General features: G+C 41.1%; 5 protein-coding genes across 12 annotated transcripts; 2 read left to right on the forward strand and 3 right to left on the reverse strand.

Annotated features, from left to right (window-relative positions):
• Positions 1 to 7567: 7567 nt before the first annotated feature.
• On the reverse strand, positions 7568 to 36868 carry IQCE (IQ motif containing E). 6 transcript variants are annotated; one of them, XM_049791128.1, is made up of 22 exons: positions 36708 to 36868; positions 35255 to 35302; positions 34554 to 34593; positions 33003 to 33143; positions 32578 to 32709; positions 31547 to 31617; positions 30729 to 30842; positions 28817 to 28867; positions 28214 to 28284; positions 27923 to 27995; positions 27452 to 27501; positions 24630 to 24787; positions 24073 to 24128; positions 23551 to 23759; positions 22660 to 22764; positions 21793 to 21901; positions 19404 to 19499; positions 18665 to 18688; positions 17494 to 17586; positions 16329 to 16459; positions 15500 to 15633; positions 7568 to 11195 (listed from the first exon to the last, which is right to left on the reverse strand). In XM_049791128.1, the coding sequence occupies exons 1-22, from the start codon at positions 36747 to 36749 to the stop codon at positions 11065 to 11067; spliced, it is 2079 nt and encodes a 692-aa protein (XP_049647085.1). In that variant the 5' UTR covers positions 36750 to 36868; the 3' UTR covers positions 7568 to 11064. The 6 variants fall into 6 exon arrangements, with proteins under 6 accessions (XP_049647085.1, XP_049647088.1, XP_049647086.1 ...); XM_049791131.1 differs by having other exon boundaries at positions 15500 to 15618; positions 21793 to 21895; positions 34554 to 34596; XM_049791129.1 differs by having other exon boundaries at positions 21793 to 21895; positions 34554 to 34596.
• A 544-nt stretch (positions 36869 to 37412) lies between these two features.
• BRAT1 (BRCA1 associated ATM activator 1) lies at positions 37413 to 46783 on the forward strand. Its single transcript, XM_049791276.1, has 13 exons — positions 37413 to 37717; positions 38059 to 38213; positions 39024 to 39171; positions 40081 to 40453; positions 40544 to 40663; positions 41797 to 41888; positions 42146 to 42264; positions 42780 to 42966; positions 43333 to 43406; positions 43984 to 44086; positions 44370 to 44468; positions 45456 to 45634; positions 45850 to 46783. Exons 1-13 carry the CDS (start codon positions 37534 to 37536, stop codon positions 46579 to 46581), a joined length of 2565 nt encoding a protein of 854 aa, XP_049647233.1. The 5' UTR covers positions 37413 to 37533; the 3' UTR covers positions 46582 to 46783.
• A 14330-nt stretch (positions 46784 to 61113) lies between these two features.
• Positions 61114 to 77026, forward strand: AMZ1 (archaelysin family metallopeptidase 1). Its single transcript, XM_049791185.1, has 8 exons — positions 61114 to 61186; positions 67551 to 67873; positions 68418 to 68751; positions 69402 to 69569; positions 70431 to 70559; positions 70898 to 71061; positions 72443 to 72619; positions 76365 to 77026. Exons 3-8 carry the CDS (start codon positions 68448 to 68450, stop codon positions 76932 to 76934), a joined length of 1512 nt encoding a protein of 503 aa, XP_049647142.1. The 5' UTR covers positions 61114 to 61186; positions 67551 to 67873; positions 68418 to 68447; the 3' UTR covers positions 76935 to 77026.
• Positions 77027 to 82919: 5893 nt separating this feature from the next.
• GNA12 (G protein subunit alpha 12) lies at positions 82920 to 127646 on the reverse strand. The gene is made up of 4 exons (XM_049791216.1): positions 126975 to 127646; positions 113872 to 114087; positions 91205 to 91255; positions 82920 to 90197 (listed from the first exon to the last, which is right to left on the reverse strand). Exons 1-4 carry the CDS (start codon positions 127293 to 127295, stop codon positions 89628 to 89630), a joined length of 1158 nt encoding a protein of 385 aa, XP_049647173.1. The 5' UTR covers positions 127296 to 127646; the 3' UTR covers positions 82920 to 89627.
• A 21878-nt stretch (positions 127647 to 149524) lies between these two features.
• Positions 149525 to 197336, reverse strand: CARD11 (caspase recruitment domain family member 11). Of its 3 annotated transcripts, none has more exons than XM_049791467.1 (24): positions 197108 to 197336; positions 174900 to 175112; positions 174137 to 174274; positions 173182 to 173507; positions 171711 to 171890; positions 169605 to 169757; positions 169386 to 169511; positions 168696 to 168893; positions 168024 to 168164; positions 166944 to 166998; positions 165578 to 165693; positions 164295 to 164398; positions 161518 to 161570; positions 160575 to 160707; positions 159802 to 160003; positions 158826 to 158952; positions 157461 to 157701; positions 156951 to 157047; positions 155798 to 155893; positions 154717 to 154849; positions 153988 to 154167; positions 152710 to 152834; positions 151752 to 151867; positions 149525 to 151191 (listed from the first exon to the last, which is right to left on the reverse strand). In XM_049791467.1, the coding sequence occupies exons 1-24, from the start codon at positions 197118 to 197120 to the stop codon at positions 150987 to 150989; spliced, it is 3471 nt and encodes a 1156-aa protein (XP_049647424.1). In that variant the 5' UTR covers positions 197121 to 197336; the 3' UTR covers positions 149525 to 150986. The 3 variants fall into 3 exon arrangements, with proteins under 3 accessions (XP_049647424.1, XP_049647423.1, XP_049647425.1); XM_049791466.1 differs by having other exon boundaries at positions 168024 to 168203; XM_049791468.1 differs by lacking the exons at positions 149525 to 151191; positions 151752 to 151867 and having other exon boundaries at positions 152742 to 153566; positions 168024 to 168203.
• Positions 197337 to 237784: the final 40448 nt, after the last annotated feature.

The following is a 237784-nucleotide window of genomic DNA, read 5'->3' on the forward strand; positions in this document are numbered from 1 at the left end:
ACCGGCCCCTCACAGGGCTCCCCCAGCCTTTCACAGCCTCCGCCGGCCCCTCACAGGGCTCCCCCAGCCTTTCACAGCCTCCTTTGGCCCCTCACAGGGCTCCCCGAGCCTTTCACAGCCTCCGCCGGCTCCTCAGGGCTCCTTTGGCCCCTCACACGGCTCCCTGAGCCTTTCACAGCCTCCTTTGGCCCCTCACAGGGCTCCCCCAGCCTTTCACAGCCTCCTTTGGCCCCTCACAGGGCTCCCCCAGCCTTTCACAGCCTCCTTTGGCCCCTCACAGGGCTCCCCGAGCCTTTCACAGCCTCCGCCGGCTCCTCAGGGCTCCTTTGGCCCCTCACACGGCTCCCTGAGCCTTTCACAGCCTCCTTTGGCCCCTCACAGGGCTCCCCCAGCCTTTCACAGCCTCCTTTGGCCCCTCACAGGGCTCCCCCAGCCTTTCACAGCCTCCGCCAGCCCCTCACAGGGCTCCCCCAGCCTTTCACAGCCTCCTTTGGCCCCTCACAGGGCTCCTCCAGCCTTTCACAGCCTCTGCCGGCCCCTCACAGGGCTCCTTCAGCCCCTCAGGGCTCCCCCAGCCTTTCACAGCCTCCTTCGGCCCCTCAGGGCTCCCCCAGCCCCTCGGTTCAGGTGGCCTGGGGAGCAGGAGGGCAGCAGCCGGGCCAGGCCGGCTTGCCTTTCGTGGCCCCCCGCCTCCGCTGACCCAGGGCACGGGAATCTCCCGCCCTTCGGCAGCCATGTTTCACGGCTCGTGCTGTAACATGGCGCCTTGGCGTATGGCCGCCCGTGGACTTCCCACACCCAGCATCAAATGATGTCCCCTTCTGTCAGACCAGCGCTTTTCCCTCCAAAATAACCCCAAAGCGGACCCGACCACTTGACACCTTAACATCTCTCGGTGCCGCTGAGGAAAACGCCGTTCCCAGGCCTCGGTCACCAACGCGTTTGCTCGAGCAGATGCACTTCGGGCAACGTGCTCGTTCCCGTGGCACTGGCTCCCTGTTTGCTTCCCCAGCCTGTCTTGGCTTTTCCAAAAGCCAGGGGGAAATTTCTAGAAGTACCGAGGTGTAAAAACGCGGATGGGCCCCTCGTGTGGTTTTCAAGCGTGCCCAGTCTTCACCTGCCTCACAGAGACATGAAGGGCTCCGGTTTAGCCTCCGCTGTTCTCTCTGCAGGCAAAGGTTTGGCCTCTCCCAGACCCTGACCCAAAGCCAATTACATTGCTTCATTAACTTCAACGGACTTGGAATTGTCAGCTTGTTTTGACGACTACGTAAATCAGAGCCGTGAATTAAACACCTCAGTATTTAAGCAATGACAGCATCTTGCTGCATAAGACAGCGTTGCTGTGCATAACGTGGCAGCATGTGTCGTGCTCCCCACAGAGCCACTCAGACGCAGCTTTCCCAGGGATTATGCTCTGACCTAATGGGAAAGGCTTTGCATTTCTTTCTGAACAGAACATAAACAAACTATTTTTATTCTTAAAGGTGAAAAATACAAGCATACCCTCTCAGGTGGACATGTCAGAAACCAGTAAGTACATATGTACTCTGGATAATGTTAGAATAGCATAGTAAAACAGAAAAGATAACTGTAAGCAGCAGCAATCCCAAATTCATTCGCTTCATTACAAAGATTGTACTGTTCCTATTACAACTGAAACATAAAAATATTTGCTGTTTTCTTTTAAAAGGAATAGATCAAATAATTGCATTCTTGCTCTAACTGTGTAGCGTGGTCCAGCATTAACGCAGGAGTTCCGAAACTTGGCCGGTCTATTCAGACCATCTCTTGGGCCTTTGCTCTCTCCATACGGTCATACGAACCAAAGTCTCCGCATCCTAGCTCTGCAGCAGCACACTTCACCCACTGTTGATGTGACAAGCTGAAAGCAATGTGTTTTAAATATCGCTCAACGCAACTTGGAGTTGGAAGGGGAAAAAGGACCATCCAACCTTCTAACAGACTTCAAGCAAATGCCTCACAGGTCTTACAGGCTTGAGAAACCCTCATCTAATTAGTGCTGTTTAGAATTAGAAACCGTTATGGCCCATGAAAACTGAAAAAATATTGGAGTGCTGTGTATCCCATTGGAAAAAAAAGGGTAATACCAACTCTTTTTTCTCCTAAATGGTGGCAGGTCAGTAGATATTATAGAGATATCTCTTTTGCAAGTATGATTTTATTAGTTTTCCCAAATGCAGCTAGGACCTTATCCTAGCATTTTATAAATAAGGCAAGCAAAAATGCTAAAATGGGCTATTTAACACATTAGGACCAAATAAACATATTTCTGCTGATGTTCTGAAATATAACATCAACTTTAATAGCTTTTGACTAGCACAGGATTTTCATATGAGTATTATCAACATAGCTAAAAAGAAATCTTATCATTCACAAATAGCATTAAGACACACGCCAAGGAGTTCACAGCCACGCAGTATGTGCGCAAGTACGAGATATACAAGGGTACAAGATATAAGACCTCAACTCCCTCCAGCCTTCTCCAAGAAAATCTTTTATTTTTCTGCAGGAGGACAGCTGAACGACAGCCCATTTTGTTTTCTTCCCTTTTCTTTTTTTTCACAGTGCCAGCAAGGATGAGGAAGGAATTATTTTAAAGCCCAATGATCTACCACAGTTCACCTCCAGTTCAAACAACTCAAAGACAAGGAGTGGAGAGACCTCGCTGGGGGCAAGAGATCTCTCTGCATAAGCCACTTATGCCACAGAGTTTATGCAATTCGGCACTAAAATGCTCAAGGCTGGAATCTGTCCTGCAGATGTTACTGCTGCCATGGGCCTCTGGATAGATAGAAAAACCCCACCAGGCTGCAAGTCCAAGTACCTTTGTCAGCAAAATGATGGACACGGAATAGAAACAGATGCAGCAAGCACTCCGCGCTGAGATCTTGCTTGACAGCGTTGATGTAAATCAAACGGAACAAAAAGTTTTGGAACAAATGACAGAAAAAGCTGGATGCTATTAAATGGGGGTGGAAGCACCGGAGTATCAGCGTGGCAGTTTGAGGCACCATATGGGGGACGGGGGTAAGTGGGAAAGGGAGCAGGCTCGGCAGTGCTGGTGTGCACGCCTCTTTCACAGCCATTTGCTGCAGAGACAACTGGATTAAATTAGAGTAGAATGAGGATTTGGGATTACAGAGAAACAGAGGCATCAACAGTTTTAATTTCTCCCCCTCAATTATTTATAATAATATGGGAAAATACGAAAATGAAGAATAAAATGAATTCTGCAAACTAGGAAAAAGAGACAAACCGCAGGATCTAGCACTAGCTGTACTTTCCATGGCAGGGCACTTCAGGCTGTTGTACCACATCACGAAGCAGCGTTTGCATTTCTTAGATGTCTAGCATCTCTCATTTGATCCTATTCAGGTAATTCTTGATTACATGACAACAAGACAGTTATCAAGGCTCTCATGTTTAGATTATAGCAGCCTTTTTCCCTCCCCACACAAATTGGTACACTCTGTTTTGCCAAAGCAAAATGAACAAACAAGCCACTCACTGCTGTGACATCCCAGGAATAAACACTAACAGTAAATCACCTTTGCATGGAAAGCAGTTCTCCAATCAACCAAAGCAAACTGCAAATGTCAGCTTGTTAACTGGTAATCCTGCTGAAAAGTAACCCTAAGAGTGGTATTAGGGTTTGCTAACTTGCTTTGACAGTGGCTTTGCTAAAGAATCACAGGACAAAATAGGCAAATGAGAGATGTTCCAAATTAAACACAATGAAGATAAAAAGACTAGTTTAGCCCTCCAAAATAAGGCGGCCAGTGCTGTCCCCTGTCCACTTGAGACCATCAGGCACTCTGCAAAAGCACTCCTAGAAATGTACCATTATTCACTCTTCAAAACCTTCTCTCTGACTCCAGACATTGCTACTGCTGATGTGATACTTGCAATGAGAGCGCCTTTAAGAACAGCAATCCCATACTCTTGGCTTTTTTTATTCACTATGAAATGAAATAATTCAGCTTTTAATATACTGTGAAGCGAGGAGTCTTCCCCTGACTGTCAGACCTAATATGCATTATGTAAGGTTTTAGCCAACAATACAGATTTTAAAAAAAAAAAAAAAAAAAAAAAAAGGCAAGTTTGAACTCCAAGTGCCAACAGATGGATGAGTTACCCTCTTGAGACTAGGGACTAAATTACGGACAGTCAGCGGGAGATCAGCGAGACAACCACATCTCAGCACTCAGCTACCACTGTTGGGCAACACCCCCACCCCTCTCCCCTCTGCCGCTCCGTATACTCTGCCCTTACATCAAGCCGTGCCTCCTTCCCGCTGAGCTAGACTGTGCCTCTATTAAGATTACCCATCCTTTCCTCCCAGGCCTTCCTCTGTATTTTTCTGCTGAAAGTCAAAGGAATTAACAAAGCCAGGGCTGCTCTCCAGCCTCTCCCAGATTTCGCTGCCCCCTCCATGACAGCTCAATCCCCAGCCTCGGCTCTTCCCAACAAAGCCACATCGCTGGGGAACTTCCCAGTTGACTTCTCCTCCCAGCTTGAAGGATTTCCCCTGAGTGGAGGCTGCTGCAGACAGGAACATCCATTTGGGTCTTCATTGCTTTCCTCTGAAGTCCTCCTAGGGACTTTTGGGTTTCAACAAAGAATAGCCACAGCCAGAGCCAGCGTAAAAAGCTTCAAGCAAATTCAAAGAAAACATAAGAGAAGGTTAATTCTGTCATTTCATGTCCCGAGGCAATACTCTCTCTCTCTTGTGTTCTACCGGTCTTTTTATACTTGATGAGTTCCAGGGAAATGGGTGGAAGATGTGGAAATCCTACTGCAAAAGCACCTGCCCGCTCCTTTCCTTTCCCCAGAGAACAACACACAGAACATTCTATTATTTAGTTAATTGCAAAGAAACAATTACAAAGGAACTTGGCAAATTCTCTCTAATCACAGCAAGACCCATTGCAGTTCAGCAAGTTCAGCAAATTAGCAAATAAGTGAATATAAAAAGGAAAGAATAACAAAGCTCAAATTGCACTTTGTTCGTTTGTTTTGTCACTCATAGTTTCTGTTTAATTATTTAAGATATTTCTTCATAACATTCTAGTACATTTTGTGTAATAATGAAGGTTTACTAGCATAGAAATGCAATGCGTGGCTATTAAATATCTGCTAATAGGAGGAAGAAAACTGCCAATTCTGTGTGTAAATAATAGAGAGCATGTTCAGGAAAAATTTCCAGGTTAGATAAATAGAAGGTTCTGCCACGATTTGTGTAAGATACAAATAAGGATTATTGCTAGATAACGACAATGCTAAGTAACATTTGTGCAGAACATTATAACTTGTACTACAGGCATTCATGGTCAACCCCCTGTTTATTAAAAGCTATTCTAGTTTTCTGTGCATATAACTAGATGCCATTTAAACATAGTCTTTTTTTTACAGCAGCGCTGTGATCAAATGACAGATTTTACAGTATTTCATTTCTAAATTCATATTACAGGAAAGACTTTCAAGCTCCGTTACATTACTGAAGCAGAGCCTCATCTCTGCAGAGCTGGCAGACTGAGAAGGGGCAGAGGAGCGAGATCCGTGTGTGGTATTATCTGGCTGATAGCGAGGGAGCTAAGACAGCCCTTTACAACAGGCATGATGTCCCTCCTGGTTCTACCCAGACCGTTTTGAGCATCAAGATTTTATAACACATCTGTTCGCGCTACCAAGAATAGAAGCCCTAAAGGGGCTTAGGTGGTACCCAGCACAAAATGTCTTTGAGGCATGCTGGCAAAAACCCCACCAAATAGAAGGGGAGCCGTTACAGTCTGAGCAACATCTTGAGAGAGGAAGTTTTGTTTGTACACAGCTCCGCTGAGGGGAACAACATGAATGCTTTCCTGGAGACCAGTACTAATACATATGCTCTCAGATTTGAAAAAGGTAATTAGGGCAGCCAGACAGTGGAAGGGGCAAAAGGAGCAGCGTAAAACTTAATCAGTAGACTACAACAGAGTATAGTTAATAAGAACATAGCAACACTCACCATTCAAGGCTATTCCTTTGAGCACAGTGAGGACAAGAATGAGTGCTAAAGGCCACATATAAGCAAGAGCCGATGTGCCTCATGCACATCTGAAAATGGGGCAAACATTTAGGAACTGATGTCAGTGCTGTCTCTACCGGGCGAAGAACCACATAAGCAACCTTTAGAAGGAAACGCCAGAGGAACTGATGCAGCACCAGACCGCCAATCATGCCTGAAAATCCTTCCCTAATAACCTCAAGTCTGATGCAGATATTTCGCTCTTTGCAGGTCTTAATGATGCCCATCGAATCAATGAAATTTCTCTTTTGCCCTTAGAAGTTCATATGGGGAAAGCAATTAGTTAGCTAACAGACCTAACATAAACGGATGTTGCAAAGCTTGCAGGAGTCAAGGGCATTCTGACTTCAGATGGAGCCAAAGTAGAGTTTAATACAAGTGGTGTGAATGCTTAATTGCTTTCAACTGAATTCAAGACTAGTCTGCTCCAAGAAATCATATCAAAACTTTTCCATTCATGCCGCATGGCTTACCTCCAGCATTTAAGATTTAAAACTGAAGTTTCTGCTAAGAAATCCAGAGCATATGTCAGTGGAACAGAGAGAAAAGGAACAAAAAAGTGAAATTTAGATAATATATTCATCAAACACAGATTGTTTGTTTCATCTTGTACTCATAGCTGTTTTAATCCTACAACAAGGACTCTGCTAGACAGGAAGATGACTACAGGATTCCCGTGTCTTCACAGCAGTTAGCAGGGTCTTCTATCTTCATAAAGCAGCATAAGGCTTCTTTTTCCTGGCAGTCCCTAAAGGCTTTTTCAGTGGACCTAGAAAGGAACGCATACCTCCTAGTTCCTTCCACCAGAGCTTCATGAACAGCAACAATGACCGAGGTAAGGGGATACACTCTAAGTAAATGGGACAGTCTTCAGAAGCCTGTAGACTCCTATTCTCCCTGCGGCTGACAGCAAACCAGCTTCACCCAGTCCTCTGCATGTCTACAAGGTATTTAGGCACGTTTCTCTTCTCTGGCAGATTATTTTGAACAGTCACCACAGCAATTTCTTTTGAATCTTTTATCTGAATTTCACTGGTTTGGTAACTGGTCAGTGTGACTTGCAACCACCAAGCAAGCAGCACAACAATAGATAAAAAGGCATAAATGAAGCTTGCTGTACTCCACCCAAACCCAGATATGTTTGAGGCAATGGCATGGCTTTTAGTTATAGACCTACTGGACAGGATTTCTTTTCTGAATAAAACACCAGAAGGGAAGACCGAAAGCAAAAGACCATCACCTCTGTCAATTCCACTAGGCCTTGGTCAAGAACACTGTTCTTTCCTGATGGGACAATCTTGAATGCCTACTGAAGAAGAAATTCACACCCTACCTGTTTAAGAGTTATCTTGTTACTATTGGCTCAGGAAAACAGACAGGAGTAAAAGGTCAACCGAGGTGCAAGGTGAAAACAACGGGAGCACACAGCAGAGGCCAGAGGAGCAATGCAAACACAGCAACTGCAGCAGAAATGCATGAACAATTAATTTACAAACTTTATTTGAAAGGTCAACAATTAGGAGAAAATACATTGCAATTGTTTTAGCTTTTAAAAGATCCCCAAATAAATTACATAAAAGACTTGCACAGTTCTAAATATTAAAAAGATCATAAAAATTAATTGCGCTCTTATATGCCAAGATTAATCCTTTTCCATTTTGACTATATTAAAAGTTGCCTGGGATTATTTTTATATCTATGCAGAAAACAGTACAGTTTTCAGATCTTGATGCCTCCGTAAAGATTTACAGGCGTAGGCACTTAAGGGTAAAAAGAGATCAAGAGCAGTAACATCCCATGAAAGTCAGAAGTCTATGTTCACACACGATCTCTAACTAAACGCTACTGTAAATTGCAAAAGGTTTTAAGTAGGTAACATTATCCCCTATCAGTAGAATGGAAAGTGTGCTGTTAGATAACATAGGTTGCAGTGCAGTTTAATTTTAATTCAAGACCTTGATGCCCCCACAAGGTCACCAGTACTTTTTTTACAGAAGATGCATTTTTCAGAAATTGAGTAGGTTTGTATTGGGCCTGCCTTGACAGGTTTGAGCCACACCGATTTTTACTCTCCTCAGCTCCCTGTTAAGGAAAACCACCATTTATTCCAAAATTAACTTTTTCGTCCTTCATTGTTCCTCACTTCTTCCCAGATTTACAGGTGCTGGCATTCAGATAGATAACCACAGAATGAAACCTAGTGTCAGTTGCTACTCCCTTCAACACATTCCATTGCAGTATATAACAAAACAACATTAAAGGCTACTAATACTGTGGAAGTTTCTCCTTCTACTGTACCACACCAAACTTTTGATGTGCAGTGAGCATATTTATCTTCCAAATATGTGAGCAGTTATCTTCCAAACTGAGACAGCAGTTTGAAGCCTGGCTCAAGTTAAGTATCAGATTTTTGATAACTAGGAGATAGCAGACTCAAATTTAGGAAGCTCTAGACACATCCTCATTCATCCCAGAAAACCGGGATGGAGTAGAAAATGGAGAATATGGAGAAACTGCTCCTTTTCACCCCGATTTTTGTCTGTGCCTTTGGGTCATGCCAAGACACTATCTCCCCTTTATCCCAGAACTTGTGTATTGACAGCACTACTGCTAGTCATATGCTCAGTAAAAACACAAGTCTTTCTGCTCTGTATCTACTTCCTAATACTTTCATATTGGTTATTACAGCACAGTGAAGTAAAAGAATGTCATCTTTATTATATTTGCTGTCCAAGTATTTCCCCATAGGAACAGCTAGGTAGGTATTTTATATCACTCTTGCTCCTGACACATTACATACTCTCCCCTTAATATGTCAGTCCTCAGCTCTAGTTACTCTCTCTGGAGGTATCCATGACAGTCACAGTTACAGACTTGAAATATTATACATAAGCAACTCAGGAGAGCTCTGCTTTTATTTAGCAAAATGACTCTCTTTCATAACATGACTTCCAGAAAAAGAGGGAAACAGGTCTCACCTTCTGCCAAGAGGATTCTGTCCCTTTTATTCTTTTATATACTTTTTTATCCTTTCTGCAGTTGACAGTCATGTGACCAAAGTACCAGCAGGAAAAATTTACCCAATGGGAGTGTAAATGACATTCTTCAGACTGCTTTGGGTATGGAGAGCTCCCAAAACTGCCTTTGGAAATAGCACAGGCAGCATTTCCACTGATGGGATTAAATGAAATCAGCTGCATTGTGCTGCAGCCATCCAGTTTCCTCTTTGGCTGCAAGTACTGGCATGAACTATGATAAGCCTCAGATAGTGCTTCATTGAAATCAAAGAACCGAGACAGCTCTGACTTATTAGTATTCTGTGAAACAGTGGCGACTGATTTTTAATTTAAAAAAGAGGAGGGAAAAGGTGATAAAAATCTTATATTTAAAAGTGTGCTTTCTGTTTACAGGAGTCTTTATTACTCCTCGATGACAAAGGAACCATTAGGGTCTCCACAAAAACCTCACTGTGTGCTTGTAAAATTAAATTCTCCTTCCAGTAAATACCATGTAAGTTATCTAGTTCACCTTAAAAAAAACCCACAACCCACACTGGAATGCCTATGAAGGATGTTGGCATGATAGTAGGAACTATAAGGCCCTCCTTCCAGTCAAGAAGGGCTACAGTCTGCATTAAAAGATCTGGAAAGACCCCTTGGACCGTATTCTCCAGAGCCAATTATGTCTTTGGTCCTTCCGTGGACAACAATATTATCAAATAGTGTTATTTCTGGATGTAGCCTTAATTTCTCTTATAATCCAACCTACCACTTCTGTTCCTAAACCAAACTGCATGGGTTAGCCTTTGTATATTATGCTCATCCCAATCCATATCCCTCAGAACAGAGAGAGCTGGGAGTGCCCACGCTTTCCAGCAGTCAACCTTGTAGCCGATCAGTGTGATGGGTGTATATTGTGACCCCTCTCCCAGCCTGTGACTGGACTTGGTGCACACCTGCAGTATATATGTATATATAATGGGTGCACATGCAAAGTAATACTGAGAAGAGAGATCAACAGAAAAGCAACATTAGATTTGAAAACGCCTTAGCACTCAGTGTATGAGCACTCTATTTAGGTGAAAGTTTCAGACAGTCAAGTGACGTAAACTAAAACGGGACATAAAGCAACATAGCTCCTATTCCAAATGTTTTCACATATTAGAGATGATCCTGCATAATCCACTCATATTTGTGACATGTAAGCAAAAAAAGCAGTCACAAGCGTAGCCTTCACAGAACACTCCTGCTATTATGCACCGTCTCTGACAAATACAAAAAATTACGTGTTTGGACATTTCAAAAACAAAATAGTACTATACATATCATAGCAAGCACACTTGGAAAAAGCAATAAATAAGAAAACCCTGCTGATACAGTAGGCCTAGAATAGCCCTATGACAAAGAAATGGCTTTCTAAAAGCCTTTACAAGGTCTGCACAGACTGTAAATGTTCAGTATAAAAATAAACAAAAAAGATATTAAAATATCACACAGTAAAATGTTTAAAGAGAGGACCTAGTAACAAATACAAGCTGTTCCCCTTCACGTACATGGGCTGAAAATTGGAGCCATGTCATTAATCACTTTCCAATAAAACAAATTATTTTAGTTAAACTGAAACAAAACTGTTTGACATGAAATAGCTTAAGGCTTTATTGCTTTCATTTAAATTTGGCAATTGAATTTATAATCCTCATTGTGAGACAAAATATTAAAGTGTTTTGGTTTAGTTTTTAAATCCAAACTCTATCCGTACCAGGAGGATAAGGTTAACAGTTAGTCAGTGGCTTTTAGCCATAAAGTCTGCAGAGATGGCATATCAAACAATTAATCGTTTATGGCCGAAATAATGACAACTGTCATTAAAAAGGGTCTGATATCTCCCGTTTTTCATCTTTGATATGCTTTATCTTGGTAGAAACAGTTTTGTGAATCGAATAATTCAAGATCACCAGAGCCTGTTACTAAAACTTAGAAGTGGGTGTAGTTTTTCTTCATCTGCAACAACGGAGAGACAATGACAATATCATCTGAATCGTCTGAGTGAGTTTCATCCACAGAGAGAGGGAGAATAGGCTGTGATTGCTTCTCAGAGGACCTGGCTGAAATAATTACAAAGAAAACAAGGTCATCAATAAACAACATTGACAAAAACAAGCCCTTGTGGGAAGCGTAATATTCTCCAACCCATTAAGTTTCCAGAATTACCTACAGTTATGAATAACTCTGATCTACCTTTTTCTGTGTATAACTATTCCCATTCCTCTTTAATGAAAGAGCATGCATGGCAGGCATTAAGTTGACATACTGACCACGCATGATTTGTCTTACTGTCTTCAAATCTTTGCAAGTGGTTACACACCACAAAGTAAAGCAATTTGATACTGAAGCCATCTCAGGTCATAAAAATAAATATTTATTAGATGGCCAGAAAAGGAAAAATTGACCCAAGCAAGCTTAAGCTAAGCAGAAAGGTCATAATGAGAACTTCAGTCATAGATAGAGCAAAAGGAAATAGAAAAAAGATGGAAGCTCTCAGTGACTGTTTCATCCTTATACCAAAATATTCATCCAAATACCAAAAATCATATTCACATGCTGTACTACCTTAATGACAATAAAAATGGTGACCATATCATGGGGTGGGGTTTTGGGGTTTCTTTTTTTTTTGCTTCTCTGCTATTTTTCTGGATGTGTGATTCTATGCATGTCATCAATTCCAACATTTGAGGAAATGTTCAGGACATGAACAGATAGAACCCTAATGATTCCAGTAAACACTGGAAAATCAGAGGAATAAAATGGACACATATGAGGCCCCTAACATCTGATGAGCAGAACCAGCAGCTTATATCCCCTCTGCAAGAGATCTATGAACTAAATGACGACAGCTATTAATACCTTCTAGCACAATATCCTCCCCTCAGCTATTAATACCTCCTAGCACAATATTCTCCCCTGAGCTCCACTTATTTTTCAGTTTCAAATATAAATTCTCTGAAAAGACTATCTCCCAAAGAAGAAAACAAATTGAGACAACCTGTGGTAGAAAGAGGAAACAGACAAGTAAGAAGCCATACACTGAGATTTTGACACTGAAATGGCAGGGAAAATGGAGGGCATACAGGGATTATGTGGGGAGAGGAACAGACATGCCATGGGTCTCAGTGAAATAAGAGGTTCCTGACAGAGAAAAAACCCAACCTCCTGGTATGGAAGAGGAGGCATACACAGCAACTGGAATGTGGAATAAAGAAAGAGGACCGCAACCAGCCCAGAAATAGAAAAAGAGTGACAGACAGAGAGCCTGTGAATGGAGAGGAGGAATGTGGGGAGGCCATTACACTGACCTCAACCTACAGAAGCAAAGAAACACATGACTTTCTAGTTAACTGATGCAGAGAAGAATTTCACTTAACAAATAACATAAGAGTTTTTCAGGAAGATTTATGAGCCAGTAGTACTAGTGGTAAGGATGAGCAAAGAGAACTTCCAGAAGCAGGCATAACTAGAAGATGCAACTCCAACAATAAACAGATATCATATATGAAATAGCTTAATATTGTCCAAATCACTCTTGATTATATCCTGCTCTTGATGTCTGACATTTTCTTGTCCTCGTCTTCAGCTTAATATACTTCAGAGTGACAACTTTATCTTTGTGCTTGTGAAGGGTTAAGCACTGATTAGACTTAAGGGTTGTATGTAAATTCATCATGATTTCAAAAAAGCCTCAAATTAAGTTAACAGTTGTATCCAGAGTAGCTAGTGATATGCAGAGAGAAATGCTGCCCTTATTCAAGATTTCCGTGCATGTACAGAACATATTCTTCCTTCCTGCCACTCCCCTGACAGAAACAAAACGCTAAGCTTCACAGACTGAATTCTTATCTGTTCCATTTCATGGGAAGCAGCAGAAATGGCTTTACAAATCTCCAAGTACTGTCCACATTCTGAAGACAAGCAAAGCAGTATTGAATGCTACACCACTTTTGCAATTTTTTTTTTTTTTTAATTTAGAAAACAGAGACATCTAACCTGATGCAAACAATGAATTAAAAGTCTGCAATGCTAGACCAGGATTATATAAATCTATTCTAGCAGATACATAAGGTTCTTTAAAACACATTTTACTCTTTCCCATTCCTCTCAAAATAATGCAGAAAGGCTAGTGAAATTAGATTACTTACTGCAATATATACTTTCACTGAAATTTAAGATCATTGCAAGATCTAGAGGTCACAAAATGCAAGTTTGGACTTGGGACAAATGAAGCAAGAGCTTGTTCAACAACTGCATGATTTAAAGCTAAAGGAATTTGATTGCTTTAAATCACTCAGCTGTTAAACAAGCTCCTTGTCTCATGTACTTTCCAAGCTGCAGGATGACCAGTGAAATACATTACATCAAAACCCAATTTTTCTAGTGGATTTTTACATCAGTCATGAGCTACAAATGACAGATGTTGGACTTTTAGTTAACTTCAACCTGTTTAGGCTACATGAATTCAAATGGCAAAAAACCTGCTATAACCAAACAGATTGCTGAGGGGTCAACATTTCTTCACACAGGTGGCATTTACACCAGAACACTCTCCTTCCTTTAGTAGTTTTTTCCCAATTTGTCTTTTGGGAGAGTTTGGTTAAACCCTCCAATGCACCAAGAGCTAATACTTCACATAGCTACTCAATGCAAGGCAGTCTTTCGGGCAGTTGTGCAGTTACAGAAGCACATATCCAGTATGCCTCTTCACAAGCTGCCTAGATACATTCTATCCTCATCCCAGATGTTGAGAACGTCTCCCATATTTCTAAGATCAGCAGCAATATAGCCTGCTTTGCTCCCAATCTCTCCTTTTTGATATTCACCAGAAAAGGACTGCAAGGAAAAAAGTTTGAATGTTTATGGTCTCCTCCCTATCCCTTCCAGTATAAATTCTTTCAGAACTTCTTCACTCATCACTTCGTCATCATAACCTCCAATAAAAGTTAGCTTTGGAGACTTCATAGCTAGACAGTGACTATGCTCTATTAGTATTCATACTATTGCATTTACCAGACTAGCTTCATCTTACACCCTTCTCTGGGTCTTAGAAGCACTTCTTCAGAGGCACAAAGCATTTTTTAAAACTGATTCTTTCTCTTTGGGTAGAATTTCACAACTGTTTTACTCTGGCTTTAGACTGAGCATACCAATAATGACTACTGCAGTATAGCGCAGGCAAAACAGGATGCTGCAGCTTTTTTTTTTCTGGATACTGGCACCAGACATAAGTAAAATCACTCAAAACTCTTAACATCTTCAGAAGCAAGTACTACCTACTCCTTCACAAAGTAGAATAAGCTCCTGAATATGGAATACAGTAAAGTTTCTTAAACACATTTTCCTTCACTGAAGGGTGACTGTATTCACAACTGCTGCAGATCTGGCTTATTCCCCATCTCGTATCTTAGAGAAACAGCCTCAGCTGCTTACAGCATGCTCTGTTTCTGAGCAAGTCTGCAGGGACTGTCAGCTTTTCATTGACAAAAGAACAAGTAACTATTTCTCAGGTCACCCTCAAAGTTGCTCTTTTTTCTCCAACTGATCCATAAAAGCCTAAAATATTCCACTCTGGATAGAACCAACCTTTTTCAATTCGTTTTTAACTCCTTTGAAGCTGCATGTCTAGGGCTGTCTTATCTGCATCATTGTTTTGCCTTTCCTACTCGGTACTTCTAACATCCTCTTAAAAGCCTCTTTGGGTTTAACTCCACCTTCTCACAAACAGCAATGAAGAATGCAAGAAAGAAACCAAATGGCATAAGACCCATAAAAAAGACAGACATTTTCCCAGTTTGTATTACAGTAGTACCATTTGGCAAGGTTATCCAGGACTTTCCTCTTACAGCAGCAACGGAAGATGGCTGAAGAAACGTGACTAAATACACATGGCTGACTAGGATAGTTCTTTTACCAGATGTCTGTCCCCTTCAGAAACTAAGTCAGGATGGTGAAAACGTTCTTGGCTTGTCTATGGCTTTGGGCCCAAAATGTAGTGGAAAATACCATACTACAGCTGCAGGGCTGGGGGGATTGAAAAAGGAGGTAGAGAGGCAATACAGGGGAACACCATGTTCCTTGAATAACTAACACTCACACCCGAAAGCAAGCTTCCAAACCACAGTTGTGACAAAAAGGCAAAGCACTGTGAGGAAGCTGGTACTCATACTGTTAAAGCTTTTATTTTTTATGTAAGGGACTGCATGTGCTAGTATAAGCAACATGTCATAAAATTAAAGGAAGGCCCACTCACAGAGTACATGTACCCATGTGTGTGCATGTGCAGATGTTCTCCATAAAATTGTGTGCGCACCCACCCACTCAAAACACCCATACTTTTGAACACAGAGGGAAATGAGATTACCAGGAAGAGGCGACACAAAGATTGAAAGAGGTCTCTGGAGCGCTGCTGAGACCGGTTTCTTCTCTGTAATGTAAACTGCAGAATCTGCTTTCTCACTTGGTGCACTGGACACAGAGGGCCTGCAAAAAGACATACTGCATAGCGTAAGGCACAGAACAGTAACTGCACTCTGTCTTCAGAGGGTATGCTGAAGAGTTTCTTGTGTTGCTAGTGTCCAAGAGACAAAAGATTATCACCTGCAGAAGTGAACTCAGACACTAAGTGAGGTGACAGCTATGTAACTCTCCTTGTAACCATGGCAGCCAATATTTAAAACTTTTGGAGCAGTAAACCCTGGAGAGAAAGGAAGTATTTTTCAAGACAGAGTCACCATAAACTTAAGCAGTAAGTAAATCATCGCATTCTTTCTCAGCAAGATGGTATCCTAGCTCTTCCCTGTTCTTCCTCCACATAACCCTTAACTTTTACATGCCAGGGCTTCAGATTCACTTACATTAAGCGAGTGTACTAGCAATCAGTTTGACAGCAACTGTAATTTAATTTTTTTTCTTTCCAAAGAGTAATTTTTTTTTTTTTTTTTTTACTTTTCCTTATTGCTATGGAGAACAAGATATGGGAAGACTACTGCTGCAAAAAGAAACCCTTTCAGTTGCATACCCTTTGAATTTTCTCAGGAGCAAGATCTCCCTTGTCTTTGTTGGAACAACAGCCTTGTTCTCCTTCTCTGCCAAGAAACCCACACTAAAACTCTATTAAAAAAATGAGCCCTCTCCTCTAATAAAAACAATTTTGCTACTGCATGTTGCAGAAGTATCTATTCCTCACTTACCTCTCCTCAAGCAGTACTGTACGTGCTAAGTGAGCCCTGAAAATGGACTGGATAAATGTCACAATCTCATCTTTCTCCTTGCAATCAGAAGACAAGCTCAAGGAGGTTGATGTGGAAGACATGCAGGAGTTCTGCAAAGCAATCAGATTAAAGAAAACTGACCTTTTACAGATTGCACAGAAGCTTGACAGACTCTTTCACAATCTTGTTCCTGATTGTGAAAGTGGTAGTAGAGCAAATATTCCCATCTTTTGGTCTGCAGTCTTTAAGGTTCTATAAGACTAAATCAGCAGGAAATGCAAATCTGAACATCATACAAGCTTGAAGCATCTGTATTCAATTAATCAAAGAGCAGACACCTGCAAGGAAAGTTCATTTATTTTCCAGGAAGGAAACCTTTTGAAGTCAAAGGAGATAAGGCAACCTTCATGATGGATACATCTTCTGCTTATATCAAGCAAAAGTATTCGGTCCTACTGCATTGGGCCAGTTTACTGAAATAAAAGTGCATGTAAAGTGCAACCAGATGGACAACCTGGATGGAGAATTACAAATTAACTTTAGCCTACATCCAAAGGATGTTCATATAAATTGGCAAATGATTTACCGAAACCAAATGTTTAATTGGTAAGGAAATTTTTTCATATTTAGAATTGAGCAATCTGGAGTGAGTTTGACATGACAGAGGACCCTACGAGTCTTTGGTTGAGCATACCACATGCAAGACTCCTTTACTTTTCAACCCAATCAAAGATGCTTTCCAAATCCTTATTTCTGAACTTCACTGACAAAGGTTCATCTATTACTACAATGATTCAGTAGTGAACACTTGACAACAAGTACAGTTTTCAACACCACTCTGAATTAAAAGTTAAAGGGTACATTATTAGCTGATGGGAGAACCAGAAAAAAAGAGGAGACCTAGCTACAGTCCATAATGCAGACAAGTTACAGCTTTACTTCTAAGAAAAACTGTGAACTAAAGAAGATAGAAAGGGAGGCTAGGGAATGAGCTCGATATCTTTCTGGAATTACAGCAGTGCTGCCAACTAGTGCGTTAAAACATCACCGGGTGATTCAGAGAATTAAGTCTGGAAGTACAGTACTTTACACTGTAAACTAAACATAATGGGATGCCTGGATACCCATTTTCCCCAACAATTACCTTGTGAGATTTTGCATCATGCATCCTGTTATTCAGTAACAGTTTCTGTCGAGCTAAATGTCCTCTGAAAGCTGCCTGAAGCATAACAACTGCCTAGCATAGAAAGAAATAAGTAGATGTTAGCTGCTTTGAAAGATGGCAGCTATAAATTAAAACAAGAGTCCAGAAGGAAGAGGCACATGGGGAAAATAACTTTTCCCTGTGCAATGGAAACTCTTTGATGTCTTGACATTTTTTTATGTTTAAGGGAAACACACACATCCCCGTTACTTCATAGGTACTCTGCTGCAATCCAAAGAATCCCCAGCCTGTGACAACCCACAGACATACAGCTCCATGGTTTAAATTCAATCTGGGAGATGTTCATGATTGATCTTATCAAACACAGTTAAGTTCTAGCTGCCAACACTAGCCTATGTTTCACAAATATAGCAACATGCTCCCATTCCCATATTAGATTCTGGCTACCCAGCGGGCTCTGTGATGCTCTGATACAACCAGAAATCAAGCCAAGTCTGGCAGACCATTGTGGTGATTACGCTGAACGTAAGTCTTTCCTCTATACTCAGAGATTTTATGGGATTCTAATCAACAAAAAGCATCTAGATGTAAAACAGTATGTTTGCGTCACATGGCTAGAATTTGTTGTAATTTCTGAAAGTAGGATTTTTAACGTTCTGTAAAAAACAAATGTAAGATGCTACATTGTGCTATTTGAAGAAACAGCTTAATAAAAACCTTTGTGCAGAACATTTATCAAAAAGTGACAAGTTTGTCAAAGATGTTTCTTCTTAGCAAAGGCTTCAAATTCCTACTTCAAATCTTTCTGAAGACTCATCATAGTGAAAATGAAAGCATTATTAGAATTACGTAATGCAGAAAAACTTTCCTGTCTGTATCAAATTTTGTTCAAAATTTTCAGAAGCATTCCTCTTGCAGAAGGTGCTAAGTACAGAAAATTTGAGACCAGAAGTGGAACACTTTGACAAGATATATCAAACAAAGCCAGAATGTCAGAAGGTAGATCATGAGCCAGCCTGAAGAACAAACATGATCTTGGAACAACGGTTCATATTACAATAAAACCTCTTTAAAAATAAAAAAGTTATTTGTTTGTCCTTTGATACAAATTAAAGGTTTTACTGTTTTGTTGGGTGTCAAACACACTCACCTCATCCAGAGCAATTTCTTCTTTCTGAAATGAAAAGTGCCTAAGTTAATACCACAAATATGTGCAAGTTTTATCTAATAAAGATTTTCCAAATTTTTCCCCAACAATTAAAACACATGAAAACACCTATCCCACCTCCCCCCAAAAACTCAATCAACAAACTTAAGGAAAAGAAAAAGCTTTTAATCTTTGAAATATGTATGGATAGTTCTTTTGTCTTTAGTTTCCTAAGCAGCATTTACAAGGCCCACCTCACACCATGTCCTATACATGGAAAAAGCAGCATTATGGTGTTGCCCATAGGACAAAATTTAAGGTTAACACTTTTTCTCTAGATCATTTTGTCCTAGTTGAGTGTAACAAAATACATGAAACTTCCTGTATTGTTTGGAGGATTTCTGCAAGGGAAATTTAACTTCTCAGTCATACCTCAAGGAAGCAACAGCAGCAGTGCTGCTTCAAACACTGCTATGCTTCCTTAGTTCTCTGCTCACCCAAACTCCCTCATTCAGAAACTGGCTATCTCACAGCAGGAACAACAGGGTTCTAGGGAGCAAAGGCAAAAGCAGCAGCAGGGAGGACTTGAAAAAAGCAGTGGAAGAGAAGATGGTGGTAAGGAATCATACTGGGAAGCACTGCTGCAATTCCTGGTGCCTGGCAGCAGGTTACTGTAGATGCTAAAACAAGAGTAAGATTCAAAGGCGGATGTCCTCATTGTTCCCTGATAGGAGAATCTTACCTTATTTCGGTACATCTTCCACTGTCTCTGGATGATTTTGGCTGCTTGTTCCTTCCTGCGATCTTCTTTGCCTTTAACCGTGCAGACTGGTGAAGACTGCAAAGGAGAATCTTGAACTTAGTACACTAAAGGCACAACCTGAAATTCTATGAGGGGAAACAGGTTACAAAATCAGCACCAGAGTTGTTAAATGTTCATCCGGCCTGCACGGTGGAAGGAAGTTTAAGAGGAAATTCTTAGTTCCGAATACTGCTAATGTTCAAAGTCATCATCTAGATGACTGTTACAGTGAAACACATTTCTGTCCCCATTTTAGCTGTTAGCAGAGCATGGGAATGGAAAGGTTTTCATTTACACACACTCCTATTTTTCTATGCATTGCTAAAGCAATAGGAGCTCCAACAGCGGAACCCACTGCTTTGTTGATCAGAAATGGTTTGTATGTTATTGACAGACTGAGAACAAATACCAGGATACCTAATTTTGCAATTCTTCTCCAGGAGAGACTAGTATTAATTAACTGCAGAGTGCTCTCATGTCTTATCCTGGCTTCTGTGGCCCCATAATCATCTGTTTAAGCTTACTGATGAGTTGGCCATCATATGGCACCAACAAGACGGAGAACTTGTGTATATTGTCATAACTCCACTCTTCTGTCTTGAAGAAATTAATTAGAGGAAAAATAAAGAAACCAGGAACAAAACAAGGTTTTGTTCCAGTTATTTCTTCTGTGCTGTGGTTGCATATTCCACCTCTCACCATCTGATCCTTTTGATCCCTAATTATCCCATACTAATTGTCATACCTCACTTGCCAAACAAAAGTTAACTGCAATTTTAAAAGACTAATTTAATTTGTTGGTGTAAAATTCTAAGTAGAGGAACAAGAGATTTTATAGACTCTGAAAAAACCTCTTGATTCTGTGAAAAGGATTTATTTATAACCTAAAAACGCTGAGTTACAGGCTTAAGTTTAGCAAATGGATCATATTATATTAAAAATGACAACCTACTATTAAAATGAAAAATTGGTAGGAACTTAGTGATAATTACAAATAATGGGAACATTTCAATAAATGGATGGTTACTGGCCAAGAATATATATAGTCTGCAGAGGAAAAAAGGAGCTGTTTGTTGGCTGTTTTTAAAGACTCAAGTTATTTGGTATTCCAAACATCATCTAGCATCCATCAACCTATAACACACAAAAAAGAATCTAAAGTATTGCACAGTATATCAAAAACCAGCACCCTCTTAAGCTAGTGGACATTTTTATTCATATTTTTTACTACCTATATTTCAGGGTCTATTTATTTTTAAGTACAAACGATCAAAATCCCCACTAATAATTTTCAAGTAGTTTTTAGTGAAATGAGATTAACATGACCACATTGCATCTGAAAGCATGTCTGTCAGTGCCTGTTCATCTCTACCGGCCAGTTACACAGCATTTGGCAGAGGGATAGAAGATTGCAAAGATACGAAGTTCAGTCATATTTCACAAAAGTACCCCAACTGATTACAGAGGCCCATTAAAGACTGCCCAGGATCAACAGATGCACAAATATATTTGCTAGATACCGGAAATTCCAGAAAGAAGATGTTATGAATACCTCAACTCTAGAAAAAGTTCAATTCAAAGGAAATAAGGGTTTATTTTATTGTATTGACATCTTCCCTAATTCTTTACTCATATATGGTGTCCCATCAGCAGTGGAATTAAAAGAAACCCTCAACTTTCATTATGATTAGTGCTCTACATCCTGTAAACCTTCCCATGAAAAAGTACTCTGCTTCCATCCAAACAGAAAGGCTCATGAATATTTTCTGACTGGACAGAACATGTGCCCTAACTGATCACCTGACCAGCATAAAAATCATTGAAAAGGAGTTTTTGTCTTTTGCTCGTCTGCCAGTGAGCACGCTTACCTGTGTGTCTATCCTTTATCTGTCAAATCCTACAAGACCTCCCTCCCTCTACAAAATTGGACTGAAATTAGCTAATGGGTTCAGATGTTATAAGAATATATAAGCAAAACCACAAATGTCTGGTAGGTTTGTTTGGGTTTTTTGTGTTTTGTTTTTTTTTTTTTTAAAGACAAAACACACAAACACTTAAAAGTGTAAGCTTTTTGCAACTTTCCACTGAAGAAGAAAAAAGCGATGGTGAGGCAGATAATCACTAAGAGAACAGCTCCAAAAAACCCCCAAGTTGCAGTGGTAATTACTGAAACAACTTACCAACAAATGCTGGGAATTAACCATCATTCAGAATCTCCGACAAGGCACAACTAGCAGCTATTTAGACTATCAGGTCAATTTGCAATATACTAGATCCAAGTGGAAAAAACCCCACAAATAAAACTACAAACAAAAATACGTGTCTATACCTCATTAAGCTTTTCCATTGTATCTTCTGCTATTTGACTCTTCTCTTGCTCCAATTTTGACTCCAGTTTCCCTACTTTCTGTGTCACGTTCTGGATTTCCTCACTACAGCTGGAAAAGCAAAGATATTTATAGCCAGAAATTTTCTGTTGTTCCTGCTTTGAAAATACTGAACCTATTTCATAAGATTTGGTTGCTTTGGGGTTTTTTAAGGCCAAAGTGAGGAACTGTTCCGGATAACGTGATACATATTCTCATAGTAACAAACATGTGACATCAATTCTCAAGTTGCGATAGCACAGTCTTATGTTAAAATTAAAAAGTCCCAGGGTTACAATGGTACCCTTGATACTATTAATAACACATCTAGAGCTCTACAGTTTCATATTTGTCAAAGTCCTTTCTTACAAAGCAATAATGAAATAACTTTTTTTTTTTTTGACCACCCTTGCACAGGATTATTATCAACAGTTACACAGAATACATGAAGTTAATGGAATGACTTATTGGCAATGGTCTAGAAGCATAGGCTAAGGTAAAGATAGTATAGTTTTTTCTTAGAAAGAGAAAAAAAATGCCTCTGAGCCCAACATGGCAGCTTTCTTTTTCCATTTATCTTATTAATTTTTATTATAATTTCATTCTTAATTTTACTATACTTCTTAGTCTTCCACTTCTTCTAAAACCACTCTGTAGAATTCCTCCCCTAATAACTTACTCCATCTCTACAAAACAGTTCTGCTTAAATGAATTCCCAGCTTCCTGCAGTTAAGCTCATCTCCTACAGATTTTGAGCCACTTCAAAAGAGAACTATACTTTACCAGATTTTTTTTGTTCTGAAAGGATCTACTAATACAAAATATGATACCTTAAAGTCTGCTCTTCTGTAGTCTTTTCTTCCATCTTATTCTGCCACTTCTGCAGCTCCAGCTCCACTTCAGCCTTAGCCTGCAGTAACTGCTTGATATCTGATCTACAAAGGTATAACGAAATCTAAGCAATGCTTAAGACATTCATACTTCAACAAAGTAGTTTTTTGTTTAAGCTTCTAAATAAAATAGGTTCTCTCAAGTTTGCCAAGTAACTAAATGTTTAATTTTTCCTTTTAAACAAAACAAAGTGCAAGCATACATTGTTCAGAAGCAAAACGCCTCTTCACATGCTCTCACTATGCATTTTTGTTCAGAGGCGAGATGACACAGGGCGCAGAATGTCTTATCAACAATACATAGATGTGTGCACATCTCTGCTCATGATCAGGTTAACCTGCCTGCCCTTATGCAATGACACATCAAAGGAGTCCAAGCAATACAAATTGCAAATGAATCGCTTACTGGGGAGAAAAGAAGTCACAGTGCATCACATGGCAGAAGGCAGGCTTAAATGGAGAAAGTGGTAGATCAGGACAAAACATGTTGAAAAAACAAGACATTTTTACAGCAAATTACTTGCAAGAAGTTGCTGTGTAGTGACACATAACCCTTCAAAGGCTTTTCAATGTGGTCAGCAAAAAAAGGGCCTTGAAAAATGTGTTACAAACAATGAGAAATTCTCATTTTCTATCCTCTCACTGACTTTTTTTTTTCTGCAATGTAATTTTACAACGCTAGTAGGACTAGAAGAAGCTTTTGAAATAAAAGCTGAAGGGACCCTCAAAAGTCGTTTTCTTGCTGAAAATGTGAAGGACTTATTACATTGTTTCATAATGTGATAGGAAATAATTAAATAAATCAGAAAACAACTCAGACAAGAGTCTCACTCTTTATTGAGTAGGAGATTTTGAAGTGCCTTCCTATCACTCTTCAGTTTCTTCACTAGCCCTTGGAGGTGACGACATTCCTCAACACGGTCTACCTGTTGAGAGGCTGGATGATCCAGGTCTACAGAAGTCAAAGATGACACAGCAAGTAACTGTGATGACTCACTATCTGCTGATGACACCCTGGTGTTCTCCATGGCACATACTTTCTAAACAGCATAAATTTACACAAAAAAATACAAAAGAAAAAAGAAGAAAATTAAATTTAGCATAAAATTATTTTCTTTAGGCCATGAGAAAAGATCAAATGGAAGTAAATTCTGAAATGTGCATCTATATGTAACAAGTATGAGAAAAGAAAAAAGGGAGGAAGGGTACATGGTACAGACATCAGTTTACATGCATGAGCCAGAATGTGCGAGGCTGATACATTGAAGGACAACATGCCATGAGCACAAGCCAGTGGTTCTGCATTTTCTGCTCGAAGACAGGTAAGATGGCCACACCACTATGATCACTTACTTTTTCTAGTTCTGAAATCCGGCTCACCAGCCTCTGTCTGCTCCACTCGCTGTAATCTAAATACAACAACAAATCTTTAAACATGAAACTATTGGTGAGTCAACATTGGTCTTGCTATTTGAAACTTCTGTCCATATAGAAAGACCATCTAAAGACCTCTGAACCCCAACTTTAAATATGCAGCAATGAAAAAATGAGAATAGTCTTAAAATATCTGACTTCTACACCAATTAGATCAGAAAGCAATATAAACTATTCACACTCATCAGTTTTGAACAACTGAAAACCAGTTTTCCAGTGAAGCATTAAATCTTCAAGTGATTCCAGTCCAGAATTCTCAGGGATAATAATAAAGGAAACCCACATCTGACCAGAGCAGCACATCCAGAAGTCAGAGACTCCTGTAAGTAACTTCTCATTCCAACCTCTGCCCCTCCTAAATCTTTACCTTTGTAATAACTCCCTCATTTCTACCATTGTAGGGGCCTGCTCTCAAACATATCTTTCAAATGTACCTAAATCCCTTGCTCCATGTTCACCAACTTTTCAGGACATACTTTTTGTTTTATTGGAAGGAGGAGAACTGCTCAGTACATGATCTAGATCTTCCTTCAGCCTCCGATTCTCATTCTGCAATTCCTTGATGTTCCTGGATAATCTCAGGACAGCAGCATTCAGTGCCTTTAGTCGTTTTTGGGTATCTCTGCCCTCTGTACTTGGAAACAGGGTCAAAACCACAAAGTTAACTTAAAAGCAGAGAACAAAGAAGCAGCATTAAAAAAAGTGGAACACCCTCACTATTCAAGTCAGCTGGCTATGTTAACTGACTCTGCTCCCCCCCAATAACATTTCTCAACATTTTTTACTTGAGGACTTACCTATTCTTTTAGGGAAAAACATGCAAAGACCATCTTGCTCAACACTTTCACAACTGTTTTAATTTGCATCAAAGAAAGAAGATACTCTGAAACTTTGAAAGTTCATTTATTACTTTTACTTCCTCCCCCACTCTGTTTCATTAATGCATAAACAAGGGTGCTTGTATGAGTTTTACTTATTTGGTTTTCTATTTGTTTTGTTAACCAACCTTACAACACTTTACTAGTGCTCTATGGACCATCGATTTAAAAACATTTATCTTCAGCCAATTGGGAGACTCCTCCAAAAAACTGTTCATCATGGAAACTAACCTGTGTGCTCTGAATTGCTTTCTTTCACTTAAACAGATTGAGATTGGGAGGGAGAGAGGGTAACTCTCAAACAAATCCAACACACAAGTGTATTTTCAGATAAGTGTGAACGCTGCTGTAATGTAAAAGAAACTATTCCTGTGAAAGTAAACCCCAGAGAAATTTCTTTCTTCGTTTAAAACATATTTCAATCTATGAGAGATTTGAAACAGATTTGAAGAATACAGCTAACATCGATGTGATGGCAATAAAAGGCATCAGAAAAGGGAAAGCCTGCTGTGTGTTAAAATTGTTTTAAAAATATTACAATGATTTTGTCTTTTTTAATTTTTACAATAAAAGGGGGAAGAAATCTCAGCTTATAGATGCACAAAGTCATAAAGCTTGTTCACAAAACAAATTTCTAGTGAGATGAAATACCTGTTCTTTATTGTTATGAGAAAGTTCTTAAAAACTTACTTCTGGAAACAAAGGTCTAACATAACTGATCGACCTACTTTTGGACGAATGACACTGCCAATGACAATCACAGAACAGTTTGTAAAGAAATCTTACATCCCATCCACTGGAATAATTATAAGGTAAAGGGGGAGACAGTCTACAATTAGCATATCAGAGTGAAAAGCTGAATCTAATCTACCTTTTGGAAATTAGAAGGAAGTTAAGCCATAAAACCAAACAAATAAAGCTGTCCAGATGTCATGGATTCATACAGCTGTCCCAGGAAAAAAAGTAAAAAACAAAAACACAACACACCACCAAAACCAGGAAGTGACAGAAATGATGGAATCATAACTGTATCACTGAGTGCCCTTATTTTAGGCTCATCAAAACCTAAATGAAAGAATTGCAGACCATTTTGAGGACTTGAAAGGTTGCCTAGTTTTTAGCTACAATTAGATACTACAGCTTCACATACAAATAATCATGTTTCAGCATTAACACTGAAAAAGAGGAGGTAAATGCCATTCACTTCAGCCAGAAATAGTCTAGATAAGCATCATGAAAGAAACACTCTCCTACAACTCATTCTATGTGTCAGAGTCCTGACCTTCAACATCATTTATTATTTCAGTGCTCAGCCTCTCAAGTAGAGACTGACAGTCATGTAATGGAGAAAGACTGCCCTGACCACTGCTTTTTGAAGCTACGAATAAATGAGGACAAGGAAGAGACCTGATGACTCATTTTCACATGTAAATAAATAAGGTGTGATTGCTCGCAGCCTCGAGAGGCTTGTCACTGCACGCCTGAGCCAAAAGAGATAAATATTTTTTTAAAACAGTGACGAAACAAATTGCAGTTTTCAATCCACAAGAGACAGTGAATTAAGGAAACAGAAGTAGTATACATAATGACCCATAGAGAGTTCTCATATGTTTCTATCAATCTAAATAATTACACCCCAAACTAAGACAGTTGCCTGTACTTAACACTAGGAGGGCAAGTATACTTTGAAGTGGTGTGGTAACAAAATTTCCTATCCCACAAGACTCTATTACCCTCTTCGCAGCTCAAATAACACTCACTTGCATAGATGCTTTTAACTTGCTCTCTTACTGGAGCTTTGTCTTTTGCCTTTGTGCTTTGATTTTTATTTCCTCTATAGACCATTTACCTTCACCACCACGTATACACCCGCACACTAGTGACAAGCACTAGTACAAGTTTCTCTGACAGTGTCTTACTAGTGCCACTCATGGATATCTCACAAAAGCTACCCTGACCGGTGGATCTGTGTGTGCCAGAGGAAAATAATGTTTACTCCAAAATACCTTCTTTGCAGCATACACCCTAGAGCAAGATGCAGAACTGACTCAAGGGTAAAATGCCAAACATCTAGTGAGTTTGTTTCAATCACCAGTGATGTCAGAATAGGTGTGATTATGGAGGAAGATGGATTTTATTTAACAGAGATAAATTTTCAGAGCTTTCATGTACTTTTAAAATAGCTCTAGTATTTTTTCCACATCCACAAAATGATCTATCCACAAGAAAAAAAAACAACCTTGACTAAGACATATGCTAAGGCTGTGAAGCCAACCAAAGCAGTAACAAAAAGCAAATCCAGCAATCTAAATGACAAAATAAACTGTTCCCATGTAGTTGTTTTCCATCAGTTAAGTAGTATATGAGTGATACATCAAACACATGTACTCAAACATTTGCCTCAAAAGAATTAAACATACTTTTTCCTCATAGTCTCAGATTTTGCCAGGAGGAGCTGGAGACGATGAACCTGTGAAATATGAAATATAGGTTCCATTAAGGAGCTGGCTCTGGAAGCTGACATTGCTAATGCAACACATTTGTCCATTAGGTGAAAACCAGAACAAGACTCTTTGGGTAGTAGCAGAGGCAATGATGCCCTCACAGAAAATCAGGCTACTGTTATATTTGCTTTCACCTAGACGCTACGCTTATGGATGTACATTAGTTTATTTATTTCACCATTTTGGTTAACACACTCAACTTATTGAAGAAAAAAGGTTTTTCAGTACATATAGTTGGAGCTATGAGAATATCTATGAAAATCTGATTCCGATGACAGATGCAGCTAAGCTGTAGCAAACCTATCTGAAACATTCCATTTATACTTTGACTCAGCAATTCAACAGCTTCCTCTCCTGTATGCACACTGAAGGACCTGTCAGACATACCTCTTCATAGTAGGTTTCCATAGCTATCCTCATTTCTTCCAAATTAGTGGTCTTCACGTCTGCCTGGAATTTGCTGAAAACAGAATAATACAAAAAATAATTCAGTCAAACCAGCAAAGACGCTGCAATACCTGTTGGTTTACAATTTCTGGGTGGGTTGTTTATAATTGCTAACATGTTCTCAGAGTTCATTAAAGTGTCTTAAGGAATACAGATGAAAAATAACATGGGTTTCTAATTCCCTTTGTTATCTCATCCAATACAAGCCTCTATCCCCTGCCAAAGTCATACTTAATAGTGTTGTCTTTCTCCTTGCACTGTTGTTCTAGCTTGAGAATCTTCTGCTTTAATCCACTAACCACCTACAGAAAGAACAAAGAACTCATGAGTCCTAGAATAATCCATCTCTTCACAGAAGTTCAATTTCTCCGTAATCTCGCCCTCTCTTTATAAATTGTACTTAACCATATATACTTACTCCTACATACTTCAGTACTTAGTAAATCATACACATCTGCTACCCTGTGATAAAGAGAACACTAATGAAATCAGATCCCTAACTTACCTCTGTGGTAACATAACCAGCTCAATAATATTTATACACAGTCATTAAATAAAAACAACTCTGCCCATTACCCTGCTAAATTCAAAGCAGCAAATAGGGAGAACACTCCTTAAACAGATTCAAGACAGTGATAAAGACGACTCCCTAAAATAAGGTTAATTCCAGATCTTTGTTACTGGTTTCTTATCTGACTATAGAAATAATGGTTATGTGATTCCCTAATTGCTTATTCTTTCTTGCTTCATTTTATTTTTTTAATCAGCAGTGTTTCAGCTTGGCAAGAGGGAAAAAGGAAAAATGAAAGCAAAAGGTAATGAAGAAACTATTACCCATCCATTATCAGTCATCTTTTCTGACAAAGCTCGTGCCAGCTCAGAGCCCTGCAAGATAAGACATATAAAGCAAGTGACCAACCTTGCTACTTTATTCTACTCCCAGCTCTTTCCACAGAATTTTCTAACCTACTCATCTCCACAGTCATTTCACAGTTGTGATGGATGCACTCGACCCCCTTAGCCAAACTAGCAGTAGTTTGATACAGGTTCCAAAAGAGATAAAGGCCTGAGCCATAGCCAGGCCAAGAACTCCTCCAGACAACCCACAAAGGAGCAGAGTGACCCAGTGAGCATCGATGCATATGAGCTTGGATCACCAACCATGTGATTAACACATGAAAAGCAGGTGTTTCTTCTAACAGTCATCAAGGAACAAAGAAAGTTGTGGGTATGAGGAGTCTCATGCATACCTTCCCATTGTATGCAGTTTGACTACAAGCCAATCACTTTATCTCATAAATATGACAGCCTAAGTGAGCCTTCTTTGAGCTCTCCCTGCTAGGCAATGTGGCTGCATGGCAGTGATCTCCTTTTGATCTGGGACACCTCTCAAGGTTGCTCCTTGAGGCAGAGAGACCTTTTACCAACAACAAATTGCTGCATGAGTCAAATTTGAGCGCTCCCTGAATTGCAGCTGGACTGCATGCCAGGCAACTCTCCCCGTGAGCAGGGATACTGCTCAAGGTTTGAGATTCTTTACCCGAGACTAAGAGGTCCTTCCTTACCCAAGACGGAGACACCCCTTATTCACAACAGATCCTCAGTAAGTGACTGAGAGCATGCTGAACTAATACTCATGAAATCCATGTGTCTAATTCTATTACACATAAACTGTTGACCAAGTCTGGGACTAAGTCTGGATCCAGCCACACCTAGACTCCTCTCGAAGTTTAGAAAGCAAGGTGGTCCATTCTGAACCTTGTGACTCAACAAGAGGTTTTCCTTACCCTTTGTATTAATTCCATTTAGACATAAACTGCTGTCCATGTCTGAGACTAAGTTTGGACCTAGCCATGCCTAAGCTCCATCAGAAGTTTAGAAAGTAAGGGGGCCCACTCTGAAACTCGTGACTCAGCAGAAGGGTCTCCCTTACCCTCTGCATCTCCAGTCTCTGTGTAAATCATTCTAAATTGATTCTAACTTGATTTCCTTTGTATGTTTCTTCTGTGTAATAACAGAGTGAACCTTGCCATCAAACTTTGTTAAGTCACACTTTTACAAATTCACATTAAAATCACTTTTGCTAATACCTTTGACGGTGATTCTTTAAGTGATCTAAATCACTCATTTGCAACAAATTGGCATAGTTGACAGGATCCTTAATCAGGATTTGCGACAACAGTCCAACAGCTTAAGTTCTGAAGTCCCTACGCTCACTGTTTTATATTAGCACACTTCTCCCAACATGTAGATCTGCACACAGAAAGTTACAGCCACAAGGAATTCGGTGAAATTTAGGTCTTCTAACTGTGACCCTAAATGCTCTTCAGCCTCATGGGCCTGACAATAAGGCTTATCTTTTGCTTCCTGGTTCAGGTCTCAGGATCGCATGCATCAGTTACCATTCAAGAGGTTAACTCCCCTCTACTCTCAGGCAAAATATTCAGAAATTGGACCTCTAAAGAGACAGCATTTTAATTTTACCTTGAGAAATTAAAAGTATCTTTGCTAACTAAACTTATCTGCACAGTGTGGCATGACCTTCCTTTGACCTGAGCTGGACTGGTGAGCTAAGATACACAAAACAGAAAACCTTCACACCAACCAACCACCTCTCATATTCACCGCTCATCATTCCTAGGAGCCAACGCACTACAGACTCCTGAAATCTAGAGAGACAAGGAAAAGATGATCAAACTGCTCAGCACTCTTTTGCCCCACTTTTATCCCCCCAATAAACAGTCACCCTGGAAGGATCCAACAGTTGTTCAATCTGTTTATCCTTTCTATTGTTCTCTTCTTCTAGTCGACGGAGCTTAGTTTTCATTCGATCTCCCTCATTTTTCTGAGCTTGTATTGTCTAAAAGAGGGGAGAAAAAGTTGTAAGCACATTTCAGAAACAGAAATACACTGAGTTTTCACATGGAAACATGTTTTGATGTCAGTAACAATCCAATTATGATGGTCAGGATGAAGCAAAAGAAAAAAGAGAGACCATCAGACTGGACCAGGGCTGACAGATAAGGGAGATGACAGGGCAAAGATAAACGGAAAAGGTTTAACAGAAAGGCAACCTTACACAAATGATCTACAACAGCCCAGATACCTGTCTATAGGTATCCCTAGTGTTCAACATGCCCAGTCCTCATCTTTCATACACTGCACTAAACTCAACTGACAAATTGTTAAAATGTGATGGGTAACAGCCAGGAGAGTAGGGGGTGGGAGGGGCAAAAAAAAAAAAAAAAAAAAAAGGTGGAGGGACAAAAAACCAAATGCAATGAACCTTTTCAGCGTCCAGCTAGGGCCATGGCTGGGGTTCGGGACAGGGTATACTTCAAGGCTTCCACATCCAGTACTCAGAAGTATCTATCACACCATAAGAACAATGAAATTGCCTTAAACAGACACAAGTTTAGTTTAGCCTTACATCACGAAAGCAAAAAAATTTCGTGGATGTCCCAGTTGTAGAAACCAAAGTATTCTGAACCAACAAGACCTGAACATCTACAGGTAGATGGAGTGACACTATGACTTTCTATCCAAGTATCACAGAGACTGTACCTTTTTCAGTTCTATAATTTCATCATACATATCTTCTTTTTCTTTGTAGTCAGGAGTTCCAGGAATGTAGCCTACAGAAAAAGGTACATAAAATAAGCAGATCTGCAAGAAGTATTTTTAACTAACGAGAAACCTTACAGTTAAAGGAAAATATCTAGAACAGCAGCAAACGGGAAAGTAGGCTTTTTTTTTTTAGAAAAAAAAATCAGCAAGGAAATTAATTTTAGAAATAGAGGTGAAATAGAAATGTTACTGTATGAAACTTCTGCCAGATTTTACAGCCAATTTCTCCTAATTACTCCTCTCTGGTGCTAGATTAAAATATCCATCTGAAGAAAAATAGACGCTTCACAGAAGACTGCAGTCTTCTCACCGCAACAAATCAATTATTTACAAAAGATTTCTAAAAGATGTCCAGAATATATTTTGCTATTTATGCCTAACGTGTAAAGGTCTATCATCTTTCAAAGTTGCCAGAAGCTACGTATCACCAGTAACAGTATAAGTGCCATTTTAAATGGAAGTTGGATTTTTAAGTTTACAGTTCTCCTTTAAGAAAAGCAGGATAAAGTTTTAAATTTTGCTCCTCTCATAAAACTCAGTTGATTTTAATATCACAACCACATGACAAAACACTTTCTAGAGAAGAAGTAAAAGGAGTCAATTACATAGAATTTCAGGCAAGCAGATGGTTTCTATCAATGGCTCCTAAGCTGTGTTTTGCAAAGTCACAATAAATTGTCTACAGCTGGCCCATTGAACCATATTATATTTGCAACATTTTCAGCTGCAAATGCATGGCAATTTGCAAAAAGTTCTGAAAGCTAATAGTGATTCATTGCTCAAAAAAATTTGGAAACCCCTGTCTTATCCAATTTAGAAATCTCAAAAAGTATCTCATGAATCATATTTTGACACAGGCTAAACTGAAATGGCTCTTGCTTTCCTAAAGCTAAGATCTTGAGCTATGTATGCTTTTACATGGAAAAAAGATCATTAACTTTTATTTACCACACCATTACATAGTTTACCATTACTAGAAGAACGAGAGTGTTTTGGCTTCTTCATTCCTAGAGCTTCCTTCAAATATTCTGGAGTGCTACTAGAAATGTTAGTTCGCATATGCCCCATGCCAGCATCTGATTTCAGAGGATGGCTCATTCCTGCCAACAAAAATGGAACAAAAATGTAAAAATTGGGGATAATTGTGAATTAAATTTGTGGATTTATTCTGAACAAATGCAACATAGAAAGCTCCAGATGCTGTTAATTATTCCCTCTATAAATTCCAGTGTTCAAGATCAGATAATTCCAACCACCCAAATAAATAATAGTGAAATGACTTCCTATGTAGCCTATAATAAAATACAAATCTGTTTTTTAAGAGTTTATATGTTAAGCTGAACACAACACTGAATGTTATCCATATATGCAGATAAAGTTTCTATAATAATACCTTGTTTCAGTGATCCCAGCCACATCTGCCTTGGGTTTTTTACAGCTGCACTCTCAAGATGTGCACTGCCTGTTCCCTGCAGAGATCGCCAAACTGCAGGTTTTTTAGGATACAGTTGTGTGCTAGAACTGTATGGAGACTCTATAACAAAAGAAAATATCTCAGCACTGCCTTAAAAAGCTCAAGGTCATGAAAATCCGTTCTGTCTTGTGCTTCAAGGTTCCCAGACACAGTCCTATTACTTATAAAAATAGAATTTAACAGCATACCACATATTGGCTTATACTTAGCAATGGGACGTTCACCTAAAAAAACCCAAAACACCACGATAAAGAAAAAATCCAATTCCAAAAAATGAAGAGGCTTACAAAGAGGTATAGTGACAGTAATATGACTAAACGCATGTAGAAATATTTACACGTACAGTTTGGATAAGCATCCCGAAGATACCTGCATGTCTAAATTAATACATCAAATTGCCCTTTCAATGAGTGTATACACAAATGTCCTATCAAGGAGAAAAATATGTATGGTTAAACAGACAGAACTAACTCTATAGCTACTAAACCACTAGCAAATTTCTTGCAGTAATCAAAGAACAGAATTGGTCTGATGCAACTGCTGGGGAGCCCCTCACATTACTACTTCAGGCATGGCAGTCAGGTTCAAATACTGACACTAATTACACTTCAAATTAGTATAGCTGTGCACTATATGGGCTGACTAGTTAGTCTTCAAATTACCAAGAGAAGTACATACAGGAAGAGGAAATGTCACAAACATCGTAGTTGAAATTAAACAGCTATTTTAAATTCCATCATTTAGGCAAGCAAAGGGATTTCAGGAAAAGAAAGAAGATAGATATACATCTACCAGAAAGGCATGCCTCCTCCTCAACCTAAAGCAAAATTTAAAAGCACAACATTATTTAATTTATTAGAAACAAAACAAAGTAACAACAATCAGCAACACTGAGGTAAAGTCTTCTTTGAAACATTCACTGGAAATATAAAAAGGAAGGTAAATGGAAAAGTACATTAAGAAACATAAACCCCAGAAAAAAAGGACAAAACCCCACATTAAAACTGCAGGTCTAATAACACTGTACTTCTAAGGTCACACGAATAAAAAGCCCAAACAACAAATGAAACTGAGAACTGCTTAATTTACAAACACAGGTATCTACTGGATGGTAGGTAGCTCCAGTAATTCTAGATTCTTTCTACACAGCAAGTATCAGCATTTCTCCAAAAAGACAAAGAGAAAAAGAAATGCTTGCCATTAGAAGGGATAACATCAGAAGAAAGTAGTTTATGCTGGAGAATCAAGAATTACAACTAACCCACAAACTTCAGTATTTAGCCCATGAAAGTCTAACTTCACAGGTTACAGAACAAATCTCAGATAGGTGCGCTTTGCACAAACCAGTGAATAATTTCTGAAGAGAATAATAAGATGTTGTTTCAAGTAAATCTTCCAGTTCCTGTGTCCCACAAATCTATCTTGCTCTGCAATAACAAAAGCAGAAGAAAAAAATTTTGGAACACTTACTCGGTGACTTTGGAGGCTTGTGAAAAATTTTCTTCTTTAACTTCTAGAAGAGAAAAATAATTTTTTTATGTATTTAACATATCTCACTCTTCAAAAATTTCAGCATATAATCTCCAAATTGGCTTCAATCTCCATTTTGTATGGAGATCGTTTGTTCTAATAAGGCAAAATCTTTTGTGTAGAAAAGAAAAATAGTAGCATTAAGTATATGCAGATTTGGCCACAGCAATGGTCACCAGAATTAAGGTGGTACCTACTGGAGTTTTATGCTACAGAGAAAAAGTAGTCTGTTCATGCTCAGAACACCAAGACCTTCCCCATCAGTATTAAATATGAGTAGCAGGAAATTAAAGATGATCACAGAGTAGAGGCTCATCTGTAGAACCATTTAGCTAAAGGGAAGACTTATTCAATTCCATTAAAACCCTGTAAAAAGATTACTTAGGCCTGTAACTTGATAGAACAGCGAAATGAAGCCAAACATTGTTTGCAGCCCCCAGTGCTGAGAATTTAGAAGCCAGAATTACATCTGGAATCAAAGGAGGTTTTTGAATCAAACTACATTGCAATAACATTGTTAGCCCTCCTCTCTGAAGGGCATCTTATCCACCAGGAGGCATCACATGGATGTAGTGTGTGCAAGAACTTGTTGAGAGGCCTTTTAAGGCATTCATCCACAGTGTGCCATTAATAAAACTCACCATTTCTGTATCTGATTCACAGGTTATTACAGACAGGCTGTCATCTCCCTAGGAAATAGAGACATTAACTGTGGCATTTGCTACTAAGTAATTGGTTATAATACACCTCCAGAAAACTTTACATCCTTCTACTATCACAACAAAGTTTGAGTGCAATAAATTCAAATGGTAAATGTGTCACCACTGTTGCAAAAACCAGCATCATTTGCGCTAACACAAACGTTCTGTGTGACATAGCGCAAGTCACTTCAGACTCGAGCCAGAGACTTCTGTGCTTCAGTGCACAGCATTACAACACCTGAACCGTCAGGTGCCCCATCTTCCAAAGTGCTGGTTTTGCGTTAATTTCTCCACCAGTAAGAGTTAAGCAGCAACTCATCCGTTTGCCCCTTTCCTCACTCACTTGTTCCTACCCTTACTATGCCATGCAAATGTTCAGTAAACTCAACTGGAGAAGCGATCAGGCTGTCAAAAAAAAACCCAAATCAAGGCATCAAAAAAGCGGTTAATTTTTCCTCAGATTGAGCTGACAACTCTCACTGCTTCTCAAACGTAAGCATATCTACAGCAGAGGGAAAATTTCCGCTTTGCTTTCAAATTATCTGCATGTATGCTGCCCTCACAGAAAGAACATTTTCACTTGGTGCTGACTCCACGGTGCTCACAGCTGCAGCACCATTCTTTGGACAGACACTGATCTATCTTATTGTAAGAGGCAGCACGGGGTGTAGTATTTTTGAGAACCCTGGTTGACAGAACAGGAGCTGGGATTGACAGCAACAGAGCAGGTAAAACAGCTTTTTGTGCTGGCTGAGAGCAAACAGGTACACATCTCACAAACCATGCCATACAGTTTTTAATTTCCTGAGGCAATGTTCCTTGCAGCACACTTATTATTTTTGATATTTTAAGGCCTTTTTATCACTTGGGAGATCTCCCTATGAAACTGCAGCTATCACATTAAGAATCAGAGAACGTGGAAGGCACCCAGCCTCGATAGGCGATAGTAAACAACAAAACGTTCACCAAGATATAAACTTGCAATAACAAAACCATCGCAGTCTTTGGAAACCTTCACAGTCCCTTTGCTCTTGCAAAGGAGGCCCAACAAGAGCCACCTGCAACAGACGACAACAGAACATGGTGGCTCCCAGCAAAAAAACCTCCAGCTGGCTGCCGAGGGGGAAGGAGAGGAACGCTACCACCCCCCCTTCGCCTGCCGCGCTACCGGCCAGCCAGAGAGACACGGGCAGAACCCAGAACCCCACGGGCTGGAGACGGACGAAACTGTCCTCCTCCCCCTCCTAGCCACCGCCTCGCCGGCCCGGCAAAGCCTGAGGGAGCTCCAGGCTTTGTCCCAGCCCCGCAGGCAGACAGGAGCGTTTCGCGGGCCGGGCCCCGGCTGAGGCAGCCTCCTCCTCCTCCTTCTCCTCCCCACACACCCGCTCCTTACCAGCTCCCCCTCCGCGGCCGCCTCTCCCGCCCCCCGGGCCATGGCGGGAGGGTGGCGGGGAGGCCTTAAGGGGGTGGCAGGGCGGCGGGGACCACCCCAGGCCAGGGCGCCCGGCTCGGGCCAGGGGGAGGCCGCCGCGGCCTGGTCTGAGCACCAGCCTCCCCCCCTCACGGCACTTCCGGGTTGCGGAAACCATGGCAACCAGCCGCGCAGCGGAGGGGCGGGGCGGGCACGACGACGCCTGCGCAGAGTGACAGCGGGGAGGCGGAAGTGGGGGTGGGTAGGGCCGCGCCGGCGCTTAGCAGCGGCTCCGGCGTCGCCTGCGGGCACAGCCGGGCGGGCCTCGTCCTTGCTGCGGAGCTCGAGTGCCACCAAGCGGCCCCGAAAGGCAGGAAACCCCGGCGGGCTGTGGAGAAGCCCTCACGACAGCCGGCTCCGCTCCGCCATCCTGCCCAGGGACAACCACAGGCGAAGCACGGCCCACAGAGCAGCCCCTTCCCTCTCGGGCACTGCCTTTAGAGGGACGGCGGGGCACCCGGCCGTACACCCCCCCCCCCCCCCCCCGCCCCCGCAGCAGCACCCACGGGCACAGCACCCTCCCGTCACGCCGCCCGCCCGCCCTCCAACTGAGCTCGCCGGGGCCACGCCCCCTGACCTATCCCCTCGGCCACGCCCCCACGTTTGCGACACTCGCTTTGCGGCCGCGGCCGGTAACGGCCGTTTCTGCTGGTTACGGGGCGGACGCGCGGGGGTCCCCCCGGGGCCCGTGTCGTGTGTCCCGTCCCGTCCACCCCCCACACACACACGCACCCCCGTGGCCGCGGCCATGGCCATGTCCTTCCAGAAACCGTGGTTCCTCGCCCGGGCCCGCCGCCGCTTCGCCATGACCCGCGAGTGCGCTGTCCTGCTGCCCCGCGTCTGCGCCGCCCTGGCCGACCCGCGGCAACCCGGCTCCGACGACACCTGCCTGGAGAAGCTGCTCGACTGGTTCCAGGAGCTGACGCTGTTCGGTGAGTGCCCGCCGCTTGCAGGGTCCACACCCCACCTCCCCTCTCCCAAAGCCCCGGCCGCCGGTGACCGGCAGGGTCTTGTCCGAGGGGGAGGGAGGCCTGCAGGCCGAAACCCCGGGGGAAGCCTCCCTCGGGGCTGCTGATCCCTCGGCGACACCTGAAAACGCTGTTCAGTACTCGAGGCCTGTGCCTGGGCTTCAGGTGAACACAAATCCATCCCTAACAGTTGCGAGGGGTTACGCTCAGCTCAGGCAAGCGCCTTAGAGTTGTGAGAGGGGATGGAGGTCCTGGCAGTGACCCTCTGTTTTCTGGCCTTTTCTCGGGCAACACCCGGTCACTAGATTCTACCGTGCAGCTGGTGCAGGATAACCCCTGTCTGACAGAGTTCATCACCTCCGTGCTGGCACTGCCAGAGCCCAGTCCCAGCATCCTCTCCTTTACTCTGCGGTTAGCTGGGATACTTGCCGCTTCTGAAAACCGCTTCCAACACTTGCAGGTGAGTCGGCTACCCAGGTAACTGCTGCTGCATGTCTGTTTCCTCCTTCTATACGGAGGGCGCCTGAAAATTTATGTGTTCTGCTTATAAAATTTCTGGCATGCGTCAAACGACTCGGCAAACAGTGATATGGTAATGAAGACCTACAGTCATACCATTTCTTTTCAGTTCTCATGTAAAGCATGACTTCTTACTTCTGTCTTGCCTCAGTAGTACTATGAAAGCTAATACGTAGTGCTTCTCATTTTCAGCTCAAAATGGGATATGGGATAACACTATTTCACAGCCGTCATTGCAGAATGTTGTATCCCTGGACAGATCCTGTAGATTTAAACTGCACTAACAGATGTAGTTTTTCCTCCATAGTAGGTTGTCAGGAAATCTCTGATTCCCTGAAAAAATGAGGGACCATTCTAAAGCCCTGCTTTCTACAATAGAATGCATTTATAGTACCAAACTCAAAATCCAAAAGGCTTTGAGGGAAGAGCCCTCTTATGGGCATAAAGATGCCCTTTATGCATACAACTGCATAAAGCAGTCTAATGGAACTGATATATACATAAGTTGTCCCTAGCATCTTAAAACCAAGCAATTTTGGTCTTGAACACCTCTGTTGCTTACTTCATCAAAGGGACACGTGTTGAGTTTAAGCATGGGATTCTGAAAATTTTTCTATTTTAGTGATGCTTCTAGCAAGAGAAGGTTTCACTACAGTATTGATACTCGTGACTTGGATGACAGAGCAACCTCTCCGCTCCCCTTGAGCCCCTTTGCTTACCGTTTACTCTGTGTGTTCTCCTCTGGCCTCAGCAGGAGAAGCTGTTGGCCAGGCTCTTTGGCAGGGATGGGCCTCCGAACAGCGCAGTGTGGGAAGATGCATCTGTGCGAAGTGGCTGGGTGCAGGGTGTGCACAACATGATGCATCACCAGCCTGCCCTCCACTTGCTCTGCAGTGGTGGTGAGTACTTCGAGGACTGGGAACTCCCCAAATCCTCTGTGTCTCTTCCATTCCAGTCTGTTGCTCAGATCTCAAATGAGAGAGACAGGTGTTCTCATTTATTTAAGACAAAAATAAGCCATTTGTCAAAAACGCGGAAGTCATTGAAAGATGGTGGGGTTTTTGTTAAATTAGTTATACTTCCTCCACCCCCATCCCCAAACACTGAAGGAGATGCCCTTTTTAGAGGGGAAAGAGGCACATCTTATGAAACACATGATAAAAATAGCTTATTAAAAGTTTTCTTTATTCTTACTTGTAACTCTTACTGAAAGGTATGTTTCAGTATGATTTTAGTGCAGAAAAATTAACCAGGGGCTCATTTAATACTTGCACACATTTGCAGTCTCGTTGTTATGTAGATATGTAAATTCTGCTGTTAACACCAACTTTAGATCCCACGTACAGAGCGGCCTAAAAGACTGGATTGGTATTAACATGCAGCATGCGCTGCTGTCCATGTGATGGAAAAGTAGTACTCTTGCTGCTGTTCATGTTTTTTGTACTGCTTGTGTCTGGAGATGGTACAGGCTCCTTCCGTAAATACAGTGAGTGTGCTGTCAACTCTCCTAATATTACTAATGTTACATTGAAGTTCTCTTGTGTTCCTGAGTTATTAAAACACCTGAGGATCTGAAAACAGTTTTACTTTCTTCTTTTGTTTGCTTTTTGTTTGTTTGTTGTTAAGGACTGGCTGACTTTGAAACACCATAGAGACTACAAAATAAAGTATAAAAAACCCCACCAACACTATTTAAAGCTGTGTAGTACTTGAATTAGAATAGTATATGGTTGGAGCGCAACAAGGCTCCACCTCACAATAGGAAGGCTGTTGTTTTTCCTCCAGTGACTTGTTTTGTTTTCACACAGGGGGCATAGATGTGATCTTCACTCTGCAAGGGGATCCCAGCCTGTTTGTGGCTTCAGCTGCCAGTCAGCTTCTGGTGCACATGCTCACCCTCTCTGTAGAGTCTGAAACGACTAAACCTCTCAGTACAAAGGACTGTGACTGGCCAGCGTGTGCCCAAATGATTATAAAGCGTATAGAAGATTCCCTTCAGTCCAGCTCTGCCTCTCACATCGAGCAGTCATTAAAACTGTTAACTAGTTTGTTTGGCAGTTGTCGTGCTACGTGGACTGAAGTACTTTGGTTAGGCGTAGCAAAGCAGATAGAATCCTTTTTGACGGAAGAGACTGTTCAAGTACAGCACATGCTGGCGAATCTTTTGCTTAACATGGCATGGTAAAGATCGGGGACCTTGGATCCAGTGATGAGATATATCTGTTTTCCACTGTCTGATAGGATGTATTACTTACACTTCTTTCTTCTCAGGTCCCCTGTGTTTCGTGACACTGAAGGCAGTTTTTGGGCACTAGTGACTTCTGCTCTGGAACACTTAACCCCAGTACAAGCAGGTCCTTTGGCAGTGGGAATTCTAAGGCTCTACAAATGGTAGGACTTACTGCAACAGAATTTTTGCACTCTGCAAATGTTTCTGTAATATAATTTCTGGTGTCTTTCCAAGAACGGGGGTTTTCCTCACTGCATTTTTTGCTACATTCCTTAATATGTAAGACTGGTTGGCAAGAACCATGCCAGTAGCTAACAAACTTCAGACACTGATAATAAGAATAATACCATTTCAAAGAGAGAGGAATGAAGGGAGCTAATATCGTGTTTATGTGTATACACTTGTATTTTACCTACAGCCACCCAATTTCAGGAAGAAATAGAAAACTCCTTTAACTTTATACTACCAAGATTGATTAAGATGGACATGATTTGACTCCCTGTCAAATCCAGTAGTCTCTGTTCATTTTTCGCTTTCACAAAAACGCTGCCTAGTGTAAAAGCTTTCACTGCTCTTACAGAAGTGTGCATCTGGAGACCTGTGTCAATAGTGGTAGAATAACTTAGGTTAGAAGGAACTTGTAGAGGTGATCTAATTCAACCTCTTCCTCAGTTCAGGGCTAACTTCAAAGATAGATAGGGTTGCTTAGGGCCTTCACCAGTCAAGTTTAAAATATCCCCAAGGATGAGGATTCCAGAGCTTCTCTGGGCAACACATTCCAGTGCTTACCCACTTTCAGTTCACTATGGAAAGAATTTTCTATATATCCAGTTAGAATCTACCCTGTTGCAATTTAAGATTCTTGTCTTGTTGTGCACCTCTCAGAAGTCTGCCTGCATCTTCTCCATAACTCCACTTTAGGTAGTTGAAAAGCATCACGAAATCATCAGATGAATACAGCACATATGGATACTGATTTACAGGCACAAGGACACCATTTTGTTGACGAGAAATGCCTCTCTCTAAACCCGCTTCTTACACAGAATCCCACTCTTTATTTGCGTGGCTTGATAAGGCTGCTTCTAAATTCCAGAGCCATTTCCCCCTCTGCTTTCAGTTAGCCAGGGAAGCCTGGAAGAAGGCTTGAATTGTGATAATACTTTCATTGCTCTGTCATTGCTGGCTTGTTTAAAAGCCTGCGTGAAAAACATTATTCTGCTCAGCGTTTGGGGGCAGATGTTTGGGAAGGAATTGAAGTGTTCTTGTTTTGGTAACTGCTGTTTCCTCCTTGAAGCCCACAAGATGTGAGGATTCAGGCACTGACTGTTCTACTTCAGCCAATGGACTGTATTTTGAGAGCAGCCTCCCAGCCTCTGGAATATGCAGGTACAGTTGTGACAGAAGAGTAGAGGCTAGTCTGCTTGCCAGTGTTTTTAAGTGGCTGGTGCAGACAAAACTGGAGGAGGAAGAGTAGAATTAGTCAAGGACAGTACCAGTGTTTGTGGCAAAATGCAGCATCCTACTGACAGTTGCATTTGAAGGGATATTCATACTACATCACCTGAATATCTTGATTAACTTTAAAAATCACAGTCCTTTGTGTTCACTAACAACCTGAGCTCTTCCCTCTTTTGGTCCTCTAGGTTTGCTGGATGAGTCTGTTAGTGATCCCATCACTGTTGAAAGTCTTCTGTCCTCCAGGTCATCTTGTGCTAATCTCCTGTGTCAGACCCTCGCTCATCTGGAGCAGCTGCTGTCTCTGGTAACATTCAGAGAAGGAAAATAACCTGGGGATCAAATGGGTCCTTGAAAGACAGCATTAAGATTGCTTGCAAACTTTTGCAGTACAGCTTAACAGAACGTGGAGAGGAGCTGACAGTGAGGGCTTCCATATGTTAAAGAAATCTAGTACTGTAGACTCCAAATAGGAAAACAGAGGAATACTGAGGCTTGTAAAGAGGGACTGGACCTAATTTTAAATCCATCTTCACAAGCTTTGTTAACATACCTTACTTCTACTGCAATTATTGATCCAGCAAAAAAAACATAAATTGAACTGCTTTCCCAAACAGTTCGAAGAATCTCCTTCCATCTGTGCAATAGTTCTTGAGAGAGAGGAAGATAATTTGTTTGTAGTTATTAGCATTGTGGTACCTTAAGAACACACTAGAAATTGCAATTTTTGCTGCCTCCTGACCAAAAAATCCTGCTCTCTCTGCACGCTTGAGACTTTTGCTGGAAACTTTTGTCCCTTTTTTCTTTCTCCCCTCCCATTAGAGTCGTTTGCCAGTGGATTTACCCTATACATCTTTGCTGCACTCTCTCATGACAATATTACAATTCTGTAATGGCTTCCTGAGTCCAGCTTCTCCTCTGGGAAGCACGATAAGCCGAATCTTGATCAATTGCTTCAGAGTACAGAGGTCAGCTCTTGATGTCCTAGCAGCACTCTCAGAACGAAAAGGTGAGTTAATCTTTGCACTTTAATTTTGGAAATACTTGACTATTCTGTAGTTGCAGAATTTTTCATTCCCCTTCACTGATCGTTCTGAATGAAGACTACCACTTCCAGTTCTGAAGCTTGTTAATTTTTTCCAATTCTTCCTACTGTCTTGGCTAACCTTACATTCTGTTGATGAGCTAGGGCAGGTAATACTGTCATTGCCAGAAACTGGATGTTTCTCCTTTACTCTGAGGACTGTATTTGCTTTCTTCTCCAAACTGGTTTTACGATCCTGTGTCTCTCTGTATTTTAGCAGTTGAATTGTGATTCAGCTGCTCCTTCTCTCAGTAGTGGTCCTTTAGATTTTTTTTTTTAAATATGTTTCAGGTAGTGACACACTCATAGGAAGTCTATTTGATCTCCTTCTGGCATACCTGGAGAGTCCAAACACCAGCCCTACTGTGAGTATAGAACTAAGGAGAGATCCAAGTCTACTAGCTTGCCCCAGTGGGATGTAGTTCTGAGAAATTGTCTCACAACGGTTGTTTCTTAGCACAGTTTGTATTAGAATATGTAGGAGACTTGTCTTGATTCTGGGTGGCTTGCAGGAAATAGCTAAAATTCTAGTGAGTGTGTAACTGACCAATACATTGAGTGTTCTTGAAAAGACAAGAGTCATCGCATCTAAGAGTAGCACCAACATACTCAACTTGGCATGGCCCTTAAGTATTGAATTCTTTGCATTAAGAGGTTTTGTTTTCTTGCTTTGTTTTGTTCAAGTGACTGATGACAACTGCAAATCAAAAGCTGGAGGTACTAGAACTTCATAATACTAAGCTGCGAATGGACATTTTCTAAGTGTTTGTTAGAATGTTATATGAACATCATTTATTTGTGGCTTCTTAGTAAGGAAGCATATGTACTTGTTTACTCTGAGAATTTCTCTGGAAGTTTGAGGCTATAAAACAAATTTTATCTAGCATAAAGGCAACAATGCCTCCTCCTTTAGTAAAGTGAATCTGCTTTATATTTCTTCAGGTTCTAAAGAAAACATTTCAAGCTACATCCAAGTGGTTGGTGCGCTTGCAGGAACTGTCCTGCTCCAACAGTCAGGGGCAACAAACTGAGAAGATTTTGGAAGGTAACAAAGCTATTCAAGCTGGGACAAACAGCAGCTACTGGCATACATGAAATCTGCTCTTGCCTACCTTTTCTGCTCAAAGCACTTAGGATTCATTTGTTCACAACTATGTTGAGTTTAGGTTTAGCTGTTCGAATAGTGCTTTGAAGAACTCTGGGAGAAGCACACAGCAGCAGTAAAAGGGATTGCATCAGATAAAATGATATAGAGGCTGTACAGTGATTGCTTCAGTAAGGTCTGTTGCCTTTCATGTCCATTCAAGCTTGTCACTGGGCTTTTACAGATGTGTTTCTGGTGCTGCAGAAGCGTTTGTGCAGTCCTTGCTGGGAAGTAAGAGATTCTTCTCTGGAGTTCCTCACTGTCCTGATTAAATGCTTGAGAGGTAGGTGCAGAGATTTAACAGTTCATAGTGGAGGAGTATTTCTTTTAATGTTATGAAAGTCAATCAGGCTGGTGAAGCATCCTCTGACCTGTAACTGGAGGACTAAGAAAAGAAAGAAGTGTCAAGATTCTTACTCTTAGATCATGACTAAAATCTGACAAAAAGACTGATAAACTTATCCTACTTTTCTGTTGAACTCAGATTGCTCTGCCCTCCTTAATGGCACTTTCAGTGAGTTAAACTGAGGATGATGTCAAGGCAGGTGACAATGCTTAATGGCAGATAATACTTTCCCTTTTTTCAGTTTGCTCTGTAGTGGAGTCTGTTTGGTTTCACTCAGCAGGCTGGGGGCTGGAATTTAGAAGGCTAAAAGCCTAGATCTACTTTGCATGATTTGGATTAATTTCTGATTTTCCACTTTACTGGTAGCTCAGGCTTTACAGTAGGTAGCACTAAGACAATGTTAATTCTTCTACAGTAGCTCTGTGATATTGGAAGAGTGGGGGATGTTGCCAACTACTGTTGTCCCCAGGTCACAAAGGAAGTATCCAGCACATTCAGCTGCATTAGTGCTGCAGTTGCATTCTTGTTCTTTGCCATATGCCTTGAAAACATGAAAGAAAGACTGTTTTTTCCTCTTTTAAGCAAAGGCATAAGTTCGATGAGGCTGAAAACGTGTCCCTGCTTGCCCAGAGAAGTTTTTTCTTGCCCTTAGAATATTTACGGTGTAAATGGATTTTTCCAAGTTCCAGTGTCTAGCAGGGCTTGACTGAAAGTCACCAAGCTGCTGGAAAATGGGGAGCCTGACACAGAGTATCTGTGCTCTTGTGAGCAGCTGCTGGTCTCTGCAGTGGCTCAGCTCACTGGCAGCTGTCCCTGCAGTCAGTGGGCATCCTTGTATGACGCAAAGAACTGTTTGCATTGGAAACAGCTTCATGCTCTGAGAGACTAAAGCCTTGCTTCTTTGGATTGCTGTCTTGTTTACAGACCAGGATGAGTTCAGGCAGTCTCTCCTGTCTTCGGAGGTGCCAAGGCTTACAGAAAATCTTCTTGAGGATCCAGAAAGCTACGTGCGAGCGAGTGCTGTGACTGCTGTGGGACACTTGGCCTTCATTACTTACTTTGCTCCAGAGTCACCTGTTGTAGGCAATCAGTATAATAAAGAGGTATGATGACTTTGTGTAGCCCACTGCAGAATCAAGCAGAACTACACATCAATTTACTGCTGCACTATTTATAACTTTCATCACAAGTTATCTGCAGCCTCATGCAGGCAGATTTCACGAGTAGTGAAAAGACTAGACTTTTTACTTCCGCTGTTCTTGTTTCTTTGGGTGTTTGTCACCTCATTGTGCTTTTTCTTTGTCTTTTTTTCATTTAGAACACTGTAGCAAAGCTTCAAGAAATCTTGTCAACAGACCCAGAGGGCTTTCCTAGGAGGGCTGTGATCAGCATCTTCATCAAGTGGCTGAGACAAGGCTGCACAGGTCAGCTGGAAGATACAGAACAGTTTGTCTCTAGAGTGATCCAAACTGTGGAGCATGACTTAGACTGGGAAGTTAGACTTGGTGGTTTGGAACTGATTGAAGTTTTCTGTAGTCAGACTATTTGCCAACTTGGCCTTCCTCAGTGCCCTTATGCTCCTGTCTCATCTTCAGTCACTAGTTCCACCCATTGGAATGAGTCACTGCAGGTATTTTGCCGAGCAAAACTGTTCAGCTTTTTGTTTCGGTCTTTGTGTGACTGTGACAAACCAGTAGGTCAGAGAGCCTGTGATGTACTGCTTGGCTTAAGAAGTAATTTCTATCCAGTTAGTACTCTGGAGGGTTCACAAGGGACTGGAGATTCAGCTGTAGGACATGGCATTGCCTGGTTACAAAGGACACTAAGGCAGGGTTCTCTGGCCCAGAATTTCCCCACAGATGGTAGTAATGGGGTAGATTTTCAAGATCCAGAGAACATGATGCTAGCTTTGGGTGCAGTAGAGTTAGAAGAGCTACATGATGAGCTAAATAGAAGTAGTGACCATGTGGAGAAAAGCCCTCAGTCCCTCTTACAGGACATCCTTGCTACTGTGGGGACCATAGAGGAGAATGAAGCTGACTGTTACTGAAGACATCTTTTGCTCTGAGGGAGCAGTGTTTAAGTAGTTTTCTTCTGGGGGAGAATTTTTTGCTACCAGTTGTGAAGTCTTTCTTGAGAGAGGATAAAAAGAAGTGTTACACTGAACAGAGAAAAGGATGGTTTTGTTAGCTTTAATACTGAAGAATTTTTTGTTAAAAAGTGTAGTCTCCAATAAACTGTGATTTGTTTTTCAAAGTAAACACATTAAGAAATGCATTTGTTCTTTTTTTAAGTCCTGTGTCTTTTAAGAAAGCACCAGACCATGCCTACATAAGGAAACATTTTTTAAAAACAAAACAGTGACTGAAAACAAGTTGTTGCATGCACCTTTTAGAGCCAGAGTAGCTAAAACTGATGAAAACTGGTTTTAAGGGGCACTTGTTTTGACCTTGTCCCTATATCCATTCTAAAAACAAGAGTTCTCGAGTTCCCTGTTGCATTTTGAGGTCTAGAGCAGAAGGTGGCACTTAAGGAGTCAAAAGCTGATCATCCTTAACATTACAAACTTTCTTCTGTAGATAACATACTTGTTTGATAACGGCAGCGATATTAAAAAGCTGACTTTGTTTTTAACTGAAGCCAGAAACCAGACTATTTTGCTGAATTTTAAGTGCTCCTTTTCTGCATTCCTAAAGAACTAGGATAGCTTCTAACTAGTAAGAGAAACTGACACCTGCAGCTTTTTATGATAAAAATAGATCTATCCTTAGCTTTGGTAAACAGTTAGAAAACCGCAGCTATGTGTGAACAGCAACATTGTTTTCTGAGAAGAAAATCACCCAGTTTTTTAAAAACACAGGGAAGACTGTGGTTTGCAACTTATTCCAATGTCTTGCCATGTGCTAAGAAGCTTTATGAAACCTAGGAAAAAACAACGGAGTACCTTTAGTGTAGCACTGTGGTGTTACTTAGCATCCTTTTTCCTCCTGCAGCCTAGGTAGAGGCAAAACCACAACACTTGTTTTAGGCTAATGCAGGCTATAGCATCTAATACAGTGGAAGAACTTCTACAGTCTCCTCCTTCAATATTATCCCTGCAGCAGTACAAGAGGGTGAGTTGTAGTTTGAGTTTCTTGCTGCTGAGGTTGAAGGTGTACTCTATGCTTTTTAATGAAGTCAGCACACTTACCTATAGCTCTGTGCACAGCTTTATGTATGACAGAGCCCTTGGGTGTTGTACCAGCAGCTTTTATTGGGAGAAGGCAGCTCTGCTTCTGATACACAATTCTACCTGAGCACTGTCTACACCTGGCAAAAGACAAAAGATATTAAAAATCAGGTCTTTTCCTGCCACTGCATTTTTCTCAGAAATTGAAAGGGTTAGTGAGAGAGAAGGGATTTGCTTTTAAAGAAGTGTGGATTGTTTGTGGAGTTTTAGCAGTCCTGTCTGGTGAAGGGATTATATGCTCCAGGAAAGGAGACAGCAGGTTGCTGGGTAAATGTCTTCCTCCTGTTCAGCACTAGAATTCTTGTGATTTCAGGGTTGTGCAGTTTAGGAGACTCCAAGGAATTATTCAAATATCAGCAAATTGAAAAAGTGACTTGTTATGGAACGGAAACACTGCTTATTACTGAGGTCTCTTGACTCCAGACCTATTAAATTTTAATGGAACTTTTTTTTCTTTTTAATCGGCTGGGGTGATGGTGACATTGTTAAGTTTATACCGTTTGCCTAATTGCAGTCCAAAGTCTTGTTTATACACAGGATGCTTGTACACTGAAACCCAAATGTACAGCAAACTGGGAGGGCTCCTTATCTTTAGAAGGGGAATTAAGGACTCCTTTCATCTTTCATTAAAAACCGGTCTCTACCTCCAGCAATTAGGTGACTCAATGCTGATTCTGTACTTCTCTCTCTTCTGACCTCACTGCATTGCCTTACTGCCACTTTAGGTACAGTAGAGAGTCTTATTAACACAGATGCTTGCACTGACATCCTGCACCTGATAATTGGGAGAAATGTGAAGGGTCGTGAAGATCTGAGCAGTGTGAGGAAGAAATAGCAGGGACCAGAGAGGTTGAGGGAGATGAAAGCAAAATAAGAAATCCATGATTCTTTCTACAGAAGACGATGGCAGTGCCATTTGTGAGCTGAAAATTTAGCTACCAAATTTGTAAACACGCACGAATAGCTACTAATGTGAATCATCCATCATGCTGGGATACCCTCTCGAGGATGCCCATCTTTGCACACGTAAGAACTCATACAAGTCCTGCCCCACTTACACTGCTAACTCATTTTCAACCCACTTACCTACCAAAACTTTTTCTGCACCTCCACAATATCCTTATCCCAGCCACACAGCTTTCTGCTGGGTTAAGAATTTACACCATGGGGTATCTCTTGCTAAGAAGCTGTGGTCGTTGTGCACCTAAGGGGAGGGTTTAACTTTCAAGGAGACAGTCCTGAGAAGCAGACTTGTTACCCCCACATGCATACTGAACATTCACGTCAACAAGCACCATTGCTACTTACCACTTCACAATGTGACAACAGTGCATAAACTCTACACACCCAGCTCGCTCCTGTCACACAGTGAGGACTTCAACGACTTAGAGAAAGGAGTGGGCTGCCTGGCCTTCCATTATGGACACAGGAGAAAGTTCAAAACTGCCTTTTTGGGATGGATTTCTATAGAAACTGCTGCTTTCACACCATCAGTGCTGTAGCTGTGTACAGTTCCTGCAGGAGGCAGGCACCACTGAGAGAGTTTTTCCAATGCACGCACACACGCTACACGGATTTCAGCAAAGGCTGTGGCCAGACATGGGCCTCTAATGCAAGAAGCACCGAGGTTCGGGACTGTCCTTTGCTTTAGTGTGGGCTGTGGCTAGCAGGCGCCAGCAATACAAGTGGTATCAATGCATAACGTCACAGATGAGAAAAATTTGTCTCTGATGGCTGGTACTGTGAAAGAAGATTACAAAGCTCATTTCAGCTCTCTTCATCTGCACAGCGCAATCTAAGTTCTGATGCCTGATCTGTACACAGGTATGAAATTCCTAGAATTGCTTTCAACACATTTCAACAAAGCTCTGAAGAAAGGATTTAGCCTTGAACTGCTCAGACACAGGAGAGAAGGAGAGAACAAGCATCTTTGGCTCAGCCCTACACTAGCAACAGCTTTATAAAAGCTGCCAGAAGAATGGCTGTTAATTTTCTGTTTTAATACACTGGCCATTTAAAAGCCAAAGAATAGTCTTTGCCTAATTATACTAATTGCACAACTTAGTCAAAAAGGGGCCATAAATGTCTAAGGCTGTTGCTTTAGCTTAGATATATGTGATCTGTGATTACTGATCAATTCATCCATATCTTCGCAATTTCTTTTGTCCATCTCTAATAAAATTTGCTCTACCTTTCGATACATATTTATCAAAGCTTCTGAAAACCACCATGTGTTAGAGAGGAAACTCATCAACCACCTTCACAGCAGACGTTCTCAGCAATTTACAATGGAAAAATGTATCAGTAGCAGCACCTCTGTAGTCTGTGTCATTTCCCTTTAGAGCAGTGGGTTTTGTCCTCTGCTGAGAAATAAAGCACCACTTTAACACGGCCAGACCTCAGCCTGCGTCAGACATGCTCCTCCACAGACAGGAGAGATCTTGCCTATAACCTTGCAAGCCAGCATGCAGAAAAATGGAAGGGCTTTCTTTCAAAGAAGTAGTGTGTCTGCCTGGACAAGGTGGAACAAAGCTGGTGATGTAGACCTGTAATGAAAACATTCAGGGTTCTGCAAACACATGTCATAGGTACACTTAGGACTCATCCCCAGATAGAAGGGGAAATGAGCAGTCCACATCAAAGGGCCCTGCAATACTACAGGTGCAATTACATAACTGTTTCAGTTAAAGCAAAAGGAAACTAAAGAAAACAGTATTTCTATCCATAATAGCAATACCAAGTCTCTGCTTAGAACACAGCAGCTTAATGTGTTTATTTACCATAAACATACAACTGGGCTGCAAAGATGCCTTTCACATGGCTGTGTCCAAACCAAACCCATCCAAACCAAGTTACTCCCCAGCTCATTCCACAGTTGCCCAGTTGTCAGACCCCGTGCAAGGGCAGGAACATGCTGTCTGGGACAGGGGTGCACCCAGCCCTTTGAAGGACAGCATTGCTCGATTAGACCACATCAGGTGTAAAGTAAAACCACAACCTTAAACAGCTCCTGTAGAGCGTTAGGGCTTGAACCGTGGTAGGACTGCCCCTTTTCAGTGAAAGATAGATGGAAATTACCCTTAAGAGATAGATACACTTTAAAGTCTTCAATTCTCCCATTTCATTATCTCTTGGTCCTCGTATTTCCAGTCTCCATTGACCCCATATTCCCTGGGCTCTCAGGCAGGGTCAGTAGAAGAGAGCAGGGAGCTTGCGCTGCCGTGTGTTAGGGACATCAAGGCTCGCCCCGGCTGGTCCCTCACCACCACCACCCTCAGAGCTTTGGCCTCGAACCAGCTTCTGGGCTGGGCTGTGACCAGCACAAAGGAGCTGCAGAGCCAGGTCTGGCAGATGGCGAATCCAGGCTGTACATCTTGAAACACAACTTGGTCCAGCCAAGCCAGCTCCAAAATAAACCCTTATTAAGCTGCGTTAGCCATCACACATGAAATTCTTCTGATTTAGCCCTTATGTAGGCTGAGCAGGGACACAGGTGAGCCCTGGAGCCCATCACTCTCAAAAACAAACACCTTTGATGGGATTGATCTCGTGATTACAACTCTCATTACGTGCCAACAACAAAAAAGCTGCAGTTAAAACACAAATGGCAATGGTTGCTAAGTGACAGCATCCATACAGGCTTGTCACAGCCGTGAGACAAACAGCTGTGGCTGCACAGCATTCCCATCTTGTCCATGTAATTGAGGATAAAAATGCTGTTTTCATTACCGCCTAGTAACCCTAACTTGGACCTGTCAGAATATTTTATACTTCAGGTTCTGACAAGAAGAGCCCCGTGAAAACAAGACTAAAGCCTCCACTGAAACCAGTGGAAGTGTTTGATTCAAAATATCTTTAATATTGCATGCTCTTTCAACATATTTTCTTCCCAGTGAACTAGTGCATAAGACAACAACATGGCTTTCTTGGCTAAATGGTCCATTTCTGAAAAACAGAGAGCTACGTGACAGTATTTTCAGTGAGGTTCATTTGAAAAAACAACAACAAAAATCAACAAAAAACCCACCTGTCAGCCTCTAAAGTGAACCTGTGGGCTATGTTCAACACTGAAGGTTTCTGCAACATTTGGAAAAGATAATAACTTTTTCAGAGCTGCAAACAACATATATCCTTATAAATAAAGTATTTGAACTAGAACTTTAAAATTACATAAAGTGATGGCTGAGATGTTAAGGAGTCTGGGATCCAGCAAGGCACAAAGGGGTCACTTGCTCCAGCGAAATCAGTGGTGGGACCGGGTGGGGAGAAGCCATAAGAGATACTTAAGCACCATTTTGCCAGGGTTGAGTATTTCAAACCCCTAAAGTAAGAGACCCTAATTAGCACAACTGGCAGCTCAGTGCATCCAAGGAAAATAAATAATTTTTTTTTAAAAAAACGGGGGGGGGGGGGGGGAGAATTGCAACAGGCTGTATACAATAGCTTGCTCACCCTACGTACTCTTACATCCTGCAGAAAAAAAAACTGTTTGAGGCCATGCTGGTAGTGGAGACAAAGGGACAGATCTGTCAATGTCCTGTGAACAGATCAGAAGTGACCAGGAAAAGCCACCACCCGGCTGCCAAACGGAGCGAGAAAAGCACAAACAGGCATGCACAGCTCGGCACGCACGCCGGCCACAATGCCAACGCGTGAGCTGTACGGGCATATCCAAGCACTCAAACATGAGGGCTCATCTTCAGCTGCTGATGCAGTGCATCTTGGCGTGAAACATCCTACCGGAACGCGTGTGATGACATTTACTCCAAGCAGCAGTTCTCAGTGACTACTGAAGCTCATTATGCCCCTTCCTAATGAATTCTCTTTCAGCTCCATCCACAGAAGCCTTGATTTCCAGCGCCAGGAGTAACAGCCCTGATCCTGCCGACAGCTCAAACAACACACGAGTCGCGAGTGCAGTCAAAGCTCATCCACGTGGATAAAGCCAACTTGACTGTTGCCTTTGGTCACTATCTCCACATCAGCATGTTAAACACTTCTATTTTGCACATTATGCCAGAGTAAAATGTGATATTTTTTTCCCCCTCTATATAAATGCAGCACTTCTCCTAGCCGTTCTTATTCCGCAGATTACTTCACCACAGTCAAGCAAACAAGTGTGTCTCATACTGGTATTAAACCCCTGTGTCACTGCTCTCTAAATCCTGCAGCACAGGGTGAATATTGCTGTGCAGACAAAGGTCTGACTTTTCAGCAGCATTAAATTAGCCAGCTCAAAGGTGTAGCACGCCGTCTGGCTGGCTGGATGAAAGGCACGTCCTCGGCGTACGCCGCAGCGCTGGCGGGCAGACAGCTCAACCTCGCTGTTACTACAGACATGGCATCATGGAGGGGAAAAAAAGAGAGAGACCTCCTGTCTCCCTAATTCCTCTTGAGAACTTCTGCCCCGTAGGGATCAGCCTTGCCTTCCTCCCTAGTTTGGGAGCATCTTCTCTGCCCGTTATTTATTACGAGATCAAAGATCCATCTCCATGGAAACGTCTGAGCTCAAAGAGTTTCTGCACTACGGCTTTACATCCTGCACATCGCTTTTGGCACTGTTTTTTTGAAACAGAAGCTTTGAGATGATCAGCATTCAGGTCTCCACAGAAATAGTTTGATTAATAATAATTGATAACCTGAGCAGTGTGTGTACGTGTATAACTAACATGCACACTGCAGAGCAGAACTGCTGTTGCGTTATGGCACCTGTGGTCCATGAAGAGCACAGCCACTCGGCTCTGCATGGAGGCATCCCACGTCCTGGCCCCTACGGCTTCCAGGCTGATGTCCAGAGTAGATGAGGGACACTGACACGTTTGTTCTTTGATAGCTGGCACCCCAGCACTTTGTCCCCGCATCTGAAGTTTGGTAGGACTTTCAGCAGACGTGGAGATCAGAGCCGTGTGGGCAGAGGGGCCGGAGCCCATTACTGCCCGCTCTGTGCTGCATCTCCAGCCTCGGAGGAGGCAGCTCCAGAGCTTCTTGGACTTACCCAACAGAGACAGCAAATGGCCCAACACCCAGCCCAGCAAAGTCTTCATGAATTCTGCATTCAAACTGTTATGTCTGGACCAGCAGTGGCTGGGACACTAGTGCTGGCTCCTTCCAGGGACATCCCTTCTGGTAGCACTCAGCTCCAGTTCCTTCAGCAGTCACCCCTACAACCAGTTCCCAGGAAAGGGACAATAAAAGTAAAACAGACATGGTTTATGATATTTTTGTTCCCTATTCAGTTCACCACATGGCCACACAAACTGTTAAGCTGCCGTACTGGGGGCAGGAGCAACCAGCCAGGAGGAAAACTATTCAAACAGCCGTTGCAGCTGCTGCCAACAGAAAGTTGATGTGGAGCTGCAGCCTCGGAGGAAATCTTGGGTCCAGATTAAACCTCCTACGAAGAAGAGTCAGGGCAAAAAGGAGTGAAACAGAACCCACTTGTGACACTCATATTTTCACGGACTTTCTTGCCCCAAGAAGGGCAAGCAGGGAGTGCAGAGCACGCGAGGCTGTGTTAGCACTGAAGCAGAGCTAATAGCACCGACCTGGAGAGCATCACCCAGTGCCTAGGGCAGGAGGAAGCCCCATCTCGCAGCACTACTGAGGGCAGATCCTGCTTTAAGGAATTCAGACCATCTCTCGCTACTGCTTGTGGCAGTGGCGAGCCCTGAGTTGCCCATATGCACACAGAATGTGATTTTTGTAATCACATTAAAAAAATTTCAGAATAGCAACTGTGCAGAGAGCCATCCAGCTGCCAGCATTTAGCCTGATGCTAGGGCACAGGCAGAATATGCCAGGCATGGATTAATACCGCATAAGCTGCACCATGCTGAGTTTCATGGCTTAATTATAAAAGAGAAAGCAATAATCAAGGGATCTGTAAGGCTAATAAATGTTCTGAGAACACCGAATGTGACACAAAAGCCACAGCCAGTGTGACAGGACATGAATGCATTTAAAAAGCACATTAATCACACACCAGGTATTAATTCACAGCTGGTTTCCAATGACAGCACTTGGCCTTTAGCTGCCTTCGTAGCATCACTGGGCACAACTGGATCATCACCCAGCCCAGAGCAAAGTGGGCTGTAGTCTATCCACGGGCAAAAAAAACCCAGCCACGCATCAGTCCAACAAGACACAGACATTAGCTCTAGCTTAAAGCTCTGCAGCCCCGTGACTCTCCCCTGCCTTATGCCTAAGCTCGGTTTAGCACTCACACCTGTATCGGCATTTGGAGGTTTCTGGGTCAGCGATGGTGACCAGGCCACACAGCATGAGTCACCTGGCAAAGGACAGCGCAAGGAGAAAATCAGGCCCCTGGCAAATTCTCCAGTCATCTCTGCAGTAAAATACTTGAAAGCGCTTCTGTTTCTCAGCGCCTCCAACTATCTCTCCTCTCCATCTCATATTTCATCTCATTGCAGCTTTTTAATTACGCAGAGAACTCATTGCGGGGCTTTGCCTCTCATTCACAGACTTCCGTTCTTCTATATGGAGTACTTATTTCTATAGAGGGTACTGTCTCCAATCAGATTATTGCCCATGTGAAACTTGATGTCTCTATGTCTCTGACTCAGGGAAAACTCCGATAAACCTTAAAACGGAAATGCCACCAAGAAGAACCCCTCCACCTGCGCTGTCACAGAGTGATCCCCAAATTCCTGTAGACCAAGATGCCAATGCAGGACATGACTCAGCCCTTTACCGGTTGCTGACATCAGCAAGATATTCCTTGGGCTGAAATGCTGCAGGAGTGGGTGCCAGTCAGGGTTGCATGTATAGAAACTTGAAATGCTCCCAAACATCCACTTCTGCCCAATAATTCTTTGCATCAGAGACAGTTTCCTTACTGCAAACATCTCATTCTCTAGCTCTCTACAAAGGGCAGCTTTTTGCAGTTCTCTGCCCAAAGATCTATTATCAAACCAAAGCATTTCAAGAGAAATAGCTACCCTTCTTCTCTTACTAATAATCCCAAATTTAACGATGTCCTACTTAACACCTCCTCTGAAACCAGGAAGCGAGATGCTATTTCTGCTGGCCTCAATAAGTGGACTCTGCTGAACACCAGGGAACACACAGACCAGATACCAGGCTGAGTTTAAAGCCTGGGCTGGATTGCTCAGGCAGCAGCCTCCTTCTTCGTTGTTCCTAAAGCCTAATAAGCAGCCAAGAAGAAGCAATCATTAAAAAAAAAAAAAATATAAAAAAATTGAGAATCACTCTGTACATTCCCCAGATCCCCTATGCCAGGCCAAATTTGTACACTGAAGTTGTATTCTCCTTGCTGTAAAAATATATATCTGCCCCCTCTTCTGCCTCTGCGACCATATGGGGACCTGAAATCATGCTTCCTCATGGGAATGAATCACGGAGCATCCACACTGATTTCCTACAGAGAGACTTCAAACATGAAACCACTGGTAAAAAGGGAAGAAGACCCTGTATATGGGCACAGCTTGGGATAAAATAAATTTTCCTTAGATTGGCACAAGACAGATTTGGACCAGCTACTGCCTAGATCTGTGGGTGTAAAGACTCTTCTCAAGAGTCTCTAACACCAGTAAAAAGTCTGAATAAACCTGTAGGATTAGAAGCTGCCCAGGATGTACATGGAGGCATAATCTAGCAACTTATGTGCAAATAAATGGCTCCCTTTTATTCCCCTGCAGATCTTCTGCCCAGTGCTTTCATCTTCACTCCATAGCTGTTCTCTTTTTCTCTCCCTTATCTTTTCCTCCTGCATCAGCTTGTGGCAGCAGATTGCACACACTAATCAAAGAAGGGCTGGGCTCTTTTTATTGTTTCTTAAAGTCTGTGGCACTACAGTAACACCAGCCAAACACTTGTTTTCATTATTGTTCCTCCCCAAGCCTGCCAATAGAGCCTGGACCCTGCCAGGACACAGCAGAGAGCGACAATTTTACTGGTCCGGTGAGTTTCCAGACTGAGCACGAGCATTGCCTTAGGGACACTAATGCCTCCACTCCATCACCTACCAGAAGGTGCCTGCTGCTCTCTTCTCTTCTGCCACCTCCTACTGCGGGAAGGAAGCTGTCCTTCACTGTTGCTGATCCGAGCTGCTTCACTTGGATTTCTCAAGGGAATCACGGGAAAACCCGAGTACCACAGTCATATCGCTGTTCACCCATGCCTCCACGAGGTTCATCCATAGGGCTCTTTAGGGAAGGGTGATGGATAGGGTGCAAGGCAGCATCCCAGGGCACGTCCTGGCACGCAAACGGGGATGGCTCGGGTAGCGCCCAGGGCACCAGCTGGGCAAAGGAGTGGCCTTTCCACAGCACCAGCACAATACACTGCATTTTTAGGGTACTAAATGGAAGAGACAAGGAACATTTCATCTCCCTTTCATGCCCTCTGATGTGCGCAGAGAGCCAAACCAACTGATTTCAGTGAGGAAGCACAAAGCTCCTATAGGCTGGTCGGACGTGGTCCCTCAGACTCCCCTGTTCAAGGTGAAATCCTGCTTCAGTAATTCCTCATCTCCTGCTTCAGACCCTCTGTCTACCAGACACACACCACCAGATCTTCAGCTTGCAAAGGGAGCTAACCTGTCCCCAGACAGGTCCACGCTACATCCTCCCAGTAACTCCCAGAATGGTAACTCTCAATCTCCACCGCAAACCAGTCAGTCCTGTTTCTCCTCTTCCTTTCCATCACCATTAATATTTAGCAGATCTCACCCTTTGGCTTTTGTGCCTGTTCCTCCTAGCAAATTTTGCAGCCGCCTCATTTTTACAGAAGCAGCAACATAACACTAGATTCTTATTTTTTTTGTGTGCATTCCCTAATTCTCCTCCTTGTGCACAGCACAGCCCAAAGGTGAGGCAGCCCCTTGTCCAGCTGTGGCTGCAATTTTGTTAGGGCCAACAGCAAAGTAGCTACTAGTGATTCTGCAGTGCTGCCCAAATATGGGTCAGTGCTTTGTGGTTGACCGGCAGAGAGACAAGGGCTGAATCCCCATTGCTTTCTCTAGAGTGCTACTAATATCCAAACTTTAAGAAAGGTTGCTCATGCGCATTTATGCTTTGTGATGGCAGCACAAACTGAAATTAAAAGGCACCCTGGTCCCTTCAAAACTGCCTCAATATTACAAGGATGCAGAAATAACACTCTGACTTTTGAATAGCCAAAACTCCAATAACAGGAGAATATTTCACACCTGCAGCAAGCAATTCGCTTTCCAAAAAATAACTGCACAGACATTCAGAGTATACTCTTACCAGGAGAGAGCCCCTGCAGAAGCCCTGGGTCAAACTGAAAGGCCAAGCAAGGCTGAAAAAGAAACCAGGAGTCAGAAGGGAAACGATTTGCCCCAGTCACGCTGCAGGTCAGTGGCAGAACCAAAAAGGCCCCGACTGCCACCGCAGAGCTCGCTCGTGGTCAGCTCGGGGCAAGAGACCGATGCTGCCCGGGGGACGCCTACCTCCAGCCGGGCACCCAGCAGCCTCATGTCAGCCTGGGGTGACAAATGCTGAGAGACCCGACAGGTCTGCACCGCCAGTCTCACACAGACCAATACCCCAGCTTGGCTGGCAGGACGGGGCAAAAAAACCCAAACCAACCCATCAGACAGGCTGGGTCTGAGCGATCCTCTGGCTGCCCTTGCCCAGGTGCTCTTCAGAAGGGGACAATCCAGTGCAGCACCATCACAGCTATCCAGGAGGGATTTAGAAATACACACCCAGAGCACTTATTTTAGTTCATTTCCTAAAGGCCAGGTGGGAACCACAAAGTCACCTCTTTCAAAAAAAGCAAAAAAATCACAAAGCATCCTTCCACTGCTTCTCAGAGCAGAGACCACTACATTTCTTCCCATCCTTGCTCTGCTGAACCCAGAAACTCATGTTTGGCTGAAGCCCATCTTGCAGAAAGGCATCTTATCTTGATAGGAAAACAGTACCATATGGAAAGACTTTCACTTTTCCCAGTAATTTGTTCCAGCAGCTAATCAGCTTCATTCTTAAAAAATTAATGCCTATTTTCTCATTTCAATTTGTCTGGCTTCAGCCTGCAGCTGTGGGTTTAGGCCATGTCTCTTCTCTCTGGCTTAAACAGTACTTGGGTACCTGCCTTTTCTCCTTGTGGAGCTATTTGTGTCTCGCTATACAATTTTCTTCAGCTAAAGAACTACAATCATTTAAGTTCCAGTCTTAGGCATCGGTTTAGGGATTTTTTCGTTCTGTTTCCTCCTGAGGATGTGCTGCTCCATGAAGTTTCCTGCACTCACCTACCCAAGGCACATGCCTCCGTACTTTACATCCTTCCACGCGGAGACAACAGATCGTGGTCTCTCTAGGAAACGCAAGTTGGCATAAACAACTGAGTTTAGAAGCAGAATAATGATTGCTGCTTCTCACTGCAGATAAAGGCCACTTGTGGTGAGCATCACGTCTCCACTGTGACCAGCTTTAATCACAGCTGAGCTAATGTGGAGCGTGGCTGTCCCGGCGCTCTTCCACTCCCTCCCCAGCCTTAAATCGCCATCCACTCCGATTCACTGTATGTCTGCCCTCCCTAACTCCTGATTGTCTTCTCAGCTGATTTTTGACCACCTCCTCCTCCCTTTATCCCTTCCCTTTGTATTGATCTTCTCTTAAAAAATCCACTCACCTCCTAAAAATTCAGAGAGCGAAGGTATGCTCTCTCTTACTATAAGCTCTCCTGGACAAGGACTACCCACCTCCTCCTGTGTCTGCCCAGGATAAATGCATCATTATGAGAACATTTAATAACACCACCAGTCCTGTTTACCTGTGCTGGTCAGGCAGTGTTCTGGCAGCTAAGCCAAGTATTAATTATTAAATTTAAATCCAATAGGTTTCTTAGCAAAAAAAAAACCAAACAAAACCAACATTTTGGAGCATGCTGTATTGGGACAGTATTTTTTGCCTGGTTTTAGCTCACGGCTTCGTCGGGCCAGAGGCTGGCTCTCTGAGGCTTGTATTGTTCTAAACATGTTGATGGAGTACTACGAGCAACTTGCAAATAGATAATTTAACTTAATTAATACAAATAAACTCTAATTACAAGTGGCAGCCAATTAAAACAGCACAGAGGGCTTCTCCTGTGCTTGGGTAGCAGCTGAAGTGGAAGATGATGCTATTGCAAGGCCTTAGGACTCCCTCCCGCCCTCCCCGCACGCTGAATCTCGTGAAAGTTTCCCACAAAGAGGCTTTGCAAGCAGCTGCCGCTGCCAGGAGAAGCTGCTGCTTCACCTCTCCATCTGATTAGGATAGCAGCAAATTAGGGCAATTTTTCACCAGTGATGCTGTCGGTGCCTTAAGAGCAATGCGGGTCCCGGGGACGGCAGGCTGCAGCACACGGTGATGGTCTTACTCTGGTGCTTGCTAGCTCCCCAGCACGGCACCTGGCCATTTGTCCACTTCTGTGGCCACCTCGGCTCCGGCAGGACATTTCTCGCGAGGCCCTTGGTTGTGCTGGGTGTGCAGATGGCATTTGGGTTGCCAGGACTACTACGGCTCCTGAGGCTGCAAAACAAATTTTTTTTTTTCCTAATTTCAGCTTATGTCACTTAGGGACACGCTTGCGTCCCAGCCAGGGTGTTCCTTATTCCTTCCATCTAGGGATGGCAGACATGAGGGATCAAAGCGTTGAAGGGATCAAAACATGAAAGACAGAATAAATGAAGCCATGGAGACATGGGAGCGGAGTTCCACTCCTCTAACGTAATTAACCTTTCCAACAGCAGATAATATTCCCAAATTAAAGGACACCGTGGGACACGGAAATGCATCCAGGCCATGTGGGAGAGCTGTATTGAGGCAAAATGCAAACACCGCTCCCACAGAGGAGATGGCATCAGTCGCCGGCATAACCACCTCACCAGCGCTCCGGTCTCCAGACACCCACTCCTTCGTTCGTTTCTCATTAAGAGCAGAGATTAAAGAACTTGCCGTCCTCGGAGCGCTGCCGCCGCCTCGCTCGGCCCCAGGCTCTTTGGGGAACACGTTTCCCAAAATGAGATCCCGCTCCCTTCTTCTCTCCCAGGCTCCACCGAAACCGGGAAGGACCCGTTCCTGTCAGCGTCCCTGTCACCACCCGTGGACACCTTCTCCCTTGGACCTCCCCCTTTCCCGCGTAACTGCCCCCTCCCCCCCCGAGGCAGCCCCGCTCCGAGGGCGCCCCCTGGCGGTTGCCCCGCGCATCGGCGTGAGGCGACTCGCGGCGGCGGCGGCTCGGCGAATCCCGCCGTTTCCAAGACTGAGGCACCGACCCCCCCCCGCCTCGCCTTTTTTCTTCTTCCTCCTCCTCCTCCTCCTCCTCCTGCTGCTCCTCCTGCCGCCGCCGGGCTCCGCTCCGCCTCGTCAACCCCCAAACCGGGTGCCCCGGCCCTACCGCACCTCTCCGGTCTCCCGCAGCCCCGGCCCGGCGGGCGGTGAGTCCTCCCCGGGCCGCTTGAGGGGAGGGAAGGTTGGGGGGGGGGGGGGATAGGAGGGGGGGTTCGCCCTCATCGTGAGGGGGGGAGGGCAGCCCTCATCGTGAGGGAGGGGAGGGGGGGCACAGCCCGGCATGGCGGGAAGCGGGGGCACGGGAGGCCGGGGGGGGGGGGGGAGGAGGCATCTTGCCGGGTGATGGGCATCGCCCCCCCCCGGGGGCTGGGGGTCCGTGCCCGGGGTAGGGTCCCAGGGTGCTGGGGGTCGTGCCCGGGCTGTCCTCGGTGCACCCTCCCGGGGGCTTGGGGTGCCGCCGGGCTGAGGTTGGGGTCTCGTCCCAGGGTGCTTGGGGGGGGGGGGACACGGACGACGGACACGACTCGGTGCTTCCCCACACACCCACCCGTGCCGGTCCAGCCCCGGGGATCGGCACCAACTGCCCCTTTTCCAAATCTGGGGCGGGGGGGGCACGGGGGGAAATGCTGGGGTGTCCCAGGAGCGGGACCTGCTTCTGCAGCGTTTCCAGAACATCCCTCTCGCCCAGCAAACCCCCGGGCTGGTGGTTAGGGTACAGCTGGCCACTAAGAAATTTGGGGGTTGGGGGCTGTCGTTGTCGGGCCCCCCCCCCCCCCCCCCCAAGCCATGCTGGCTTTGTGGCTGCTTGGCCGTGGTACTACCTTGGACCCCCCTCCTTCTCCTTGCCTGTAAAATGCACATAAACATCCCCTACCTGGCGGCACCACTTAAAAAACACTTGATTTCTTGGGAGGAGGCACAGCATTACAGTGCATTTATACTGCGTGATGAACCACTTTTATAATGCCTGTGCTCGAGGGAATATCCGACCATAGACATACCTGTTTGGGCATTCATCTGTACGGAAAATGCAGCCTCTTTCCTGGCTAACACTGGGGTTGTCTTGCAGAAACCATTTAGTCTGTCTAGACAAGTATGATGAAGAGCAAAGTGCCTGGAGCTGTGAATGATTAGAGCTTGGGTATCTCTGCAGCGTTAGGTTTGTCGTACAGCACCGATAAGTGTTGCTCTCTGCATCTGGGTGCTTTTGGGTCTTTGGTCAGCAAATGCACAGGAACCAGCCAGCAGATTGTAGAGGTCTGTTTCACGTAAGAGTAAGGGGAGAAGAATGCAGCCAACCCTTCATCACACACGTACACAGGAGAAGCATCACAGAGAGTTTAGCTGGACTAAACCAAACAGAGGTAGCACTAAAAATGATGAATAAATGGGTGATGTGGCGGAGTAGGGAGAAAGGCATATACTGTCAGCTTACTTTCTGGAGGGTAGCACAGAGAAGTTCATGAATGTTTGTATGGCACTTAGAGACCCCCTAAATAGAAGGCACTGAAAAAATGTACCATTATGTATGAGCATAGGATAAATAAAATTCTTAGGACAGAAGAGCAAAACTAGGGATAATGTACGTCCTTAATACATATTCATAGAAAGAAAAGTGTATTGAAGAGATCAGGTTTAACGTAAAACAAAATTTAGGGGAAAGTGGATGTGTAGGTGTTCTTAAATACTTAAGAACACTTAAGTAAGAATACTTAAATAAGGACAGATGCAAGCATCTGTCTCCATCTTGGGTATTTAACGACCTTTACAAATCTAGTCTTTAATCCTGCAAACTTTTCTGCATGTGAGTTGTCCATCTGTCTAAGTAAATTAATGAGGAAGATTCATGTGAGGACAACGTTCCAGGACTGAGCCTTGCGGCAATAACATACCAATCACTATTCCAATATGACAGGTAGGTTCTCCTCCCAGTAAATGCACGTGTGAATCCCTGATGGTTTCCACAGCACCAGGAATGACTCACTTTGAGAGAGACCACACAAAGCATCTGTTTCCAAGTCACAAACATATTCTGGAGACATTACACATAAATAGTATTGTGATCTGGCAGTATGTGAGGCCAGAAGGTTTTATCTAACTTTATGGTCTGGAACACATAGAGATCTGACTCAGTGTTTTGTGGCCATTTAATGGAAAATGAACAGAAGATGCGACAGCTTCTTGTGGGTACAAGCATGGGGATGACCAGGTCCAGAGTGTATTTTCTCCGTAAGCAGAGGAGATTGATTCTGAGAAGTGCTGAGCATTTTTAAATTTCCCCGCAGCCCCTGGGAGTTGCCCCATTTCAGGTCTGAACCTGGGAAAACAGATTTGGTCTGACCCCAGCAGCTGAGCTTATTCAGCAGGCAAAGCCTGGCTCTGTGCAAGGGGCTGCCTTGAGGTCCTCGAGGAAGGAGCTGGACTGCTGAGAATTTTATCTGGGCCCGAGTTAAATGCTGTTACACCTTGGTGTCCTCTCTCTGTCCCAACACACTGGACTTTTTTACCCATTGAGAGTTCAGCTTCTCAGTCAAGAAAAATCTCTTTCTATATATGTCAACAAATAAATTGAGAAAATTGCTTTCAGCCTGTCAGCTGTGCGATACTGGGAAGGAAAGACTGATCCTAGAGTGGCAGTAACAGATACCAATGGCAAATCTCAGGAAAAGAGCTATTAAGCAACTAGGGCATGTGTTGATAATTAGTTAATGCTTGTTATGTTTGCTCTGGGCTTTTCATTTCTGTTGACTGGCTATGAATTTTCTGCATTATCAGTGCTTGTTTACAGTACAGCACCTAACTTAGGCAATTAATCAGTTTTAAGAGACTCTGCTAATGTCCCTCTGACATCCGAAGAGCCCAGTTAAGTGAGTCTGCCTCTAAATACTTCACAAGAGCTGAGAGGGGATGGAAACAGAATGAATGTCCTTCCGTGCATTTGCAGCCTGCAGTATATATGAGAGAGTCAGAGTTAGAAGTCGACTTATAAAATAAACAACTTCAGAATGACCAGCTTAAAAAAAAATAAAAAAATACAATCTGTACAATGTTAGGGCCAAATTCCATAAAATACCAAATAAATCCATTATGTACTGAGTGCCCTTCTCTGGATCTGTACAACAGATTTTCTGCATGCAAGACCATTTCTATCTTGTCAGAATATCCCGAATGAACTCGTGCTGTGTGATAGTGCCTTGGCTTTTGAGAATTACACTGTTACTGTCAGCCCCAGGCATATCTATCCAAGAAAGCAATGTCAATATAACAGAGAATAAGTGACACATCTGTGAATTACAAAAAGAATAATTCATAGGTAATTTTCAATTACAGAGAATAATTTATAGGTGCCTGATTTGCAAAGAGAATAATTTATGAGTAACCTGAATTGCATATAAAGCACGTTTACAGGTTACTGTAAGAGAGGGAGTATACCGACTGCTGAGCTGTTACATGCTGAGACTGGATTTTGGGAGCATTTCTTGTGAAAACACCACCATGAAAAAAATCCATCAAATTTCATAGTAAAAAGATCTGTGTGATATGCCAAATCTGAGCTGAAACCTCTGTATGTTACCAAAAGCCAGACGTACAGCCCATGTTGTCCTTGGAGCTCCTGCCTCACAACATGCACTACAAGCAGAAAGGTCACAACTGGGTTCCTACAACACAATCATTGGAAGAAGCTGCCCCCAACAGCGGACAAGGAGCCAAGTGCCAAAACCTTTGGGTTATGTCTGTCTCCACTGCACTGTGTGGATGTGATGATGAAGAATATGAAAGAAAAGAGAGGAAGGTCTCCATAAACTGGACTAGGATTCCCAGCACAGGCTGGCTTCTTCCCTGCTCTCTTAGGGACCTTGCGGGTGCCAGGAGGGCACAGGCTCGTGTTTCATACTGCACAGACAGGCATTGCTCATTTGTACAGGTGCTCCTTGTTTTGGAATAATTACATTAGCAAATGGCTGCAAGATGGAATGACAAAATGCAGATTGGGAATAGGATGCTTTTATTCTAATGGTAAAAGTAGAAAATGGCACATCAGTGGACATGATGAGTGTCTCCACTTGCAGCAGACCTTTAAATTATTATTTTACTTAAAGCATTTCCTCCAGTGCCAATACAAGTTACTGGCCTTTTAAATAAAAGGAGTTACTTTCTCCTCCTCAGGACTTGCTAGTCAAGTCCTACAGCTTGTCATTAAACAAGGGGCCAAATTAGCTGCTTATTTTCTTAAAGACGTGATGTCTCCTTCCTATATACCTGAAGGGCAGAAAGATGCATCAGTGCTTCCACTTCTTCATCACCACCTTGGCATCTTAAAAACTGAGGGGGGAAAAAAAAAATCCAAGTGAAAGTGCCATTCCCTCCTGAAGCACTGCATCAGGGAGTAATACAAGGCACCCTCAACACAAGAACTAAAAATTACAAAGCCCTTTTGCACTACTTCAGTTAATGAAACACTATATCTATATATTAGATCAAGCACACAAATAACATCTACTGTGGTTAATGTTGTAAAATGGTTTCTTCTTTTAAACTGCTAAAGTTGTCCATAAAAATTTTCTGAAGCATTAATTTTCTCCAGTGAAGTGTTTTAGAAAAGCTTGTTAAAGAAAAGTTACTGTGTTGGATTTGGCGAACATAATGGGTTGCTGCTGTTCTGTCGGAAGCAAAACCAGAGTCTCCAGGAGACAGAGGCATGCATCGCTCCAGACTGTGTGTTGCAAGTGAATTCCTGTCCTTGAGCTTTCAAACCACTAAAATGTAATCATGAGCATCCTTGGGCATGGTGGACATTCACAAAACACCCATGGTCATAGCTGGGAATGTCTGGAGCTGGGTGAATGTCCCCTTTTAGGAAGCCTTGGGAAACAATGTATATCCCATAGCTTTGGGTACACAGTATATTCCATGAGAGAGCCCCGGGGAACACACACTAGAAGACTGTGTGCTCATTGTATCTGCTGTTGCATACATCCTATTTAGAAAAGAAAAATCCATTCATTTTCTAACCAGCTCCTCCTCCCCCAGACCCGTACTCCATTTATTGCCAGGAAGCGCTGACGAAAGTGGCTCGTGCTTCTCAGAAACCTTCTTTGACAAGATCACTCTCAACCTGGACCAAGTGCAAAGTCTCCTTGATTTCCCTGGGAGCAACACGCAGTCAGTAGCTCACAGGATCGCATCCTCAGTCATTTTAATATTGCTAATAGTTTCCAAGTGTAAGTTCTGCATATGGCTGGAAAAACGATGCTCGTATTTAAGGTTTGTGCAGAGCAAGTGAAATCTTGGCCTTAGGAAAAGGCAAATCTCTACCCTCGCCCAAGGCAAAACTCCTGATGACCTGATGGGGTCAGACTCTCACTTCATCCTCCCAAATCTGGAAGCAAGTCAGAAGTGTAGAGATTTGGGTGACAAAGCATAGAACAACATCACATGAACCCTTGTTGCTACCTGTAAAAACCAGCAGAAGCACTTGGGACATTTTGTGGGGAATAATAAGAGGTGGCTGAGAAAGCATCGCAGATTTTATTTCTAAACTTTCATTGTATTAGCGCCCTTGTACCACTTCAGGTCCCACTGTGCCGTCTCCTGTCAGCCTTTAATGCTAGCGAAACACAAAGCTTGCAAAAATAAGAGGAAATGCTTACCCGCTCCCTCTCCTAGGCTATATACCCTTAGCGCCAAAAAGGATCATACAAACCGAGTCTTTTTTAAGGACTGCTTATATATACACATATCTTCCCAAGGGTTAGATGTAAGGAAATTCAGTGTTAATTTTAATGGGCTGCTACCTTTCTCTTACAGTGCAAACTACCAGAGCCTTCTTTGCATAACTGAGCAAAGACTTTGGCTCATATTGGTAGTATTTTTTAAATATTAAATTTTCTTGTTACATTGCTGTCCTCAAGGGCCACTGAATATCACTTACCTGACAGAGCTAGGCTGCAAACCTGCTTAAATTATAGACTTAACCAGTTTCTCCTAAAAATATTTCCCCTTTTTCTGTGATTGAATGATGCTATTATAATTATGATGGTCAGCAGCTGATACGTTTGCTTATCCACCCAGAAAGCTTGTCTGGTTTCTTTTCAGTTAGTATTAACTTGCCTAATAGAAGACTATACTTATTGCTAGAAACCCTGTGCTTTTGTGCATATATACCTATGTATTTTTCATTCTCTTGTATACAGGTGGAGCACTCACCTGTGGTAGGCAACTTTGCCCAAAGTGCTGCTCCAAAATACTCTAGTTCTACTTGGCTTGATCTCCTTACAAAAAAAATGAATGTCTTTGGAAAAATCCAGACATAGGTTAGCCGTAGGGGTTGTATTTCGTTTCCTCTTTGTCTTCCCTTTCTCCAGGATGTCTACTGGACTCTCCATAAGTGCATAAACTGCAATGGGAAGTAGGTGCTTGACTTCTACAGCTTTGGAAAATGCTGGCCTTAGAAAGGACCCTGGAGAGGATATTTCTGGGATGCTCTGAATTAATTTCTTTCTCCTGCAGGTTTTCATTTGCTCTTTATTTACCACTTTACATCATCACCAGCATTCCTGATGCTAACACGGTGTGACATGAAGTTATTCACGAAGTGACATGATGGCAACAGGCCCGGACATATCTTGCTAGAGAGGCGGCAGCACCAGCAAACACAAGTCTCGCACACCAAGTCCCACCTGTGGATCAGGCTGGGCAAACCTTCCCACATCTTGCAGCCTGACAACAGCACTGGGAGCTGGCAAAAGCCCCGGGGTCAATACCTAAGAGTGAGGATTGAAAGCTGTTAGAGGAAATTGTCAACAGTGAACAGCTGCTTTCACTGGTGTCAGGTAAGTCAGAAGTTTAGGTTTCTGACAGCTAGACAGATAAATAAAGACCAAGATCTACCTCTTGTTTCCTGCCATGGACCTATGCCTTCAAGAGCCCCAAGGAGTGTGGTTTAGCCCCAGCAAAAAGGAGCACCACCTTTCAACATCATATGAGGGCCAGTGCAGCCAGTTGCACAACACACAGAGGTATTTCCCATGTTATTGGGACTTCAGGATAGAGCATCAAAAAATAAAAAAATAAAAAAAATTATCTGATTTAATCCAGACATCTAGTAACAATAATAAGGCTATGCATTTCTTGAGCACCATCTACTGGTACATTGTCCATAAACCAGTGACATACCCGCAGATGTAGAGCACCCTATAACAGCTACTCTCATGTAAACATGTAGGGCTCCTGGCCCGCACTCTGTACAGCATTTATAAGCTCCCAATCAAACCTTACAGCTGGAATCTTGGGGCAAACTGCTTTGAGAGCAAAGCGCGAGAAGGTTTCCAGGTCCCTCGTGAGGCCCTGTGCTGATAGTTGTATCCCCTCCTGCAGGCAGTGCCACAGCTGGTGGGTTTCTCCACGATGCTGCAGTGCAAACACGCTCAGGAATTCAGTTTTGGGCCCCGGGCTCTGAAGGATGCGCTGATCTCCACCAACCCAGCCCTGCAGGAGCTCTATGCCAAAGCTTTCTCCAGGGCAGAGAAGCTGTTCCTTTCTGAAGCCTACAACCCTCAGAGAACACTGTTCTGCACACTGCTCATCCGGACAGCTTTTGACTGGCTCCTCAGCCACCCCGATGCCCCTGAGGACTTTGAGACGTTCTATCACGCAATGCTGAGGAGGAAGCAGAACTTCTGTCGAAAGCACATTTACCTGCAACCTATAGGTAATGCGGGCATCTTCACTGAGCCACCTGGAAAGGTATAGGTGGGAGGTGGGTGGTGCTGAATGCTACTAACCTCCTCTTCTAAGGACTAACCTGCAAAATGCAATTGCCATAGCAAAGGTAAGCGTAATACCAAATGCTCTGACATGTCCCCAGTCCACAGTCACAAGCCATGATGGCAACCACCAGTAGACCTGCCCTGTAAATGGTATGTGTGCCCCTGGGTAAGATTTGCTATGAATATATGTATGCACACATACATACATACATATACATCTAGATGTAAAACAATGCTGGATAAAACAGCATTTCTGGAGCTCCATCCCTGATGGTTCATTAAAAACAGCCACCCACTCCCACATTAATCTTTCTGCACAACTTAAAATAGGAGACAATCTTCCTAGCATATCTGCTGTGCTAATGAGAGAGCATACCAATGTCTTGAGCCACCTCTCAGAAAGAGCCCCCTCTTCTCCTCCATATCTGTATAACCACCTAGAGATGTCTGCCACATCCCAGAGTAAGCAATTAACTTCAGAATGAACCAGCCTTCCTCCTCCTCAGTTGCTGTGGCCAGCCCCACAAAACCCCTTCAGATCCTATGGTTCACCCTAGCTTTAAAAAACTGATAATAGAGCTTCTCTTCTTAGACTTAATTGAAGGACCTGCCGGGCTCTCGCTGCTGGATTCCCTCCAGAGCTGTGTTGAGTCTTTCTTCCTGGGTCTCCGTGTGAAGTGCCTTCCCTCCATCCCCATCTCTTCCATTCACTGCTGCTACCGCCACAGCCAGGACTCGGACAGGGTGCAGCTTCACGCAGGTAAGGACCTGGGAGCGGGGAGCCCATAGAGACATCAGCTTGGCACGTGGGCACAAGCCCTCCCTTAGGAGATGCCTGAAATAGCCCTTCATTGCCTGAGCAGGGAGGGGATGAGGAAGGGAGTAATCCTGTTCCCATGGAAAACCCAGAACTTTGAGGCTGGAAACAGGAATAAAACACAAAGTGACTTTCATCATATTTTCCTCTGCTGTTTGTATTTTTCAGTGCTATTATGTTTAGGTCCAGCTCTGCAAAGTGATCAGATCAGCTCCACGGGAAGGCACTGTTGATTTGGTGCAGTCCGAGTTCTCCCATCTCTTGTCCAGTGCCAAAGTAAATCAGTGGCCTGGGTGGTGCAGGTGGGGAACTCATTGGCCTTTCATGTTAGGAAATCTGGGTTCAAGTGTCACACAACTCCCCAGGGAAGGTGCTTTGTCAGCTGCCAAACTCTCACTGCACAAACATCCATCTGGAACAAGCTGTTTTTGCAGGTATCGCGGGCAGCACGTGCTCAGCACAGACCTAGCACTGCAGCGATATGGCTGCTCCAGGTCAGGTCTGAAATGCCTGTAGGGAAATTTTTCTACTTCCAGGTGCTCAGTTCCATGGGTTAGTACTGAATTCACCTACATCTCTGCCCTTATCTCTGCTTTGTTTTAACTCTGCTCAGCACCACTTCCAAAGTCAGGTCTGCTCATACTCTGATTTGAGGAGATGGGCTACACAGCCATGGTTCTACATCAGAGATGCTGAATCCAACAGCTCTGGCTATCTGTGGCTTGGATTACATCCTCTTCCCCATGAGCAGCAGAAATTCTGGCTCTTGCATGCCTTCTAGGGATGTTTCTTGTATTTCTCCAGATGGGATCCTGAATTTCCTGAAGAACAACAAGCCCATGGATGCCCTGTGTGTCCTTGGACTCACTCTGCTGGACCTTTACCCATGTGAGACCTGGAGCTTCACATTCAGCAAATTCCTGCCAGGACAAGGTGGGATTGGTGTCCCATGATCTCCTAGCACAGCATGCAAATAAGGCAGCACTGTACCAAAAAGCCCTCACTGCAAGACTGGAATAGTTAAATCCTATCCTTAACATGTTACTCTCTCTCTGATAAGAGGAACTAGGTTTTCCCCATTTAAAATTAGCAGAGTCAGGGCTCCTGCTCCAGGCAAAGGTAACTGAGGTGCTACAAACCTTTTGGGAAGTGTCTTATCACACCCTTTGTGCTCACCTGGACTGTGCTACAACAGCTTTCTTTTCATGCTGCCCAAGGTGAGAGATGGTCATGAGAGCTGATGCCTAACTTGTACGTGCCTCTCTTTACAGAAGTGGGAGTCTGCAGCTTTGCCAGATTTTCTGGGGATTTCCCCCAGGCTGGCTGTAGCAGCTTGAATCCACTCACACAGAAGGAACGGTTATGTGAAGTCAGCAAGGAGAGCAGAGACCGGACACTGCCATTCAGTGCCCAAGAGATGGTCCAGTGCTGTAAGGTAGGACCAGCACCCCATATTTCTTGCCCTGTAGGGTTAAATATTTCAGGCCTGGGCATAATCCACATCACGGCCCAGTGAAGCAGGCATGAGACTCTGCTCCCAGAAGATTCAGGCAATCACTGCTTAATCACACTTAACACAGTCCTAAAGAGCTTGTATTTTAGTGCACCACATAGACAACTCTTACTCCCCTTGTCACTGGAGCAAACCAGAGCATCAGCTGTATAGTGAGGCTACAGGACTTGCCTTATGTCATGGAGCAACACTAAGACAAAAACCCTACCCAGCTCCCAGGCTTGTGCTTTGGTAATCTGAGTATTTTGCTTGCCAGATGATGCACATGCAGTAGGATCTGTTAGGTGATACAGTATTTGGAGATGAATCAGACTATCTAGTGGAGTTGTGTGTTAATGAATGGATGGCTGGGAAGGGATGACCGTGTCTTCCTCAGACATCGGTATCCATAAGGGGAAGGGACCACTTGCCAGAGCTACTTACATAGATGGATAGGTGAGAAAAAATACCTCAGACAAGTCTGCACTTATATTTACATGCAGATGCCCTTAAACCCCATTATCTCCAACACATCCCCTTCATGAGTGCTGTCCTCCCTCATCCCAGCATCTCCCCTGTGCCTTTGTGCCAGCTCTGCTTCCAGCACTTCTCCCAAAGCTGGCCTATGTGGAGCAGCCGCACCAACACCTTTGATGCCATTTCTCTCTGCCTCCCCCGGTATTTGCTCAGGATTTCTGAGTCTGAGGTCTCTTCCTGTAGCAATTTCAAATGATGTTAGGTGGCAATGGGAGGAGGAGGGGAATCCTCCATCCTCAGCCTTTCCACGGTTGCCAATTCCCAAGGCAGTCATGCTTGGCCAGCTGACTCCAGCTTAGTTTTTGCTTTGGCACAAATGTTAAGAGCATCTGCTTTGGAAGGACCCAGATCTGTTATTGCCAATAGTTTCTTACAGTTTTCTCACGTGGACTGTGCTGCTCTTTTCAGACCGCAGTGGGACTGTTTTTCCCCCCTTAAGAAAACAAAAAACCCAAACACCACACTGTCCTTGGGGAAGAGAGTGACAGCAGCACTGCCCTACAGCTCTGAACATGCGATCTACAGGGTTTTCCCACAGATGCTTCTAAAAAACACACCCACCCTTCCTCCTCCACCACACAAACATGGATGTTGGGGTACCTGGGAAGAAGGGAGCCATGTTCCCCTTCCACCTCAGAAAAGCCTAGGCTGGAGAACTGCCAGGGCTGAGCAATGAGTCAGTTAGACTGTTGAGGAGGAGGGAAAGGGAAACAACAGAGGAGGAAGAAGAGGTGACAGTGAAAGCAGGAATGACCATACACTGCTGTAGTTTTTGCTTTCCTGAAAGGTGACCTGCCACGAGATCTGCCACCTGATGGGGCTGGGGACCTGCCGCTGGCTGCAGTGCATCATGCAGGGCGCGCTGAGCCTGGACGAAGCCCTGTTGCGGCCTCTGGAACCATGTCCCATCTGCCTTCGGAAGCTGCAGCACGTCGTGGGTTTCAAACTCATCGAGCGCTACAGGGTGAGAGACAGATCCATTGGCCCTTCCTAGAGCAAGGGGACATAGCAGAGAGCAGAGCGGCTCACCCCAAACCACAGCATTCAATGCACTGCAGCAGCATGTTAAATGCAGATGCTCTCAGCGCAAGGTGCTAAGAAAGCAAGCTTACACCTAAATGGAGGGGGGTGGTTGTACACATGGTCTGTGACTAACATAGCCCTTTACACAAGCTCTAGGGCTTTTGGCTGTTCACAATAAGGGACAGTGCAACAGTCTGACCACATTTTGCTACTCCCAAAAATGAGGTGGGGAGGGCAGGCAGATTTCAAGCCAGAGGGTCAGTGAGCACAGCAATTCCCACATCTATACACTTTCCTGTGTGCCGCCATGGTTTTCTGCCTCTCTGGGGCTGCTGGTAAGAGGGAGAAAATATTAAGTGTGTACATTGCTGCAGTTCCTCTGTTTAAAGATATGAGAAAGAATCCCAAATTATTACCCCCTAATAAGTGGAGGGTCCCAAACTCATCATTTGTCTCTTCTCTCCCACCCATAAAACTCCTAACACCACATTTAGACAACACCAGGAATAGTGCTAAGATGCCCTTAGCTCTAGAAAGTGTTTTCTCCCTCTGCTGTCTAAAAAGCAGGATTCAGTAGCCAAGCGGCTGGTAGAATAGAAATAATGTCATCATTCTCACTCAGCACCCTATCTTCTCCCTCGTTATAATTCTTGTCTGACACACATCATGCTCAGAGACAGGACTTTTCACGGCTGCCTACTTTAAAGTATGTGGGTTATATTTGTAACAAGATACATGCAGAGTGAGAACGGGGATGCCTCTAGTTTCATTCAGCTTGGAATCAGATGCACAGAAGCACAGCAAAGGACGTGGGGAAAAAAAAAACCAACACCAAACCCACGTTCATGTGGTTTTACTGCTTGTCTGTGCATCTGCAGTGGTGTTAGACCATTCTCTGATTTCGAGACTGGCTGGTGCCTGCTTCTGTCTGAGAGGTACCTAAATTGCTGAGACTACCAGAGGAGTAAATTCCAGTTTATTTAAACACCCAGCCTGTCAGCATCCAGCTATTGCTTTCTAGAAGAGAAATGCCATCTGGATTAAGCTTTTCTAGAAACATTTTTGCATTTACACCTGCAGAAAATACTGTAATTGGCTCAGCATGCTCTGGCAACAGTGAACACAAACCTGAAGAGAGGATACACTTGCCAAATGTCACATCTGCTTCCTTGACAAGGAAAAGCTCAGCTAGATGTAGTACAAGCTGGTATAAGACAGTTGTGATAATCTCTGTGAGAGGCTTTGCTATAGCATGAAGAGGAAATATAAATGCCAGAGATGAATTAAACAGTTAAGGAATCAGACAGAAGAGAGCACAAAGCATTTGGAGACAATATCAGATAGCAAAGTTACTTGCTAAGCACGTTTTGAGAGGTTGTGGCTGGCCAAGTGCAAGTCTAAAGTCACATTTCCCTTTGGAAAACTACCACAGATCCCCACCTGCCACACAACAGCCCCAGACCTCATAATAAATACAGGAAATGCCAGATACAAAGCTGTTCCTTGCCAGCAACAGCAGGTAATGCTGAAGTCTGCAACTGAGACACAGTTACCGACAGAAGAGCGTGTGGGACAGGAAACCAGTCCTTATGCAGGAGGAAGAGCCCCTCAATTTATTTAGCTGAGTTGCACGCAGAAACATACTCCATTTTTTCATCACAGCTGCTTATTCCAGCATGAGTCATCTTGAAAACTGAAAGCAAATCAATTCTCATCGTGTTTCCCCACCACAACCAACATTTCCAACTGCTGCTTCTGCAGCATCCCAGGCTGTTCTGCATGTAGCAGAGGTTAGGTTGCAGTGGCCATGCTGCAGAAGAAAACAGTGTTCGAGCTGCTCTTATAAGTTGGGTTAGCTACATCCTCACCATGGTGTTAATCGCAGTAGCTACTCTTAGGCGCAGCGTGGCTGCACTGCTGCTGGGGATGACAGCGGTGCCATGGCAGAAGGGTTTGAAAAACTTACCATGTCAAACCTGGAGCCCCTTGAGGTGTCAGACAACAGGTTTCATTCTTAGTGACTTACCTGGGGTGGGCATCCACTTCGAATGCTCCTGCCTGCAGGTAAGCTAAAACTGTGAAAAGCTTATCCCTTTCTAAGTATGAGAACATAAAAAAAGGCTGCAGCCCTACAAGCCCTTCCCAAATTTGAATCAATAAACCACCCAGAGGGTGAGAGGCAGGGAAGATTTTGGGGGTTTGGTAGCAATCTTGAGTCGATCATCCCCTCCTTTTGCCTTAAATAATCCAGATACACTGTTCAAACATCCTCATCTCAGCAGCTCTCTCTTCTTGGGAATCATGCGAAGCAGCAGTTGTGATTTCTTCGCAGACTCACTACTCTTGGGAATTTTAAGAGACATTATAAAATCATGGGGAGGTTGCAGCTTTCCAATAGCTTTGCTGTTCCCTGCCCTAGTCCCACTCCTATTGCAGCTTCTGGTGCCATCTTTGTTTTTTAAACCCAGAGGGAGGGAAGGGCTATTGGAGGTGGGATGAGGCAGGAGAAAAGTTGTCCCTTTACATTTTTTCTTGCCCCAGAAGGAGGGGGGGCAGGGTGGATTAACTTAGCTGAAAGAGTCCATTTTATTCTCGTATGAAATTCTTCCCTGAGGCTTCATGCACAGACTGAAATAAGAAACAGGGCCGACTTCTCCCACCCACTCAATTTGAGCTCTTTTATCCTTTCTGTCACTCGCCTGAAGAGAGAGCAATGGCAGAGGGAAGGGGGAGGGAATAGCGGGGAGCTGCAGGAGAAGAGAGCTCTGCAGGGCTGGAAATCTCCTGCCCGCTTCTCAAACACTACAGCTGACCCTGACCTCAGCACATATGGACCCAGCACAGTGACGGGCACACCAGGGGCTACACCTCGGGTTAATACTCTGTCACTGCTGTTCCCTAAAGCAATCGCAGGGCTTTGCAAAGGTATCACCTGGGAGCTGCAGAAAATAAAGATGAAGAAATAGGGCACGAGGGTGTGAAAAAGCTGAAAAACACATAAAAAACTCCCCAACACATGCCAACAATGCAGACAAGGAGATCACCTTTTATCCAGTGATGACTGGAGTACTGCGATTCATTCCCCAAAGCATAAGGAGTAAACGTGCCAGAAGCAACCTGTTATATGCCCTATTGTAGCATTTAATATTTAAAAAGGAAATTGTCTCAGACATTTTCCTTTCATTAATTCTTTCCTGGAACCCAGCCTTCCTACTTGTGCATTGCAGCTCGAGAGGAGAAGAGCTATTCTTAGGAATAAAATGCACATTACCACAGGAGTTAACAACATGATGAAACAAAATTTTTCACCACTATCTCAGGAGCTTTTATGACACAGCTTCCTCTAGAGAGGCACCGGTCTGGCTCTTGTGGAGATCACATCCACACAGCAGGGAGTGATTTTGTGCTGTTTCTCCTACCCTCTTCAATAATAGAGCAGATACAGTCTACATCTGACTGGAGGCAGCTCTGCAACAGATGCTGACTCCAAGCAAATGGGACAAGAGGAAGCCCCTGCTTCATAGGGTAACCATGAGTTGTCTGAACCCATCTTCTGGCAGAAAGGGCCACAGCATCATCTGAAGCTGAGCCACTGAAGATGAGTAGGTTTGCCTGACAAACACTGGGAAAGGCATAACTGTTTTCTTGCATTCTCTATAATGAAACCTTTTTTCATCTCGCCACAGAAGCTCTATGCTTGGACACAGACTGTATTGTCCACGTGGCCAAGGCAAGAGTCATCAGACCTGTCCGCCTCCGAGGACATCCTTCCATTCAGCTCAGACTCTGGGATGTGCTGCGAGAACGACTCCGAAGCTGTGACCTCCTTGTCCGAACCACTGACACCAGACACTTGCAGCCAGGCCCTCTCCATCGGCCAGGAGCTGGAACAAGATGAGCATTCGTGTTCACTGGCAGAGGCACACAGCCAGCCGCAGCTCGCCGGACCCACGAAGTCCACAGATATCATTAAAGATTATGAACTGTGGCTGGAGACGTGCATTGCTGCCTTAGAGAGGAACGTCTCCGAGGAGGAACTGGCTCAGGTAGACAAGACCGTGGATGCCCTGGCTAAGTGGGAAATGTTCACAGGACAACTGCCTGCTATGAAGAAGGACCTACCCTTTGCTAGGGACAACACCGGGCTACGGAAAGTTCTCGGAGACAAATTTTCCTCCTTGCGGAGGAAACTGAGTTCTAGAAAACTATCCAAAGGGGAATCTTCCCCTCATCGTTGGCGGTGGGAGGAAAACTAGTCTGGGTCTGCCTTGGGTTGGGCCAGCTTTGCTCCCGCAGCTTTGGTTATGTTAGTGCCCTGCTTCTGACCTTTCTCACCACAAGTTTTTGCTGTCAGACAGAAACAGCAACTCCCCACAGGAATAAAAGGTGTTTCTTTTTCTGAGATTGCCAACATATTTTTGATGTGATCGGTTCTTCTCTAAGGGTTTTTCCTGTGCTGGTTTAAGAGACAGCACTACTCCAAACCCACATCAAGTCCTGTCTGGGCACTTGTATTTTCTTGCTGTATTTCATTTGGTCTGAAGTCAGCCAGGAAGAGGTCCATGCTAAACACTAAACATTCTCACAGAAGCTTGGGCCATCTGAACAAACAGATGCAAATTAAACCAGGGCAGCTCTCCCATACACAGAGCTCTCCTCTGATTAGCATTTCAGTCTAAAACACAGATTATATTTCTCCCTCTCCTCATCCCTCACACCAAATGCTTATCTCTCTTCTGGTCACCGCCTCATCAGCTGGAGGTTGTGTGGAACACAGGAGCACAACCATGGCCGATGGACTCACGCTACGAGTACGGGGCAGAGATGGAGGAGGACAGGCAGAGAGTCAGCGAGTAAAGCACAAAGATCCCTGGCAGCTCATCTGCCTTAAAGAACAGTGTTAGTGTGACGACTGCCTTTTGGCGGACACTCAAGGGGATCTCCAGAGCTGCTTCAGTTCAAACAAAGCCAGGCTTGGAGCCCTGGGCTGTAACTACTCACATCCACTGTAGATTGGCACAGGAGAGAAAACCTTTGAAACAATTCACACATCATTACCTTAAAAGGGGGAACTACACATGCATTCCTCTCTTTCTGCCTTGACAAGTTAACACCCTGGCCCTTTCCCTCTTCTCCGCTCCATAAGTCACCCACTGACCAGGAACGGGTGCTGTGCTGGCACCAGGAGCTGCAGAGCTTGCCTTCCCATTGCCGGGGCATGCCGTTCCTCTCCGGCTATTTATAGACGGAGCTCAAGAGGCCAATGGGTTTTCAAGCTCTGTAACAGCAGCACGCCAGGGGAAGGCTGGCTCTCTCCATCCCCAGTTCACTCAGACCTCAGCACTGATAACGCTCGCTGCAGGTCACAGCTATATGGCCACGCTTCAGATCTTTCCCGTCTAAAAATATCAGCAGGTAGGACTGGGTCCAGTTCAGCTGGGAAGAGAGAGAGGATGTTTCCCTCAGAGGAGCTAACAGTTTGGCTTGCCTGAGTGCTTGCCCTGTGCACTCTGAGGGCCTGAAACAATGCAGTAACCCTGCAATGCATTTCTGGAGCTGGGAGAGGATCGGTGCAATATATCTCAGAAAAGCTTGGGCTTTACACGTGCAGGTGAGTCGAAGAGATGATCTCGTAATAAATTCAGCTGGATTCCGGAAACACAAGCGACTTCACATCCGCATGATTCATACAGGGAGAAAGAGGGAGTTCTGGCATTGGGACAGATGACGGTAATTCCTGGAAACATTTTTTCCAGGCTGCGCGCCTGGACTCGGCGCAGGCGCAGTGCAGCAGAGCCACTGCTGCCGCCCTCTCCTGGCAGCATCAAAGGCAAGGGGGTTCTCATCCAAGACATTCTTCCCAGCAGCAGAAATTTTCCAAACAAATCCTGCTTGAATTACAAATCCATGTACTGCCCCATACTTGCTCAGTTGTTGCCTTAACAGATTTACTATTTTAAGCAAGAGATTACTTTTTGTTCAGCCTTATTTGCTCTTACTCTATTCTGTACTGAATCATTAGGCTGAACTTTAGAAACTTTCCAGGAAGAGCCCATAAACTTAGGATGACAATATTACTTAAGGGAAAGAGGCAGCTTTCTATCATAACAAAGTCCAAAGACAACAGAGAAAAGGGGTGGCACAGAAACGAACTGCTGGCAGAAGTCACCAGTGGGAAACTCCCTATGTGACATTTGTCTTACATACTCACGTTAGCTCGTGAAAGCATGAATTTCTGCTCAAGAGCTGTTGCCTACCAATAACAGATATTTTTGACACCATCACTGACAGAACTACCACTTACCAGCTGAGCTTGTCCAGAAGTGCTCCACGTAACAAGTAAACAAGCATGGCAACTCAGAGCTTCAACTACTCACATGGGCAGCTCAGGAGGGTCCACAGGCAAGATGCAGCTTTGCAGTGAAAGGCAGAAAGTGGCTGAATACACTTTTAAGTCCTTAGGCAGCTGGAAGAAAGAAGGTCCATGCAATATTACACTGCAGGTTTTTGTTCATGCAAAGACATTCCCATAGAGGTGGCTACTCTTCACATCAGCAAAGGTTTCCAGCACTGCTGCTGTACGTTACAGTACAGCGCAACATTTTATTCCCAGGATCTGTAAGTAGTACTTTGCACTTGCACTACGCAGTCTACACCAGTGTGAGTAAGGACTGGAGGCAACCTGGGTCACAGGGGAATGAAATGACTGGCCAAGGTTACATAGAAAAAAAATCAAGGTTATAACCAGGACTAAAGCACAAAGGTGCAAGTCCTACTCTTCTCTGTGTGTACCAGAGTTGCAGAAGGGCAGAAAACAGCTGACAAAGGAATTAAAAGTAAAACAAATTGAAGGCAAGCCCCTAATTAAGATTTCCTGTAGTTTAAGCAGCAGGTTTCTGGGGAAATAATCCTACTTGGAAGGGTGTGGGAACAGCAGCATAACTTGCAGCTAATAAGCTGCTGAGTGAGCTGTGGAACAGAAATACAAATGAGATACTTAGGAGTCATTTTAGAAGGTCACGCTGCAGATGAACCACCAGCAAGCAGTAGTAGGGCACTCTCTATATAAATACGCACCCAGAAGTTACTTGCAACTTAGCAGCCAAGATTGGAATTGGTTACAAATGGTCCAGGAGCAGAGTTTCACTGCGTAGTAGGCAGTGGGCAGAACCTGGGTGTTCATTGTGCAGCACTTCAGCCAGTTTGGTGAGCCTTCTGTGGGAAGACAGGCAGCAAAAGGAACTGAGCACTCAGATGGGAAAGGAGGCAAGTCCCAAAAGGTAACAGGACAAGCAGCCTGCCACAGAGCTCCCCGGGGCACGGTTTCAGGGCTCTGCCTGGCAGCCTCCCTCTGCAGCCCCGAGAAGGCTACGCTTTCATTTCTCTGTCTCGTGAGCTGTGGGTGCCTTGTTGTGACAGGTAGATGATCTAGAAATGAACTCTGCACATGACCTGCCTTCAGGAGATCCCCCAGCAGAACCAGGTCAGTCCTTCCTCAAGCTGCTCTTGGCTTTCATGTAACAATCCCTAAGGCAATGGTATAACACAGATTCCCATTAGACTCCACCACACCATCCCGTGGCTACCTAGAGCATCCTCCATGATTAAAGTAACTTGTCATACCCTTACTGCCCCAAGTTCAAGGATACTTGTTTTGAAGCAACTTCTAAAGTCTATAATCCTGAACAGAGCAGAAAACAGTCTTTTAATAGCTTTACGAGCTCATAAAGACAAATATCTTCTCCCAAGAATAAACAGACGGAACATTCCACTCCTACTCTTTAAAACAAGAAGTTGCTGTAACTGAAGGGAGTGGGGGTACAATGCAACTGTCCAGGGAAAGTAAAAAAAACCCCAAAACCAACAAAAATACCCCAGACTCTTTGCTAGTTAGGTGTTGAATTGGCTACAGCAGCTTGCAAATGTGGGAGAGGAAAAACCAGCAACTTCCATAGACATTTCATTAGCAGTATCCAGCACTTTCTGATTTAATAGTCAATGTGACCACCTCCCTCCCCTAAAAATGGTACTTTCAACTGACATCTGTTTCTGCTGTACAAAATTGAGGCTTTAAAGGAAAGCTACTTTTTGTAAAAATCCCTGAACACTCTTTGTAAGAACCCTTTTCCCTTAACACCGTGCAGCTTCCCAAGATACTGGTCAGTCTTGGGGAGAGTGGCAAGAAATTCAGTAATTTTTGTTAGTAACTGAATAAACTTCCTCCCAGGTCTGTACAGGATAATGAGACACCAGACTGAAGTGAGGAACCACAAGGGTTTAATTTCTCTCCTCAAAGAGCTGTAATGAATTCTTAAATATTACTATAACCACTCCAAACCTTATGCCTTGTACACTTTCGCAAAAATACAAGCTATATAGCCCTGCCTACTTTGCATTTTAGAGAAGCCTCTCCCTGGGGAAATAGCCATGTTTTCCCTTTTATCTTTGGAGTGTTGGATTACTGAAATTGCAGAAGAGATACTCTAGTACAGGTAGCCATGCTTATCCAGTGAAGAGAATTCAAAGTTAATATATCAAGTTTAAGGTCTCCCTGGGGTACAAGCATTCATCAGCACTGAACAAACCTACCTGCAGAACCACCTGCTTCAGCCTCTGTTCTTTTTGGCAACATCTGTGCAGATGAATTATGAAAGGGACATCTTTGCTGTATGAAGTGAGATAGTTTGAGATACAGAAGTTTTGGCAAGTATGGAAAAATGGGTGTCACTAAGATACCCCGATTCAAGCCTCCAACCATGTGGCAAATAAAAATATAAATCCCACTGAAATTGGTGCAGTTTAAGCACCTGCTCACAACTGCTGATCAGGGAAGGCCTGAGCTTGGGTAGGCACTCCACTGACAACAAAATTCTTATTTTGATTAAGGCTTTGGAGATTCAGCCATTCAGACATCAGAGTAACTCCATCAATACAAACCAAGCAAACCCCAACCAGTTTTAGAGCAGGCAAAAGTGACAACTTAAAACCATCCCCTTCCCTGTCTGTTGGTCAAGTGTCTCAGCAGCCTGGCATGGCCCCTGTTACAACACCAATGTGTTCCAGCAGATATTGCCAGAAAGAGCTCTTTTCTTGCTCCAGTGAGAAACCTGTTAAACTTTTCCTATATGCTATCTTGTAGGGCTGTAATTCACAGGACTCTCTTGGCCCCAAAAAGGGCTAATTTGCTTTCACAGAGCTGACCAAAGAGATCACTTGGAGCTGCTGCTGTTGCTGAGAGCTTTTCAGACTACAGAGTGCATGATCACACCTGGAAACCTCCCATCAGCGCATACTGAATTTGCAATTCATCCACCCTCATTTTCAGAGATGCTGAACACCAACAATACACATTGTTACCTGAAAGTGCTCAGCACCTCCAAGGAAAAAGAGTCAAGCATTCCCAAAAGCTTGATATAGCTGAGGACCTAACATTTCCAATGATTAGTAAAAAGGACAAACAAGGCTCCATGAAGTGTCTCAAATTGTGTACCTGCCAATGTAATTGATTAGGCATTAATAGTTCACATAAGAAACAATTAAGACTTGCCACAAAAATCTGCCAGTTGTGACCTTTCAAAGTACAAGCGAGGAAAGGTTAATGACATTCCTAAGAACTGGAGCTCAAATTCTGGCAAAATTAGTTGATGCCAGGATGGCAATGCTGTAAGACAGGGATACCCATGACTCTCCAAGGGTCAGTGGTTCCGCACTGCCATACAAGATACCACGGCGCACAAGCGGGTCCAACAGAGGGGACTGGCATTGGAAAAGAAACAAGTATAGTTCTCATGGCTATTATCAGATGCTACACAGCAGAAGAGGAATCTCTAACAGGTGTTGCCAACTCAACAGGCTTAATTATCTTCTCTTGCTGAGCTTAAAATACATAAGCACAAACTCTAGCTGTGTCTCCCCTTCCACTTCCCATCAGTTCTAATGCCTAAGTTAGCTACAGAAATGCTACAGACAAATGAGTTAGAAGTTTTATACAGGTTAATGTTTCACCAGCCTTCAATTCCTGGACACACTTGAATGATTCAGACCAGAACTGGAGAAGGGGGAGATGCATAAAGATTACAGAAGAAGATTTCATTGCATGACAGCTGTAGTTTCATGCAGTCCATGCTGTAATTTATTCATAAAGCATCTCTTGCAGGATTTTTTCGAATAAAGCAAAAAACGTCACTCTAGACTGTTGAAAGATAAAACCCATACAGAACAGTATAACAAGTCAAGTTTTAATAGATTTATAAAATTCATATATACAAAACAGTAAACTAAGTCACCAAAGCTATAAAATACACTTTTTACACATCACAATATAATTTTATCTAGTACACAGTTTTCATAAATTGAAACTATTACAGCAAGTAGCTGCTTCTATCATGGATGCTGTTTTGGTGCTAGAAAGACACTTATGTGAGCAGTCTGGAACTGTGCTTTTACTTTATGCATTTTTTTTACCTTCTTTTAGTTTGTCACTGTTTTTAAAGTACTTTCCTGTGAACTGTTAGAAAATTAAGGCTAAACTCAGACCTTTCTTGCCCAGTGCAGTGAATCGATTTAAAAAAAAGAATGATATTGCATAGTATGCGTGTTACAATGCATAGGCACCAGAGAGCAAGTAAATTGCAGTATAAAAGATAACATTAATTGGCTTCCTAGTTACATGATTGTGTCACGAGATAACTTTGTATTTTGTCAGTTTGCTTTCACACATATTGATTCAATAAACAAGACAACTCATCACAAGAGCAATAAATACTAGCCATTTTGTTAAGTGGAGTCTCCAGCAATACTTTCATCATCAATTCAAGCTCATTACACATTCCTGATAACGAAACCTGTTCACTGGAAGAACACTCATTATCCTAAAGAGAGATAATGGCTTCAATGCAAATGGGAGTTTGAACCCACGTTTTCAAACCTAAGTCCACCAACCACGCTTTCCAAGTCTCGTGAGCTACCAAAAGATCATTTCTCTTCCACATTCCCCTTCTCCCTGCTATCTTCTCTCAGCTTTTGTGCCCAACCACCTGCACACAAGCTCAGCACAACAGATTGACGGGAAGTATTAGCAGAGAAGCAGTGCTATTCAAAAATCTGTTACTTCCCTTGTAAGATGCTCTCTCACATCCTACTTATCAAAAAAATCTGCTCTCCATAAGTCGTAGGTTTTTATTCAAATAATGGAAACAGTCTCTTACCTAGCCATTCCCCTGGAATACTTCTCACGCTCTGGTATCCTGAAGAAAGTTTAAGTAGCTGTTAGAAAGGAGTAAGATGCCCTGTCTGGCCAGAGATCTGTATACTGTATTTTAGTAGAAATTGAGTTTTCGCACCCAGTTATGAACAGATGAAGAGAGACTTACAATGGAAGGGTGTGCAGCGGCAGCAGGGCGAGCCTAGCCAGCCTGCTGCTGCTAATTCACAGCCAATAGCTCTCTGGAGTCACTCAAAGCTTTTGGGGTCAATGCAAATGGCATTTTACTTCAATACAGTCAGTCTTCAAGCACCATCAGCTTTTGGGATCTGTTTAGAAAATAGCTCCCCTCTCTTGCTCCCTTCCAACATACTTTGGCTTTTTTACCAGAATGCCCACCTCAGAAGTCAGTGCTGCTCTTTTTTTCTCTCCAACTGTGACTATTTTCACATTGGACAGAAGATAAGGCCTTCGGACGTATGCCAAGAGCTAGGTTGTGATACAGTTCGTCAAGCCAGGCACAGAACCACTAGCACTGACAATCTAGTACCTCCATACTCCCCACCCAATAAGAAAACAACCATATTGACACATAGACAAACTTCAACACCGCTTTCCAAATGCCATTAGAAGTACAAAAACATCAAGAATCAAGCTAAACTGTCCAACCACCAAGATGAGCAAAGAGATAGCATCACCTGGTTAGCAGAGCAGCAGTTTCAGCTCCAAATATCCTGGCTATACTCATTTCCATCTATGTAAAAAAAGATTAGTGTTAAAACAAAGAAGTGCCCACTTCACAGCACAAAGCAGAGATCACCCCAGCTAATTACAAAACAGGTAATATTAAAAAGCACTAGGTCTTGCGTTGTCTTGCCAATTACTTCCTCACTAGGCTAGTCAGTCCTCATCTAGAAGTGTGTGGAGTCAATATTAATTCAGGCCAAGTCTGGCCCAGACCACACCAGCCTTCCTGATCTATAATGGATATGCTTCCTAGACATCTGTTAAAAATTCATTTACAAAAGTAGGCACAGATGTTTTATAGTTGCTACTGAAACACCCTACCCACCGCTTTGTGTTACAGAATTAACAGAGAGTGTACTGAGGTAAAGAGTTGGCAGTGCTATGTTAAAACCCCTGACTACACCACGTGATTTTATACTAGAAAAATGATATAGAACAGGGGCTACTACTAAACCTAGAAGAAACAATATAGTTCTCATCATGAGAGATCAGTGTTTGGGTTACATGACAAGCTGCACTGTATGGAGGTGTTATTGCATATTTGTGTCTCAAGCTGGCATGCATCAAATTGTCTATCAAGCCAGTAAGTACTCCTGAAAATTTGATGACACAAGCAAAGTTAAGTCAAGTGTCAAAACTTACTACTTGAAAAATCAGAGGGGCCTTCTACTGAAGTCCTGTAGTTCCATGCAGCAGAATGACTTTTTTCCCAGAAGAACTGAAGAGGTACATACATAGAAAAGACTCCAAAGCATGAAGTTAATATTCACAAAAGCAGCCAGCTAAAGGCAGCAAAGGGCTTGTTTTCTGAAATGATATTCTGTGGAAGGTAGTTGTCTGTCACTAAAGAAAGCTGCTAGTTTCTTCAGTGGTTCTGTGTCTATTCTTTTAATTTCTGTAATTCTACAATTCTTTGCAGCCAGGACTGGTGAATACCCAGGGGAGGATGGGGAGATGGGGATGGGGGGACAACACACAGACAGGATGGGACACACTTTCAAATGCACCATTTTTCATACCAAAACCTACTTTAGCTATCCTAGTGGAATTATATCTTTGTCTGCAGTGCAACATACAGATGAGCTCTTTCTACTCCATTTCACTACAGTTTTTTTGCTGTTAGTTTCTCCACTCTGTCTGCTTGGCTGAGGTTCAGGCTTTAGTTGGCTCAGAAAGCCCGTAAATGGTCACCTTTAGGAGCTTGCGTAGTTCTAGGTTTTACACAGCAGTATTTTAAAAAACTGAATATATTATCAAGTTAATAAGTCAAATAATCTATGCTGCCATATTAAATAAGATCAATTCTTGTATCAAACTGGAAGCATCTTTGAGTTGTAGTGTAAAGCTGAGCGGCCAGTAATTTCCATTCCATAGTCAGTATTAATTCGTTTTCAACATTAAGAACTATTTAATTCCTTCAAAGTGACAATTGCTTATTAAATATGTCACTTACAGAAAACCACTCTTCTTTTTTAATTCCAATTCACCATGTCACCTTGTAATGCCATCTAAGAATTGTTCAGAGAATGACAGCACTGCAATCTGAAGGAATGGTGCTGACTGACACGCCATATTAGCTTAAAGCCTGTTTTGAGAACAACCAATACAAAGTAGTGTTTGATAAATGACTCCTATTTAGTTAGTTTTTCTACTTAAACTGCAAGATTACGTAGGTCTCTCCTGCAAGCACATGCTGCATGCAAGCACTTCCTTTCTTTGTCCTTGTGAGACACAAGCCAGTCACTGGTCATTGACCTGCGGGTGTCAGAGGAGGGACAGCAAAAGGCTGCCTTTTTTTTTTTTTTTTTTTAAAAAAAGAAGTAGTTGTTCAAGGTCTCCCATCTGATGATCATCCTGCCTGTGACCCATTTCCTGACTAGCCAAATGAACAATAAGCCTATAAAGTTAACAAAAAAAGATGTTCCCTCCAGCTGTGTTTACCTGCAAAGTTCTCCAGGATGTCACTTAAAATAAAGTTCTCCATTTGTTTCTTGTGAAAGGACTAAGCAACTGACCAAGCCTGTCCTGAGATGTTTGTACGATCTAACCTACCTAAGTTCTGCTTTAGTAATTAACTGATTTACCATAACATGATTTTCTGGCTTTATTATACCACAACTTACCTTGGAAAAAAACAAATACAAAACCCCTCAGTTGTGGCAAGAAGTGGAGTGTATTTTGCAGAGAAACCTGCCACTTAAAAAAAATAATCTTTTTACTCATGGGCCAGATCCTTTGCAAACGTGAGAAGTGCTTGACTTTTGCAAGAAGATTTTCCTGATCTTTGATTCCTGGTGTGAACCATCACTATCAAAGTTCAACAGAACACAGAGCCTACAGAGCCAAACTGCTGATTTTCATCTGCAGTCTACAGCATCACGCTTAGGCCCATTTTATCAATAAAAAGAAGGCAATAATGGGCCTGAGGTGATCAAACTGGTTCCCTAAAACTACAACTTAGTGTGCAAAACTGCCCTATTATAAAAAAAATATGCTTGAGAGCTCAATATGAGATATCTCATGCTGTTTCTTTTCCAGGTGCAGATTAAGTTACTTAAAATATAAGTTGCACTATTAGCTCTGTTCAGAGTTTTAAATCCGTAAGGTGACTAAGGATATAAAACCATGGATGAGCATGAAGAGAAAAACATAACAGGAAATTCTATGCTACGCCTCCCAGGTAAAACTACAGTAGATTCAGACATAAACCTGAGGTAATTCTTGAGAAAAAAATACAGTTGAAAGGGAATGTTTAACTCATTTGAGAAAACAAGCATAATATTAACCCATCTAGAAAATTTAGTGAAAGAATAAAGCTCACAGCAAACTAGGAAACAAAGCCAAGTCAACCTAGAAGTCAGGTCAGCCCACAACTGCCACCTCTTTCCCAGTGCTTTGTGTGAAGTGGAAACCACTAACAAGAACTCCAAGAATATCTGAAAGCTTTGAAAACTTTAGTTTTAGTCTTCAGCCAAGCAAATGGGCTAGCTTAGAGAAATGAACCTTATATGATTAGTAAATTCGTTTGCATCACTCTGTGTTGAAACATTTACCTTTTCAAATGTAATAATCTTAAGAGTTTTCCCCCATCTGAATATTAGTCATGTAACATTTTTCCCCTTCAAGGTTAAAAGTGAATAAATATTTAAAAGACAGAGTTGGTCCTGGCATAAATAAGACTTGTTACAAGGAAGCTAATTCCTGTTTAAGTTTGCTCAAATTTAAGTTAGATTTTCCCATCTGCAACTTTTCAGTTGCTTCTTACCTCAATACTGTGCGCATTACATAGCACTGAAATAGCTACATCTTTTCCACTCTGAAGCTTGCGCAAAGAAAGCCAAGAGACTGCTACATTAGGGAACTACACAAAAATACTGATATGAACATCTGCAAGCTTCAGAGGGGAAGAAAGATTCCAGATTTTATCCAAATTAACATGAAAGGACAACGGAACAGGACTTTTTTGACCACATTTCCCGTGGGATTACCAGCTGAAGTAAAACGTTGCTTGTTTTGACATGCCATTGCAGGCTCAAAGGGGATAAGAACTTGAGGGAATCTGCTGACTTTTTACGGGTGCAAACAGCCCTTCAGGTTTTATTCTTGGATAAAAACTATGACAAAAATTGCACAGTAAACTATGTTTGAAAAATTACTTAAAGGATAGCACTACAATGTTGATATAAAAGGCAGATCTTCCATTTGTCCATGTACCCCACTGCAGTAGAAAAGATCTGATATATCTGTACACAAAAAAGGCACCTGACAGTTAGTTACACAGATTGAGAGAGCTAGGAAATTAACAGTTCGTATCAACATTATTCATAGCCTCTTGCAATTTTACACACAAACCATTGCCCAAAACGGGCAACTCCAAACTTGACTGTACTCAGAATTACATGTGCATTACTATAGGCTAAAGATCCCATTAAGACACAGATTAAAGGCTAATTTTACAGCAAGGTCTTGCTGTCCAAATACATCAGTGCAGCTGTAAAACTGGGATCTCTAGGGTGTTCAGTCTTCCTATAAGGTCAGCTGTTGGAAACTAATCAAGCAGCTGCTGTACTACCAAAACCTTTGCTTAAGAGTTTAATCAGCTTTCAAACCTTTTGAATATAGATAAATACCTGTCACGCGAGATACTGAACCTTCATAAATACTGCCAACTGTGAATGTGAGAACAGTGCTGAATTTCCATGAAATACATCTCACTCGAGCACCCACTGTGCAAATACATGGTCAGGTGCTCTAGCACAGGCTGCTTCACCAAGGAAATCAGTTTTCCCATGATGTAATACCCTTCACACATAGTGCAAAATAAACCCTTCTCTATATGGGCGAGGCCTTAACTTCCCATCCAATTTACTCCAACATGTGTTTCCTTACACAGTTTTAGACTTTTGCCTCAGGAGACTCATGCAAAACCTTCAGACAAGAGCTGAGCATCCACCTTGGTAAGTGGATTCCAGACCCTTGGCAAAGCTGAACACGCACACAAGATCTGGTTGTACTCCTAAGGGTTAAGAATGGAACTTCCATTAATGTTCTCCAATACAGCTGCCAATCTCATTACGTTTAGATTAGTTTGATTGATTCAGCACCTCCAAACTATAAAAAAAAAGGCAGTTTGTATGACTAGTGTCTCTGAAAAATGAGCATATTCATTTAAAACAACGTGTCTTCCACGCATGGTTTGTCAGAGATTTCTTTTTTCTAAGAAGGCAGAAGGTGGTAGTGTTATTCAGCATTCCAAACTAGGTACAGAACCTATAACGGCCATGTTTCAGTAGTGTTTCTAGTCCAAATGATTCAGTAGCTAACATTAACATTTGACTCCTTCGGCCTATAGCTCCTCTGTTTGGACTGGCTAGTTCACAGCATTCCTGAGCCAAGTAATTAGCACGGGTCCTACACCACATGCAAGGGCCATAAAGAAAGGATAAAAACTTTGATCTAACCCTCCGGCAAATTTTAACAGAACATTGGCTGCTCTCCTTCACTGCAACATAATATCCTTCAGATTCTCTTGAAGGATCGTGTCCTTCACGGCATGAAACACAAAGCGGATGTTTTCAGTGTCTATGGCAGTGGTGAAGTGGTGGAAGAGCGGCTTACTACGGTTTCTTCTCTTTCTGTCAAAGCACTGCACCAGATAACGTTGAACATCTTCTAGCCTGTGAGGGTCGCCTTTGAAGTCCGAGAAATACTTCTTAATGCTGACAGTCTTTACCTTCTCTACAAGAAGATCCATCTTGTTGAGGAATAGGATAATAGAAACATTAAAGAAAAGCTTGTTATTGACTATTGTCTCAAAGATATTCATGGACTCCACAAGTCTATTTGTGCGCCTGTCTTCCATGAGAACCTGATCATATTCACTGGAGGAGACCATAAACAAAATTGAAGTTATTCCATCAAAGCACTGGAACCACTTTTGACGCTGAGATCTCTGTCCACCTACATCCACCATCTTGAAAGGTATTTTTTTAATGATGAAATCATGCTCTACTATCCCCTTGGTGGCTTTTCTAGCCAACAAAATATCTTGTTTGCTGGGGAAATAATTCTGTAAAAGAAAGGAGAAAAGTGTCACAAAAGTCCTTCAAAAATGCTGGCTAATGCCAGAATATTGAAGCAATGGGAAGAATCAACAAGACCCATGGTTTTTTTTTTTTATTATCAAGTGAAGAATGAATACTCAACTTCAAAAAATGGACTGTTGACCATTTATCTCAACACATTGGTAAACAGCTAGAGAAGATCCCAAGACACACGAGAATAAAGATATAGGACTAATGCACTGGTTCACTTTTTATCTTTCAAGCCTTTCATTTTCAGGCTGAAGTCTATTTTTTTCATTATGAAATTCTTAGCTACAGAGTTATTGCCATTTAGGTAGTGTTCAGTAAAGCAGATCACCAAAGTCATCACTGAAAGGATTATTTTTTTTTTTTGAAATCTCGTTTTTCACAGTCCTTTACTCTTACAAAGAACATCTTGCAAGCTTTAGCAGAACTACTTCTTCCAGGTTCACACTCCATGTCTGGCAAGTACAGCAACATGTTCTACTACAGGCTGTGGCCCAGCCCACCACTGTAGACAGATATGTTCTTCAGAAGCTTATCACTGTTACTGTTCAGGAAAATCACCTCCCTTCTTTCTACTCCAAGTCTCCCGACAGATATTTTCATGACAGATTTTGAATCCTATAAATGCTAGTAATTTTTTTTATTGGTAAGGTTTCACTCTGGCATCTTAAGTAGCACCAGCCATCAGATCATCACAAAACGTGAATGAAATCCAGAGACTGCGTAGGACCGAAAAGAAAATACATGCATAAATACAACTTCCATAAACAATATTTGTTGTCTGTCAAAAAAGATTAAGCAAATACTAAGCTTCAGTTTCATTAGGCTGGAGTTTACTATTTCCAGAGAAAGAACATAGAAGTTATTTGATGCATTATTATTTAAAAAAACAACCAAACCAACCCCAAAGCATTAATCATAGCATGCCCAGGCTTCTATTATCAATTTGAGCTCTTTTGGTTCAGAAAGAAAAGGTATGTCTCACCAGCTGACCAATCCGATCCAGGTTATCCAGGAAGTATTTCACCGATTCACCCTGTGGAAAAGGAAAGATAGGAACTAAGCTTGTTTCTAGGATAGCAAATCCAACTGAACTATAGCCTTTTCATTTTCCAACATGCACTAAGGTCTAACAGAGAGTATCACAAGTGGAAGCTTGGACAGCACCCTTCAGGAGCTGGAACAATAAAAGTTATGCTACATAGCTTAATTCACGTAAACTGCTGATAATGAAGTGGAGCTGCCATAATATACTACTGACATGTAAGTAAGGTAGTATTTCTTATAAAAGCAACTCTCTATTAGTTCTAGAAAAATCAAAGTTGAGTAGAGATCTGAATAAATGCTCAGTCTAATAAATCTTTACAATGAAAAGAAAGTGTTATTAATGTCAGTCCTTTGGCTTAAAGAATTCGTTTTTTCCCCTTGTATGATGAATGCAGTTAACTGACACTGTGTGGGAGTAAAAATGAAACACATAAGAAACCAATGTGTTTTGTTTAAAATTCACAACAGTGAACAAAAGCATATCCTAGACTGGTTGGCATATCTTTAGAAAAGTGAAAGATTTAAGTCACCCACAATTTGTGATAATTTAAGCTAGACTTGCTTGTCAAAAAAAAAAAAAAAAAAAAGGAAGGAACATTCTGAAGGACTTTCTCTTCTACACATAGTTTCCCTTTTAGGCTCAGGAGTTTTAATAATGGATTTGCTCATCTTGTACAAAATCCTTTAGCAGTTATATTGAGAAGAATATAGGCAATGTTTACAAAGAAAATGTACTCTTATGTGAAAATGTGTAAGAGGTTTTGGGGGGGGTTGTGGGTTTTTTTGTTTATTTGTTGGGGGTTTTTGTTGTTTGGTTTTTGGGGATTTTTTTGTTTGTTTTTTTTTAAACAAGCTTGCCCATGTGTTGGACTCAAATCAAGTGCCACTTTGCATTAGTGGATACAATAAGCCCTACACAATTGTTTCCATATAGACACAGGCTTTACTTCTGGAGTGAAACTATCTTTGGCAGAAGCGCATTCTCCTTCAAACACTTCCCTTTCACTTCTTCAGATGAAGATGATCTGTTCAGTAAGAAAGCATTCTTCGTTGTTTAGGACATATGTCTTGCAGTTGTAGACATGTCATAAGAACGATAAACTGGAAAATCCTGCTGCCTTTTAATAATTTTAGTCAGCAAAACACATTACATATATCACAGATCAGGGCCATGTCAGTAACAACCAAACTGACATTAAGTGCCCTCACCAAATTACTAATTCAGAATCAGAACATTCTCAAAATACGATGTCAGATTCCAACAGCAATGTAAATTCTTAAACCATACATTCTCCTCTACACCATAGGCTTGAGACAGCAGAACAGAATTATTCCCCTCCAGTACAACTGTAAACAGATGCCAACACAACGGTTCATTTTGGAGAATCAGACTGGAGATCAGAGGATTCAGTGTACTGTACAAGTACATACTATCAGCATACTGCATAGAGAAAAAGGAGCTGTAGCTTATTTTTTCCTAACATTTAAAACTGGAAGTGTCTTTTGATAAAGGAGACAGAACATACATATTTGGGAAAAACTACCACATATTGCAAAAGATTTACTGTGGATTGCTAGAAGAAAAAATTACTTTTTTTTTTTTGGGGGGTGGGGTGGGGAATGCGGCACAAGTTTCCAAAGAGCAATTCCTCTAAGAGCTTCCTTACAATCATGAATTTTCATAAGGTGAAAGTAATTTCCTGTATTTTTTGGCACTCTGTTGGATCAAAAGAGATATCACAGACCGCATGAATAAGAGAAAAGGCCTTCCTGTACAGCATTAGTCATATTTAGGAGATGGAAGAGCCCAAAAAGAAAAGGTCGCTGAAGCTACAAAAACCCCCTTCTCTATCTATTGTGCTTTGTCCTACACAATGCCTTTAGATGTGCAACAAGACTTCCAACGGGCCATATCTGATACAAGTTGTTCCTATTTTCTACCCAGTTACTTTAAGAGTCTTTGCCTGGTCCCTATACCCTCCCACACTAAGAGCAGGAAACAGCTGCATGCACATCAGCTGCTGGGACACACAAGCAAGTTTACCTGATTTACAGCTTCTGCCTCCCTTATTTCCTGCCCCACGCATCGATCAGTTTAACATTTTGCACATTTATAAGAAGGTGAGAAAAATAATCTGATTAATGAAAAAAACCCATGTTCATTTCTGCAACGATTTAGGGAAACTAGACTTCTCTAGTTTCTTACACAGCTCTTCATAACATTGCAACTAAGACAAATAATTCATTCTGGGAAATTTTAAGCAGTAATTGCAAAACATTTGGATAGCTGGGTAACCAAGTCAGGCTGCTGGAACAGGTGTGAACACCATACACATGGTCTGACAGATCTGAAGATGCCTGAATATTCTCTTCTAGCACAGAATTCAAAGACATCCAGTACTTAAGTCAAAATATCCGTTTCTAGTCAAAACAGCAAATCCCCAACAAGTTCCAGAGGATTTAAAGTCAAGAAAAGCTCAAAACATTAAAGCAACACAAACCTGAAGGGAGACTCCCACCACCACCCCCAAAAAACCCAAACAACAAAACCCAAACCCAAACCCACACCACACACTCAAACCCCCCTGCTTTAAAGATGATTCCCGGATTAAGTTCCTGCTCCAAAGACTTCTTGAGTAGCCTTGCTCTACATCTTGTTCTGATTCACAGAAAACTTGGTTGCTTCTGGGAAGCACATGGGGTATTTCAGTTCATCGATCAGGCAGCACAGAACAACTGCAGACGGCACCGACTGACTTGATGAATAACTTGTAATGTATTTAAATGAAGAAAATATGGAAACTCCTGGTGTTAGGACTGTTTCGTATTAGTATTTTTAATCAGAACAATAGCATTAACTGAACATTCCTTTATCTTTTAATTTTTTCCTTGTCATCCAGGGAAAATAGATAGCAATACTAATTAGATCAAGAAGTCAAATTTATTTAGCTTTATATCAAGCTGCATTTGAATGCAGTTTTGAATTCCATTGATAAATTATTATTTATTCAAAGCTATCTCATGCTTTTGGCATTATACACACATACAAATGTACATGTGTGCATATATATGTACACATATAAAAAATACACACACACATAGTTTATGAATTGTTCATCAAGGCATTTCCATTCAAGGCAAATTACTATTAAAAAAAAAAGTATCTGCTGCCCCTCTCATGTTGAACTACACTTTTTCTCTTGAAGATGCTGACCATAAACGAGCTGGTTTGGCTTTTTCAGTGCAAATTCTTAGCGTTTGTCCAAAGTCATCTAGCCATTCAACTACATTCAAAAGCAGGCTTAGCACTTCAAATGCTCTCCTTTTCCAGATCTTAGCCGGTTATTTCTGGTTCACTAACACGACTTCCCATAGAAGTGGCAGCAAATATTTGCAATTGATTCATCAGATACTAAAAATACCTTTAAGCAGATTGAAGACTTCAACCACACTATTTTAATGGTTGTAGTGAAAAAAAAAAAAGTAGTTTTTTGAACGTTGCAATTTATTTTGAAATACGGTTGCAAGCAGCAAAACAGAAATGAAAGCCATCAAAGTTATTTATACTATATTTAAATACCTAAAGATAATTATATCATGGCGTGTTCACTTAAAAAAAAAAAAACAAACCAAAAAAAAAAGGTCCAAGTCAAATGTGTCAGTCTTTTATAAGCTGGTGTGTCAAGAAAAACCGTGGCAGCTCAAGAAACTTCCTAAATTCAACTATGTTCATAAAAGATTGTTGAGCTTCTGTCTTTTCAGATTTAAAAAGACTCAAATCTTCTTGTATTTCCTTGTCAGTACACCATTTCTTTAAAAAAATTCTAACAATATTAATAAATAAGACTCTTAAAATCCGAAAGACATTATTTCATTTCAACCAGCACAGTACTTAGATACGAAGCACCATTCTGTCACAGTCACAAAGTATGTCAGTGAAGCATGTCTATACTGACTTTTTTTTTTAAAATTTTAACTATTAGTCTATCAGTATATTTCACATCTGAAAGTTGTATCAACAAAGCCTGAGAAGACCCTCACCTTTTTTGCTGTTGATACAAACCAGCAAGTTTTTTTTTCTTTTTCCTCATCCTCCTTGATAATAGATCAAGATGTCAAAATGCTGTCTGTCATCCATGCCCTGCGTTTTCTGGGACAGCGGTGGGGGAGGGAAGAATGACCTCTGCGTTATGAATTTTACATAACTCAGATACTCCATTTTAGTACACCAGAGCATAGTACAGACCATTAGTCTTCCTTAACTTCTTGCTCACCACACAAGAGTTACCACAAACGCTTGGATGATTCATTCTCTCACTGCTAATCTCTTCTCCCTCTGCAATACATATCCTCTGAGTAACAGTTTTGCCAACTGGGACCAAGTGAAGGAATAAGAGATGCTGTTCCCATTGTTCAGTAGGATGAGTCACTGCACATCTGGGAACTGGGGGAATCAAGAAACACAAACAGAAGGCCTAAAATGAGCCCAGAAGTTCCACAATGCAGCACTACTATTGGATTTTTTATTTATTTTTTTTTTAAACTGCCCTATCTGCAGTATAAAGTTTGGTGAAGCCAGAGAAAAAAGTACAATTTCCTTAAAAACTGGCTGGTGGAAGAGAAAGGGAGGAAAGGTAAAATGTAAACATACACTCTTGCTTCCTGAAATAGTGCTCTAAACCTCTTTTATATACTAGATTATTTTGAACATAGCATTCTCAAGGGGCAAAAGCAACAAAATTAAGTAGTTTTTATTCTATATATTTTGTATGACATGAATGTCATCTTAACATTAGCTCCAGATAAGTCACCATGAAAATAACTAATTGAATTTAACGTCTCTGTCCCTTCAGGCTAGGTTCACAGCACATAAGACATCTCCCCACAGACATATTACAACTAATCTGGCATCACTTCCTTTGCCATTAATAGCCTCATTGCAAAAAGCAAGCAGAAAACAGTTGGGCAGAGTTCCCAAGCAGTATTCATTTAATGAAAATAAATGCACAATTGATTGTATGTCGATTGCTTTAAAATACCCATAGAAACTCAGTAATAAAAAATGTTCTGCAAGGCTAGAATTTATCAACTTGTCACTTTAACCCTCAGCCAGTTATTCAGAGTGACAGTCGAAATGATAGTGAAACATCCTATTGTCCACTTCCCTAAAATACAGGCTCATTTCAAACTTTTCCTTCTGAAAAGCAGTTCCTCTAAATTCTCCTATGAACTAAAAGACCTGAAAGGGGACCCTCTGTTCCAAATTGGCTTTTTTCCTTTCCTTGTCCCAAGGCCTTTTTGACATAGTATTAAATTAGCCCTTCCTGATCATTCTGTCTCTAGCTGCTAAATTTAGAGTGCACAATTTAAGGTAGACCTGTCAGTCTTAGCTTGTTGCAGATGATGAATTAAACCACACAGGAAGGAAACTTTATACTTCAAGGAAGCATATAATACAGATCTAACACGATTCCCACAAATACAGCAAAACACATGGAGAAATGGATACCGTAAGTAACTACCACAAACTGCAGCTGAATCTGCAAAGAAAAAGCAACAGAGATCCAAATAAAAGAGCAGTATTTGTATCCCACCCTCCATTCAGGAGTTGTAAAACGTTTGGCAGCAGGGCTGAAAAACACAGAGGAAATCCAGGAGACCCCACAAAGAAGTTTGGGAATCTCCCAGCCTTTAACCTCTGAGATCTCAGATGGACTTAAAGCATTAACACATAATTTCATCTGAAGTTGGCCTTTATATAAGGTACTATTCCATTACGACTGCCAGAGACATATACTGACGGAATGCAATGCTAATGCTAACTTTCAATGCTAACTTGCATGTGAAATCTTTGTTTTTCAGACAAATACTGAGACCTCATTTTTTCCAAGTTCCCTGGGATGTCAATCACCTGTTGATTGTAAGGAGTTTGAATGTTACAATTTCAGATGTTTTTATAAAAGCAAGATATCCAAAGCAGAGCCCCAAGGGAAGAGCAAGGTTACCAGCACAGAAGTAGGACAAAAAAAATACCAGGAGCCTAGTATTTGAAAATGTTGGAGGCATTAGATCAGCCAACTTTCAGGGTACTGAGATTAAAACCCAAAACGTCACTGGCAAAGAGAGACACAGGAAACTTAAGTGTTTTTCTCTAAGCTTTTCTTAGTGAAACCTACTGGACAGAAGAAGCAGGTTAACGTCCTGCCACCATAATACATATATCCTTTGGAAGTGAGCACGCAGACATGGCTCCAGGTTCCGCACCCTGGTTTTGTCCAAGGGAAGTAGTAGTCCTTCCCAAACCCCAAAGGCTGAGGGTTAAAATTCTCATGAGGGGCAACTATAAACAAACAACTCCCCCTCCCCAAACCTGCAGGCTCTTCCAACAGATTACTTCTGAATCTGCACTTCAATTCAGCGTCACTGGTAACAGGGCATGGATTTACTACAGCCAAAAGTGTGCTCTCTTCTCTGTGACAGCTGATGAATTCAGTGTTATTTTCCAAGGAGATAAGCAAGTCTGTGCTTGTTAAGAATTCACTCAGAAGGATGCTGAAATAACCTAAAATGCCCTGAAATGCTGATACCCATTCTACGCCGAAATGCTGTTCTACAGATATTCTACATCCTGTCTGGGCACTAAAATTTATTGACACAAGACAAACATTAATTTTTCATTCAATCGCCAGTTCTAAGGCAGAGACTAACCACTTCTCTGTATTTAAGCCATACAGAATTCTAACTATCAAATCTCTAGTGTTATTTAACTTCCTCCTTAACAGCAGACTGAGCTACTGGCTCTCATCCAGCAACTCCAGTGCTTATCCAAGTTGCTGCTATCTGTACCCTACAAACATACCAACTACAAAAAAGTACTGTTTGGTTCCAAGCTTCTTCTAAGAACTACCTCTTCTTTCTACTGCCTGGTCGTACAGTGTAGGTATCAGATATTAAAGTTTGAAAATGTTTAAAAAATTCATTATTTGTCAGCTCAGTACAAACAGGCAATGCAAAAATCTGTTTGTCCAAGTCAGGATGGCTTTCTATAAGCTCATCCTACATGACACACTGGCCAAACTTTTTATCCATGTGCTGTAAAGCATACAAATAGGTGATAAATATTTATTTCATTTCCCCCCCAAAGTCTAGGCTAATCTGAGCTCCCACATCAGTGACAAGATTTGTGGATCCCTGTGACCAAGTGAAATTCTAGCCTTACAGCGAAGAAACACTCTTAACAGGAGCAGAGCTCTTGTGGTAAAGGGCAACTCCTACACGGGTTAGCTTTTCTCAGCAATTAAATACAGCAACTCTTTCTGAAAGTGCTGCAAGGAAAAAAAAAGTTACATTTTTTCCTGGAATTCTAGGTGTTTCTACATCAACAGAATGTAGGTGAGATAAATTACTCTTGATACTATGTAATTCCATCCATTTGTCTCAGATACGCACACTAGCAACAGTACCTCAAGGGGGAAAGGATTTTTCTGTTAATAGACTAAGGCAGGCTCATCCTAGACTATAAGCTTCAAGAAACATTAACAAACCCCCTATCATTTTACTCATACTTACTGTCTCTTCATCACTGCTATTCCTGCTTCACAGACTTGCAATGACTGGAAGAAAAGCAGGTGCAAACAGCAGAGAAAACAGTACTGGCAACAAACAACACACAAAGATGCACAGTGTGATACAAAAGTGTTAAATTATTCTTTAAAAAAAAAAAAATCTAGAAAAATCCTTAACCAGATTTGCACATTAGCTACAGTGATTTAGCATTTCCTAGCCTTCGCTGACTAGCAGCTAGCAAGATTCAAGGGGTAGATGCAAGGGGATATATACCCAATTCATGTGGAAGAGTCACTGTTATGTTTAAACAACAACAACAAAGTCTGATTACTGTATCCAACATCAGCAGTGTGCCCAGCTCACACACACTCATCCTGGCACGAGTGGACGACAGACCTAGTCATAAGCATCCCATGAAAGGATTCCTTCCTGTTTCCCTGCCAACTGTCTAAGCGAATACATTGTCTAAAATTGCTGCCAGAACCCTTTCATCTCAAACACCGGAGGTTCTCCGTGAAGTTGAACTAACGCGCGCCAGCTCAACTTCTCATTCCAAGCACAGTCAGCTAAAACGCACAAGAGAAGGCAACTGAAAGCAGCAATCTTGCCACAGTTAAAAGGAAGTCCTGAGCTGTAAATGGAAGGATGGATCCAAGATTCTGGCCAGTCACTAGCAAATTATCCCATTTATTCTCAGTGGGCAGCTGCCATGCAAAAAAGGGCATTTCTAACTAACACATCAGAATTTAGAAGCAACTGGATGTTTTTACAAATCGCGAGGAACGATGCACAATCACGTTATTATGTGACTCTAGTTCCATTCTTTGTTTTCAGCAGCTCAGTATGCAAACCTGAAACTTGCTTTGTTTACAGAAGACATCTGCAGAACTAGAATAGACATTGACGAAAAAGTATTACCTTATGAATTAGTCTAGTCCGCAGTGCTAACTATCTGATCAAGACTAAATCACAAGTTTACCAGTGAGTTTCCCTTTCAAATCTTATCAGATCAAGGGATGGGAAATAAATATCTTGGATCTTGTGGACTGAAAAAACCAGCTAACACCAGCCATGAGAGAATGTTGAGCTTGGACTTTTCCATGGCAGGTGGCCAGCTGGAAAGCTAAGCAACTTGAACACATTTACAACACGCATAACCTTGAGTATCTCGCAGAACAATGCTTCCTACTCCACTTCTACACCAAAGCATTTGTTGCAGAGTGCCCCAATGCTCCACTTTCTGTGGAAACGTCAGCTCAGACATGTTTTACTTAAATTTGTCTACATCTGTTGTTAAAGTGAATGTAAGGATTGGAAAGAGTCATTTACCCCTCAATTTATTTAAAAAAAATTTTCTCATTTTGCCTGTACCTATACAACCATTTTTAGAAGCAACATAGATTAAAATGATGGTCTTGCAAGATTCAGAAAGCTGCTCAGTATTTGAAAGTTAGGTTTCAGGTGGAAATCAGACTGAGGTAAAATGCAAGTTAAGTCTTAGTTGCACTCAGGTGTGCTATTTAACAGTTTGATTCCTATAAAACCAAGTCTGTAGGCAACAGAGTGCAGAAAAAAAAAATAAATTCCGCTTGCTTACATTATTCTGAAGTTTTTCACCATGCCCATTACGTCAGCATTCAGCAGGCTCAACTACAGAGAACACAAGGCTTACAAGTCTGACAGATTCCTCAAGCCAGTTTCCGTGTCCGATTTTAAAAAATAATTTGCTCTAGAAACAAAAACCTCCTTTTTTCAATATTAGGTTGGTATTTGTTAATTCTAAGAGACTGACCAACTTTGAACTATGAAGTGCACCATTTCTGCCAGCTGTTACTATGCTTGCTTTCCCAGTGACTTCTCAAATCAGTGGAATTTCACAACATGTATGAGCTTGCTCCCAGCACTGAGAAGCTACTCAACATCTCACATTCATCCACTTAAACTGAGATTAGTATTGCCTTCTACAATGTCTGACCCTTACATGCACCTGTAAGCCTCCTAGACCACTAGTGATCAAAGTTGTCTCACGTCATATGCCAAGAACATTTATTTCTTTAGTTCACAGCTGTATTTTGGGTCTGTGAGAGAAGGTTTCACCCAAGAAGTAACTACCCTCCCTATAACCTCATCTCTCCTGCTCCAGTGCCAGCGACAACACTGCATGGTGAGTCCAGCAGATGAGTGACAGTGAACCTCAAACCACCTTTGGTGATCTGAAATAAACTTCAGTTTCCATTCATAATCAAGTTGTCTCTGTGATCTGTTTTATAGTCATTATCTTGAAACACTTTTTATTTATTCACATCCAGCCATGACATATAAGTTATTCCAAATATTCTCTCCCCTACTGAAGGTTGTTTCGGCATGAGGAGAAGGGGAAGTTCTTCCAAATCTGCACTTAAACCTTAGCACTACCAATTGATACTTTAGTATGAAGATTTCAAGTAACCTAAACTTCTTTTATTTAATTTCAGAATTTGTTCTCTTTCAAAACATTCAGGATTGCTTTTTCTGCATTTTTCACTTCAGCCTATCCTACCACACAACTCACATCATTACTTTCACTTACGAAACCAAAATTGGAATGGATTTACGCGAGTGGAAAATTAAAGCTGTTCAAGTACTGATTCACTAAAGGACAAAACATCCCTGAGTGAGGATTCACTAGGTGAGATGGGGTTGGTAACTGCACAAACAAGAGCTGTATTAATGTGCAACTCCATCCTATTTTCTTGTGCATCTACAGCTGAGTTCTTTTACACGGTCCTCAATCATTATAAAACTACTATGTTGAAGCTCAGGCTTATGAGAAATGACTTACCAGGGAGGAAAAAAGCCCACAAGTAATACTGAAGTCTTATATCAAATGGAAAGCTTTATTTTTATTCACCTCCACATGCATCTGCTTTATACAAATTAAGCACTATAAGCATCTGAAAACAAATCCAAAGATAAAATAAACAATTTGAAATAAGTGACTAAGCTTCCATCCTTAAGGCCTCATCTACACATGTAAATTAATTAAGCCACAGTGGAAACTGAAGTGGGTTTAACAAACTTCAAGCTGTTGAGCAGACTAGACTATAAAGAAAAAAATATCTTAATTAAAGCCCCGGTCACATCCTACTGAACTGCAGAGGGGGAAACAGTCCAGCCACACGGACAGCCATCTGAACTCCTCACAACCTAGAATGCATGTGCTGGACTGGAAGAAGACAGAAAAAGGATATAGTAGGTGGTTCTTTTGCCTGCTGCCCACATCTAACATCATTACTGATTCAGTGCTGTACTCTGACCAGATGGATCCAAGTCTTAAATAGGCAGAATTCAGAGATGGAATTAAATGGGAAAGAGTTCCATCAATAAACCACTATTTTTTCAGTTTGAGATTTTACTGAGTTTTCCAAAGTAGAATTAAGTGAATATCAAGGAAAGCAAGTCAAATTAAGAGACTTTGGGGGTGGGGTGGAGAGCAGACCTTCTAAGGACAAACACCAACAGTTTGTTCAGGAGTAAAGCCAAGTGAAGCACAAGTCTGCCACAGTCTGAACTGCAGGAATCTGTGTTGTATACAGAGGAGACATTTGAAAGGTGTCAATAAACTACTTCTCAGAGCAACACGTTTTCTCAAACAGAAAATCTTGCATGATATTTCCAAGAAGTTTTCCTCCCCTCCCCCAAATACTACGTCAATAATAGAGCAAAATAGGTTCATGCCACAGAGCCGCTTTAAGTATAGCTGCAAACTAATGAGAAGGTGGAGACCATTCTGCTTTCTGCCTTTGTAATAGAAAGCCTTCTCAGCTAGTGCAGGTTCACAAAAAGAAGCAGAGTATTGAGCTAACCTTACTCTTCTCCTTTGAGGAGACAACTTAACAGGTCTGCTCCTTCCATTAGTGTTCAATTATCAGCTGGTCGGCTTTTGGCAGTATGGAACCTCGAGAGATTTTTCTGGAACAGTATCATGTTTGGATGCATCCTTAAGTCATCTATTCTATGAAAATCTCCACTGTTGCATAGCTATCATTTCACATAAAGTGAAAAGTCAAATACCGTGTTTCTTCCCTCCCTATGCTCACCACCTCCTCCTCTATACTCAATACCTGTGAAACTGAGCCTTGACTTTGAACAGCATGCAAACACTTAAGATACTTCCATAACATGGGACACAAACATTTAAAAAACTAAACAGCATCTTTGAAGTACAGTCGTCTTATTTTAGCAACAGGAAAGACTTATAGAAGAAGGGAACCATTGCTTGGATGAAGGATCAGAAAGATAAAGATACTGCTATCATTCCTTGGCAAGCACCAGGTTAAGGTGACTTGTGATTGCCTGCGATGCCAGCTGCTTGTTCCTTCACCAACATCACAGCATGTCACTACCTCAACTGTGCTTACAACCAGTCATAGGTTGCACTCTGCCTCAGATGAGCTTCCCAATTTACAGCAGAGTTTCCAAAAAACAGTTGTGCCAACATAAGCAAGAGCACATGTAGTGCAAAGCAGAACTCCCTAAACCACCATTTCCTATTGCTCACCATGATTACTGTATCACAGAACTACAGCCCAAGTTAAGCTCTACCCTTGCACGACACATTGAGTAAAAGACTCAATGTTTTAAGGCAGAGCAGGCTTGTTAGGGAGACAGCAGGAACAGGGGAAGAGAACAGAAGAAAAGTAGGCTAAAGAAAATTACAGTCTCCTCAAGAAGTCATTGCAAAAGGATCAAGATTTTGATAGCTAGCAAAAATACAACATAGCCAGCTGAGCAAGTTACTGCTACCTATCCTACCTCCATTTTCTTTTTCAGCTTTCTGCCAGGTCCTGTGTTTTAAAGAACACAGGCTCATTAAACATAATTCACTGTCAGCGTGACAAATTAAGAATAACTTCAAATACCTGTTCTCTTAAGTATAAAAGTCCAGAAGCTATTCCAGAAAAAAATATCCAGAAGACTTCCTCATAAAGACAGACCTAGTTTTCAATATTTTGCTTATTTGTTCATCTGTGCTTGTTACTTGTTCTTGATCCTACATAGCTTACTATAAACTAGGTTATTCAGGAAAGCTTGAAAGCATTCATTACCCATTATCCTATTAAATTCAGTAGCCTCTTTGAAAAATCCAAGCCTTAACCTCTTACTGTTTTTCCTCAGGGGAACACTTTAGAGAATTTTGAAAGACACTGAGATCACCCTTGCTTGCTGTCCCAATGCTAGGTGGAGAGGACAAGGTCTGGTACCAATATGAAAGAAAGCTGAATTACTACAGAGAACATACAAATGAGGTGCAGAAGGCTGACATGTAAAACTGGACCTTTCTGAAGTGCATTGTCAGCACTGCTCTTCTGAGCACAGAGCCAGCCATGTCAGGGAGATGGGCTTAACAGAACCATCCACCTCTTCTTTTGCAGTGCCTTTTTCTTGGCCTAATTTTCTGAAACCAGCCATAGGGTCAGAAAACTGCTAATATAGCACACAGCAACTATCAGGAGCCCCCTCTTTTCTTTTACACAGTTAAGCCAGTCCTTACCGGACCTTCAAGTAGTGCACAAAGCTTTAATACACCAAAAATTTTGAAAACCCATATCATGGGAACACAAATACAACAGTCTCCATTTCAGCTCTATCTTTGAGATTGAAGGGTTGAAACCAGTTTGACAAGCCCTTCCACCAGAAACAATATTCTTTGACTGTTTTTAGACTTCAGTGTAAACAGATAAATATTAACATATACATCCCTGCATAATGCAGGTATTTTGTTGCAACTAGAATAAAAGTCATCCTTGTGCTACCACAGTTTTAACCTATGCATATGCTAATTACTTCATATATGAGCTCTCTACTGCTTCCACCAAATTTCAGTAGGAGCTCTTTACTAGACTCCCTTAAGTCATACGAAGAGTGCACCTTTAAATGTACTTAACTTGCTCATATTTCTGGAATACGTTCTCATTACTGGCAATCTCTACAGAGATACTAGTTGCCAATTTTGAAGTCTCTTGAATTATTGAGTTCCATTAGAAATTTTGTGATCATGAAATTAAACAGCATAATCAAAAGCTAAAGGCTGCTTACTGAGTTGGATTTGTCTCTGCCCAGAACTTTCCTGCACACTAGAAAGGGATAAAGAGATTACTCCAGTGGTTTTTAGCTGCAGTTGGGTACTGGCTCAGACAGCCTGAACTGAAAGTTTCCTTCCTTGTTTCTCACAGCATGTGCCAGCATTTCTTGATGGGAATGCAACGATTAATTACAGCTGTACTTGCTCTGAACAAATCCTTATATTCAATACAGTCCTGCAAGATTTAGAGTAGCACTAATTAGGGCTTAGAACAACAATTCTGCGAAGACAGACATACTGAGTATTTTTTCTAATTATTTTATGCATAATAAAATTAAAGCTTCTTTCCAGAAGCAGGGTGGCATTTATTCTCAAGAGTTGGGAGCCAAAAGGACTTTTCCAGTCTAAGAACATTATATTTTGTGTTTCAGTGCTATTGCTGAAGGTAAGACATCAAAGTATAACCGCTACCACACGCATACAGCGAAAGGCAAGGATGAGTACAGTATTTATTCTGTAAATCTTTTGGGACACCCAGACAGTTCTCTAATGGGCTCAATTACCAAGAGATAAAGACAAAAATTTTGTTCTTAATAAAATACACGAGTAAAAAGAAACGTTTCAACCAGAAAAATGGCAATCATTAGGGAAGATACAAATTCTCATAATGAATTTTCAACATGGGAGCTGTATCTATGAAGTTGTTTCTCTTATTCACCTTAACCACACCAAAAATACAGTCAAGATTTATTGGCATCCAAGGGGCAAAAGCAAAAACTCCTACAGGCAGCCTTACACAGTACCATAAAAATACAAGGCTTTTTAATCTACGTCCAAGAACCTAAAAGTTAAAAAAGTAGGACCACACAGTCTGAATTTCAACCTTTTGATATCCATAGACAGCAGGACATTAATGAATTGCATTAATGCACTGTACATTTTACAGGCTTTAGAGGTGATTTTGTCCTAAGCTTTTGATCTTTTATAAAAAAAAAAAAAGGAAAAATTGTAGAGTGCCAGGAGTTCACTATACAGAGTACTAGAACAGCCAGTAGCACAGCTCTTTTTATTCAGCATCCGTCTTGGTTCCCATATGGTAGGCATATCAATTTCTTGTTATCCACTTATTTATTATGTATGATCTGCTCGTTACGTTCCAACTTATCCTCCCAATTCCATGCAGGCTACATTTCATCCAGCTGTTGCATTTTGTTATAACCTAAGGCCAGAAGCAATTCATAGCAGGAATCCTTTTACTTTTCCACAGAGCATTTAGTAGAGGGCTTTAATCCTTGGTTGAAGCTTCAGGTAGGTACTGTAACAAATTGCTATTCTCTAACACTTTTCCATTTGCACTGTTTTGAAAAGGTCATAATTCATGACCTTTCTGGTTCTTGTTATTTCTCTCCAATAGCAGAAAGTATTTAAGAACGGCTAATAACTGTTCTGCCCATCACACAGCTTTCTATGGATGGTTCTGCTTGAGACAATGGCTTCTGGCATTGAGAAAAAGATATTGCAGAAATGGATTTTGCTAGAATTCAAAATGATTTGCAGTGTGAAATGATCTATGGCCTTTGATTCTCCAAATAGTTTTGAATCCAGCCTACTTTAAATGCAAGTTGTTCTCACCTTTTGCTCACTGGCACTTGAAACAAAACTGAGATTATGAAGAGAAGCATTCCTTGGTGTAGGTGACAGGCAATGTGTTATGAAGGCATCCTCAACTCTGCCTCCTGTTCCAGTTTAGTTCCGAGTTTGAATCTCAGTGACTGTCAAGACACACTAGTGCTGGTACAGCCAAACACCGTGCTGCTCAAGGAATTTTTCTGGTAGCAGCAGGCCCATTAACATATCTCATTTAAGCATTTATTTTTAGAATACTGCAAATATAATAGAAGACTAAGCATTTAACTTCTGTAGATGCAAACTGACAAACTATACAGTATTAGCCAATATCCCCAGAATTTTGTGCAAAGGTGTCCAGCTGCATTTTGCTTTATGTTACCTCTCAATCTTTAATAAAACCCCAACTATAATTCAATAACTCTCACTCCTTTAACAAAATGCCACTTTTGTTTGAGAGTTCTTACTTGAGACTTTGATCTGAAAAAAATTTTCCTATTTGGTCTTAGAGACAGGATTAGAAACCAGGGACTCCAACTGCTAATCCTTCCTACTACAGACCAGCCACAATGCTTTGCAGTATTATACTTAAACAAGCAATTAACTTCTTTTGCTGTACAAAGAAGAGTCAAACTCACTAACTTGACCATAAACTTTTGAGGTCTTGGGATTAGAAGACAGAACTAGAACTAAGAATTTAAATCTGGACCTCTGGCACTTAATTGCCACAATGCTGGCATAAAACCTTGCTTAGATATTTAACTAAAAAGAAACATCTCCATAACTCACCCTGCTATATGAGTCCAGAGCAGGATATTATTCAAGCTGCATAGATAAAGTCTGCAAGTTAACGATCTCTTAAATTAATCTGATATTTTATGTCAGATTAAGCCACTGTTTCAGAATTCTAACGAAACATGATCAGATTATAACAACAAACAAGAGGTACGCTTAAGGGAAGGCTTAGGTTATATAGCACTATCATTCCTTAAGTGTAATAGCTAAATTCAAACAGGCCTATTTACCATCCACAGCTTCACAATTAGCTTTAAAAAAAAAATCATGTAAGATACAGATGTACTTGACTTTTAGCACTAGCATTGTGCAATTATAAAATATAAAGGCTCAGTAACAGCAAACTTGAGTTTCTGGTTTGTAGCACTACTGTCAATTCATTGTTTTTAAAAAAGTTTTCTGGGTCAGAGTGGTATGTCCCATCCAGAACTAGAAAAGAAAAAATCCACATAACTTCCCCAGCAATGATTTAGTTTCACAGGAGTTTGGCAAAATAGAAATACCCAAGCAAAGCTCAAAAATTAATTTGGCAAAGAGTTGCCACCTAGTCCCAATTACATGCATTAAATGGTAACAAGATTTCCCATGCTGGCACTTTGAACAGTGTGGCTATTTCCTTTGTACATCTCACCAGCATTGGTCAAGCCCCAGTGGATTTCATGGATGAAATGTGAGTTTCACAGCTCTGAAAAAAAAAAAAAAAGATCATCCTTACAGAATAAGCAACATTCATAGTCTCTTGTGTAAGCTCATATTCAAAGAGTAGCTTGCAAAAAGAAGAGCTCATTTTTGTGTTATGGCCAATTGTATAAGCTGGAGTCAATTTGACACTTGGTATTTCCTCAAAAGGAGGTGCATTAGCAAGTGCATTATGTCAGTACCAGGTGCAAGTATTCCTGCATTTCAGTGCTGTAGCATGTATGCTGAAAGAAGAGTAAATGCTTGGAAACACGCTTTTAAGGCTAACTCTACTCTGCCCTTGCCTCTTAAAGATAAATGATCAGTTGGAAACTTTTTACGTAAGGATTCAAGAAATCTCTATTAGAGTGCAGTGAAAAATTCTGACAAAATAGAGTCCCCTCCTGTAGACTTCGTTTAACATGCCACTTCAAAAAATCACCTACTTCTCATGCCAGGTCAGTATTCTGCTGCCCAACCTCTCAATTTACTCGGCTTCTCAAGGCAGTCAAATGCTGCCACATAACCTCCATATGCTACAGCTGCTGGTATATGGCCTAACTTCTGCTCATCTTACACACTATACCATACCTAGTATTTCCATACCAAAATAAAGTCATTTAAGCAACAGTTTGTCCACTGTGAATCAAGAATTAGCTCGAATGACTAGTGCCTCACATCCATACTGCCCAAAACACACAGCTGGCTGCCTATGAGGCTTTGAAGCCATCAGTTCCTTGCATAAGGAAAACGCAGCAACAAAGCTCTACTAACGCAAGCAGCAGGCTGTTCACTATGCAACATTTCCAGAACACTACCTGTTCTGGCAGGCATAATTTAACCACTTCGATTTATTTTAAGTGTCTGCTTAGAGGAAAAAACCCACATAGTTAGTTCATAGGGGAGTGACTCGTGTCTATTACAAATATCCCCCAGACCCCCACACCTCCAAACACCCAGAGAACGGTGAATTGATATAAGCGAAAGGGTCTTTAAAATATTTTCCAGAGTCTTCCCACATCCAAGGCTTCAGAGGCTCTTAGTATTTGAAGTATTACTGGAAGTGTTCCATACAATTCCTTGTGCACAGACCTAAAAATAGCTATGAACACAGTAGTAAGTTTTTGTCTCTATTTGCAAGCCCCTTACTTCCCTCTCAGGAACCACTACTTCCCATTAATGCTGACATTTTTTATTTTTTTTTTTTAAAACAGAGCTATTAAAACATTAGAAATTCTTTCAATGGTGCAGTGAACATCAATAATAATAATAATACATCGATAATAACAAATTTAAATTGATACTATAGTGATGGATCATGAATATATTCTGTGTATTAAGAATAGCTGCATTAACACAGATGGCTTTTGCAGCCTCCTTGGATGGCCAAGCTCTTTTCTGTATCAAGAAAGGCAGGTATCTAAGCACAAGTCAGAAGCTACTCTGGCACAGTTGCTTTAACTACAAATAGGCTTTGGAGTTCAGAGTAAATAGCCCCATCAGTCCTGAAGAGACGAGAATATGACTTGTACCACAGAAGTTCAGCAGCTCTTGAAATGCATGGTTACGAGCTAGAAAGACTTGGTAATCTGAAGGGAAACAGTAAGAATCATTCAAATAAAGAAATTACTTTGACTAAGAGTAGTTAGGCCAGAGATTTAAAAACAAAACCAAAAAACATTGTGCATGTTTAAAAAACCTGATAAAACAATGTCAATTTTGCTTTAAGAATTGATAAAGCCAGATGTTGGCCTTTGCAGATCTGCTCACTGTTAACTTAAGCTCTGTAACAGTGCTAGCGTACAATATATATCTGTTCTGACCATGACAAAAGTATCATTTTCTTGCCTGACAAGCCCTATTCATCCCATCTTTACCCACAATGACATGAAGCATGCTAAGATGCAAGACGTCAAAAAAGTACCTAACCTAGCTTCAGATTTTGTTTGTTCTGGACACATTAAAACAAAAGTGAATGGCTTCTCACATTCTCCCACTAGAGACCTAGAAGGAAGAAAAAAAAAAAACACACCAGCAAAACAGAAACCACCTGACCAAAGCAATTCCTACCTTGGCCTCAGTCTCCATGGTTTATGACATAAAAGGAAACATCATTTATGGGTGCAGAAAAACTTGCAGATACATGCACCTGAACTCCCAAATATACCCAAACACTTGTTGTTTGGCTCAAACTGAAGAAGCTTTCATCCTTTCAGCTAAATCGTAACTGGAATCCCAAGGTCCTTTCTGTGAGAAGCCATTCAAACTTGAATTTGTCTCCACCTGCTGGCAATGAAGAACTAACATCCAGTTGCCCAAACTACCACAGGCAACCTCAAAAGAACAAATGTTACAGGACATTTTGAGACACACGATAAATGTATTCCTTTCTAACAGACAGAGAGAAAATGGGGTAGGATAATGAGGGCGAGGGAGAAGAGAGAAGAATCACATACTGATTACAAAAGAATTCCTATTCTAGTAGTTAAAAAACCAGGACAGAGACATGACAATGTAACCAAACATACAATGAAGCTTTTGTCCCCAGACTACTTGGCCTGCATGCAAGGAACAGAGGAACTTAGGTTGGTGGGGACAGGCTGGGGCAGGGGAAGAGCGAGAGGCTGTTTGCAAAAAGAAAGTGAAATTGGTTAGTCTGCTTTAAGAAAGACGGTGAAGAAAAAAAGCACTCTGCTACTGTAGAATCCACCCACTCACTTACGAAATGCTCAAAGACCCAGACAGGGATTTACAGCCACCACTTCTAGGCACTGAATATGCAGCAGAAAACACTAAAATGCCCAGAGGCAGCTTCTGTGGTCCCAGAAAAGAAGCCTTCAGATTGTATAGGGTTATGGTCAGAGCCATTTTCTTTCAACAAGTTTGCTACAACCGAGTCAGTCATTAAGCTTAGCATTAGAGACCATAGGAAGACACCTGTACACTGCAATTTTCAGCTCTAGTTAACCAACCAACATGTTTTCTTTTTTATTTTTAAACAAAGTCACACAACTTCCTGGAGAAATAGAGAGTTCAAAAGCAGACCAATATAATCCTATTGCTTAGAAGCCAAAATAATAACAATAATAAAAAAATGAGCTGGTGTTCAGTTGACTGTAAGACCAGGGTGAAAAAAATGCAACCGCTGAGCAAGATTATTATTTCAAACATTGTCAAGAAGCATTCAGAAAGATCATAGTAATTTAAAGCTTCAAAATTTTGGTGATGATTTAAAAACTATAATAAAGATAATAAATTCAGTTCAAACCAAGCATATTCCATTTAATGGCTCGCTCATACTAAGTAAGAAAGGGAATGCTGATGCAGGAGTTTTCTTTAGCCTTATTTAAAATCAGTTCAGAAAAGATTTATTTTCTCAGAGTCCACTATATCTGGCTTCTATTTATTTACATGAATCTATATCCAGCAAGAGTTTAAACTAAATGAAGGTATGGGTTTATACACATCATATGCAATTATAAGTGCGGCATCTCCTTAAACCACCTGCTTTCTTTAAAAAGCTATGCAGTTTTAAACTTTTTTTTTTTTTAAAGGAATTGTACTGCTGCTAATCCCCATGTACTCAGGGAATCAGACTTCTGCTGAACCTAGAAGTAAGGCATAGAAACTTGTTCATGTTATTAAGGTGTTAATAATTTTTTTAGTGATCAATCCAGAAGTAGCATTTGTATCCTTGAGAACAATCTATTAAATTTAAAAAACTTTTATGCAGTAAGTGCTTTTTATTTACAATTGAGGTACTTTATAATCTCCTGGTGATGCAGCCTGCACAGTAAAATAATAGCACCCAGGATTTTCAAGTTGTTAGTGCCACAGATGCATGCAGCAGGACTGAGTTACACAGTACTTCTGTAATACACCATATCACTGCACTATTGACAAGTTAACAGTTCTGGTGCCTGCAGCAGTTCCAGTTGCCCCTGTAACATTAGATAGGTTACATGAATGCCACCCAAAAAGATGCATGATAGAACTACACCACGATGTTGAAGATGACAGCATATTAAATGATCACTTGCATGCCTGTATGCTTGGTTTTTCTGGGGCTTTTTTATTTTTTGGTATTTCCTGTTTAATCCTCAAAGCCAGAGAATGCAGAGGTAGGCCTACTAGTCTTGGAATGCTATTTATTCAATAAACTGGACTCCTTTTTTCCAGTTTGATGCAATTTTATTGCTAACCAGTACAGGAACGAACCTCCCACAGGATCCCAGTCTGAATCTCCTTCCAAAAACAAAACCCATGCTTGATCATAGCAGTTCCCAGAAAAAAAAATAAATTAACAGGCTGCTGATACAATTATTGCTTACTATACTAGATTCTCTTAGTAGTTGTCTCATGTTAAATTCAAGTTCCCTGTGGCATGAACCATCTTTTTATTCCATGTTTGAACAGTGCTTAGAACAGCAAAATCTTAGTCTGTGTCTACAGACACTAGGAATTATGGAACAATTTATCTTCTCTTCCCCCCTGCACATCCTTCACCCCATGCCCAGTACTGTAACATGGAAATTGTTACATTTTTTTAGCCTAAGGAAATGAGATTTATACAATCGTCCTGTGACAGTTTTACCTACCCATTTTATTTATTCTTTAGCCATTTAGCAGTCCCAAGATACTTCAGAGACGGATTTCAAAGATACGCAACGAGACCCAAATAGGCATCTTATTAGTGGAGATAGATAAGTACCTAAGAGCTGCAACATGAGTTTAACTACAGTATTAGACACCAGAGAACCCACGTAGAGGAGCAGCATGAGGAAACAGACAACAAGAATTTCACTACTGAATTTCTCTAGTTTCCCTTTAGCTATGCTGAGTTCCTTCGTAAAAGTCTAAAGGGAGACTATACAAAGCCATGTTTCTATCCTTTACCTAACCTAACTCCTCTAATTAAACATTGATAACATATCCAGGCATGAAGAATTCCACCTTTAACTGTCTCCCTTTTTTTTCATTATTATTTTTTTTTTTAAAGAAAAGCTGAATGCAGCTTGGGGACAGAACACCCAAACTAAAGAATTCTACCTGCATAATGAAGCATAATTAGTGTTAAAATCATAAAGATACATTTATTAGAACAATTAGGAGATTATCCCATATAATTTCCTGAGAACTAATAAATGTGGTACTAGGTTGCATGGATCACTACTTTGTTTCATTGAACAAGGAAGAAAAAGAAAGGAGAAAAAAAAAAAAGTATCTCCATCTTGTACATGGGAAGAAAAAAGGAGTGGATTATGAACAGCTGTCAGAAACATATTCCATACCAGAAGTGCAGCTATTTTGGCACAAGAGCATGAAAACCTAATAACAAGAAAGCAAGGAAGATAGCACATTTTTATGCTCGCTGTCATCTTTCAGTTGCTTATCCAAGTTTCACTTGGAGACGTCAGGATGAAAAGAAACAGTCAAATAGCAGCAGCCGGAATGGGTGTTCCATTCACTTCAAAAGATCTGCATGCAGGAATAGTTTGCCAGTATCAATATAGTGCAAGCTGGCAGGACTGGAAAGTTACAAATTAAGTGTGCCTTCATCAGTGACCTACTATGAACAGACCTAGTGAGCTGCTAAAATATTTTTAGTTCAACCAATTCCTGCCTTTTTTGGTTCCTCTTGCTCTTCCAGTTTATCCAGTCATGTGCACTTTTCCACTCCCTCTTACTGCCATGTAGTTTTTCAAGTTTGGCTCCAATTACCACTTGTTTCTGCTGAAGTGCTCAGATTTACAGCATTACTACAAACGGCTCGTACAATAGCTAGATATTGCACGTAGTGAGCAATCTTTCAACTGAAGAGAGATTTATACAGCAGGGAACTTTTTTCCTCCCACCATGAAGATGGACGTACTCACCAGCTGGTACTCACTCCGACGGCTGAAGGCTTCCTTGATTCCCGAATCCCTCCACAGCGCGCCCAGTGCAGGTACATACAGCTGGAAGGTGGCAGGCTCTATGGGCATTCCAGCTTTGTTTTCAAAAGCCATCAAAAACATTCCGTGCTTCTCATTCTCGGTGTACTGCCAAGGGATCCCCAGTTTGTCCCGTGCATCAACCAGAACCCTGCAGCCCTAAAGAATGATCCAGATAAGAAAGTCAGTGATAAAAAGATTGAAGTGTAAAAGAACAAGGACTCAGAGGTACTTGAAGCTTTGGGGTTTTTTGACATTATTCTGGCGAGACTGAACTTGGGAGAGTCATGAATATCATTTATTGCAACGTCTCCAACAGAAATATGATAGAAAGAGCTTGCTTGTGTGAGCAATTTAGCCACAATGTATTTTTCTAGGTGGAAAAAAATACTAGCAGCAACAGCTAATTGCAACAAGCAATATACCAACAGACAATAGAAGTAAACATCAAATGTGTAAGAAAAGTGTCTGGGAACTAATGTATGATCCTCATAGCTGTCGTTTTAAAAGTAAAACCATGACTGAAACTGTATTCTTCCATCTTTCTCTTTGCATTTGGGTTTTAGATACCAGAAAGGACATACTAGCTTTCTCAAGCATTAGGAGAGCAGAAGAGCATTAAAAAATATTGTTGAAAGAACATACTCTATATTCTGGTGAAGCATAGACTATTGAGCATCCAAAATTGAGGAAACTTAGTAACTTCCAGTGCTGTATGCATCCACCAACCAGTTAAACGTTTAGGTAAAAAAAAAAAAAAAAAAAAAGACAGTGATACCAAACTAGCAAGATCCAAAAAGCATATTGCTGTAAAGCACGATTTTGACACAATCCACTTGGATGCTATACAACACAGCTATCCAACTTCACAGATTTCTTGAAAATTTGTTGTAAATGAGCATCCTCCATTGACACACTTTCATACAAATGGTTACCTCCAGTAGGAAAGCCCAGCAGCAAGAGGAATGAAGACATTGCATAGATTTCAAGCTACTAGGCTCAGTAAAGCAATTTTCCATCAGCATCAGCTTACTTTTTGAACTTGCCACACATTTGCTAAGAAGTCATGACAGGTAGGTTTTGGTACCCTAATTCTGGAAAAAAAACCTGGAAGGAAAGTGATCTAGTTCTCAAATTTAACTAAGGATTATTGAGACAGCTTAATTTGACATTTTGCAGTTTTAATGGAAACTTAATTTGATATTCATGGCAACAAGCCAAACACATGAGCTTAAGTAACTTTGAAACTTCAGTCTTGAATCTAACTAACTACACCTATACTAAATAGCTTCAGATGGCCAATAGTTATTTCTCAATAGTAAGCACCATTTTAGTAATGGATAGATCTGTTAATGGTGGCTGAGCATCTCAAGTACCATCTAATTCATAAGTAAAATCTGTGGGTTATATTAAACTACTTTTCTCATTGTGCTGATCTTTCAGTTTTACAGTTTATGAAAATAAATGAAATTAAAAAAAACAAAACTTAAGTTCTATTTCCACAGCTATTCACATGAACCTCCACATTATTGGACTGATTTTTTTTTTTTTTTGCAGACTTTAAGCTATCAGGACTGCAAGTATGTTTTCTTAACACTTGAACCTTTCACCTCTCCAGTCCTTTAACAGCACCACAGAACAAGAACAGTAATTTTCCCAATGGAAATTAAGATTGGAGAGAGAAGTGAGAAGCAACTTAGTGTGAGTGTCACAGAATGGGAACTCAAAGTGAAGCAGTGCAGTTGTCACTATGCAACAGTGTTCCTGTAGTGCAGTTTCCCAAAAATGTAAATATTTATGATTCTCTAGTGGTTGTTACTTTCTTTATAAAAAGTAGACAATATATCTCCACAACACGTGAAAAGACTAAAATTGAATATGTTTTCAAACTGCTGCTTGAAATTCCAGACATAACTTTTTAGTAACTGTCATACAGACCAAAAGCCGACTCTAATTCCTACTTACAGAGTTTATCCCTTTATTAATAAAAGTCTTTAGATCTGCATTATTTGAACAATGTTAGCAAATGTAAGCATTAAAAAACCCCCACTTATTAGGTTCTGTCTCTGTACTGCATTTGCCTGCACGACATCTCACAACCTTAGACACTTTTGCAAACCCATCACTTGCACAGAACGCCCTCGCGGGTGCAATTCAAAGACAGCATCAGCTCTCCCCTACCCCCAGTCGAGAACTTCAAGGTTAATTTTTTCCGAAGCGTTGTGGTAACCGAGACTGGTAGGGCACCACTATTTCTAGGTATTTAATGCCATGTTTGTTACTGTTCAGTGAGAAGCGTTTATGAACAGAAACAGTTAATCAGCACTGTGTGTCGGCCACGGTCGCAGTCTCCCCACAGCCCACACAGGCCAGCTCTGACCTTTCACCTGCTTCGGCTCCAGCTCTCCGCAACCATCTTCCCCAGCCCTCAGCTCCGGCTTTTCTATCTTACAGCTTTCGGACTGATTTAACCCTTACCCACCTCACAGCTACCGTAGTCCCTTCAGAGAGTCTCAAAGGAACGGTGGCAAAATCTCACGATCCCTGTTCGGATAAAGCAGCACTGGGACCTCAGGCTTGGTCCGTTTTCCTACACTGTCACTTTGCCTTTTCCTGCTCCCATTGGAGATACGGAGGATCTCGAGAGACTGTTGTTAAGAAAAGTTTCACCATTTGTTTGGAGAAAACCACAGAAGAGGGTTTCAATCAAGGACATAGAGGCTGCTCCAGTCCCAGAATAGTCACTTATCTGCTGGCTGCTGCTCCTTGGAAATGCAGGTTTGAATCTCCCTGGGGCAAGAGAGAGGACTAAACTTAGACCTTACAGACGCTGTGCGAGTGCATTAACTACTGTAAGGTCACCCATGGGGAGCATGCAGCGTCAGCACCTTCCTCTGACTGTTTGAGAGAGAAATGGTTGCCCGATCATATACAAAGAGCCCGATCTGGGACAAAGTGGCAGATTCAGATGTAGAGACATCAGCATAAGCACTGACAAAAACAGACGTACAGAGACACACATAGAAGGTCAATTTTAAACACTGAACGAAGAACATAAAAAAATAGGAAATGGGTTTGCAGGAATGCTGTCCTACGCACACCCACAGGAACAGCATCTCTCAAAATCAGAATTTTCTGAACACACCAGCTTTGAGATATACACCTAAAACGCATCAGGAGTAAAAGCTTTACATAAGGAGCAAAATAGCCAATGTTTCTTCCCCCCAGCTATCTCTTAGTGGTTTAAAGTATTTATGACTCAGCAAGATCCCCAGTAAAGTGAACCTAAACTGAAAACTTCTCCATCTCCACAGAACAGTTCTATAAATGTTACAAGCAGATGTCAGAAAGATGAGGAGAAACAGAGAAATCGCCAAATTTAGATCCCATGTATTGCTATTTTCGCATTTGAGAGTTACTGGTAACACTATCTTCTGCAGCCACAATGAGCATTTGATAATCCTTGCCCCATTAATCTGCAGAACTAGGAACTGTAGGAAAGGGTTCCTCTTTCTGCAAACACATCCAAAACACTTTCCATACCTCTCTTCTCCAAAAACACCATCATGGTAGATGGCCAGAGCATCACTTTTATCTGTAGTTAAAACAGCTTAAAAGTTTATATGTACTATTGATGCCCAGAGGTAAAGATTTCATTTAGAAGATTAAATTCAATTAAAATTCCTAGAATTTCCATTTATTATAGAATGAACAGTTTAGTATGTTTAATAATAAAGTATATTTATCAAAACTGAATTAGGACTCAGACACCATCGGTACAAATAAGAAACACCAAACAAGTCTTATTACACATACAACATTCCCTCCCAAGCTCTAACAAAGGTAACACCAGACTATTTTCATTGCAGCGCTCATTTCACAGTAAACCTTCCCTACACTGCTATGACAGTTTTTCTGACTTTCTACTACTATAGAAAATGTCAGTTCACTCTTTCATTCAGAAGATTGAATACTGTCAATTACCATTCTGTTTAAAAATTTGGAATATGGAAAAAAATGTGGCAACAATTTTTGATATGAAATAAACTTCTGAGCAGTTCAACTGATCTAAAGCTTTTGTGCTACAATCGAAGCAGGACCCAGTATAAGCACAGATGGAAAGAATTAAAATTCACAGATAAGCATAGTGTCAGGTATTACGAAATGGCAAAACAGCAGCATGCTAGAAGCACCAATTAGGGAGGAAAAATAGGAATTTCTCTGTTCCATTCCTTTCCTAATAATTTTTAGGATATTCAAGTCACTGTATAAATCCCTGGCATGCACAAAACCTGTGCATGCAGGAGACAGGGTAGAACAAGAAAAGGTGTAACAAGAGTGTGACATATGACATGAAGTATCATATCTTACACAGAAGAAAACACTAAATAGATCTAGAAACCCACAGCTTCGAAAAGCGATGACTAAGTATGATATATCAGAAATCTACAGAAATTAGAAACCACTTGGAGAAAGGGAGGAGATGACAACTATTCTTTCCCCACCCCTTACTACACAAGTACCAGTAGTATAGAAGGGTTTTTCCTATATATCCCCCAGTGAGACAAACTCATTTACATAGGATGTTGGACAAAAATATAAAATGGACTGAAAAAGCAATCAAGACAAATTGATGGAAGAAAGGTCCAAAAAAGGACTATTCAGTTATATTTCAGATGCAACTCCTGGCTCAAGAAGTTCCCAAAACCAAAGGTCACCAATAACTGGAAGAATATACCAAAGTATCACATTGCCTTGCTCTTGTACCCATTTTTGTGTTGGGTTTTTTTCATGTCAGAGACAAAGCACTAGATCCTTGGCTTGACAGAGCACAGCTGTTAGGCACGAAGCTGAATGTTTGCTACTCACCAGCAGTATGAAGGTTTTATAAGCATTTCCACAAAAGCTCATTACTAGGACTGGCTCAAAGATATTTTTTCTTCATTACTTTTGAAAGCATTCTAGCTTTAAAAAAAAAAAACCAAACAGGTAGTCTTGCCTTTTTAAATAACAATTAAATGATTTTGTGGGAATTATTAGAAAGGTTATCACCAGCTCATGTCACTTGAAGCCAGTGATGCTTGCTGATACATGAAAAGAAGTGTTGCAATATTTAAAGAGCAGCTTGATTTAAGATTATCTTACATCAGTAGTTACACTACTACATAAAACACAACATTCACATTTTAAATTATTCACATACTTCAGTACTTGAAGGATTCATTAGCCTTAAAATCTCGCACTTTTTGCCAGATGGACCAACTCGGAGGCCAAGTGAACACACTACAGTTAAGCACCAAAAGCACAATGGAAACAATAGGTTTGGGGAGCACTCATTCAAAAGTAAGGGCAGGTTCTTCCACAGGCAAACCAACAGTCAAGTGATCAAAAGATTTGATTATTGTAGTCAAGTGTCTAGAGAGAACTTGCAAAGCTACTTAGAGTTTGTATACAAATAGAAAAGTCTCCTACTGTGCATTTTCTCAAAATAATTAAGGAACTACTATTGGGTATGAGATCACAGACAACAGAGCAACTGTTACGCATGAAATACTGCAGCAACTACTTTTAAAGGTTTTATCATTAATACACTGCTCGACCTCATATGAAAGCCCTAGACCACCAGCATCTATATATCGCTCATGGAAACTGTTGTTGTGAGAGAAGTGCTGATCACTGCTAAATACTTGATCAGGGGACTCCAAGTCACAGCTAACAGGCCATACTGTCCTCTCCTATGGCTGTAAACAAACATGAACATTGCAGGCTACAGGGAAATTCAAACATGTTTCCTACTGTGTGCTTTTCCTCCGTTGCTGTTGACAAGGAACTGGCAAAGTCTGGGGTTCACAACTCACAGACACCAATATAAATCTGAACTAATGCCAAAAGCAGTGCTCCCACCTCTGCAAGCTTTTTCTAATACACCCTTTTTGCCAGTGGAACAGTGCAAAGGGATGCAGCTATATGAACACTGGTCCAGCTAGACCGGCAAGTTTAACTGTACCAAAAAAATGCAACAGCTCCATGATCACTGGTGCCAATACAAGAGGGAAAAAGCTGAATCACACAGCCATAGATGGGACTGGACTTTTCAGCAGCAACACTTACTGGCAAGTAAAGAAAGATGATAAAATGTAACCTATGCTTATTTTTAGAAAACACCTCTTAGCCTTCTAAAAAACACATTTGCAAATACAGTTTTTAAAAATAAAGTTGTCAGTACTTGCAAATATGGTCGCATGCACTTTTTTTTAGATTGCCATCTGGATCACTGGGAAGCAGGTGATCTACAGCTAACAAAGTAAGAGCAAGATAATCAGATTTTTACAGCATGCTATCGTAAAAGCATTAACAGCGTTTTTATTTGATCTACGTCCTTGGAACTTTATAGCCAAGCAGCAGCCAAGATGCCAATGTCATTAAGGATAAGGTTTCATATTACAGAGCAGTCAAACAACTAGGTACCATCAAAAGGGGCATCTTTTCTGGTAGTGTAGTTCCACCCTCTCCTGTCTGATAGGTTTGTCATTTGTCTGAGCCCACAAGCCAATCCAGTGAGCAAACATCACCAAAACCTAGTCATTTATATAAAAAGTGGTTTCCACTGCTTATATTAGTTTGCTGTAAGGTGAGACAGACACGAGGGTAGGAGTGGAAGCAGCACCAGTTAACCCAGTTAGACAACGAAAAGGCTCACCAGTTATGCATGTATTTTCACCATTCGCATATTCCCGTACCACCCAGGTGAGAGCAGGGTAAGCAATAAAGATGACCTACCTTCCAGCCCAACATACAAATAAAAAATGGGAACAAAGGGGAAGTGTCATTTACTTAGTCCACAGGAACACAAACATTAAGAAACATTTGGATTAGCCACTGAATCTCTGAATTGGGAGCAGCAGTGATGTCTGCTTGTCTGGAAACTCTGAAAAGAGTCCTTGTCTTTGACTGAATCCAGCAAAATGACGATAAATGCAGCAGAAGAAAAAATACTCTCACTGCAAGCTTTACTTGCAACTAGGCACGAAGTAGAGAGATGATCTCAGAGGTGACGACCGGTGCAGAAACTTAAGAAATTTAATGCTTTCAGAATTACATTACCAGGTTTCTCCTTTTCCTGGGACCATCACACTAATATCTAGTTCATACATAGTTCACACTTTCAATGGAGCAGAAGCAGTATCTGCAGTTCCAAAAGTATCCTCATCAGGTTTGGCAAGATCCTGTCATGCTGCCCTTATAAATATACTGCCACAGTACCCAGCAAATATGCTTTGACAGAAGGGAAGGGGAGAGAGAGAGAGGGGTCTTCAACACTAGGTTAAGACTAGCTCCTCACCCCCATGAGGGTGAAAAACACCCATCCAAGTAAAGGAAGCTCATGTGGAAATTCTACAGCCTCTGATTCCTTCTAGCTTTTTCTCCTGTTGTAATTTGTCTTGAAATTACTTTTTCAAACAATGTGTACTAGTTTGCTCCAAAGTTTTCTTGTAAACATTATTAGTAGCATAATTTGCTAATTTCTTTGCCAATACTGTTTCCAAGTTAATTATAAAAATGTATGTATACTCAACCAACTGAATATAATGTAAGCTCCCAAATTTAGTCACTCAAGTGACTAAACTTTTGTCTGGAAAACATCAAAGTATGTGTCTACAGTCTCCAGGGACTAACTCTTATTCTGCAATACTAATGACTACATCACAAGAGCATTGTAAGCTTTATTTTGGAACAACAATGAATATTTATCACTTACTGTTGACCATTACTCCTCTTCCACTATCCACCATAATGAAGACAGATTGCTCTCTCCCAGCCCAACCAAGAGACACCCCAAATGCAATGAAACCACCAGAGCTGACAAATTTATATTTAAGACACTGAAAATACATCAACTAGAAGTTAGTAAAAGTTTCATTGATTAAATGAACCTGGAACAGGAAGACCAACAAGACTCATAAGGGTTTTTTTTTCTTTTCTATATAATTTTGTGAATATTATTTTTCATACTAAAATAACCACTACATGGTAAAAGCACAAAGCAAAGATAATCAGATTTAAATACCAATTCTGTCTCAGAACTTTAGCACTTGCATATTAAATTTAATGGAAAAGTTTCTAATTAGCCACAGTTCCTACAGAGTATTCTCCTGGTCATACCTTTCAAAAGAAGCTGTCCCAGCGGAAACAAGATTGACAATGTCCTGTGACCAACTACTCAAGTATAGCTAGATCCCAACTCTGATGTAACAGATTGAGTGCCACTGTCATAACCTCCTAATGGGTTACCAAATTAATTTGCACGTAAACCCAAGGAAATGTGGAGTCAAGTCAATTTAAAGAGTAACTAGAGTTCACATAATGGAAAATGTATTCCCCCTTCCTCTCTAGGCTATTAGAGGAAATATGCTTGCATTATAAATAACTAAGTAATTTGGTCACTTAAAGTGTAGCTCCCAACTAAATCGAGGAATATTCTTTTCTCACTTCCCAGAGTTTGTACCTGTACCTGACTGAAACCTGCAAGTTGCGAGTTTTCTTTTGTTTTTCAATGACACAAGGTACAACTACCTTACAGTCAGAGACCATAAACATAACGTAAACCCATTCAAGGTATACAAGGTACCGGCAACAATGAAGCAGCTGCAGTCTAGTTTTAGTATTGGTTGCAGACATCTGAAGTTCTTAAAATGGACTTCAGCACAGGCTACTCATTTTGCCCACTTTTCCGTCACTCATATTCAAGCTGTCAAGGAGAAAAGCTCTCGGGTATGCCCATGTGTATTGCAACTGCACTCAAAAGTCCCAAAGCTATATCCTCAGGGAGTTTTTGTGTTCAAAATCTTTGGTTGTTTTTTTCCCCCCACTCAGAGCCCACAAACGAAATAACACATCATCTCCTGAGTAGTCCTTTCCTCCGCAGTTCCAGGCTTTTCAATTCTGTAGTCAATCATCACAATTCAGGCCACAAACAACAAGAAAACACTCACAGATGTATTGAAACCTTGAGCTGGCCTTCTCATTTTCAACAGGGAAACTAATATTACCCAAAAATTCAACAGATTATACTTCAGGTTTTAAAAGCTGAATTTTTTTCCTCTCTTCAGATTGAAATCTCCCAAACAAGCTGGTGCAAGTACCACTCCAGTGCTTGTAGATTAATTATTTTCTTATGCAGCTAAACCGGGTTTTTTCAAGCAGCATGATATTCTCATACTTGAAACAAAAAAAACATTTAGACAAGGAACATCAGAGCTATGATTCATCAAGTATCTAAGCTCTTCAACTGTTATCAAAGGAAGCAAGCAGAGTATCAAGGCCAACCCATCTGTTTTGGAAGGTATCAAAAGATTCCTTCAGCTACAGTTGGAAGACATCAAAACGCTCATGTAACATCACCAGCCATTTCTTAGATTTGAAACTTAAGGTACACAAAAGTTTTCCAAGTTTCTCTGTATATCCAAGAGTCGCCTTAAAATTCATGCTGCAGCAGCTAGCCCTGTCATATCCACTTTCCTCTTCCAGGTGGGTGTGCTAAAGTCATGAAGCCTGTGTACTCATACCAGAACATTAACACTACTGCTTTTCACTTCAATCATCAAAAAGTTCCAAAAAGTTACTTTGAAACTTAGCCTCGATTAACAAGCAAAACCCTAGTTAACCGATGACTATTTACCTTAAACCAAAGCAAAACTAATGTATTTGAAGACCATCCCACAAATGCCAGAAAAAGCTAGCAAGCCCCTGAACCATCACCTGTACTAAATGGAAAAGTAAATTCTCTATCACAGATTCATTTAATTTCAGCATTTTGTTTCTAACTAGGGTTTCCCTGAAGTAGGGGATGAGAAACAGACAGAACAGGGTAAGGAAAGAACCCAGCATTAAGAAGATAGCGGAAAAGCAAGAAGCTGAAAACTCAAAATAAAGTGGAAGCTGACACTAACGTCAATTCATACTTAGCACTGTTATTTTCGAAGAGGTTTCAGATTCTGTTCTCTGAATCAATTCCTTCGTTCTCTGTAAGCTGTATAGACTGCCTAAATACTACTGCAATAAGCACTTTAGAAATATCAAGCACTACTGAGTAGAAATCCTCCTCCCTCAGAGAGAAGTTTAGTCATGGCTGGAAAACAAAAATTGACCATTTAATCCCAAAGATTTACACTGCATTTCTAACTCAGATCTCAGTGTTGTAGAAGCTTAACAGAACCATTGTTTGACCATGCCGAGAACTGCACGGAAAAAGGGGCTAAGGTTGCTGCAGCTGTACTTCACAATGTCAAACAGATTTATATGCTATTTGATAGGACCGTTTTCACTTCACATTGTCCACATATCGTATTATGAAAACTAATCTTCTATCTTTTCTTGTAAGTTAGATACATGGTGATCTCCACTCCATTTAATCTTAATGGGTGATCATTCTAGTCTAAACTTCCTGAAAAAGTGAAAAGAACCTGTAGTCTAAACACTTTATTTTACCAAGAATAGCAATCAGGTTCACTTGACAATTTACATTGCCAAAGAAGCAAAATAAGTTTACTTGAAACGTTTTATGGTTAGCCACAGAACAAAGTTTAATACAAGAAAGTATTACACAATTACCCTAAAATAAATGCACTGACAACATCACTCTGTTTTGAAAAGCCCTGGAATCCTCCTGTCTTGGTATTTGATTTCTTCCTGATGATTATGGCAGAATACCAAGGTGTTATCAGGTTTCTTTCAGATGAGCAAAACACAAACAGAACATCTACTGCCTCCTGCCCACACTCCAGTCTCAGACCTCCTTCCCACCAGAAAACTCATTTAGTTCCCCCTTGTTCGCTCTCCCTCCTTCTGCCTACTCTTTCCATAGCAACCACTCCCAAGCCATTCCCCAAAACCTATGGGTGAAGAGTAAATTGTATTCTTATATGCAAGAGCCATCTCTGTCATCTGGAGAAATAAGAGAAGGAAGAGTCAGACAGATGCGGTCCATGTACCTAGTAGGGTAGCCTAACTTAACACTCCCAAATGACAATCTGTAAGGCCAAAAGGACGATATGTTGAACTATATGAACTCATTTAAAAAATACTTCCAAATTTCAGTTTGATGATTAGGAGGCTTTTTAAGCAGCTGACAGTGTTCAGCTGACAACCGTCCAAGAAGTGTTGTTAGCTACCCATCTTGAAATCAGAACACCTGACTGCTACCTTGAGGACCTGGATTCTACTCTTAAGTTCTGCAAACCTGCCCAAAGCCATCCAGCAGACAAGTGTTTCAAGTGCATAACTCAGCCTCCCCTACTACAAGATGGAGAGACTTTCCTCTTCAAAGCACACCAAGTTCTGCTGCTGAAAGCTCTATGCCTTCTGCATACATAAACTGTTACAACATTTTACCATAACTAGTATTGCTTAGACAACTTAAAGAGGAAGGAGTCTCAGATTTTTTTCTGTTTTTACCAACTGCTTCCTTAAAAGCCTCTGCTACTACTTTAAATCAGTAGCAGTAACAAATAAATCACTGGCAGTACCAAAATAAACATTAAGACCTCTAAAATAAGACTCCTTATTTCTAGGTGTATAGATAAAAACTCATAACACACTCTTTGCTCACATAACTACACATAGAGAGAAGCTTCTGAGCTTCAACTTTCTTGCAGTTAATGGGCTCCTGCAATCCTGATAAATGGATGAAAAAAAGGAAAAGAAAATTAGTCAACAATTTTCCTCTTCACTAACAGAAGGAAAAGCCCTTCATGGAACAGAGACATTCTTAAAAACAAGAGTCACTGTATGCAAGTGCTTACTAAGTGCATATAAAGCTTCTATTTAAAACAAACCTGAAAATTCAGAAGTAACCCTTGTTATCTGTAACTTGCACAATTCCCTTTCCTTAAATTTTCTATGAAATCTCACAGACCCTCACAAATCCATGCCCACATGAGAATGGAGAGTCTCCTACAGAAAAATATAGGCAGGAAAGTAGCAGTTCTTTTAGAGAAAGACTATGAAGATGAAGAGAGAGATATTTTTAAGTAAGCTTTTTATGCATCTTCAGGTATTTTCTGAAATACGATCACTTCTACCTGCACAGGGCATCAAAGCTTGTTTCCCAGTAAGGAACAGTATTTGTCAAGGCTGATTTTCCTTAACCGTCTGTAGAACAAATGCTCTACCTATAGGCTCTACCAGTAGCTTTTATATTTGCCAGTCAACTAGAGAAATACACCATCAGCACTATAAAGCTTGCACACACATTGAACAAAAACTTTTTTGCAAAGGTACCAAAACAAAGTCATTTCCATTTCAGTGCTATGCTTGAGAACATCCCACGCTACCCAACTCTAAGGGCCTACACTCCCCCATTTCTAAAGATGTACCAAGCAACAACCACTCGCAGCCATGACTTCAATACGAGGACCCGTTTCTTGTCTCATCTCGAGGTACGTGGACTCAGGGCACTTAGCAGAGAGGCAAGGAAATTCCTACTCATTTCTTCAAATTTTGAAGTTTCTCCAATTCTGACTTCGAGGATGCTCTCATAATGTTTTTTCCAGAACGCAGGCCACACCTATATCCTCTTTCCTCTGCGCTTCCACAAAGCGATTCCCAATCCCCTTTGCAGGGAAGTTTCCTCCGAGCCTTTTCCATCGAGGCCTTCTGATGGGTAACGCTGGAAAGAAACCCAAAGCCTCGCCTCCCGCAGCCCGCCAGGCAGTCGCACAAAAGGTACACGCCTTCCGAAACACCTGCACCACAGAAACCCCCTTCCCCGAAGAGAGGGTGCATCCGAGAGGTGCGGGGGAGCAACTCGGGACGGGGGGGGGGGGAAAGGAGACCGGGAGGGGGGTGGGCAGCCGCCGCAGCCCCCGCCGAGCTCACATCCTTTTCCGACGGTGATTCTGGGCACGGCCCAAACTCCCCAAACTGCGGGATGTGTCGGCGCCGGCCTCCATCCCTGACTGCTCCGGGCGAGGGCGGATGGAGCCGCCGCCGCCGCTCCCCCCCCCCCCCCCCCCCGCCCCCGGCCCGGGCCCCCTCCCACCCCTCACCTTGAGGATGTTCTCGTAGATGGTGGCCCGAAACTCCAGCAGCGCCTTCTGGTCGAACTCGCGGCCGTGGATGATCCGCATCTGCTTGAGGAAGGTGGACTTGCCGCTCTCCCCGGCGCCCAGCAACAGGATCTTGACCAGCCGCCGCACCGCCCGCCTCTCCCGGGCCAGCATCGCGTCGATCTCCCGGCTCCGCCGCCTCGCCTCCCGCTCCGCATCGCGGCTCCTCTCCTTACCCTCCCGCCGCGGCTGCTCCCCGGCGCGGCCCGTGGCCTCGGCCGGCAGCAGGCAACGACTCAGGGTGCGCACCACGCCGGACATGGCGGCTGCGGGACGGCAGGAGAGCTCACAACGCCGCCGAGACCCCAGCCAGCTCCGCCAACATCGGGCGGAGGCCACCGAGACGCTGGGACCCGGGAGGAGGAGCAGCAGCAGCAGCCGCCGCAGCCGGGGGCTAAGGGCCGGGACCGCCCATTCCCCTTCTCCCGGCTCGGCTGGGCGACGCTGCGGAGGGAGGGGAGGCGGGGTGCGGCCCGGGGAGGCCGGCCGCCCGGCCGGGGGGGAGGGGTAGCGGCGGCGGCGGCGGGGCGAGGCCCTCAGGCCCTGCCCGGGGAAGGGGGGCACCGCCGCCCCGCTCCTCTCCGAGCGGCGAAGGAGGACGCCGCGGGGTCGGGGAAGCGGCGGGAAGACGGGGCCCGGGTTCAGGCAGCGGCCGCCTCCGGTCCCGCTGAGGCGGGGCGGGGAAGGGGGGGGGGGGGGGGGCCGGACGACGGACGGGACGGGACGCGGAGCCCCCGGCCCCTTCAGTCAGGGAGCGCCGCCGCCGCCTGCGGAGGGAGGTGCCCGCCGGGCTCGCCCGCCCCGCTAACGCTACCGTCTCATTGGGGGACGGGGGTGTCGGTCAACCCTTCCCTCTTCCAATTGGAGAAGCCGACACGTGAGGCGGGGTTTAGGCGGGCGACAGGGCTCAAGGCAAGGCAGGGGCGGGCAGCGCCGGGAGGGTCAGCGCGGGGGTGGGCACGGGGGCGGAGCTGCTCCGAGGGAGGCGGGGAAAGCACCAATGGGAGGTGTAGAGGGCGGTCCCCCCCCCCCCCCGAGCGAGGTGGTCTCTCGCAGGGGGCGGGGCCTGGGCCTGGGTGTGGGGGAAGGCGGGTCCGCCGCCCCGCGGCGTGACGTCAGGTCGCGTCCCGGGGCCGTTGGCGTGAGGTGGGCGCTGAGGCGGCGGGGCCTGCTCGGGGCCTCTCCGTAACGGGCCCTGCGGCGTCCCCAGCCGGCGGCGGTAACCGGGGACGGTGTTAGTAACGTGCAGGGGAAAAAAACTAAGCGGCGGGGGTTATTTCATACCGGAGCGATTCAGCGGTCAAGTTGCAAAAGTCACACAGTGACAGAAAGAAATGTGTCATCGCTGACGCCGTCAAATGAGTACCTGCGGGCGGGGCACTTCAGCATCCATAGTGTCTCATTAAACCAGTTTTTAACAACCGGACCGGGATTTGTCTCTGCAGGCCGAAGCCTGAGGCTCAGCTGCCCCGGGAGCTGCTCCCGAGCGGCTTCGGCCTGTAATGGCGGCAGCCGACGTCCAGCCTCTACCCGGAGAGCGGCCAGGGGCCTCTGCTGCAGCACGTGCTGGTTTTCCGCGTGAGACTTAAATTTCTTGCTTGACGTCGGGTGTAATTCCTTGTAAAGCATATTGAAGCAATCTAGTGCTGGGCTGATGACGAGGCGGGGATTAAAGTGTCAAAGTACACATCTGAAAGAAAATCCCCTTGGTCTCCTGATGAGGTAGTGGAGGGGAAGAAAAAAAAACCAAACATAACATTTTCGGAAGCAGCTGGTATGTGATCACCTGGCAGTAGCTGGGATCCCAGACCTTCTGGCTGCAAAATGAAATAAAAGACGGGCACATGCCCTCAGTTCTACGAGATTATACCATCCTTTCTGTATTACTTCTTTTGTCTGTGCTTCCAATTATTTATGCCATAAACATCTAATCCAGTTTAAGCTTCAGATAGTTTATCCTGCCCCAGGCCTGTACCAAGCACTGGGGCAAGTGACACTGAGCTGAGGGAAACTACCAAAATGACTGGGATTTTATAATAAGGATGTTAAGAAGCCTTAAGACATCCAAAAAAAAAAAAAAAAATCGGGGAGTCACACATTTAGGACAAAACCAAAACCAATTAAACAAAACCTTTCATGGAAGTGAGAATCCCATGTGACTATTAATCACACTGAGATGCTGTTGTCAACACTTCCCCCCAAAGCAAGTCTTTTTCTCCTTAGCAAGAGGAAACACTTAAAAACACCTTTAGGTATTGCAAAGTCAGGAGGAGAACATCACAAGACTTAGTCGTGAGCCATTCACTACAGCACAAAACCTTTCTTGAGAAAGTTATTTTCTCTTCCAGGATCTTATCCTTCGGATTGTAGTTTGGGACTTTGCAGCAGCTCATTCCACGTATAAAATACTGCTGTAATTCACGACTTTCCCCACAGGATGTCATCATTGCCCCACAAGAAGCCAGTCAGACCAGCATGATGAAGACAAACAACTCAACCCTGAGCCCCCCCATACTTTGTAGGTCTGATTTTCGGAACAGCTGAGTACTCAGGACTCCCGCTGGAATCAACAGATGCTAAGCTGCCTTCAAATCAGACCCTATGTAACTGTGAAGTGCCCAGATTTGTATTTTCTGATTAGCTCATGCCCCACTAGCTTTGTCTGTGCCCTACTTGAGGTCCTCTTCAGACTTCTGAGGTTCTAAGGGGTTTTGGCAGAGAATTCAAACGACCATGAACTGCAGCTCCTGCGATAGGCCTGCTTCATCTGTAAGTGAGAGTGAAATTATGGCATACAATAAACTAATGAAACAAATCAGTTGCCAGACGTCCTTAGTTCTCTATGCATTCATCCATGAAAGCAGCTTTCAACAGCTCGCATCTAATTGTCAAAAGGAAAAGGTCCACCCCTCCCTCTTTCCCCCGCAGCACTGTTGTTCCTCATCTAATCATTCAGAAGCTGTTCTAAAGCCGGGACAAAACAGAATTTTGTTTACTACCGCAGATCTGCAGCAATATGCCTTCTGTTGCTCTGTTGAGGGACTGGCCAGAACCTCACAAATGTACGTGATGATCCCTGTTGGTGTTTCTGCAGATGTTTTGTTATGAGCATAAGCAATAGGTGTAGGCACCCCAGTAAAAGCTTATGAGAGAGGCTTGTATTCAGTCTCAATGCCTTCCCTGTCTCCATTTCCTTATTATTTGCCTGGTTCCACGCTTCAAGATTTCCAGCTCATCTTCCTTCTTTGAGCTTAGACTGAAATTAAAACAATTTATATTGATCCAAAATAAAATAAAATAGTATTGATGACTTCATTTTTCTATTCCTTCCTTTACTTTCTCAGTTTTCCAGCTATACCTTTTTTCTATTTCTACTCTGTTTTCCTTCTCCCCATCTCTGTTTCTGCCTATAACTCCTGTTCTCTTTCTGCTGAGATGAAGAAATACTTGTACAGCTGCTTCTATTTCTCCTTCCTTCATCTCCCATAGATACAGACAGAGGGAGGATACTGAAAATGGAAGAAAATAGAGGACTGCAGGACAGAAAGAAAGAGGCAGTGAGGGCAACATTATTTCCATTTCCCTTGTTGGCTACAAAGCAACTGAATTATGAGCAGAAAGATGGGAAGCTCTTGGGGGAAAGGCCGGAGCATGAACTTCTGAGGCCCCAGACCTGAAAACAGACAGCAGAAGATTAAAGCTGAAAAGCTGTATGGCAGTTGGAGAAGCTAGTGGACTGCTTGGGAGTGACATCTGGGCAGCTCCAGTAAATGAAGAAGTAGTCACGGAAAAAGCACTATAGAGAGCTTCAGTCAGTAAGTCCCATTTTCTGCTTACAGAAAGGCTGGAAGAGGACGTGGCCTCACTGATGAACTCTGGCACAAAGTATGTGAAATGAGGAGGGCTGAGTTGCCTGACCTTGGTTCTTTCTATCAGTTTCAAGTTCCACTTGTTTCTACCTGGGTCAAGCACAGAGAGTATATATGGATTTAGCCCTTGAAAGGATGCAGAGCTGTCATTTCAGTGTCTTGAAGCTCGTAGCTGACTAATCCCAAAGTCTTCCCAAGTCCCCACCCAGATGATGGCCCATTCTTTACCCAGTCCACTGTGATCCATAGCTTAAAGACTGTGTTCTTTCCTCTGAAAGTGTATTATCAACATCAGCAGAGGGGCACAGAGTGAAGGAGGTGCTGCCACTTCAGCTGAGAATGCAGCTAATGGACCCTATAAGTATTACAAAACTGAATGTTTGCCCATACCTGGGACATGGCTATTGTTTTCCCGAGTGCTACCAGACACTGTCACTGCCAGGGAGAGTATTTTGCTCAGTGAAACTGGGAAGCAAATAAACAACAAGGAGGACATGCCTACCACCTTGCAGTACAGCACCATGCAGCAATATCAGAGCTAGTGCTAATGTAATTTAAACTTCAGAGTTTAGGCAAGAACCTGACAAGACAACAGCAAGAAAAAGTATGCACTAATGGAATCACCTGAGTTGATAAATCACCCACCTTGTCCTTTCTGACCACTGTGCTAGATGAGCAAACTGAGTCAAAATATCGAACTGTTGTTACCACAGGGCAGATGCACTCCTGGCTTAGCCTGACTTATTTAAAGATGTTGGGGCCCTTGAATTGCTCGTTGTGCATTCAGACAGCAAAGCTTGTAGATCTGAAGATTTATGATCTAAACTCCTTCTGCTTCTTCTCTGTTGTTGAGACTGTGACTTTCTTTGCCTGAGGAGGTGCTGGAGTTTATATGCACTTCAAGCCCTTACCTAAGCTGGTAGTTTTGTCATGTTAAAAGTGCCATGTTTTGCTTATTGCATTCTCAGAGGTTTTATATGGCTTTTTCAATAGCCTTTGCTCTGCACACTCCCCATAGCAGAATGAAAAAGTGGAGAGAGAAAAAGTGAATAATGTTCTCCTGTGGAGGAATGAAACAAGAATAGTTCAAATAGATCAACTGTTTTCTACTAACACCATTAAGTATATGGGAACCTTCCAGTATTAATATATTAGTTTTTTGCTATAGGTATTGAGACCTTGGCTGGATGTTTTCTGCAAAACTTTATGATCCCTATTTTAATATACATTTTCTCAGAGATCCCAATTCTTTGAAATGATTGCAGTCTTAACTCCCATGAAGCCAAAGAAAACTGAAGTAGTTAGACATCTCTCAAGGAAAAATCCACTTACTAGTGAATTTGTATCTCAGTATTTGCCTTGTCCCTTTTATCATTGCTTTAATATAAAGTTGTTTGGGATACACATCAATTTTTTTGATCCAGATTTGTCTAAACCCGTTGAGCTTGTAACTATTGACATGAAGACGTTAAAAACTAGGTCCTGACAAAGAACTAGAGAACCACGAGCAGCCTTGTAATGGTAAAACTGGAAGAGAAATGAATAATCAACCAGTGCTTTCAAATTTTAATTGTTTGATTACGTTCCCCCACAGCCCAGGGAAGTTCTCTAGGTCTCTGCCATAATGTTGGGCACTCGCCTCAGAGTTAAAACCAGTGTTTCTACAGAGAAAGCCCCTGAGATGTCTGGTGCTTCCACCCAGATGGAACTGGTAAGGAAGGAGACTTCAGTACAGACGGTACGTTGCAATGAATGCCCAGACCCTTCTCCTGGAGAAAAGGTAAGTACCTGCAAAAGATGTGCACAGGTTGATGATCTGTTGCATCAGGTGGCCAAGTTGCAGGAAACAGTTAAAAGGCTGCGCAGTATTAGTGGGGCTGAGATGGAGACAGATGGTTTCCAAACCATGCTCCTGTGGCAGACACCACAGAGGATGAGGCACCTTGAACTCTGGTGACCCACAAAATCAGGACTCTGCTTCAGTCCCCACCTTCCAGCATTACAACCAAAACCAGATATGAATCTTTCACAGCAGTAGACACCCACAAGCAAGGTCTGCAAGGAGAAACTGTACCAGCAGCACACAGTAGATACTGCAAAAAGAAATGACGAGTGCTCGTAGTGGGTGACACTGGTAAGGGGCTCTGAGGTGCCCATCTGCCAGCCTGACAGGGAGTCACGAGAGGTATGCTGCCTTCTGGGAGCTAAGGTCCGAGATGTTGCCAAGAGGGTGACACAGGGTGCCACAGCTTGTCCAGAGCACAGACTACTATCCATTGCTACTGTGCTGGTTTTGGCTGGGATGGAGTTCCTTCTCTTCATAGTACCTAGTATGGGGCTGTGTTTTGGATTTGTGCTGAAAACAGTGTTGATAACACAGGGATGTTTTTGTTATTGCTGAGCAGTGCTCACACAGAGTCAAGACCTTTTCTGCTTCTCACCCCACCCCACCAGCGAGGAGGCTGGGGGTGCACAAGAAGTTGGGAGGGGACACAGCTGGGACAGCTGACCCCAACTGACCAAAGGGATATTCCAGACCATACGATGTCGTGCTCAGCGTGTAAAGCTGGGGGAAGATGAAGGTGGGGGGAACGTTCAGAGTGATGGCATTTGTCTTCCCAAATAGCTGTTGCGTGTGATGGAGCCCAGCTTTCCTGGAGATGGCTGAACACCTGCCTGCCCTTGGGAAGTGGTGAATGCATTCCTCGTTCTTCTTTGCTTGCGCACGTGGCTTTTGCTTTACCTATTAAACTGTCTTTACCTCAACCCATGAGTTTTCTTACTTTTACCCTTCTGATTCTCTCCTCTGTCCCACCGGGGGGGGGAGTGAGCAAGTGGTTGTGTGGGGCTTAGGTGCCGGCTGGAGTTAAACCACAACAGCTACTCTTTCATGTGGGCATGAATGACACCGCAAGCCGGAACCTGGGCAGAATCCAGGAAAACTGCAAAGCCCTGGGGGTGCAAGTGAAAAGTATTGGTGCCCAAGTTGTCTTTTCTTCCATTTTACCAGTTAGAGGAAAGGGTGCAGCCAGAAATAGACACATAACACAAAGCAACTTCTGGCTTCGTGGCTGGTGCCATCATGAGGGTTTTGGCTTGTATGACAATGGGACATTCTTTGATGACTATAGCCTGTTAGGGAGGGATAGGATTTACCTGTCTAGCAGAGGCAAGGGAATCTTTGGCAGCAGGCTGGCCAGCCTGGTAAGGTGGGCTTTAAACTGGAGGACTCAGGGGTGGGGTCCTAAGTGGCAATCGCATCTTTGCAACCAACTGGAGAAGAAGCCAGGCCAACCAGAGTAGCAACAAATGCTCCTTAGCTGCCTCCCAAGATGGGAACCAGAAGACCAACCACCTCAAGTGTATATGTACTAATGCGGGCAGCCTGGGGAACAAACAGGAGGAACTGGAGCTCTGTGCTCAGTCAGAAAATTCTGATATCATAGGAGTAACTGAAACATGGTGGGACAACTCACATGACTGGAGGATTGCAATGGACGGCTATAGGCTGTTTCATAAAGACAGGCAAGGGAAGAAGAGGAGGAAGAGTTGCGCTCTATGTTAAGGAAAACCTTGAATGCATAGAAGTCAACTACAGCGACTGTGAAAGCCCTATTGAATGCCTCTGGGTCAAGATCAGAGGGGTCGTCTCCAAGGGGAATCTTACAGTAGGCATCTGCTACTGACCTCCAAACCAAGATGATAAGGCCAACAAGGCAATATTTGGGTCACTTAAGCAAGCTTCAGGTCAACAGACCTGGTTCTTATGGGTGACTTCAACTACCCAGACATTTGTTGGAAGAACAATACAGCAGCTCACGTGTCATCCATCTAGTTCCTGGAATGTGTAGAGGACTGCTTCCTCATACAAATGTTAGATGTTCCAACCAGGAATGAGGCACTGCTGGACATGCTACTCACAACCCAAGAAAACCTGCTTTGTAGTATCTGGGTTAGCGATAGCCTTGGTTGCAGTGATCACAACAGTGTAGAGTCTGGGATCCTGCTGAGCACGCTGAGGGTTAGTACTAAGACAAAGGTTTTAGATTTTAGAAGAGCAAACTTCAGCTCGCTCAGAGAAAGGTTAGGCCAGATGATCCTTGAGGTTCCTTCCAAGCTGGTATTCTATGATTCCAGTGTATTCTTATTTTAAATTACGTTTTCTTTCCCCTTTGCTAGCTCTGTGAGTACAGAGGCTGCAGAACGTTTGGTTCATACTGTTTGTCAGTTCACAAACATGGATTCTCTTGCAGTGGCCCAGCCCAGCTGCCACTAAGCAGTAAAAATGCCAAATCATGCCAAAGCAAAGTACGCCTGCTTCTTTTATTAAATTTGTAGCCACCATTTTTTCTTTTCCATGTGATATTTTCATTTTCTGTCCCACAGAGGATACATTTGTCATATACATAAAATATGTGAGTCGTGACACTTCACGGAGTTAATTTTCACTATTTTCAGACTGCTTGACAGTAGCCTGTTCTCCTTCATTACACACCAGCCAACTAGTGGATTAGTTTACTTTCAAAACACAACCCTCATATTAATCCCCAAACAATTAATTATTGAGAGAAGACAAGCATATTTTTAAACCAGCCTGTGACTTTTCTACTTTTTTCATGCAAAAAGGCATGATCTGAGTAATTCCAGGCATGTCCTGCGAAGTGTCCTACAGGCTCTAAGTTCTCAGCGTGAAGTTATTGTGATTACACACAGGGACGGTGTACCTTGGTTCTGAGAGCGTAGAAAGATCAGAGAGTGAGGTTCTGCTCAAAGGTGTTTCTTCAGAGGGCACAGAAACTGGGCCTGTGGGAACTGAACAGGGCTATGTCTCAACAGCCCCGGCTTCTGAGTTCTAAATCTGGAGACGTATTCTTAGAGCACAAAGGGACACAACAGTCACAAGCTGGCTCAAGCATGTCTCCTTGGCGTACACAAAAAGTTTGGCATCTCAGAAACCACTTAAAAGCAGACATAGGTCCTGAAAGTGTTTGGACCTCACATTTTCAGTACAAAAGACTCTAGAAGTAAGTAGTTTTGCCAATTCCGGCACATGTTTTGTTTAGTTGTCTGTGTCATAAAAAGTCATTGGAAAACAAGATGAGTGACATTAAGAGGGGAAGAAAAAGGCACAAATCTATAAAGTGCAAAAACGAAGCCAAAGAAAATGGAGCTCCCTGAGAACACAACCTAACGTGTTTGCCGCCAAGCTATGTCCATTTTTTCTGCATTGTTTTTAAAATGACTTTTCATCTGGTGATGCAGAGCCAAATATCTCCACGGGTAACATGTAGCTCCCCAAACTCGTAGGAAATTAGCAAGCCTTAATAAAATTTATGCATGGCTTGCTATTGCAGTTCCACATCTAAAGGGAAAACAGATGTTCTCTTTAGTTATTCTCTTCATGTCCAAAGGAAAGCTGTTGGTTACAGGTTTTTTAAAAAAGGCTGGTGCTGAAAAGGTTACAAATGATGCAATTTTTACAATCCTACTCCAAGGCTCTCTGCTAACCTGAATTGCTGAGGTGACGCTTGCAGATGCCTGTCACCCACTTACCAGCCTCATATTTCTTAACACCTACACTTTAGGATGAATAAATAGAACTGAGTCCACAGTATTTGCTTGAGACCATTAATGGGCTGGCAGGCCAGGCTTCCAAGCCCTCTGGCTGAATTCATTGTTAAGTTTCTCAGCCCAGGTTAGTTTCAAAGGAGAGGCAGAATGGATGCGCATCTGAAAAGCGTGCTATTAGAGATGTCGCTAAATGGGTCTCTCAAGATTTCAGCATGAAGAAGAAAAATCTTGATTCTTCACCTTCTTCACCTGGCTTCCTTCACTTAGCACATGTACATTCTGCCCACATAATTTTCTGTTACACATTGCAGATGGGCAATCTTTTCTCTTTCCATTTTTACACTAATATTCTCAAGATGTGGAAAAACATTGGCACTTACAGTGAGTGTTTGCCATCTGAAAGAGCTTGCCACTGCAAACATGTATGCATGCATCCACATATATCTGATATTCATTCTTTACTTTGCAGATGGGTATCAAACACAGAGGCTTTCAAAATGCTAATTCATTGGGCTGCTATATCTGTTTGTTTCTACAACATGTGTATTCATTGCTCCCTGGATGGGGGGATCCCAAGCAGCCTTTATTCCTCTGCAGCTACCAAGTGGACATTAATACAAAAAGTGGGTCCCTATCCACACAAAAATGTCCCGAAAGAACAGCAAGTGCAATAAGCTGTAGCCATTGGCTTAATACCCTTGCAAAGTATTTATCCAAACAATCCTTTTTTAGCCTGTGAATATTCATGGTCTTACAGATAATATGAAAGGATAACCACTCACACGCACACCTAAGTGTGACTACTAGCTAATTTAGGAATTATTAGTCTCCAAAAACGGAGAAGGAAGGGACTCTGTCATTTAAAGAAACGAGAGCAAATGATGCAAAACCCAGGTGGCAGGAATGCAGAGAAGAGCTGGCAGGAACTAACCAGATGAGTGATCAGCATTTTATTCAGACTGTGTTTCAGCGTCCACCCAGAGGAGATTAAGTATCCTGTCCTCTCAGTGCAGAGAAGGAGAAATAAATCAGGTTTTACCACAAGTGGGGTGGCAGGGAGTTAATTAGGAATGGAAAAAATATATTTCGGTTTGCAAAGGAATAAAAAATGAGCAAATGAAGGAACTAAAATACACTGAAAACCTGTTGGAACACACCTGGGAAACAGAGACTGAGAATCCTGCACAGGGAATCTGCAGCCACAAGGGACTGCACACAACAGGTGATTCAGACAGCTCAGCTAAAAGCTGCACTCCAGCAGCCAAATGCTGTTGCTCTGAGTTGTCATATGAAAGCAGACATTTCCCCTACCCTGTCTCACGTCAGAGTCTCTCCAACAACAAAGGACATAAAAAAGGCAAGGTTGCCTAAAGAAATAAAAGGACCTTAGTTTTCGTCTCAAAGTAGTTTTTAAAAAACACAACCCTCATTAAAGTCAACAGGAATTGCTCCACATCTCTTGTAATTTGCCTCCCAGGATTTGTGCAAAACTGGAATATGACAGATTTTGCTATTAAAACAAGCAAAACTACACAAGAAAATTAGCAGAAGCCACGAGAAGCGGAACAGTGGTGAAGCTACCTTATTGCCCCATGTTCAGTGATGTCCATTAGCGATTTAACAGTAAAGCTCAATTAAATGAGCAGTAGATACCGATACATGCTAGCTATGAATCTGCTCTGTGTTGTTGGAGCACACGCGTATGGATAAATTAAAGCTCGAGAAACTTTCAAAGGCAATGCACCGGTTTTTTCCCCCTTCTAAGCTGAGGTTAACTGTGCCTGAGGCGTGTACCTCTCCAGTCCTAATGAAGATCAATTCCAAACGAAGAGCGCGAGTCCCTGCTTCAGTCAGCTGAATGACAATACTGTGTTTCTAGGAGGGGTAAAGGCTTTGTGGGTACAAGTGGGTTTGGGGGCATATTGCCTTGCAGGAGGCAAAGTCCTGGCTGTCAGCTGATGGGAGACATATTACCTCTGTGGAAAATGGCACAGGTCCTGCTGCATGCCATTCCAGATCTGCTGACGTACCCTTTTTGCCAAGAATGCCATAGGTTGCAGATGACTGCTCGGGAGGAAAGGCTTGTATGTGAATGAATGCATGAATATGGCTTCTGGCTGAAATATTTAATCAATGTTTAAGTGACTTTCTGCTACCAGTGAATATCAACATTCCTCATTCCGGGTAAAAGCTGGGAGTCACATTTCAACAGTATATTGAGAGAGCATCAATACGTTCAGATAGCGTCTGATCATGCAAGAGCACAGTCTGTGGTCAATCACCATTCCAGTAATTTAGGAGAGTGCAGAAGAAGGAGTGCTGGCTTTTGACTGTCTCCATGTTTGTTATTTATACAACATGTCATTCTGAGCTTGTTGTTCGCTTGTAGCTTTGGGCTGACAGTTCCTGATTCCAAAGGCAATTCAGCCCCTGACATAAAGCAGAAGAACAATGCACAGTTCCTGTAAAACAACAGTGCTCCCCCCTGCTGCTGTCAGAATGCAGGGATTAGATTCAGAATAATGCAGTCCCTGATCAAACCTGCAGCTGTAATTCAACCTCTGGACAGTGCTGATGCCATAAATTTGTGAAGAAAGTGCAGCTCAAGCGATTTGTGAACAAGAGCTGGTGAGTCCAATTGAATTACAGTTGTGGGAGCAGCCGGGATCCCCCTGCACCGAATCATTACTAATGAGAGCCAGAGAATGATTACTTACAATTTTAATGAAATTGAATTTTAATTTATAACCTTGGCTAGAAGAGAAGGAGGAAGAAACATACAATGAATATTTGTGGGTGACAGGGCAAAAGTACAACCAGAAACCCAAAATAAACAGGAGAATGCATTCTCCTGGAAGAGACAAGATAACATTTTATCTTCAAAAATATATTCATATTTTAGCAAATGGTTGTGATACAGCGAGCGCTGAAGAAAGCTACTCTATACCACAGTTCTGATGATGAAAGAGCTGAGAAAGAAAATGTTCAAATATGTTCCCTCCAATCCCTTTATGATTCTCAGAAGAAGAGGAACTGTTTAGCTGATTCTCAAGACATCACAGCCCATTGTTTTGGCATGAAATCAGCAGAATGGTAACTACAACCACCACTGACTTATTATAATCAAATAATCACATGGAACCCTTTCTGAGCAAGTCTTCCAATTTCAGCACTGAGTGGTTATGCACTACTGGAAGGAAAATCATAATTAACACTAAATACTGGTTTAAATAGATTAATGTTTCTTGCTGTTTCCTGTGTTGAGGTATCACTCTGCTATTTTAATATCCTTTTTAATATTGCAGTGTTTCTACCGGGACTACAGCAAGGCCTAGGGAGGTTAAGAAAAATGGTTTATGAAGTTCCTCTCAGATATGGAAATGTGAGGAGAGAGATGGGAAAAATAGAGACCTTGAGTAAGGAACAGAAAATGGATGAGTAAGGGAGTACTTGCGGCTCACAACACAGGCCACACAAGTTTTGCAACTCATAATATGAATCTGCAATTCAGGGGTGATTAGAAAGGCGTGGGACGCACGGTGGAAGGTCTGAGACGTGGGGCTTGCAGCAAGGGTCACACAAATCAGGCAGAGTACTGGAAAGGTGCTGAAAAATGCTCAGGCTTTTGACTTTACATTTATTTTACAGAAGGTAAATCAATATCTCTTCACCCCAGTGCACTTGTACCATATGGCTTTCTGCTACAAGGTGACCAGGGCTTGAACATGTCTCTTCTGAACTGAAAACAGCTTAATCCAAAGAGATTTTTTCTACAAAATGTCTAAAGCACTGTATTATCGCATGCCACAGGGTGATGGGACCCAACCCAGTATTTTATTGCACAACTCAGGAATCAGCAGATAGAAACTATTACTATTCAAATAGTAAAACATGCAAATTAAGCGGGGATTCAGTGCTATTTGCATATATTAAACTATTTTGTTAAAACGAATAGAATTAAAATGAGATTTGCTATACAAGAGAGGATTTTCAAAGAGACAGGGTAGTTCTAATGGGAGAAACGTTATAAAAATAGGTGGCTAATAATGAAGGGTCATTCTCTTCTTCTATGTGTCACAAAATTATTTCACATAAAAGTGTATTGTCATGCACACTCATTTACTCAGACTCACATGGCCTAATTGATTCTAGAAACCGAAGCTGTATCACGTCACCACTGGAGGGAGACATCATTCTTTTAAAAAGCTGTAAAACTTTTGCTGCCATAAATGCACTTCAGTAAGAAAGGGTGAAAAAATAATCTCGAGAAATACAGCTGCTGAATTTGATCCAGGCTGGACACAGTAAATCACAGGTTCTAATAACAATAATAATACAGCATGAATGAAACAGTGCCAGATTAACAAAGATACTTAATGTTTTCACTCTGATCAATACTGCTCAAGTGAATCTTATCCAGGCGTCTGAACTTAGTCCAGGTTAAATCCACCACCAGTGTCTGTGTAGTCTCCTCCCTTCTTCCTCACCCCCTCCCATCGCTCACAAGCTGTGCTTGCAGAAACCCATTTGTGATGTTAGTGTCTCAGGCTGATATTTCCTAACCCTTTATCTGACTGTGACCTTAAGTGTGACCAAAAAATGTTCCTGTAGATGGCATTATTTTAGTTTTCACTTAACCCCTAGTGGCCTAGTGTCCTATTTTACAATCATCCAATTACTCCTACTGCTGCTGAAAAAACTCAGTGAGAAAATAATTATTTGGTGCAGCTCAAGGTCATCAGCTGCAGGAGGATAGGGAGCCATCACACAAACTTGAAGTCATACTACTCAGACACTGTTGGACAACTGACAACTGTATGTATGTACTTCAGAGAGGGGGCCAGGGCACTTCAACTCAGCTCTAAAACCCAAAAGCTAGTAGAACAAAAGAAGCAGTTCTGCTAGTAAAAAAAAAAAAAAAAAAAAGGAAAAAAAAGAAAAAAAAGAATAATTCTACCTGATGTCGTGTGGCATGTTCCCAAAGAAGATAATGTTGCACATCTATATAGACGCATTCTGTTGTGTGGTGCACATGTGCACACAGATGCGTGTTTGCACATGCACAAACAAACATTCACACATTCTGCTTAAGTTACAAAACAGCATCTCAGCAAAATAAAACACGTGATAAGGAAGACATTCCTGTGTGAGGGACTGTCACGTTTCCAGTAACAGTGAAGAGCCCACGGAAATTTTCAGCTCAGCTGACTATTTGTGGTTTCTGTCTCGAACTTTATTAATGACACACACTACCACCTGCTAGCTGCCTCCTCACTTCTGAATTAGGCTAATTATAAAATTAATGTAGAAAACAAAGCTTTTTTAAAAATATATTTTCTCATCACCTCCCCACGCAACTGCATCTCACACCTACAGTTGCAGCCAACCATGGGTTTCCTGTTGTACTCATTGAAAGGGGCAATTTCAGAATAAATATAGTTCAAAGACTTGTAAATCTCTGAAGCGAAATCCTAGCTGTGCTGAAAACAGGAGCTTCACAACAGATTTTGATAGTTTTTTTCAGGCAGTTCTTAAGTTGGTTTTGGTTCTCAGTGAGCCTTGCTTATGGAAAGGAGAGGATTAATGCAATCTTACAACATGTGCCATCCTTTGCCTTTTTGTTGACCCATGCGTCAGCTTCCATAAACTACCACATACCTGCTGACAGTAATCATCTGGTCTTCCCTGATGTTTTAGATGTGCTGGCTGAAGTTTGCAAGATCCAGCTTGTGAACAGTGATCTTGGACATTAGAAAAGAACTAGGAGGAAGCAGGAAAAAACACTATCACCATCGTCTCCATTAATTTTACTCCAAGATAAAGCCTCATCCTGAAACCACCCGATCGTCCTAGCCTAAGCGTACGTGTATGCCTATTCTGCATGCTCTTTCATTATACCTTCTAGCTGCTTTGGCTACAGCAATGGTTCTGGTCAGTGCTGAGAATTTAAGATGTCATCTTGGAGATCTAATTTTCAGATGTGCTCCGTATCCATGACTCTTATGGAATTCCCTAGGACTCCACCTGCAGGACTTCACACACTGGTGGAGTCTAATTATCACAAAATCTCCATATGCTGCTTTATAGCAGAGAAGGTCATGGCTTAGTTGCTGGAAGAAGCTACTGTTCTGACTATCATAATAGAAATAGCAAGAGCTAAAAAGAAGAGAAATTCAAGTATGTACCCCTACTGCACAGTGCAGTTCAATCTTCCTGAGGCATACAAAGTAAATAGTAGTAATAAAATGTGATAGCAAAATCAATTGGAACAAATGAAGCACTGTCTGTGCTGTATTCCAGCTTCTCTGTCCCATTGTTACTGCTTTGATTAATAAACAGCAATCTGATAATGAGCAAATCAGCTCAGCACCAGGATATGGCGAAGTGAATGCTGCAGACATGCTACAATGATGAAGCTAAATCTCACCAGCACAAGGTTGTCTTTGGAAGATGGCATGACTGTTTCAAGAGGCTGGTCAGAGAAAGACCATTACTACAGCAGGGTAGGCAGCGCTTGGAGGGCAGAGCTGTTTGGGAGAGAAGCTGTTGTAAGCCACTGGATTTGATGTTATATTTATAAATGTGCACTTAGAACCAGGCATCAATTTTTCACATTCATTTAATAGAAGTTTACCCCACTGGCTTTCTCTAGGGTGCAAAAATGAAGGCAACAACCAAAAATTGGCTCTTAAAACAGTATTTTAACAATACGGTAATGTTACTAGAAAGAACTCCAACTAGGTCAGAGTCGATACCCAGCTTAGTTACTTCTGGTGCATATTTAGACAGAACTGAAAGGTAATGGAATTGTGTCCATTTATGCCAGGAATAAATCAGTTTAATTATGAGTTATTCTTTATTTCTTACCATGTGTATTTCTCTCCGGAACATTCTGGATGTCCCTATGACCACAGCTAGAGATTGCCTTGTGTAGCCCTTCCTGAGCACTGTCCTGATGCGCCCTGGTGCCTTCTTAAGCACTATGTTAGGACTTACTCTCTGAATACCAGTTTTTGAACTTCAGCAAGTTTCAGTGCCTGTTTCTGTTTCCCTGCTGTTTTGCTAATGCCTTGGTATATGCAGTCACTGCAGGCTGTGCCAGAGATACTTGTAAGTTCCCCACTTCTTCTGTGAGCAAAAATTATCAGATTCACTGACATTTCAGACAGAGAGAGAAGGAGAAGTGTACATAATTGATGTGAGACCACTAGTTGCAGTGAATTTAAATCAGAAAAAGGAAGCTGTTCTCCGAAGGACTGGATATACGAAACACTTGTCATCAAGAAATGGTTCCAAGATCTGACTGCTGACCAGAAGGAGGCTTTTCTACCAACTTGTGAAAAAGAAGTTAATGGGACAGAGAATAAAGGGGAAAACAGTTGCATGTTAGTTCTCAGGTGGAATTTTTCCAGTTTGCCAGGGTGGAAAAATAGCTATTTTGCCAGTCCCCTGAAAAGTCAGGATGGCTGCTGTATCTGAGGGAGGGACAGGTGGAGTAGCTATTACTGTTCAGACTGCTTTGCAGCAATTCATTCATATATCCCCTGAAAATGGCGAGGGAAGTATGCTGCATCCCAGGGCTCTTCCTCACTCCATCCCAGCTCCACTACTTTACACTACTTTCCATTTTTCCTGGTGTGAACAGCCTGGTCCTGGCCCCAGTCCCAGTTCTTCATCCCTGGGATGGTAACACTCCATTTTGCACACCCTTCTGGTTGATAAGCCCAGAGCTGAACCATCTTGTGTATCCCTTAATAACCTCTAAGCTGCAGGCTACTGTTACCACACTGAGGGGACTGGGTGTTGCAGGTACTTTACTGTCTGGCAGTCCTGTCTCGTTATTTGCCCAGGTATGGTGGGGGATCCCACGAAAGAGCCATCTCTCCATCTTTGTCTTCCTGTATCTGCATTTTGGAAGAAAATCAACATTGCTATTTGTTGCTAAATTGTCAGACAGATCTGATGCTAATAATGATGAAGCAGACATGCTGTTGTAGATATTTACTCTCAAACAGGTTCTCTATCACCCACCATCTGCTTTTAAAGGGTCTTTTTTTCCTTTTTTTTTCCAGTGACTAATGGTGCATTTAACCCCGGAGAGCTCTGATCTGAACATCAGAAAGTTTCTGCAGCAGAGGAACAGAAAAAGGAGGCGGGGGAGGGAGGGTGGATGAGCTTCCTGTTGTTCTAACTTGGCTTACTGGTAGGGTTCTCAAATCAGACTAGAAATCTCACCGCTGGTGAGCAGCCACCACTCAAATCCTTGATACAGCTGCCAGACTTGCATTAAACTCTTGTTCAGAGTCTCAAGACTAGAGCACGACAGACCGAGAGGAGCCAGCACTGCGGAGAGGTTGGGGAGCCAGGCTGTCGCTGACTTGTGCGGACAAGCCACATCAGCTCTCTGTCCGCTTGTTCTATCTGTGCAAAGACGTTAACAACACCTTCTTTGTAAAGAAACATTAGTTCCGCAGGTGAAAACTGCAGGGATGGGAGGCCTTCTGTTTGCTTTTGCAGGCTCAGAGATCAAAACTCACGCTAGAAATAGTCGGGGGAAAGTCCGCGAGAATGGCACAGATTCTTCGGTGTTTGGGTCCAGGATCATACCTGAGGGCTAGAGGTAGCTTTGCAGAGAAATCAAGTGTGATTTCTGGGAACATGGCAGAATTCTGCAGTACCTGAAAGATACAGGAGGAAATTTCGTGTCATAGTCTTTCAGCACTGCGTTGGCTGAATAAGGTTTTCTGTTCAGGGAAGTGTCAGACAGAATGGTTACCCCGTTGCTCCAGGTACTGTGTGGGCAGGACTCCCGCACAGCCGTGTCTGAGTAACTCCTGCTGTGCCAGGAGGGATGTCCCTCCCGGGCAATGACTGTGCTGCCATCCAAGCTGCCAGAGCAAAAGAACTCTATTCACTGTTCTTGAACCAAAAATCACAGGGCGATTTGGGCTCCAAAGTTAAAATGCACGTTACATCGATCCGTGGGAGAGCCTCCTTTTTCTTCTACAAAGTCTGGTAAAGCACAAGGTTTTTCTGGAGTTACAGTTTCAACTTACTCACTTTCCTTAATCTTTCGGTGCACTAGGCCACCGCATAGAGTAGTGCTCTGATGAAAGATCTCAGGGCTACAAGCCCTGCATCAGCCCGCACATTACGTGGAGCGGAGAGCAAACAAGAACTCTGGAAACTGAGCAAGCTAGAGAAATGGGGAAAACAAAGTAACTTAAGAGAAAGGAATCACAATCTCTAGGTTGAAACCTTGTGTACCTTTTAGTAGTATATAGCACAAAATAGTGCTGTACTCTTCAGTTCTCAGAACTGAACGAAAGCAAGGGAGATAGAAACAGCACCACAGGGGAACACATTTGATAGGCTTCACAGTATAAGCTGATTAATGCTGAATGACTCGGAGTACTCAGTTCAAATAATTGCAAAACCCTAGAACGTCGCTCTCCCAGAAGTCCCAAACCCCTGTGTCTTGCTTTTTCCAGTCTCCAGCGGACAGCATAGTAACTGCTGCTTAAACATCTCAGCCTTATGTGCCCATGCAGTGTTGTAACCCCTGACAGCTCCAGGGTTCACACGGCCCGAACCCCTCAGAGCTGAAGTCAGTCTACCTGAATAGTGTCTCTCTGACTTCATCCTTGCTGCAGAGTTTTCAAACCCTAGGCCATGAAAATAGCTTGGCATAAGAGAATACAGAAACCTCTAACAGGTTTACAGGCATTTTTCCAGCTTTGGCAACTATCTCCACTTAAAGTTCATAGGCAAAAGTCTGCTTTCTGTGTGTTCCTACTCCCTTGCAAATTGTGCTGCCAGAGCTGTCTGTGCTGCAGACAGACCGATTGACAGCTTAGCCTCCAGCCAGAATTCTGATTCAAAGGAATATCAAATTCTGTGTAATAAAGTTTGCATGAAATTTTTACCTGCAACAATTCCCCAATGTGCTGAACTGCATGATACTGACTTATATAATACACCATTTTAGCAGCAGAGTTAAACAAAATGCAAAGCCAGATTCAGTTTGATTTTTTTCTCATGATCATAGACATTATACCATATCTGATAGCTATAAGCTATTACTTCCATTATTTTGTAAGTCTATAAACATCAAATACAAAATTTTCTTCAACAAGTGTTTCAATCAAATTAAATGTTTAAATGTAGACTTTTAAAAAAATGTCAACTATAGAAACAAAAAATTAAAAACAAAAAGTGGTTTTAGGTAAAACATTTAAAGTATGTGAAACACCGAAAAGGACTCCTTCAGTATTATTGAAATACTTTAAATTTTTAAAAAATGAAATGTTAGAATGGAAACAATTTCCATAGACAATTGATTTGGATGAAAACACATTTCCTAACAGAACAACATTCCATTGAAAAATTTTCCAATTGCATTTTCTAGTGGCCAATTTTTCAGTGACATTTTCCAAAGAACAATCCACATCTGAAAATTTTTCAACAAGCTCTTGTGAGCACTTAAAGGAAAGAAGTAGTTTTCCAATAACAGATTTTGAAAGGCGGTTATTATCCTGTGCTTTACACCTTTTTACAAAAAAAGTAGCATACCAAATACAGGGCAACTGCCCAGACTTTCTGTTAACTCCTTTTTTAACTTAAAACTCAAATTGCTGAGAAATGTTCCCAGACTTCAATTAAAAACCTTGAGTGATTTGATTTTAAAATGGATTGAAGTAAATGTTGCTTACCTTAAGGTAGACATATATAACTAGTATCCAGACGTGTCTGTTAGGCAACTTGGTCTGAACTCTGGTGTCCAAGCACAGCACCCAGTTCAAACTCGGGTCTGCAGCTTGAATTTTTCTCTTTATTAGACTGAGTTAGACAATTTATCTGAATTTCAGTGGCACCTGTGAGTCCATTTATTGCTCACAGATCTCATACGAAGTGCTGTCTAACAATATAAAAACACCCAAAGAATAATCCAACATAAAACTTGTCACATCTTTTCACTTCGATGAGATCAGGCTGAGAGTCTGCTTTGGATTCAGTTGTGATACTGTTTACAACAAACATTTATAACATTTCCAATTTCCATTTTGTTTTCTTAATCATTGCTTCCAGTTTTTCAACCATACAATCACTACTGAAGCTGGCTATGCCTAGGTGGGCATTTGAATATGTGGTAAGCAGCCCAGGTTTGTATATATTGGATGTATGTGTCAGGAGGGAAGTGGTTGATAGCTTAAAGCAATACCTCACAAGTGAGGCTTAGCAGAATGAAAAATACTGCAACAATCTACAGCCCAAGTTCCAAGTTTGCATTTCAGACATGCCGGTTCAGGACTTGGAAATCACACTGATTCCAACACTCTGACATTTAGGGAAATCCGTGGCCTCTTTTCAAGCCCGTAGATTTGAATATATTTCAAAAGGTGCAGAGGTTAATTTCTTCCAGTTTAGGTGGACAGCATTTGGATCTAGATCAGAACCACCTCCCCAGCTAGTGTAAATGATAATGGCCCCTTTTGCTCTGTTGCAGATCTGCAAATCGTACTCCAGCTATAGATTTGCTCTTTGAGTTCACATCCAGAAGTCAAGGGGGAATATAATTTTCAGTCCTTCTCCACCGAGTCAAAGAGAGATGAGGGTTACGCGGGATACAGCACAGAGCTCTGTCAGTGAACTTCACTTAACAGAGTCTGTTTGCTTTGCATCATGTGAGTAGACAACCACAATGCCTTATAGTATCTGCAGAGGTGGGAATTTGCAGGAGATATACTTGGACACCAAGACGAAAAGTCTGTTCCATGTATTCACTCCTCTCTTGTTTCACGGAAATAATTAGATCTCTTGCTGTTCTCTGCCTCAGTCTCTTGTTCCACTCTTCCCATAAGGTGGTTTAGCTGTCCTAAACTACAGAGCAAAAAGCTAAAGGCCAGGCTAATTCTCTAGTTTCTTTCCATAGCCCATGAAAAAAACCCCAGACAGTTCAGAGGGCAATTCATCTCATCCTTAGATAGCCATCTACAGTAAGTTAGACAAATAGCTCTTTGGAGGTGTATCTCCATTCATTGTAAGAGGAATCTCCTTTAGACTTTGGCATATACCTTTCCCACGTCTAAAGTTAAGTGAGATAAATCACATCCACAGCTGTTGTCCCTGTAAAGAGGGCTCAGAAATAAAGCTGCGGTAAGAGAAGATCACTGCAGAAACACCCACGGCAGCCTGAGATACTTCATCCCCTCCGCCCCACTAGCCATCTGTTCTAGCCATTGCACCAGATGTCACCGATCCCCGCGGCACCGCCAGTAGGACGTGGACGTTCTGTGAGCTCTGTCTGGTGAGCAGTCAGCTGGTTGCTTCTGAAGGGATCTGACACTGACCTGGCTGAACTTTTTGCTGAAGCAGCTGAGAAATGTTCTTACAGGCCCTCCCATTGCTCAGCTGTGGACTCAGAAACCGTCACAAGAGGGGCAGTAACAAACCACAGGTAGCTGTTACAGAAGGTTGCGTTATCAGGACAGTAGGAACGAATGCAAAATGCTCCTGGAAGGCTTAGCTTTTCCAACTCATGCTTCCTTATTTCTGCTTGAGCTACAGAGGATCTCTGAAGAATCATCCAATTTGTTCTATATATACGCCAATTGGTTGTTATTCTTTGTCCTGGAGTGAGCTGCAAATTGTGTATGCAGCCCGCACTTTGTAAAGAGATTGCAAAATTGTAGTATCCCCCTGCTTGCACAGTCCAAACATATGGCATTGGGCAGGTAAAGAGCTACTCTCTGAGAAATGCTAGCTATGAGCAGTCTTTCAAACATTAATAATTTGAGAAACACAGCAGCAGAAATTAGATATAAAGTGACATAAATGACTTCTAGAAGATACCATTAGTTAAAAAATTACGTGCATAAAAGGGAAGAGCAGAAAAGCACAATCGCACAAGCCAACGTGAACTGACCCAATCTACCTGAGAGACACCCACAACACCAGAAGCTCACTGCAAAGACAATGTAGCAGTTAATCTAGTGAGAGCAACCAGGCCAGATGTTTTGCTTCGATTCTGTTTGTCTTTTTATTGCCAGCTGCTGCATGCCAGCCTGAAGCACCAAGATGAGGAACTTGGGATGAACACAGAAGCAAAGGTAAATCTGTTATTAAAAGCATCTTAAAAGGGAGGGATATGTCAGGGAATGAAGGATCCAAGGATAATGGGGTATACAACTCTTCATCTGTAGGTCAATTTTTATTGCATTTCAGATCAGCAATTGTGCAAGTCATTAGTATCTGGTCAGTTTTATTGAATCAATTTGGCAGTCCCAATACAGCGTCTAATGTAAAGAGGAAAAATTTTAAAAGGCTGAAGAGATTTAGGAGTCTAAGTCCCACTCATTATCAGTGGAACTTAAACTCTCTGAGGAGTTAAGTGCTTTTGAAAATGGGATGTGTTCTTCTAAGTCATGTACACACTTTTGAAAATATTATCCTACTTGGCCACAGCACAGTGTGGTGCTTGCTGGTCTCCTTGCTGTCAATCACGGCAGAGAGGTCAAGGACTGAGTGGCTCACAGCGATTACTGGCTTATGAAATTCTCCTTTTCTTCTTCTCAGAACAGTCCCTCCTGTTGAGAGCAGGCATGTTGGCAGGCAATGATGTTGTAGAGAAATACAGATTTCAGTGGAGAAACAGAGAAACCTGTTGTCTGGAGAAGGCACCATAGTATTTTCCACAAGTAAAAAATGTTAAAAATCGAGAGATGTACAAATGAATACAATGCAGAGGCAGGGATAAACTAAATGAAACATTGACAGATCTGGAAAGATCTAATGTGCCACTGGGACAGTGGAGTCTATTTTCCTGTAAGTGCCAGGACTACAAAGGAAACCTGCAAAACTGTTAAATAAAACTGGGGTTTAAAAAGGAAGGGAAAATTGTCATTTTAATGCCAGGAATAATAGCTATTTTCTTCTGATTAAAATGGTTATGGAGAAACAGGGCTACCGAGCTGCTACAGCCATCAGCGGTAGTGTTGCTGTTGCTACCAACCAGCCTTGAGCTTCCTTCACTGGGTATATTCAGAATCTCACCTCAGGGGGTGTGGGGGGCACATCTCAATTCCATATCCTTTAGCCCAATCCTGATGCTTTACTCCTCTTAGATTCCACTTATCTGGTCTCATCAGAAGTTTTCAATGAGTCAAATGAGATCCATATTTTTAACATAATAAATAACCCCAAGCTCCCTCTCAAGATCTTTGTCCTTCTCACATGTTGAACAGCTGCTGCCCCTAAGAGATGCTGGTGGGTCAGAAGTTGTGGTGGTGGCTGTGGTCTGACCCACATCCTAGATCGCCAGCATCTGAGACATTGGCTATTCAACGCAGCTCCAGTTCCATTCCATACATGCATTCTGCCAGCAGAAAGTCCCCAGCCAGCAAGGGTGAAACAGGAGTGAGCACTGGGCACCGAATCAGAGAATTCTGCGAGCCCCTGCTCCACCTGGATATGTCCTTCTGTCACCAAAGAGCTCCACTTTACGTATTGGTTTTTATAGCTGATCTTCATCTATCCAGATGGTTTTACGCTGCTCTTCTCCAATCCTGTCTTTTATTGTTCGGATAAGATCTTCAATACTGCTCCATGCATCTGCCTCTACAGAGGCATAAAGACATGGCAGTGCTTCCAGTTCTTTTTCCTTCAGACGGCACATACGTAAAAACTCATCTTCAGTCTCTGGCTTTGGCAATAATTTCCTGTATCGAATGAACAGAACAAAAATAAATGTCTTACATTTTAAGTTAATCCTGTAGTCCCAGCTGTCCCATCAAGAATTTATTTTCTACTGACTATATACAAGCAATAAAAGCAGTGGAGAATACAGCTACTCCACATCTATCCTCCCCTTACCTCCGTGCTGCCCCCAAGGAAAACTATTTGCTATGGGGAAACAATTTAAAAGGATCGAATGTAGGGAGAGTGCAAGTGTTTATGAGCTTTCCTCTTCCAGCTAGCATTACCTTAAGAAATGCTGTGGGAGTGCTGAGCATGGAGAAAACCACAGATTCTTCAGCCTCATCCTCTCACAATGCTCATTGCTATCAGTGACAGTGAAAGAGTGCTAGATTTAGGGAATTCCTACTTTCTCCGGTTGTAAGATTTCAGGGAGGAGTCACGGGAGGAAATAGTGCACATAGAAGCACCAGATGAAGAGAGAAAAGGTTCTTTATTTCTCTCAGTGAGAACATTATTAGACTCGAAAATTATTCACTGAATAAGACAGAATATCAAATATGCAAAAGGTTTGATATGTTACCTGAACCTCTTGATGTTTTTCTCTGAGACTCTGATAAAGAGAACAATAGGATATATCTTGGCTTTGATTAAATCCTTTGTGCAGCTTATTCCAGCTTCCAGGAGACAATGCTTGTTCTAAAAACAAAGTCATAACAGTGTCACAAAGGAACATTCACTGCTGTGGAATCTCAAGATAAAGGTATCCACACCCTATGGGGTCAGCTGAAAAGCTCTCCATTTACCACTGTACGGATTTAAAACCTTTTAATCAAATATACATTTAAAGTCCAAACTCCTCCTACTGGTTTAAAACTAGTCAGTCAAATAACAGCTGAGCTTAATAGCTTTCTGAAAAGGTTCAAAATAGAAATGGTTTGATCTAAAGATGAAGAGTATGATAAAATACTAGTTTTACATATACACACAAACACACACACTTGCTCTTTGTTCAGAGAGAACATCTACTGCAACTACTTGTGAGAGAAAAGAACATCACTTTAATTCTCCCTTTTTCCATGCTGTGCATCAAATCTACTCTACTTGATATAAGATCTCTGTCTTTGACATTGTTATCTTTGTACTGTACGCCCCCATGTCTGTGTTTCAGGCTATCCTTTCTTTTGTCTAGGTCCTTGTATCTCTTACTCTCTCGCACATTCATATATACTTATGATATGAAAAGGAACTGAATAAGGTATGGAGCATAGAAAATGAAAGAATGTTTTGCTGCATCAATGTGGGTCATCACAGGGAAGGAGCAAGACTATAAAAGGATATGGCTGAGGATGAAAAAGAAAAGGAAAAGCAAGAGCACAAATAAAAGCCATTTGGGGGAATAAATACAAATCTAAGATTGAAAGCGGGCAAGAAAGAGAACATGCAACTGTAAATTGGTCAGTCTCTTATTCAAGAAGAAACACACATTGCAGACAAATTCACAGACAGCCTATCGAAGGGATACAGAGTACTCTAAGCACCTTAGCAGTGACAGCCTCAATATTGGCAGGTACAATACATTCATATGTGTTCAGATTCTTTTCTCTGCTGAAGATGATAGTCTCTGTTCTTTGCTTCCTTAAGAACTCTTCCTTTGTTACAATATCTGGAAAGAGATGTGGACGAGGACGAAATCAAGATTACAACGGCAGCACACCTGCAAAACTATCCATAGTACTTCACATAGGATGTAAGGATGGTTCAGAGAAAGAAGACGAGCAATGAATTGTCTTAACAGCTGCCTCATTTCTTCCATTGAATTCAATTAAAACCTAATCTGATCACAGCTGAGCATCTCAGCTATATCCTGCACCAATGAGTCCTTGGGCAATTACTACCACACTATGAAGGCATTAAATTAAAACAGTAAATACAATTCCAGCACCTAATGTTACTAGTAACATTTCAGGGCTGGAGGATGCTGAGAAGTGCTAAAAAAATAAGGTCTGTTCAGTATAGGCTCCTAAAACAAGGATTTAGTGTTCCAACATTTGTGTTTAAAGTTTCAAAAAATTTGGCTTAGGTTGCAATGTGTGATACTGGCCCCCTTGTGAATTGCAGCTCTACATCAAAGCTTTTGTTTTATGTTGCAAGACAGGGGATATTTATTATAATACTTAACTTTTCAGTTTCTCTGTCTGGATAACTGTAAGACTGCATAATATGCGGTGGGTATTCAATATTAGCGTAAAAATGAAACGTCAGCTATGTTTAATGCTGTGTTGTATACAATCCTGCCCTACAGCAATCACAGTACTGCATATTGTTTTAATAGTAAATACTTAGCATGGAAGAAAATCAGTCTTTCGAGTAGATCAAATGCACAATCTTCACAGCCCTGGATGAGATAGAAACCTAACGTTGCTCTAGGGAAGATATTCCTCATAATAGCAAATACTAGAAACAAATTAATCAAAATTTCACATTGCCTAGATATGCAGTATGCAAACAGTATGCAAACAGAAAGAGCACTCACAGCATTTCAGTCTCTCAGGGGCATCCTAGCAACCACACAGCATACACATGGATAATATTCATAGACACAGAATCTCATAACCATGTGCACTAGCTGTCTCAAAAACATTCAAATATCCCAGATATTCTCAAGAAGCAGGATTTATAGCTACGCATCACTCTGATATGACTTGAAGTACCGCAAGCAACTATCGCATGTGTATGCCCCTACGTGTGCACGCATATATATGTTCATCTTTCCAACATTGAAGGTTAACACTCATGGTCCTCTCTTATCCCATTACCTGGCTTGCATATGTTGAATTCCAGGGCACCTCCAGAGTTGAGAAGCTTCTGTACCAAGGTCTTGGCAAGCATGGTGGGAGTGAAAAGTACAGGGCGCCTGCGCTCACAGTGGATCGGTCTCACCAAGCTATAAGGGATCAGACTGAGCCTCTTATTGATTTCACTTTCGGAATCCAAATCTGAATAAAGAACAAGACATTTATCCTCTGGTTTCCTCTCCATCAGTATTTGGAGAAAAAGGAGAAACACATGAACAAGAAATGACATGGTTAGTCATACTGGTCCTCCCTTCTCTTTTGTCAGGGTTGTCTTTACTATATATGCAGTAGTATGACGTCCAACCTAATACTAAAGAATTCAAGTGCCTTTTGCTTTCAAGAGATTATTTCATAGTTTCACAGGACACTTGCTTGGAGAATCTTTCTGCTTATTAGCTTGACTTACTTTGAGTTAAATGTTTTTGGACAAAGAGCAAGAAACCACCTAGGAAGAACTGCCGACCAAACAGGAAGTTTCAGTGTCCTAAACCTGCTCACGAAGGCTTAGTGCCTCAAGCACTTTTAGCAAAATCAGTTTTGGTCACCGATGCTGTCAAATTTTTGCACAGAGCGGACCACAGGTGCTACTAATAGGAAAGATCTATGACATTTTTCACAGCCATGCTGTTATGTAGACCTTTATCTAGGTCTTTATATCAGTGCCACATGTGTACTATTTTATATCCATACCTTCCAGTTTATCAGGCAATGGCTTCTTTGCTTCAGATGAGGTCCGTGCCAGACCAGAGGGGCAGCCAGTGACGATACGGACACGCTCATTGCTATTCATACGCTTATATTTGTTTTCAGACCTACTGACAAACTGAAAAGGTGAACAAAGAGATTTGACCCTCATTTCTCACATTCTTTATTCTCCCACGTATTGGTCAGCCCAGACTTGTTATCTACGAGATCTGAATTACCTATGTCTATCAAAGACAAGACTCCGTGGATCTGCTGACTGAATTCTAAGGCTCTTTAAATATCATAGATCTGATTCACAGCTTTTGTTAATCCCCTTTGGGATTTCTTATTTTGTTCTCTGCTCTTAAGCGGCATGTTTTTTTCTTCGCAGAGCTTCCTGCTCTCACCAGTACAAGCACTGATGTGTCCACAGCAGAGTAACATATGCACTCTGAGTATTTGCACATATGTATCACAGGTTGTACCCAAACCTCTGCCTTTTCTTTGCCGTACCAGAGAGACTTAAAACCTCCCAAATGGCACATTTTTACAGTAAGAAATAGGCTTCATGCTTTCATTCCCCATCCACCCAACTATTCCTTTATCCAAATATTAATTCGTCCTCCTGTGTATTTGCTAACCTTCACAACCATCTTCCTTCACAAGACTTTATCTTTCACCCACACAATCTCTGTCTTGCGCAGAGTCACTGACCTACAATTAGAAGACTATTTTCTGATGGAACCTTATCTCACAGAGACTTGGGGATTTGGTCTAGCCCACTGGATTTGTCCTTATGGTTCAAGCAAAACACATTTCAGCACGATGGCAGACATGTTTGATTCATCAAGCTACGTCAGTAATGGAAGGCAGGCACTTAAAAATAAACACCCCACATCACAAGAGCAGTTAGAAAACACAACCTATTAATCTTTTTCATATATTAAATCTCTTTTTGATAGGAATAAATCCTGATAGAAACTCTAAACCTGAGGTGGGGTTTCTGAGGAAATTAGGATAACCTGAGAATATCTGCTGTTCAGACCCACTATTTCAGACATTTCATTGAGGATTTGAACTTTATTACCTGTAATATTTGGCCCAAAAGAAAGCTTGCTCTGGATAGGCGAGGGCTGGCTTTCGGGTCGTTCTGTGGGGCAGGCTCCTCTGGCTGCAATGTATTCTAGTAAAAAATAACACAGGATTTTTTCATTCCCTCCCTCTTTTTTTCTTTCTTTCTTTTTTTTTTTTTTTTTTTTAAAATCACAGCATTCAAGAAACAGAACAAGCAAAAGCAGGTATTTTATATTTCCAATAAAAGGGATAGTAATTGAATGATATCTGTCCCAAATACAATGCTCTAAGCAAACTGTAGCCATAGCATGGCCTACACTGAGAAACACGGTTTCTGTTACTGCTCTTCCACATTCCTTTCTTCACAGGAGACTGCTCTCCACAGCTTATGAAAGAGTAATTTCTGCACCAAGAAATAGCATGCAAAAATTTTGCTTTCATTAGCATCTCTGCCAGTGATCTTTGTCCCTTTGATCAGTGGGGACTGGAGTACAGAAGGAATGTGTGACACTTAACCTTGATTGAAATCAAATACAAGCCCTGGCTACTGTATCTCTGCAAATGTTAGAAGCATATATGTCTCCCAAGCTCTAAAAATAACTTACAGTAACTAATATATCAGGAAGTTAGTTTTTAATTATGTAAAGATGGAATTCTTGGGTCTAAAGAAAGAAAAAGCAAATTACTTCCATTGAGGGAAAGGAGAAATCAGCAGGGCTGTTGTGTGTGAAGACCTGACAATCCCACTTCTCTGCATAGCATGTAGGTTGGAAGAGACAGGTCTTTCTAATGTGGGACAATGATAGCTCTGTGAATTAGATGCTTGCTCACAGTAGGAGAGAAATAATTCTGATTATTAAGTCCAAGGACACAGCTTCTTCCTCACGTGGATATGAAGATGCAGTAGAGGCTTACAGGCAGAGAAGAATGAAAAGGATTAACTAAGACACAGAACATATATTAGACTTTTAAAGTGTACTCCCTCATAGCTGGAAGGGTTAATAGTGTGCCAGAGCTAGGGCCATTGCCAGGGACACTATTATTTAAAGCAAACTTAAGGTGCCCATTGCCTCACACAATCAAAACCCACATAGAGTGTAAACAGGACTTTCTGTAGAATCAACAATGACCAACAAGTAGCAGTGACCTTGTTTGTAGACACTTACCCGGAGTGCCCGAAGGGTATTATATGAGCCTTCTGTCTCATCTCTGCTTCCTCTGTGCATCAGCCGCTGCAGCTTCACCAAAAGAAGTTGCTGGGCTCTGAAAGGAAAGAAGGAATCACATAGATCAAGATATCTTTGAAACCACTGTGAAGAAAGCTGGATTGCAATGGGTCTGTGCCTACAGAAAAGATTAAATAGAAATAGCAGTGAGGACCGACTGAACCACACAGTAAATGCAGGAACAAAATAATGAGTAGGACTGCAGTGCAGTTAAGGATTAAAGAATCTCCACGGCATATTTTCCTATGATACTTTTTGAGAAACCTGCATTATTCTTTCAGGTAACATCTGGAGTCTCCTTTTTAAAGCTTTATAGCTCATATTACAGTTTAACATCACCAGGCCTTATCTCAAAAATTAAGACATATACCTCTTTCCTTACAGCAGCTATGAATTTCCCTGTTTACAGAACCACTGCTCTCAGCTGTGGCCACTCAGCACTACACTCACCTGCTGTAGCTGGGAATGGTCCCCATTTCCAGGTCCCTGTCGGTGAACGGATCAACTCTGGCACACAGCCACTCGCACCTCCCCTGGTACATGGTGTCGAGAATATGAACAATCTCATCACATTTCACTGACAGGGAACAGCAGTCCAGCTGGCTGGAGATGTTCAGGTTCAAGCGGATATGAAACGAGTCCCCCGACGTGATCAGCCCTTCTTCCAGTTCCGACAGCAGTTTGCGGTAACCTGCAGCAGCGAAGGAAGGGGTGAAGCGTGATTGCTACCGGTCAAAGCTCAGTATTCCTGCATTCCTGGGCATCCTCTGGGGAAAGCACACAGCACAAACTTCTGAGGCCCCTCCGAGAGGGCATTTATACTTCCAGGGTGCTCGTTACACTAGTTACAACAAGGTTAACGGGCCTGCGCCTTGAAGACACTAACGGGGCGTTGATTCAGAAACAGCTCACGCTGCTGGTATCAGAATCTGTGAGAATATTCTTATAGTAATGATACTTTTAGGTAACTCCATTTTCAGTACTCCACACATGACCTGTGAAACGGAGAACTTGTCAGCAAAGACGCAGACACAGCCGTAGCTCTATCCTGTAAGTACAGCTTGAGTTCTGCCACCAATTTCAATGACAAGCTATTCCCTTTATTATTAGCTCTAATTGGCACTCCCACAATCTATAACATGCTATATCTGCAGGTAAGTGGTGCTCAGAAAAAATTGCAATAGCCTTTCCTACCTTTGAAAACATCAAAGAAAATCAAAGACATCACTTCCTGTGTGATCTATGCAGCTGAAATTCTCTAACCGGCATTAAAAAAAAAACACAACCAACCCACAAATTTATATACACCAGTAAAAAATGGATTTTGGAATGTAATTTTTGATCCATAACCTGAAATTATCATTACAGGCTGTGAACACTAAAATCAAATTCTGTTCACCACACATGAACTCCAGCTGTTAAAGATAAGATAAAGCCACAAAGGTAATAAACGGGGCAACTCCATCAGGTAAATGCTAAATTGACTTCAGCTGGATAAAGATGATTCAGCTCACCACATTGTATTACAGAAAACTGTACATAAAAATAAGCTTGAATGTGTTTTGTGTCATGTCATTATTGGCCCACCATGTAAATTCTTTAGAGTCCTGTAGCGACAAGGATATGAGCTTTTTTTGTTCTCAGTCACAAAGCTAAAACCTGGAGCAGTTACACAGAGTAGCTATAATTAGCACCAGTGGGCATGCTTCAGATTTATACCAATACAAAGGCTATTCCAGTTCTGTGATTCTCATCCAGACAAGTTAGTATAATAGACCTGGGATGATTTGAGATGAGAAATACTTTTGGTCTTACCTTCATGATTTGATTTATACTGGAGTGTTACTGGACCACTACACCTCTGAATTGTCCAGTGAACTTCTTCCTTTGTGCAAGTATCCAAGGGAACACTCTGATTTTCCCCTTTGATGCAGCCCTCCAACTAGACATGAAAGAAATATTAACTCTCCAGTGCAGGTTCAATCTCTAAGTCAATTATACCATCTTTTTTAAGTGGCATAATCTTTTTCTGATTAAACAATGCAGATACTTTGCTATCAGGATGCAGATTACATTCTAATTATTTAATTTCTTTTCTCTCAAATTAGGAATGCTAGCTGTCAACAGAATTGCAGCTCTTTGACAATCCCAGGCGTCCCAGTAGTAAGTAGTGCAGGAATATAAGTTGTGGTGTTTTCTTCCCCATGGAGGCATTTTAATAGGAAAATGGTTTGGGAACATTGGCAATGGAGAGAAAACTAAGCAAAGAGCAATTTAGCAGAAGCACTGTTGAACTCCTGCTTATGCGATGCCAGGGACAGCCATGCAGCTGTACAGCCCTTCTTTGCATTCATATTGCAGCTGTATCCATTTGTGTTCATAACATGTCCAGTCCCAAGACAGGCCACTCTAAAGAATGGTTCAGGAGTCATCATGCTAAGCTAAGTAGCATGAACTGCCTTTCAGGCAGGAAAGTACTAGGAAGTTGAGAGCAAATCCCATTCTAGTCTTTTCAAAGGGGCTGCACTATACAATACAGTACTAAATAAAGCATCGGTTGCTCTAATCTCTTCCATATAGAGCTACTGTAAAGCACATATGAGTGTGTGTATGCCTGTAAATACTACTCTCCCGTATTTTCTTAGCGAACAGCAGAATTTCTTCTGCATGATTCATATGCTTTGTCATTAATACAAGATGAAAGAAGAAACAAAGGAAAGTATTGTGGTGAGTGTGCATGCTTGTAGGTGGACAGACACCCAGTACTGTTTGTTGATGATTTTCTGCTCACCAGTAGGATTTGGTGTCCCTCTCGAAGGCCTGCTTTCTCTGCAAGTGATCCTGTCTTGACAGAGCTAATGAAGCTCCCTTTATCATTACCCCCAACCAGGGTGATTTCCGAATTGAGACTGTCTCCATTCAGTGTTACGCGCTGGATAGTATGGCAGGAGTTTCTAATGCGACCAACAGATGTGACAGAGGGACGAAAAGGTCTGTGTTCACGAAAGGAAGTAACAGTTAGTTATCTCAGCTTGTAGCTACTGCTCCGGACTTAAAAGCATGCATGATAAATGAGAGACATATAAATAAACTTTTAGTGGTATCAAGCACTAGGATCTAAGAACTCTAAAAGAAATCCTTCTCATTACTGCATGAGTTCTGGATAAGAGCATCTGGATAGCTTCAAGTGCTCTGACATGACTGAATAACTCAGATGTATAACTACCTCACCTAGCAACCTGTGGCAGCAAGATAACAAGATCATAAGGATAAATTTAGGCCTCTAGAACATTTTGTCTGCCTTGAAGGTTTTGAAATTTTAGGATGATCTTCATTGGTTTACAGGATATGAAAGGGTTCCAAAATAACATGTTATACTGCTGCCGATATAAAGAAGTAAAGACTTAGCACAGTATCATGAGATATATGTGTCAAATAACAACTTGTGACATCATATTCCTGCCATTATATCTTCAGCAACTAATAGTTAAATGGAGGATTTCTACCATAGTAGCCTTTCCCTTCAGTCTCTGTTTCAGGTAGGTAAACTGGCATCCCAAATACCTTTCCAGAGAGAACTTTCTAAATATGGAGTTGACATGCTCAAGCTCATAGGCATCCAGGCCTTCTGACTGATGAGAAGAAGAGGAAGAGTGCACTGAAGGAGCTCCATGTGACTGCCTGTCATGACTGTCATCTGAAAAGAGTAACAAGAATGAAAATGAGTCCCAGATAGAGTGACAAAGAGGGAAAAGGGGAAAATGAATGTTGGACTCATCCCAGCCAAAGCTGAAGGAGGACATTCCTGATGCAGAGGCATGGTTCATGTCCACAGCCCATGGCAAGGAATGCCGTTCGTGCTTACCAGACCTACCTGATCACTCTCACAGAACAGCAAGTTGGAAGGGACCTCTGGAGACTGTCTAGTCAAGCCCCCTGCTCAAAGCATGGTCAGCTAGAGGAGATGGCTCAGGACTTGTCCAGTTGGGTTTTGAGTATCTCCAAGGATGGAGACTAGTGAACCTCTCTGGACTACCCCGTTCCAGTGTTTTACCACCCTCACAGTAAGAAAGCTTTTTTTTTTTTTCTGTTTAAATGGAATTGCTTGTTCTTTAGTTTGTGCCCATTGCCTTTGCTCCTTTCATTGGGTAGCACTGAGAAGAGTCTGGCTCTGTCTTCTTTAGTGTTTCCCCTCTCAGTTTGATGCTTTCCTCATTTTAAGGCTGGAGGTCTTCTTATCAACCTGCAAAGCTCAGCCAAGCACCCTCCATCTATTCATTCAGTCTAATCCTTCTCCCACTTAGCTCTTCAGGAATAACTGCTTTCTTATTCTCACCACTATTTGACCCTTTGTTTTCTTGTTACAATGAACGGACTTGATTTTTGCTCAGACTTTATGTCTCACCTTATTTAGACCAGGAGTTGATTATTTGACAATATCTGTAGCTGGTGAGCTAATCACATAGATCTCATAGTTAAACTGTATACATTATATCCTCTTGCTTACCATCTAGCTCCAAAGCATCATATCCAAAGCTGTCATTGTCCTCTTCAACCAGGCTGAAATTAAAACAACAAAGCATGAGAATGCAGAGAGAGAGAGAGAGAAAGCTGTTCACTTTCCAGTTTGCAGCAGCTTTCCAACTTCAGCAGATTTCATTAAGTTCTGAAGGAGGAACACTTTCTGTGAAAAAGAATGATGTTGGAGGTGTTGCATCAGACAATGGCACAGCTGCAAAAAAATAAGCAAGTAACATACTTGTGGGCCCAGGGAAGGTGTAGGAAGATGGCAGGAAGACAATATGTGTCAGCCGACATGGGAAGCCTGTGAAGCAGCAAGGAGGTTCAGAAGGAAGAATTGCTAACAGCAGTGAGGGAATGAAGATTTTGCTGAAGACAAAGGGAAGCTGCTGACAGATGGTCTCATATGCGTGACTTGCACCACACCTGCTTCAGCGCTGAGATAAATGGTTGCATAATGCCTACTATATATATATTGCGGCATGGGTTTTTTTCCATGATAGATCAAAAATGTCAGAAGCTCACTGATGGACAGAGTGAATGCAAAGGAAGTGACTGAGGTGCAGCAGTAAAGGAGCAATTTACCTGCTTGATTTAAGGTACTTGAAGCATTTTTTAACGGCTTAATGGTACCTCGCACGGTTACTCAGATACCTACAGTAACAGAATGGCAAGGTGCACCAAGCTTTTCCACAAACACTCTTATGCCACAGCTCTGGTCCCAGTCCAGCTTCCACTGACACAAACTTTCCTGTTAAGGGTGACTAGATGTGTTGGCTTTAAAAACAAACAGTTAAAATTCACCAACATTTTGTTCTTAAAGGGATATTGGGAATATCCAGCCAAGTGAGTGATCTGTCTGCTTCACTAGAAGGACTTCATTAAAGCTTGTCCTTTGGTTGCAAAGCTGTTTAAATAACAGCTTGTTTTTTTCCCCATTCAGAATGATTTGTAGGTCTCCTGTGGAGCTGATATTCCTCATATTTGGCTTCAGGTGAAGGGTGAATTTTTGCAGCCAGTCTGGGGAGAATCAGCTATTGTTATACCATGCATAAGCAGGGAAATAATATACCTTTTCCTATGTTAAATTATGATCTCACTTTTTTCCCACACAAATCAAGATAAGATGAACTGTGAAACCTGCAACTTGGCATGCAAATAGCAATTACTTTGGATTATGTTCACCAACAAGTTAAAAAAAACCTTAGCAGGCTAATTATAAAGTTATAACTACAGTGGACTTTTGGGCATGCACATGAAATACTTGACTTCAGTGATTATTAGCTCAACGAAGTAAGGCCACATTCAGACCTTGCTCCACAGTTCCTTTTCCTTCCACGTGCCAGTGGGAAAGAGTATCTAACGTGAGGAAAATTTTAGGATTTCAGTACAGCTCCATCTTCCAATGCCTTAATATATGGAACAGGGTATAGTCAGAGCCGTAGTGAAATAAGTCCACAAGTTGAATAATATCCATGTAATCTTTACTGCATTCTGTAATATACTGCAAATATTTAAATACTCACGCATGCTAAAGGCTTTTCAAGTTAAGCACCTGAAACACGAAACATTCAAATCATTAATAAAACAACCCTTTTTCTCCATCTTGAATTAACACAACACACTTTAAAAAGGGGCTTGGAGGAAAATATAGGAGAAGCTAAAGGAGACTAGAATAAACTCTGCCTAAATCCTCAGCAGCCTAGAAAATTATGTGGGAGAACTAGCTGAGGATGCCCTCAATGGAAAGCTGTCTTGCAAAGCTTTACACAGAGAAAGAGAGGCAAAAGTGGCAGTCTGCCAGAGATGAGTTTGTTTTGAAAAGCATTAAAAATATAAAGTTCTCATAAAGATTAGATCCAAAAAATAGATCTAATAAAGATCTCCACACTCCACATATATTGCTTTCTTCTAAACTTGTTTGCTTGGGCTTTGTTTTTTTCTTCTTCTGCTTGAGATCCTTAGGGAGTGTACTTCTATCTTCTGATATTTCTGATACAAACACTGATACTATTGACACCAGCACCAAAACAGTATTGTCCAAGTATTGCATTGCTATAAACCTTTTCTAAAAGGGGTCAGTGCCATTTAGGGGACCGTGAGGCCGACAAGGTCTCTCTCCTTCCTGCCAATAATTTCCCATTCCCCAGCTGATCCGATTTTGCTCGCAGGGCTGTGACCCGACAGAAGTGGAAGATGCAGCAGAAGATGGAGTGGAGGGCGATGCATCTTTCTGCCCCCATTGCTATGCTGAGATAGAGTTCTGAACCCGACAAAAACTGCCTCCTTCCTCCACTTCTCCCCGCCATTCCTCACAGACATTCAAGCAGCTCTGCTCTATTTTGGCAGCTTACAGAGGAGAAGGAAGGGCTTTGAGAGAGGGGGAAAGGACAGGGACACAGACACAGGCAGCGCGGAGCTGAGAAGCAAAAGTGAAGCCCCATCAGTCTCCAAAGGTAGAGCACATTCTCCAGTAGCATCGGTGCCCGGTCATTTCAGTAGTTTCTTGTTATGGACATTAAAAAAGTCAGTTCTGCAGTAGTATCACCATGTAATTCATCCCAGCTGAACTATCGGAGACTCCTGAGTGTTTTGGACAAAACGAGGGATGAAGGACTGCAGCCTGGAGAAGTTCAGCGAGTTAGTCCTGCTGCCTAATAGAACCTCTCCAACTAGAGACAGACACAAGGACATCTACGGCCCTTTTTACCTCCTCCTTGTGACAACAGCTTCCCCGCATATTTCACCAGCGTGGCTACCTACCTGCAGTGAGGGGCATCCTCTTTGCAACGCCGGACTATGGAATCATTTCCTGGAGGTTCAGGAGTGGTAGACATGATACTGTCATTGCGACTTCTCAGGGTTTGCTTTTAAAAAACAAAAGTAACAGAAAGGTTATCTGTCTTAAATGTGCTATCATTTCTAACTTACAGAAGCATTAGCCTGCTAGCTTGCCAGTGGTACTCTGCACTGTGAAGCACACACAACATTAAGAAAAATTAATTCTAGATGTGCAGAATGCTACACACAGGAGTATTCGTATTAATGTATTCCAGTATTTTAGCAATATGCACAGCTTGTCTGTTGGCACAGTACCTCTTTCTGTGACCACATGACTGGCTGATTTACCAAACAATTTTAACTTTACCCCTGATGTGTGGCTTCTGTGTTGCACAGCTGACATATAGGAGGAAGAGGATGAAAAGCGGAAAGTATGTATACTTATATACATAAATAGTGGTAATGAGGAAGAAAAATACAGAACTCCATACATTAAATTATTAATCTAGTACACTGGAAACTAAACTCTGAATTGTGCTAGAGGGAAGACAATATAAGTCATCTAAATATCCAACAGATATTCCAAAGAATATTCCTAACCCTGCTAAGCTTATTACGAGTGGCAGGGAGTACTTTCCTGGCTATTCTTGGGTATAATTTTAATTTCCTGGGGGCAGCATTCTTCATGGTGTTCTAGAAAGATGTTTTGTTCTTTGTTATTAACACTCTGCAAGAGCACTCTCTCTGTCTGCTTGTCCTGCTGTGTCAGTGCTCACATATGTATAATGGAATATCTACCTTGGGAGATTATGGGGATACAGCAAGCAGGGAAGAAATGGTTTGGCTACGGTGTGCAGAAATTTCCAACTGTGATCTGCACCCCTTTTCTCACTCACTATTATGTATAGACAGGAAAAGCATTAGAGAACTCAAAAAAACCCTGAAAATTTTCTTAAATAAATTACAAAGCAGCTTTTAAAGAAAATCTCTTTCTTCTAAGAGAAAATGTGAAATGGTATAAGGAGACAGCAAGAGGTCATAAATACATTTGAAATATCTTTAAATAAACATAAACCAATTGGAAAAGGCTAATAACATGGTTCTAACAAAAAGCTGGTAAAAGGATTAAGGGAGCTTCTGACAAGGGCCTTGAATGCGATCACAGCTGGGATGCTGGCGAAGTGCTAACACTGGGTTGTGAAAGCTCTGAACCACATTAGCAGAGATGGTCATAGACAGGCAAGAGGCATCTGAAGGCTCCTTACAATCTTGCTGACTTCGCAGCTGCTGATGGAGTTACTGATGGAAACAGAATTAGAGGAACTCGTGTCTGTGCGGCCATTGCTGGCATCAGCCCCATCTTCATCCTGTGCTCTGACTGCTGCACTCACAGGTGACAGAGAAAAATACAGACACCAGAGAAAATTATGTCAGATCACTTCCAATACAGAGTCTTTCACAGATTTGCAACAACACTTAGGTTATCTTTCCATTTCAGCTTCTCTTTTTTCCCCCACCCTGGAGGGGACAGAGGCTCCACAATGCGCTCTGCGCCCTGCAGCTCGGGCTCCCTTTCCTTCCCCGTCAGCTTCCCGACAAAGTACAGAAATGCACGCCAGTCTGGACAGCCTCTTGGCAACTTTTTCTTTCAACTCCGTCCTGTACGTTTTTATTAGATCTATGAATACTGTTTCACAAATTAAAGAAGGATTGTTTTTATTAATTTATGTTTTAAGTGCATCGTCTGAATCTGTAGTCTGCAATAAGGTTGGCTCACCGAATTATGCTTTTTTTTTACAACAAACAATTTACAACGGGGACCAAGAAGCTTGAGAGACCTCAGCAGTCTCAGGTAGCACAGTGTGAACGTCTTCGTGGACTCCTTCCCTTCCTCAGCACCTCTAATTTGCGCTAATGTTGCACGTTACCTGATACCAAACATACTGTTTAACATGCAATATCTTGCAGCAGGAAACATGTTTCCCATTATATTTTGTACAACAGTGAGCACGCTGCCGCCCATAACAAATAAAGGAAGTGCTGCCTAAGATGGTGTTTGGTTCAAGAACAGTGCTACATAAATAAGAGGAATTAGGAGTAGCTCAAACATGAGTATACAGCAACGAGTTTGGTAACTTGGCAGCTGTCTGATGGGTGGGTCAACCCCCCTCTCCCAAAACCTTGCCAATGCTTTAGATTTAAAATTAATTCCCTTTTGCTGAAGGTCAAAGGAACTCATTAGACAATCACTAGATTAGGGTCTTTTCAGCTTGAAAGCTTTTTCCAACAGCAAAATGAGACTAGTATAATGACCTTTAGTACAGGTGTTACTCCGACGACTTTAAAATTTCTGTAAACTAAAAGGAAAATAGAGTAAACAGAAAATTTAGGTAAGCTATGGGATGCAATATCGTGTGTCTGTGGAGGTATCTTTGGATGGAGAGGACATTCAGGTAGAACACTTGACTACTTTAAATTATGACATTGTTAACTATGAGGGAAACTATTTTACTGAGTTGAACTTAGTTAAGAATTTCCCTAGTTGGCATATCTGTTAAAACAACTTAAAGAGATTAAGTGAATGAGACAAACCAACAGAAAAGGAATAAGGACATGGGTGCTCTTTCTGACCTTGAAATTCTGATGTTTTGTTCATGCTGACAGGGGATTTAGCTCTTGGATTTATCTAAAAGAAAGAGGACAAAAATCAGCACAAATCCAGAACATTTGCCACACACAGTAAACCAGATATTTTCACTCCTTTTTCACTGTTATGCTGCAATATATTTGCCCTCCTGTAAACAACAGGACCTAAAATTTAGAAGATATTTAGGTATCTAAATGCCACTGCAGTGAATGAAAGTTAGCTACCTAACTACTTTTAAAAGATTGGCCCAAATGCATTGCAATTTCCAGATTCTGCTGAGGGAACAAAGAGACAAAAGGTGAAGTGGGTGCCTTGGGACTGGTTTCAGGCAGCCGTTATTACAACAGCCATCCTTTTGGAGTGTGCAATGTAAAAAATGCAGCTCTATTGCAATAAGTAATAATGACAGTCAGAGCTCAGAAAGGTTATGAAGGGCAGGGAGAATTCAAATGCAGATGAAAGGAAAGAGAAGCTCAAACCCTCGAATATTAGATTGTATATTTTTTTACAATTCATGCATATAGCATCAGATAATAGCTGTATGAATGCAGCTACTCAGGGACCTAACTCATGCTACCCTTTACTCTTAAGTGAGAGGAAATTGCCATAATTTAATTCTAAATTAGGTGGTTAATTTTGCTCTAGATTATGTCCATTTCTTTCTATTACTCCTTGCAGCTGATGTAAGCCTTTCCACCAGTGCTTCGTTTTCCACCTTCAGTTACTTGTGTGCTGGACTTCGGGCATTATGTCATATTTTTTTTCACTACCGTTAAGGAGGCAAAGAATCAATTTATTGACAATGCTCCAAGAATGTGAATGAACAGCAGAAGGAAGGATAATACACAAAATGGGGAGAAGGGGCAGAAAATGGTCTGTGAAGCCTGATTATATCTGCTCCTTAAGATGCAAATCACCACAGGGCAAAAACTGACAGCTCACTATCGTATCTATTCTTATTTTTACAGCACAGCACTTTCAGAGGCATGACCGCAACGTGTATTATGTCTCTTAGTTCTAACAGCCCCTGCACTATGTCATTCCAGCCTCATATTAAGACACACCTGGATTCCCTTTAGATTCACTCTTCTCTTGAGTCGAGCTTGATCAGGCAAGAAGAATTTGTTGTCTTCTGGAGACTCTTCAGAAGTGGAGGAGTCATCTGCTTCCTGACCATTGGCTTTTGGGCTAGGAGTCCCAAAGGTCTGGGAAATAATGGTAATGGGAAGATTCCGTGGCAAACTCTAAAGATCAGAAGGAAACACTTTATTTCTGAGACCAGTTTGGTACAACTCCTCATGACTGCCCTTTAGAGTAATCTGATTGAACTTTCTGTGATTCCAGTGCTTCAGAAGCTCATGCATAATGTGGCTCCAGACCCAAATCAGTAATTTAGATTAACATTTGTGGGGATTTCTGCTCAGTGGGACACGTTCCTCAAAAGTATTTGTAGTTTCTACCCCAGTGTAGACATTAGTTGTCTTTCTGCATTTCTTTCCCTTCCATTTAAAATCAAGTTGTGGAATGCCAGCCTTTGAGAAGCTACGTGCATGACACAGACAACTTGAACCCCACTGTAGTGAAGAACTCACAACACTGACATTTAGTAGAAGGAGGTTATTTTTTTCAGTTAATTCATGGAGGGAATTAAAAAAGTCCCCTCTCCCTTCCACACCAAAATGTTTTTAAAAGCAACTCTTAAAATAAGAACTCATGTCTGTCTTCCTCAGCCCTACCTGGTCGTGAAAGTTATTGTCCTTAGAGAGCCGTCGGAGTTTGCATTCTAGGTTTACAATGCAAGCTTCTTTCCGAACCACCTCAATTCGGAGTTCATCATTTCTCTCCTCCAGCTCTCGAATCTGCTTTCTGTATTTATCTTTTTCAATCAGACAATGTGAATACTGTGTCTGAGCCTCATCGCGCGAGCGGAATGCCTGCAGTGGAGAGAAGAAACCTCTTTTGCACCTGGGCACCAGCCACATTCTCCTGCTGGGTTTGTTTGTAAGGTGTTTGGAACAGAGACTTCAGAACTCGTAACCATTCACCAATTAACACAGCAGTTAGGACCAGGATGTGCCACAGTAGTACCATTAAAAATTATGATGATGAGGATGGTTCATTTCCAGCTCCCTCTTGGTTGGTGGCAAAATGCTCCAGAGTGCAAACCGGATGACTTGACACTAATATAAAGCCTGCAGTAGCTGCTGTTAAGATCTTAGTCCTGCCTGCCAGATGCTACGCTGTGGAAACAACCCAATATTATCCCATGTTTAATTACTGTAATGCAAATTCCAACAAGTAGCAATTTCTTGTAACTGTTTATTTTTTAATGGTATTTTGGGTCCAATTACCCACAATTCCCCAAAGTGACACATACAAGATACAGGCTTTCGCTGCTGATTTTCCCCACTTTAACTGTTAGATACCTGGTCTCGCTCCTTTTCCACCTCTTCTAGCTGTATCATCACAGTGTTCATACGGTGCTTGTACATCTCACAGTCTTTTCCTAGTGTTGAACACTTTAACTCCAAATCTTCTTTCTCTTCAAGATACTGGAAATGACACACTGTTAACCACCACTGCTCTCAGAGGTCTTTTGGGCACTAGCCTGAGATAATCCATCTTTCCATCCTTCCATTTCTCACCTTGTCTCTCAAGTCCTCCACATGACGAATCTCCTCTTGGAGATTAAAAATCTTGTTGACCAACTCATGACGATCTTCTAGTGCCTCCTTACGGTCATGTTCTAGAATATCCAAAATGGCTTTGTCTGAATCTGGCAAACTCCTCTTGTCAGCCTGAGGAAAGACATTTTTAAGAGACAGGCCAGGGAAAGAGAAAACAGTATTGCAGGGAGAAAAGTAACAGAGACAGTAACAAACAAGAGGAATAGAAAATGAACACAGTATTGCAATGGGAAAGCAGGAGAAGAGGTGGACGTTTGTTCATATTTTAAAATAGTGTCAGAAAAGATGAATAAAGGCTGTCTTGCTGTCAGAATAGTCTGATGAAGGAACTGTTTTACTGTTTTATTGTACTGGCTATAATTTGATCCATTTTGGATGCAGTGACAATTCTTCACTCCAAGCCCTGCATTCAAAACTCTTCTCTATTAATCAGCTCTCACTGAGCACAAAAATCACCCTTTGCCAAAGAGCAGGGCCTAAGAAAACATTCAGGGGAATTTTTAAAGCATGCATAGGCTTTACAGGGCTATGCTCAGAGAATATTAAACATGCCTGGGGTAGCTGGTACCACTGCTTCACTTTCTATAGTGTCCAGCAATATTTTTCCTTTCAGATTTAAAATTAACAAGATTACTAGAGCAGGTTCCAACAAATAAATAGCCATCCAAAATTAACCATAAATGGAAGATGAAAAAGGCACAAAATGCAAGCAAGTAATATGCATATTTATTTTTAAAATACCTAGACTAAGTTGGAGATTTCAGTGACATATTTGGTTACCTAATATTTCTAAGTATACCTAAGTATTTCTAAAACAAACTGCCTTTTGTTTATTTATCCTTCCAGGTAGGAAAATTTTCCATCCTATTTTTAGCTATTCCATGATTATTTCTCTGTTTCTTTAGGTGCTGTAAGACCATTGCAATTAATATAAAAGATTCTACCTGGACCAGAACTCCCAGAACCTTCTACACTACACCCTTTTTCAACCTTTGAATTGGATTTGTACTAGAACTAAAAATCATTAGGCACTGCTAGAAGCTGCAGCCATTTCTGAAATGCATTCTATTGATAACTTTTTAAGCGTCATTTTAAAATGCCACAAGCCTTTTCCAGCAAAGTGCTAAGCACTCTCACATACATCCTAATATTTGGCTAAGCTCTTCACAGAGTAACACAGTGCTAAATTTGCTGCATATCATCCTTTTTCCCTATCTGCCCAAACAAAGGTTAGTTAAGACCCCTGTGCAAGTTACAGCAGCGTTCTGCAGGGCATTCTGGTAACTAGTGACCACTCAAGTACTGAAACCTTTATTACCCTCTGCTTCATTAAGTCCTTTTGGCACAGATATGACAATAGCCTAAAACTGGGTACACAGAGCCACTGTCAGAAATTTCTGGGCCAGCTATTTAACACAGCTTTGTTGTGACAGACTGGTACAAAGAACCACAGCAGGGCTAAAACACGGAGTTGAATGCTCAGCAATTAAACAGCTGCACTCTGCACCTTGAAAGAGCCAGTCTCTCACGTACAGCTTGATTTATTGGATGACAATTCTTTTTTTGGTAGAACTCCTCCTCATGCATGTGTTTGTACAAGGAGTATTACAGACAGCTGGGAGGTGTAAAATCAACCTTCTGTTCTTCCAAACTTTGCACGCTTTGCAGGTAGAGGTTTCACCCAACACTTCCTAGCATGATAACAGGAGTATGGGTTGAGTTTGAGGTGAGGAGTGGTAGCAGAGACCATTCCACCTCCTTTTGTCCGTAGTTACCAGTTTCCCTGTTATATACTCCCCGTCCCTTACTGAGAACACACGGGAGCTGTCACCATCTGCTGCTTCTCTGTCCCACTCTCACAGCCTCCTCCAGACACTTAGATCCTGAAGCCACCAAGGCAGGCTGTAAGGAGATGTGGGGTATGTGAGAGACTATGGGGAGGAGAGTGTGGGGGTGCCTGGAGGCAAGGGGTGGTCAAAGCTTGCTGAGAATCCATCATCTGGAGAAGCAGGAGGGGTAAGCTGAAGTGGCTGGAATTTTAAATGTAGCAATCTGCTTTTATACCTGAATGATGGACTGTAACTCCTGGATTTTAGTCTTCATCATCTCATTTTCCCGCTCCAGCTCTAGAACCTGTTCCTTTTTGGGTCGGTTTTCAATATCATTTTTCAGCTTCAAAGACTGGTTCCTCTCCAGCTTACACTCCTCTTCCACCTTGTTCAAGCGATGCTTCAGCTGGTCAATCTAGAATGGTCAGGGAGCAATGAAGAGGAAAAAGAGGAAAGGGAAGAAATCATTCCTAGCTCAGATATTTACTGCTCTGAAAACACTCTCACTTCCAGGTGAAAATGTACGGTCATAGGTGGAAAAAATAGCTTAAACTGTGAATGCTAACAAGCAGCAGATAATTGGGTGTATGTGCGTGTCTGTTCAATGTCCACAACTGAACTGTTGAACTCTCAAGCAGAAGCCTGCTATTTGCTAGGTACAACTGGTATGGGCTGGTTGTAAATTTTGGTAACATCTGGACTAAAAAAAAGTGGCACATCCTCAGTCCTCCAATAAATAAAGAGATATGAAACAGAGCTAACACTTAGGAGACTGACCACACATTGTGCTTTTGCATGTAGACTATTTGAATGGGGAAAAACAGGGGCTTTGAGTTCTGGATAGGAAAGAGGGGGTACCAAAAGAAAAAGTAGTTACAGGCAGAAGGGTGTCCAGGAAGAAGGTGGTGATGATCGTTGATAGAGGAAAGATTTGAAAATGGGGGAATATCCTGGAGATCAGAGAGATGCATGGGGATAAAGGCCAGAGGATGCCCAGGGGCCTTGACCAGTAACATCTGCGACTAGTGACTGTGGGCAGCTGCGCAGCACAAACCAACATGACTTTCTGCCCAACCATCCCACCCAGGAACGGTGTCCCTGCAGGGAAGGGATGTCAAGCCCAAGAGAAGGCAGCGCAAGGTGGGGGAGTAAGCAAACAACTCTGTGAAAAAACAAAGTGGGGCAAAATGTCTAATAGCATTGGTTCAAAAATAAACTCCAAAATCCACATCCACTATGGCTAGTTGTTTACTCCATCTCATCTGTGACATACACACAAGCATGAATTTTATGGCTCTTGAAGCATTTCTCTTATTTCCTAAATGGCCTCAAGCTGTTCCAATGCTCTATGTGAGACTTTCTGAATAAACCACCAGCAGCTGTAGTGCAAAGCTGGATAACTGCCCCAAGATATTATTGAGCCTGAAAAGCTAAAATTATGTTTTTAGCAAACAGGCATGTTTTTAAAATTTTGGTTTTAAGTATGTTATGTTCCGTTAATCCATTACAAGTATGTAAATTATCTGTCATTAATACACATCACTGCAGCTGGCATTTCTGTACAGTGATGCTTCTAATCATCTGGATAAGCAAAGCAAATGGGAGCTCTACACCTTTCTACCATCAGAGAAGGTTTCATTTTGCCAATGCCACTGGCATTCTCCATTGCTGCTCCTGATTAAAGCCGCACAGAGCATTTATCTCACCTCTAACTGGAGGTCTCGGCTTCTTATCACAGCCATGCTCTTCTCGTCACTCAGCTGGGCATATCTCATGGCCAGATTGTAGTTCTCATCTTTCACCTTGACCAGCTCATCATTGTAGTTGTTTCTTTCCTCCTTCATCTTGTTGTATCTTTCCTGGAAGGTCAGCAGCTCTATCTTGTTCAATTTTAGCTGCTTTCGCTCATCCTCCAACTGGCGAGACTTAGCCAAGAGCTCACAGCGCTGCACATCTTTTGTCTTTACTTGCTGCTGAAGCTTAATGATCTCATTCATTAGGAAATGGGTAAGGCCTTCATGTCCCTCCTCCACTGAAAATGTTTGAACAGCTTATCAGCTTCTGATAAAGTAACTTTATACTAAGTAGGATCAGCAGAACTGAGTAAGAAACAGATGTCCCAGAATACGTACAGAGGTGCAGAATATGCACAAATACATACATATTTGTACATCTGACTGGCAACAGTACAAATATTACACAGCACACTATTACCAGAATCACAATATACATGCATACAGCTTGTCTGGATAGAATATGAAGCCTTTACACTTGTCTTGTTTCAGCTCAGCTGACAGGCCTGTGGAAATAACACGAACTTTTTAAAATGAATCTGTACAATTGATCTGAATGCTTCAAATATTTTGCACATGTGTAGGTCATCGGTGTAATTTAGTCCACTGTTCCAATGTTTCTTATCTTGAGATTTCTTGTAATGTCTATCGTTCAATTTGAAGCTCTTCAGCTTCATTCAGACAACTGGGATGTTTGTTTGCTTTATATATTACCTGTTGCTAGCACATTTGCATTGAAGGGGACTGAAAAAACATAGAATGCTACTACAAGATTAGCTTTTATTTCCATTTCTTGCCTGAAAATTCAAACCCAGTCTTCAAGGTAGTCCTTTTTTCAACAGGCTCCTTTGGGATTGATTCTACTCACCAACAATAGTGGAAAATCTCCGAGTAGGTTCTTTCCCTGTCACCAGTTTGTAGAGTTCAGGGTAGTAAAACTCTAGGCTCTCTAAGAAAACTACATAGCCCCTTTGGCCCTTGGTGTGGAGAATGTCCAGCAGTCGGCCTAAGTGAGAAAAAGAGAGGTGACATATCAGCACTATGAGCAGGGTAAGCAAGTACCGTATCCCTGAAGTCAAATCTGCTTAAGGTTCGTCTCTGCCACAGCAACGCGCTGTGGAAAATCTGTCTGATTAACTGAGTTCAGCTGAACTCATAAAGTAACGCCACGTATTCTTTATGTTTGTGCTGATTGTTATTCTGAAGGAGTGCGGGCAAATTGGTCTCTGGAACAGAAATTTCAAAAGACACGTTATTCAGTGCAGCCTTCACCAGGCAGTACTGAAACACTAGGATGGCAGACCCTTCAGTGACAAATCACAAAGCACGGCAAGACAGCTGAAAACCTGCTCTTGGAATGGCAGTGGCTGCTGCTTGTGTTAACTGAAATATTTGCCAAGGCTTTGATGGGAATATGAACCCCATGAGCTCCAGTCTGCACAGCACTGGAAAGAGTCATTGTTATCAAAATAGCAGCAGCAGCAGATCCCCCCCTTTACATTAAATCTCCTGTAAATGAGATATAGGGTTTCTATTTGACAATCTGTGATTTGATACAGGCTCCCTCCAGACTTAGCAAAATAATACCGTTCCGATAGGGATGCAGATGTAGCCATTCACAAAATAATTACCTGCTCGATTAATTTTGGAGGGCAGCATAAGTGAGTTAAGCACCTCATCCTCATCTTGCTCATCGATTACTTTGCACTGCCGTAAGTACGGGGTCAGTTTGGCTGGATTGATGTACCGGCTCAGCATGTGCCGGTTGCATTCTACGTTCTCCCACAAAGCTTCCTCCTCATCTTTCAGTGTCTCCAGGCAGTCATCCATCTCCGGCTCTCCTCCTTAACAAGGGAAACAATTGGCAAATGAACATCAAACAGGACAGTTTCTATCCTGTTACTTTTTTGTGCTTCCATGTCACATAGGACGAGCTTAGAATCGCTTCTGACTAATGCTGAATTTGCCCTATATTGAAACTGTTTGAACTGAAGTGCAGCCTGTCCACAGCTCATCTGGAAAGTGACAGTTCAGAGAAGTGCTATCCTGAGTCTATGAACTATTGCATATTGCTCTCTAGTGATGAATCTGTAGCTCAGCTAACTCTATGAAGGTCTCTACAAGTCAGAGAATCCCTCTTCATAATAGAAGCAATGGTAAAGGACACGGTGCAATGCAAGAAAGGGTATGAACATGCAGAGCTCAGAGCAAAGACAAATACTTGCTGCAGGCAACTAAGGCTTTCATTCTCACCTCCTTTGTTCCTCTCAGCTGTACTGACTTGAACCTGCACTTTTTCCTGCATATACGTGATGAGCCAACACATGTAAATGACTGCACCACAAGAATAGGTAACTCATAAGCAAGCAGTTACATATGTCTGCCTTCTGCAGCTGCACGTGGATTGACGGATGTGTGGGCATGAATGCAAGTACCTGTGAGTTCAGACTTTGCCTTCCTCTGCGTAAGTGGATAAGTATGAGCATTGTATCACTGAAGCCTGAAAATGTTCTTGACTCATGCAAATGTATCACATGATTTCTGAGTGCTTGCTAAGCAATTTCCTGACAACTCCTAATTTGTAACCACCTCATTAGAGAAGGTTACGAGGCAGGCAACAATGAGGTGGGAAAACTTGTGCTAAAGTTAAGAATAAAGAAACTTCGTAAAAACCTTTCCTTCTTAATTTTGTAATAAATGTTAACCTTTGAAACAAGTCTTAATTTTGCATTCTAGCTTTCTCAAGATCTTGTGAACCAGGTGGCACAAGGGAAATAACCTTCTATTTCAAGAGTTATTTTACCCCATCAGAGACCATGGTTAAAGAACATGCAGTTCTCGGGTCATGTGAGATGAGAGCTGTGCTTTATGAGAATCTGCTGGTAATCAGTAACTGAAGACCTCAAAAGCAACATGTTTTTCTTGGACCAGAAGAATTCTCTCCATTGTGTTATAATTTCCTCAGCTTCCAACTTTAGGAACTGCAAAGCAGCCTGTGTTACACTGAACATCACTGGGCAAAACCAGCTATTAATCTGTGTAGCCAGAGGCTATTAACTCCTCATTTTGAAAACTGAAAAACAAAAGTGCTAATCTGCTAAATAATGTGTTTGTCAGTGTTCTGTCATAATGAAATATTGAATAGTCCTACAAAAATGCATGGTTTTTGCTTGATGCTTTCAAAGGCCTTCCCAAATTGTCCAAAATCCTGGACTGGGGTTCAATAGCTCTACGAGAAAAAATGTTGATGGGTTCCTCATACTATGGACAGGTTAGGAGAGTATTGCCAGGGATTTTGTTTTTCTCCTGTACTCCAGTAGCTCTCTCAGAGTTCTTTTCTGTCTAGTTTCACATCTTAGGAACCACTTATTTGGCATTTGCTCTGCTGCTTGCATGTAAAATTCATTACTCCAGTGACTGCTATTAAATGGGCTGGGAGAGATAACAGTCCTCAGAGGGCAAGGAAGACTGGGTCTGCTCAACGGGATCCAGAATCATGGGGGCATAGCTGTAGTTATGGGAAAATCTCTCATCTGGTCTTCTGAACTCCTCACAAGTTGGATGAAAATTCTTACTGAATGCCAGTATTTACGTGTGGTAAAGATGACACTGCAGTAATGAACAGTATAAAGGTAAAACAATAGAAAAAGCTATATAAAGTAGGGAGCAGTAGGAGGAATGCTAAAGGTGAAATAGCTTCATCTGAAGTACACATACATTCTCATGAACCTTACTCTCCACCACGTATTCTGAAAATAACTGTATTTCACTTCAAAGGTGAATTTAACAAACACTACATAATTGGAGAAGCTGAACTTTTGGGAGTAGAAGGCAATAAAGCAGAAGGTCACACACTACCTTAGTAATCTTACAGCCACAGCTATCTATTGCATCTAAAAAAAGCTGTGTTGCAGGCCCTTTAATTTTGGGGACTGTACCAGAAAGCTCACAGATGGACTCAGAGTGCAATAGAAGCATGTGCCTGAATTTCATAAAATGCAAGATATCTTGTAATCTGCTGCACCGAACCAGAAATTATTACACACTGTCAGCAGTTCCCTCAGGACATTAGTAAGGGATTTCTCCATTATATGATTCAAAGAAGAGTTCACTCATCAGTGTAATTCTCAACATGAACACATTTTTTTCACCTGACATTAAAAATACCTTTACCAAATAGTCCCTTGTGTATGGCCATAATACATCCATACAGTTATTTTGGGGACATAATGTTTAATGGGAAAGTAATAAGTATATTGCATGAGTGGCTAAGAATTTTAAAAGGAGATTTCTGGTAGCAAACTCCTGTTAAACACAGTCTACTGTCAGGAGCAAGCCCCTAGAAACAACATTTAGTGGAGTGGTCCCTCACTGCCATGTGGGAATTTCAGAATCTTCGTTTTGCTTTCTTCTTTGGATTTCCACCTTGGAAATGCCATACCAGGAGCACAGCTAAGCTCTCTCCTAACTCACTGTGCTGTTCATCACCTCTCAGGGATTACTGCTGCTAGCGGGTAGCACTCCCCCCTTTCCTAGAGCTTGAGGTGTTGCCTCTATTGTGTTTCTTCGGCCAGATTGGTCTAAGAGTATAACCCCCAAGTAAATCCACTGTCTTGTGGAGTTATTCCAGAGATAATAGCAATGGACAGCTGCTATTAGTACAGCACCCTTCTTGTAAGCAAATATTTTAGTATTTAATATAATGTTGAATAAGAAATAAAATGCTTGTGATTGGTTGAAATTTTGGTGTGCTGGTCAAAAAACAGATGTGACAACTGAAACTCAGTGGGAAGCCAATAAAGGTATTGTATTAGTGGCCTTAATCTTAAAAGATTTTCAGCAGCACTTGCATTTTCTAGGTATTTAAAAGACCTTATTCCCCGTTTCTGTCCTTCCTTCCTGTGATGATATCGCAAAAAAGTTGATTTCACTTGTAAAATTAAAAATGACAGATTTAAAATGTTTTCAAATGTGTAATCACTTATTTAATCTGATCTTTATTACCATTATCTAGTTTCTGATTCCAACACCTCTTGAGTTGTCACCTAACACATTCAGAAGTTGTGATATGTCACAGAAATACTATGGCATCCATTACAAATCACAGGTGTGAAGTCACAGACTTGGACTGACTTCAAGACATTAACCCAAAAGAAACAAGAATCACCACAGCAGTTAAAAAATTGCTCTCCTGCTGCTCCTTTCAGTAGTTGGTATACAAAATAGCTTTTAACTGCAGGAGATCTTAATCCAGTAATAATCTCAGCTAGTCCCATCTATTTCAAAGATCTCTGCAGATGCAGACAAATAAAAGAGAATCCCTTTTTACATTAACAGAAACACTCTATTCCTCTCATCTTTTCTCTCTCAGGGACTATCCTCCTCTTGGCTGTTACACACAAATGAATCTTTCTATGTGTTTGCTATTTTTTTGTGATATTTTTCAACTGAACAAATCACCTTGCAGTTAAAGCTGTTCCCTGTTCTCACTCAGACTCCACACTTTCATATGTCAGTGACACTCTCCACTGATCAAGGGAATAAAGCCTGCAGGGTTCAGAACCAGGGGTTCTGTAAAGTGCTTATCATCAGGTCACATCTAAAGCTTCATTTTTTGTGATTCATTTCATGATGGTGCAGAAATTAACCCTTCAGCCGTTTAATTATTTGCATCCCCTTGCTCTGAATTCTTGTCAGCCTGTTGATACTGAGAAATCAGCATGTAACAGACTGCAAATGCGGGCTTCAGCTACGTTTTCTGACTTCTTGATATCTCCTTTGTGAAATATGAGAAAAGGGTATTGTCCTCATACTGAGAAGCAGGAGGAAGTTTTTTTTTGGAAGAGCTGATCTATTTTAATGTTTTGGACTTCTGCATTTGCCACAGATGTTCACAGACTGGCAGTATTTAAAAAGAAACCACAACATACAAAATATTTGTGCAAATTCTAAGTTAAGAATAACAGACATTTAGGTTAAATACTAAATATGTCTATATAAACCAGGAAAAGATTACCTATAAATTATCACACTCTAAAGTGAAAATAAAGATTAAAATAGCACTTTAAACCTGTGTATATAATTATCCTCAATGTTTTGAGGGTATTGTATTGCATCCTCTTTCTATGCGTATCTCAATTTCATGGGGCAATACCCTTTCTCCCTCAAGTTTGTATAGCACCTCACATGATAAAGTCTAACAACAGGTTGATTTTCTCAAAAGCTGCTTGTATGGATATGTGCAGATTTGCACTATCAGAGAACCACAAAACCACAAAGGGATTTAGAACTATTTCTAATTTTGGAGGAAAGTCACAGTTTAAGGTGTGATAAGGAAATTATATTCCTTTGCTTAAGGACAGGAGAGGTCTATTTGCACTCCTGGCTTTCTGAAATGCTGAATACCAGCAGTTTCCAATTATGTTGGCTGCACTGCTGGTTGTTCTATGGTACTGAAAACCACTCTTAAAAGGCTTATACATTGATTAAACTACATAGCATTGCTTAGCTATACTCACAAATTTTTTCCATACAAGTGCCTAAATCTGGACTCCCAAAGGAGAGGAGACTGTGTCTTCATCTGCCCTTAAGAACGTGCACTTTATATTCATTCTTTCTACCTCAGTGTCCCCTCCTGAAAACAAGGCTGGTAAGAAGTATTTTTATGACAAGGTAGGACTAGTTAATTAGTGACTGCAGAGCACTTGGAATCAGCAAGATAGGAAGGCCCTAGAAAAACAGTTATTATTAGTGCAGTTTTATTACTTCAAATGTTGCAGGCCTTAGAATACTTTCTGAAGCCAGCAGCACCGTTGAATGGACTGGGCTGTATTTCTGTTTTAGGTCACAGTGGCTGTATATGGAAAGAACCATTCCGTATCTATCAGAACCCCCTCCCTCTTTATATAAAAGATTCAACCAGCTTACTGAACACCACAGTTTCAACAAAATACAAAAGAAAAATACAGAATAAGATATACCAAAGTAATAGAAGAGCAGGAAGCTTTAAACACAAAATAGGATTATTTTCACACAAAGTATTCTGTTCAATTCCATTGAGTCAATCTTCCTGTTACACACAACCTACGAAAAAAACCCCAAACAGTAGCAGACTTGCAAGGCTTCAGTGAGGTGAAGCTAGATCTTCAGTGAAGCCAGATAATAGCTATAGTCATAAATACTACTCCCATTTTCTGAACAGAAGAGAGACAGAGGTAACCAAAACAAACTCCCTAGCTGGTTCAAAGAGCTCTGGAGGCATATTCATCTTGCTTCCACAAGCAGAATAGGGAAAGAAAATTCCCCTCATTTTCATAACTATTAGCTCAACAACCGAGTGAGAAAAAGAAATGAAGAATTCTACCATGTTACTCTTATTCAGTACCTCTGCTCTATGAAAAAGAAGAAAGCAACAGAATAAATCAGAGATTTGTCTCTAATCACTATTCCTGTCCTAACAGAAGAGGGCCAGAAGAATTAATACTATAGGAACTCTCTTTAATTATCTCTTCCTTTGCCTTTATTTACTCTCCTAAGAACAGATCCATGTAAAACTCCATCTGAGAAAAAAAGAAAGGGTAATGCATACATAAAGCACGGACCAATTATTAGTATTGTTAGTCAGCACACCCAACAGTTTGCTTAGTATCACCTAAACCAGAAAACGCTATGCAACAAAGACACACAAGTTTTTCAATATTGCAGGATAATATTGCTTAAGAGCTGAACAATCCTTGCACTGAATTCCACAGTTATTACATTTAGCTTTTGTCTGCTTTTGAAATTGCGCATGAAATTCTATAAAATACCTATCACTTTCTGGAGGAAAAAAACCTATTTACACATTAAAAATGTTGTTCTGCCCAATGAAATATTGTTGCAAAAGACCTTAATCAGTGCAGTAATACTTATTAGGATCCTGTAATGATCTCTGTTTCATAAAAGGTTGAGATCTATGCTTTCCCATTTTGTACTCCATCTGGTGAGAATATCTAAAGTCTACATCTTCCTCAAGTCTGCCAGCTTTAGAACTTCAGAGCTCTTATCATCTTATCACACAGGAAGGAAATGACTAATTTTGTCTCAATAGCAAACCAACAGCAGATTATGCTACCTCGAACATGCAACACCCAATCAGATTTGGTTGTAGAACATATATTACCAATAATAAACAAAGAAAATGGAAAAATCCTCCTGTACAAATAGCTTAAATGATATTTTGATGACTCTGTCATTTTTCTATGGGTCACTATTTTCTACACATAGTGAAGATGCTTCTAGCTCCCTCACTAACATACCGTCTAAGCACTTCTGATAGAGAAGCAAATTTAGAGGGTGGATTCATCTCACTAATTTGAATTAGGCATCTAGTTTAACTTAGAAATCTAGTTCCTCTCTAGTGAATGGAAAGTGGTCTGTTCAAAACTTCATTCCACCATTGTATACTTCTGCTTTAGAATGCCCTCTAAAGGTTGGTTTCTGGCCACTGGTTAGGTGCCCTCTAGGGTCAATGGAGAGAGATTTGTCCCTTCAGATGGCAATGTCTGCACTGGTGATTAGATGGATATTATTCTGTTTTCCCACACTGTTTAAGAATCTGATACCCAGATTTCAGAAATGGAGAAAAAAAACTGAAGAGGAGAGAGGAAGACGAGATTTGGAGATGAAAAATGGTGATGTCAAGGGAAAAGGAAATATAAAAAAGGAACAGGAAAAGAAAAAGAAAGTTAGAGAAAGTGGAACTCAACAGAATGAAAGTGAGGAACAGAAGTAAGACAGAGATGAGAACAGGAAAGACCTTAGTAAAGGCAAAGGGAAGGAACGTGGGGTGCAAAGCAAATGAAGGGATAAATAGGGAAAGCCCTGCCACAGATCCTGACACATCAGAAGTTAGCGTTAGTTCTGAGCATGCAAATCAAGATAATGGCACAATAATTTAAATAAACAATTTACCACAGGAATTTAGTGCATCCATTTGAAAAGATTTGCAAAGTAGCAGTGGAGAGCTGAAAGCCTGACATTTACTAAATGCTTTAATCTACACATCCTCCATCCTGTTATGCATGATGATGAGGAGGACAACAGAAATCACTGTGCTAATGTAGTACAAATATGTTTATATAGCTGGCCTTTTTTTCTTGAGTGCAGCATTAGCTACTGACACCAGCATTTCCTTTCAACTGATCTGTGCTAAAAGCCAAGATCTAAAACAGAAGCTGTCATCCTCAGGCTGCCAAGGGCTCATGAGAATGCTGGTCCAACAAATGCTTCAGAAGTCATTACTAGGTCCCAGGTTAATTTTTTCTTGAGACTGACTGATTCTGTTTTTACCATTGATAACGAGATTCTCACTAGCTTATGAGAAGGAGGAGGCACAGCTGGGGGCAAACGTACAGTCCTGTGTGATTAGGAGAAGTCCGGCATTAAAAATTCAAGTTGCCCAAACATGCAAATGAGTTTGATGATCGTAGGTTAGGTCCCAGTAAATGTGTGCTTACATTACAAAAACCAGCACATTCTTTGGTACAGAGAGCCAGTGTTCATGAGGGATTTGCATAGACTGAGCTACGTAAGAACCTGGTAAGGACAAAGAATCATTAGCTGATACATACACACATAGGAAACTCACATAACCCTTGCACAGATAGCCTGATTCTCGTTGGTGTTACTAACACTTCACTTCTATTAATATAACGAGTCACATAAAACAGGAAAAGAGAAAGAAGTGTAGCTCTGCCATACAAAACTGATACTTAGTCTGTTTATTAAAAAAATTTACACTTTCTACAAACTCTTACATTACGCAAGTTTAAAAAAATAACAAAAACCACTCAGAGAAGAACATCTTCCATGCAGTCAGATAATGATTCCTTGTAGGTGATACTCTCATCCACAGACAAAGGATATTGCAGAACACATTAGATGGGAGGACTGCACTCTAGTTTAACAATCTCCAAATTCAGCAACAACTGACAGTAAATGCGTAGGCCATTCTTACAACAGAAAAGGTTACACTCCAATCTTGAATACTGTCAGATAATCTCACTGTAACTCACCATGGCCCAAGAAAGTTTGAAAATAGTATTTCATATAGCAGTCTTTATAACATGGCAGGAAAATAAGACAGAACCCTACATTAAGAATCCTGCAGTTAGTCAAAATACACAAAATACAAAGAATGAACAAATAAGAAGCCAACTCTCATAACCCTTCTATAAAGATCAATCTTAACAAACAATACTACTCCAAACACATGAAAAATAACCCACATGCAAATTGTTTACTGCATTATAATAGCAGCATGCACTGATTGTGATGAAAATACGATTCAGTTGAATATCTTAAATGCACTGTGCAAAGGTATAATAGCTCCCCATCTAGCTCTGTGAAGACTTATCCATTCACGTTTAGGTCTTAATTGCAAACAATATATTCTGTTGGATCATACACCGCCCAGTCTCCCAAGGGTGATGGCTGCTATGATCCACATATACATTTTGTTCGTTTTATGTAAACACACTTCACGTGGATAGAACAGGTATGTATTCCTTATTCCATTTTGTGACCTCTTTGTAATGATTACTTTAAAATAGACCCTAATGGTAGAGAACAGAGTGCTGTCTTGCACATTCTAGTTTGTCTATGGCCTTTAGAATGACGCACATGCCTTGCATAACAAATACCTGTAGTCTTTCCACCTCAAAGTCACTGGAAGAAGTAAGCTTCACTCCTAGTCGCAGACTGTCATAGTCCTTGATGTTCTGCTCATTGACAAAATCTTCTATCCTTGTAAGCTTGCTTAAAGCTGCATGAACGTCTCAGCCAGCAGAGCACAAAACACACAGAAGACAACTGGATGCCATTTGACAAGAAAAAGTCTACAATAGATCACAAGCAGCCTGGCCTAGGAAGGACAAAACCTCACCAGGAATCAGGAGCAGCTTGCTATTTTACTGCTGGAAATTAGAATTCTCCTTTCACATGGAAATGGTTGTACTTGTTTTATGAATAGATTTTTCCCACTTAAGCTTTCTGGCCACCTCCTCTTTTTCTTGCTCTGTGTCCTCTCTCTTCTTGTACCAGTGTCGCAGGACTGTGTCACGTAGCTCCGGAAACATACACCCACCATCCTCTCTCTCAAACTCACTGTCTATATATAGTAGATAGAAAGGTGCTGGGGGCTGCCTTACTTCCCTTTTCTTCTGAACAGAGGTTGTGGGTAACTTTCAAATATGACACCATTACAGAGGAAAGTCTTAGAGGAAGTGTTCTCATAGCCACAGAGAGCTGCGCACTACGGATGGAGCAGGAAAGACCTGAGGAGTACCTCAAACAGGTCCTCCTTTCCTGCAGATACTATGGCTGGGGTTCATTAACAATTCTATGTCATCAAAGAAGCCTCACTGGAAGGCCTGCAATTAGGAGCAGGAAAGCAGTCTCTGGGAAACAGAAAGACAATTCACTTTCCATCCTGCAGAAGGGCTCCTTTAAATCACTTCTATAGAAATTTAAAGCAAAAATTGTCAGATTCTTTACTTAACGGGACTGTACTTTATTTCTGTAAGTGGTAACCTCTTGGGGAAGAGATAATACCAAATTCTTGGCAATTCTATATTTCCTACCTTCAAAGCATTGCAAGAAGGAATCAAGTATCTTCCGTTGCTTTCTCCATAACTAAGTTAATTGCTCTGATTATACAGAATAAAATGCTGTAAAGCTTTCATGTGGAAAGCTTTAACCCAGAAGAATTAACTAACCATTGGAAGAGACTAAACTCTGGTCTCATCAGGAAACTCTGGCCAGTTCAGTTCATGGTTAACTAGTATTTTTTGAAAAGACCAAAGAGGCAAAGTACTTATATAGCAAGAAATCTGGCTATCCATCTTCAGCTGGGTGTGGTTCTTGAGAATGAGTCAACATAAGAAGAAGTATGAGAATTTTATTGAATTCTCTGCTGACTGTGGAAATAAATATTTGTGAAAAAAAGCAACTGTAAAGTGATGCCAGAATTACACTCCATCTGTGAGCATCCCAGTCTTTAAGCACAGGCAGCTGCTGTTACAACAGCATCTACAAACAATATTACAAAAGCAAGATCTGCAGGATTCTATGCACCCAAATCCTGATCTTTAGGAGAAGATGTTTAACAGTACAAAGGGTGGTAACCAACTAAAAGTCAGTGGAAGTTTGGTTTTATTCTCCTAACTTATGCCTAGAAGCATAACAATTCCATATATGCTATCTGCATTAACTGTACCTCATAAAGTACCACAAGCTAACAAAAAAGCATTTGCAGAATGTGCAGAAAAGCCATTGTTTTAAATGCAGTGTTGTACTTCTGTATGAAGTAAGGTTACATGCAATATGAGCACTAGCAAATGGCTCCCACACTTGAGGATTGATTTCCCCTATTTCTCATTCCTACTCAAGGGCACAACTCGTAATTAGGGTCAGATTTTCAAAGAGCGTAGGTGGCATTTAGGCATCAAAATAAATGGCCAGATTTTTGCAAGACTTGCCTCAGAGTGTAGGATAAGATAGCGTTATGAATCACAGAGCTGCTGAGTGTTAAGCACTTTTAAAAATCAGGTCTTTCTTATACGCTTAAATTGAAGCAGAGCTCTTTCAAAAATCTTTTCACAACTGGAACATTCTTCAAATGCTAAGTATTTGAAAAATGGGCCTTTACAGCTTTGTGAGGTGCTAATTTTTACATGAATAAGAAACTGCTCTGTATAGCACCTATAAATCTGGCTGGCAGCAGTATTTAAGTGGTTCTGATTCTCCAGTATTGTATGAACTCTTCAATGGTACACATTCCACAGGGAAGAGGGCAGACACTGTGTGTCAGTGCTTACCTGTGTTAATTCTAACCCTTCTGAATCCATGAAATAAATATTTTCCTAGCTAACAGGTGACGGTGAACGCTGGTGATGCATCAATCTCGTTTCAGCATATTGTCTCCAAGTACAATTCAGATTTTAAGAATTAGATGAAATTTTAAGCTTTGAACCATCTGAGACATAATAAAAGAAGGGTTCTTTCTACATGACTAACAATATTTCTTTCTATGAGGAACGAAAACAAAATTATTTTTCTTACGCTCAAAAACTAATACAGTGTAGAAACTATAGGAGGTTTTAGATTAGACTCTCCTTCCATTGCTATTTGCCCTATTTTTTTTTTTTCAAAGCCGGTAAGTTCAGCCTTGCAGAATCTATACTGCTGACTCAGCTAACTGAGCCAAAACTCATAAAAATCTATTTAAAAAAGGTCCAATGATTTTATTTTCTAATCATAAATATGAAATTTAATTAGCATCTCATTGCTAACGAAGTCACCACGGAAGATGAGACTGAGGAATTAGGCACAGGGATGGAACATCAAGCGTAAAACAAAACAACTGTTATGCAGGAGCCAGTTTAACTCCTGCTTTCCTCCACTCAGGTTTCAGATCTTTTAAGAATTATGTGCTGTGTTCATGTTTTGTACTTTCATGGCAAGGTCCTTCTATCTTCTGTGGCAGTAATTACTCTAGCGTGATATATAGCATCATGCGAAATACAAAATAGCAACAGATAAGGTTCACTCTGGATTAGAAACAGAAGCAAGATAGAGCAGGTCGGATCTGAATTGAAAATCCTATTTTGTCATAAGCTACCCAGGTCAGTAAGTGTTTCAAATCCTATAAAAGCGATACACTCATCAACTGAGAAAAGAACTCATATTATTCTCCAGGGTACTGCAAACATCAAAAAGATTAAAGGAATTTTTTTTAAAGGAAGCATATGGAGAATTTAAAAAGCCTCTTTAAAATAGGAAATGTGTCCAGCCTTTTCATTATTAGCATTCGTAGAAGGTATGTCCTAGGCTGACATCAGCACTGATGTTGGCATTACTGGGTGAAATTCTGTCTGCTGTGAGCTACCTTTACCATCTTCTCTCCAGAGTTCTTGAGAGGACAAGAGCTCTTGATCTGCCTTTGCCCACCCGTGCCTGTGTGATTACGTGAGGGTTACATGAGCACGTTTCCCTGCAGAGCAACACGGATGGTAACCTGGGCTGAAGGCAGGGACAGGCGTCCTCCTGCTGCTGCTCCTCGAGGTGCCTCGGTGAGGGAGCAGAAAATACAGAACATCACAGGGGAGAGGACTCAGTGAGAAGTGGGCAAGTGCCGTGGGAGAGTTCTGAAAGGGCTGATGAACTACAGTAACCACAAAGCTGTACTTTCTCCTTACACTCACACTGAAATTGTTCATAGCAAATTAGTGTGGGAGGAAGTGTTTACAGGACCTGTCCTGAGAGCGAGTAATTATTAATAATTCCTGGATTGCTAGAAAAGCTTTTGGAGTAATTCTGTGTGTGGGCATGCCCCTTGGTCACTCTCCATGACAACATTCACCAGGGTAAAAAGGGCTTTATTAGTGCTGGTCCTGGTTACCCATGGGTGGGCAACTTTTTAATTCTTGTACACTCTCTGATGTGACTTGAAATCTGGAAGCGTCCAAGAATGTGGTTGCAGCATTATAAAAGTTTACTGCTTTGCAATGTGACAAAACCAGCTCTTCTTCATTATCAGTAATGGAAATCAGGAGTTTCATGCAATGAAACTGAGAAACTTTCCATTTTCCTGAGAATCAAGCAATGTTCCATGTAGTAAGGCAGGAGCAATTCAGGGACAGTGAAGCTTTCCTGGATGCTGTCAGACTCATTTTCTCCTGACGGTCTCATAATGCTTTAAAAAGTACTGTTCGTTTTTCAGGGCAGCCGCCAATGAGTACAGCACCTTTTTCATACTAGCTGTAAGGATAAGCAGACAGAATGGGTAAATGATACTCATGTACCCGCGTTGCCAAAAGCCAGGGCACAGCCTACAGGTTCTGACGATCAGCTGCCCTGCTAAACCTAGAGAGAGCATCTCCCTCCACCTCTTATCTGAAAGCCTCCTAGTAGAAGTGGCAGTACATATTCTGATGAAAAGCAGCAAGGAGCCTCTTTAGGAACGGTTCGTTTTCTAGATTCTGTCTTGATTTTCCTCCTTGCATACCTCAAGAAAACTGTTGGCTCGGAGAAAGTAAAAATAAGGAAGCAGAACCACATTTTGACATTCTGACCATTCTCTCCCCTAGAATTAGCCCTTTCTGTCCTAGTATCCCTGCCTGCTTGAAAGTCAAGAAGCTGTGAGAAGGAAGACTGATATTTCACCTTTCTAGTATTCATGTTCTTTGTCTTTTAAAATATATTTAATATATTTTTTAAAAAAGGTAAAAAATGCAAAAAGAGCCCAATTTACCTATGTCCTGTTTTCAAACGTGATAAAAATATGCAGGAGCCTATGTTCTCATTAACAGATATGAGATTAAGGATTCAATTCTGACAAGTTTGGAGTTTAACAACTTTCAGAAATCATAAGAGTCCTTAGCCTAATTCTGGCTGCTCATTCCTGCTTCTCATTGGGAGGAGGTGGTCCAGCAGAAAAAAAATAATTTTTTGCATGGTTAAGTCTCAGCTGAATCAGTTTCTTCATCCAGCTCACCACATTACTCTGCAAATGCTTGTGTCAACAGGGCACAAAAGGCAGTGCAAACACAGCAACAAGTGGCCAAAGCCAGGTCTTCAGCAGGGTTGCTGCTAGATGCATAACCAGCCTCAGAGGCTGAAGCTGTTCAGCATTTTTGGAATGTTGTCCCACATAACACAGTGAGTCACCAGTCGCAGTTAATCTGAATGAAGAGCAGAGATACTGCAACATTCAGACAATACTTCCTAGTAACGTTCCACAAATTCAACAATTTTTTAATCACTAGGAAACAGAAGTCTTACCAGAAAAATAAAATTCAGGAAAGTTTTAAAATAAAATTTGGCAAAGTTTTAATTGCAGTGAGTTGAAATCTGACCTCAAAAAAAACCCCAAAACAATGTCTTTCAAAAACAGAATTTTGCCTCTTGCTCTCTCCTGTGATAACATTTACTCAAAATGCAAAGCCAAAAATATCAAAAGTCACTACCAATTTTTATTTTGCCTAGCTTCATACACATGAGGACAATTTTATGTTGCTGTTACACTATCATTCGCCTGCAATAGCAAACAGCCACAACCCAGAGATGTTATCATCAAGACTGACCTGGGAAACACTGGACATTTTATTAGCAGTTGTGATGATGAGGTGAATGGTAGAGTTGAGCTGAGCTGAGTGAGGACTACCGACTTTCTTCAAACAACTGATATGCATAGTCCCTGGTATCTTCAGTGGAGTGGTGATGTCAGTCTCTGTATATCAGACTTACCCTAGTTCAAATTTCTGGAATAACTCTTTGTTTCTTTCTAATATTACTGACATCACTCATCCTAGCAAGGAAAAAAAGGAATTAAACATTCTCATTCCACAGTTTGAGGATCTGAAATGGATAATTTGGTAAAGCATATTTTTAAAGAATAAAGCAAGTTTAAAGCAATAACCAATGCTCCTTTTGGATTCTTATATGCAAACTTTTAGCACTTGGCCAAAAATGTTGCTGTTCGTTTTCAGGACAGAACAGTCCAGCTGGTGGCTTATAACCCACATCCAGCCATCAGAAGGTGTTTACTCAATTCACTATGTTTTTCTCTGAAGGAAATAAGTATTGCTGGTTTGGGCAGCAGACAGCTGCACATTGCCTCTTGGGCTTGTGTAAATCCAAATTCACAGCAGAACGAATTTCTGGTCCGAGACTACAGAGTCTGGTGCCTCCACGTGAGGGCTGGAGGAAGGTGGGAAGTAACCCACTTCTAGACATGTAGAGCATCATACGGAATGCCGGGATGTGGCACTGCACAGCCCACAGAGTCTGATACTCTGGTCTGACTCTTTACAGCAGCTCTACATGCAGGACCAGAGGATCAGTTTTGGACCACACTGTCTGAAACACAGCACAACCACCTGAACAACCTGGACTACTACAGCCAGCTGTATGTGTTAAGCATTCTCCACAAGAGAAAAGAAAAGAAGTAGAAGAATCTCCCAGATGAAAATATGATTTTGTCAGTGAGGTCTAGAAACCTTGCTAAAGCAAAATGGCCTATATCTGCCTTCCCTCTGATTTTTTTTTTCTTTCATTTGCTGTGCTTGATGCATTGCTCCATTCCCCTTAGGATCAGTCACAAACCAGAGGTGACAGATAACCTTCAGTTCCAAAGCATGCTGTAGAGAGAGAAGTTTGCTAGTTATCTTCACTCACCTGATGAAACTACCATATATGGGATGGTAATCAGAATCAGAGAGGAAGAGGAAAGGAGATATTAAACAAGACAAGTGAGGCAAGTCAGACAAACGGGTCAGACTGAAGGTAGAGAGGACTTCGGACGTCCCGTGAGGACCAAAATAACAGTAACAAACCACCCTCTGCCTTTTCTCATGTTCTTTCCTCAGTAGTTGAATGTTCAAATTATCTTTACTGTTCTGATCCCTTTGTGCAGAGACTGTTCTTAGATCTGTACTGATTCACAGCCTTCAAAGTGGCATTCAAATTCTGACCATTTCTTTCTTAGACCTAGCATTTTCCAGTTGTCCTTTGCCGGTGAAAAAGTTCAGTCCGCCCTGATATCATATTCTCATATGGCTTCTAAAGTAACTCTTGAGCCAGACACCACTATCCCAGGTGTGCAACCCTAGTTGTTCAGTGATTCAGTGGAAGTGTCAATAGCATTTAATCCAGCAAAACTGCCTGGATACTGCTCTCACTATGGATATGGACAAGTCACAAAAACACCGTTCTGTATTGTAACGCTCCATATGAAAATGCCCAAGTATCACTTTTCCTTTGGACCACAGACTTGCAGATTAAAAAAAGAAAAACTGATGCAGTGTTTCCAGCCTTACAGGAAATGTAATACTCCTTCACTTTTTTCTAACAACTAAAGCAGATAAAAAACACACTCTTTTCTGACCTAACACAAAAGTTTAAATATTTTTTGTTTCATACCACATTGATATCTTTCATGGCATAAATTGCAAAAATGTGATAATAAAAGACAGAAGGAAATTAAACTTTCTACAACAAAACTAGTTAGTCTTGGGCCTTTCTGAAAAATATGTAACTGGAAATACAGGAATATGTTACTGGAGGGATGAAACACACCCAAAATCTTCTTGAACAATTAAATATTGTGACTTATTTTAACTTCTTTTGGCAGGAACTGTGAAGGAAGACTAGCAGTGTAGTAGCAGAGAAGAGTCTTATCTTAAGCTTGGCTTTTTTTACCAGGAGAAAATCAGCTCAGCAATAGTAAAGAAGGTGGGAAAAGTTTATGGAATTTTGTATTTTCGGTCAGTGCATGCCATTAGTGAAATGAGTTTGATGATGTCACTAACTACATCATTATAAAGTACAAAAAACATATGGAATGACAACTACCTTGATGTGGTGCTCAGGGACACGGTTTAGTGTTGGTAGTGTTAGGTTAATGGTTGGACTCAATGACCTTAAGGATCTTTTCCAACCTAAACAATTCTATAATTCTACATTTCAGAAGAAGCCAAGAAATAGAGATGCAGGCAGCAGCTGCTGGATAGACACTGTGACTTGTTCTTGTAAAAGACTGGGATGCACCAGTAGACTTCGGAGAGGATCCATGCAAAATTGCAACCAGGGAGGAAATGTTCTTTTAAACACAGACTTCATGCAACAGATGAGTTTGGTCAGTGAATGGTAAATGTCACAGGTATTTTAATTGAGATGTTAAAAGCCAAAAGCCTTCAAATGATCTTATAAATGTGATAATCTTTCAGTTCATGATCAAGGAGAAAAGCTTTAATCACCAGTTGCACTGTAGTTTGGAAATGAAGTATATTTGGTGTAATCTTTAGAAAAAGAGTTGAAGCAACCTTTGGGTGCTTTCCCAGTTTGCTCAGGATTCAGAATTCACAGAAGGAAACATTTGAAAGGTTTCTTTATTGGTGTTTCAAACCCTGGAGGAACGTACTTTTGTGCTCAAATATATTAAATGTGTGTAACAAGCTATTAAGCATACTCACACTGATTTCAAGTATGGGCACAGCTAGATTAGAAATGTTTATACACATATAGAGCTGTAAAAAATGAAGTGGAAACAATCCATTAACTGCTAATGATAACCATATATGTACTGCTAGCATACAGCTTTTTCTGCATTCAAATGGGAAAAAAAAATCCTTATCCCATTTTAAAAAGAAACCCTGCGTTAAATTTACTCTTCAGCGCCTCAGTTACAACCTGAGGAAAATTTGCCAGCAAACAACCAGCGCTCAGGAGGCCAGTGGGAATCCTTTCATTGGTTACACTGAAGCTGTATTCCTCCCCTGAACTACAAAAAAACAGGGCTGACTATCAGACTTGGGCAAATAACAGGTATCTTTCGGTAAGGCCAAACTGGCCTCAGGGACCAGAACAAGTATATCCGTCAATACTACACAATGTTACTTTACACAGGCAAATTCACTGAGGCAACAATTACTACAAATAATATCACATACATAGCTGTATACACATTTATCCTTTTGACAAAACCAGAATGTTATGGCATTTTGTTTGACACTTCTTATAGATTTCCAGTGAGATTTGACAAATTTGTCTTTCCTCCTGAGTTGCTAAACAGATTCAGTGAAGTAGACAGCATTAGAAAGTAATGCCCCATCCAGCACTGGAGATAAAATAGGTTTAGCAGGACTAACATAAGAAGAGTATTCTCTTCACTACACGTTCAGCAGTGATAGCAGACAATGCACAACACTTTGCCAACTTTTGGTGCTATTAGTAATGTACTTTTATGAGCCGTGAAAAACCCCCTCTGTGTTTGCCTTTTGTATAAAAAAGTACAAAGGCCTTACCCGCTGGTAAAATGTTAAATGTACCCCCTGTAGATCACTAAGCATGTGAATTCAAGGTACTCACAATCATCATGCCTAGAGTCCAAATATTTGGCAGAAGATTATGAAGGAAGAGAGGTGTTCAAAATCAAAGTTCAGAAAAGACCTTTATGTTTAACTAAAGTCAGTGTGAAAACCTCCTGCCAAGGAGTAATCCACTGCCCACAGCTGGGACACACCATGACGGGGTACATGGCAGATCTGCTGTTTTGTCAAATTGCACTTTAAACAGACTGGCACTGTATTCTCCTTTTGCCTGAGAGGAGGAAAAATGAGAGGGTAATATACGGAGAGAATACTGACTAAAGAAGTAGAGAGAAAGAAGCTTTTATCACTCGTTGGATGTGTGCCACAGAGACCAATTATATACATTTGACAGCAACCATTATAATTCCAGAGTCCTTGAACAAATCACAAGCAGAAAGGTTACCTTCCTGAAAATGTTCATTGCCATTAAATAACTGACCCAGACTAGAGGGTGAAGGCAGCACTTAAGAGAGAGTTTGGGGGAAGGGAGGAGATGGAGAATCTTATTACATGTACACCTGAGAAAACCCCATCATTTGTTCTGAAAAAGGAATTGCAGATTCACTGCAGATACTGTATTCTCAGCAAAGCGGACAGTGTTCTGAGAATGCAAATCCTACAGACAGCAGTGACAAAACAGCCAAGACAAAAACAATTTCTTGCTGGTATCAGTGGCAAAACTCGACTAAACTTGGTGAGGTTTACGGTTTTACCCTCCAGTTTGAAAGTCACAAGGCCTGGTCCCATATTCCTTGTTCTTTTAAGTTTAGAGTGCTATGGAGGCTACTGATGAAGAAAGCTGCCATAGGTCAAATTCCACCATCAGTTACACAACCTTAATGACCACATCTAAGTGAAACAGTATTTCATGAAACATGCATTTCGGTATCAAAGAGAGAGTTGAGACATCTGCTAAAAAGTGAGTACCTTGTTCTCTCTCAATGATACAGGCATAATATTGGGATAAATAAGGATCTCTATAAAATGTATCCTCTGTGAGTGATCATTCCATATATCTGATTAAAAATTTCACCAAGCAACAGTATATAAACCAAGGTCATTTGGTATATCACATTCAGATTTCTTCAGCATATCCCAGGTATTTGGGATGCATCCTTCTAGAGAAGGTTCAAATTGCCTTTAATTTTAACAGATACATGCAGTCAGATGGTTCTCATTTCACCCATGTTGAAAGTTTATTTTTCTCTTAATTCAGAGTTAAATCTAATTGGAAGTAACTTTGCATAAGAACAGGGAGTCAAACAAGCGGTTCTAAATTTCTGTTGTGGGGTTGGCCCCCTCAATATACCAATTTACTGGGGAGGATGGAAAGTTTCCAGGCTCTTTCCAGTTGAAATTTCTCCTCTGCCAGACACATGACTCAAGAAACTAGACACATACACACACACACACACAAAAAAAAGAATTTCTGGTTCCAGGTCCCCTTACAACTGTTGCAACCCAACTTTGACAATGCCCATTTTTAACTCAACAGACAGCAAGCTATCATGATGAAAAAGAAAAAGGAGGGAGGGAGGGAGAGAGAGAGAAGAGATGGTGTCTGAGCCAATTTATTTCTGGGAGACATCAAGGCCTTACAAAAAGAACCAGTAATGGGGGCATAGAATACTGAAAAAAACAAAGCACAAAATCATCATACAAGTTTTGCAGAATGACTAAAAGGAACACAAGTACTTTTCACATCACAAGATGAGTTGTAACAGAGTAAGACAGAGTCATATTAGACCTGTATGGATAAAATGAACATCTCGTATTTTATTGTTCTAGGCTTGTGGACTTTTTGCAAGATCCGAAAGACAAAGATATTTTAATGTACCTGCTTCTGTATTCAGAAGAGAATGCTCACAGCTCAAAGGCCACAGTTTGCTAGCTCTGAATCAGAAAGGATATATTATAATTGCAAACATAAAACTTAAGCTCCTTTCACTCATAAGGAGATGGACAATTTGAGAGAGCAGAACAGATCACTAAGAGAATTCTCCCACAAAATAATTCTCTTATTAATTCAGCTGAGTTTAATAAGTGATCCTTATTCAGTCCCCAAAAGCCCACATCCGAACATCCCTAGAAATAAACCTTCAGTCTCAATAGTCCTGCTTAAGAAGGTGAGGCTAAAAGGCTTCATCAAAGAAATGTACTTATTTGTCATATCTGGTTCAAAGCTTACAAACTTAAGCAAGGAATAATACCAGATATTGTCCTTGGATGCAGTTTTTAGCCATGCCTGATCTTGGTGACTCACCAATATATCTGGTATAAAAGAAATGACCCATTTCCAGATCCTAGGAGCAAAGTTACTCCCAATACAGCATCACAGTTGAGAACCTCTACCTCCGAGACTGGGAATCCCATGGGAATCAACAGGACAAAAAACTACATCAGTGTCAGACTAGAAGTTCTGCTATGGGGCAGGAAGTTTAAAACTTTATTAAGTTTAGTAAAAAGGCTTATGATCAACTAGAACTATTTTTACAGTTTTCCAGAGACATTTTTAATTGTCCTCTCCTGTTTTTTCATCTACTTTCAGTCCCATCACTAAGCATTGCTGCAGCCTGCATATTCTGCAAAGGAAAGAGGAGCTGAGCGACTGCAATACTTCCTCCAGTTCCCCTACAGGTACTCAATGGGGATGCTAAGACAGCAGAGAGTAAGACCATCTGCATCAGTAGTTCCTCCCAATATGAATGCAACATCAAGATAAAAACAGATAGAGAAACCTGGTGGAGAGTTGCGGTAAGAATTTAGGAAGGAGTGGGATGATAGAAAGAGAAGGGAGAGAATATACAAAGTCAGGGTAGGCTGTCTGTGAGTGGAGAGGAAGCTGTGGTGTGTTACAGGTGTTAGAAAATTCTGTTTGTGAGACAGAAAGAAACAGAGAGACAGGATGATAGCAGTTATTTGTTGTGAATGACTAAATATGAGTCTGAGAATTGGAAGGAAGCTGTGCAAGTATAAAGGTCTTGTATTTTGGGATGCATCCCCAAACCTCCAAATATGCAAATCCTGCACATGTACATGAACAGGGCAGACAGGAAAGCAGAATGTGTGTGCAAGGCCAATCCAGTGGAGAGGCAACACCACTGTGCATGCAAAATTAACTTTGCGAGGCAGCAATGTATGCTGTGTATATGAGAAAGCAGATGGAGTATGAAGTAGGAGCGCATGTGAGAAGCTAGACGAGCAATGGGAAAGCGGAACACAAGACAGAGAAGGAACTGACAGAGGGGAAGGAGAGAAAGATTTAGAACATGGGGGAGGATGTACAGTCTATTGCACAGGCAAGAAAGAGAAGGTGGAGGGAAAGGAATGGAATGAACAAAGGAAACCTTTGTCACAGAAAATAAGCTTGATGAAAAACAGGCATAAAAAGATGGTGAAAAAGATAATAAGAGGTACATTAGGGTTGAGAAAAGAATAAAGGAAGTGAGAAGAACAAATTAAGAGAGAAAAAAAAAAAAAAAAAAAAAAGAGGAAAGATTTTATTAGTTAACAGAAAGCATAAATCCCCAGTGAAGAGATTTAAAGTAAAGGCTAGGGCACAACAGACTATGGGTAGAACCAGAAATTCCCTGGAGATCAGTGCTCATGATCAGTCCTATCATCTCCCCTCTCTAGACCTCCATTTCAACTCTCCTTCCCAGTGCACACTTTTCTAAGAACACGTTTGCACCTCCAGCTACAGCCTGTTTACCTCACTGAACCCTGAGCTCCAAGTATCCGCGCATGCAAAGTACAACGAGACCTGATGAGGGCAAGGAAGGCGCGAATGCAATCATTTTCAAAGAAACATACTCTTGAAAATGAACACAAAAAAGGTTAAAGGTGAAAGTGGGACTTGTAGTGATTAGAGTCAAGTGCTGTCCTAGCCGGCAGTGAGGTGGAGCTGATCTGACAGCTGCTTTCCTTACCTTGGGTGCTCATGAGTGACCGGGCTGTCTTGCTGCAGGCTGAACCTCTCTACATCGCCTCCATTCAATTGTCAGCGTCTCTCCAGGAGTCTTGGAGAGGTTATTTGTGCTCTGCAGCTGTCGAAAAGTAAAGGAAACGCAAGGAGCAAAACACCCCCTGGCCCCTAAAGTGCCAAAAGTTTACGGAGAATTGGGAATGAAGGAAGCAAGTGCACTGGCATCAGAATGAACAGAGAGCTACACGGAAAGTAAGAAAAAGTGTGTCAGAGGCTGGGAGGGGCGGAGAAGGAAAATGCAAAGATCTGACAGGAAACCAGACTATAAATCTGCTTAGGGTTTAAAAAAAAACACATTTCTGCTCCCCAGTGATACAGTCTGTTTGCAAATGACTCTGCATGCAGGTGACAGCAGAGCCCTGAAGTATCAATGTAAGCAAATAAAGAGGCACTTTTGCCCCTTCCCCAGGAAGAACAGTGGGCAGACTCAGCAGAAGCACGAACGACTGGCTCAGATGAAAAAGTAGGCTGTCTCCACCGCCTCACTTCTAGTTCTCCAGACTTTTAGTGCACGTTTCCCTCAGGCAAAAGGGAAACCTTAGTGGTGCTGCGCCTGTCCAACTACACAGCATCAGCCCTTGCTTCTCAGTGCACATGCTGGCTAGAAAGCAGGTAGGAAAGAAAAAAGAAAGGACGGACTGAACAAAACAGTTTCAAGAACAGTTCCAGGCAGCAGGAGTTCTGGGTTTTCCCAAGGTTTCAAAGGCTTTTCAAGAAAGCATCTATTTTATTAATAACTGCTTTTGCTAAAAAGGTAGTCAATGAGGTTTACTTTATGCAAGCATTAGATTATTTTACAGTTGAATGATACTTTAAACAATTTTCCAAAGGGAGTCTCTGCTGACATAAAGAAGCCACAGTATCTTGTATTGCTTTAATGCTGGACTCCAGGCTTAAGGCCACACATGCAAATCCAACCGTTGGTGGGTCTCACTAAGGACTTTTACCTGCTAGGCTGCAACTAAAAGCCTCCCTCCACAGGCAAGCCAACGAGAGCAAAGTCAGACACCCAGTCCTTTCCCTTACTGTCCTTCCAGTCCTGCAGGACCAGGAGTCACCATCCCTGCTAGAAACGTCCTTCAGTGCTGCTGTCATCTTGCTCAGGGATCCTTAGCTTCAATCACCTGCGTGATGTGCTGGTTCTTGTTCTGCTATTGCCTATTAGACCTCCAGGGGAAAGTAAAGGCACAGATATCGCTGTGCTCCCAGTCTCTGCCCAGGCTTTCCCCTTTGCACTGGGAAGATGCACACAAGTGAAGCCTCACTGGAGTCAGCAATAGGTCCTGAATATGTGAGAATCAGAGGAAGGACTCTTTGAAGGAAGAGTTACACGTGTCTAATAGGGATGCGTGTTTGTGAGGGTGACCTTCGATAGAGAAAAGCAACTATGTGAATAAGTGCATGAGGATGGTTTTATCTCATGAGAGGAACTAACAGAAATAGTAGCAGAAACACCAGGAATAATAAGCATAAGTGACCTATGATAAGTAATTTAGGAATGCGGGAAGGGAAAAAGCATGATGCTAGCAATGGAGTGAGAGAATGAGAAAGGAAAAAATAGTTGTTAGAGAATAAAGGAAAACACAACAAATGGAAAGTAAGTATAAAAGTACAGTGGAAAAACTATCAAAGGATACAGCAGCGTCAAAGACAACAGAATGGAGGAAGTGAGATGATTAAGTGAAAAGAAGAAATGTAAGGGAGAAAATACATGGCTCAAAGTGTCATTACAATAACACTCAAAAGCGTTCTTACCAAACTGAAAACCTGAACCCTGTGAAAATCATGAGGGAACAGAATGTATTCCAGACAGCAAAATGCATGGGGCAGCTCTGCTCTAATTCTCCCTTACCGTTCCTCTAATTTCAAGTGTTTGCACCTGTACCTGGACTGGTGAGGGCCTAAGTTTAGCCATAAAAATGATATTGGAAGGGATTCCAGTTCTCTAAATCAAGAGCACAAAGACTAAGGCAGGCAGGAATTTCTGTCTCCCACTGAGCAACAGCAGAACATGCTACACCCCTACCAATTTTTTTTCCAGTGAGGACTATACTATTATGTGCTACTTACATTCTCGTGCAATTTTACCAAAATTTGCCTTTGAACAAACTTGCAAGCTGCATGTGACAAGGTGCAGGAAAGCTTCCTGCTTTGAGCAGCCAAAAATCTATCCATGTGACAACTGCATGGTGAGGTTCTGCAGTTTCTGACTGGGGGAAAGCCAGCGAAACCTCGGAGAAAAGCTGTGAAATATAGCTGTAAGAATCGTGGCCTACAATTATTCCATCAAAACCAACATAAGTTATTTTTGAGCCAAGCTTTCTACTGCTTTCACAGAGGAAGCTGATTCATGCGTGCAACAGAGGAACCATTTTAAGCACAACCAGAGAAATGAACTCTGCTGGCAGGAGGCTTTGTGGCTTCACTTCGATTTAAAAACCACAGATCTTCCACACATGGTTCCTAACCTGAAAGGAAAAACAGGCTAGAAAATCAAGTCAAAACTCACCAAGTCTCATTATAGCTTTCTCCTCCTATCCCTAATTTATCAGCAAATAGGATATCAGACAGTGGACTAGAAAACTGCCGTCCAGAGCCAAGCAAGATGTTAGATATAATTTGTTCCTGTTTCTGCTTTTGTTTTGTTTAATGTTGTAGATTACAAACAGCTTTCAAAAAGTACAATAACTGTTTTAAAGAAGATCCCACATTTCCCTGGGCCTAAGGTGACGTCCTAGAAATGCAGCAATTATCCAGTGAAGCCTGAGCAGCTTTAAGGAATCTAGCACTGAAACTCAAAGGACCTAAAATTCTCCTAATCATAAAGACTTTACTGGCAAACTGAGATTAGCTGAGCAGGATCCAGTCATCAATCACAAAGCCACACGTAACTGAGTATCAACTTTCTTTTATAAGAATTTACAATCTTAATCCCAGTTTTCAGTTTTAAAAAATTCTCTCAAGCTATAAATGTCTCAAGTTATAAAAATGTTATGGTTGAGGTTACAGTTCCTTGAGGCTGGTAGACTGAAGTGATGTGTTTCACACAATGTAAGTGTAGAAAATAATTATGTTCTGTTAGGCAACCAGAAAATTCAAGAAAATCCACTCAGGGAAGCAGGAAATATTCCTCTTTTTTTTGTTTTTTTTTTTGGTTTTTGTTTTTTTTTTGGTAAGAAAACCAAATTGCATCAAAGACATAGCTGTCTCTGTCATCTATTTTATAACCAAAAAAATCCACTGGAACTTTCAGTTTAGCTAGCTGCCCAGTTAGGGGGTAACAATCCTTCTTCTTTTTTTTTTTTTTTGGTTATGGCTTCTCAGTCTTCTTTCATTAAACCTGGTACAGGAAGCAATAAATTGCACCTCTGCCTGCAGAGGAACTCCCCTCACATGAAAGTCACCTGGCAGGACACACCTGGTATGTTAGCTGTCTCCCTCTTTCAAAGAGATTTCAGAAAAAGAGAGCATATTTAGTCCCTTCCAATTGTTCTAATTCTGCATGATCTGAGCCCTGATGGTAAAACCTGAATAACAAGTGCATCTTAAGCCTTTTGATGGTGTTGCACCTTCCCTTCCTCTAGGCTTTTACTTTGGGATCCTTGCATAAAAAAGCCAGCAAAATTTCAAGGTTATTCTATTAGGGTAATCAAAAAGTGGAAGAGACCTGGAATCTTAGATATTCCTCCGTGTTGTTGCTGGCCTCCTAAGTATTCTGCTCATAGTGACTTTCGTACCATAACATTGTTATTGAGGTCTATAGGGAAAGCTTCTCTTTCTGTCTGTCCCACAGGAATTATGTAAAATTTGTTTATCCCGTGGAAGGTTCTCCTTGTACACCATGACTTCCTATAGAATGCCTTTTTACAAACTTGATTCATCAGCACTCAGGAGGGTGCTGATAACTCAGAAATGAAGCTGCTGGATAGCTTTAAATAGTTGCAGACTGAAGAGCTGAAAAAAAAATAAAAATAAAAATCAGCATTTGGAAGCAAAGAAACACTAAACTGTCCAGCTTCTAATCTGCTGTTCCTTTTCTTCTATTTCTTTCTTCTCCCAAGAGAGCCATCCCAGCCCATGAGGAGACTGCCCTTGACTCCTTATCAATGTAACAGTCCTGAAAATCCCTGGATACCAGAAATGCATTTCACAAACTAGTGATTTGAGAATTAATATATTGCCTTTCTCCTGCACGCCTGAGCACGGTAGCACCGTATATATTGTTAACACAACCCCTCCAACTCTTTAGAGCAAAGAAACAGAAGTATTAAATATTTTCCACGTTTTACATATTTTATATTATCAGCCTTGCTCAACTATCCTTAGAGACTATCACTCTTACTTATAGATGCTCATAATTTATCATTTTTCTCTGGAGACCTGACTTCCAGAACAGAAGTATTTCCCTATTCAATTCACCAGCCTGTGGATAAGCAGCTGTTAGTGTTCATCTGCCTTTTCTAGGCATTAACATCAAAAATGCCCCTTGATCTTAAAAAGCGTCACACAGCAGGGTTTCTTTAACACCTTTGGGGGTAATAGTTTAAATCCAGTAGGGAAATGTTCTCATCTATAGGTTTATGATACACATTTAAACAGTGTTTCAATTGCCTGAACTATGAAATAAGATGACAGCCAATCATATATCAGTGGGGAACAGAGAGTATGAAATTCTCTCTTTCATTTGACAGTGTTGGGGCTTACGTATTTTTGCACAAAATGGACAGTTTCTGTCGAGTTCGACAGTATTATGGGATTTATCTGTCTGTGTCACCTGTTAGTATATTCAGCCCTCCTTTTTACGGAAAAGTTAGGTTCAAATCCATTCCAGGAGCTGGGTTCACAACCCCCAGCACAGTGGATAATACCTTGCCAAAAGATCTGGCGTTCACTGAAGCAAAGAATCCAGATCTATTCTGCCTTTTCTTGGGGCCAAAGAGAAGGAAGCTCCAGACCCTCCAGGCCCTTTCTAGAAAAGTCAGAGTTAATTTAGTGATTACTCAAACCATTCTCTTTTCATTGCACATATTCATCAAAAGTGAGTATGAGCCATAGCTCAGGTCCTTACACTGTTCCTTATGCTCTTCATTATATGTCCATAGGGCTTAAAATGCAAGGATCTTTAAACTTCCCAGACAAATAATTCTTAGACACAGCAATCAATGAGTTAGGTATTCATATCCATACTCAACAGATGATGAGATGAAGTATTGGGGACATAAGACAGGAATATTTATTCCCCCTTAAAATTGACAAAAACACAGTTTTTTCACATAGTTTAATTTTTAAAAAAAATCTTATGGACTATTAAAAAAAACTGGCAAAAGTTAATAAATCAAGGCAAACACTTATAAAATAACATTTGTTGTTATAATTAAGGGGGATGGGGTGGAATCTAATCACTGTTATTGCAAAAAAACTTCAACAGAGTTCAGAACATTGTCACTAGAAAATATAGTGAAAAAATAATCTTAGTTCAACGCTTTTGTTAAAAAATTTTCTAAACAAATTAATCAGTCCCATATCTCATTTTTTGCTTAAAACTCAAGGTCATCTTTCCCTACTTATACAATAGTAGCATTGTCAATATGTATTTTGATTATTAGACTGTGAAGGATTTAACATATCTGGAATCTGAATGATAATCTATCAAACCTGTAATTTAGTAGATGCAAGAAGAGGCAAGTTACTTATTCTTGCTTGTTTAATTGGAAGGTTTCTTGTCATCTTTATAGGTCAACATTTATTCTAATTAAAAATGTATGCATATTTTTAATAGAGACAAATTGAAAACAACTGCAGAGTTTTAATGGCTTGCATTCTTCAACATTTTCTCCCTTTTTATTCAGTACAGCTTCTTTAGAAGGTCAGAAGGAGGAAAACTTCTGCTAAGTGCTATGCTCAAAGACACAATATACCTCACAGAAAAAATAATATTAGGGTTAATTAATAAGTGATGCAATATCTAAAACAAGACTTATATATTAATCCACATGGCTTGAACGGTAAGGGGACATTTTCCATAGCATAAATATCCAGTGAACACAGCACAGACCTGAAAGTTAAGGACTTTTAAAATTTCATTAGAGGTCTTATACAGACATCCTCTGTGATTCATATAATCTAAGAGTGCTTCACTCTCCTCATCTGTAAAGAGAATCGTGACATCTTTGAACTTGAAACTGTTATATAAATGAGATGTGTCAAAACTGGAACATGAAACCCCACGTGAGCATATCATAAGTAAATGTTATAAAAGCAAGAATTACTATACTGAGTCAAACCAACAATCCATCTCTGTCAGAGAACAGAAAATGTATCTTCCCAAAGTTGGAAGTTGAACCCAGCCTTAAGGAAACACATCTCCTCTCTTGCAAAGAAACCACTGCAGGAACATAAGTTGGTTCATTACAGAGCAGACATGGATAAGGCTATGAAACAGGAATTTGCCAAAAGGAACTTGGGCTAAGTCAGTAATTTGATGGAAAAGTTATCAGAGAGCAGAGGTCAGACTGAGATATTACCATGTTGTTGTGCCTTATTTCTCCTTATTGTTCCTTTAAAATAGAACAAGATTCAGCCAACATCATATGCACAGGTATTCTGCCAAAACAGCTATGAAAATTTTTGAAAGCAGAGATTTCAGAGGCAGGTTATGAACACATGATGTGTTCCAAGCAAGAGATAGGAATGCCTACTGAAGCAGGAGCAGTGTAGCACTGGAAAAGAGGGCAGAAGCAGCAGGTAGTGGAGAATTCTTGAGTCATTCTTAAGAGCCTGTTAGACTGAACTGGCCGGCATGGCTTACAGCAACAGCCTTCAGCTTACAAAAATCTTGATGTTATACTTGATCAGTATGTGTGATTTCTCTATGACTTGTTACTTATAAATTATTTTTTGATCTTTGGATGTATTTGTTCTTCCAAGCTCTCATGTTCGTTTTCCTTTTAACTGTGTAGCTCCCAAGGGAAGGAAGCTAAGCATTCTTGTAGAAGAGCTCTTAAAATGCATATAAATAGTGGTCATATATCACTGGAGATTTTACATATGTGAGATTAAACATAGCAATAAAACTATATCTCTGCTATTTATTGATCCATAAATGAATACCTGGTTTTGAATTTTTAATACTTCTCTTTGAAACAATGGTATAGATTTCTGAAAGCTATGCTTTCTCACTGCATGACAACTCTGTGTTAGAATATTAAATAGTTTTACATCTATATGTAGGACTTTCATTTCACTTCATTCCAATACTCATATACCCACACACATTACAGGCCATAAACTTTGTAATAAACAGTAATTCACTTGTCATTCATGGAGTCACTTCTGATTCACCTGATGTAATAGAATGCAGATACCACATATCAAAATAACTAATGGAAATGAAATAAATTTAAGCATACATAGACTAAGTCTAGGGTTTTGTCTGTAGATCCAAATTGTCACAATTGTAATAATTTCTTTAATTTATTACATAAATAGCTAATGACCTCTAATAAAACTGAATTCTGATTTTACGATACATTGCACTAATTACCTGGTTCAACGTGTAAATTACCTGACTCTTGTGTAAATCACACAAGTGCTGAGCTTACTGCCCCCCATTCATTCACAGAAGTATGTCTGTGTATATTTTGTATATAGGAAGGAAAGAACATAGAGATGGACACAGTCCCGTCATATAAGAGTTTAATCTGAAAAAAAATATATTTGTCTAAAATTTAGAGCACTGCACAGTGTCCTTTAAGAGTCTAAGAAGTTTGGGATAAAACAAAGAAACAATATTGTCTATTTCTGAAAAGACATCAAATTATGCATTTATCCTATGTTAGCTCACCAAAATACGAAGAACTGCTTAGAAAATTTTAGGCTTAAACTTCCAGTAAGTAAAAGACCTAAATTTTAAGAAACCCCAGTGACTCCTAAATTGGACTTTTGGTGAGACAGAGAAGCAATAATTTTAAGAATATTGACAGAAAGAGGGAACTACCATTTAATATTAGGATTTAGGGAATTACATATTCCCCTTGCAACTACTGCATCAAATTCTTATGCTTACATGATGAAACAAACTATATTCTGTATTGTGTCATGGATCTGTTGAGCTCTTTCTCTACTCCAATATAATTAAGGAATTTAACTGTTACTCACACTAATCCTGAAGATTTATCCACAGTGAAATAGTTCTTTCTCAAAATATACCACCATACAGCCTTTTACTAATTACATACCTGTTGTTAGAGAGTTGCCTTCCTTTCTTCTGAATAGAAGTCATGCATGTCTTATACCGCAGGCTGTTGTATTTCTCTGATCATGAAAAATGAATGTGTGCGTGGGAGTATATTTGCTTTCACTGTATTTAACAGCTCACTAATAGGTGATTCAAGTTTTTCTTAGCATCATCCACTTAACAAACAAGATGGAAAGCTTCCTTCAAGAATGGTCAGTAATCCATTTCTAGCTAGCTTCCGAGGGAAACAGTCACGTGTTTGAAGAATACTGTGGTTTGGGTCTTGAAAGACTAACAAATTGATGATAGGTTGTCATGAAGGCTGAGAGCTAAGGTACTCAGAAAACTATCAGTCTTCTACTGACACATAGGGAATTGGTTTCCTAGCAAGCGTTCTCTGAAATCTTTGTCCTATTCTGTTCTTCTAGAGCCTGACTCTGGTGAGTGCTAGATGCAAGGTGCTCATAAAAAGTCAGACGGAGGAGTTGAAACAGAGCATCTGATTTTTCTCCAGCTTTTAGTTTTAGAAATTGTCTTTTTATATAAAAATTGATTTCAGTAATAGTACATTCTTAAATTAAGTACATATTATTTCCAATATGGGAATGAATTCAAAAGTAAGTAAATAGAAAAGGAAAAAAAGGTGGGTGCCTGAGGCAATTACATGTAATTGGGGGTTAGAGTCCAGCAGAGCTGAAGCACCTCAGGGTCCACTTTCAGGAAGCGCAATGCTACAGAAAAACATGAAGTCCTCGCCTGACTCTTTGACCATGTGCAGACAAGAGGAGTGGGAAGGGTAAAACGGGAAGGAAACAAAAAGACTTGCATTTGTAACAGGCTGGAAACCTTTACACGAATGTTATCTTGAGTTCTGCCTGCCAGATATGCGAATAAGAGAGATGGCAGAACTGTGACCAGCTTTTGGAACTGAAACAAACTACTACAGAAACCCTGTACAGGCACCAGCAGATGCCCTTTCATGAGACCCCTGAAACAAGCAGTGGTTTAATTATGGCTGTATCTGAGTCCAGCTTTGTCCAGCAAGGTATTTCTGGTCCTCTCTTAAATGTGTGACTGGACTTCTTGAACATTTGTAACTTCGTTAAAATTACTACCCACTGGAGGATCCCTATACACTTTTAAAAGTTGCATGTTTACTTTCAAGTGTGCTGTAGTACAAGCAAAATTAACTTTGGTAAATAATATCCTACTGTAATAGTAAGCATACATAAAATGCTGTCTGCACAGAGAGTTAATCCAACACATGACAGTAACAAAGAGACAGACTGCAATTTTCTGGAATCTAATGCAGGATGAGAAAGAGGGTGGGTAATCCTCTGTATAGGGGTATAATCGCATTTAATTTATTTTTTATTACAGAAGGTCTAGCAAATGTTTCACATTTGGACACAGCCTGTATATGGAAATACAAGCAAAGTAACTAGGTAATAATGTAGGAAACAGGCAGGATTTGGAGACAAGAGAAGAGTAGCGAAGATGGGTACGTGCGTTTCAAGAAACTTAACCCTTTGCAAAAAGACAAATGTAGAAGCAGTTAGTAGCCAGCAGATGAAGATCTGCTGGCCAAAAGCTATAGCTCTCCATAATTCTGTATAGACAAGGAAGCAAAAAAAACTAATGGAAAAGGAATGGTAGTGAGATTGTCTTAGAACTATTTTATACGTACAGAACACTGTTCTGGTCCAAAAACTATACAGCAGTCACTGGTCTAAGACCTGCCTGAGAAATACTCGTACTTGATGGCTTTATAGAGATGACAGAAAGGAAGAAGAGAAAGCTCTAAATATGGAATCTGGAGGTAGTCAAAAAATCATATGAATATTGCACTTGAGCTGATGAAAGTGAAAGGACAGAACAGAAAACCAAACCCTGGACACAGAGCATTGGTGGAATGGGCTGGTGAGCAGGTGTAGAAGAATCAGTAGTGATGAAAGTACAAATATGCCAAAAATGGGGGAGATTCTGTACTCATTTCTTGAAACAGACCAGAAATTAGTTTACATTTCTAAAGATAGTGGTAGTGTTCTGCTTTCAGCAAAACCTAAGAAATAGACATTTGCTATAAATAGTACTGTACACTTCTATGAGCCCTTCCTCTGAGGTTCTCAACAGTTACTATTTTTCCCAGAGAAAGAAGCTCAGTAATATTGACGTACACATGCAGAAAAAACAGGACTTGAAATTTTACAGAATAGACACAACCATTCTCACTACAGGCAAACAAGAAGTGCCCTTCTAAGACATAGCACAACTTGATCCTTATTACATTAAAATTAAGGTCCAACCTTTTTTCCATATGGGAAACCATTGTGGATGCCTTAGGTATAAGAAACAAAACAAGTATGATAGTAAGTAAATAAAGGCCTAGTAAAGATGAATTAACAAGAAAGAAATAGTGAGGAGAAAGATTAAGATGATGATATAATGCTTTCAGCAGAGGCTTTCACTTTGCTGAGTCTAGTCTAAACTGACAGCCCTGGCTGGAAGCTAAAACTCAAGTGTTCAGAGAAGTGGAGAAGGAGAGCTCACTTTTATTTTTTGCTGAGTTGAAAAGTGTCACTTTTCATTTTGCTTTTATAGTTGCTGGAGACCATTACTGCTCACCCCATATTGGCTTTCCCTGCCCTGGAGAAAGTAAATGACATCTGAGAATGCAGTAACTGTGTGGTTTATCGGCTCATTACATGGTACCCCTACAAAACTACTGCAGGCTTATCTGTAACATTTTAGCTTTACATCACTTGGATGAATCAGTGTACCAGGGACAGCTACTTTTGTTTATATAAATCTCAACAATTTTACAATGGGGAAGCAGGAACACAATGTCTGCTATGACAAGCCTAGAGGAAAGCATGATCATTACAGGAGACCTTGTAGGAACTTGCTGTCCTTGAAGAGAGGAGGGGTGATAGGGAGAAGTATCAGGATATGTAGTGGACTCTGTACATGGTGTAGACACTGGGAAAATCTTAGTTCTGGAATAAAACATATACATCCTTTTTAGCTGAATTCAGAATATCTCCATATGCTGTGAGGGGTGAAGGTAATGCAGTAAGGAAGGAAACTTTCTGGCATGACCCTGACAGCAGAGGAAGGGGGACTACAAGGCCAACTGCTTCTTTCTGATGACAGGTTTTAGATTAACCCACTGTGAGACTTTCGATGGAGGAGATAACTTTAGGTATGATAGCACCTCTCTTTTTTTTGAATGAATACTCGATGCTCCTGTGGAAGGCAAAAGGAGGAAGAGGAGACAGCATCCAGCTATGCTGCTGGAATTGTAAGAAGCAAAGGTAATTAATTCTGTCATGATGCAAAAGAGAGTAAGAGAAAATAAGAATAAGCATTGTCTGTAGGTTCAGTGACTGGATGATACCAGGGTTGTAAAGTCAGAGATTGTAGGATCAATGCACAAACACAACCTGCTGCTCTGCAGCTATCTGTAATTGAAGTATCTGGCAATTGTCCCTGAAAATAGTGCACTATTATAATTAAGAAAGAAGACTAAGACAAAATTAGTATTCTGAACCTCAATTCTGCAAAGTCTTGTGTATGTTCTTACCCTTCTATACTGTGAACAGTCCTACTGAAGTATCAGTGCATAAAATTAAGGCCATTAATAGGTCTCTGCAGGATCAGGATCAAGGCTTGTATTTTACATCCCATGTTAATCCAGGAAAGTGGCTTCATGAGAAAGACATTAGAATAAAGTAGCCTGCAAAGCTTATTCCATAAATTCTAAGATCCTAGGACCTACTCAAGCTGCACTATTCATTAATATTTCTGGTCTTCCCCCAAATCATCAGAGATTAACATGATTGCTGCAGCAAAGGGTGGCAAGTACTATTGAAAAGTAAAACATTTACATATGTATAAATCCATACTAAATTCGTTTGCCTTTCTATAGCATCTCCATATTTATATTGATATCTCCGATATCATAAAGTGGTAAAAAGAAGATACTAATTTCTCTGCATTATTTCCAGTGTTGAACATATCAATACTGTGAAACAGCAAGGTAAAAGCAGGAGAGAAAGGATAAAGAACATACATCATAAATAGCTGTGCAAATCCAGCATTTCATCCAATCCAGGGTAAGACATTAGCCACTTTATTATCAGTGCAACAACAGACCCAGAGAAAATGAGAGCGTTTGGGGTAGGGTTTTTTTCACATGAAAGGTAAAAATAAGACTTCTTCCATTATGTGCTTGTATGACTGTTTTCACTACCTCAAGCAAGTTGTTTCAATCCCTCCACCATACTAGATACCTTCCATTACCTCCACATGGATGCAGAGCAGGTCATATCATATATTAGCTTTTTATTCAGATATCTAATGACTTCAAACATACAAAAAGTACTAAAAATAAAACCCAGAAAATTAAAATGGAATGGTTTTAGTGTTTACAAACTCATAGGAGCTAGCAGAGTCAGAATCAAAAGTGAAATTTCAGGCTCTGTATAAATTGAAATGTGGATTAAAATATAATTCTGCTAATTTCTTTTGTATTTACCTTAGATTAAATTATTATACTTGCCTCTTTCTAAGATTATTTTTCTCCTCCCCAACTGCCCTACTCTTTTCCTCATCCTTCCATGAAAAGAGACAATTCCATTCCTTAGTTCCCATGTAAAATCATATTAAAGAGATTTGGGGTTATTTAAAGTAACTTTGCCTCCAAAACCAGGTCCTTATTTTTTTCCCAATGCCAATTTAAGAAAGCAGGCAATGATCTGAAAATAGGAAACCAGAGAATGTACAGACTTTGCAATTTCTAACTTCTTATTCCCATATATGCGCAGCAATTTACAGTGTTTGCTGTCTCCATTAAGTCTTCCCAAAAACCAGCAGTACAACTGTCTCAGCTGCCTTGGTATTACTTGCTTCTCTCTACTTACTATCTGCACGTGTGACGCCGATTTATTCAGCCACTGCTTGTGCTTCATAGTTTGGGCTAGGAGGGCTAGCAGCAGCTCTCCTTTCATAAGCAAAACACTTGCATAATCCCCAGCACAAGGCTCTCAGCTCTGAATTGCACCTGATGTGCTAGTTCCATCTGCCAGCGTGAATAGAAACAAGATGTCCAGATCACAAAGTCTGTGAGCGCAGTTGTTGCCATACCCCAAGCAAATTAAAGCAAACGCTACCTTCCTTTCCCTCTCCCCTGCCCGCAGTGGTCACTCCCCACCGTACCAAACGGCTGTGACAGCTGTACTGTGGTTTGCTATTTCAAATACTTCATTACTTTTACAAAATATGTTGCAACGCATTTACCAATGCACTGCGAAGTATTATAAATAATTAAAACTGAACTATTTGTGTCAGAAATAAATGAACAAAGCCCATCTTGCAATGCAGCATCCCTGATTTATTTTTATTGCATTCATTTAGAGCATTTGCTAATTCACAAACCCCAGTAGTCCACACGGAGTAGGTCTCCAAAATGTTAGTGAATGCTAGTGAGGTTGTGTCTTCTCTTTAGGCTCATAGAGGAACAAATCACTTTGGGTCAATAGAAAACCTACAGAATAGAGAAAAATAACAACCAACTGCTTCTGGATTTCACATTCTGTGTTTTCCAAGTGTATGCTATTCTGAACGTCTCTTTTTAAGAACCTTATCTGCATTCTGCATTTTGCATTTGCATAAGGGTACCAAATATGCAGAATCACACTCCAATTAGAAATAATTTTAAATACAGCTATGGCTAATATCTACACCTCGAGAGACTGATATTATCTTAGCTGCTCCCTGACCTCCAGTGTGCTTCTTTGTGAACATCATAAATAACACTGCTGCTTTTTGAAGTTTTAGTTTCATGAGGTGAGGATTTCTTTTGGGGGTCTGGGTTATGGTAGTGGTGATCAGACATTGTTCCCTTATTGCTGTGCTATTGTCATTGTCTGTATCACATATATTTCACAAGAAAGCTGTGAGCAAATATAGGAGAGGATAAATAAACATATAATCTCAGAACTACTGCTAGTAATATAAAGCCATATGTCAAAAAATCTACTTTTTTGCTTCATCACATTTTTAAAGAGATTCTGGGTAGAAATATATGCAAACCTATAGCCAAATTCCTATATTAAATGGTGAAACAATTCCTCAAAATTAATAAAATCAGAATGTGTCTAAAACCTCTATTTGAAACTATTTTAGAACAAATATATGTGCACCTGTGGCAAAATAAAATCCTGGAATAATCTTGGACCCTTCCAATTCCATTCATTTCATCACAAACCCACGTTTCTCTTTACAGCTCCGTCCCTGACAGCAATGACTGCTATAACAGAAAGAGTTCATTGGGCTTTCTTTACTGGAAGAATGCCCTAGAAAGTTGGAAAGCACAAACTTATGTGAGAACCATGAGAAAGCAGAATGCTCATCTCTCTTAAGTGTCTTTTCTTACTATTCTGCCAAAAAAAATTCCAAACTCTATGTATGTATTTTAAATACTATGATTAAATTAATTCATACTATTCCAGTATTAATTATCCTACAAAATTTTGCAACTACTGCAGAGTTATCTTTGGTAAAATTTCATAGGTTTATTGATTACATGTCAATATTTTAATCACAAACAGTTTCACAGATGGAATCCTTTAAATCTTTCCTAAGGTTTCTATGAGCTTCTCTGGGCTATTTTTTCCTGCCATTTAAAGAGGAAATGTATTCTCAGAAGCTAAAATGGATGCAAACAGGTAAGAAAGCAAAGGCTTTGCTTCTGTTCTGTTCTATACTATGCTACACTGTCCTGTTCCATTCCTATGCTTTTCACAACACTGAAAGTGGAGAGGTTTGTAGACCCAACTCACTGCACTTTTCTGGTAGTTTCCCTATCCATGAAACTGTAGTATATCCTTATCTGCATTCCAAGTGCACCACAGAAATTAGTAGATTTAATCTTGCTACCTTACCACAGCAAAAACACCTATAAAAATGAACAGGATGCAAAATTAGGTACCATACCCTCTAATTCTGAAAAAAAGTTGCTATCATGCGAGATGTTTCCCAGCACAAATAGCTCCTTGATACCTGGGCAAATTACCAATTACAAGTGCACTGCTCCCCAGAGTGGATATTTGCACATGTAGCCCTACAATCTGCAAAGTGTACTCAATCTTGCATAAAAAGGACTTAGAAAAATTTATTCCTTGCTGACATGAGTACAAATGCTGCACAGTGAGTGGGGCTTTTCTCCTATGCAATGGGGTGCTTTATGCATGGACATCCACAGCAATGAGTATCTGGTAAGTTAAGATGTAAGGAGAGTAGAGGAAGCAGATCACCTGCTCTAATTCATCGTGAGAGAAACTTCTGCATAGCCTTCGTTGTGAAAGTGTTCATGGAAGAACAGTTGAGCTCACTTGAATCCCTCAGCAAGAAATGCCTGGGTCCACACCTCCACGGACAGGACTTGATACAGCGCGCTCAGACTCCAGATCTAAATTTCCCTTGTGTTCAGTAGGATAGGAGCATGAGTTTACTGCACATGGAGTCTGGCTTCTCCCATAAGGCACTACACTGAAGGTCTGAACTTATGCACATAATTATTATTCCACTCCAATCATCTTTATGCATGAACTGGATTTATTTTATTTTTCTAAGCCATTATTTAATACAATAGGCAGTGCAGAAACTAAGCAGCTAATACGATCACTTCTGCTGTGTACTGCATGTTTATCTGGCTGAAAATGTAAAAATGTCAGAATGCATGAAGTATATCATAAGTGTCAGTAGGCCTGTTTGTTATGCAAAAGAGTACCGGAGAAGTTATTTTATTTAAAAAAAATATATACTCCAAATTACATTTTTCCTACTATACCTTCAGTACTCAAGAGCTAGTTTTAAAAAAAAATTCTGACTGATTTTTTAGATATAAGTAATGCAAACCAAACGATTAACAAGACTCAGATCCAGACTGAGATGTAAATATGCACAGCCACTTTAACCTGAGCAAGCTTGTCATACCTGTGTTTTTTAAACAAATTTGAACAGTTAAGGTGCCTTCCAATTCTTACCAGAGAAACAGCTCTGATGCCTATTTTGAGTTGACTAGTGCTGCAGAGACTGAAATCTTCTCAAAGGACCCATGTTTCTGCAAATGCTACTCGGTTTTAACCCTGAATGCTGCATATATTTGGTATCACTTACTTTCTACTTCATACATAATTTTCATCAGAGGGAAGCGGCTACAGAAGGATCTACTGTGGTCACCTGAGTACTGTAAATTTTTTATACACGTGAACTTCATCAGGGATTGCAGTTCAATTTTGGTCTTTGGGAAAGAGTTACGTTACCGTGATAGGTAAATGATGCAACAACATTTGAACCAGTAACAAGTAAACCAGAATACGTGACTCTTCATCTTCAGCTAGAGAATCAGCTCTGCCAGCAAACAGGCAGAGTCAGTCAATGGACATGTGTTATACCAGGGCTTACCAGTGCCCTTCAAGCACAGCGTAAATCCCATTTGCTAAGAAAGGCAGGGGCTGAAAGGGAGAGCCCCATAAGTAGGACCATGAACAAGAGCAACTGGAGCTGGAGGACTGGCTACCCAGCACCAGCCTGGGATGCAGAAGACACTGACTGTTGAGTTACATTGAGACTTTAGTCTGTTATATTTATTCAAGAATGCCTTAGCCACTAAAGCAACAGGCAGCAGTGTATTAATACAATCACCATAACAATGACGACTCTTCATTATTGAAGAAACACTATCTAAATCACCCCCTTTTTCTATTAAAACATTAACAAAAATCCCCAATAAGTAATCTGCATTTCACAAATGATAGTGACCTCGGTCTTCTGCTGCTACAAGCATAACTTGCTTTAGGGCAATGGGCTCTTAACAGCCATTGGTTTACAGCAAATGAACATTTATCTGATTTTTTATTTTATTGTATTGTATTTCTGTAATGGTGCTTGAAATTAACATTTTTACTCTGTTTTTTTCACTCTTTTTTGATCATTAATGTAGTAAATTATACCAGCAAAATGAGTACAACAGTTTCATCTGTGTCCTAACAACCTATTAACTTTAAATGTCTGAGTAGAAACTGTGTAGCATTTGGAGGTTGACCGTCTTATTTCTAAGGTCATACTTGGGCCTACGGACCTAAACCAAACTGACTCCAACTCAAATATTCACAAGGAGAATCCTATCAAATTAAAAGCATAAAGCAAAAGAGGGAAAAAGAGCCTAGACACATGGTTACATCATCAAAGCTAAAATAATCTATAACTAGTCAAAATGCTTCAGTGACATCCGCAGGCTATCTTCCTGTGAGGCCCCTATTGTATTCTCCAGATTTTAAAAAACCTCATAAGTTCAGGTATTCAGCAAGCTGCTGGATATAATTTATCTTGCTTTAATTTATTAGAATGTGTCTCTATATCACTGTTCTTATTTTAACAAAGAGGTTTTTAAACTAGTAAAACTAAATGTATATTTAATTTATTTCATCCAGTAAAGAATCCTTGAGAAAATCAATTTCCATTTACAAAGGTATCCCAGCAGGTTGGCTGTCCCATTACTGCAGTATTGTACCTCTTACATCCAGGTTTATGTGACATATGGTATCATTTCTTCTCCATGATTCTATTACTTTTGGAAAACTATGTTAAAACATCTTTATAAATGTAACTTAAAACTGACAAAAGCTGTGAAAATTAAAGTCAGTGCTGATCACTGGCAGTTTTGTTTGTACACCTGATGATCAATGCACACATTTTCATATCTCTGCCATCATATGACCAAGCAAACTTCTTATAGTTCACACTCCCAACTACTGAGATATTACCAATAGCACCATTTCTAATCTGCTAAGACATGAAGTGGTTCTGTACTGGTGCTTTTTTATTTAATAAGAAATGAAAAAAAAATATTTTTTTCACTGGTGTATAGTTATTTCTTAATCAAATGACACTATTTAAATGTCTGTGGTGGGCATCCTAATGCTGAACCACTGACAGATTTAAAATCTACTGTTCTGCAAAGTATGGGATCTCAAAATGTGCACTTCATCATCATAGAGAGCTGGGAATCAACATTTTCAAAATCTTCACTTTAATACTATGGTTTAGACTGAACATAAGTTAGTGTGACTGGTTGTCATGTACGTGGGAAGACTTGCAAAACTCATATTGGGTTCCCCTACTCATAAACTATGCAACTGTTTAAACTGTTCCTTGGAACCACACTTACCTAGATCCCAGGCCTGATAAACATCACATTAACACATTTAGATAGCAGCAGTTTTTCTAGTCCACAACTGGAGGAGCAGTTCCCCTCCAAGGTGATGTACTCAAAACCCACAAGGTTCCATCTCACCCAAGTCCACTTGCCCATGCTTGGTTCAAGGAGTGTGATTTTGTGTTTTGGTTTGGTTTTCTTTTTTTAATTTTAGATTACAAGCAAGGAACCATTACAATCATTCATAGCTGCCATTGTTCTCAAAGTATATGTTTTAATCTAGAGACACTAAATAGCTCAACTCTAATAAAATATTCTTTGTATGTCCCATTGTTTTCACAGGAATTTAATTCAGTTTCAGGTTGGACCTTAATTTCACTTACAATTTTATACTAAGTATAAAAAAAATAGGTGGGTGTGTGTATGTACATATAATAAAAGGTGCTGTGAATTACAGGGCCCTAATTCCATGGGGGCTTCTGATGACATCATAAGCTATGGGAGAGGGGATCCAGCGGATTCTGTAATCAACAGAACCCAAAGAATCAATTACAGCTCTGTAATTCAAACCTGACCCGCTTTGTATTTCAGACAAAATAACATACCCTAGACATACCCAAGTCCATTGACTTTCACTGATCCTGGCTCCTCCTGAAGCATTTCTGGAGAATTTTGATATTCTTGTACATGACGTCTTGCAATCAATGAGCACAACATCAGGTTGAATGCTGATTTAGGTGTATAATGGCATACCCAGGAATTACGAGGGCTTTTTCTGGAACTGTAATGTGCACAACATTGCAATGAATAATGCTCCATTCCCCAAGCTAGCATAAGAAAGGGTCGTAAAACTAATCACCTCATAGCCCAAGAACGACACAGCTGAGGTTGCCTTTGCATCCTTGATTCATCTGAAGATGTGTTGCCCCTCATGCACAGCAGTACAGATTTCAAAGGCAACTAACGGAATCAGATGCTCTGGTCTTGCTGAAGTTCTGAAGAATGTAGCTTTGTAGCTCTTTTAGAAACTGTTGAAAAGTATCGTTTACTGTATTTAATTAGACAATCCTTCTGTCTTACTCAAGGATAGATGATACTAAAGTCATGTCTAAAAAATGTAATCAAGTTCTTAAATTTGGGTATATCCTTAAATCCCATTTCCTTTAGTAGGAATATAATGAATCTCTGATCTGATGAGGTGTGATGTTTACTTTAAAATAATATCTGAAAGCAGAAGAGAAAAACTTCTCATATCTAAGCACTTTCCTTTTCTGAACTGCAGAAGGACTCAGAAGTGAAAAGAGGAGGAAGATAAAAATTTGTATTCCTTAAGAATGCACATAATGACCAAATGCAAAAAGAATGAAGATAAGATTTCCAAATGTGGGAGTAAAGTTTTCTCTTAGTTATTCACAGAATTAGTATGTAGACTACACAATAGAAATGCCTATATTCAGTATAAACACTTACTTTTCATTTGCTAAAGCAAAGCAATTGAAATTTGGAAAAGGAAATCACAGGTAAGACAGTGACAGCAACCATTCCAGTCCATGGATAATAATCTACCCGTGTGACAAGAGGCATTCAATTTTTATAACCTGGATCTACGTCAAGTGACTGGGATCAGAAAATAGAGGGCGATTTTTTCCTAACACTCCTTTGTTGCACATTTTTTACAAGGTTTTAACCTCCAGCAACTCTGGGATTTGAAAGGAGGAGGTATCTCCCTTATACTATATCCCTACATCCCACATCAGACTAAGAGTAAATTCCAGCAAGCCATTAACTGTGTGTAAATCAATAAAAAACAAACAAACAAAAATAAATCCCAGAGGCCAAACATATAAGATCAGAATTTCCAAGCACTTGTCTGATTTATAGACTCTCTCTACTAATTCTAAACCCAAGCCCGTTATCAGCCCTCAAGCAGTGCATCAGGAATGCCACACAGCCACTAGACTTTATCCTTATCTTCATCACCATTTCCCCTCTGCCACTTCAACACAGTACAGAAAAAGCAACAACTGTTCTACTGTTGGATATCACTACAGGCATTTTTGCTCATTATTTGAATATTATGTACTTGATTGCTGCACACACATTTGTTGTTATAAATATAGTTGTCTTCTTCATGTATCATTCTTTAATAAGATAGGGTTAAAAATGCCTAAAGATGCACAACACCTACAGCTACAGCACGTAAAATACAAAACATACAGAAACTGCAAGGTGCTTGTGTGTTTGTGTGCCCGTGCATACACGCAAAGAACAAATAGCAAAGAAGAAAGCACTTTTATAACTTGTTGGATTGGGAGACTATGCTGCAACACCGGACAAGATGATGCTGTACTGTTACTACGCAGACCTGCATAATGGTTCAGTAATGCAGCACCAGTATGTCCAGAAGCAACAACACCAGGAAGAACTGTTGCATCATACCACTACAAGTTGAAACGAACACGCAGAGGAAGAATTGCACAACGCCAACTTCTTCCAAATATAGCATAAGAGTATGGTTTTCCTCTACAAATCTCTTTGAATAGTTATGAGAGGTTCGGGCTTCTTGTGAGCAGTCATAGAGTTTTGAAAAAGACTATTTTTGTAACTTGGTGGTGGTGATAGCATCTGTGGAACAATGCTGTGGCATATGCCACAGAAATATATCACTGAAATAAAGCCTCCTTCTTTCCATGCTGAAAAAAAAATGTGAGACACAAATATTTCATATTTAGAAATGCGTATGTTCAAACCAGGCAGTTCTTAACCCTGAGTTCTGTGCAGGCAGCTCCTGCTCTGCCTGCGCTGTTGCAGAGCTGCTGCAGCGTTCATGCCGCAGTTTGTCTGTATGGCAGCCTGGTGCCTGAGCCCAGATCCTTAGCACACACACCGAGGGTGGAGGGGATTTCACCTCTTAGAAAGAGCAGGCAAAATTAATCCCTGCTCTCAGTCCACTGATTGCAGAACACTTACAGCAGAAATAGAGTTGCTTCTGTCCATGTGACACCCTTCATCACAATATCCTTTGGCAGATCTCAAAAAAAAAAAAAAAAAAAAAAAAAAAGGCTGTCACATTTCTTTTGGCACTGAGGTACCTTCATACTGCTAGAGAATTTCTCAGGGGGTGATCAAAATAATTAGCACATTATTAAGCAATGAAGCTCATACAGCATAAATCGTCTTCTCCCTAATATCCGGGTCTCGGAGATCTTATCTTCTTACAGGTAGAAACCAAATCCAATGTTCTCAGCTGTGCTGTCCTGTAACACACCAGAAGCCAGCACTTTGTGACAATACTAGTCACTAGAGATCTGCTTTTCTGTGGCTAGAACATTCAGCACGTTTTTAGCACATGGGCTGTTGAGTCAGTATCAAATTAGGTGTCCTGCTGGCCATGTGCAGGGAGAAAGGCCCACGGGAAAAGTTTCGGAAGCAAAGGTGCAGAAGTGTAAAGAGGCATTTAACTAAAATGCAAGGGGGGGGGGGGGGGGGAGGGCAAGAGCTCATTACGTGAACCTCCCTCCTGCTGTCATCCCAGGTTATGTAAATATTAGTTATGTGAACTGGAATAATGGCTCGATTGTCTGAGAGGATGACAAGAGACAGCTAAGAACTGGGTCAGGATCAATCACTATTTGCATACCAATTAGTTAATGTTCTTTCTTTTCTCATACAAATAGAGTAAAAGGTAACATTTCTCACTTTTAGAATAAAAAGCTTCAAATGTCTTTCACAGAATGGCTTATGTTGTATTTTTAGAAAATTTGTTTAATCCTCAGGAGGTCTGCTAAAACTCCTTAATCATGATTTGAAACTCGTCTAAGTCCCAGCCTTATCAACTCTGCTAACGTATCTTAAGCAGTATCGCTCACTTTTCCAGTAAACCAGTGTGCTTAGCAGTGTGTTTCTTTCTGGCTCTGGAATACTCGCTCCTATTTCAGTTCTGAAGTGCTGCTTCTTAGCATTTATATTTATCAATATATTTTGGGACTGATGTTTGTAGCTTTCCTCTTATTCAAGCCATAGGCCTTTTGTCAACACACCAAAATTCAAACATGTGGCGCTCCTGCAGATTCCCTCTTTGGTCATCATTAAAACAGAGCTTGAATTTCACTATGTTTCTGTGCATGGCAGATTTATGATAGAAATTACAAGAATCATTCATCTTTCTCAAGTTTATAGTATACTTCACTGCTGCACTGTTATGTCTCTTAGAGAGGCTACTTGTGGTAAGGAAATTGAAGAACAGAGCAGCTAGATGGAAACTTTTATCATTTGGACACTGTTCTTGTCCTTATTGATCCTTGCCTTAGTTCAGCCTGTACCCCCTTAGCTACAATAACACTACTTATTTCTAATGAGGGCAGAAGCCTCAGAGAGACTATGAATGGTGAATTGGTAAAACTACCATTTTCTAGGCTATTTCTTCAAGTATTTTAATATTTCAAAGCATTCCTTCTAAATGTTTTAAGAGCTTTAAATTAGTAGCTGTAACCTAATCATAAATTAAAAATCTTCCCTTACCAATGAAAAGCAATGCCAAGTTATTTGTATACTTATTGTTTGTTTATACTCCCCATCAAGATATTCCCTGGAAACTGATTTTTATTGCCAAAAGAATTTGAAATCATAATACAACATCCATACTAACTAATCTTGTATTATACCTTCATCAAGAAACTGCAACACCACTCATTTCTTGTCATGCACAAACATGCACCCAAACCCATGAAACTTTAAATGTAAATAAATATTCCAAAGTCCATATAAGCAGAGCACCTAATTCTCACATCAGAATGCAGATAGGTGAGAATGTGTGCACAATCATATCCAAAAGGAATTTCAGATGATTTAAAACCTTAAATGAAGATCTCTGGCCAAATGCAGGAATCACAGTAACTCAAGCTTCTCTCTCCAGACAAAATTGAAACTCAGAGTCATAGTCATGCACATATGCTAAGACTGATATTTTGATTTTAATTTATTTTATTTTTATTTTCTTAATACAGTAGCACTACAAGTCACATCTGGGTGCGACCCCCTTGCTCTAGATACTGTATAGCCATATAATACAAAATAGCTGGCTAAAACTAAGCCAGAGGAAAGCTAAAGGGGTTCTGGCATAAAGGGGGGGGGGGGGGGGGGGGGGGAGAAGAAGAATATGCCCCCACACTGACTTTCCTCATTATGGATGGCCTCTTCCCCTAGATTTTTAAACAAACTTAAAGCTTTTGGACTTCTTTCTCCTTCCAATGAAAATGGATGCTCCACTAGACATTCCAGGAATACACACTCTTCCTTTGATTGCATTAGGAATCATCCCTAGGCCAAGAGTCAGCAACACATGGTGTCCTTCAGATGTCATTTCTGCAGCTCATTCTGTTATTAATGAACACTGGGAACAAATTCTGACTGGATCATGAAAGTATCATAACCCAAAGGATGAAAGATACCATAAAGATGTCATCCCAGAACTCTACTTTCATATTGGTGCTGCATGGCTTAGAGAATAAAAAAATCCACATGCTTGTGAAATCCCAGGTGTCTGTCGTAGTGTTCAGAACAGTTCTCCGCTAGTTTTACTTTAGCTATCTGAAAGCTGGGTTACACAAACTGTCCAAATGAACATTCTTTGCCTAAGGTGAATAAGTAATAATGACACTTAATTTACCCATAATTAGGACTTCAGATGACAGCTATATCCCATTGGAATAAAGAAACTGTCAAGACAGCTGAAGGAAGATTATGAGAACAGGAAACAGAAATTTAACATGAGTTGGATCTCTGGAAACCATTAGCAATTGGGATGGGATTGACAAAAAGGTTTCACAGATACAAGTAAAAGATTATTCTGTATTAATTTCTCAGTTTCTTCACCTCAGAAATTGTCCTACTCAAATTCCACAAACTTTAGAAACACTAAACCCTGTATAACAATCCTATGTAATCCCAAGGATGCATTTTCCTACAGCTTATGTAATTCCTATGGCACAGCCATACCAAAAATAAACCTTCTAACTGGAGAAAATGTAAATAATTTAAGTTCTTGTTGGCCTATTTTTTTTTTAAAACAACAAAACCAGCAGCCCTCTTCTAAGCAGTTGGAGATCTTCCCAAGTATATGTCCATCTAACTCACATTGGTTTCACTGCAAGCTGTGTACTTGAGAATTCAACTACTGCAGTAATGAAATCCATGTAAGTAGTGCAAAGTTCCCAGAGACAACACTTTGCTAATGCCCTAAAAAGAAAGATGCAGAAAGCTCATTGGTTTCCAGTTGATAGAATATTTACAATGTCTCATGTCTAAATGTAATTTTATTGCATTCTCCCTGCTTCATTCCCTATAAATTACAAGATGTGTGATTAATCAGTTCTTTGGGTTCCACATAATTTCATGGCATGCCCTGCCAAACCCATAGCCCAAGTGTGCCACCTAATGGCCCTGGAGTCAAGAATGCATTTATACTACTAGTTTAGCAAGTAAAATCTAAAGAAAGCATAGCTTCATTTGTTGAGCTGGAGGTGGAGTTTTATAATTATTTTTCTGAAGGACCTATTCACTACATTTCACTAGTGATTCTGAAGATCTGATGAAATAATTCCTTTATGGCACTTCAGAATTTTTAGGTAAGCAAGCATTTGAATGTGACTATGAGGTTAAGAAATTCTGTGTAGCTTTAACTTCACAGTCAAAACCTCATAGGTTACAAGCTGCCCAGAAACGCTGGTATCCTGGTTGCCTCTGTTTACTCCAAGTCTCACTGCTAAATGATTGCAATTTCAAATGAAGTTGTGGTGAGTGGCAGCAATAGAACCATCCTGCTAAATGAATGTGCTATTTCTTTCATCTGTTAAAGTACTTGCACAGGGCAATCTCAATTTAGCGGATATCATCTGCTTAACAATGCAGTCCTATAGTCAAGATAGGTGTGTGCCTTAAGAAGCACCACGAAAAAAAACATGCATAGAGGAGTTGTGGAGACGTTTGCAACAGTGAGACATACGAACTCAAAGAGAATATAATTACATTATAAAATAAATATCACAGTAGCATACACTAATGCACTTAGTTGTCAAGCAAAGTTCTTAAAAATACTATCCATCTAAAAATACTGTAATGGAATAAAAAAGAGAAATACAGATGCAATTTATTTCATATAATGCTTAATATTGGGAAGCATAGCTACTTTGTAATCATTTACAAAAGTAACCATTACAAATGTGGTACAGGGGTTATAGGTTAAGGAAATTAGTTACTTATTTGGTTACATACTCAGAAATTGTACAGTAGGAAGGAGGTCTTGGATTTACATTTACGTGGCAATTTAGAATAGTTTATTGTCAATCCCTGTTTCTACCACTTGAAGATTCAGAAAATACTTACATTTGAATGGGATTAATGATTTATTATAAAGACAGTATGCCAGCAGATGAACAAGGGATGGAAAATACTCCTTGACATTATTTTCACATGTACCCAGTGCTTCCTATTCATTATAATTAACTAATAATGTAAAATCTAAATCTAAATCTTGTCAGATACAAAACTGTATGGAAAGACAGTGTTTATATTAATTTTGAAATAACTTACAGCAATTCCCCTTTTCTTTCCAAACATGCCTGAATTCTGTGCCATTCTTTCCAAGATCTACTTCACCATTCTGCTTACTTCAGGCAGGATGCACCACATACACCTTTTGATTCTGATAAATTCATCCATACCACAAGATTGCTTTCTCTTTATCTAATGTTAACAGTAGTAACAGAACAATTATATCAGCTTTAGGAAGCTGTAACATTACAGAATATATCCATGATACATAACTAAGGTGCTTTAGGAGGAACAATTACTGAAGAAGTGTCTTGACTGTATCAGTGACACAAGTACAGCAATAAGGGAATGCTTATGTATGCAGCGTGTTCTGAACAGACTACCATGAGCCAGGATGCAATGGAACTTCATACATAGTTAAGTATAATGTTAACTACAAATGCTAAAATATGCATTCCAATGTATGTATTATACATTCTGTATATGTCAATGAACACACGTCAATTTAAAGTCTAGTGCCATTCTGCATACTTTGGAACTCTTGGACGGAGGTGAAATAATAAATCACTCTCTATATAATAACACCTTCGACCTATTTTGAAGCCCCACTGGTGAAAAAGATGCTTGGATTTCAGATGCAATGACCTTGCTCTGTTTATCCTGAAGTTCTGGAAGGAGATTATATTGTTACAATTTGATAAGAGATTTCAGAAAGCTTGAGCCTGAAAGGAAAAAAAGTATCTTATTTACTGGGGTATTTAGAAACCATGCAATACACAGCTAAATTTATGCAAGTGTCACCTAGACACTTGTTTACAGCTGCCTGTTCACTTAGCAACTGCTAAGCTATGCAAGCCATGTTGAGATTCCAAGCTCCAGTGGAAAAGGCTACCACAGGAATGCATATGGGAAACCATCAAAATGGTGATTTTAGGATGCATTTATATCCTTTAGTCCAAGCATGCTATTCTTGAAGCACCCTCCTACCAAATGTTCAAGCAAACACGAAACTCTAACCCTCCCACAGTGGCAGGAAGCCACTCTATACCATGAGATTTCATTTCCATTCCAGAAACCTTCTCGGAGTTGCCTATACTATACAGAACTTTGTTCATCAAAGCAAAAAGCAGGCATTGTGTAAAGGAGAGATGGTCATACATGTTTGTCTTTCTTTCTAAGAAAAGCGTTGAAGACATTTCTCCATCAAGGTATACTTTTTCAGTTTAACCACAGAATTCTCAGCTTGCTGTCATGGTAAGAGATGGAAGGATATGCAATAAAAAAGATTTATTTCTCTTTTCCTATAAACGCTTAATGTCTTTTGCCATAACGAGGAAGCTGGTATAACACTCTGCATGTCACCCAAGCTAACAGGAGTAGGATGAGGCAAGAATTAGTTAAGTCAGGGTAGATGACAGAATTAAGTAGTTGATACCTGGGGTTTTACCTCTCTTTTATTCAATTCTCCATATTCATGCTTGGACAAATCCACACAGAGCTACCTAACCCTGCCCACCCTGAGCTGCAAGGTTCTTTTCATTTCAGATCTCTTTTCCCTGACAGGCTGCCGAACAGACAGGATGTTATCTCACAATTTGTTGTCTCAGGATTGCTAGTAAAACAACAAAAGGGAAATAAAGATAGAAAATATCCAAGAAGAATTAAGGAAGTCATGGCCAAGGCCTTTCTGGAGAAGTGAAGTTTAAAAAAGGTATGGTTCATATATAGTTCTTGTCACAATCAAGCTGTTCTATGGCTGACTACATTAAGACTGGGAATGGCTGCAGTTATAATAATACTTCCTTTATTGTGAAAAGAAGAACAAGACACCCCTTGTTCTCATCCCATCGCGTTCTCCATTTGCTGTGTTGTGCAATTTGTATATTTTGCTAACAAATGGAAGATGCATTTATTCCATCTCATTACAACCGACATTGACCAAAAACCTCAGTTTTAGTGGAAAGTTATTTCCACTGCAGGTGCCGGTAATTAGCAAAGAAGGAATCAGTTGATGTTTGTAGACTCAACTTTTCCCTTTCTTTATTTGGATATAAACTTCCTAAATATGTGGCTCTCATAACGTGTACATATATCTTAAGACTGCATTTCTGTATAAGTATTTAAATTAAATCAGTGGCAGCTTTCTCTAGTGACGAAATACAAATGAAATTTGCAAAGAAAAGAAAAAAAATGGTTTTACTGAATGCTATTGAAAACTGCATGAGCTTTTTATGGAAATTTTTCACACCACTCCCCCTCTCATTTCCTGTTGTCATATAAATAATTCACCAGCAAAATCCTCATTCTGAACAAGAAATGAAAAAAATTAAATAAACAGAAGATCTAGAGATATGTATGGGCTCTGCAAAAGTTATAATTTTTTTATTTTGTTTTGTTAAACTGGGTAGTCACTTGTTAGCAAGACAGCCTGCCACACTGGGATGAGGAGGGGATTGAAAAACTTGCAAATAGATAAAACTGCTTGAGAGGCTGGAATTTGATTTCCTTATCAGACTCAGAAAGTTAGCTGATGCAAAGCAGAGTGCAAACACTGAGCTTTCGTATTTTAAGCATGCAGAGAAGAAATGGTAATTGCACAGTGATGGCTCTGAGTTCATGGCAAAATAAGTAACTAAAACAGGTGAATAATTCAAATTTGACATATCTGCCAAGGTAGGGGAATGGGCCAGGTGTCTTCCTGTCAACAGCAAGTAGTTAGTAGATTTTCCTCCATCCCTATCATGCTCCAAAGATCTTTAAGTCACAGAATCTTGTTATCTGAATAATCCAGTTTTAGCTCAGTGGAACAGAATTTGCAATTATAGAATGTTGCTGTAAACTTTCACATTACTCATGTCAATATTGCTCATCCCAATGTGACCTGTAAGCTCAAAAACCATTTCCAAAAGAAGGATCTCAGCACTTTAGAGTGAGTCCTGCTTCAACACATGTGCTTGTTGAGCCTGCTGATCCTTCCAAGACTATACTTTCTGGTGGGTGAAACCTTGAGCATCTTGGTTTGATATTGGGATAGTTTCTTCCCAAAAGAAAAGGAGAAGGAAACTTGCAAAACATTTTTCATTCTCATTATGAGATTGCAGTCATAAAGCTGCCTGGATGCACGTACCATGGCTGCACCTACACTGCTCTGTCAGTAGCCACTTAGTAAAGAGCAGAGTAAGAATTAACAACAAAAGCCCAGTTCCTACTGACTTGTAAGAACATTCTGTTGTCAACTCAGGGAAAAGCCTGCTGAGATTCCTGAATAAAAGCAAATGAGTACTCATGTTTGAAATGCTCCCAAGAAAGCGACAATTTGCAGCCTTAAAACGTCCTAGTCCTACAATTAGTTCATCCATCCCTATACCACCTTTGTGGTACAGACAGAGAAGATAAGTCAGGGTCCTTGGTTGCAGAATGCTAGTGTCTGCTCAGGAAGGGCAGTACCTTGCCCATCAATAGAAGACGCCTGTAGAGCAGGAGAAATACTTGGCAGTATGTCCTAGGAACAGCCTGGGATGCAGAATGCTCCCAAGACTCAGGAGTTGCAATGACATTGCAGCCAGCCTGACCAGCTCTGTTCTAGCTGCAATATGGGGCTGACTTCTCCGTTTGTCTAGGCGAGTATAAATGAAGCACTGAAATCTGGGGATGACTGTCAATGTTACTTTCAGGAGAGCCTATGATGTATGAATCCTGAGCAGCAGCTGTGCACGTTAAGCTCTTACTGGATGATCGTAAAAGGAAAGAGAATAGTTCTCAAACAGAGGTGATGTGAGCTGGGCAAGCAGGAAGCTCCTCTTTCAGAAATAAAAGCCTGATGCATCCTGAGAGTTTACTCTAGTTAGGGAAAATAAGGGAAAGTGCAACCAGTTCTCTTGATACTTACAATGCGATTCCCCCCAAATAAACTACATCACAAAACAAATACAAGCGAAGTATTTTTATCTATGTGCTGAAAAAGAACATATAATAGTGTTTTGTATTGCTGTTTTAATAATGATTACTTCTTCCATGGTATATGTGGGGAAACTGATGTCATCAAAGGATAACTGTCTCAACATTATGAAAGATTTGAGGGGGCACGTTCTGTCCTCAGTACTTTCAGACAACCCTATTTAAGTCAATAGTGTTGCATAAATGTAACTCTGGGTAGAATTTGATCAGCAATTTATAAATGGTCATATATACTGCTGGAGTCTGCAGCTGTGTTGTGCTGATATTTAGCTGCTCTATTGTGAGCCTCTGACTCCAATATGAATAAATACACCAATGACGGAATGCACAAGCAGGGCAAATCTCAGGGGGACTGCAAATGGATTTTCTTGTTTGGCTTGCTTTTTTTTTTTTTTTTTTTTTTTAATAATTCCAATCTCCTTTATTTGGAACAAAGGATTATTTGGGAGGAGGAATACAGAAGAACCTGAAGAAAATACCATCTATGTATTTCTGAGTTTCGATTTTCAAGCAGCCTGATGCAAGGTAATTACACTTACATCACACTAACAAATTCTGTTTGTCAAGAGCAGATGTGAATAAGTTTGTGGCAGAAACAAAAGAAAACCATTATAAAGAAGATTTTGGATACTGCAGAGTTCTTCTGGGATTTCTGGAGATAGGGTCCCATCTTTCTTCTCCAGGCTGAGAGAGTACACTGGTGACCTTCTCAATTCTGATTGTTACAGTTCAGTCCCATACACTGACTGGGACCATTAGCTAATTCTATACATGGAGAGAGAAAATACAGGACGTGCCTAAATGGTGAACTGCAGACAATCATTTGCTGAGAACCCTTTGTTCTGCCTGCATAATGAACCAGCTGTGATCCAGAGGCACTTAGACATGCTGGGGGGTGGCGGTGTTTCTGCTGTTCCCAGGCTTCCATCTAGTCACCCCTCCTAGGTGAACTGAGATGGCATGTCTGTGCCACGCCAAGCCAGAATAGGAGTAGATCTGATGCAACAGCTATCCACGTCTAATGATGTCTGTAATCTCAAAACCGTCAGCCTATACTGGGTCAAAGAAGGAAAAGCTGCCTTAAATTTAGGTAAACTATTTTTCCTGTCACATGAAAAGGTTTTTAAAATCCAAGGCAAGTTATCTCAGATTCATACCACTGTATACAGCTTCAGAGAAGAAAGACTGAATGAAAGTGGATATACAGTATTACCTGGCTTGCATTAGCAAATGTATGATTTACCTTCAAGATCAATGGAAAGAACAATGAATTTGGTTGAAAACCCCTGACTTCAACACCATCAGTGTGGAATGGAGGGAGGGGGAGGGGGGAGGATTTTTTTTTTTTTTTTTGCTTCAGCCAAGATAGTCTTGCTAAGTCAGAGTTACAGCTTCACTGACTAACCAAGATGCAGAGAATTCAGGACTAAATGCAAATCAAGTTTCACTGAAGGAAAAAAATTAATGTCTGAACTGAGAACTGAAAAGTACAGATCAAATAAAACTAAGATCCCTCTTTTTCACCAGTGAATTTAAATCTTGGTCCAAACTGCAGAACTATAATTCTGAGTACAGAATTTTAAAAATAAAGATGTAGGCAAAAAGCATTTTGCAATTTCCTTTAAATGAATCCAATAATTCTATCTTCTAGGGCAGCATTAAACTCTCATGGTGCTTAACCAAAATCAAGGGATTATTCTCCACTATTATCCTATAACAAACAGAATAGGTTAATAGCTGTCATTGCCATTTCTAAATAGAGTACTGTATCATTATGCATTATTAGAGCTGACAGGCGCACATCCCTATTACAGCACTTCTATAACCTCACACAATAATAGCAATGATGTTTTGCAAGATGTTTTGATATTTGCAGACCTTATAAGATTTTAGTAAAGGCAGTGTTTAGGTTAGATAGGGAAAAGGAGAGCAAAAACAGAAGTGTTTTTCTTCTTCATTCTAATTTAATGTTGTTTCCTGCACAACTCTTGCAACTTTTTTGACGTATGAGAAATGCCTGGAGGAGGCCAGTCTGTCAGCAAAACAGCCAGGAAGAAATTTATTTATGGAAAGAACAGAGGTGCAGTTAGAAAATAAAAAATACTCTCCTTTGAGAGGAGATGGAAAAGCAGCTATAGAGTAATGAGCCTTTCTTGATCTTTCCTCCTTCCTTGAACAACACTGCCCCAAAGAAGTTGGACTCCTAACACTCAGAACAGAATTGGAAATTGCCATACAGTGTCTCCCAAAGTTTCCTACAATATGATATATGTTTGCTTAGGGACTATTTCCCACCTTTCTCTTGTGCAATGTAGTAGCTCCCACATACAACAGACTGGTATTCACACAACAGACGGGTATTCACTGAGATCTGTGAGGCTCCGATTTGAACTCCACTCCGACTTCAAGCAGAGACTTTGATTCCTGTGTCAGACATTACTCCAGAATTACACATCAGTGCCCTTAATAACGGCTATTCTTGTTTTCAATTTCTTGCAAATGCTTTTGAAAGATGGGAATTCTTCTCTTCTGCCTAATTGTACTGTCAGACTTTTTTTCCCTATAAAACAGGTGAAGGAACTGCAAAACAAGTATGACATGGATGGCAAAATTGTATGGGGCATCAAAATGTTATGATCAAAATTACATTGCACTGTTTTAGCTTATAACAAAGAATACCTTTGCAATACCTGACTCAGATGCACAAGTTCCGTGAGGGGCTGTAATTTCCCTCCCCATGCTACTAAAGGAAAACCATGACACGTGGCAATGCAAAACATATTTATAATATATTTGCACTTAAATCTATGAGTTAGCTATTGGTATTCTCATGTGAGTGCCACTGTCTCAATTGGAACTGCACCTACTGACAACAGTATAATTTTATCTACAGCCTGTTTGGAAATATGGGCAGCTTTGTTGCAAGGAAACGCATTCTCATATATTCTTTTTCTCAATCTATCTTTCTTAGTCATTCACACCATATAAATGCTTTTGGTTTCACACGTATCTCTTGCAGCATACTAATTAAATGTTTCAAAAGGCTTTATCCATGGTTAAGTGAAGATAAAATTTTAATGATTTAATTAGCAAGCTCCAGGAAAAAAATAATAACGAACAAAGGCGGGTGCTTTTAGTGTCTCTTGCTCTCATGTTACATTAGAAGCACAGGAAGATGCAACATTCAACATCACTTTTCCTAGTATACTCAGCAACAGAGAACATGCTCCATACCATGCTAGAAGTGGGGAACACAACAGTTGAGTGGGTTATGCCAGCTCTTAGCTGCACGTTGTGAAGGGTGCTTCCTCAAAGAAAGAAGGCAGCTTTAAGGGGGAAAAACAAATCAACTGTCATTTGACCTCTAATGCTTGAAAGCAACTGGGAAAAAAACCCGAATGCTATTTTCTAAAGGATGAACTGAAAACTGGTTCACTTTCAGTATTTCCTCATGACTTTGTGTTTCTCTTGTCAGTTGGCTGCTTTACCCTCCCAGACCTCTGTATTTAGGGTTTGGTAAAGATAAATTTCTGTTGTTCTGTATTATACGTTGGAGAAGAAAAAGCTAATTGCTCTGTTTGAATAGCTTCATATTACAATTTTGAATTTATTCTTCTGCTTTTCTCTCCACCAAGATTAGCTTATTGTGAAAATCACTACCCAGACACTGCATACCATTGACACAGGGCACAATATCAAGGCAGTTTGAGCCTGTCTCTCGGATGCAGCCATTCTAATTTCACCACTTGGCTCTCCCATCCCAAATGTGAAGAAGTTGGTTATAATATTCCGTTTCATATGATGCACTATGCTCTAATACACATACTGAATATCAAAAACTAGCATGTAAGGAGATGAAAGGGAGTCTGGGTTGTTCACTCATTATAAAGCATCATTCATTCAAAGAAGTTAAATGCATCAATAGGCAGCTTTACTCCCTCACTACAATTCAGAAGCATCAACAGTACATGCTAGCTTCTGCTTTAAGAATTAGAGATGAGGCCAGAGCAGAAGGAGGGCACAGAAAACATGCATTTAGCTGCAATTAGAATTCCAGTCCATTGTAACATAATCATTGTTTTGGTTCACAAAATTTGCAGTTGGCAGCAATCTCACTGTCAGCCATCACTGAGCCTGCTCTGGAAAGACCAAGAGCTGTGTTCACAATCAGCTCTTGGCAAAAGTGGTCGCCATGCAGTCAGTCAAAGCAATGTGATATCTATATCCTCATCTCATTATCATTATTCTTCTCAGCCAGGATCCCCAGTAAGAAGACACAGCTGGCCAAGTCCTATGGAAGGCTGTGCACACAGGATAATGAAGCTGTGAAAGCTACATGCAAAGGGAGGGTACATAATAAACGTGCCATGCAAAGGGTAATCAACTGATAAGGGATGTAGTGAAGAAACTGAGGAACTGATCCCAGTCATGGAAATGCTGCATAGCATGCAACTTTCTAACACTTTTTGGCAGTGTATAGTGCTTATTCTATATTCTTGTTCTTATAAACTCAGAATATGGGCACCGCTCAAGCCTTTAATCTGCAAATCCCCTGAAGCAAGGATTTACTTTTATATGTACTAGTCAACCTGTTGTAAATCACTGTGTACAGCTAACATCACTATACCAATGACTAGCAATAAAAGGGTGATAATATGTGTGGTTGAGGAATCTGGAGAGGTAAGTTGCAGGGAGCAACTATAGAACTGATGTGGATACAACTAAACACTTGAGGTCAGCTCCAACTTAAAATTCAGACTTTTGTTTTTCAATGCTTAGTTAAGAAACAAATGTGAGCTGTACATATCAAAGTCCCATTTACTGGACGTCTTCATGATGCTCATTTCTGCACAATATGCTCTTCATAGTATTTGACTTACCTCCTGTAAATCTGACTAACCAAAGATGACCTATATTGTTGCAAAACACTCAAATTTAAACTGGTTAACAAAAGCAGGTTTGGAGGACAGAAATAGGAGCAGAGAATCTGAATCATTCACTCATTAAAAAGCATCATCCACTCACAGCTGGTATTTTACAGCTGATGTATTTTGTTTTGCTTTGTCTGCATAAAAAAAATGAGCAAGGAAATGAACAGTTTTGAACTTTGAGCTACACTGAAAGCAGATATGGAGAGTTCAGTCCCTGGTCAAGTTAAAAAACAAACAAACAAAACCCCCTTTAGATCCTGAACTATTAGACTTTAGAGATTTTCAGTACTGAGCTCTAATAATCTGAAAGAATTGCAATGTATAGCATACCCAAATCTTAAATGTAAGTACATCAATCTTGGAATGCCCTCATTCTTGCAAACTTCACAGTGAAAAGTAGGGATGGTGATTCAAAGTGTATTTACTGACGTGAGGGTTTTCCATGCTTCCCACTACTACAGAATGCAGTTATTTTCCTGGTGAAACTATGGAGCACTACCTCCCTCTTTCACCAACGCTAACAACACAGGAAAACTTGTGCTATAAATACCTTATTTACACTTTGGTTAAAACCTGGTTAAAATTATCATAGGCTGCTAGTAAGCAAAAGTCTTTCCAAAGTCAGCTGTTGTTGCCTGGCATCTTTGCAAATTTACCTATAAAAGTCTTCAAAAATTCTTTGATAAAGATTAATCAAGGAAGAAAGAGTCCATGTTTGCAATCTCGTATTTTCCCTGGAAATCTAAATGTTTGAATACACTGTGAGATTAGTTTCAACTCTTTTTCAAATAGAAAACCATCACTGGTGAGATAGATAGTCCTATATGGCCACAGCCAAGACACAGAAGCTCCAGCTTAGAATTACCGGTGTAATTTGATGTCCAGCTGATCAGCTGTTAAAAACTAAGCTGGACAGAAATAAGTCTTCTGAGTTCAGAAGTATCTCAAAAAAACTTCTACCAGGGATTCTCACATTGGTGTGGCTGTAATAAAAAGTCTATCAGTGTTTAAATTATAAGCCTTGCTTAATTTAACTAAAAAATTGCTGGAGGCAGACATTTGTAATAAAAGTTTTTAGCCTGATGGCAATTTCCACTTTAAACATTTTGAAAACAAATGTGGCAATGTTTCAGTTAGTGGAGAACAAATAATATCTTAGAAGTCTATCTGTTACAGGAGTTGAGAAAGAGAAAAGAAGGATTTGCACATTTTAAAGCTACCAAACTCCCATTACAATCAATGCCGACACGTGCTTGGTTAATTCATACTTTACCAGAAACTGCCATCAAGTCATGAAATGTAGAATGACTACAAATTTTTCATAAGCATTCACAGTGACAAATCATGTTTGACTGCCTTGACCAGTTTAACTAGGAAAATTTAGAATATGTTACAGAAATCTAGACTTGATCGTTCTTTGCCAGGTACTTGCTAGGCAGAGGTGTTGATCTAAATCATTTCCTTACTCAACAGGATGAGGCACATAGTCATAATTTCAGATGTCCAGAATGACAGGTGTATCTGCATGAAGGGATTATTTTTTTTTCCCCCAGGAGTTAATATCAGACACCACCACAGGATTGCAGAATCATCATTAACATTCCTCAATTCCATTCCAAGAGCAAAGTACAAATCTTCTATTGGCTTTTGCATGTAGAAACTCCACAGAACGTCATTTGGTTTTGTTTTTTTAAAGAAAAAAAGGATGAACCAAAGTACAATCATTAAAAATAATTTTAATCCATTACTGATTTTTTTTTAAGACGGGGGGGGGGGGGGGGCGGGAAGAGAATGAATTTCTGCTCAAAGTTATAATGACTTACTGGATTTCTAGAATGGGCTTATGTATTATCATGATGCAAATGGCACAAGAACTTGAATAGAACAGATTAGAACCAAAACTGTTCCTCCCTCAGTCAGTGAGGAAAGTACGGTCTTAGGTAAGCAGGATTTCCTTCTTTCTCCTGCCCAGGCAAAGGCAAGAGTGCTAGCATTCTATATAGAATTCAGGACAAACAACTGCTCTCTCCCTCCTAAATTGTCCTGATTCCAGGACCACTGATGACAAGCCTCAAAAGGTCTCTTTGAATGGAATCACTTTTAGAACAGGATACAGTTAATAACCCCCTGTGTATTATCTTCAGCAAGCCTGATTTGGATTCAGTATCCATGACTCTGTCTGGTGGAGGCTATGATCATTAATATATTGATATCACCATATGGGCCTGATAAAGCAAAGTACTCCTTCTTTGCAATAGGATCACACTGTAACACAAGAAATCAAGTATTTACTAGAAAGCTTATCTCTCTTTATCTCTGATGTTCCTTTGGGAGCCTGGGTTCCTGAAACACCTTTCAACAAAGCCTCTGTATTAGTCAGCTTATCCTCCTCAAAGTTTTAACAAATGATCTCATGCTTCTTTCAATGGAACACATTTTAATTGTTCACCATCCTTTAGATTTTACACCATGACAGAGTAAGGCCTAATTTTGTTGAAACAATGACAGGAGGACCTTCCCAATAAAGAGCCCAACAATTATTTTCTTAAAGATAGTTTATGTGTTTTTAAGGTGGTAACTTACCCTTAGCAATTTTGCTTGATCTCCCATGTTTTCCCCCAACAACCCTCTCTAACTTAACGCTGTATAGTCAAGAAAACTCAACCCAACAACAGTCCTGTATCATGTACATACATACACTTACTGAATCTGATGCGTATGATGTAAACTGCTTAACCTTCTTTTTCAACTGGGTTATATAATTTCCTTGAGGCCTTGCAAAATTATTTAGGACAGATGAGATATCAAAACTTTGAAAAGGTGTAAGAAATAATTAAATAGCAAAATTTATATTTCTGTAAAGGGAAAATTCTCTTTGTATTGCAATCTAACTTGTCATGTGCTGAACAGTCACGGATAATACCTCATAAGTAATTTACTTAGCAAAAGATCAGACTTTGGATATAGGATATCGCCCTGCAATTGCCTATGATTAACCAATGATGCAGTTAAAAAAACCCAACCCTCTTCGTAGGCTTTTTCCTGCAGAAATTGTTTTATTGCAGGTTGTAGGTTTTGTTAGATCGCTTTATGAGGAAAAAAAGAGAAAGAATTGCACTAACCACTGGTAGTGGGTTGACCCTGGCTGGATACCAGGTGCCCACCAAAGCTGCTCTATCACTCCCCTCCTCAGCTGGACAGGGGAGAGAACATACAACAACAGGCTTGTGGGTTGAGATAAGGACAGGGAGAGATCACTCACCAATTACCATCATGGGCAAAACAGACCCAACTTAGGGAAGATTAACTTAATTTATTGCCAATCAAACCAGAGTAGGGTAATGTGAAATAAACCCAAATCTTAACACACTTTCCCCCCACCCTCCCTTCTTCCTGGGCACAACTTCACTCCTGGATTCTCTACCTATCCCCCTCCCTCCCCCCCCCCCCAGCAGCACGGGGGGACAGGGAATGGGTTCTGCCAGGAGCCTGCTCCAGCATGGGCTCCCCACAGGGTCACAGCCTCCTTCGGGCAACCTCCTGCTCCAAGCTGCAGGTAGAGATCTGCTCCCCTGTGGACCTCCATGGGCTGCAGGGGGACAGCCTGCCTCACCATGGTCTTCCCCACGGGCTGTGGGGGAATCCCTGCTCTGGCGCCTGGAGGACCTCCTCCCCCTCCTTCTTCACTGACCTGGGGGTCTGCAAGGTTGTTTCTCTTACATGTTCTCACTCCTCTCTCCAGCTGCAGTTTCTGTGCTGCAGCAACATTTTTTTTCCCTTCTTAAATCTGTTCTCCCAGAGGCGCTACCACTGTCGCTGATGGGCTTGGGCTTGGCCTTGGCCAGTGGCAGGTCCATCTTGGAGCCGGCTGGCATTGGCTCTGTCAGACATAGGGAAAGCTTCTAGCAGCTTCTCACAGAAGCCACCCCTGTAACCCCCCCCACCGCTACCAAAACCTTGCCACACAAACCCAATACACCACTCCAAGATAAGGAGTAAAAAGGTGGGGCCGTGGGTTTTTTGTTCGGTTTTTTTTTTTTTTCCTTATGACACACATTCATTTTGGTTACTGTTGCTCTTTTGTTCCATGTGTGTCTTATAATTTTTGCTGTAAATCTGTCAATTGCTGGTTTTCAAACATTCTGGAAGTATAATGAGCCATCACAACATTAGAAGTGACAGTTCTAGATATAAAACATGAGGCCAAAAAAGAGCCAAAGGCACCAGAACCCCAGACATATGGCAGAGGTCCATACAGTTCTGGAAGTGCAACTCAGTGTGATGCAAAGCATGTTTCTGCATGATTCCAGAGATACCATGACCCTGAGAGCACACCATGTGTACACAGTTCCAGGCACACCGATAGTCATTTGTCGACAAAATAGGCTCTAATAAATCCTGATCAGCAGTTGTGCCTGTTCGTTATGTAATTAGCATTTGTGTGCTTTTTACTGCCCAGGACTGTCATCTAGAATCCTATAGATTACTGCTTTCCATTTCCCCTCCAGTATTGTAATTTCTGCCAAACTGCCTTATTGCCGGAGAACATAGTTGTAAAATGATTAAAGAAAAAAAAAAAAAAAAAAGGGATGAACTCATGATGTTTGATTTTAACTGCTTTCTATGTACATTATGCAATACATGTTTCTCTCAGGCTTTGTTGAACTGCTTACCTTGGGTATGGCCCTACAATCTCCACTTCACAATTGAAAGCTTGCTTGCAATTATTTTCATGAAATTAGAAAGATGGTATGAATTTCCGTAATAACTTAATGAATTTCAATTCTTAATTTGGCAAGCAAGCTTTTACTTATTTCTTAGTAGGTTTACCGATGAACTTCTTGGTAATATGCAATACTTAGAAAGTACATGTGTTATATACAAATTGAAAACAAAATATCTCCAGTCACTCAATGTGTAATCCATTGAATCCACTGTGCTGTCTTTTAGCCTGCCCCTGGGAAAAAGCAGGGTTTTACTGGATGCTATGAAGCTCTACGCACTTAGGCTCTGATGGGCCAAGGAAATAAATTAATTGCTCCTCAATGGAAAATGCTCTGGTTTCTAATTCCTGATAAAAACATTTTTGATTCTCAGGTTATTTCAAATGAGTAGGTATGACTTAAAGAAAGATGATCTCTAGGTTATGTTGGATTAACACCACTACAAACATTGTATAGATTAACTTGTACATAGAAACAAACTGGAAGCCAATTAGATCTAAAAAGAACAAAGATAATTTACTCCATTAAGAAGCAAGATTCTACATGGCTAAGAACTCAGAGTGATATTTTAGTATTGCTCCAATACAGAGTACACATCAACAATCAATTCTGGAAACGGCAAAGACAAGGCTAACTGCAGTGGGGACTGCTATCTTTAAAACTCAGGGAAAAGAAAACAAAGAATGTGATAAAGCAGGACAATATTTCAAATGTTAGATGTTTAAAAATGTTTATTCTGCAAAAGTTAGCAAAAGTTTTATTAAAAAAACTTCATAGGAAATTCAATTTTCCTATGAACAGAACCATTCTGGAGAGTAAATTCATTCATTAAAGTGCAAGTCCTACTTCGTATAAAAATCTCAATGCAACATTAACTGCCAATTTACTGCTGATAGCTCTGTAATATGTGACTTTATCAAGCATTGTCCAAGGTTCTAAAAATTAAGTATTTATACTCCTAAATCACTCCTGCCTGAAAAATACCAGGTATTCACCAATT

This window comes from Accipiter gentilis, chromosome 33 (assembly GCF_929443795.1).
Source record: "Accipiter gentilis chromosome 33, bAccGen1.1, whole genome shotgun sequence".
In the NCBI taxonomy this organism is placed as follows: Eukaryota; Metazoa; Chordata; class Aves; order Accipitriformes; family Accipitridae; genus Astur; species Astur gentilis.

Coding starts and splice junctions, on each gene's coding strand:
- AMZ1 (XM_049791185.1), top strand. CDS start 68,448: ATGCTGCAGTGCAAACACGCTCAGGAATTCAGTTTTGGGCCCCGGGCT. Junction 68,752..69,401: donor CATTTACCTGCAACCTATAG/GTAATGCGGGCA, acceptor TTCTCTTCTTAG/ACTTAATTGAAGGACCTGCC. Junction 69,570..70,430: donor CAGGGTGCAGCTTCACGCAG/GTAAGGACCTGG, acceptor GTATTTCTCCAG/ATGGGATCCTGAATTTCCTG.
- GNA12 (XM_049791216.1), bottom strand. CDS start 127,295: ATGTCCGGCGTGGTGCGCACCCTGAGTCGTTGCCTGCTGCCGGCCGAG. Junction 114,088..126,974: donor TCTACGAGAACATCCTCAAG/GTGAGGGGTGGG, acceptor ATCATTCTTTAG/GGCTGCAGGGTTCTGGTTGA. Junction 91,256..113,871: donor GTCGGAGTGAGTACCAGCTG/GTGAGTACGTCC, acceptor CCTTTTCCACAG/GGTGAATCGGTGAAATACTT.
- IQCE (XM_049791127.1), bottom strand. CDS start 36,749: ATGGCCCGGGGGGCGGGAGAGGCGGCCGCGGAGGGGGAGCTG. Junction 33,144..34,553: donor CAAGCCTCCAAAGTCACCGA/GTAAGTGTTCCA, acceptor CTTTTGTTATAG/AGTCTCCATACAGTTCTAGC. Junction 23,760..24,072: donor GGATTTCAGAACTAGAAAAA/GTAAGTGATCAT, acceptor TATGCTGTTTAG/AAAGTATGTGCCATGGAGAA.
- BRAT1 (XM_049791276.1), top strand. CDS start 37,534: ATGGCCATGTCCTTCCAGAAACCGTGGTTCCTCGCCCGGGCCCGCCGC. Junction 39,172..40,080: donor CCACTTGCTCTGCAGTGGTG/GTGAGTACTTCG, acceptor GTTTTCACACAG/GGGGCATAGATGTGATCTTC. Junction 44,087..44,369: donor AACTGAGAAGATTTTGGAAG/GTAACAAAGCTA, acceptor GGGCTTTTACAG/ATGTGTTTCTGGTGCTGCAG.
- CARD11 (XM_049791466.1), bottom strand. Junction 171,891..173,181: donor GCCGAGACCTCCAGTTAGAG/GTGAGATAAATG, acceptor TGACCATTCTAG/ATTGACCAGCTGAAGCATCG. Junction 166,999..168,023: donor TGAATCTAAAGGGAATCCAG/GTGTGTCTTAAT, acceptor TCTTTCTTTTAG/ATAAATCCAAGAGCTAAATC.